Source organism: Pleurodeles waltl, chromosome 6 (assembly GCF_031143425.1).
Source record: "Pleurodeles waltl isolate 20211129_DDA chromosome 6, aPleWal1.hap1.20221129, whole genome shotgun sequence".
Classification (NCBI taxonomy): Eukaryota; Metazoa; Chordata; class Amphibia; order Caudata; family Salamandridae; genus Pleurodeles; species Pleurodeles waltl.
Genome location: NC_090445.1, coordinates 624,349,784 through 624,638,141, shown reverse-complemented (window position 1 = coordinate 624,638,141; position 288,358 = coordinate 624,349,784). Strand labels below are relative to the sequence as shown.

Here is a 288,358-nt window from a genome sequence, read left to right as displayed (position 1 = left end):
GGAACCCTGGACTGTAAGGGATTTTGTTTCTCATATTTGCTTCAAAAGTGGAGCTATGTGCGTACTCATGTGAAATTGCCCTTAATTTTGCACATTGTGGTTGGGCTAATGACTGTGTCTCATTTGATTCAAATTCCACTGCAACTGGGGAACACAATTATTTTGGATTCTATCTGTATTCTGTTAACATTCCTGCTTCCAATGGACAATTGTACCACAGAAATGACAAGCAGTGTGTGCATGAACTCGAGAATTGCCTTTTCCACAGTCTTACATCAGCAGCATCGCACTTCCCATTCTCACTCTTTGCACTGAATACATTCCATTCGTTCCAGAATTGTCAGGGGACACATAATCCAAATCAGAACTCATCATCTGGTTCTTGCCAGTTGTTTGAAACTGCTTCACCTTTGTAGCCATCAGCGTTTTAATCTTTTGCCACATTGTGTCACAACCAGTCACTACTTTATTTTCCATATTTCAGAATTTTATCAATACAGTCAGCCTGCCACACATCACACTCTGTTTTATATGAGAACTAAGCTCAGGACACATACCCATAACAAAAGCAAAAACAAAACTACTAGCACCATCATTCACAAGATCTTCAACTCTGCATGTGCTTCTTAAAATTTTGCATGAGCCTTTCATAAAATGCTTTCATTGACTCTTTGATTCTTGTGTAGGTCTCAAACTATTTGACCAGTTAATGTCCTTCTCTGCCATCTTCTTTTTCAAATACTCAATCGATGTACTGTACTTGTTAGACCCACCTGAGGCACAGCATTATTAAGCACAACTCTACTTGGTTCCTCAGTCGGCCGAGTAACAGCAAACTTATGTTTGGACTGCAAATCACTAAGGACAACAGTCTCAAACAGCACATCCAGATCAGTCCAAAGCATTTTCAAAATCATCGCCATTCTATGAACCTCCTTGTAGCATTTCTCAGGTTACTCTTGCAATTTTGAAAAACTTCTAAAAGCATAAAGGTCATCTCTCGTCCCAAGCACATGCAAATAATTCCTTTCATGTACTTCTACCATGGGAAATTCTGAAACTGCCTTTAACTTGGACTCACTAATGGGCATTTTTGCTTTCTTTCCTGCCTCTGGAGCATTCTTTTTAGCAGTAACCATCTTCTTCTACCTTTCTCTGTACTTCTTCAAATCCTCTGAATCCTTTATCTTTTTGACCAGATCCTTAACCCCTTCGCTGCCAGGCCTTTTCCCCTCCTGTGCCAGGCCTTTTTTTGCCTATTTGGAATAGTTCTCGCTTAGGCCCTCATACCTTTTTGTCCACATAAGCTACCCACGCCAAATGTGTGTCCTTTTTTCCCAACATCCTAGGGATTCTAGCGGTACCCAGACTTTGTGGGTTCCCCTGAAGGACGCCAAGAAATTAGCCAAAATATTGTGAAAATTTTGTTTAAAAAAAAAAAATGGGAAAAGAGGGCTGCAGAAGAAGGCTTGTGTTTTTTCCCCTGAAAATGGCATCAACAAAGGGTTTGCAGTGCTAAAATCACAAGCTTCCCAGCTTTCAGGAACAGGCAGACTTGAAGTAGAAGGCCCAATTTTTCAACACAATTTTGGCATTTTACTGGGACATACCTAATTTTTACGATTTTTTGTGCTTTCAGCCTCCTTCCAGTCAGTGACAGAAATGGGTGTGAAACATTTCAGAAACGTAGACAAAATTCTGAATTCAGCAATGGGTAATTTGTGTAGATCCTACAAGGGTTTCCTGGGGAAAATAACAACTGAAATAAAACAATATTGAAATTGAGGTGAAAAAAACAGCCATTTTTCTCTACGTTTTACTATGTAACTTCTTCCTGAAATGTCAGATTTTTTAAAGCAATATACTGTTATGTCCGCTGGACTCTTCTGGTTGCGGGATATATAGGGCTTGTAGGTTCATCAAGAACCCTAGGGACCCAGAGCCAATAAATGAGCTGCACCTTGCAGTGGGTTTTCATTCTATACCTGGTATACAGCAATTCATTTGCTGAAATATAAAGAGTCAAAAATAGGTATCAAGAAAACCTTTGTATTTCCAAAATGCGCACAAGATGAGGTGTTGAGGAGCTGTGGTTATTTGCACATCCCTGAATTCTGGGGTGCCCATACTAGCATGTGAATTACAGGGCATTTCTCAAATGGACGCCTTTTTTACACACTGTCTTATATTTGGAAGGAAAAAATGTAGAGTAAGACAAGGGGCAATAACACTTGTTTCGTTATTCTATGTTCCCCCAAGTCTCCCGATAAAAATGGTACCTCACTTGTGTGGGTAGGCATAGTGCCCGTGACAGGAAATGCCCCGAAACACAACGTGGACACATCACATTTTTCCACAGAAAATAGAGGTGTTTTTTACAAAGTGCCTACCTGTGGAATTTGGCCTCTTGCTCAGCCGGCACCTAGGGAAACCTACCAAACCTATGCATTTTTTTGAAAACTAGAGACCTAGGGGAATCCAGGACGGGGTGCCTTGTGGGGCTCTCACCAGGTTCTGTTACCCAGAATCCTTTGCAAACCTCAACATTTGGCTAAAAAAACAGTTTTTCCTCACATTTCAGTGACAGAGAGTTCTGGATTCTGAGAGGAGCCACAAATTTCCTTCCACCCATCGTTCCCTCAAGTCTCCCGATAAAAATGGTACCTCACTTGTGTGGGTAGGCATAGTGCCCGCGATAGGAAATGCTCCAAAACACAACGTGGACACATCACATTTTTCTACAGAACACAGAGGTGTTTTTTGCAAGGTGCCTACCTGTGGATTTTGGCCTCTAGCTCAGCCGGCACCTAGGGAAACCTACAAAACCTGCACATTTTTGAAAACTAGAGACCTAGGGGAATCCAAGAGGGCGTGACTTGTGGGCTTTTCACCAGGTTCTGTTACCCAGAATCCTTTGCAAACCTCAAAATGTGGCTAAAAAACCCTTTTTCCTCACATTTCGGTGACAGAAAGTTCTAGAATCGGAGAGAAGCCACAAATTTCCTTCCACCCAGCGTTCCACCATGTCTCCCGATAAAAATGGTACCTCACTTGTGTGGGTAGGCATAGTGCCCGCGACAGGAAATGCTCCAAAACACAACATGGACACATCACATTTTTCTACAGAACACAGAGGTGTTTTTTGCAAGGTGCCTACCTGTGGATTTTGGCCTCTAGCTCAGCCGGCACCTAGGGAAACATACCAAACCTGCACATTTTTGAAAACTAGAGACCTAGGGGAATCCAAGACGGGGTGACTTGTGGGGCTCTCAACAGGTTCTGTTACCCAGAATCCTTTGCAAACCTCAAAATGTGGCTAAAAAAACACTTTTTCCTCACATTTCGGTGACAGAAAGTTCTGGAATCTGAGAGGAGCCACAAATTTCCTTCCACCCAGCGTTCATCCAAATCTCCCGATAAAAATGGTACCTCACTTGTGTGGGTAGGCATAGTGCCTGCGACAGGAAATGCTCCAAAACACACCATGTACACATCACATTTTCTCAAAGAAAACAGAGGTGTTTTTCGCAAAGTGCCTACCTGTGAATTTTGGCCCCTAGCTCAGCCGCCACCTAGGGAAACCTACTAAACCTGTGCATTTTGGAAAACTAGAGACCTAGCGGAATCCAAGAAGGGGGTGACTTATCGGGCTCTCACCAGGTTCTGTTACCCAGAATCCTTTGCAAACCTGAAAATGTGGCTAAAAATACACTTTTTCCTCACATTTCGGTGACAGAAAGTTCTGGAATCTGAGAGGAGCCACAAATTTCCTTCCACCCAGGGTTCCCCCAAGTCTCCCGATAAAAATTGTACCTCACTTGTGTGGCTAGGCCTTGTGCTCGCAACAGGAAGTACCCCAAAACACTATCTGGACACATCGAAATTAGCAAATAGAAAACTACCTGTTTTTGCGGGGGGCACCTGCGTTTTTGGTCCGGGGCTCAGCAGCCATCTAGGGAAACCTACCAAACCCAGACATTTCTGAAAACTAGACACCCGAGGGAGTCAAGGGAGGTGTGACTTGCGTGGATCCCCCAATATTTCTTACCCAGAATCCTCAGCAAACCGCAAATCTAGCTAAAAAATCACATTTTTCCCACATTTCTGTGTGGGATCACTGAATTGGGACACATTTTCTACCACCCAATGATCCCCTCAGTCTCCCGGTAAAAATGATACCACACTTGTGTAGGTGGGCCAAGTGTTTGTGAAAGGGAAGAGCCAAAAACACGTCGAAATTGGGGGGGAGCCAAAGTGGGTCCAAAAGGGCAGTTTGAAAAAAAATAATTTTTAGGCCGTCAAGCGCAGCAGAAATTTTATCGGTATTGATGAGACAATGCTGGGTGGTAGGAATTTTGTGGATTACTACAGATTCCGAAAGGTTCCATCACAAAAATGTGGGGAAAATGTGTGCTTTCCAGCAAAGTTGCAGGTTTTCAGGGCATTGTGGGTAAGGAAATGGTGCAGGGTGCATGTGAAGCACACCACCCTGGAATCAAGTAGATGTTTAGTTTTCAGATGTGTCTAGGTCTTGTGGATTTTTGTACATGGCAGCGTCCCAAAGTAAAAAAAAGTGCAGCCCTCACCATTCCAAGTGGGGCGATTTTGAGAGTTACCAAGCTCTCATGGCCCAAATGTAAAACAAAAACGAAAATAATCAAATGTCCTCTTGCTTGCCATGGGATAAGATGTTTTAGTGTGCGGGGGAGAGCTGAAAGACTGTTAGCCCCTTCAGTTCGGGTGGGGGCATAACCAGGCCCATACTGGTGGGTAGCAACCACCCCACTATTTTCTTTTATTTTTTGTATTCCCTGGCATCTAGTAGACTTTCTGTCCCCCCAGGGTGTGGATCGGGGGTAATTGCCCAATCTGCCCACTGGTGGGCAGAACAACTTTGGCCCCATTTATTTGGGGTGGGGGTATGGCCATACCCCCAACCTCTTATTTTGAAAAGAAATTCTTCCCTGGTCTCTGGTGGTCTTTCTGCCCCCCTTGGGGACAGATGGGCCTTCTAAAATAGGCCAGTCTGCCCCCAAGGGGGGCAGTTGTGGCCAACAGTAATGTGCCCCCATGGGGAGAGACCCTTGCCAAAGGGGCTGCCCCCTCCAAACAAAACACACACATACACACACACACCAATCCATGGTGTCTAGAGGTTTCTGCCCCCTTTAGGGGCAGATGTGCTTAACAAAAATAGGCTGATCTGCCCCCAAGAGGGGCAGAAATGGCCTAAATACAAGTTGCCCCCCAAGGGAGCGACCCTTGCCTAAGGGGTCGCTCCCCATACATAAAAACATAAAGTAAATAAAAATATATATATCTCTGGTGTCTAGAGGTTTCTGCCCCGGGGGCAGATCCGCCTAATTATATTAGGCCGATCTGCCTCCAGGGGGGGCAGAAAAGGCCTACAAATATTTTGCCCCCCCCCGGGAGTGGCCCTTGCCAAAGGGGCCGCTCCCCCTATGCATTAGTATAAAAAAAAAAAAATCCCTGATGTCTTGTGGTTTCTACCCCCCTGGGGGCAGCTCGGCCTAATTATATTAGGGGGGCAGAAATGGCCTAATAATAATTTGCCCCCTCGGGAGCAACCCTTGCCTAAGGGGTCACTCCCCAAACATAAAAAAATAAAAGTAAACAAAAAAAAATTAACCTTGGTGCCTACTGGTTTTCTGCCCCCCCCCGGGGGCATCTGGGCCTAATAATATTATTTAGGCCCAGATGCCCCCGGTGGGGGGGAGGCAGAAATGGCCTAGAAATAATTTGCCCCCCGAGGAGCGGCCCTTGCCCAAGGGGCTGCTACCCTTACTTGAAATAGCCCACAAAAAAAAAAAATCCTGGTGTCTAGTGGATTCTGCCCCCCCGGGGGCAGAGCACAAGGCCGATCTGCCCCCAGAGGGTGCAGAAATGGCCTAATAATGATTCCCCCTCCCCCACACCCAGAGCAACCCTTGCCCACGGGGTCGCTCCCAAACAACAAAAAAATAAAAAATTAAAAATTACCCCTGGTGTCTAGTGGATTTCAAAATGGCCTAGAAATAATTTGCCCCCCCGAGGAGCAGCCCTGGCCCAAGGGGCTGCTCCCCTTACTTCAAATAGCCCACAAAAATATATATTCCCTGGTGTCTAGGGGTTTCTGCCCCCCCGGGGGCAGATCGCAAGGCCAATCTGCCACCAGGGGGGCAGAAATGGCCTAATAATAATTTGCCCCACCCGGAGCGACCCTTGCCCAAGGGGTCGCTCCCCAAACATAAAAAAAAAAAAACAGGGGGGGGCAGAAACAGCCAAAAAATAATTTGCCCCCCTGGGGAGCGGCCCTTGCCCAAGGGGCCGCTCCCCTTATGTGTACATATACAAAATTAAAAAATCCCTGGTGTCTAGTGGTTTCTGCCCCCATTGGGGCAGATTGGCCTAATAAAAATAGGCTGATCTGCCCCCAAGGGGGGGAGAAATGGCCTAGAAGAATGTTTGCCCCCAGGGGAGAAACCCTTGCCTAAGGGATCGCTCCCCACAAATAAAAATAAAAAATAAAAAAATAAAATCCCTGGTGTCTAGGGGGTTTTCTGCCCCCCCAGGGGGCAGATCGGCCTAATTGTATTAGGCTGATCTGCCCCGGGGGGGGCAGAAACAGCAGTAAAATTATTTGCCCCCCTGGGGAGCTGCCCTTGCCCAAGGGGCCGCTCCCCTTATGTGTACATATACAAAATTAAAAAATCCCTGGTGTCTAGTGGTTTCTGCCCCCCGTGGGGGCAGATTGGCCTAATAAAAATAGGCTGATCTGCCCACCCTTGCCTAAGGGGTCGCTCCCCACAAATAAAAAAAACAAAAAAACAAAAAAAACCTGGTGTCTAGTGGGGTTTCTGCCCGATCGGCCTAATTGTATTAGGCCGATCTCACCCCAGGGGGGGCAGAAACAGACAAAAAATAATTTGCCCCCCTGGAGAACGGCCCTTGCCCAAGGGGACACACTCCTTATCATGTAAACAAAAACAAAAAAAATCCCTGGTGGGGCAGCAGAAATGCTCAGAGAAGCCTGAAAGGAGAGGAAAGACCTTTCCTCTCCTTTCAGGCTTCTCTGAGCCCCTCCACGTGATCAGAGGAGAAATGCTTCTCATTTCTCGTCCGATCGGGTGCTGGAAGCAGGAACGCCACAGGGGGGTCACGGGGCGGGGGTGGAAGGGGAAGCGATTCCCCTTCCATCCCTGCCTAGGGGAGGGGTGTTCCTGGCTATCGGGGGAGCGCTAGAGCTCCCCCCGGGGGCCCCTAGAAGGACGAGGTGATCTCGTCCAAGGCACAGGGGAACCGGCGCCTTGGACGAGATCACCTCGTCCGGGGCACACAAGCGGTTAATATGGGCTTGTAATGTTATTAAATCTAATTTTTTTATTTCATCATTGGTCAAAACCGTTTTGTAACTTCTATGCACATTTCTTATTCTACTGATATCAACCTCAAACTCATCAGGCAATTCCTCAAACCTACTGTGAGCTTCGTACAAGCACATCTCTGTTTCTCGGATCAACTACCTCATTTCATCCACATTGGCTGACATCAATCTTTTTGTATTGATTGTCTCCTGTAAAAATTCTTCAAATACAATCTTCAGTAGCCGTAAATTAATGCCACTTTCTTTGGGAGACTCAAAAGGACTAATAATAACACGCATATAACTTGAAAATGAAGAGGCAACATTAGTATCTTTGCTAATACTTGGCAAAGCTGTCAATGTTTGTTTCTGGTGGGCACTCACTTATGCACCCACAATGAATCCCTTTGTCTGTACACTTGTACCATCTCCCACTGTAGCAATATCGGGTTCAGCAGACATTTTCCCTTGTCCCTGGATCCCATCAGTGCATGGAGGAGGCATAGAAATTAAAAGTTCATTTAAATGATAATCCTCCTCATCTGAACGTCATTTTTAGTTCTGCTTCTCTTGGTCTTCCTTATCAGCTTTCTATTTCTCTGTTGTCTCCTTGATGTAGGAGGCTGGCCTGGTTTGTGGTGGGTACCTAAGGTACTTACACCTTATACTAGGTCCAGTTATCCCTTATTAATGAACTGTAGGCAGTGTCTAAAAGCCAGGCTGTCTAGAGGTAGCTGTAGGCAGAGCAGCCAAGGCTGAACTAGGAAATATGCAAAGCTATCTCAATACTACTATAGTCACACAGTACTCACACACAAGAAAGACAATACTCAGTGTTACCCAAGATAAAGGTTCTTTATTTTAGTGACACAAGGCCAAAAATATCTTAGAGGCTATACTCCCTTAGGAGGTAAGTATTTTACACAAAATATACACTAGTAACCAAAATCAGGTAAGTAAACAGTCTTTAAATAGTGTAAACTGTGAAAATCACCATAGGCTACAATGGGCCTAGGGGAATCACAAACCATATAATGAAATAGTGGAATGCGAATGTTGGTTTCCCACCTAGGCAAGGGTAGTGTGTAGAAGGGTGCTGAGAGTGTTAGAAAACACCAAAGGTAAGTAAAGTACCCCACCCCAGAGCCCAGGAAAACAGGAGTAAAGTACAGCAAGTTTCCTCAGAACACACTAAAAGTCATGATAAAGAATTTTGCAAAAACCAAGCTAGACTGCAAGACACCAATGATGGATTCCAGGACCTGAAGACCTGTGGCGGGAAGAGACCTAGTCCAAGTACAGCTGAAGAGTCCAGGAGTAACAGGAGCTCCTGCTATACCGGATGACGGTGCAAGAGTGGATTCTTCGGTTAGAAGAAAAAGTCAGAAATGCACCAAAGAAGACAGCTGTGGGTTCCTGTTTAGTGCAAGAGATGTCCCATGTCGAGTAGATGGATGCAAGTTGGTTTTTGTTGTTGGATTCCACCAACAAGCCTTGGCTCACACAAAAGACGAGTTTGGCGAGGAAAAGGTGCTACCTGGACCCAGGAGGGACCTGGGGGCCTCAACTCAGACTAAGGAGACAGAGGGGGCTCTCAGCACTTCAGAGAGTCCTCAGAAGACCAGGTAGGACCCAAAGGAGTCCCAGGAAATGGGAACAGAGGAGTTGCAAATCACGGTTGTTGCAGCACTAAACAAAGTGAACACACACCACCAGAGAACAACTCAGGGAGCTGAGCATCGCAGGATAGAGTGCTGGGGACCTGGGCTACGCTGTGCATGAAGGATTCCTTGGAGAAGCGCACAGTTCTAAGAGCTGCAAAACACACAGCGCAAAAGGGTACTGTCTGGCTCAGGGAGGCAAGCTCTTACCCCCACCAATTTTGGACAGCTGGACCTTTGGACAGTCTGGGTCACTTTGGTCCACCACCTGTGTTCCAGGATCCATGCTCATCATCAGGAGAGGGGACCCAGAGTACCAGTCGTCGCTGCAGAGAGGTGCATGCTGAAACAGGGAAGTGACTCCATCACTCCACTGGAGATTCCTTTGGTCCTTCAGGTGTAGGATGGAGACAGGCAGTCCTCAGAGTGTGCATGATCTGGAAACTGTTGCAGTTGCTCTCAGGAGCTGAAGTTACAGAGTTGCAGTAGCCTTCTTGGATACCTTGTTGCAGTTGTAGAGTTCCTGGAGCACTTCTGCGATTGATTCGATGGTAGAAGATGAAGCAGAGGTTGCAGAGGATTCCTGCTGGAGTCTTGCAAAACCGAATCTGAGGAAACACCCAGAGGAGAGACCCCAAATAGCCCTGAGAGGAGGATTGGTCACCTAACCAGATAAGCACCTCTCAGGAGGGGTCTCTCACATCACCTGCTGGCACTGGCTACTCAGATGCTCCCAGAGTTCGCTGACTATCCTGAAAACAAGATGGCAGAACCCAGGGACACTCTGGAGGAGCTCTGGGCACCACCCCTGGGGTGGTGATGGACAGGGGAGTGGTCACTCCCCTGTCCTTTGTCCAGTTTTGCGCCAGAGCAGGTCCTGGGGGTACCTGCACCGGTGTAGACTGGATTATGCAAGGAGGGCACCATCTGTGCCCTTCAAAGCTTTTCCAGAGGCTATGAGAGGATACCCCTCCCATGCCTGTAGCCCCTATTTCCAAAGGGAGGTGGTGTAACACCCCTCTCCTAAAGGAAATGCATTTTTTCTGCCTTCCTGGGATTGACCTGCTCAAGGCTCAGGAGGGCAGAATGCTGTCTGTGAAGTGGCAGCAGCTGGGGACGCAGTGATAACCTCAGAATGCCGGTATGGCAGTACTGGGGGTTCATGGTTCAGCCCCCAGGGTGCATGGCATTGGCCCCACAATACCAGAATCAGATTGAGGGTACAATTTCTCAATCCTAGTCACCTCACATGGCCATATTCTGAGTTACCATTGTGAAGCTATATATATGTGTTGATCTATATGTAGTGCACACTTATAATGGTGTCCCCGCACTCATGAAGTCTGTGACAATGGGCCTGGACGATGTGGGGGCACCTCTGCTAGTGCAGGGGTGCTCGCACACACAGTAGCTTTGCACCTAGCCTTCAGGGTCTGAAGGTTACATATATAGGTGACTTATATGTTACCTGGTGCAGTGAAAATGGCTGTGAAATAGTGCTTACACTATATCTCTCCGACTGCAATAGCAGTCCTGAAGACATGTTTGTTTCCTTATGGGTGGCAAAAGAAATGCTGCAGCCCATAAGGGTCTCCTGGAACCCCAATGCCCTGGGTACCTAGGTACCATATACTAGGGACTTTAAGGGAGGTCCAGTATGCCAATTTGGAGTGGAATACTGGGTTACCAGTATGAAAGTACAAATTTGGAATCAGAGAGAGCATAAGCACTGGAGTTCTGGTTAGCAGGAATCCAGTGATACAGTCAAGCATACTGACAAAACAGTGAAACATACTGACATATAGGCCACACACTATGAGCACGGGGCCCTGACTAGCAGGATCCCAGTGAGACAGTAAAAACACACTGACTAACAGGACAAAAATGGGGGTAACCATGCTTGAAGAAAGCCACCTTCCTACACTTGAATATTGCAGGGAAAACTCTCACGCTCTCTATCATATAATGCATTGTCTAAATTAACCCTTCAACTGCCTCTTCATTTTCTATCTTTCCTTCTCTGTAGCCATCCATCCCATTTGTTCAATGTCTTAAACTGGTAGGTCTAGGTAACAGTCTTCTCTCATTCACACTCTGCCTCAAGAAATCTAACTTTCTAATGTAAAGGTACCCTCTAGAGGAAACTGCAAGTCCTTGTCAGAGGGAGTATATGCATGCCAGTTGCGAATCCATGTGTAAAAGCAATTTTCCTCATCATTTCATATGCAGGTGAATCCTCTGCTCGTATTTTCTGTCCCTCTGCAACAGGTTTTCAAGGGTTTTTCGCTTATTTAACTGGGGGCCAGATGTATCAAACTATTTTGCATTGCAAACGGTACGAATCGCAAAATTAAATCATTTGCGAATGCAATATAGTTTTTCACGATTTATGAAAGGCATTCGCCGTCCAATTTTAAGGAATCTCCAAAATAGCGATTCCCTAAAATTGTCACTCAATTTTGCGAATCGCAAATTGCGATTTCCTAACTAGGAAATCGCAGATAGGAAATACCTCTTTGCTATTACCTATGCACATGTATCATGCATTTTCTAAATGCGAACCGGGGCATTTAGGACTCCAAGTTGGTGGTAACTATGTGTAATTTTAAAAAGTGCATTGAAAATGCATTTTTTAAAGTGCCATGTAGCACACACATGCCCCTAGTCCAAACAGTGCCCAAAACAAGCTAGCGAACAACAGCAAATTACAGCATGGCTATGCCAAAGGTCAACCAATGACAGCCCGGCTTTGACAGCAACCAAACAATGACAGCACAACTCAGTGGTGACGTGTTACCAATCCTAGCACAACACATCAGCTGATTAACCAATCTCAGCATGGCTTCTTTGTGAATGAGAACCCCACTGCTCCGCATTTCTCTATGAACATACACTCAATTAAACCAAAATAAATCTTGACTGCTCAACCTAAATATGGGATAATCAGCAGGTTACAGTAAAACAAATCTCTCTAATAGCAGAAATAAGACTATCACCTTCACAGCACTTGTCAATCTCATTTTACGTCAAAGCAGACCCCAGTCCGGCAGAAATCCACCTCTGGCTAATTTATTTACTCCTGTGCATTGAGGAGCAAAAGACACCAACCTAGAGTAGGCATCGAACCTCCTAGAAGGAAAACGTGTTAATTCAGAAAATTCTCTATCTCTGTGTATGCAAGGCCTCTCAAAACACACTTCCTTATGCACACAGGTTCAACAATAATATCTTGATAGCCTGAATTTAGATTTATCAGATAAACAAATGAATCAATAATAAAAATATTTATAGCAGAAATCAAGAATGATAATACATTGAAAATAACAGTGGTCAAACCAACAATTGAACCCCAAAACAGCATTCCATAACCAAAAACCTCGCACACAGTGTTAGACCTGTCAGCCTTGGGGTGGTCTTCCCTCAAATGTTTTGCCTTCATCCCTCCTATTTTTGCTGATCTAGTGTTTGTCGCAGTGTATTTAGAAAGTTGGACATGTACTTTTATGTTTCTTATGTCCTGGTAAGTCCCTCAATTCATTTATCACTAGTGTAAGGCCTACCTCTCCTCTTAGATAACAAGGGTTACCTTATTACATTTAACAAGTGATAACTTTCCATTGGGAGCAGGTAGGCAGTCCGAGTTTTAGAAAGTTTGGTTGGTAATTTTGTCCCAACCATTCAGTGTCTTCTTTCTGTAACCTGGGTTACATACCAAGTGTAGGTGGCAGTTTGTCTTGGTGCATTACTCCTAGACAGTGAGACAAAGAGAAGCTAGGTGTTGGGAGGATGGACCACCCTAAGTTGACAAGGAGTACTAACTGCCAACTATCCCATTTGCAGATCACAAAGATTCTACCTGATCACTCTCAGAAAGGGGTCTGACACCAGTCTACTGGGACCCAAGACAATCTGGGGCCAAGACGGGGAGGCAGGAAATTCCAATACCTATTGGGGGGATCCATTAGAAACTTCTCCTACCACAAAGTGGGCACCAGGTATAAATAGTGGACCTCAGAAACCCAACTCTTCAGTTCATCCTGGACCTGTGGATGCTACAGAAGGGCTGCTGTGCAGCATTTCTGCCAGGAAAACAGCCACTCTGCAGCCCTGCTTGCTGAGAAGGAAGACTGGACCTGCAACATTTAACACTGGCTGAAGTGACTCCAAGGATCATTTAGCTGACCTGTTCTGAGCTACAGGACATAACAATCTCCAGAGGCTCACTGTAACTGTCCAACTGTCCTGCTGCCTGGACCTGCCTAAATTCTGCAGGCCTCTGCTGTCATGAGTTCCCAACCCCCCAAGTGGTGCCCTTCAGATACTGGACCCTGAGTGTGGCCTCAGTTGAGCTCCCTTGAAGTTTTTGGGCTCCTTTCATGCCAAGATCATTCTGCTAACCAACGCAAAGTTTAGGTGAACCTGACTCTTTACGCTACAGGGCCTGCTAATGACACCTGGCAGCACAAGAGCAGTACTTTGCGCTACAGCTTTGACAGCTTGCAGGGACAGCCAACGCAAAGCTCCTACCATGACCATCTGCGACGCCTGACATGATCTTCGTGCCACAGTGACATCCATTCTCTACACCCGACCTGCTATTCATGCTACTTCAATAGCCATCCACAATGCTCTCTCTGCTTCTCATGGCCCCTTTCACCACAAACTTAATTCTTTGCACTAGAGTGTGACAGTAACTCTTTCAGCTGAATTAACGAGCTCTATTGCGGTTGGCCTGAACTTGTGACTTTCACCCAGTCTTTCTAGATCATATAGCTGCGAGTAGCACTTTGTGATTTTTGTCGCTATTTTCTCTTAAACCTTTAATATTGCATATCTCCAGCTCAACCAATTGGATTTTTGTTATTTTGGTCTTAAATTATTTATTTAATTTTATTCTATTTTTCAAAATTGGTGTGGGCTTTTCTTTTGTTGTTTCACATTATTAGTGTCTGAAGTACTGCTAAATACTTTACACATTGCCTCTAACTTAAGCCTGGCTGCTTTTGTGCCTACCTACCAAAGGGTTAGGCACAGGTCAATTTAGGGTTAGCTTGTGACTTTATCCGGAGAAGAATTGTGGTTGCAGCTGGAGAAGGGTTCCACCCTCTCAACCAGTAACAATTTCCTACACACAGCATAACAATCCAACACATAGCATGTCTCCACACTTCAATAACACACTAAAACTCTGCAAACACAATAATCATTCTGCCCTATTTAAGCTTATAATCTGTTTCGCTCAGGAACAAGAGCAGCACTGCAAATCAGCATTCTGACAATATTCACCAGGAACATCCACATTGGAAAATTCACAAATACTTGTGGGCAAAAAAGGCAAATTTCTAAAGCAGAAAGGCAGTGCTTTTAACTTGCAACCATCCACTGCTACCACAAAGTTGTGGGTACCAGGTTCTCCTACAGTTTTGACACCCCAAATTTTACCTAAACAGAATGGCCCTAATTTGATCATCAGAAACAGTTATAACTTCAAATTCTTGAAGCAATGTGTCCCTCAGCTCAGGTGAGGCTCCTCCCCACACATCGAAAACATCAAGAATACAGTCAATTAAGTAATAGCCCACTCAATAACTGAGTTCTAGACCAGCAGAATAATTTAAAGCATGTATTACAAACATTCCAAAGAAATTCAGTACAGAGCCTATGCTATGAATGCCCTCAGCAATTGGGGCAGTACAGAGAAGTGCAAGATCAAAAGTAGACAGCAAAATCAGGAAAGAAACTGACTGCACCTCTAGAAGCACTGGAATGATCCCTGGCTCATCTTCAAAATTGAGTGATTTTATAGATTATTTTCACATATGAAATTAATGCAAGTGATAGATGTGTCGTGGTATATTAAAATATTTTACATTCCAAGCAAATCAAAGCAATGTGTCATTAAAATCACATTGTCTTAAAGCCTACACACTGTCTGACTACCTAAACATTTATTTTCCCCTCTCCATGCTAATGCTATCTGGAGATGAGGAACAATCTAGATTCATGAACAATAGCAAACTATTATGAATGAATTGGGTACAGTGAGCGAGCAGAGATACCTTGAAGTAATAGTGGCAGTTTTATGCCTGAGCTGAGAAGATACGTCGAGAGCAGCATGAACAATGGCAATGTTAATAAACAAATATGATTGTGCATGACTAAGTACTGCAGAAATAAACACTGAAATTTTCAGGGGAAAGACAAACGTGACATCCATTTTGACAAAGATGGCTATTAGGCCAAAATTAAGGCCTTGTTAACAAGGGATACAAAAACGCACTCGTACACAACATGGAAAATTCTTTTTAAAGACAACAGTACTATATCAGGGTTTACATGAGTAATCGAGTGTGAAACTAAATTGCCCATGTTATAAATAATTAATGCACAAACATCCTCAACAATATCAAAAAATGTGCTTAATCTATTAAGAAATATGATTTTTATTGGGGATTTTATTTAAAAAAGAGTCTTAAACGTAGACAAAGTAGAAACATAACTACCTGACTAAAATTATGTAATAATCAATACTACTAAATATCCTAAGGGCCAAAAAAGAATAACCAAGAAGCTAGCACAACTCAAAATCGGATGGCATAGTAAAAGTAATTGAAAACGTACACATTTTTTAAAAACACAGTATACCTCTTCTTTAAAACTAATGATGTGCATTGAGCTATTTCGTTCATTTATGTTAAGGCTGTATACATTACATTCATTAATATTTTTTTCAAGCCACCATATTGTTTTTCTCATCACAAAATGTGTTTGGTTACTGTCCTATTGACCTCTCTGGTCGCCTGGGTGATAGCAGTGTCATGGCCACGGATATCTGACATACCTGCCAACATTTTTAGAACAGGAAAGTGATAGATTTTTAGAACAAAATCCCTATAGACATCTAATAAAGCAGAGGCAAACTTGGGTGGGAGACACCTAAAATGTATTTAATTGTATGCTTCAAAATTCAACAGTCTCCCATCTGAATCAGGTCTACTGCCATGTATGATGTTACCAGCTTCAGAGTCAGCTTTCTCTGGCAGCCTAGATTAAGAAGGTTTCTTCATGTTGTTTGACAAAAAAAGGGCTTTTTTACATTGTCATGAAAGATTACAATGCGGAACCTTGTCATTTCTCGCGTATAGTCAGGTTTTGTGAACCAATTAAAAATAAAAACTTTTTGGGCCATTGTTTCTCCGTTCTCTGATTAAGAAGGATTATTAGTCAACACGCCAACCCGGGTCTGTTGGTACCTAAAGTCAGAAAGGTCATTATGGAGCATCTGTCTTTTATACTACACCCTTATCCTGAACAATCCACCTTTTCGGATGCCCCTTCAAAACTCGGCTTTGTAAAGGCACTAACTTGGTTTCTGGTTGTTGTAGTAATCAAATGTTGCAGGAAACGCTGCTGGGAAACAGTTTGTGCCACATAAGTTCTGTCGACATCAACCTGATCCTCTAACAGAGGGCTGGGAATCTGAATTAACATAAGGACCTCATTTCCCTTGCGTGCCCTTTAAAAGTTACATAATGCAAGAAGGGTTGAGTTTTTATCCGCTCTCTTCTTCATGACAAAACTACCAGAAACTCTTGTTGTATCCCAACTGTTGGAATTGGGTTCTGTCCCTTCAATACACCTGTGTTTTTTGCTTTTTTTGATCACCCGGTTTTGGGCTTTTTACTTTGGCTGAGTCTCACTACCAGTGTCCCACCAACAGGAATCACATGGCAAATTAACTGTACATGTATACCACCAGTATCTGCCCATTAAGATAAGGCTGCTGAGACACAGTTAGTATGAGGATACTTGGCTGGATACACATGAACATGTGTGCATTTGCATGTTCACATATTTGCAGGCTGCACGTGGCAGACTACTGTCGTGCATAGCCCAGTAACCGCACACAGGTAGCCTGGCGCAATGGGGACTCTGTAGGATTAGGTATTCACCTGGGACAGCCCTTTTAAGGATAGTGTACACTAACAGGGAAAGTTACTGTGATTTACTGTTGTCTATAGTGATACCCCATTATACACATGGAGAGAGAATTGCAGCTTCCCTCCCTTTTGGCCTACAGAAACCACTGATGTCTTGAATTGGAGTGTAACCTGTGGGGGTGGGGGGAATCAATTATGTAATTTCCAAAATGATATATGTACTCCCTATGGTTCATCAATAGTTTTCATATTTCTCTTAGCTCATCTCTGGATCTGAGCCCAGGCCCTTTGTCACCCTGCTGTGCCCCGTTAATTACATTCCTCTCCAGCAGAGAATGAGCAATTAACTGATGTGGCCAGTGGCTCCTGGATGACACCATTTTGAACTGTCCCAGCATGCTGTGCGGGAGGGTTAGGACAAGGGTGTAGAGGTGACGTGGCACCCTAGTATTGACCAGGGGTGCCTTACTTCTTGATCTTTCCTCTCCCTTTTAAAAAGCTCTTGCACAAGGGGAAGACTTTCTCTTGTCTGTGTGGTTTTCTACACTTTGCTGCTGGATCTTGGGACCGCAATGGAAAACTGGAAGGAGGAACGCCCAGACCTACACTCAGGACTAAGGACTCTGCCCAGTGGACCCCAGGACCAGTGGGTCTCCCTAAGGGCCAGTGTCCCTCTTACCCCCCCGATGAACAGTTGCGGGAAAACCCTGGACTTTTCTGCACTCAGAAACTAAGATCAGGAGGAGAGCTGTCCCAAGGAACCAGGATGACCAGGTCTTTTGAGGACTGCACTGCTTTGGAGGTGAGTTACAGGCTGCTGCAAATGCCCCTGGAGGCTAGAGCGCACCATCAGGAATAAAGTGAGTGCAGGATGGTTCAGATTGACACAACGGGGCCTGAGCTATGGCACTTTACAGGTTGGTGACCTTTTCTTTCACCTAGCGCATGGGGCTCCACAGCAGGTCTAATAAGCTCCCCCGGGGTGGGCCAAGGCCTAGGGGAAGGCGCAAAGAAAACATATCTAAAAAAATATATTGTTTGGAAGGGGGTGTACGTAGGACTCCTCCTCTGTTTTATTTCCTCACCTGTGGATTCCATCCTCCAGGTGTGACTCTGTTTTAAGGTTTTGGGACACCATCCCTGAATGCCCCGACCACCGAAAGAGATGGGGAGGTACTGTCACACTTCCCCCCATTCTGTGAATATGAGCAGGCAGCCGTCACACGGCACAAGCCCTGGAGCAGGGGCAGGGAGGAAAAGACTGCCGGCTATGGGTAGCCGGGGGTGAGTTCTCAAGGCTACACCCATGGTGATGAGGCCTTTGGGGTGCCCGTTGGGAACCAGGAACTCCTTCCATCTGTAACAGGCAAGAGAGAGATGTGGTGCAAAGCCGCTAATAAAATGAAAAAAAAATAAAAGCAATTGTGGCTCTCCTGGCTCAGCGGTAGAGACAATACTATGTTATTCACTGCAGGCACAAGGATCACCCCATAGTGCCTTGAGGGGCCTGACCATTTTTGACATGTTGTAAGCTGTATCTCCCCTTGTGGAGGTCCCAGGACGATGGGGTCACCACCAATGAACTTGGGAGGATGCCCCTTTCCCCCCAAAAGGCTTCCCAGAGTCCTCACCCTAAGTTACCGGGAATCCCAAATCATCATTAACCTTGGGTTATTCTTATGTTTTCAAGCACTTCCAAGGCTGGGACTTTTTCTCTACAGCTGGGAGTGCTGAGGCCTCTATGGCCCAAGTTTATGGTTACAATGGAATGTTATCTCAATGTGATACCCTCTACAGGCTGTTATAATCGCATTTTAGTATAAAATGAAATATACAATCACAGGGTTTATATATGACAAATGCTTTATTTGTTCACCATAATAATTTTAAATTCTGCTAAATGTGTTGTATCTCAGTACAAAATGGTGATATTCACTGGATATGTTTAGGGGGGGCCTTTTCGGGGTCACCAGTGGTTACACAATGTCATATATAGTGTTTTCCAACTGCCAATGTACATATTTGTAAATTATTGTGTAGTATTTAGTAGTGTGTATGTAATAAATGTGCTCCATTTTCTAAAGAAAAAAACTGACTGGCCAATCATGTATTGAGTGTTATTAATGCATGCCAGTGAATGGTGATTATTAGCTCACACCACCTCCCTTGAGTAGGCCTTGGACTGCTCCACTCTGCTACCCTGAGAGAGTCAAGCACTACAATGGGGTGTTTGATTCCCAGCAAGGACAATTGTAAACATCTTACTTGTGCCGGCCACCCAACTACTATTCAAATGTTCTACACCAACAAATTCCCATCACAGCAGGGCAACGTGTGCCCCTTTGATTACCTTCCACATCCAACGCCCTATTTAACTGCTCAACTAAATAAATAAATAAAAGCATCCTCTCTCCTCCTTTGACATAAAGGTATGAATGACAGTTTTAACATCACACATGATTCTGAGCAGCAGAATCATGTGCTCATTCTGAGCAGCAGCACTTGAGGGTGCCGTTAATACTGAAAAGCACCAACTTTGTTGGGTGCATGGTAGTCAATAACTGGTGCTGCTGATCCCATGATTAGTTAAAACATTGGGCAACAACGTGTGCTAATCAAGCGCAAACACCTGTGTTGCCTAAATTCATAACTAGGAGTATTCCCACCCTTGTCCCAAGAATTACCAGTGCCTCAGTATGACTAACACCGTGGAAGGGAAATAATGGGGGGAATTACCCTTAATTTGTAATCCAGCTTTTTTTTCTGACTTGCTAGAACCAAATATCGTAAGTTTGGAGGACCAAAGAAATCGATTAGAAAGTTGTAAGAGACACTTTCTTGCCTCCCTCTTGCCGCGATGGTTAGTCTTATACAATCCTTAGATTTTTAGGTCAAACATAGCAGCGCGCAAGCGCTGCTTTTCCAACGTATTGGTATCTATGTGGGCTTTTAACCACGGCCACCTCATGCCCATCACTTACACTTGTTCGTGGGTTTGCCTTTCAAAAATCCTTTAATGACATTGGTAAATGCTTTACCTTTGTCCGTCCGTGGGGCAGTTTTGTTACCGCCTTGGACACCTACCTGTTACATGGATAACTGCACGTTTGCAGATATGTTTGACTGCGAGCGAACTGCTTTTTCCTTTTGTGTCACTCCTTCAAGCTCATACTCATTGTGGCAGTAGCGCTTCGAATTGGGTTTACTTTTCATCTCCAATTTATGTGGCAAAAAAATCCAGTTAAGAATTTACAACGCTAATAGCTCTAACTCGAGCAAACGAGAGAACCATTGCTTTGTAAATGCTTGTTCTTATTTGCAGGCTCTTTTTCATATTTTCTTTCTACCTTTGTCTCCGTTTTTCTTTCTTTCTCTTCCGTCTTTCCTTTTTTTCTGTCTTTCGCTCTCTTGTTCTGGGTTAAAGGCTGATGAAAAATAAAGTCCCCACCTCCTAAAATTGATTGGCGTTGGGCCCCACCTGCAGCCACGGCTCAAATAAATACTGCTCTCGTGTAAGTACAAGAGAGTACAAGTTGGCACGCTGCACATTTCGTCATTATATCCGAGGGGTGCATTAATCAGACAGAGGCGTCCAAAGGCATAGCAGTGCCTGGATTATTCATTTCGAAAGAATGACTGGGTTTTTCCTCTGTGCTGCTCTTTCTGAAACGGAAACTTTTTAACAGTGTTTTGACTGCCACTTGGGTGTGGAAGCGAGGTCCCTAACCAAATCAGGAGAAAATCAAACCTACTTGGAAGCTGCCAACCCTCTTACGGTTGGATGTATCCACAATGTGTGATGAGAAAGGAATGCTCAACACAGGGCCAAGAGAAAGCGGCCGTAGCTGACTGCAGCCTGAACAAGAATGTCAAATAGCTGTGCTGATAGGGAACAGTTTCCAAAGGCAGTATCCCCACATTGTTTATCTCTTTATCTAAACAGAGGCTCTTCTCTGATCCGGGGATTAAGTAGTTTTTCCATGAGACTGCTCCAACCCACTGGGACGCTGTAGTATTATTTTAAAGGAAATATTGATCCTAGGCAGTTACAGCCTCATTATGAGGTCACTTTAAATTCCATTGGTGGCAACCCTACATCAATAACGAGAGTCAGATTCATCGCCGATTTGTTTACTTTCAATCAGAGATTTCAACTGCTTAACCCACTCCAGCTGGGTGCGCTTCCCTTGAGGGCCTTCTAAACGTTCCACATCCTATTCCACCTTTATCAACAAAGGGCATCAAAGACCTTCTTTGGTGTGTAAACTCCCGCAGTTTATTACAGTTCTTTCAAGTTCTTTCACCATTCTGGGTCATACATCATGGCGAAATCATCTGACGTTGATAGGGACCAAGCATGCAAATATGTGGAACATCAAACGATTATCATTGGCATGTCATTCAACAGTCATAAATCACCTTGCAGTCGTAATTCACTGCTTGGGGGAGTCTTAAATCACTTTGCCCATCTCCTTAACTCATCCTGGACAGGACTTCTTCTCTAAGGCCCACTTACTATCAAGCGCTGTGGCTCCTAAGCTTCCCTTGCTACCATTGTCTGGCGTTCGTGGCCATCTGGCAGTGCCTGGGCTGCAAGTTCCATGTCTGCCTTACACTGACCATCTTTTGGCCCTTTGTTGCTCTCCATTGTCCCTACCTTGAGGCATCACAAGAACCCCGTGAGGGCAGTTCCTCTTTCTGACCTCATGTGTTATTGGCATTTAGTGTTGCTGTCTCCGCCGCCCATGCCGACCCTTAAGTGGCTGGGATGCCCACGATTGTCCACTGCGGGTGGGTGGGACGACGATATCAGAAAGACTTGCTCACAGCTGTCGCCTTTTAGCCACGTGTTGGCCACTTCTCTCATTGCCCTAATTGGGCCCTTTGAAACACACTGGTCAATACCACACATGCATACTGTGGGCATTCTAGCTGCCCGACCTTTGATCCTATTGCCCATGGGGTGCACTAGCTGTGGTCCTCTCTAGGTACTGACTTCACCATTCTGGGCCTGCGCTTTAACCCACCTCAGCCGAGCGAGCTACCCTTCAGGGCCTTCTAGCCATTCCACATCCTATTCCTCCTTTGTCAACAAAGGACATTACAGACCTTCTTTGGTGTGTAAACGGCCGCAGTTTATTATAATTCCTTCACCATGCTGGGGCATAAATAATCAAGAAATCATTGGTCATTAATATGCACCAAGCATGCCAATATCTGGAATATCAAATAATTAGCACATCATAAACATGTAATTCATAAATCATAAATAATCTAAGAGTCGTAAATCACTCCTTGGGTGGGCATAAATCACTTTGTCCATCACCATAACTCATCCTGTACCAGTACTTCGTCTCTAAGGCCCTCATAGTATTGAGCGCCACAGCTTCTAGGCTTTCCTTGCTACCAATGTTTGGTGTTTGCAGCCCTCTGGCTGTGCCTGGGCTGCAAGTGCTGTGTCCGCCCTGTGCTAACCATCTTGTAGCCCTTTGCCCTTCAGTGTCTCTGCCATGAGGCAACCTAAGGATGCTGTATAGGCAGTTCCTCTTTCTGATCTTCTGCGTTATTACAATTTACTATTGCTGTCTCTGCCACATTGCTGGTAGTTCCACAACCACCGTCAGCCTCGGGTTTAGCACTATGTGACTTTCCCCCATGCATATATCTTCTAGCCGCAGATATGGATTCCCTGGCTTGCTCCTAGAGGATGGCACCAGTTTTCTGAATCTGTAAGCTCCAAAAATGCTAATAAAAAGGGGTCCTTGAATAGACCTGTCTCGCCGGGTGTAACGCGGACATTGAGTAGTGTTTGTAACAGTGTCCTCAGTCTAGTGAAGTCAATAAGCTTGCCTGGATACAAACACACCCCTACATTGCCCTGTGGCAATGGAAAGAGTTGGTTGGATCCTTTCCTGTGTAAAGTTTGGAAAAGAAAGTCACTTCACTTAAGTGGGTCTTGGCCCACACTTTGGATTTACCAGTCGTGAATGCCGAGTGCACGAATCTCTTGACGTCACTGCTGGTACTCTCCTCGTCTGTGACAATTCTGCCCATCACCCTCTGGAAGCACATCCACCACTTTCCATACATCACAGTGGACTTGGGAGCAAGAGCCTTATCAACCAGGATTGCTAGGTCTGTTCCACCATGTCCCATAACCCATCAGGTAATGGTGTCACCTCCTGCTCTGCTCGAGGTGCAAACTGCTGGAACCTTGCCCATTGTAAACGGGAGAGAGCATCCTCGATTGAGGTTATCGCATGCTGACACTTGTCTGGGTTTTATGGTTATGTTCATGCTGATTTGGCAGCACACTAAGTGTCATAACAAACCCAAAATCTCAGGCAATTTGCCATGCCTAGGTTCAGTACTTGCACCACTGTGTGGTTATTCAAAGAAAGCGTCACTTGCTTGTTAGCTAGCTTCTTCCTCCAAAGTGAGAATGCTACCACAATGGGGAAGAGTTCCCGCAGTGCTATATTTTTTGTCAAACCTATCTTTCACCCCTTGCCTACTACTCTGCAGCACACCAGGCAGGGCCCATAATAGCCCTGAAGCCCTTGCTTCTTGCAGCATCAGAAAAAAACGTCAGCTGGACTGCTGTAATCCACGGTTCACCCGATACCAGCATTCTGTTGAGGTTGTTGAGGAAGGTTTGCCACAGCTGAAGATCCTGCTTGACCCATAATGTCAGCCTGACCCTATGGTGCATATTGCTGAGCTCCTTTGTCAGCCACCCCAGTTGCTTAGCGAATGTTCTCCTTGCGGGGATGAACTTCTTGCAAAGTTGAGTTTGCCCAGTAGCTGCTGAATCTCTCCTTGGGTCACATTTGTTTTGTATATTAGTCCTTCAATAGTCTGTTTCAGTTCCACAATCTTTAGGGCTGGTAATCAACACATGCCTTCATTCGAGTCTAGCTCTATGCCCAGAAATGTTAACTGCATTGATGGACCTTCCGTTTTGTTGTGTGCTAATGGCACTCCAAGTTGTTCTGTAAGGTTGATGAATTGGCCCATAGGGTACTGCATTGTGGCAAACATAGGTTTCCCATGAAAAGGAAGTCTTGAGGTGGTGCAACTTCCTTTCTTCTCCTAGTGCTGACTCTAGAGAAGTGTTAAAAGCTTTGAAGTATGCGCATGATATTGTGTAGCCCATGGAGGCATCTATGATAGTTGAAGAGTATATCCACCTGAAAGTCTAACAAGTGATCACTGTTCGGGCGCACAAGAAGAAGGCAGATTCAATGTCCACCTTGGCCATTAAAGCTCCTGTTCCCACAGCCCTAAGCATATCCATGCTTCTTCCTGCATGGCATAGGATACTGAACACTGCTCTTGGTCGGGCCCATACATCATCCACTGACCCTCCCTGAGGGTAAGAGAGGTGGCTATTTAGCATAAACTGGCCTGGTTCTTTCTTGGGGACTACTCCTAGTGGGAAGGCCACAAAAAGTGGCTCCTGAAATGGGCCTGCTACACCGCCCATCTGAAGTTGCTTGGCCACTTTACGTCTTATTATCTTGATTTTTTCAGAGACTGACTTGAGATTCCTCCTGAGACCCCCTAGCTGGGGACTATTATAGGGAATGGAAAAATCCCCTTCAAAACCTTTTGCCAGCAGCCGTACATCATCCTCTTTATGATACTGACTGAGCAACCGTTTAAGCTACCTAAACAGTATGAGGTTGGGCGCTATTTCCTTTGCCACCTTAGCTGACCCATCTCCGGGGTGCACTGTATCGCTATTTCTTGAGGGCATGGCTCTTGTCATTGCCACCATTCCCATTTTTGTACTGGCTGGGTGTGAACCCAAAACAACTACTACATGTGTCCAAATGTGCATGCTTCCCCCACTGATAGTCACCTTTTTCAAATTTCCAGCAGGTTGTAGTTTGGGACTTCGCTGCCCTCCCCCCTGAGTAAGGCTTACTTTTACTGCCTTGGTGATACCACTCCTGTTTCTTACTGCTTCCATAGGACCAAAATACAGGTTCAGGTGTGCCCACCCAATCACAAGTAGAAACCATGTGATCATAAATCCTGTAACATCCTGGTAATCCTAATCTATGATGGGCCTTGTTCGTGTTTTTGCCCTGTAACCTTAATCATCCCCTAACCAGGCTTCACCTTAATATTTGTGTTGTGCTTCATAGAGAGAAAGCACTGGCATCGCCAATAGGTCTCATCTTTTGGACCTTATAAGTGTTTAGCTGTGCAGCACATTATCTTGGGTGCTGTGCAATCAGGGATTGAACAGAAAAAATACCAGTCAATACCTTAAAAGGTGGGCAGTCATTCCAAACCTCGCATATAACTGATGCCAAACAAAACAGTGATCAGTGTAGAATCTGGTCTAGACATAACAAAACACACCACATAAAAGAATCTTTAGCCAGCATCTACAGCAACACAGACACTTGCACGACAGGACTGCCTTGTACTAAAACACACTTCGCCCTCATTATGTCCCTGGCAGATGGCGGTATTTTGGAGAAAGTTACTGCCAACAGGCTGGCGGTACCTGTCCCCAAAATATGACAAACCGCCAATGTACTACTCCATCCACCAGGATGGTAACAGCTGCCGGGATGGAGACTTTAGTCTCCAGCCAGGCGGCCGTCACAGTCCCACCCGCGGGATAATGACCCCGTCTACAGCCATGGTTTTCATGCCAATCTTACATGGTTTTCATGGCGGTAGGCACTATCAGTGCCAGGGAATTCCTTCCCTGACACTGATAGGGGTCTCCCCTGTCCCCCCTCCCTCCCCCATCTTCCCCTTCCCCTCCCGACCCCCCTGACATACACGTACATTCACGCACCAACATACACACGCATACACACACTCATACCCACATTCATCCACGCTTGCATACATTCATTCACACACACATCAATACACACTGACATACATTCTACCACAGACGCATTCACACCACACAACATACATGCACACTCACACCCATTCATGCACACATGCATTCCACACGCCATACACCCACATGCACGCACACAATCATATACACACACACAAAACACCTCCCACTCCTTACCCCTGTCAGAGAACCCGATTTACCTGCTTGCAGGGGGTCCTCCGGCAGGGAACAGGACGCAGCTCTGCTGTCAGCAGCAGCGTCCGCCAGCAGAACACCGCCAGGCTGTATCATGGATCATGATGCAGTCTGCGGCGGTCTACTGGCGTGGTGCTGCTGCTGGCAGCAGCGCCACAGTACCGCCATAACCGTAGCCGGAATTCCGCAAGCCTTCTGGTGGAATTCCAGAATATGGCGGATGGTAGGTAGCCGCGGCAATGGTGTTTTGGCAGCTGTCGTTGTGGCGATAGGCGGTCATTACCGCCAATGTCTTAATGAGGGCCTATGCTGTTTTCACTCTACAGCTTGATGGGGTCATGACCAAAGTAGAGTAAAAGTACACTGCCAAAGCATATGCAGAGCATGGTATGACAACAAAAACATGGGAGGCCACTTATCATGCATTGTTTCCATCATACCCAAGCCACCTACAACACCAATGCGGGGGTGGTGGAGACAACATATGGTAAAAAAACTGTCTCCAACTAGACCGAAAAATAACCCAAAAAAGGCATATTTAACACGTATTGCGAGGACGCCACCATGTTGCAGGTGTTAACTAACCCTAAAACACCAGTTGTTGTGATTAAGGTAAGAGATCATTTTCTATTAAAATAATAATCTATCATGGAAAATGAGTGCAGCAAAAGAGCTTCCTGGGAAGACCCCCGGAGTCTGCTAGAGCTAGGTTTACAGCAGCACTGCTCTCCATCATAATTCAGAGGATGCTGAAAAATTCCAGCAATGTGTTGACTCCATTGGCCCATGGCCTGGTTTATTCTCAACTTTATTTTTAAGCCCTGCTCTGTTTCTGCATGGATATAACCATGAACACCCTTTAGTAAGTTGTAATGCTTGTTACTTAATGCAGAATAATGCTGCTTTAACAGTCCGGTTTCCTAAGTTACAGATCCCTCCCAAAATCAGCCAGGCCGGGGGCGTCCTTAATTCCAGAATGGATACCCACATGAAACCCTTTTCACCCTCCGAATCCCCTGAGGGAGGAGCTCCAAAAGAGGGCACAGCAGAGTACTGGGGAGGGCTATGTGGAAGGAGGAGGTGTTCTCTATTTGGTGACTGTAATGCATGCCAGCCTGAGCTGAGTCAAAGTGATGCCCTCTGTCTGCAAGTGCCACCTGCTGGAAGTGCACCAGTGTAAAGCTCTATAATAGTGAACCTCAGGGACTGGCACAGCAGGGCACTTTACCAGCAAATGAGGGACAGCTGAGACTGTGGCACTGGGGAGGTGCTTTTCAGATACTCAAAGGCAGATTCAGTGCCATTGACAAGGTAAGCAGGGTAGAAACAAGAGACAGGGCAGAACTATACGGACATACTGTATAGGGCAGACATATTTTCCACATTAACAGATTAGACATATGCAGAGTGGAATCACATTACACAGGGGCACGGTAGGGGAACAGGTCATAGTCACAACATGTGAATTTCACAAAGGCAGGGCTGAAGTACATTTCACATGGGGCATGGTACATTTTCACCAGGCAGGGCGAAGGGGCATTCAACCAACAGGGTAAATGTGCACACAGGTAGGGCTGAGGTGCACTTCACTGACAAACCAGAGGTGCATTTCACATAGGCAGCGCCGAAGTACATTTCACACACATATGATTGAGATACATTTCACACAGTCAGGGTTGAGGTACATTTATTTAATAAAAGGGTATAGATGCACTTCACACAGGTAGGGCTGAGTCACATTTCATCAAGGCAGGGCAGAGGGGGACTTCACATATGCAGGATAGACATAGATTTCACACAGACCGAGCAGAGGTGCATTTCACACAATCAGGGCATATGTGCACACCAAACAAGCAGGACAGGTGTATGATTCAGAAAGGCAAGTCAGAGACACATTTTATCAGGTTAGCATATGGACACACACTTGACAGTAGCAGGGCAGAAGCCCGTGTTACACATGCACAGCAGAGTGACATTTTAAGAAGGCATGTTATGTTTCATGCAGGCATAATATGACCACATTTTACACAGACAGGGCATAGGTACATTTCACCCTTGTGGGGCAGACAAATATGTGGAGGGTTGAGGCAGTGGCCACAGAGATGTGTTCCGGCAGGGAGCGCTGTGGCTGAACAAGGGGCTACGTGGAGGAAACTATAGTGAGAGAACAGAGGTAAAGAACGTGGATAGTGGTCGAGTTTAGGGACAGTAGCAGAGTTTAGGGATGGTGGTTGAGTGCAGGATGGTGGACGAGTGTGGGATGGTGGGAGAGTGTAGGAACAGTGGCAGGTATGCGAACAGTAGCACATTTCTGTATCAGTGGAGCTTTGTGGGAATAGAGTATGGAATAATGTTCTGAGCAAAGCGAAGTGTAGGACAGTGATAGCGTGTATGGTGTGTGAGGAAGTTTAAAAGATAGTGAAAGTAGTGCAGTACAGGACAGTAAAGTGTGTGTGTATGTAACAGGCACCGAGGACAGACAGAACACTGTCAAGAGACCAGACAAGGTGGTAGGATCAAAGCACACTGCCTAGCCCATCTGTACCTAGAAGCATGCCTATGCCAGAGTTGTGCCAGCCTGCAGGGACCACATTGCATGCAGGCCTGCTCCAGAGCAGTCAGTGAGCTCACAGTGGAGCTTGGAACTTATAGCAGCGCCACAACAGCCCATCGCTTCAGAGTGGCATGTTTTATGTACAGCACCACAACTTGATAAAAAAGAAGACTGGAAATGCAAGAATAGAGGGAGAATCAGAGGCATGTTTCAATGTCAGATTTCTATTACAGTTCATGCTGAGTACTAGCAGAATCCACCCAACTTAAAGCCCCAGTGATAGCAAAACGCTGTTGGCAGAAGAATGTTAATTTTTTCCTAGCACTGCTTCCAAAGCCACAACAAGCTGCATCACATTCTTTACTCACCACGTGCTCCTCAGACATTGAGACATATGCCCGAACAAGCCACTCCCTGTAGAAGCCACCTTTGAAAACAAGATTGAGAGAGCAAGGGCGAGCTGCCCTGGAAATGCCTCCCCTTCTTGCTGTTTGTTTCATTTTTGCACAGGGAGGGGTGTGGAAGGAAGACCTGCTGGAGAGACACTGACACAAGAAAGACTTCCTGTTGCTGAGGGAGAGTAGCTGTGCTGGAAAAACTACAGCATTTAGTGGGTTGACGTTAGCATGAAGTACTATGCAATGGGAAGCTTTATAGCCACTTAAGGTTGCGCAAGATTTACTGAATTGCAAAACTGTGTTTTTCCCCTTCTAAAGTTTGCTAGAGTGGAGTAAGGAAGGGGGTATGTCTTACACACTAAGATTTTAGCATGTGTAAGATACCTAGTAATATATCTTGTTACTACTAATCAACTGTTTTAAACATGTTTAAGTAACATGCTCACTGACGACCACTTCAGTGTACAATGAGACACCGTAATACTACAGAAATGCACAAATGGTGTGACAGAGATCCATGGATCAGGCTCTCCCAATGTCATGAGTTAAGTTCTTGCTTCTCCATGTGCTGCTGAGATTTGATTTTGCCCCCGTTTGGGGATACAGGAAATGCCAGGAGAGAGCACACCAGCCACAGCTGGTTCTACACTGGCTGCCGCTTGGCCCATATCATATATGTACAGATTCTATATGTGAAGATGGGCTCGAGGGGAATAACAGACACTCAGTTGCCATATTGCTCTGCCAGTTCCGAAGTGGACACACAAGCTGCCAGGAACCACGCACTGCTGCAGTTGTATCTTCACATGAACCCAATCATGAAGGAAGTCACAAATTAACCCATACCACAGACCTACGACATATGGCTACTAAACTAAAATGTGTTCTTCAGGTGGCACAAATCTTTAGTGTGGATTCTTTCCAAAACTTGTCAAATTAAAAATTATTTATGTGGCAAGTAATTTGATGACAGACGTTTATACTCACTCTGTACGGAGTCAAAAATAGCACTTCCAAGCTTCGTCATGCCCTTTTTCTGCAAGGGATTAACCAACCCAAGGACTGACGTGTGGCGAGTTAAAGACAAGTGCAGACACATTCAACCAGGAGCAGGAAACAAAGCAAAAAGCAGTCCCTGAAATTTACACATAAACACAAAAGCATAAACATACCAGTGCTCCATAGGGGAAGCAAAACAAAAAAAGGAGGGACAAAGATGAAGGATTAGTCAATAGCAAGCAAGCATTTTTGAAGGACAATCGAAAGGACGAAGAAAAAGGTAAAGGGCGTCTGTAAGCTCACAGACTGGAAACAGCACGTCTCGAAGAAACAACACATGCGCTGCGCAGGTTACCCTAAAAAGGGCCAGTGCACTTTGTGGAAACGTCTCAACAAACATGCAGGCTAGAATCCTGAATGCTTGCAACCAGTTGACTATGGATTTTTCAATTCTGGACCTGCACCTTTCCTTCCTCTCCTCATCTGTTTTGTCCTGAATGACTGAATCCAAACGCACCTGCCATGATTCTAACAGTGAAAATATGTCAATGAATTCCTTCTGTCGAATCCTATCCTTTACGGTTAGGGGGCAAGGCTTGCTAGTCCTGTTTTATGAACAATTATAAGCACCTGGCTATGACCTAATGTATTCGTTGGCTGGCTTGCCACTCTCTATGCTATGTGTGTAACCCCCTCCCCCATGTGGTTGTAGGGTCTGCTCATACTGTGTGGCTGGCATGGACTCTGCTGTATGGGTGTTTTTTACTGAGTTCCTGGTACTGTTTATCAACTGCAGTGTCCTAGCTGCCATTGGCATCTGTTCCCTGCCATGGCATGGCATGGCCAATAAACATGTTGTAGACAATATGAAACTTGAAAATATCACGCAATATCAAGCCAAACCAGAAACCACACAGCTGTTTGTAGTATAAAAACAGTTTAGGCCTAACTCCCACACTGACACAAGCAAGGTGAAAAGTTCACTTAAGAATGTAGTGGACTAGGAAACTTGAATGGGTTTTCAGTTAAAGGCCAGCTAATGTCTAACAGACTTAAAAACATTTATGACATCAGCACACAAGTCCCTCTGTGCCTTCAAACTGATTCTGGCCTGGTTAGACAATGGATTTATAATCACATTAGCCCAGAGCACACATGTGCTTGATTAAACAATGGGACCAGGGAAGAAACTTTGTTCTGAGCACACAAAGGTCTCAGGCACTCAATGCTACCAGCACACACTTTAGGTAAATTGCATCTACCATGAAACACTCACACATTCATAGGCCAAGGAATGCTAGGTCATTAAGCATTGCCAGAAGTATGATGAAGAATGTATAATGGTTTCATTCAGGAATTCAAGGTAATAAGGTCATATGTCTGAGTGTATTTCCATCTTAAATCTGTAACTTGCAGGTCTGTCTGCAAACAGGCATTTGAGACAAACCCCATAGGTAGTTTCAGCAGGGCTGAGGTGCAGTCCGTGGTGTTATCCTCCCTGTTGCAACAGTTAGTAAATACTGTCTTTGGATTGCCAAGAAGAGTTTGCATGTTTATTTGAGTATTGGGAGCGCTTGTTACCCTGCAACAGTTAGTGAGCCAGAAAGGAGGTTTCTTTGCCCCCCACCTGAAGGCTGGCACCGAAATACTGCCTACCCCTGCTGCAGAGAGACCAGTGTGCACATTTTGATTAGGTAAGAAGATGCTGTGTTTAAGGTGGAGTTCTTCCTGTACATGAGGGTTGGGAAGGGTCTGGGGACTGCTGTCCTTTTAAAGTGGGGACAAAGCAGATCACAATCCTTGTTTCTAAATTAGTGTGTTCTTCTTGGTAATGTTAAATGCAGAATATAAGATTTAACGTTGTAAGAGACAGAAGGGTAGAGCATGCAATTTTTTTATTGGTGGATTGTGTACATGTACTGCACAATCAACAAGGCGCTTTATAACTAGTTAACCTGTGATTCCCATCAACAGGTTGGAATTGGCCTATGTGGGTACTTTGAAACTGGAAAGGTGCAGATAGATGTTCCATTTGATACAGAGGAACAGCTGAAAAGCTGGTGTCACTAAACTTTACTTCCAGTTAAAATCTGAACACTGAAGTTCCCAACCATGAACCTAATGTCCTGCAGTCATTTCATGGTTTCTAAAATGCATGGTCTGAAAAGAATCTCCTCTGGGGCCTGGAGGAAGGTGACCAGGGGTTGCTAGTTGAATTTACCAAAAAGTAGAATAAATATGTGCTTATTACCCTAGAATAGAATTTTGTGTTGTATTATTTGTGTGGCTGCAGGTGAGCACATGCATATTTGAAAGAAATGTGGCTACAGTGTGATGGTTTTGTGTATTGTATAATGTGCAAACTTTTGTTTTAAATGTACAAAGCATGAAACAAAAAGTTTATAGTATAATGTGTCCCGTAGAAGAGTGAAAGCAAAATTAAAAGTTGAATGTAAATTGTGAAATGATAAGTAGGAAAATAGGCAAAATATTCCCACTACAAGGCTGGGAACCATCTGACACCACAGTGAGCGTTTGCGTCAGACGGCCCCCAGAGGTCCTAGCATGCACCCTTGGGGGAAGCGCTGGGGCTCCCCCTGTGGGACAACCCCCTAAACCCTCCCTGGCAGGAATGGCAGCAGAAATGTTTCCGCTGCCAACTCTCCACCCCCGTGACAACTAATGACATCAGTGTGCACCACGCACCAACATCTTTAAATGTCACACAACGTGCTTGAAGCCATTTGCTTCTAGCACGTGTAGGAGAAGAAGGTAAGTTTATCCTGGGATGGGTAAGGTTCTTCAAAAGAGGCATTGAGTGAAAGTAAAGGGTTTTCATTTCCTCAGATGCCTCTAAGCATTTCTACTACACGATTGCACTGTGATTGTGCATCCGGAGTGCCCACTAGACACCAGGGATTTTGTTTTCAGGTTTAGGCATAGTTGTGGATTGGCCCATTGGGGAATGGTCACTCCCCTTAGACGAGCAACTAATTTGGCCGTTTCTGCCCCCTTTGGGCAGATCAGCCTTTTTATTTTTAGGCCCTTCTGCCCCCAAGGGGGGCAGAAACCACTAGGTCATAAGGGATATTTATGGGGGGGCAGAAACCACTAGGTCATGAGGGATATTTATTATGTGCAATTGTAGTTTTGGGGAGTGGCCCCTTGAGCACGAGTTGCTCCCCTTTAGGGGGTGATTATTCTGGACGTTTCTGCCCCCACTGGGGGCAGATTAGCCTTTTTTATTTTAGGCCCATGTTTCCCCAAGGGAGGCAGAAACCACAAGGACCATCAGGGATATTTTATGTGTGTGTTGACAATGTTCAGGTTTGGACCTTTGAGCTAGGGTCGCTCCCCTTTAGTGGGTGATTATTTTGGCCATTTCTGACTCTTTTGGAGGCAGATCAGCATCCTTTTTTTTGGCCCAGGGCAGAAACCACTTGCCACCAGAGAAAGTTTCTGAATGTTTGGTGGCGGGTTGTTTGTGGACTGACACATTATTTGCATTTGTGATCATAATGTTTTATTTCACCTTTTTCTACTAGTTCAAAGCTTTTGATACATTTGCTGTGACTCCTGCTTGCAGACCAGCAGTTTTTGGTAGTTGCATGTGGTTGGTAAGAAAAACTTTTTTGTACTGTTTACTCAAAATGAGTATCATTGCCATGCATGAATGAGATTTTGGTAAATGGTGAAATATTAGCAGCATATTTAGCTTATGTTTTATTGTGTGTGAAGTGTTCCTTAGATTTGTGCAGGATGTGTATTGTGTTGTCTTATGTGTAATTTTATTTTGTTTTAATTTTTCCTTGGGATATCATTGGGGCTTGCTGTGTCTCTGCAGAGTAGGAACTGGTGAGTCTAGCTGTCTCTGGCAAGGGAGTGGTATCGTTTTTGAGTATATAGGTCTTTATGATGAAGCCACAGTATGGAATTAAGATGTATATGCTGTCTGAGAGTAGTACAGTATATGTCTATAATTCCCGGGTGGACTTTGGTAGGGATTCCATTATTGACCCCCTTGGTTGTCTGGCAACTTTCGGAGTTAGTGAGAAAATGGTATGGGAACTTGGTAGTGGACTTTTTAACAAAGGTCACCATTTGTACCTAGATAACTTCTACACTGGTGTGCAATTGCTGAGGGAATTGTTTAAAGTGGATACTGTTGCTTGTGGTACAGTCCACTCTAACCGTAAAGGTTATCCACAGGAGATTATGTGTAAAAAACTTGAGAAGGGACAGTGCAGTGCCTTGTGTAATGATGAACTGCTAGCTGTGAAGTTGCAGACAGGAGGGATGTCTATATGCAAACTACCATCCATGATGAAAGTACTTCATCTATGACTGTTTGGGGTCATGTTGCTGAAGTATGCAAACCTGTTTGCATTTTAGACTACAATAAGCACATGGGTGGTTTAGATAGATTAGATCAGAGGTTGAAAACTTATACTGCTGCTCCTAAGACTTAAACTTGGTTTAAAAAGTTGGCTATCCATGTCTTCCATTCCGCAACCTTCAATGATTTTGTTGTTTTGAAAGATTGCTCTCCAGAGTCAAAGATGACTTTTGTTCAGTTTCAGAAGTCTGTGATAGGCAGCCTTGTTGTAGTGGAACAAGCAAGTGTTCTTAGAGTTGGAGTGGTAGAAGATGTGGGTAGATTGAAAGATCGTCACTTTCCTAATCACATTCCTTCCATGCCCAAAAAAAACAGTCCCTGTAAGAGATGTAGAGTCTGTATGTGAAGAGACATTCAGAAGGAGAATCGTATGCACTGCCCTGATTGTCCTTCTAAACCCGGGTTGTGTGTGCATACTTGTTTTCAAATGTATAACACACAGAAACATTTTTGGGAGCACCTATGAGCGTTGCCTAGTCTCTATCATTTGATTTATTTTTGTTTTTTTTCACTGTTGGCATTTATTAGATTGGATGTATTTAGTTAGAGCTGGTGTGTTTGTAGTCTTGTATTTATTTACAACTGGTTTGTGTTTTCTTTTTTGTTAAATAAAATGTGATGGGGGTGTGCATGAACTGGCACTTGGCTGGCAGTGTGCATAGACTGGGGCTTTGCTGGTGGTGTATGTGAGCTGGCGCAAGGCTGCTGGTATGTATGGACTGGCGCTTAGCTGGCGGTGTGCTTGAGCTGGTGCTAGGCTGGCAGTGTGTGTGAGCCGGTGCTTGGCTGGCAGTGTGTGTGGACTGGCACTTGTCTGGCAGTGTGTGTGGACTGGCACCTGGCTGGCAGTGTGTGTGAGCCAGCGCTAGGCTGGTGGTGTATGTGAGCGGGCTCTAGGCTGGCAGTGTGTGTGAGCTGGTGCTTGCCTGGTGGTGAGTGTGGACTGACGCTTGGTTGATGGTATGTGAGTAGTGACTTGCTGCGGGTCACTGAACAGGCTACTAGCCAAACGCCTGTCCAAGCACTGTCAGCTGATGTGATTGTTTTGTCAGGCATGTAAGAAAATGATGAGTCCTTGAATGGTGCTGTCTGTTGATGTGAGGGTTGTAATGTGCTGGGCCCACGGCTGGTGGTGTGAATGGTCTTGTATATGTTACATATGAAAAGAGCATGAATGGCCTGTAAAGCAGTTGGGGCTACATGTATCAACCTTTGGCTTTGTGACTCGCAATTTGCGAGTTGCAAAACCGAATGGTGTATAGTGTCAATGACACTATTTGCGACTCGCAAGGGGGTCGCAAATGCCTACCTCATGACTATTCATGAGGTATGTCGCAATTTGTGACCCCCTTGAGAATGGCCACCCTCAGAGGGATGGTGGCCTGCTGGAGACAGCAGACCACCATGTCTGTGACTGCTTTTAAATAAAGCAGTTTTTTTTTTTTTTTATGCAGCCTGTTTTCCTTAAAGAAAAACGAGATACATTTCAAAAACAAAAAATGATACGTTTTTGATTATTTTTTCAGAGCAGGCAGTGGTCCTGAAAAAATGTTTTTACTGACATTCACAAAGGGGAAGGGGTCCCATGGGGACCCCTTCCCATTTGCGCATGGGTTAGCACCAGTGTGACACTGGTGCTAACTGCGATTGTTTTGCGACCACAGTCATTGTCACAAAACAATCATACATGGGATGGCGAGTCGCAATTAGGAAGGGAACACCCCTTCCTAATTGCGAGTCGCAATCCCTTTGTGCGATTCGGTAAATAGTTTACTGAATCGCAAAAATGGTTTGGTACATGGGGAAGTGCATTTTGCACATCGCAAACGGCCCAATTCGCCGTTTGCGATGTGAAAAATGCTACATACATGTGGCCCTTGGTGCCTTTTCGTTGCTTTACAGCTCATGAGTTATTAGTCATTGGTTAAGTTTTTTTATTTTTCAGTTATTAACAATGTATTTCATTTTTGTGAATGTACATTTTGAACCTTTCACTCACCCTTGTGCCAAATCCAACCAGTATGTGTGTTCTTATGAAAAAAAAATCACTCCACTGTAATCAGGCATCAAAGCATCCCCTGACATGCTAGATGTCTCAAGTGGGACCCCAATGATGAAGCATGCCACCAACTAGGTTGGTGGGTGAGGGGTCTTTTTAACAAAACCTTAGGGCATTTTCTTCACAATTTGAGTGTTTGTGACATGACAGGAGTAAGAGACTTGGTAGTGTGCTCGCTTCTTGTCTAGGGAAAATCTACCAACTCTATATATGTTTGAAAATTAGACACTGAGAGGAGTACAGGGTGGTGTTCTTCTTAAGAGTTTTCTTACCCACAAAGCCTTGCAAACCTAAAAATGTGACTAAAATTACACATTTTCCTTGCAATTCTGTGCCATATTCTTCCATAAACAGAAATCAATGGCAAATTCCCTGCCAGCCAGTGCACCCCTCAGTCTCCTGATAAAAATGATACCTCACTTGTGTGGGTGCCGAAAGCAGAGTCAGCCTAAAACGTATTAAAAAAACGTTTTGCTTATGAACACGCTTTGGTGCCCCCTCAACCTCTACATGTTTTTGTCCCTTCCCTGTCACAGGCACTTGGCCCGTCCAAACAAGTGAGGCATCATTTTTATTTGGAGACCAAAAGGAATGCTGAATGGTAGGAAATGTGTGCCTCCTCCTAGATTCCAGAACTTTCTATCACTCAAATGTGAGGAAAATGTGTTTTTAAGACACATTTTGAGGTTTGCAAGAGTTTCTGGGTAGGAAAATGTGCAGAGAGCCACACAAGTCACCTCTTCCTGGATTCCCTTAGGTGTCTAGTTTCAAAAATGTACAGATTTGCTAGGTTTCCCTAGGTACCGGCTAAGTTAGAGCCTAAAATCCACAGCTAGGGAATTTGCAAAAACCCTGTAAATTTTCAGTGGAAAAATGTGGTATCCACATTGCGTTTTGGGGTGCTAGGCCTACCCACACAAGTGACTTACCATTTTTATCGGGACACTTGAGGAAATGCTGGATGGCAAGAAGTTTATGGCTCCCCTCAGATTCCCGAACTTTGCATCATGGAAACTTGTTATTTTAGACAAAATTTGAGATTTGCAAAGGATTCTGGGTAGAAAAATGTAGGAGGAGCCACACAAGCCACCCCATTCTGAATTTCCCTATGTGTCTAGCTTTCAAAAATGTACAGGTTTGCTAGGTTTTCCTAGGTGCTGGTGATAGAGCGTTCCGATCTAATAAATTACCTGTATTTGGACGCTCTTGGGTCGATGAATCTTTTGACCAAGTGGGGCTCTCTTCACCCGAGATTAGTCAATTTAATCTAATCAATAATCAATAACGAACATAAGCAATGCCCTGATCAACATAACACTTCACAATTAATCCAGAAAACATTTCGGCAAACCATGACCTTTTGGCCATGAATAACCACACCAGTTTATTCAAAGTTAATGAATTTATTTCCCTATATTAACAAAGCTAGCACGATATAAATGTGTCTCAACACCAAATGATATACGTAAATGAACATTAATAGCTGTCCATAACGGCGAAAAAGATGCAATCTATGCAGCATTTGAATAACAATGCATTCGATGATAGCAACGCAAACCACTAAAACTATAATCTGTAATGGGCTAATTGCATACATTAGTCAGCATAACAAGGTCTCAAATTGCATCGTGCAACAAATGAATCCTCATCTAACCTCAAATTAGCATCTGCATGTGGGATTTCATGCAAAAACAATTTAGCAACATTGATTTGGAAAACTCCTAACTAGGGCTCTTATCAAAAATCAGCAGTTGGTTACCTAAAAAGAAACACAATGCAATTGTACATTTTCCTTTCATATTTACCAAATTCAATCAGCATTCAAGGAAGTCTTCGTCTCACAGGTACCGGTTTCGATCAGCATGGGACGGGGCAAAGGGGCAGGGTGGACGGGGCAATTGCCTCACAGCGGCAAGATAAAAGGACAAAACTACTACTTTATGCAAAGGGGCAAATCAAAGTTAAAGTCTCTAGGGCGAGAATTACTTAAAGTCTCTTTCTCTCGATTAGAGAAAGCATCAAAGTCTCATCGAACATCAATTGGCATCGTAGAAGATGGCAAAATGACGAGGTCGGCAAGATGGGCCATAATGGCTGCAATGTCCTGCAAATGTCTAATGTCCTCAATGGGTGCAATGGGTAATGGCTGCTTTCTTCTTGTGCACCAGGTTTAAATAAACAACAGTTCAAATCCAGTAGGGTCTTCCATTGGAGGGTTCATAGGTTGGCTTCAAATTGTCCAATCAAAAACAACAATTCACAAGCTTCTACCTAGGCATACATTATCCTTGGAGTCGGGAACGTAAGTTGCAACATATTTTACCAATTAACTCACTTTCAGAGCTTCCATTGTCTCCACCTGCAGATTGACCTTGGAGCAAAGAAGAAGATGCCAGGCTGGCACGAAACCTTAAAGATAAGCATGTGAACCGATCTCACTGGAAAAGTACAGCTTCAAGCAAGAATACACGTTTTATTAGCACATTAGAAAAACACGAGCATCTAAACCGTGAGACAAGGCAACTAGGCCGAAGCCTCCACTAAAGTTATGCTAAGTTAAAACATTTCAAACAAGCAAATCATGGCACACGTTTACGGTTATGTCAGATTAGTACAATTCTAATACATCACGTTATATAAAGCACGCTTATAAATGTTGGCGAACTACTCTGAGGGCACATTTGTCCCCGTACAATCTTTATTATTTCGGTTAAAGTCACACTTGATTATTGCGGCACTACGTTTATGCGCTAATAAATGTAAAACCTTCATTTCTGCGTCATCACTGGCTGAGCTAGAACCCAAAATGTACAACCAGGCACTATGCAAAAAACTTCATTTTTCAGTGGAAAAATGTGATGTGTCAACATTGTGTTTTGGGGTGTTTCCTGCCACGGGCAATAGGCCTACCCACACAAGGGAGGTAGCATTTTTAACAGTAGACTTGGGGAAATGCTAGGTGGAATGAAGTTTGAAGCTCCCCTCATATTCCAGAACTTTGCATCACCGAAATGTGATGAAAATGTGTTTTCTTAGACAAATTTTGAGGTTTGCAAAGGATTCTGGGTAACAGAACGTGGTGAAAGCCCCACAGGTCACCCCATCATGGATTCCCCTATGTGTCTAGTTTTAGAAAACATACAGGTTTCCTTAAGTGCTGGCTGAGCTACAGCCCAAAACCCACAGCTAGGCACTTTGCATAAAACATGTCAGTTTTCAGTGTAGAAATGTGATGTGTCAACGTTCTGTTTTGGGGTGTTTCCTGTTACGGGCACTCGGTCTACCAACACAAGTGAAGCACCATTTTTATTGGGAGATGGTGGAACGCAGAATAGCAGAACAAGTTTTATTACCAATTGTCTTTTTCTGCATTTGCGCCTTCCAAATGTAAGTGTGTGTAAGAAAGAAGTAATTTTGAGAAATGCCATGTAATTCACATGCTAGCATAGGTCCACCCAAATTCAGAGAGGTGCAAATATCCATGGCTTTTAAACTCCTTATCTTGTGCCCATTTCGGAAATACATAGGTTTCCTTGATGCCTATTTTTCAGTCTTTATATTTTACCAAATGAATTGCTGTATACCCTGTACACAATGAAAAACCATTGCAAGGTGCAGGTAATTTATTGGCTCTGGGTACCTTGCGTTCTTGGTGAACCTACAAGTACTATATATCCCTGCAACCTGAAGGGCCCAGTGGACCTAACGGTTTACTGCTTTTGAAAATCGGCCGCAGGTGGAAAAAGTTAGACGAAAATGTAGGCAGAAATGGCTTTTCTTTCCAACTTAATTTCAATATTTTTTTATTTCAACTGTTACTTTCTATATGAAAATCTTGAAGGATCTACACAATTGACCCCCTTGTTGAATTCAGAATTCTGCCTACTTTTCGAAAATGTGTAGCTCTCCAGGACCCACCATTGCTTTCACACCCATTACTGTCATTAACTGGAAGGAGGTTGAAAGCTCAAAAAAGAAAAGAAAAAATGGGGTATGTCCTAGTGAAATGCCAAAAGTGTGCTGAAAATGTTGGTTTTATGATTCTACTCTCCCAGTTCCTGAAAGCAGGGAAGATGGCTATTTTAGCACGGCAGACCCTTCATTGATGCCATTTGTAGGGAAAAAACAGATGTTTTCTTCTACAGCAATGTTTTCCAATGTTTCCCCAAAAAGACAAATTTCAGGGGTATTTTGGCTAATTTCTTGGTCCTTAGCAAGGGAATACAAAAACCCTGGGTATCTTTAGAATCCCCAGGACGCAAATTTGGCGTGAATAGCTGAAGTGGACAAAATGTTATGAGGGCCTAACCGCAAACTACCCCAAATAGCCAAAAAAGGGTTTAGCACAAGAGGGCTAAGCAGCAGGATAAATGGGAACAAGGAGGATAGTAAGTAAAAAAGGCTTAGCAGCAAACCGGTTAAAGGGGAACAAGGAGGAAGGTAAGTAAAAAGGTGAAAGGCACACAGAGTGCCATTACAGTTCTAATATTGCACATCATACTGAAGAGAGAATATGTAGTGAAAATAGAAATTATAAACAGTGGAAGAGAAGGGAAAATGCCAAGGAGAACCAAAAGGCAGAACAATAATTCTGAGTCTCACTGACCTCAATCAGCTGTTTCCATTAGTTTGACCAGACTTGAAATACCACCTTTCAACTGAGCCTGTCTGGTATTCAAATCAGCATAAAAACTGTCATTCTCTACATTGTTGCCCATGTTACTCAAACTTGAAGTGTTCCGCTCCATCTGTATCAGACCAACCCATGAAATATATTTTCACAAGGAATACTTCTGAGAGTCCTACACAGTTAACAAATTGCTGATTTGCACTTCTCCATTCTGCAGACATTCCACACAATGGCATTTTGTGCTACCACACTCTCATAATTAACTTTCACAATTGTTCTTAGCTTTCCATACATGGAACTATCTTTATTGTTAGAACTATCAGCCTTACAGTGGTCATCCCCTAAACATTTTGCTTTCACTCCTCCTGCTGTGCTGAACTAATTTTTTTGTCATTAGGATGCTGTACACTATACTACTGCTAACCAGTGCTAAGGTTCTCGTGCTTTCATCCAACTGGCACAATTAATTTACTTGGGAGTCCATAGTAAAGTGATACTACAGGTACCCAAGGCTTGTAAATTAAATGCTACTAGTGCGCTTGCAGCACTGGTTGTGCCTCCTATTTACGTAGCCCTTTAAACATATCTCCGACATTGCAAGTCTGAGTATGCTGTTTTAAACTGCCATCCCAACCTGGCAAAATAAACCTTTTGCCAGGCTTAAACCTTCTTTTTTAATACATATGTCACCTCTAGGGTAGATCCTAAACAGCCCAAATGGCAGGGTGCACTGTATTTAAATAGCTGGACATGTACTTTTAAGCTTATCCTGGTGGTGAAAATTTTCCAAATTCATTTTTTTCACTATTGCAAGGCATACCTTTCCCATAGGATAACAATGGGTTACCTTATTACATTTAATAAGTGGTAACTTTTGTTTGATTGAGAGCAGGTAGGAAAGTAATGTTTGGTCTCTGAGGAATTGTAATGTAAAGCCCTCTTTAATGGTAAAGTCAGATTAAAACATTGGAATGTTGGGATCTCCATTCAAAACAATGGAGTGCTCTGGGCTCCTAATGGCCAGCAGAAGCCCAGAGCTCCAACACTCCAAGGACTTTGTTCACAGTTGTTGTAGTGAACAAAGCCCTCACGGAGCCCGAGGGGATTTCAATCCCTTGGAGTTCCATGAGGCCTTTGTTTTATTTATTAGAACATTCTGCCTTCTAGTGGCAAAATGTTCTAATACCCTCCTAGCACTCCATAGTTGGGCTATACCGGCACTAAAGTCCTACTCCCTTGTTAAATGTCCTCGCCTTCCGCTCAGGCCTTTAACGCTAGAGCAGGCCTTGAATGGCCAGTATAGCCTGCTAGGAGGGCTATGAGGCTATATTACAAGCCACATTTTGGGGCCTGCAGCCTGTTTCCTGGGCCACATGACTAGGTGTAGTTGTCAGTTGGCCTTTCTATATTCCTCTCAGACAGCATCAAAATAGAGGGTATGTGTGTTGGCTGGATAGACCATATCTGGCAGAATGCTGTCACCTACCATATTTGCACTTCAAAGGCACTGGCCCAGCTCACACACAAAAAACTTCACACTAGCCAATTGTAACTCCAGACAATCTGGGACCAGGGCAGAGAGGCAGGGAATTCCAGACACTTCTATAAGGGGAAAAATTCTAGCAAGAAGCTTCCCCCAATCCAAACAGGCACCAGGTTTAAAAAAGAGGCCCCTCAGACCCACTCTTTGGTACACTCCCGGACCTGTGGATACTACAGATGAAAGATGCCCTGTTGCCGAAGGCCAGCCCTGCTTGCTAAGAAGGAAACATGGACCTGCTCCCTTCATCCCAGGCTGAAGTGCCTCCAAGGGTCAGCTAATTGACCTCCTGTTCTGAGCTGCAGGGACACAAAAAGCTCCAGAGACCCCCCTGGAACTGCCCAGATGTGATGCTGCAAGTAGACATGCCTGGACCTGTAACTGTACCTGCCTGAGCCCTGCTGGTCTCTGCTGAAGTGAGCTACTGATCCTCAGGAGGTGCCTCCTAGGTCCAGAACCCTTGATGTGGCACCATTAGAGCTCATCCTTTAATAAAAGCAGACCTCTTAAAGATAGGGGCTCTTTGTAATTGGAAACAGGCCTGTGCATGCCAAAATCTTGCCACTGTGCCGAATGTCAACACAAAACTCCAGTGAACTCGACTCTGCATGCTACATTTTCCACCAGCAACAACCAGCAACACGAGGATCTGTACTTCGCTTTACATCATCAACAGCCCGTGGTGACCACAATTTGATCCTCCTCCTCTGCCTAGTCTAAAAGGGAGCCTCCTATACCATGGAGTAGATGGAAAGAAGAATTTTAAAATGTATATGAAGGACAAAGATGCTGATAAGATGTCTATAGAACATTGCAACAATACTTTGTTGCATTGTTTTCATAGGGCTAGTTGTTCTAGACCTGTGCCTCAAATTGTTCCCCAGGAGAAGCAAGGGTCTAATAATGAGTCTTTGATGAGACTGAAGGGAAGATTCTGGTCAGTTCCTCTCCTCTCACTGTGTTTTGAGCCCGCCTGAACAGAGAGACAAAAGGGAGGGAGGCCTAGGTGTGGACTTCATCTGCCCGTGACAGGTTAGGCATCCTCTAAATCTCAGGAAGAGGCTGAGGACAGCCTGCAGGCAATACTGCCAAGGGAGGGGACCCCTCTTCACACCCAGAGCTCTTTGTTCACTGTCTTGGTGTAATACACATCTCGCCACAGACATGCTTTACAGAGCTACTGCAGTGGGTGGCATAATGGGTGCTGCAGCCCACTGATAGTATGTAAGTAAATTAAATGTGCCTATTAGATGTATCCTAATTTAACCATGTTTGAAAAGAAAAGCACAAGAGATTTACCCACTGGTTAGCATAGTTCAGTGCTCAGAGTCTTATGGCAGCAACAGAAAGCACAAATCTGGGGGAACACCATACAAAATGTGGTAATTTCCAACAGACAGTGATATGCTAAGACCTTGTGTGTGCATTGCAGCTCAGCAGGTAGGTGCAGAGCATGTAGTGGTCCCCTGACTAGTACCACTTAGTAGTGGCCAGGAAATAACCTTCAGGTTTCCTTACAATGGCAGAAACACAGAAACTGTAGAAAGCATAGGAGTGGGGAAAGCAGCTCTACCCAGTAATACTTCCTAGAACACAGTGTCAGATAATTTTGGAAGCTGTTTCCTAAACGATGCTGAAACAAAAGATAGCCTTTATTCATGGGCAATGTGCATGTGCAAAGATGTAATGACACCCCCAATATGCCCTCATACTAATTCCCTCACAGTCAAAAGCAGTAGATTTTATCTCCAACCAGACCCATTTAGCATGTGCAAAGGACATTGCACTGCTCAGAAAATACCCACAATGGGCTTTGCTTGTGGAAGGGTGCTCCTTCCCTGCTCCTTCAGCCTCCCAAGTAGCAGTCCACAATGTCCGTTTAGCAGCACAAAAGCTTTTCCGGGTGGAGGACTGGAGTTAATTGAAGGAGCAAGCACGAAGAGAGAATAGGAACAAAGGATTGGAGTACTCGAAGAATCCCCTGCAGTGGTGGCTGGAGACATTTTAAAGCGGTGGGGGATGGCGTAAAAGTTTTGGATGAGTGCCTTGTAGTGAGCGAGCATAGCAAGTGAGCCCAAGTGGCTATAGGAGAGGTCCAGAGGGCTTTCCATCTAGGAACATTTTGACAAAAGAGTGGGCACATGGTTCATTTTCCAGCAAATTTGAGAAAGCGAGAAGGTTAACAAAGCAATTGCGAAAGTGTAATTATGACATCAATAAAAAGATTTTGTATGATGGTGATGTAGGTGGCTGCCTATTCAGCATAACCAGAGAACTTCATAACAGACTTTGAGATAACAATGTACCTCACAGATGTATTCCAGAGATGCTTTACAAATGAAATCTACTGAGGAAATACAAGGTATTGTGATTTGTTGAAGTGGACACAGTGAGACAGCAATCTGTCACCAGGCAGGTCCAGTGTTTTTGATAGCTGATGTCCTGACAAATGGCTTGAATTTTACTGCCTGCATCAGCAAAATAGTGAATTTATAATGTATGCCAGCTCAGGAGTCAGATCGGCTGTAAGCTGTTGGCGAAGACAATTACATGACATGACAGGACAACCAGAGTCCATTGTGAAAAACTGTAAAACTGCTTGCAGGCTCCCTTTATGCTTGCATGTAAATTAAACTTTCACAATAATAGTCATCAGTGAAACAGCTATTTTATCAATCCTCCTTTGGAGAGAGAAGGCCGTGTGACAGGCCTGGATCTGCAAACGGTACCAGCGGTTAGGGGTGATTTATGTCACTTGAACAAGTTAACTGTCAGTGTTGCGCAGCACTCTTTGTGTGCTGCTGTGCAGCTTGCCAATAAAAAGGGTAAAACATGTCAGAAACCAAACTTTACATGTGACGCTTACAACTATATTGATTTCCTTCCATGACCAGCCGAACTCTGGCGATAGAGGGTGTCGGTGGAACACACAACAGGCAGTTACTGAGAACGAGCCGGCGTTCAACCTACTGTAAATCTAATTGAGGGAGACACGGCCTGCCACTCTCAACATGCCTCAGTTAGCTCTAATTATTGGTATTAAAGAAGGTACCAGTCGAGGAACAGTGAGGATTAAAGCTGAAGTTAAAGGAAGATTTCAAACAAAATCAAAGCCTTCAAAGTGAAGTGAATAATCATTTACATATCACTGGCTGGACCTCAAAAAAGGCGAGCCAAGCTGGCAACAAAACCTTTTTGTGTAATGAATTTTCACCAGTTTGTAACTACACTCAGTGCATTACTTTCCAGTCTCTAACTTAAATTGTCTATCAGGCTCAACTGTGACCGTGCCAGGATCTCATGTACGCCATCTCTCTGGTAGTTAGAGTGCAATGAATGTAAACGAGTGGATTCTTCAACCAATCAAGTAACCCTCAAACTCCAGCGTAGCTATAGGTTTCACAGCCAGTTTATGAAGGGGCACACAAGAAAATTTGCAATACCTTTCTGACTTGACATACACATCTGACCCTACCCAGGTTATCTGGAAGTTCAGCTTCACCCATGCCACTAACAATGTATAGTGGACCGGTCAGTCAGTCCATGTCGCTTCCCAAGCATTTGTAGAGACTCTCCCAAGCTTTCGAGGTGCTAGGTTGACTTACAACCCTCAGTTGGCCCTGCATAAACACGCCAAGCTTTCGAGCCGCTAGTCTGAGCCACTATCCCCCCACCACTAACTCATGTGCAGCCTGTCAAGAGCTTCCAGTGCTCATCTGGTTGTTTTCCATTCATTCTGGTACACTAGTCTTGTTTATTGCTTTATAAATTCAGTAGTACAAATACCAGAATGGGGCTTGAAAATCTTGAACTAGGTGAGAAACTCTCACACAGGACAGAGAGTCTACCTCAGTTGCAGTGAGAATGTGAGGTGGCAAGAGGTGGTTTGTCTCAGCTAGGATGTCGGACTGTCAAGAACAATATGAGACTGTGAGAGAGGAACTGCCCCTTGCGAGAAGGCTACAGGCCAGTGCTTAATTTGAGCTGGTGGTTGTCCTTTGGGGGGCACCAGCACTTATTTTTGGGGGCCGGCACTTATTTTTTTGCATCAGGCATTTACTGTGAGCAAAAGACACAAATGGGAAATAAGGAGGAGAAAGACTGAGGGGCATATTTATACTCCGTTTGCGCCGAATTTGCATCGTTTTTTTCGACGCAAATTCGACGCAAAACTAACTCCATATTTATACTTTGGCATTAGACGCGTCTAGCGCCAAAGTTCATGGAGTTAGCGTCATTTTTTTGCGTGAACACCTTCCTTGCATTAATGATATGCAAGGTAGGCGTTCCCGTCTTAAAAAATGACTCCGATGCTATTGCGTCGGATTTATACTCCCGGGCAAAAATGATGCCCGGGAGTGGGCGGGTCTAAAAAACCCGCATTTGCGCCAGATTTTAGCGCCTGGGTCAGGGCAGGCATTAAGGGACCTGTGGGCTCAGAATGAGCCCAGAGGTGCCCTCCCCTGCCCCCAGGGACACCCCCTGCCACCCTTGCCCACCCCAGGAGGACACCCAAGGCTGGAGGGACCCACCCCAGGGACATTAAGGTAAGTCCAGGTAGGTATTTTTTATTTTTTTTGTGGCATAGGGGGGCCTGATTTGTGCCCCCCTACATGCCACTATGCCCAATGACCATGCCCAGGGGACAGAAGTCCCCCTGGGCATGGCCATTGGGCAAGGGGGCATGACTCCTGTCTTTGCTAAGACAGGAGTCATTTCAATGGGGGATGGGCGTCGTAAAAAAATGGCGCAAATCGGGTTGAGGCGATTTTTTTGCCTCAGCCTGACTTGCACCATTTCTGGACGCCCATACGCCATTTTCCCCCTACGCCGGCGCTGCCTGGTGTACGTTGTTTTTTTTAACGCACACCAGACAGCGCCGGCGGCTAACGCCGGCTAACGTCATTCAATAAATACGGCGCCCGCATGGCGCTTCAGAATGGCGTTAGCCGGTGCTAATTTTTTTGACGCAAAACTGCGTTGGCGCAGTTTTGCGTCAAAAAGTATAAATATGGGCCTGAAAGCGTCACAAAGGGAGAAAGCAGAAAGCGGCAAGAGTGAGCTGAAGGGGCAGGGAGTGGCTGTAAATGGATTAAAGAGGCACAAGGGGTTTTTAGGATTACAATGCCTCAGTCGCACATTTAATTGCAGCAGTCGTGAGTTTCAGAGGAAAGCTCTGAGCACCAGCACATTTTTATTTACAAATTAACCACTGCTACAGGTTTCCAGAAGGTGCCTGTGTAAGTGCCAGCAAAGGTGTAAGACTATCAGGAATAACATGGGATGGCAAGAGAGAGCATGTTCCACTTGTAGAATGTGCATTACACTGACAGATAGTGCTAGTCTCTTTTTCGGTGAGGAAGAGATTCTGCTAGAGACGGCCTGTTTCATTCTTACAAATGCCTGCCCCACTGTTAAAAGAGACCCGTTCTGGTCCCCTGTTAGATAGGCCTGCCCAAACTGCACAGCATTTTCCCTCTCATGCACCTGCACATCAGCTAGAATCATACTGGTCAAAATAAAGGTAAACATGCAGTTTCAGCATTGCAAACAAAACATCCTTTAGTTACCTACCTGCCTTGGACGCTCTTTTCAAATCAAATTTGTGCCGTAGGCCTTTTAGTAAAATTAGAAACCAACAATGCCTGTGTAAAGATCCAGCCAAAAGTTGTATGCAAAAATAAAATATATTTCCTGGTAGCACAGTACACCTTTCTCTTCCAGCCTCCCAGTCTCCAAATGCCACCACCCGTTCCTTCCCTCTGCATTCCAAGCCCCCCATTCCTAGTTCTACCATCTTAACATTCCTAAAAGAACCAGAACAAAATACATGAACATGTAACATATTTCCCTTCTTTCAAACAAAAAAAAGAAAACTAAACATATAACTATACAATATATACAAAATCCTTCCCATGTCAAAGGTTAAACAGTTCTATATGATATCTACAAATCTGCTGGGCACACACCTTGTTCTAGCATTTGATTTCACATGTGACGTTACAGAATCATTCTTTGTAGTCATATCACAATCCTTATTGATAGTCTTTGTGGTTTCTTCCTCACTTCTTGTAGGAAAGTACCATCTTGCCTGGCATGTTACCCCCATTTTTCACTGTATATATGTTGTTTTAGTTGTATGTGTCACTGGGACCCTGGTAACCCAGGGCCCCAGTGCTCATAAGTGTGCCTGAATGTGTTACCTGTGTAGTGACTAACTGTCTCACTGAGGCTCTGCTAATCAGAACCTCAGTGGTTATGCTCTCTCATTTCTTTCCAAATTGTCACTAACAGGCTAGTGACCATTTTTACCAATTTACATTGGCTTACTGGAACACCCTTATAATTCCCTAGTATATGGTACTGAGGTACCCAGGGTATTGGGGTTCCAGGAGATCCCTATGGGCTGCAGCATTTCTTTTGCCACCCATAGGGAGTTCTGACAATTCTTACACAGGCCTGCTACTGCAGCCTGAGTGAAATAACGTCCACGTTATTTCACAGCCATTTTACACTGCACTTAAGTAACTTATAAGTCACCTATATGTCTAACCTTTACCTGGTAAAGGTTAGGTGCAAAGTTACTTAGTGTGAGGGCACCCTGGCACTAGCCAAGGTGGCCCCACATTGTTCAGAGCCAATTCCCTGAACTTTGTGAGTGCGGGGACACCATTATACGCGTGCACTACATATAGGTCACTACCTATATGTAGCTTCACAATGGTAACTCCGAATATGGCCATGTAACATGTCTATGATCATGGAATTGCCCCCTCTATACCATCCTGGCATAGTTGGCACAATCCCATGATCCCAGTGGTCTGTAGCACAGACCCTGGTACTGCCAAACTGCCCTTCCTGGGGTTTCACTGCAGCTGCTGCTGCTGCCAACCCCTCAGACAGGCATCTGCCCTCCTGGGGTCCAGCCAGGCCTGGCCCAGGATGGCAGAATAAAGAACTTCCTCTGAGAGAGGGTGTGACACCCTCTCCCTTTGGAAAATGGTGTGAAGGCAGGGGAGGAGTAGCCTCCCCCAGCCTCTGGAAATGCTTTCTTGGGCACAGATGTGCCCAATTCTGCATAAGCCAGTCTACACAGTTTCAGGGGACCCCTTAGCCCTGCTCTGGCGCGAAACTGGACAAAGGAAAGGGGAGTGACCACTCCCCTGACCTGCACCTCCCCTGGGAGGTGTCCAGAGCTCCTCCAGTGTGCTCCAGACCTCTGCCATCTTGGAAACAGAGGTGCTGCTGGCACACTGGACTGCTCTGAGTGGCCAGTGCCACCAGGTGACGTCAGAGACTCCTTCTGATAGGCTCCTTCAGGTGTTAGTAGCCTATCCTCTCTCCTAGGTAGCCAAACCCTCTTTTCTGGCTATTTAGGGTCTCTGTCTCTGGGGAAACTTTAGATAACGAATGCAAGAGCTCATCCGAGTTCCTCTGCATCTCTCTCTTCACCTTCTGCCAAGGAATCGACTGCTGACCGCGCTGGAAGCCTGCAAACCTGCAACATAGTAGCAAAGACGACTACTGCAACTCTGTAACGCTGATCCTGCCGCCTTCTCGACTGTTTTCCTGCTTGTGCATGCTGTGGGGGTAGTCTGCCTCCTCTCTGCACCAGAAGCTCCGAAGAAATCTCCCGTGGGTCGACGGAATCTTCCCCCTGCAACCGCAGGCACCAAAAAGCTGCATTACCGGTCCCTTGGGTCTCCTCTCAGCATGACGAGCGAGGTCCCTCGAATCCAGCGACTCTGTCCAAGTGACCCCCACAGTCCAGTGACTCTTCAGTCCAAGTTTGGTGGAGGTAAGTCCTTGCCTCACCTCGCTGGGCTGCATTGCTGGGAACCACAACTTTTGTAGCTACTCCGGCCCCTGTGCACTTCCGGCGGAAATCCTTTGTGCACAGCCAAGCCTGGGTCCACGGCACTCTAACCTGCATTGCACGACTTTCTAAGTTGGTCTCCGGCGACGTGGGACTCCTTTGTGCGACTTCGGGTGAGCACCGTTTCACGCATCCTCGTAGTGCCTGTTTCTGGCACTTCTCCGGGTGCTTCCTGCTGCTGAGAGGGCTCCTTGTCTTGCTTGACGTCCCCTCTCTCTCCTGGTCCAATTTGCGACCTCCTGGTCCCTCCAGGGCTACAGCAGCATCCAAAAACGCTAACCGCCTGATTTGCAGCTAGCAAGGCTTGTTGGCGTTCTTTTGGCGGGAAAACACTTCTTCACGACTCTCCACGGCGAGAGGGATCCGTCCACCAAAGGGGAAGTCTCTAGCCCTTTTCTTTCCTGCAGAAACCTCAGCTTCTTCTGTCCAGTAGAAGCTTCTTTGCACCCGCAGCTGGCATTTCCTGGGCATCTGCCCATCTCCGACTTGCTTGTGACTTTTGGACTTGGTCCCCTTGTTCCGCAGGTACCCTAGATTGGAAATCCACAGTTGTTGCATTGTTGGTTTGTGTCTTTCCTGCATTATTCCTCTAACACGACTTCTTTGTCCTTAGGGGAACTTTAGTGCACTTTGCACTCACTTTTCAGGGTGTTGGGGAGGGTTATTTTTCTAACTCTCACTATTTTCTAATAGTCCCAGCGACCCTCTACAAGGTCACATAGGTTTGGGGTCCATTCGTGGTTCGCATTCCACTTTTGGAGTATATGGTTTGTGTTGCCCCTATCCCTATGTTTCCCCATTGCATCCTATTGTAACTATACATTGTTTGCACTGTTTTCTAAGACTATACTGCATATTTTTGCTATTGTGTATATATATCTTGTGTATATTTCCTATCCTCTCACTGAGGGTACACTCTAAGATACTTTGGCATATTGTCATAAAAATAAAGTACCTTTATTTTTAGTATAACTGTGTATTGTGTTTTCTTATGATATTGTGCATATGACACTAAGTGGTACTGTAGTAGCTTCACACGTCTCCTAGTTCAGCCTAAGCTGCTCTGCTAAGCTACCATTATCTATCAGCCTAAGCTGCTAGACACCCTATACACTAATAAGGGATAACTGGGCCTGGTGCAAGGTGCAAGTACCCCTTGGTACTCACTACAAGCCAGTCCAGCCTCCTACACTTCTAAGTCCATTCTCCAACCTAAATTGTTCTTGACCCATGTTTTCTCCATTACACTCAACCTACGGCAATTCCCTTAAATCAACTCCCATACCTACTTTTACCACATAACTACCATCCCTTCCATTCCTAAAACACTCACCAACACCCCTGCACTTAGCCAATCTCCTCACATTCCACACTTTTCTATCCTGTGTAACAACACTCTTGTTGTATACCTTGATTACTCTCAAAGCTTTCCCAAACCTGGATGTGCCTTTCCTCACAAACCCTGACTTACATATTCTGACCCAATCTCCAACCTCAGTCACAGGTTCCTTCACCTTCCATCTGTTGTCATACGCTTCCTTGAACTTCTCCTGTTTCCTCCTTACTCTTTCTCTAACTTCCTCAACACACATGTTCTCCCAATCCTTTCCTTACTTCTTCTTAAACCACCATGGAGACAATTTAGACATAGGATATCTTCCTTTTAATAGTTTAAAGGGACTCACTTCTGTAGTACTCTGCGGAGTTATACGGTACTGCCATAATTTCTCCCTCAGTTTTTCCTTCCATTGTCCACCAAACCTATGTGCCCAACAAATACTTTCTTTAAGAACACGATCGAACCTATCAACTTGACCATTACTTTGAGGGTCATAAAGTGGAGTGGTGACATGTCTAATATTGCTATATCTAAGAAAACTGTGCTATTTCCCTTTCCACTAACTGAACACCATTGTCGGATATCAATACCTCAGGATACCCTTCTCTAGCAAATACCTCTTTGAAGAATTCAATTACAACACCTGACGTAACTTGAGGAACTAACTTCACCTCAGGCCACTTAGAATAATAATCAACCAAACCAATGCATAATGAGCATCAGCAGGCAGAGCGTAGTACGGACCAGAAATATCAAATCCTAATTTCTGCCATGGTGAATCCAGCCAGTGCACTGGCAGAAGAGGAGCCTGCACTCTCCTTAACATCTTCTCAGCCTTTATACCCACACCACACTCTCTCACCACTTTGTCTGCCATCTTATCTAACTCCGGGCACCAAAAACACGTATGTATCAACCTTTTCAAAGAAGACATTCCGGGATGGCCCTGATGGGCAAGTTTCAAAATAGTTTCCTGCATACTTTTAGGAGGAATACATTTCCCATTCTTAAACACAAGTTCATCTGTACCTCTAATTCATCCTTCACTTCTTGAGATGGTGCTATTTCCGCTGATATTTTCTTCCTATTGGGACACCCACATCTCAAATACTTTTTTACATCTTGTAAAACCAAGTCTTCCTCATCACATTTCATCCACTTTTCCTCTTCTATACCACTAAATACACTAGACATGTACTCTGATACGACTGATACTATATCCGCTCCCAGAACATTGCAATGTGCATCAACCTCCTTTGCTCCAACTTGTGGAAGAAGAGACAATCTGTTCTGAAAATCATTTGTCCTTCTGAACCTAAACATTATAGTAAAATATTTTTCTTCCTCTCTTGTGACTTTTCATCACCGTCAATAGCCTTCATGTAAGTCAAAAATTCTTCTTTCCACCTGGTCCAAGGTATAGGAAGGTCCCCTTTATTTTGTAAAACGTTTGCTGGAGGTTCGAATTGAATTTTCCCTCTTTTATTTAAAAAAAAATATGTATATTTCATTGCACCAAACATACAAAATTAAATATGCAAATCACAATCGAATAACACAAGTGCCAGAAAAAGGATGTAAATTAATCTGCACAAGAATTGCACACAAAAAACAAACGTGCAACTCACTGTTGAATAATATATAGATATCTCAAACCTCCTCTAATACACTGTTTTACAAGTGTGTCACAAAACCAAATCTTCACTTCACCTTTCTGTGTTTATATTAATTTATATATTCTTCTTTTTCAGAAGACCTTCGTCTCTCCCTATGTCATCTTGAACCAGGAAGTAATCCGTAAAAAAAATGGAAGGGAGATAACCGGAAATAATTGAAAACAACTCGGATCCGCACAATCGAGTTAAAATACGTTGCTGTCCTTCCTTGTTGCCAGGTAACATAGTTATTTATACAGGAACATTTGAGTCGGATGCCCGCGTTTTTGAGTCCGTCATTGAAACACTGAATTACGTCACGCAATGCGTCGGATGCGTGAGTTTTTAATCCTTTTGTTGAAATTGCAGGCAATAAGGTATGTTGCGCGATGCGTCAGATGCACGCGTCTGTAAATTCTTCAGTGGAGTGCTGGAAATAACATAGAATAAAGTACATTGCGTGACACGTCTTTCAAAAATCACGTCGCGCGACAGCCAAACAAGCTCCTAATGGCAACAGGCTATACGCATTAAGGCCCTCATTACAACCCTAGCGGTCGGTGTTAAAGCGGCAGTAATACCGCCAACAGGCCGGCAGATTTTTTTTTTAATCATGACCATGGCGGAAACCGCCAACATAGACAGCCACTTTAACACTCTGACCGCCACGGCGGTAGGAACAAACAGCGCAGCGGTAACCACCAACAGACAGGCGGAGGACAAAGTACCGTCCACCCTATCACAACAGGCCTATCCGCCACCTTTACCGGGGCAGAACCAATGCTATTAAAAGCACGGAGGAAATATTACACAGAAGGGAAACCACTCACCTCTCGACGCCCAACGAGGAACCAGGACACCATGGAGCCCGAACTACAGGTCCTGCCTATGCTGCTCTTCCTCCTGCTCTATCAGGAGCAGGACAGATGCCGTCGACGACCACAGTGAGTACTGCACCTACAACACAGGGGATGGGGGAGGGAAAAGAGCGGTGTGTGGTGATGGGCATGCTGGTGATGGAGGCAGTGGATGAAGATGTAGTGCATGCAGGTGTGAGTGGAGACAAGACAGGGAGGGAGGAGGAGGACGTGGAGGAGGGAGACACAGTGGAGGCAGTGGATGTTGCTGTGTCTGCATGGGGATGGTGCTTGTGTAAGTGCTTGTGGGATATGTGGTGCTTATGTTTGCCATGTCCACTCTTGTGTGTTGATGAGTGTGCATGCTGGTCTGATGGTGTGCTTGGGATAGGCTGAGGTACAGGGGATTGGGTCTGGGTAGTGGAAGTTGGGGGGGGTAGGCTGGACACAGGGACAATGGCTGCCATCAGTGCTGAGGCCAGAGCCTGAAATGCTCTCTGTTGGGCCGCCTGCCCAGAATGAATGCCCTCCAGGTATGCATTTGTTTGTTGCAAATGCCTCTGGATGGCATTCAAAATGGTAGATTGCCCACAGTGAGGGATCTCAGGAGGTCAATAGCCTCCTCACTGAGGGCAGCAGGGCTGACTGGGGCAGGGCCTGAGGTGCCTGGGGTGAAGGAGATGCCCACCCTCCTGGGTGAGCGGGCACGGGACACACGCTGAGGGGCTGCTGGGAGGGCGGTGCTCGAAGGGGGGGTGGCGGCTGTACCTGTCGATGCAGTGGGCACAGAGGTGCCTGCCACCGCAAGGGAGCTCCCATCAGAGGAGGTTTTGCTGTCACTGGTGTATGCTCCTGTCACCATCGTGGAGCTCCCCTTGCCCTCCGTCCCACTTGTGGCTTCAGACTCCGTTGCTTCACCCTCCAGGGTCAAGTGGGTTGAAGCTCCCTCCTGCGCCGGTGTCACTGCTCCTCCGCCTGATGATGCTATTGCACACAAGAACAGGGAGACAAGAAAAAGGGGGGGGGGGAGACAGAAAAAAAACTTGTTCAGTGCATGCAACACCACTACCGTTGGCAGACACAACACACAGAGAGCAGCCCTCAGCACTACGCCATGCACTAACAGTTCCTAGCAAATTCACATGCCCATGGGGTACAAGGCCTAAGCCCAATTGCTGCACACCTGGAAGTCACAGGAGCCTGACTAGGTGTAGATGGCTATTACCACTAGTGGGGTTGGGCTGCCACAGAGCCTGCCTCACAAGGGACCTTGCCTACCAAGTTCGCCCTGGCCTAGGGAAACCCACTGCCCAACTCCCCCACCCAGACACCTCGTAATGCGCCCAGAGTCAGCTGAATGAGAGTGTACTCACCTCCTTGTGGCTGCTGTGATGCCCTCAAGCATCCATCCAATTCCGGATAGGCTACCGCCAGGATCCGGTACATCAGGGAGGTCAAGGTGCGACAGGCCCCCCTTCCACGTTGGGAGGCCATCCCCAGCTGGGCCTCCGCCGTCTTCTTGCTCCAGCGGCGCAGGTCCTCCCATCTTTTACGGCAGAGGGGGCTCCGTCTGTGGTAACCCCCAGGGTCCGGAAGTCCTTTGCGATGGCATGCCAAATACCCTTCTTCTGGTTGGCGCTGACCTAGAGGAATGGTACTGGAGGAAAGGAAATTACTCAGCTGTCCGGACCGTCATACTCATTGCCCACCAGTTCCCACCCATGTCCTGACGCACATACACTCACCATCCGCACATGCAGGCCTCAGCCCCCCCTATGTAACTTCCATCCACACCACTCAAAACAGGCATTGCCCATGCAGCATGCTCACAGTGTACTCACCTGTTTGTCTGGAGGACCGTACAGTTGCGTGTACTGGGGGAGGACCCCATCCACTAGTTTTCTCCAACTCCATTGAAGTGAAGGCAGGGGCCCTTTCCCCAGACACTGAAGCCATCGTCGCTTCCAGACACAGGTCACAGCAGCACTTGCAGTGTAGGTCCTCTCCTGTTGAAGGTCAGGTATCAAGTGAGTGAACAGACAGAAAATGGCGGTCACGTCCACGGCAGTGCATACCGTCACCGCCGGCGTACATTGTCATTGGCTCCTGGGACCCATAGGGCCCAATGTTCACCAATGCAGAATTGCGCTGCGGTCTTCGACCGCCCACCGCGACGGTGTACAACGCCAGAGCAGTTACCTCATTTCCCCTTGTCCCACCTTACAGGTCAGGCAGCTGCCATTTCAGGGGGCCACATGGGATGGATAAAAACTGCGTCACACCTATCTAGGACGGGAATACAGACAGATACCGGCACATTGTGATTCACAAATGTTTCTGCAAATAACACATTGTGATACCTCAGTGTTGGATGACTCTCTGCTCACTGTTCTTCTCCATAGGGCACATCTGCTGGGGCAGGTGATGAGATGGTGGCATCCTCCGGTGTACAGACCCCTGGTGGACCTGTCGACAATGGAAGAGAGAAACATCATAATCACATACAGACTTGATCGTGCAACAATCCTGGAACTGTGTGCCCAGTTGGAGCCAGACCTGATTTCAGCTATCCGCCATCCCACAGGAATCCCCCCTCTAGTGCAGGTCCTGTCTGTACTCCATTTCCTGGCCAGAGGGTCTTTTCAAACAACAGTGGCCATGGCATCAGGGATGTCCCAGCCAATGTTCTCTAACGTGTTGTCCAGAGTGTTATCTGCCCTGCTGAAACACATGCGCAGCTACATCGTTTTCCCTCAGATGGAGGATTTGCCCACAGTGAAAGGTGACGTCTATGCCCTGGGACATATCCCCAACATCATTGGTGCCATTGATGGTACACATGTGGCATTTGTCGTCCCCCCCACCCCCCAGGAATGAACAGGTGTACAGAAACTGGAAAGGCTACCATTCGATGAATGTGCAGATGGTGTGTTTGGCAGACCAGTACATCTCCCATGTCAATGCCAAGTATCCTGGCTCTGTGCCTGCCGCTTACATTTTGAGGAATGGCAGCTTCCCTTATGTGATGGGGCAACTCCAGAGGCACTGTGTGTGGCTAATAGGTGAGGCCAAGGTCCCAACACAGTTGACATAGGTGTCTGGGTATGGGGTTGTCCCTAAGGGTTAGTGTGTGTCTAACAGTTGCCCCTAGACGTTTGCATGTGACTCTGGTTACCCCAAACTGTCATGGCTACTGACCCCAATGAGGAATCCCATGACAAGGGCAGAGGAACGCTACAATGAGGCACACCGACGAACTAGGAGGATTATAGAACGCACCTTCGGCCTCCTGAAGGCCAGGTTCCGGTGCCTCCATCTGACAGGTGGCTCCCTATACTACTCACCGATTAAGGTGTGCCAGATAATCGTGGCCTGCTGTATGCTGCACAATCTGGCTTTGCAACAGCAGGTGCCTTTTCTGCAGGAGGATGGGACAGATGGTGGTCTTGTGGCAGCTGTGGAGCCTGTGGACAGTGAAGAAGAGGAGGCAGAAGAAGAAGATATCGACAACCAAAACAACATCATCATGCAATACTTCCAGTGAGACACAGGTAACAAGATGTAACTGCTTCCCAAATCTCATACTATTGTTGGAGCTAACATAAGTCTGTCATTTTCCATCAGTGTATGGACCCTGACTTGTTACTTTGGCTTTCCATTTCACAGATCTGGGTCCCACTTTGTGCCCTCTGCTATGTCTACTGCTGACCTACAGCTGTGTTACATTGGTATGTGAACAAGTACATTGACATTGATATATTCCAGATATTGCAATTACACATTTGTGAAAGCACATACTGACTCCAGATTGTTTTGTGATTGAAGTGTGTTTATTTCTGTGCAAATAAGTGGAGGGGGTTGTAAAATGGTCTGTGGTGATGGTGGAGGAATGTCCATTGCAGAGTCCAGTCTATTTGTTTCACAGGTGCATTGTCCAAAGGGCCATAGGAAGTGGAGCAATGGCAGTTTAAGGTGGACAAAGTGACCAAGTGGGACAGAAGGGTGACATTCAGGGGGGTCTTATTTCCTGGCGGGGGTCTTGGCAATATTCTCTGTCTTATTCCTGGATCTCAGGGATCGTTTGCAGGGTGGTTCTCCATCTGCAGGGGGTGGGGTGCTGGTGGCCTGTTGTTCCTGTGGCGGTGCCTCCTGTCCACTAGCGCCGGCGGAGGTGGAGGGCTGTTCATCATCCAGGCTAGTGTCAGGGGCCCTTTGGTGTGCCACTGTGTCCCTCCTGGTGTTGAGAACGTCTGCCAGCACCCCTGCAATGGTGACCAGGGTGGTGTTGATGGACATCAAGTCCTCCCTGTTCCCCAGATAGTGTCCCTCCTGCAGCAGCTGGGTCTCCTGAAACTTGGCCAGTACCGTGCCCATGATCTCCTGGAAATGGTGGTAAGCTCCCATGATGTTGGAGAGTGCCTCGTGGAGTGTCGGTTCCCTGGGCCTGTCCTCCCCCTGTCGCACATCAGTTCTCCCAGCCTCCCTGTTATCCTATGCCTTTGTCCCCTGAACCGTGTGCCCACTGCCACTGCCCCCAGGTCCCTGATCGTCCTGTGTTAGTGGGGTTGCCTTGGTTCCCTGTAGTGGTGGACACACTGCTGATTGATGTGTCCTGGGGACAGAGGGATGGGCCCGCTGGGTGGGTGCTGTGGTGGTGTTTCCTGAGGGGGGAGGTTCAGTGGTGGTTTGTGACTGTGTCAGGGGAACCGATTGTCCCAATATCCCTGATGGGCCGAGCTGGTCATCTTGATCCAGGCGTGCAGAGCTGCTGTCGTCACTGTGGGCCTCTTCTGTGGGGGGACTGGGTATGTCTGGCACCTCCTGTCCAGTGACATTGGGTAGGGGTCCTGTTGGGGTATAAATGCATAGTTATTGTATCTGTGTGTGCCATCTGGTGCAATGGGTGAGTGACCCTCTACTCCTGTGCTTCCATTATTGCAGTGACCCTTGTGTGATTGGTGATTTTGGGGTATGAGTGAGACTCTCTACTGGACATGCTTTGGTAATGCGTGTCCATGCATTGGTGTTACATGCAGGGCTTGGTTTTGGGTTGTGTTAGTGGGGTATCTGTGGGTTGTTGGGGTGATGGGTGTGAGGGTAAGGGTGGGGGGATAAATAGTAAATATTTGACTTACCAGAGTCCAGTCCTCCTGCTACTCCTCTGAGGCCCTCAGGATGCATGATCGCCAAGACTTGCTCCTCCCATGTTGTTAGTTGTGGGGGAAGAGGTGGGGGTCCACCGCCAGTCTGGTGTCTGGATACCATGGAACATACCTTCCCCCGTAGGTCGTTCCACCTCTTCCTGATGTCATCCTGTGTTCTTGGATGCTGTCCCACTGCGTTAGCCCTGTCGACAATTCTGCATCATAGCTCCATCTTCCTTGCAATGGATGTCTGCTGCACCTGTGATCCGAATAGCTGTGGCTTTTCCTGGACGATTTCCTCCACCATGACCCCGAGCTCCTCCTCAGAGAACCTGGGGTGTGTTTGAGGTGCCATGATGTGGTGTGGGTGATATGTGAGGTGGTGTCTGTTGTGATGTGTGAGGGGATGTGTTGGTGTTTGTTGTTTGAGGTGCGTGGATGTTGTGTAAGTGATGGTGTTGTGTGTCTGTGGATGCTGGTGTTGTTTTAGGTAGTATCGCTCTCTCTGGCCTTCTTTCAAATTTGTGGTTGTAAGGGTTTGTGGGTGATGTGGGTGTGTGCTTTATATTGGTTTGAGTGTGTGGGTGTGGTGTGTGTATGTGTATCAGGTGTGTGTATTTCAAATTGTCCAACGTGGTTGTGTTTTGTTAGTGTGTGTGTATTTTGAGAGCGGCAGTGTGTACCGCCAATGTTTTTCCGCGGTTGAATGACCGCCGCGTTGATTCGTGGGTCGTGATAGTGTGGGTGTATTCTTGTTGGCGTGACTGTGTAGGTTTTGGTATCGCCAGTTTATCACTGACCTTTGGTGTGGCGAACTTGTGTGGGTGTCTGTATTGTGGCGGATTACGAGATGTGGGTCGTAATACCTGTAGTGGAATCCCGCAGCGGTATGTTGGCGGTCTTCTGTGCGCCGGAAAGTGGGATTTACCGCCAGGGTTGTAATGAGGGCCTAAGTCTGTTAATGTAAAACAAAGACCTGCTGCTCAGCGAAGATGAATGAAGTGTACAGATCCTACAAATACATCACCAGCGTTGATCGGTCACAATGTAGTCTGCCGTATTCATTCTTTGTATGGGTTTGAAGGAGATGACACCGCTCCTGTGCTGTGCTATTTTAATTTTCTCGCTCTTAAAACCCTCTCCACACCAGTGAAAGATAAGAGGAAATAAAAGTTTCTTGATGTTTTCAATGAATCTTCTTAGCTGTTCACCAATGTTTACTTGTATGCTCTCCTTCCCTCAGTCACTCGTTCTATATCAGACCAATTGTCTGCATGCCCCTCACATTAAATGTATGCGTGAGTAACAGAGGTAGGTTCAGATATATACACTTGCAGCAGCTGGGTAATAGAAGCCAGGTTGGTCAGGGCCATTCTCCTGCACTCTCAGAAACATAGGGGAGTAGCCTTATTGTGGCAATCTGCATTAAATGATCACATACGTTCAGGGTAAGTAGATACTCACCAGAACCATTCTGGGTTAAAACCATTGTTTTTTTTCTTGCCATGCCATTCTTGTTTAAACCCAGCCATATGCAAAACCATCTTGACCCTGCTCCCAATGAACCTACTCCCCATGCCACTGGATTAAAGCTAGCCTGGCTAGCCTGGCCTAGGAGGGGTTGATTTGTTCAACATTCTGTCCATCATCTTCTATTATTGCTTTTGTCGTCCTAAGTGGGAAGGGTATGCCCAGACGTGGGTCCCATGCTCCCTCTGCCACTGCATTCTAGCTAGCCTGGATGATGATGAGTGACAGCCTGCAACTGGTCACAGGAGGCTGGAGCTTTGCCCGCTAAGGATGCCTGCACTCTGGACCCTTGCCCACTGGAACTGCCTGCTGTGGACTTTCACATTCCTGTTGTGTGCCTGCTGAGGTCTTTTGCCTACTTGCTGGGGCTGCCTGGTCTGCTGGGGCTACCTACCTGCTTGAGCTGCTTCTTGTCCTGCCAGCTGGGGACCTCCTGCCAGTCTGCTGAGCTCCCCTGCCTGTCTGAGGGGGATCAACGCCAGTTCCTCTGGGCCTCCTGTTCTACTGTAGACTCTCTCCCTGCTAATGCTGTGGGTCTATCTGCTGCCCTCATACACTGGCCAGAGGATTACCTACCTGCTGCAACTCCCTGAGGGACCCCTTATCAAGGCACGCCACAACAAGAACGACAAGATGAGCAGACCGCTAAGCCCCCGGTTCCACAACACAGTGCAGCTGCAGAGGAAGGCTCCATAACACCTGAGCAGGAATATCTTCACTGAGCTGTTGGTAACTAAGATGGGGTTCACATCAGCAGAGATCTAGTGCATAATGTCGGATGCACCCAAAGGAACCTACCTGCTTACACTTACGTCAGAAAAATCTGCAGAAGAGATAAGCAGATGTGCTGGTCAAGGCAAGCCCTTCCGCCAAGGACTGCACAGTGCAAGTTTGCAAGAACTGCAAACAGGAAAGACACACGTCCAAGGAATGCAAAGCAGAAGCCCCCTGCAACCTCTGCAGAGCTTTGGGCCACCACTTCAAGGATTGCCAGCAAAGAGCCAGGTCCTATGCCCAGGCAGCCCAACCTCCCTGGAGAGTCACACAGGAGGAGGTTGTCGTGGCCAGCTCCCAGGAAGGCCAAGGAAACTGGAAGGAGAAAAGGCCCCAGGTAGGAGAAACCCTTCTCTAAGTTCCACCTGGAGAGCCAGCTTGTGATGGCGGACAAGGAAATGATCATGCTTGTCTATAACCTGCATGTCAATATCCAAGACCTGACCAATTTCCTGTATCACCACTGCACAATGATGAAAGAACCCTACCGCAACCTGGACAGTGACGCCATCTGGGATGGTAAATGGACAGTTATAGTAAAGTTCAAAGAGGACTCATCAGCCCTGTTTAGAATTCATCACCCCTCTTCCAGCTTCTCCTTAGGACAGGACTCAGGATACCTGTACTACCCAGAGAAGCCCAAATTGTGCAACAAGTGCAGGAAACCGAGCCATTCCCCAGGAGGAGGTTGTCTGGACAGCCCTTCAGTCCCTGCTCCCAGGAAGACCGAGGAAAGAGGAAGGAGAAAAGGCTCCAAACAGGAGAAAGCCAAACCTAACCAGGGCTCCACCCAAGCCCTGAAGCCAAAGACCCCTGAAGATGCAACGCCTGCCATCCCCGAACTCAGTAAGCCCTGTGAGACAATGGATGATGCCCCCAAATCTGCCCCTGAGAACCAGGGAGAAGGTCCCTGGATGAAATGGGAGTATAGGAAAAGAAGGCACGGTACTTAACAAAAATGAGAAAGAAACACATGAGGACCCGCAGCCCCTACTCCGATCTTGAGGAGTCAGAAGAGGAAGATCAATCATAGAAAGAGGGGCCAGACGACCAGTTTGAGCAAGTAACGGAAGTGCTGCAGGAGATGAGGGCACTGGCAAATGTTACGGAGGCGTCCCCACTTCCATTGCCAGCAAACGCTGATCACGAAGAGACCTCTACAGAGGACTGAGAAGAAGGCCTGCTCGTTAACCAGGAGAAGTGAGAATCCAAGGCCAGCCAAGACTGCGAGTCAGTCCCTGAGAACCAGCAAGCAACAGTGGCCAGTTCCCAGCAATGGAGACCCACCAGGAGCCTAACCAGTGCTGTAACTAGCCTTGTCACTGTGTATTTGTAACCAATTGCTCTGACTTGATAATTAGTATTTAAGCTTAAGTTAAACTCTTAAACACTAATTAAAGATGGCCATTTCATTATTTCCCATAAATGTCAGAAGTATCGGAGACAGGCGCAGATGTGCTAACACCTTGAACTTTCTTGCCAACCAGGAATGTGATGTATACATGAATCAGGAATGCTCCATCCCCTTTGTAAAATCATACACACACTTAAAACAGCAGTGGACACTTGGACCTTCTTTTGGTCTGGGAGGAACAGCAAAAGATCTGTAGGAGTTGCTATTTTGGTCAGTGGGAGGTGCTTCACAATGGACTCAGTCACTAAGCTGGAGGGCGGCAGGTCTTTTGTTGTCCAGGGCTTGAGGGCAGGTGAGCCAGTTAGACGTATAAATGTGTACTCCCCTTCTGACATAGGCTAGCGACAGTAGCTATTCCAGCACTTCAGACCTCTGCTGGTCACCTCAAAAACTATTTTGCTATATGGGGGATTTCAACTGTATTCTAGAAACAGGTGGTCAATGTGAGGCCAGGGTTGGGGAAGGATGGATGAATTATACCACAAAACTCTTGGCTGAGATGGTGGGTGAGGCCTCCCTGACAGATGTGTTTGGATCCACTGGGTCAAATGCCAGGAACATTACCTGAAGCCACCCTGATAGATCCTTGCACTCCAGGATAGACTTCATCTTCACTGCTCAATCAGTACGGATCAGGCAACACTCCACTGTAACTGTGCACTTCCCTGATCACAGAGCTATCCGGTTCCATGGGGAACTAACAGGAACGTTCCTGACAGGTCCAGACACTTGGAAACTGAATAGCTCTCTGCTAGAAAGGGAAGAGGTAAAGGGGGAACCGATAAAGGCAAGGCATGAAATACACCTTCCAGTCAACAGGGTAGTGGTGGGACAGGGTGAAAGGCAGGATTCAGGACTTCTTTAAGAACATAGGTGGTTATTACAACTTTGGAGGAGGTGTTAATCCGTCCCAAATGTGACGGATATACCACCAGCTGTATTATGAGTTCCATAGGATATAATGGACTCGTAATACTGCTGGTGGTATATCCGTCACTTTAACGTCACTTTTGGGACGGATTAACACCTCCTCCAAAGTTGTAATAACCCCCATAGACAGGAAAGCCTCAAGGGGGAGAAGGAAGGAGTTTTGTAGACTGCAACAAGTGCTGCAAGAACTGCACGACCTCCAACTCCGGGAATGGGACGTCATGAACCCTCTGGAGGAAGTCAAGAACAGCTGAGTGAGCACTTTAATGACAAGTCCAGGAGGATCATCTTCTATTCTAAAGTGGAGAACGAGGAGAAATCCAACTCCCTCTTCTTTAGGAAAACCCATTCTGCACACACCCTTCTGGTTCAACTGTGCAACAGGGAGGGAACACTGTGTGACACCAAGGAAAACATCAGGAAGGTTGTGAAAGATTTCTACGGGAACCTCTACTCAGAGGTCACAGTGGAATTCAGCAGAAAGGTTTGTGTCTGGTATCCCAAGAACTGTTTCCCCAACACCAAGAGAAGTCCTTAATGGCCCCTCACTTTGTGGGAGCTGCACCTTGCAGTTAAATCCTTCAAGTCAGGAAAGACACCAAGCAGTGACAGACTCCCAGTCAAATTATATGCTTCATGGTGGTACCTAATTGGACCAGACCTCCTCGAGCTGTATGATGAGGTGGAGAGGGAGGGAATCATGCCCCACACTTTAAAGGAGGGAATGATCATGCTCTTGTATAAACATAGGGGAGAGGGATATGATCTCAATCTCTTTTAAATGTGGACTACAAGATTCTTACCAAGACAATGATGAATAGACGCAAGGGCGCAATGGGAGAGATACTTCACCCAGACCAAACCTGTGGGTCCCAGGACACAGGGCTGCACACAGCCTGGCACTGATCAGAGACATGATCCAATACATCAAGTAACACAATATCTGGGTTGATGTGGTCTGTCTTGATCAAGAGAAGGCTTTTGGCCATGTCTCCCATGAATCCATAGAAAGGGTACTACAAGACTTTGGGATGGGGGAACGGTTCTGCAATTATTTTAAAATAATGTATACACACATCTTCAGTTCAGTCACTGTAAATGGTTGGAAAACAGACCCCTTTATTATCAATTCCAGTGTAAGACAAGGCATCCCGCTCTCACCCCCTCTATTTGTTTGGGGTATAGAGCTACTCGCTGAGTACATCAGGAAGAACCCAAACATCAGAGGGATCCAAACACCAATCCATGTGCAGAAGAGGTCAAGTGTGAGCTTTACATGGACAACGTCACACCCTTCTGTGCGTATGGAAAATTGTTCCAATCCCAGCTGGAGGCATGCAAGGATTTTGACAAAGCATCAGGGGCAAAGATCAATGTGGACAAACCACAGGATAAACTCTTTGACCGTTGGGACCTATGCAATGAGCCTCTCCCCTTCCCCATTACGGTAGGACTGATAAAGATCCTCAGTTTCTGGTTCGTGACTCAGGGGCAGCTGCAAAGAGCTGGAACGAATGCCTGGCCAAAGTCACGCAGAAACTGGGGCTCTGGAATCAGAAACCTGAGCATCGCAGGGAAGGCTCTGCTTCTCAGAGACAATGCACTTCCTGTGCTGCAGTATGTGAAATAGGCCTGGGCACTCCTGGCCAAAGCAGCACGGGCTATAAGAAGACTGGCCTTCCACGTTGTCTGGCACTCAAAGATGGACAGGGCAAAACATCAGCCATGCACAAAGAGCACTGCAAGGGAGGGAAGGCAGTCTGTGACATCCCGACAATCCTCAGGGCCTTCTTTGTGTGTGGCTACATCTGAATAACCCTCCTAAATGAGAACAAGAACCTCTGAACTTATAGGGTCTTCCATTTCCTCCTGGAAGACTGGGTTGGGATAAGTGGGAGAATGCAGCAATGGTCAACTGGTACCACCCTTGGTACTACAAGGAGGTGGTAAAGTTTTTGGAGGTATTTGGGCTGAACTGTGTCACACCAAGTCTCTAGAAGCCCAAGAAAATCAACAAATTATTCAGATACTCGGACACCACAGACCCAGTGAGCAATCTGCCATCCGCTACAGAAACACACGTGTGGGAGAATGTATTCTCCCAAACTCTGACAAACAGGTACAAATACATTGCATGGATGGCTGTGAAAGGAGGACTGCCAGTTTGGTGATTTGTGTACATCAGGGCCCTTCAAGGGAATGCCCTGCAGAGGAAACTACATAATATCTTTTTCTGGGCCTGCACTTTCGCCCAGAGACTATGGGCAGCCTTAAGACAAGAAATGGAAGCCCACAGCCCTTATATGAAGATTACTCACTAATCTGTGCTGTACAGGGACACTCAGTTGAGGCCATCCAAGGATGTTTGAGAATCCTCTGCTGCATAAAGGACATCCTCCTGCACGCCAGAACCCGAATGGTGACCAATGGGGAGGTGGTGAATAGGGAAGCTTACCGTAGAATGGTGCACAACCTGCTGAGAAACAATGCTGCCATGGACAACAAAGGAGGAAGAATTGTAAACCAACCACCCCTTTCCATTAAACTCCTTAGACTGCCCCAAGAAATCAACCTTTTAGCAAAACTATTTATTTAATACCTACCTGACTGAAATGTAAAATTATATTTGAAACAAAGTGAAAGTAGACTGCCCTTCCCAAGGGGAGAGGTAACACCCTTTAAAACCCATGTATTGCCAACATTTAAGCTCTTAATAAATGTTTATGAAACAAAAATAAAAACTCCCAGGATGCTTGTTTCCGGTCCAGGGAGGACCTGGCCTGGCAGTTTGGGCTGGGCTATTTGTATGGGGAGCAGGGTCACGACTGATGATTTGCATATGGCTGGATATGAACTGGGATTGTGTGGTGAGCACAAAAACAATGGAATAAACCCAAATCTGTGACAGGGGTGAACATTTGTTTTGTTCAGCATTCCATCCATCATCTGTTCTTTTTGCTTTTGTTGCCCTAAGTGGGAAGGATGTGGGTCCTGTGCTCACTGTGCCACTGGATTCAGGTTACCCCTTCTGATGAGGGTTGATACCCCGAAACTGAGGTGGCGTGGTGTGCAAAAAAAAACATTGGATTAAACCCAGATCTGTGACTGAGGGTGTTAGACCAGGCATTCCTTTGGGTGGTCTTACCCCGGACTTTTTGTCTTTCACTTGTTGTTTTTTGCTGTATTTTTTTTGTTGGCCTTAGGACTCTGAGCTCTTTAACATAGGTATCCGGTGCTAACTGCATGTGCTTCTCCCTGAAACATAGTAACATTGGTGTATTCACAATTGGCATATTTAATTTAATTGTAAGTCCCTTGTAAAGTGGTAAACCATATACACAGAACCTGTAAATTAAATACTGCTAGTGGGCCTGCAGCACTGACTGTGCCATCCACTTAAGTAGCTATAAAAACATGTCTCAGGCCTGTCATTGTAGAGCTTGTGTGTGCGGTTTCACTGCCACTTCGACTTGGCATTTAAAACCTCTTGCCAGTCCTCCCCCTCTTTTATTACATATAGATCACCCCTAAGCTAGGCCCTAGGTATCCCATAGGGCAGGGTGATATGTAAGTAAAAGGCAGGGTATATAATTTTAAGTTTTACATGTCCTGGTAATGAAAACCTCCTAAATTCATTTTCCTTTACTGAGAGGCCTGCTCCCCTCACAGGCCAGTATTGGGAATTCCTTAATATACTTTTAAGCTGTAATTCCTGATCAGAAAGGAGTAGCTATACCATTGTTCATATAATTGGAATGATAATGATAAATCCTCTTTACTGGTGAAGTTGGATTTATTATTACTATTTTAGAAATCTCACTTTTAGAAAGTGGGCATTTCTCTGCTCTCACCGCTGTATGTGCCTGGCAGCTTGTCTCCAATACATGTTTGGTCTGGGTTGGGTGACAGCTCCCCTTGTGCATTACCCCCAGACAGCCACAACACAGGACACTCAACAGCATCTGTATTCATCTGTGTACTAACAGGTCTTCCTGGGCAGGGAATATGGAAAGAGCTCAGACTTGCACTTCAAAGCATAGTGGCCTGAGCCCCTCACAAATGGCTGATTACCACCCACTGATAGTCTGGAGCCAGGGATGGACTTAAAGTGGGAACTGTGCACTTCAGAGAGGTCCTTTGAAGTCAGCCCCCACATCAAAGGCACTTTTTGGTAAAAGTACTGGCCCACTGAACCCTTGAAGGTAGTAGTCCACTGGACCTGAAAATAACTCTGCTGGAATCAAAACTGCTGTGCTGTAAGGACTGCCACTCTGCCAAGATTGACTGTTCCCAGGAATTGTTTCTTTGCTTTGTTTTTCTGCCCTGCTGCCTGCTGATGTCTGCCCTGCAAAGGACTAAACCCAGAGCACCCCTGTACCTGTGAGCACTAGTGGAGCAGGGCCGTGGGAGTCATCGATTGCCATGTGTGCCCCTTCCCTGTCTTCCTGGCCACCCGACACCTGGATGACTGTGCACTCACCTTCAGCAACACGGGTCCTGTGTGTGTGGCCCACCAACAGCCCCAGTGGATGCATTCACTCACCGAAGGTACTGAAATGAAGGAATGTGCTGAGTCCAGAGGCAAACTTGTTACATTGCATCACTTGTAAAGAATCACCATAAAAGTCCTAAGAGAAGCCATTGAAATTAAGCACTGTTTTGACCTTTACCTTTAAAGCATCATTACTTGTGATATACTGATTGGTATTTTTGTTGTTTTGGTCTTATTTTATCCACATAAATAATCCCTGTTTTTCTAAAACCTGTGTAAATTCTTTTTGTGGTGTATTCATTTTGTTGCTGTGTGCATACGCTGCACAAATACTTTACACATTATGATAGGCCTCCCTACTCTGCGCCAAGCTAACAAAGGGTGAGCACAGATTATCTTAGGTGTGTAACTATCTTACCCTGACTAGAGTGGTGGTTTCTGGCTGGCTTAGGTGCATTCTCCAGCAAACCAGACCCCCCCCCATTTCTAACAGGGGGTGAATGTTTGATTTGTTCAGCATTCCGGCCATCATCTGTTTTTTTTTTGCTTTTGTCATCCCAGGTGGGAAGGGTATGCCCAGATGTGGGTCCTATGCTCATTGTGCCACTGGATTCAAGCTAGTCTGGCTCTGAGGGGTGATACCCTGAAAGTGGTGCCAGGATGCTTGTTTCTAGTCCAGGGAGGATCTGGCCTGGCAGTTCGGGCTGGACTGTTTCCATAGGGAGCAGGGTCAAGACTGATTTGCATATGGCTTGGTCCAAACTAGGGTGGCGTGGTGAGCAACAAAACCATGGGCCATATGTACCAAAGCATTTTCCCATTGACACAGAATGGGTAAAACCCTTTGATACATCTGGCCCCATGTCTTTAACCCAGATCTGTGACTGAGGGTGGATGTTTGATTTGTTCAGTCTTCCAGCCATCATCTGTTCTTTTCACTTTTGTCACCCTAAATGGGAAGGGTATGCCCAGATGTGTGTCCTGTGCTCACTGTGCCACTGGATTCAAGCTAGCCTGGCTGATGAGGGGGTAATATTCTGAAACCAGTCCCAGGAGGCTTGTTTCTGGCACAAGGAAGACCTGGCCTGGCAGTTCGGGCTGGACTGTTCCCATTGGGAGCAGGGTCAAGACTGATTTGCGTATTGCTATTTCCAAACTGGGGTAGCTTAGTGAGCAAGAAAACGATGGACTAAACCCTCATCTGTGACTGGGGGTCAATATTTGATTTATTTTGCATTTTCTCCTTCATCTGTTCTTTTTTGCTTTTGAGGACCTAAAGAAAGGCATCCAGGAGGTACAGCCTTTAAACTATGAGACAAGTATAAGGTATCTTGTATTTCAGTGGCTACCTAAAGTGGCCCGATTATATACCAGATTTGCAGTTTGTGGATTCCTTGCATTTTGGGCCACTTACACTTAGATGAAAGAAAAAGACTGGCAAATATCTGCAGACAGACAAACAATAGTAAAAGGGTCAGCTGGAACATGGCTCATAAAGCTACTAAGAGTAAAGAAATCTGTCTAAATCAGGTGCGAAGTGATTTGCTCAGACCCACACATTAATTAAGTAGCAGAGCTCTATAACCAAAATCTTCTCATTCCACAGCCTGCCGTTTAAACACTAGCTTTTAATGCGTTTATGAAAGGGTTATTGTTGGGTTAAAGAGACTGGTAGAGCTAAGTTGTTGAGCGCTTTATTTCCTTTGAATCGTATAGTCATGTTAAAAACTGGAATGTATTATTTGCAGGTAGTGCAACAGGCTAAAACTACAACTACAAACAACACACAGAAAGTTCTTAGGGGTGATTTGTTCTGCTGAATAGTTCGTGTTCCAAGATGAATATACATTCTTTACACACAGAGTGGACAAAAATCCTTTCATCATTAATTTGGGACTTTGGAGATGGTATAGAATGTGCTCCCCTTATTAATGGGTAATATCCCTGACAATGCCCATTAAAATATTGTCAAACAACCAAATAATGATTGAAAGAGTAAGGTATTGCTCGTGTGACTGGAAAGAAAACACTTTAGACTGTATTCAATGCACTTTGTGAGGTCATAAGCAGCCCATGATGGTGGCACAAGTTATAGTTAATTGATTAATGTATAACAGCTGTATTATAGTAGTTTTCAGGGGTTTTCAGGTTTGTTCTTGTCTCATTTGAACAACTTACTAAAGAGTCACTTTAACCTTTGTTTTGTTCAGTGCATTTCTGCATTTTTGCATTATATTCTAAATTGGCCTAGTTCCTGACCCTCCGCCAATGCCCAACCATCCCTGTACAAAGCCCTATGCTGAGCACAGCAGAGGTTGGCCATAGTCCATTCAGACCCTGCACACAGTGCTGCTACCCAATCCATGTTGTGCCTGGCCACAGATCATACACACTGATGGTTGAGTGCTGAGCCTGACCTCGCCACTACGCAAAAAGATTGTCTACCAAAATGTTTACTATTTTAAAACTAGGGATCTGTTAAATGACTGAGAAGATGGGCATGGTGAGTAAACAGATGTGGATAGGGAATGCTGTACTCTTGCCGACATCACTCGCTACAATTGAGCGCCTTCAAAATACGCATTACTAAAACACTCCCTCTCCCTTCACATTTTTAACATGCTGGTTTCAGATCTGCCTTGAAAGCTCAAAGCTCATATACTTCAGCCTGCTCCTTACCAAAGGCCTTAATTCAATAGCTCCTATTCCAACTAAATAGGGTTCATGAGTGCCTCACTTTTGTCTTGAATACAAAATATTAGCACCTTAGTTATTATTTAGAACTCTGTTGTGAAGCTGCAGTTGATCACTAGGGACTGCTTCTGCTGCTGTACCTTTCCCTCTGCATGTCAGAATGATCTACTGAAAAAAATGAGTAAGATATTTGGGAAAATGTGCTGTGATTATAGATTTTTTCAGCACTAACTGTAAATTCTATGACAAAAATAAACCCCTCATTACTTCCTTTATTGAAGCATCATTTGAAAGAAATGCTTTCAGTTTTACAAATTTGATTCCATCCAGATGGCATTTAGTAGTGCCAAACTCTTCTCATAAATACCGAATGCTATCACTCTACTTGTTCATTAGAACACTGTGGTGAAGCTGCAGTAGATAACGGGGAAATCAACTGACAGGCTGATGCTTATGGAAGTACATGTTTTACTCAGAATATCAGATTGTTCTCACATGACTGAGGAAGATAGTTTCAACTTATAGGAAATGTATTCGCAGAAGCACCTTCTTTAACCTTGATGAGAAAATCATGGGAGCACACTGTTTTCTTTCAAACATGGTTCGTCAAATCACAGCAGAGGATCAGCATTTTCCCACAGGGTAAAATTCACCTTAGAACTCACCACATTCCTAAAATTATCATGGTACCAAAAACAAACAATATATATTGTGACAATAATCTATTATCACCCTTTGTACATATTCACTTTTTCAACCCTCAAAAACATGTTTCACTAGTATGCATTTCAATCCGGACCACATCTCCTCGTCCGATAATGACTTGTAGGTTCACCTGGGATTTTTTGACTTTGTATTGAACCCAATATTTCTTGTCTTTAAAACTTTGCTAACCAGTGGTTAGAATCAGGGGTGGTGCCTGCACTATGGGAGAGGAGCGTCGCCCCCGCCAGCTGCAGCAGCAACAGCAGCAGCAGCACAGCAGCTGCAAAACGTTTACAGTAAAAATTTAATAAACTATGTAATATTTTTTGTTCACGCTCTGTGACTTTCCCCCCCCTCTGCTGCATCGTCCCTTCTCCATTCCGAGGGCCACGACTGGGTTAACTGCTTGTGGTGTCACTGTTAAACATGGTAAAACTGGCATACACCTGATTGACACATTTAATTTAGTTAATGTAATTATTACACTGTAACTGGTGATCTTAGAGTGCTCCAATTCTTTTAGATCAAGTTTGTGCTATCTAAAAACTGCAAAAAAGTGGTCAAGTCAGATTTTATGTTACTATTTTGGAAATTACACTTTTAGTTAGTTGTCATTTTCCTGCCTAAAACCAAAAGATTTTAGTAGAAATGGGGTATCTAATTAGCAGAGGTATGCACTCAGTCCAAGAAGGGACCACTAACCTAGTCAGGGTAAGTCAGATACACATTCTAAATTAACCTGTGCTCACCCTCTGGTAGCTTGGCACAGAACAGCCAGGTTTTATCTAAAGAAGCAATGTGTTAAGTATCTGTGCAACACACACAATAACACTATAAAAATCCCACAAAAAGACTGCACACAGGTTTAGAAAAAAAAGGAAAATAATTTGATAAATAAATCAAGACCAAAACAACAAAAATCCAATAGGTAGTTATGAATTTTTAAAGAATAAAACATTTCTAGCACTTAGAAGCAAATAGTGATTTAGGGGTTACTTGAGGTTGTGCTGGATAGAGGCAAAGTTAACAGTTCAATCCAAGCCATGATGGAGCATGGGCCAGGTACAGGAGCCATGCAGGCCAAGGGAAGAGAGTGCCTTAATCCTGGTCGCAAACATGAGATGCGCCAATTTTCCTCACGCAGGATCCATCGGTTCCGAAGGCGAAGCCCCGGTGGTGCAATGCATGTGCTGGGTTTCTCCTTGCAGTGAAGGGATGCACTGATGCAGTGGTTCCAATGCGTTATTGATGTGTTGGTTCCGAAGCCAGTGCACGGGGTTTCGGACAGTGTAATGCGGGTCGGAGCTGTGCATGGGAGCCCATGCCATGTGCATGGGCAGTGCAGGGCCCCCCAGGGGCCTCCCGAGTGCCCCATTCCGCCAGCCTTTCCATGGTGGTGTAAAAGGCTGGAGGATTGGGAATCATAATCCCCAGGGCAGCGCTGCTTGCAGCTCTGCGTTGGCGGATTACAACCACCGGAACTGCCAGGCTGCAGGCTGGCAGCAGCCTGGCAGTGTCGGCAGTTGGACTATGGCACATCCGCCACAGTCAAAATGTGGAGGTCGGACCGCCAAAACCACGGCGGTACGCCCGCCACCGTGACCCTGGCGATCTGGTGACCGGCAGGGTCATAATCAGGACCTATATATTTACATCACATTAACTTTTGTCCTGTTGCCACTATTTTAACAACCTTCCACAACCTGAAAGAGACCATATTGTGCTCTATCTTGAGATTTGACTTAAAATTACAAATAGTGGACAATCTACAGGTGGTTGGGAGAAGTGTGGCACTGAATTTCTCAGCAAGCCTAAGAAGGTTGAACAGAAGTGCTTACAAATTGTGCGAAACCATGCAATGAAGACCAATTTTCTGCGTGACATGCTTGGTGGAGGCCAAACACTGCAAATGTGGCCAATGGTCATAGATTCACTGAATACATTTCTAAAAAAAGCTAGTCGAAAACTCAAATAACGGAATTGAGTTCCACAACTACAAGCTCAAATGGATGGTAAAATCATGCAGTGTTAAATTCCAAATCAATTCTTAGATCGTCTACAAGTCATATTAAAAGGGACAAGGACAGATCAAACAGGGAAGTCGTATATTACCTAAAACAAGTCAGGACCCTGCTTTGCAAACTCCTATATTCATGGAGGGTCAAGGGCTCTGAGTACATACATTATTGTGACAAAGGAACCACGCAAGGTTCTGGTCCTACATCAATACTATAAATAAACCACACTGCAATAGTGTCTCTGAAGCACAGTGGGTTAATCATGTGCAGTCGCTTTATGTAGATGACACATGTTTGGGAATTAATGAGCTTGAAGACTATGAATCCCTGCACCAAAGGAGAATGGGACCCGGGGAATACAACGGCATCAGTAAAAGAAGTCTCACAATCTGTTAGAGCTGATGGTGGCCTGGCCCTAATGGTCTACTCAGCTCGATCTTCAAATCAGATATGGAGCTTTGGTCATACTGATTGACCCCCTTATTACAGGCCTCATTTCAAAATACACTAGTTCCACAATCATGACGTGTCTTATTTACAAGAAAAGAGACAACTCGGATCTAGCACATTATCTTTTTAAAACATATCTGGATGTAGAGGCCAAAAGATATGCAAAAATCTTGTTAAAAGCCTTAGAGGAGCGGGTTGAGACTGAAAGGCGGATCCCTTTCTATAAGACAGGGTTCAGGTAGCATTCATTAGTAATAGATAATGTAGTTGTACTATCATATCTAGCACACTGCCCATCACATTTTTCCCTGTTTTCATGCTTTGGTGACTACAGCACCAATTTTGATAGCGTGGGCCAGCCTCTTTTGTGGAGGATGTTTCTAATGCCCTTCCGAGGCTGCTGTAGCTCTCTACTCTAATACCTGGATGTGTATCATACTGGGTAAAGGTGACAAAGCTACACAACAAATAGAAACGAATCAAGGTCTAAAACAGGGTTGTGTTATAGCACTTCTCTTATTCAACTTACACACAATAGACCTCGGAAGAGCACTGAACAAAGCACATTGCTTTGCATAGGTGGAGAGAAGGTTCAGTTTATACCATAGGCAGATGATCTGGTCATTTTAGACCAAACCAAAGTAGGAATGCACAGGCACTAGATTAATTGAATAAATACAGCGCTCTTAACAAGTTAACAATGAACACAAACAAAACTAAGATGATAGTGTTTAGAAAACAAAAACAAGCAGAAGCATTTCTGGAAGATAGACGAGTTAAGGATCACTTACACAGCTACATACAACTATCTTGGCATCTGGCTCTCGTCCAATAGCAGTTGTAGTGAATCCTAGTTCATTTTAATGGGACAACAGGAGTTAGCTTAGCCTCCGGCTTGCAGACTTGTGCCCCCGTCACCTAGTGACTTTTAACCTACTTAGCTTGCACTGTCTTAGCCCATTTAATTATTTAATTCTTCTAAGATGGCTGTCTTTGTTTATAGTTAGGCCACTTGTTATGAGTTACATTATCAGTGTCACTGCGCTAAGGCGTCAGGATCAAGCAACAAAGACAAACAGTAGGTCTTCACACTTAGGGATTTTCCCTCTCTATACTTTCGAGGGATTGTTTGTATTAGTTGCCGTCCCAAGCATGACTGTTATCTATTGTTTGGGAACACACCTACGTCAGCGGTCCTTGTAGATCTGTATAAATATATCACACTTTAGACAGATAATCAGAGGAAGTCCGGCCAGAGGGCATCGCCACCATCGCTGATATCGATGCTGCAGTCGTCTTGACGCTGACCCAGTCTTTGTGTCCCTGCGGAGTCTGACATAGAGACCTCATTCCAAGGTAGCGAGGGTTGGGGGCTCCTCTCATGGACATGGCATTGGCAGATTAGGTATAACAAACTCAGCTCTCCTTTAGGTAGGAGGTTAGGCCTTTCACATTAGGGTATTAGGGCATAGTACATCTCGTATGTCTTTTCTATGCATTGCAAGATGGTGGGGGTCTTTGTAATAATGACTCTTGTCTTCACAAGTCTGTTTCTTGCATTATTCATTATCCTAATCATTGCAGCCAATGCAACTTATCGCAAATTGCAGTTATGTTAAATAAAAACTATTGAAACTTTACTGCATCTTTGTCATTGCCTGTGTTTGTATGAGACATGATATATCTGTGAGAAAGGGGTAATCTCAGTTTAACCACGACACTCCCTGAGATGTCCTATTCTCGATTCCATGCGTAAAGGCTGCCACAAATCACCGTTTACTATTGTGTTTCTGGTGAGGTACTGCTAGTGAGCCGGTAAGGTTGGGACAACAGTTGCGTAGGAAAGGCGTAGTCGCCTGCAAGCAAAAGTACTCTAGCAGTCTTGCCCAGAGCAAGAGTCCAAACTACGACACAGTGCCACTGGGCAGATCAAGAACATCAGGAAAAAAGCCAACATGCTATCACATGCTTCGTACACATTAAACACACATCTACACAGCCCCTTGGCAGAGCTGATCATAAAAGATGTTCAAGCAAAGCTGATTCCAACTATTTCCTATGACCATCGCTGCTTTCCCTTCTAATATTTCACAAGAGCGATACAAGCTACAATGCATCCGTACAAAAAAATACTTCACCTCACACGTTTTACCCAACAAGCTGACTCCCTCCTGTTGTTACAGAACCTGCAGGACATGGTGAGTACTGGCCTGTTCTTCCATGATGCTTTATACTTTTCTATAGACAGTACCGTGAATATCGCACACAAGATGAGGGTATTGCATTGCTTCCCTTCTAATATTTCACAAGAGCTAGACAGTGCATCACGTACAGAAAAATATTTCGCCTTCCACATTTTACCCCAACAAGCTCAAATTCGCCTTAAGTTTGATCTTCACGAGCAGGGCCTAGAACGTACATCAGAGGGCATTAAGTATTATTATATGTTTAGAAAGGCAAAGCCAAATACACTCAAAAAATGGTGACCCAAGATATCTACAAAGATAGATACAGCTATTAAGTGTTTAAACCTCATAAAGGATGGCCTACTAGGCTGTCTGACTTACTCGACCTTAAAGCCATATTGAAAAAGCGACCGTGTTATCACGGGAAGCCGACTTAAGTAAACTGAAATCAGCTGGTCCTTTTGATCCAATATGCATCTCTTATGAAGACAACAGAGTACAGCCATATCTGAGAGTTGGGCGAAATAAGCAATGCAAACCCCTCATCTTGTGTACGAGATTCACGGTACTGCCTATAGAATAGTATAGAGCATCATGGAAGAAGAAGCCGGTACCCACCATGTCCTGCAGGTTTTGTAACAACAGGAGGGTCAGCTGTACATTTATGTAGTTGTCCTAGCTTTTTTGATCAAATCGCTCATTGCTCTTTACTTACACCTTTTTTCTTTAAAAAACGAGGTATCCTCCTGCGAGATAGCACTACACGGGCGCTTCAACACGAGAGATAGTACAGAACTAGCACGGTTCGGTAAGTATAAGGGCACCATTATTAACAAAATGAAATCGCTTTCATGAGCCGAGGCCAGACCTAAAGCAGAACTTGCACCCGTTCTGCGGACCACGCAGTATAAACTCTGTTACATGCCTATGACATGTACTTTTAGCAGCTTCCCAGTATCTTAATTTATTTTAAATATGGTAATATTGAATTTATCCTATTGCATTTATTGTAACAATTGTAATTGTATTTATATAGCGGATGCATCGAAGCGCTTTTCGGCGAGTAGCACGCTATCTATCAATTTAATCAATAAACATATACATACATAGTACCCTCACCGCATTACGGAGGCAGCCTCCATTATTTCGGATTACACTACAGCATCACAATTGCATCGATTACAGAAAAATAGAGATTTCACAAGACGGTATACAGCCTCTGAACCATATCAGAGTGAGTGTCATATGAGACGGGCCTGATAGGTGATGGTGTTTTTGCGGGCCCTGGCCTGCCAGCGGCACGTCATTGGAAATCTCCAGATATCTCTTCAGGCCAGTGCACTTGAATTCAATATTTTCTTGCTCAGAGCTCTGCTCCATTCAGTGAGTTACTACCCAGTGATTACACTTTTTTTATCTGCTGAATTTTTCTACCTTTGGCCGAGGGAACGCCGGGACGCGTTTGTTTTCGGACCTATCGGCCATTCTTAAAGTATTACAGGCATATCTCTCTACCCTCCTTGTTGTTGTTGGAGTACAAGGTTTTCATGTCCCGCCCACACTCGTCCTTCTCTCAGCTGTTCCACCAGTATGCATAAACCAGCACCCTGGCTGAACTCCAACTTTGCGAGCACTGCTGGAATGAAACATAGACGTGTCTCCACGCAGAATGTCCAAATAAAGGCATTTTTCTTGGTACAGTGAGTCTCGACGTCTGTTGCTTCTATCAATATCTATGCAGTATTTAGTGCATTAAAGTGACACATCCCTTTTCTAAACAGCCCTGTGGATCTTGACTCGTTGCCCACCTCCCCGGTCCCATGTTTTGGTCTCCTCTGCATGCCTGCTGCTCACAGCAGACCAGGAACTCTCAATTTACATCTGTCCTGAATTCTGTGCCAATTTCAAAGCTGCCAATTAATCCCATGTTCATTAAAATCGCTTGTTTGCTTCTTCTGCCACTTCAGTAAAAGGTACCGTGCCTGCTGTAACTTGTTGGGCCATCATTAGAGAAAACAGTTCAACTACAAGGCCCATAAGTTTTGTTTAAAACATAAAGACTTGATAAAATTGTTCAGTTCACCACCACAGAATGAGATGCAAACAAGCAGTAGGTCTCTTATTTTTGTTCAGCCATTGCACTGTTCATAAAAAAACTAAACGTAACAATATGCGGCTGAGCGTGCTTTTAGATTTTTTTCTTTTCACGAACATTTAGTAGTATGCCTGGGAAGCTGCACAGGGCCAGGTTCCCTGGTATAATAGTGGGAATGTCATGTGACTATTTCCAAGGGCACATGCTCAGTTTGTGCAAAAGTATCCATAGAGGATAACTCTGTGTTTCTCCATGGAGAAATCTTTTTTCTTGCGACAAAACAAATCTGGGGGTCATCCATTCTCTTTCCCATCCTGAAAGGGGAGTTACTCCAGCCCTTGGAGGGAGTAAACGTCTGACAATTTACATGGTGGACAGGTCAAAGAGGAATTTGGGAATGCCCAAAGGTCCCCATCTTCCCAGAACGGATCTGAAGCGGAAAAAAAGACATATACGGGCGACATGACATCTAATCATGCAGTTTTGCCGTTTCGCTCCTCCTTTGAAAATTGTGTTGAAATTTCTAGTTTCTTTTCACATAATTGTCTATCTTTCTTCTGGTGCTTGCTGGTGCTTGCTGTTTTCATTCTCCCGTTTTGCCTCTGTTTCATGTTATGTCCCCACCTGCCATCATTTTCTCTCCTTTCCTTCATGTTACTTTGCCATACATACAGGCATGGGTATACATGAGATATGTGGTGAAACAATTTCCACATGGCTGTTTGTTTTAAGATCTTTGTACAGTACAAAGTGCATTAGAGAAAGGGACAGGGGAGCGTCCAATGGCTTGGAAGCTTGGGGGTTGAATGGCAAGTCAAGAACATACGGACAAATTTGTGCCCTCCCACTCAGAGCCTCGGAGACCCTCTCCACTTTTTAATTATCTTATTACATCACAGTACATCACAGTTTGTCGGTGGGTGGGACTGCTGGCAATGAACTATTGATAAACCCCACTGCATCATTAGTAGTATCAGGCCTGGAGAGGCTGACTTGAAAGCAGCCTCCTACAAGAGACCTGGTGGCCCAGTATAGCAGGAAATTGAGTAGCAGGAATTTGAGTGCTCTCAAGTTTCCTGATTCCATGCAGGAGAAGTTTAGCCAGTCCTTATTTGTTCCATTCTGATACTTGAGGACCTGGGAGCCAGCAACATTTAAACAATACTGATCAGGTGAGTCTGGGACACGTGGTCACTTTCCTGATGTACCCACCTCACTCCTCCTCCGATCTACATATCAGTGCGCTCTCTTTGCTTTGGACACAATGCTCTGTGTTTTCCCCCATGACACTCTATTTAAATCTCTGATTGGATTTTGATGGTCCTTTTGAATTGTGGATCCTTGTCTGCACACATGATAAGACATTAATTCGGAGGCCTGAGTAAGCAACTATTTTGTGTTTCCCTTTGTGGCTGTTACACTGTCTGCACTTCGTGAATTCACTATGTTGTATCCAGCCTTGCTGATCACGAGTACTAATTCGATGACCTGTTTATTTTATTGGGAATCAGAGTGAGATCTGTATGCCTACTTTCACAAACCTTTCATAGGATTATCTCCTAACTGTGGGGCTTACACAGTCTTCCGTCATTAGACTAAGTTCATAAAGAGGTTCAGAGAGCTAGTCTCCAAAGAGTTCTAGATATCGTTGGTCCCCTCATTTGAGTCCTCTCTTATTGACTCTACACCTAGGTTTCCACAGTGGAGGCCACACCACTAGGCCTCCTTTGAACTGAGCAAGTTAAGTACATCTGGTCAATACATCATGTCCGACCCGAGATTCCAAGGATAAGGATTCTAAAGGGAAACTGAAATGTGCCATACAGAAACCCCCATTCTCGGAGTCCCCTATCAAGGGAAAGACCAAAGATTCCACCACAATGGAAGACATTCTGAAAAAGGTCTATGCAGTGCATGACATTGCACAAAGAACCAAGACAAACATATATCACCTGTAGGTGGAGGTGGCAGCAATTAGAAAAGACAAAAACATTAGACTCAATCAGGCCAAAATAAGAATAAGTAATGTAGAGGATTGTACCGTGGCACATGGGAAACGCTATGGAGATCTGATCAGGCCATTTCCTCTCTCAAATGTGATATAACCACCATTGAGGATCAAAATAGGCATGTTAATCTTAGAATCTTTGTGCTTTCTGAAGGCACTGAGGAGAATGCCCCCTTGTTTGCTGAGTTTTTAAAGTCTAGGATTCCAACCACCCTACAGATCCCCTTTCAAAGAGACTTTGAAATCAAAAGCGTACATCGGATCCCTCCCTTTCAACATACAAACTTTTGAAGTCTCTTCACCAACATCACGAAGATAACATTTTGGCTTGTGTGAGAAAATCCAAGGGGGTTAATTGGCAAGGAAACAAGATCTCCATTTCTCCAGACTTTGCTAGATACACGGTAATTAGGAGGAAGAGACGGCTTTTTGGATCTCCGAAGCAGACTCACTGAAACAGACATCTCACACTCATTTGCCGGTACCACAAGTTTCTAAATCACCCGAAAGAGATAGAACACATAACTCTGATAAACCTGCAGAGTTTGCCACCTTCTTGAATAATACGTTTGAGACTCATATGGACGAAGATGGTGCTACAGGCTCCTCAACATTTCCTGCTACTTGAGCCTGAGGAGATGGATCTGATGTGTTCTGTTCATATTCAGGTTGTATTATCTGGAGATACTCTGGTATTGTGACTCTACTTCCTGTGATTGGGACCAGATCTCTAATTAACAGTAACATATGTATTCTTTTCATTATGGTATTGTTTTGTTCTGATATTGGCTCTTTCTCCTTGACACTTTACCTTAATTTGTTTATGTATACAATGACTTAGTAAGGTTGAATATTCATTTCATTTCGTCTTTTTTCTTCATTTTTTTCATGTTCACAGAGTTGGGCTTTGGGTGGGGAATTATGTTTTTTTGCCTCTTTTCTTTCTTTTTGGGATTTATTTTTCTGGTTTTAGGGTCTCATTTTTGTATTGGTATGTTATTGTCTCCTACAGGCTGTATCTGCATATTTACTGCATACTTGTTCTCCAGAGGGTCTCCCCCTCTTTTTGGGTCCAGATGACAGACACTTGACTATTTACATTTTTTCTATATTTTATATTATCCTATAATTATTTTTTTCATATAGATTTTTAAGTTTTGTCTTGTATACATGGGTGGATTCCTAATGCAATTTATATGCCTAGTGTTTGCATTATTCAAGTAGGTTTGTTTTTTGTCAACATTCACAGGTTGTTTATATGAATGGTTGACAGCCTTTTATCTTTAGGGTTTGTTTTGTTTCTGTGTTGCCGACACTGTGAATTTCCCTGCTTTCCAACTGTATATGGATGTTTCAACAGCCTCTTAAGTTCAGAATTAATCGCCTAGGACTTCTCCTCTCTTTCAGTAGAGAGGTGTTTTAGGTTTGTTGTATCTTTAGTATTTTTGTCTTCTCTTTTTTGTCTCTTTTTCTCATCTTTTTGTCTCCTCTTCCACAGCATGGGGAACACCTCTATAAGCTCAGATACCGATACTCTATGGCCCTTTGTTTGGGCATTTGCATTGCAGTTTATGCTGTATTCTACAATCTCTTTTCAGATGCCTGATTTAAAAGTAATTTCTCTCAACGCTAAAGGCTTAAATCACCCAGTAAAACGTAAGAAATGTAGGAAAATGTTAGATTATTGCACTAGTCTTAAGGGTGACATCATTTTTCTCCAGGAGACTAAAAGTGGTGACAAACATGCCCCTTCAATTCACTCAGGTCTGATCGCTGATTTGGCCTCTTCCCCTGCACATTCTAAAAAGAATGGGGTGATTACACTCATTACAAAATGTTCTGATTTTTCCTTAATCACAGAACAAGATGACGAGGGCAGGTGTTCCATAGCTAAACTCACTCACAGTGATGGAGAACTACATGCTATTAATGTTTATACCCCTGTGACAGGAACAGTTGGAAATATGGCTTCAGAGGCTGGTTGCCTTTTTATTGATGGGTTTAGTATCAGATGGGTTACAGATGTCTTGAATGCCAAAACGTAACAAAAAATAAAGCAGTGTGGCAAAGCTCCACAATATAAGGGGAGAAGGACTTCATCTTCCTAGTCTTGACTGGTAAAGTGATAATCTTCTTTTCCTACCCAGGGTTTTTGAGGTGGGATGTCATTGCCAGCACCCTCAAATGGTAGAAACAATGCAGTTCTCCTGTTACTAGATCACCCATGCTTTCCTAAATTGGGCTCTTTCTTTGTCATTCTTTTGTTTTCTCAAGAGTAGCAGACTTACACCTACCCCCTGGACCTCAGGGAGTGCTGAGGACCATCAAAGAGGATATCAGGTAAGTCTATAGGAACTAAAAAGGGGCATAGGTTTTCTGAGCCTGTTCTACTCTCAGTTGTTACCACGGAGGAAAAAAAAAAAAACGCAGGGTTTTGTTTAGGGATTCCAAGCTATTACTGCTTGCCAACTTTACCAACAATAGAGATCCCAACACTTCCAATCCTCTCAGTGACAGTACTCCCACGGCTCACTGTTGCTCCTGCAATGGTGCTCCCCTGCTCACAATTGAATCCTCATAACAGTGCTCTCCTCATAATAGTGTTCCCCTTGTTACAGTGCTCCCCTACTCCGAGTACTCACTGCATTACCAAATCTCGGGAACCTCGTCTGACTTGCTGCTATCCCATTGATCCTTCTTCTCTTCGACACTGGACTGGGCATTCTCCTGCTCTTCGATCACGTCTTCCTGTGCATTATCCTTTCCACATTCTGTATCAGCGTCGTCTGCTACTCCCCTCCTCAAGGAAGTTTGTCCTTTTATTGTTACATCAACCACCTGTTCCTCAATTAGGGCCCAACCTCCATCCTCCTGTTGAGAACAGCCCTCTGTCAATTTCAGGCCAGGTAGTGTTCTTGCCCACCATCATTCCTCTAATTGTGTGTTTTGTTTTTCTGTCAGATTCCGACGCCCACAAGGAAGCGAGTGAGGGAAGGAAGTAATGCGGACCCATTTTACAGGTAAGGAGACGGGGAGGGAGGGGGATCCATCACAGCCCCCAATAGTGATGGATGATCCAGAGTTTTGGCATACTATTAACTCCCAGCTTAACTCTTTACTAGATTCAGCACACAGTGTTCGAGGGGAGGACTTTTACCTGCCCATTGACATAATTCTCGACAGGCAATCTGCATTTCAATATAGACTGCCCAAGGCATATAGAGCCATACTCAAATTATGTATGTCCCATACTTTAATGGATGTCTGGCGGTTGCAGAACCCTGCAGGTAGTGACTTTATTTTTTTCTCTTCCTTACAATTCCTTCTCTTGAATCAATTATATTCTGCTTAGTGCTGGTCTCTCTCAGGACCCCTTAGATTCATACAAACCCGTTTTAGTGTCCGACCATCCAGCCATTATAGTCTCCCTTAGATTTTCCCCTACATGCCCTGAGAGAGGCTCATGGCATATAAAAAAGAGCTGTTGGAATCTGAGGAAGATAAACTCTGTCTGGATAAGGAGATTTCACAATATCTAAAAAGAAATGCAGGATCAGTATTGTCTATGTTGGTCTTCTAGGACTCCTTAAGATGTGCCACTAGGGGTTTCTCTATCAGTCAGATAGCTACAAAGAATAAAGACATCTAAGCTTTTTTGTGTGATCTTGACAAGGCAATTAAAGAAAGGACATACCTAAAGAGAGTCCTCTTTCTGCATGTTCACCCCACATTTCTGAACTGATGATGCTGTTTTTTTTTTACTCTGAGAGCGCACTGAGAGCTGCTAACCAGACCTCATTGCTGGTGTTTAACCCCATATAAAGCACCTGTCAAACTGGATTTACCCAATTGTCAAGGCCTGACAGACCTAGTTTATGGTACCCAGGGCACCCAAGACTGAGGGGTCTATTATGACTTTGGCGGATGGAAAAGCCCGTCTGACAAAGTCCCAACGGGCAAGTTGCCACCAGTGTGGCTGCCTTCCCATGGGCCCCATTAAGTGTTTCCCGCTGGCCCAGTGGGAAACGCACAACAGCATTGTCTCCAGCTCATAATAGAGCTGGCGACAATGCTGTTGTGCATAAGGTGCACTAGCACCCGTCACTATGTTCTCGGTCTGCCAAATGCCCGGGCACCCTCTCTCTGCCAGCCTTTACATGGCGGGGCTACTGCCATGTAATCGGCGGCAGATAAGGGACTCAAAATCCCCAGGGCAGTGCTGCTTGCAGCGCTCTTCTGGCGTACTAAGACTGCCATCACCGTCGGCCCCTCCTGTGGAGGAAAACTGGTGATACTGACAGTTCAACTGTGGTGCAACCGTCACGTTTGTAATGTGGCTGTTGGACCGTCACGTTGGTGGCGGTCCGAGCGGCACCACGGTTCTGGTAGTCTAAAGTCCGCCAAGATCGTAATCATGCCCAGAGTGTCCACTTAGGTCTGCAGCAGCATTTGTGCCACCCTTGATGTGACACAGTATAAAATGGCTCCCAGCCTGCCACTGCAGACTGGAAGGACAGCGTTTTCACTGCCAGTGCAAATTTTTCATTCAAACCAATGGCAAAGACACCTTATCCCTTAACATTGTGGCCTTCATTATGACAGTGGTGGTAAAAACCGCCTACCGCTGCGGCAACAGCTGCCAAAAGACCGTCGCTGTGGCTACCAGCTGTCCACCGTATTATGACCGCAGCTGGATTTCTGCCAGAACGATGGCGGAAATCTGGCTGTGGCAATGTCGGTGGATGGCGTAAAGTGGCGCTTCTACCAGCAACAGCGCCATGCCAGTAGACCACCGCCGGCCGTATTATGACCAATATTATGGCCTGGCGGTGTTCTGCTGGTGGATGCTGATGCTGAAAGCAGGACCCTGTCCGGTCTCCTGCCGGAGAGCCCCCTAAACACAGGTAAGTGGGTGCTCCGACAGGGGAGGCGGGTATTGTGTGTGTGTGGGGGTGTGTGTGTATGTTTTTTGTGTGCGTGTATGCGGGTGTGTGTTGCGTGTTAAATGTGTGTGCATGTATGGAGGTGTGACTGCGTGTATGTTGTGTTCTGTGAAATCGTGTCTGCTTGTATGTATGAAAATGTGTGCGGATGTGTGTGTGAATGGATGTATGCATGCATGAATGAATGTGGGATTGGGTGTATGTGTGTGTGCGTGTTTGAAAGGGGCATGAATGTAGGGGGTTTGGAGAGGAAGTGGAGGTGGGGGCTACTCTGGGGTGGGGGTGAGGGTAGGGGTGGGTAAAACCTCTTTCACTGACAGAGAAGGGATTTCATTTCACTGATAGTGCCTATCGCCATGGTTTTTGTGGTGGTAAGGGAGCCACGAAAACCATGGCGGTAGGCTGGGTCATAATTCTGCAGGTGGTACAGTGCCGGCCACCAGGCTGGAGATTGATTTCTCCAGCCTGGTGGCCATTACTGCTGTGGTGGTCGGTGTGGTACATTGGCGGTTTGGCTTCAGCCAATCTGCCAATGTCATAATATGGTGGAAAGTACCACCAGGGTCGTAGTGAGGGCCTATCCATCTCTTACCTAAGAATGGCCTGTGGGGTCCTATGGAAGGGAGGTGTATTTTGTTAAGTAAGACATATGTTTTCTGATATGTCTTAACAGCAACACTTCCAAATTGTCATTTTGTTCTGGGTAAAGTTGGCACCCCCATTGGCTAACACAGGGTTACTGGGTTGGCATAGCAAACCAGCTAACTTTTGACTCGGACTACCAAACTAGGTTATGTAAGGTATCAAATAATTGTGACATTTAATACAACCTGATGGCTGTGTCGAAATTAATGCCACTGTTAGAGATAGGCAACTTTTAGAAAGTTGCCACTCTGTGCGTCCAGTAGCATCACAAAGACACATACACACAGACAGAGTTCTGACCACCTGGGGAGATGTCTGAACGACTTGCAGGCTTAGAAACAAAGGCAGTGCTGCAGCGATGAGATGAACCTCCTCTGCCAGGATGGCCACTCTGGGGTCTAGCCCAGAGGCAAGCTTCAAAGGGAAAGCCACCGTTGATGGGCCGCCCAGCCCAACACCCCTTAGCAGGATGTCTTTTGTTCCTGTAGACAGCATGGAGACAGGGCCAAAGATGGGAAACTCGCCCCAAACCGGTTTTATCATGGGCGTGTAGCCCGGTGGTATCCACACCTTTAGGGTGGGCTACCAAGCTCCTGCTGACCGAGGAAGCATCATGCCATCTTGAAGGGGGCAAGATTGTGGCATTCTGGATAGCCAGATGCCACACATCCCAGGAACGACATCACTAGGCAGAAGGGGATCCAGTTGCCTGTTGGTTAGTGACCACATGGTCCCTTCAGTGCACTTTCCTGGAATAAATATGACACCCCTGGCACCCTGATCCTCATATCACACTGGTATTGGAGAGAGGACCGAAGAAGGACTGCAAAGCTGCCCTTGGACTCACACAAAGAGAGGCTGCATGCTCAAAAGGCCTGCACCTGCTACACTTTGGACTTGCAAAGTTTGGACTGTACCTACGGCTTCTGACTCTGGGAAAAAGTTGATTTCTGACAACTAACAACAGCAGTGACTCCAAGGATCAGTCAGCTGATTTCCTGGAACTACCTCCAGTACCCCCAAGAGCTGAAGTTGCCAAGTCGCAAAGTTGGTAGCCATTGCAGACGTTTTGCTTCTACAAGCTGCAGGGCACCCAAGATGACAAATACGAGATAGCCGAAAATGCACTTATGTCTTCTGTCCCCGGGAGTGCTATCCAGGACCAGATTCATTGTACCCAAGGGACACTAGCCACTACCAATCAACCTCACTCAAACCGTGGTGTAGACTGACCAGTAGGCATGCACCGGCTGGCTGGCTACTGCCATGTAAAGGCCTTCAAGGGACCCTGAGCTCTGTGGCCAGGTTTGCCCCACTTCACCTGTGGACAGAGGAAACACCACAAAGGCACCCCGTTGGCCTCACCAGAATTGAAGCATCCTTTGAGTATCTTTTTGCCTGCATCCTTCAGCATCAGGACCACTAGACTTATGTCTATGGCGGTTGCCCTGTAAAGTTTGGATCTTAGTGTGAAACTCTCCGGTGGCCAGCTAACTATCCCAAGTATACTTTCTGGTCCCCTAGACCTCTGGCCTGCCAGACTTGGTTGCCCAACTCAGGCTGGAGTTGTCAAACTAACTTTTACAAACTTTCCAAAAGACTCCAAATTTTTTTTGACCAATGCTGGTTTGTGATTCACACAAAAGTTACTTATTACTTCTAAGATCTGTATCTCCAGAACCCTCTGGTGGATTCTGATGCTTAAGCTCTCATCAAATGTATATGTCTAATCTATTTTTATAAATTGGTGTTTTTTTCTTTCCTGTCATGTGACTTTTATATTCTGTTGTTTGGTGCTATTAAATGCTTTATACATAGTTCCTTTGCTAAGCCTTACTGCTCGCAGCCACAGCTACCCAGGGCTGAGCTTAAGGTTAAATAACGTACCTGACTGGACCCATGACAATATTTGTGAATGTACTGCACGGTAAGGCCTCCCACCAATACCATATAGTACATCCAAATCTTCACACCATCCTTATACAGGCAATCCAGAGACCCCTTGCTAAAGGCGGAGATTAAGAAACTCAAATATGAATATAATTCCATTGTTAGTAGGAGAGCACACTTGGCAGATCAGGACCAAAAAAGTAAGAAACTTTTCTACTTAAATAAAGCCAGTAAATACCTAGCTTCTTTCTTGAAATGTAAACACAATAGCTCTGCATCTTACTTGAAATGTATTAGCTCTATCATCACAGAAATTAAAGATCCTCAAGGTGGTTCTAAAATTAAAAACTCAAATAACTTAAACATCTTTAAAGATTTCTATGCCTCTCTCTACACCCCAAAGATTGCAGTTACCCATGATGCATGTCCATCCTTAAACCGTCTCTGATATAGAAAACACACCTCTCAACAGACCAAATGCATCTGGAAAAATTATTCAAGTAATTAAACTTATTCCCAGAGGGAAAGCTCCTGGTCTGGATGGTCTCCTAATCGCATTCTACAAATGCTTATCCAAGTCAGTTTTGTTGCCTCTAGAATCAGTTGTCCAACATTTTGCTCTATCTGGCAGTGTATCTGATTCAGCCAATGATGCTACCATAGTTCATCTTGATACCAAGAACTATAGACCTGTTTCCTTCCTGAATATGGAAGCTTGAAATATATGCAAAGATTTTAGTGAAATGTGTAGAATCGTTGATCCCTAAATTAATTCACCAATAACATTCTGGGTTTATTAAGGGTAGACTTGCATGTGACACTACGTGACTTTTCTGCCACATAATCGAAAAAGCTGTCTTGCCCGCATCCCAGGCTACAGTAGCCATCGCACTAGACGCTTAAAAGGCTTTTGATAAAGTGTACTGGCCTCTTCTTAAAGCAGCTCTCGAATGCTTTAACTTGGGTTCCTCATTCTCTTCGATGATCATATCTTTATATGTTGTTCTCAACGCAAGGATTAGAATCAATGGCACTCTTTCTTCCTTCTTTTCGTTACATCAAGATACTGGTCAGGGCTGTTCTTTATCCCTTTTTTCATTCCTTCTGGCTATAGATCCCTTTGTTGGTCTTAATTAATGACTCTCCTGATATTAAGGAGGTAACTTTTGGATAGCATACATTTAAAGTGGCCGCCTATGCAGATGACCTACTTATTTTCTTAGAGGACCCTGACACTGTGATCCTTAAGGTAATCTCTTTGATTCAATCGTTCGCTGAGTTGTCCGGCTCCATTTTAAATTGAGATAAGATGGATCCTATGCCCTTCAACGTTCAATGTAATTTCTCTTGGGTTGGACAGTCTGGCCTTCAAAGGCACCCAAAATGATAACATATCTTGATATCTGGTCCCAAATAGCCTCTCGGAGCCATTAGTGATCAATGATCAGAAGACGTCAGTCAAAATCAACAACCTTTTTCCCTAGTGGTTCCCAAAGTTTCTACTGTGGTGGCAAAGACTAGCTACCTTGAAGATGATGATTATGCCACTTGTACATTTTCTGGTCATGATATTCTCTGTATGCCTATTATCAATTTTTTTCTGTACAGTTGACAAACAAGCTTCAAGCTATTTGTGGTCTACCAAAAAGCTTAAAATGAGTCTTAAGAAACTCAGGTTGCCACATCTGAATGGGGGATGCAAACTGCCCTTTTGGACCCCTTTTGGTTCCCCCTCAATATCAACATGTTTTTGGCTCTTCCCTTTCACAAGCACTTGGCCCACCTACACAAATGAGGTATCATTTTTACCGGGAGACTGAGAGGATTCTGGGTAACAGAACTTGGTGGGAGCCGCACAAGTCACCCCATCTTGGATTCCCCTAGGTGTCTAGTTTTAAAAAATGTGCAGGTTTGGTAGGTTTCCATAGGTGCCGGCTGAGCTAGGGGCCACAATCCACAGCTAGGCACTTTGCAAAAAAACAGCTTTGTTTTCTTCGGAAAAATGAGATGTGTCCAGGTTGTGTTTTTGGGCGTTTCCTGTTGCGGGGGCTAGGCCTACCCATTCAAGTGAGGTACTGTTTTTATCTGGAGAATTGGGGGGACGCTGGGGGGAAGGATATTTGTGGCTCCTATCAGATTCCAGAACTTTCTGTCACAGAAATGTGAGGAAAAAGTGTTTTGTTAGCCACATTTTGAGGTTTGCAAAGGATTTTGGGTAACAGAACCTGGTGAGAGCCCCACAAGTTACCCCATTCTGGATTCCCCTACGTGTGCAGGTTTCCCTAGGTGCCGGCTGAGCTAGAGGCCAAAATCCACAGCTAGGCACTTTGCAAAAAACAGTTCTGTTTTCTTTGTGAAAATGTGATGTGTCCACGTTGTGTTTTGGGGGTATTTCCTGTCGCGGGCGCTAGGCCTACCCCCACAAGTGAGGCACCATATTTATTGGGAGACTTGGGGGAACGCTGGGTGGAAGGAAATTTGTGGCTTTTCTCTGATTCCAGAACTTTCTGTCACCGAAATGAGAGGAAAAAGTGTTTTTTGGCCAAACTTTAAGGTTTGCAAAGGATTCTGGGTAACAGAACCTGCTCAGAACCCCACAAGTCACCCCATCTTGATTCCCCTAGGTCTCTAGTTTTCAAAACTGCACAGGTTTGCTACGTTTCCCTAGGTGCCGGCTGAGCTAGAGGCCAAAATCCATAGCTAGGCACTTTGCAAAAAACAGCAATTTTTTCTTTGTGAAAATGTGATGTGTCCACGTTGTGTTTCGGGGCATTTCCTGTCACGGGCGCTTGGCCTACTCCCACAAGTGAGGTATCATTTTTAGCTGGAGACTTGAGGGAACGCTGGGTGGAAGGACATTTGTGGCTCCTCTCTGATTCCAGAACACGCTGTCACCAAAATGAGAGGAAGAAGTGGTTTTTTGGCCAAATTTTAAGGTTTGCAAAGGATTCTGGGTAACAGAACCAGGTCAGAGCCCCACAAGTCACCCCATTTTGGATTGTCCTTGGTCTCTAGTTTTCAAAGCTGCACAGGTTTGCAAAGTTTCCCCAAGTGCTGGCTTAGCTATAGGCCAAAATCCACAGCTTGGCACTTTGCAAAAAACAGCTCTGTTTTCTTGGTGAAAATGTGATGTGTCCACGTTGTGTTTTGGGGCATTTCCTGTCGCGGGAGCTAGGCCTACCCACACAAGTGAGGTACCATTTGTATCGGGAGACTTGGGGGGACACAGATTAGCAAAACAAGTGTCATGTCCCCTTGTCTTTCTCTACATGTTTTCCTTCCAAATGTAAGACAGTGTTTAAAAAAGACGTCTATTTGACAAATGCCCTGTAATTCACATGCTAGTATGGGCACTCCGGAATTCAGAGAAGTGCAAATAATCAACACCTTATCTTGTGGCCATTTTGAAAATATTAAGGTTTTCGTGATACTTATTTTTCACTTTTTATATTTCAGCAAATGAATTGCTGGAAACCCGGTATAGAATGAAAACCCATTGCAATGTGCAGCTCATTTATTGGCTCTGGGTACCTAGGGTTGTTGATGAACCTACAAGCCCTATATATCCCCGCAACCAAAAGAGTCAAGCACACGGAAGGATATATTGCTTCCAAAAATCTGACATTGCAGGAAAAAGTTACAGAGTAAAACGTGGAGAAAATGGCTGTTTTTTTCACCTCAATTTCAATATTATTTTATTTCAGCTGTTATTTTCTGTAGGAAACACTTGTAGAATCTACTCAAATGACCCCTTGCTGAATTCAGAATTCAGTCTACTTTTCAGAAATGTTTAGCTTTCTGGGATCCAACATTGGTTTCTCACCCATTTCGGTCATTAACTGGAAGGAGGCTGAAAGCACAAAAATAGTAAAAATGGGGAATGTCCCAGTAAAATTTCAAAATTGTGTTGAAAAATTGGGTTTTCTAATTCAAGTCTGCCTGTTCCCGAAAGCTGGGAAGATGGTGATTTTACCACTGCAAACCCTTTGTTGATGCCATTTTCAAAACCACGAGACGTCTTCTGCAGCCCTTTTTTCCCATTTTTTTAAAAAAACGATATTTTCGCTGTATTTTGGCTAATTTCTTGGCCTTCAGGGGAACCTACAAAGTCTGGGTACTTCTAGAAACCCTAGGATGTTGGAAAAAAAGGACACAAATTTGGCATGGGTAGCTTATGTGAACAAAAAGTTATGAGGGCCTAAGCGCAAACTGTACCAACAAGCCAAAAAAAGGCTTGGCACAGGAGGGGAAAAGGCCTGGCAGCGAATGGGTTAATAGGGAGGAAAAAATCCCAGCATAGAAAAGCTTTTGGCAAAAAAGTCTGAAAATATGCATATGACCTAAATTCCCTGTAGCCTCCTCACACGCTTTTTACACTTTTCCAGAGCACAAGAAAAATACTTCCCGAGCTTGTGTTTCTTCTGAAAAACACAGTAACGTGAAAGGAAGATTTCTCTTGATGTGTGGGTTAAAAGTAAGAAGGAAATTAGTGAGCAGCACTCCTGCTACACAAGTCTGATGGGACTGCTACAGGAGGATAATGGGACTTTAGGAGCAAGCAGCAATTTGTAGTGCCACTTGCTCCTCTCCTGTAGTGAAGTGTTTTGTTATGTTAATGCCGCTATCACCGCCCCAAGCTCTTTGACTCCTTTCAATATATACATGCAAACTGACTTTTAAACAATTCACTACAAGGTGCGTTCATGCCCTTAAATTTACAAGCAAAATGACTGATTTATTTATCAACCTTGATTTGCCTCGTCAGGGGTAAAAAGCGCCCTAAAAATGTATTAAAAAAAACTAAAGGCAATCCATGTCAGCAATGCAGCCTCTGTTTATGTTGCATCTTTCTTCATCGTGCATTGCCTAGATTACTTACTTTTTCGAGTGTTTTTTTTTTTCCACCCAACATTTCAGCCTTGTATAGCGCGTTCAGAGTAGCTGGGTAGGTTCTGGGTAGGGATGAACGTTCATGAGGGGCACGACTGAGACCTCTAGAGTGGAGAGTTACAGCAGTGTGAGTTTCTTGCAGTGTCTTTTACTGGGTCATACAATTATTCATTTTTCATGCCCATCTAATCCTTGGCTTCACTGCAGAGTGCACAAAGCACTGGTTCCAGGAGGCATACACAACTGTAAATTGCCAGTGGCAGAGGAAACGAAAATGTTATATTTACAAGTGAAGAGAGTGAATGGGAGGTGATACAGTAGTACATGCAGAAGAACGGTGTGGTGTTGGACTTATCCATTCCGCAGGGTCATCCTCCGAATTTTTGCATTCACCCTCTTGTTCTCTGACTCAGTTTTTGTTGGCCTTTAAGACTCTGCACTTTACCACTGCTAACCAGTGCTAAATTGCATGTGCTCACTTCTTACAACATAGTAATATTGGCTTATTCACAGTTGGCATATTTAATTTACTCATGAGTCCCTAGTAAAGTGGTACTACATGTACCCAGGGCATGTAAATGTAATGCTACTAGTTATCCTTTCGCACTGATTGTACCACCCACTTAACTAGCCCTTCAGACATGGTTTAAACAAACAACGGGACACCTGGGGCTTTACTATGTGACTATGCGATGTCCACATAGGTGGACATGTTTCAACCCTGAAAAGATCCCATCCAGTGTCAGGGGGGGCAACAGCTAGATGTTGTTCGTTGAAAACACATAATTCTAATGAGGTTGACACCTTAGGAGGTTTCTTCTAAAGCGTGGGGGTCATTGGAATTGTGTTCCTGTTTGCACTGCCAGTTATTTCCTGGCTGTCTCAAACAGAAAAGAAAATCATTGGATATGGCATTGACAGTTGACGAAAGCCTGCAAGAAAGAAAACACTTTGACTCCTTTTTAGCAAACTGTGGCCCACATTCAGTACCTGTAAAGAAATGGCTCCCTGTTGCAGTTAACCCCCCACTTTTTGTCTGATACTGATGCTGACTTGACTGAGAAGTGTGCTGGGACCCTGCTAACCAGGCCCCGGCACTAGTGTTCTTTCACTTAAAATGTACCATTGTCTCCACAATTGGTACAACCCTGGCACCCAGGTAAGTCCCTTGTAACTGGTACCCCTGGTACCAAGGGCCCTGATGCCAGGGAAGGTCTCCAAGGGCTGCAGCATGTCTTATGCTACCCTAGGGACCCCTCTCTCAGCACAGACACACTGCTTGCCAGCTTGTGTGTGCTGTTGGGGAGAAAATGACTACGTCGACATGGCACTCCCCTCAGGGTGCCATGCCAACCTCACACTGCCTGTGGCATAGGTAAGTCACCCCTCTAGCAAGCCTTACAGCCCGAAGGCAGGGTGCCCTATACCACAGGTGAGGGCATAGGTGCATGAGCACTATGCCCCTACAGTGTCTAAACAAAACCTTAGACATTGTAAGTGCAGGGTAGCCATAAGAATATATGGTCTGGGAGTCTGTCAAAAACGAACTCCACAGCTCCATAATGGCTACACTGAATACTGGGAAGTTTGGTATCAAACTTCTCAGAATAATAAAGCCACACTGATGCCAGTGTTAGATTTATTAAAAAATGCACACAGAGTGCATCTTAGAGATGCCCCCTGTATTTTACCCAATTGTTTAGTGCAGGACTGACTCGTCTGTGCCAGCCTGCTGCTGAGAGACGAGTTTCTGACCCCATGTGGTGAGAGCCTTTTTGCTCTCTGAGGACAGAAACAAAGCCTGCTCTGGGTGGAAGTGCTTCACACCTCCCCCCTGCAGGAACTGTAACACCTAGCAGTGAGCCTCAAAGGCTCAGGCTTCGTGTTACAATGCCCCAAGGCACTCCAGCTAGTGGAGATGCCCGCCCCCTGGACACAGCCCCCACTTTTGGGCGGCAAGCCCAGGAGAGCTAATGAGAAAAACAAAGAGGAGTCACTGGCCAGTCAGGACAGCCCCTAAGGTGTCCTGAGCTGGGGTGACTCTGACTTTTAGAAATCCTCCATCTTGCAGATGGAGGATTCTCCCAATAGGGAGGAGGCACAAAGAGGGTGTAGCCACCCTCAAGGACAATAGACAATAGCCCTCCCAGACCTAAACACACCCCTAAATTCAGTATTTAAGGGCTCCCCAGAACCTAGGAAACCAGATTCCTGCAACCTAAGAAGAAGAGGACTGCTAACCTGAAAAACCCTGCAGAGAAGACGGAGACACCAACTGCTTTGGCCCCAGCTCTACCGGCCTGTCTCCCCACTTCTAAAGACACTGCTCCAGCTACGCTTTCCCCAGGGACCAGCGACCTCTGAAGCCTCAGAGGACTGCCCTGCATCAAGAAGGACCAAGAACTCCCGAGGACAGCGGCTCTGTTCACCAAAGACTGCAACTTTGCAACAAAGAAGCAACTTTGAAACAACTCGCGTTTCCCGCCGGAAGCGTGAGACTTGACACTCTGCACCCGACGCCCCCGGCTCGACTTGTGGAGAACAATCACTTCAGGGAGGACTCCCCGGTGACTGCAAGACCCTGAGTAGCCAGAGTTGCCCCCACTGAGCCCCCACAGCGACGCCTGCAGAGGGAATCCCGAGGCTCCCCCTGACCGCGACTGCCTGCTCCTCAGATCCTGACGCCTGGTAAAGACTCTGCACCCGCAGCCCCCAGGACCTGAAAGATCCAAACTCCAGTGCAGGAGTGACCCCCAGGAGGCCCTCTCCCTTGCCCAGGTGGTGGCTCCCACGAGGAGCCCCCCCTTGCCTCCCTGCATCGCTGAAGAGACCCCTTGGTCTCCTATTGCTTTCTATTGAAAACCCTACTCTTGTTTGCACACTGCACCCAGCTGCCCCCGTGCCGCTGAGGGTGTACTTTCTGTGTGGACTTGTGTCCCCCCCGGTGCCCTACAAAACCCCCCTGGTCTGCCCTCCGAAGACGCGGGTACTTACCTGCTGGCAGACTGGAACCGGGGCACCCCCTTCTCCATTGAAGCCCATGCGTTTTGGGCACCACTTTGATCTCTGCACCTGACCGGCCCTGAGCTGCTGGTGTGGTAACTTTGGGGTTGCTCTGAACCCCCAACGGACCCAAACTTGATCCCCGTAGGTGGTTTACTTACCTGCAAAAACTAACTAACTCTTACTCCCCCCAGGAACTGTTGAAAATTGCACTGTCTCTAGTTTTAAAATAGCTATATGTGATTTATTTGAAAATCTGTGTATGCTATTTTGATTATTCAAAGTTCCTAAAGTACCTACCTGCAGTACCTTCCATTTAAAGTTTTACATGTAAATCTTGAACCTGTGGTTCTTAAAATAAACTAAGAAAATATATTTTTCTATACAAAAACCTATTGGCCTGGAATTGTCTTTGAGTGTGTGTTCCTCATTTATTGCTTGTGTATGTACAACAAATGCTTAACACTACTCCTTTGATAAGCCTACTGCTCGACCACACTACCACAAAATAGAGCATTAGTATGATCTCTTTTTGCCACTATCTTACCTCTAAGGGGAACCCTTGGACTCTGTGCATACTATTCCTTACTTTGAAATAGTGCATACAGAGCCAACTTCCTACATTGGTGGATCAGCGGTGGGGTACAAGACTTTGCATTTGCTGGACTACTCAGCCAATACCTGATCACACAACTGAATTCCAAAAATGTTCATTAGAAACGGATTTTTGCAATTTGAACTATTTTTCAAAATTTTTAAAAGTCCTGCTAGGGCCTTGTGTTAGTCCCTGTTAGCATTTCTTTTAGAGTTTAAAAGTTTTGTGAAAGTTTGAATTGAGTTCTAGAGATAGTTTTAGATTCTTAAAAAGTATTCCAACTTTTAGAAACATAGGGGGTCATTCTGACCGCGGGGGCCATTCTGACTTTCCCGCTGGGCCGGCGGGCGCCCGCCAAGGGAGCACCCGCCGGCCCAGCGGGAAAGGGCCTGCAACACAGAAGCCGGCTCCGAATGGAGCCGGCGGTGTTGCAGGTGTGCGACAGGTGCAGTAGAAGTAGAAGTAGAAGCTATGCAGACAGTGAAAATCATGCTGGGGCCCTGTTAGGGGGCCCCTGCAATGCCCATGCCAGTGGCATGGGCAGTGCAGGGGCCCCCAGGGGCCCCACGACACTCGTTCCCGCCATCAAGCAGCGCCGCCATGGAGATTCAGCCCAGCCAGGGGAAATCCGTCGGGAAACCGCCGGATCCCATTTTCTGACCGTGGCTTTACCGCTGTGGTCAGAATGGGCAATGAAGCACCGCCAGCCTGTTGGCGGTGCTTCCGTTGCCCGCGGCCCCGGCGGTCTTGGACCGCCAGGGTCGGAATGAGGGCCATAATGTCTAATGAAGAAGAGAGTGTGATGGAACTCGACATCACACCTTACCTCCATCTTAAGATGAGGGAGCTAAGATCTCTCTGCAAAATAAAGAAAATCAAAGTTGGCATAAGCCCTTCCAAAATACAGCTCCAGGAGCTGCTGGCAGAGTTTGAGAAAGCCAACCCCTCTGAGGATGACCTCCCAGAGGATGAAGCTAGTGACTTGGAGGAGAATTCCCCCCCTCCAGTCCTAGTTAGGGAGAACAGGGTCCCTCAAACCCTGACTCCAAATGTGATAGTCAGAGATGCTGCTTCTCTCACAGGAGGGTCTAGCACCTCTGAAATCACTGAGCATAGCCTCAGTGAAGATGACCTACTGTTAGCCAGGATGGTCAAAAGATTGGCTTTAGAGAGACAGCTCCTAGCCATAGAAAGGGAAAGACAAGAGATGGGTTTTGGTCCCATCAATGGTGGCAGCAACATAAATAGGGTCAGAGATTCTCCTGACATGCTAAAAATCCCTAAAGGGATTGTAACTAAATATGAAGATGGTGATGACATCACCAAATGGTTCACAGCTTTTGAGAGGGCTTGTGCAACCAGAAAAGTAAACAGATCTCACTGGGGTGCTCTGCTTTGGGAAATGTTCACTGGAAAGTGTAGGGATAGACTCCTCACACTCTCTGGAAAAGATGCAGAATCCTATGACCTCATGAAGGCTACCCTGGTTGAGGGCTTTGGATTCTCCACTGAGGAGTATAGGATTAGGTTCAGGGGGGCTCAAAAATCCTCGAGCCATACCTGGGTTGATTTTGTAGACTACTCAGTGAAAACACTAGATGGTTGGGTAACTGGAAATGAAGTGCATGACTATGTTGGGCTTTATAATTTATTTATGAAAGAACACATTTTAAGTAACTGCTTCAATGAAAAGTTGCATCAGTATCTGGTAGACCTAGGTCCAATTTCTCCCCAAGAATTGGGAAAGAAGGCAGACCACTGGGTCAAGACTAGGGTATCCAAAACTTCCACTGGGGGTGACCAAAAGAAAGGGGTTACAAAGCCTCCCCAGGAGAAAGTGGGTGACACTAGAAACAAAGAAAAAGAGTCCTCTGTAGGCCCCCAAAAACCAGACCAGGTGGGTGGGTCCCAAGACACAACCCAAAACAAAGGTGGGTACCAGGGTAAGAACTGGGATGCCACTAAGGCATGGTGCCAAAACTGTAGACATACAGGGCACCACACCAAGGACACTTCTTGTCCCAAAAACAAACCCCCTAGCAAAATCCCAGGGGTGACCAGTGTAGCCATTGGGGATGACTCCTCAGATGAGGTCTTCATAGCCTTCAACTGGAAAAAGGGCCCAACAGGTGAGTTGGAGATTCCAGAGGGAAGTAGACACTTCCACCACCTACTGGTGAATGGAATCCCAGCCACTGCCCTGAGAGACACTTGTGCCAGTCACACTATAGTGCATGCCAGGCTGGTGTTCTCAAACCAGTACATCCCAGGTGAGACTGCCAGAGTAAGAGTTAGCCCAGACAGGGTCACTGATAGGCCTGTGGCTTTTGTGCCCATAGAAGTGGGTGGGACTTTTAGCTGGAGAAGGGTGGTAGTCAGTACAGACCTCCCCCTTGATTGTCTCCTTGGAAATGACTACCCAGAGGTTAGTCAGAGCCCAAGAGAGGAACTGGTCCAGTGCCAGTCCCCTCCCAAAGATTCTGGAGGTGCTACCCCTGCAGTAAATGCAAGTAGGCCCCAGAAGAAAAAGAAAAGAAAACAGAGTAGGAAGGGTGGACAACCTTTAGCCAAGGTTCCAGCAAGCCAAGGAGATTCTGCTCCAGTAGGGGAGAACTCCAAAAATGGCACTGGTAAAGTCCAAACTGACCCACAAGAAGTCCTGGCTAGTCAGGCAACTGTTAAACCTGAGTGGGTGGCTCCTCAGTTAACAGAAGAAAGAGTGGAAGAAGGGTGTTTACTACAAGATGTAGTAATCCCCCACTCTTACACAGCAGACAGGCACCCTGAACCCAAAGAAGCCTGTAACGTAGCTCCTTCCCTTGCAGGTGAAGAGCTAAAGGTGTGGTTCTGGGCACTGACAGCTGTCAGTGGCCTCTGCTGGGTGTTAGCCTTTATGGCTGCACTATCCTTGGCATGGTGGTCTGACCCCATGCCAAATAGCAAGTTAGGCCCCCTGACCATATTGGTCATGGTGGGGTTACTCCAGCTCTGGGTAACGTCTTTGGGCAAGTTAGGAGTGACTCTGGCTAAGATAAGATTAGCAGAGGTGGATACCTCTAACCCCAAAATAGAGAGAATGGGTGAAGACATTAAAAGCACAGACAAGAAGCAATTCAGACTAGGTCCTATCACTGTGGAAGTGGGTCAGTTCCCCAGAGGGAATGACCTGAACAGGAGGATGTAAGGCAGAGTTGGCCCTGCAACAAACCAGCCTATTTCCTCTACTCTTCCTCGCCTGACAGACTAGGAAGACTCTCCCAGCTTTGGCTGAGTCTCCTGGCCTGTGGGCTGGGGGGGGGCTTGTGTAAAGAAATGTACCGTAATACTATCTCACCAATTGGAAGCTCTAGGTAGTCTTTGACTGTGTATTAGCCACTTACAATTTATGCACAGAATTTATCCATCTCAAAGTGTTTTGCAAGTCTGGGTAAATGCTGCATGGAGCTTCAAGGAATCTGCATGATGGTGGCTAGACCATGTCTTGTGCCTGGCAGTGGAGCCCTTCAGTCCATTTGGGCCTAAGATTGAATATCAGAATATCGAGGTATAAATTTTGTGCTACCAAAATATCTTAGTAAAATATATGTATATTCACTTAAAAACCAAAGTTTACAGGGATGTTATAGTTAGGCTCACACTTCAAATATACAAAACCATAGAAATTCAGCAGTTATACTGAGAGTTATCTCAAGGAACCATAACTGTGCTCTAAAGTAACTATAACTCACACCCTGCACAGTTATCGCATGAATAATTTCACTGCAAATGTTACATTGATATTATCAATGATGTTACAGAAGATATCATAAGTGATGTAATATCAGGGGTAATTAGCAGAAAAACCATGTTCATCAGATGGGACCACGGGGGAGCCTCAAGACCCTATGGTCCCAACCGACCCTCTGCCACCTGCGGGAGCCAGCATTGCTCCCACACACAAAGAGCTCCTCAATATGCAGCTCCCTGCGTGTGGGAGAAATAGTTCATCTATTTCCCCTGCCCGTATGTCAGCGGGCATGGAAACAGATGAAATCTCTGCTCCCAGCAAGTGGGAGCAGTTTTCATACTCTCACTTGCCGGGAGCGGAGTTAGTGTTTGCATTTGCTGGGTAAGAGCTGTCACAGCTCCTGCCAAGCAAAAGCAAACAGCTATCTCCCGAGGATGGGCACCCCATTATTGGCTCCAGGAGAGGGAGGCCGCGTGGCTCCCTCCTCTAATTGGCATAGGCCGGCCCCGGGAAGGTGGTGGTCCCCAGGGTGTATATGGCCTGGGATGGGGGTTGTGTGACCCTCCTCCCAGATTTTAATATATCTTTGGCCACGAGGAGGAGGTGGTCCCCAGGGGATCCACGCGGCCCCCCCTTGCATTTTTTCTCTTTTTGCCCCGGAGAGCTGGTGGTTCCCAGGGTGTGCAGAAGCCCCATGAAGGGTGGTCCGCCTGCCCCCCCAGCCACAATTTCAATAAAGCCACAGGGAGGTAGTGGTCGAAAGGAGGGGGTCCGCTTGGCTCCCCTCAATATTACTTTAAAGCCCCCAGGGAGGTGGTAGTCCCCGGGCTTAAATGAACCCTAGGAGGGGGGCCCATGTGTCCCCTCCTCCTTTATGCTATAATTAGCCTCATGCCCCCGGGACCTGCCATCTGGGGGCTACATTTTAAACAGGCACGGAAGACCATGCTTTTTAAAAAAAAACAATGGGGCATATTTATACTCCGTCTGCACCGAATGTGCGTCAAATATTTTGACGCACATTCAGTGCAAACGTTGCCCCGTATTTAAACTTTGACGCCCGAGCCCGCGGATGACAAAATTCCGCCGTGTGCGTCATTTTTTTGATGCGGCAACCCGCCTTGTGTTAATGATATGTAAGGTAGGTGTTCCCGTCCAAAAAATTACTGAAACGGCCGTGCGTCGTATTTATGCTTTTGGGCAAAAATGACACGCGGCCGGGAGGTGGAGCCAGAAAATGACGCACAGCCCAATTTGCGTCAAAAATTAACGCCTGTGTCAGGGCAGGCGTTAAAATGGGGCAAACACACCTGTATTTAATCAGAACATACAGAAGCAACAGCAGAGCAGCAGGGCAGCAAAAGGGAGACATGGGGGTGATTCTAATCCAGCGTGCATGCAGACGCAGAGCCCAGCAGCAACAACAGCAGCTACAACAACACCAGCAGGGACCCCAAAGGCAGCGCAGAAGGCAGGAGAAAATATTCCACCCCAGAACAACCCTTCATGGCCTCAGGGAACACAACATCATCCAGAGGTACAGGTTGAACTGGCAGGCCATTCAGCAGCTGCTGCGAAACATTGAACCGCAGTTGGCACCCACTTTACTGACCCCCCGGACCATCCCAACAGAAACCAAGCTGCTTGCCGTACTTCTGGATGCCATCATTGGACTTACACTCCGCCATATCTGCTTCCCTAACACACTGCAGAAGCAGCAGGAAACAAAACAGGGGTTCTACCTCATCAGTGGCTTCCCACATGTCCTTTGTGCAATCAACTGCACACATGTATGCCTTGTGCCACCTGCTGCAACGGAACACCTCTACCGCAACAGGAAGCACACACATTCCATCAATGTGCAGGCCATAGTCGATCACCAGGGATTGATCACCAACATGGTGGCTAAATATCCTGGGAGTGTCCATGATTCATTCATCTTCCGTCACTGCACCATCAATGAACACTTTCAGGATGGACGGAATGGCAATGGACTAATTGTTAGTAAGTACAAAAACCTACTTATATACACACTGCACTGCAACCCTCTAGGACACACAACACATACACCACAACAGCAACATGTGAACAGGAACACACTGAGGTCGTGACATCGCTAGCCATGTTTCCTAGGTCTGCAGTGAACCTGTCACACATCTGAAATGAGTGTACAGTCTAATGTTAAGAGGTCAATGATCACAACGTGTGGAGTGGGTTGCCTAAATGTCACCTTGCAAAATGTAAGTGTCCCAATGACGTTTACATTAATCCATTGCATAAGTCTAAAGGTATGGGATGTCCAGGGTACATTGATATGAACGTGTTAACAACACTGTCGATTTTAACCTGTGTATGGAACTATCATCTCACCCCCAGTGAAGACACCGGGGCACATGTATCACAAGTCACAATGCTAGGGAGGGCACATTGTACTGCAAATCCCAAAACATACTGCTGACAAACGGTCAGCAGACAAACACTTGTTCAGCTAAGGAAACAACACAATGCAGATGGTACATCCTACAAGCCCAGGATGTGACATTATAACACAAAAGAGTCACAGACAACACAAGACAACTACTGCCATGAAACGTCATTTCAATAGGGCCAGCTACATCAACATGATCCCATTAATTTTCTCTTGCAGCTGATCAGGGGTATGGCATCCAGCTATGGATAATGACACCTATTGGCAAACCGAGTACTGCAGCAGAGCGTGCCTACAACAACGCACATAGGAGGACACGCACCATAGTCGAGAGGACCTTCGGCATCCTCAAGTCAAGGTTCCGGTGCCTCGACATCACTGGTGGTAGCCTCCTATATTCCCCGGAGATGGTCTGTAAGATCATCCAAACATGTGCAATATTGTACAACATTTGCATCAAAAGGAACATTCCCCTCCTGGAACCAGAGCCACACATGCCTGAAGAGGAGGAAGAGGAGGATGCTGGCCTGCAACTTGAGGGGGAACTACAGAACACGGCCGCTGGTATACGCAGGCGGCAACATATTGTCAACAATTTCTTTTAAATATAATCACCATCTCCACTTTAATTAACTAATTTAAATAAACACCTATAATAATCACCATATCATGGTCTGGCTAATAATTTTTGCACACCTTCATCTCTACTTATCAGAATAAGAGTGTTGCCTCATGGAGCATTGCTGATATACTGATTAGGATACTGAAAATCCCAGAGCTAATGTGATGCCTAACGTACAAAGGTCACATACACACACACTGTAAATGACATATATCATGTACATGTCTCCTTTGAAGGCCAATAGCAGAGGACCACACCTATTTCACACATACATGTTGAAATCAAGGTCCAACAAAGCATATGGCACACAACTAAGACACCATCACTCAATAAGGGGAAAACAAGCCTCATACATGAGGCAGTCAATGTGCTTTTGCATCAGTAACAGGAATGTCTGACCAGACCCTTGACAGCAGTAAGTCCAACTGCATCCAATATTTGCAAGGACTATCTGTGACTAGAGTTCCATAGAAGCAGAACATAGACAGCACAAGTGCCACTCATATGAGAAGCATTGCACACATGACATTCCATGTACATGTCAGCCCATTTCCTAACTCCTGACACACCCATACACCTGATCACAACCCAACTGTCTGAAGAGGTCCCTGGAATACTAAGATGTGTACCCTGATATTACCTCCTCTACACACACAGACTCTCAGTAGCAATCCAGTGTGCTACACCCGTTCCTATGGTATGCCATTGTCATAGAACATCTGACTGCATGGACGTCAGGTCAATTTATACACCGTCTTCTAGTTTCTAAGCCCTGTTAGCACCTGTAGATTGCTTCCAGTGTGAAAAAGTATGTTGGCCCTTAGAATGCAAATCTCACCTACAGGACTTGTGAGAAACAGATGCAGCCCACACCTGTGATCACCTCCATGCACACCACCCATTTCAACAAGCACTGCCCCTGCGATGCCTGGAACAGCATAGGAGTTGCCATTATGTCAAATACACCGTTAAGCACTGATACTAAATAAGCTGTGTAACACAGCCCTTGGGTTCATTTGTCACCTTCAAAAACTCAGGACATACATAGTTTGACATGTCAACTGTCTAGTTCGTCCTCCAAACAGTCTGAGTCAGACAACTGATTATGTAACTTGTCAAATTGATGGATCCTGAATCACCCTGCATTCTGTCAGCCTGACTGGCATCTGTCTGTGCGTCACACTAAAGTATCCCTGTGTCTACATATGTACCACACTTGCGTTAGCAAACATCTCATTCATCAGGGGGTATGGGGCATGGGCTTCTTCAATGCATACACAAATACATTGTATAGCATCATCTGCCTTTTAACTGTACCATTTGAGTTAAATCCTCTGGGAAAAGCAAAATTCATGGCCCATCCCTTGTCTGGGTCTCATTTATGCATGAATGACAAAGTGTGACAGTGTCCCAGGGCCATATGCAGAGATTGGGTATGGGGCCTTCAGCAGAACCAGCAACTTCTGATAATGTCCATGAAAAATCCACACATGTCAGGACCCTGACAGTTCACACACAGAATCACAGTGCTCACAACATATTGATGGGCTGTGTGTGGTTAATAGCTGCGAGAATAATCAGCACAGAGGCTTGATGTTCCCAGATGCAGTGGGAATTGCAGAGTCTAACCTGTGTACAAATGTTGTAATGACACCTTCCCGGAACATGACACCTGAGACATTATCTCACTCAGCACACCAAGGTTGCCCTGTTGTCTGTCTCATTACATGTCTTTAGTGACAGGGTGGGACCATCACCATGTAGGTTCACATGTCCTCATCCACTTTACTCACATTGATCAACCAAGGATACTCAGTAGATACAGGAATAGCTGCCACTGACTCATGATGAGTCCTGGACCGAACTGTGACAAATTACACCCCAAACAATATACAGGATCATCATTGGACCACACACATGAACAAGACACCTATGTGCAATTGATCACTGGAAATATGTGGACACGTGCTGCCTCGTATGCTGGTCCACCACAGACACTTGAGAGTTGTGGCTCACTTCTAAGACCTCAACTGTGGTGTCATCATACATTTGAGATTCACCCTTGTCTGTCTGTGCAAACAACATGGTACCCACTTCCTCAATGCATGTGTATGACTCACTGTGGGATTCACCAACTAGTGCCTAGGAAGATGTTACCAAAACTCTAGGACATAGGATGTTGAAAATGTGGACCATTGACATGAACAAGCGTCTGCCATCTATCAGGGGCATGCTTTGTCACATGTGGTGTCTATGTTACCCTAAATCTTGGAAGTCCACATTACGGATGTTGCTACATGTATGACTAACACATGCCCTCTCTCAGTTCCACAATGACTTGCATCTAAGGATTGGACACATGGACGTCACATTCATACAAGCATATGTACAATAATGCTTCATGTGATACACACACACTTGGTCAACAAATACATTTGTTGCCAAAGCACACACTTTGAGCCAAAGACATTTAGGTATTGTACATATGTGCGTCACATCCTCTCCTTATGCCAAACATGCCCAATTTGTGCAACACAGACATGTAGGCCACACTTATGACCATCTATTGCGTCAGCCAACCGTAAAAATACTGTGAAGGGAGTAGTGGATCATGGTCCGGTGCAATATGATGTCACACATGTGAACATACACCATAAACACCATAGTGGGTGCAATCAGCCTATCTCTGATGTGTCCCAAATGTAACATAACATAAAAACAGTAAAAATGCCCAAACCCAGTTCACACACTGAAATTTTGACGTTCCTAGCGTTATGTGTCATTTTTGGCCTACCAATACTGTATTTGCGTGATTTTTTTACGCACAGGAGTGAACATTAGGCTACATCTAGATATTTGTACAGGCCATGTACTATTATTTGGATGCGGGCTAATTTTCACTCCTGTGCGTCAAAAAAACTGACGCAAATACAGTAATGGTGGACAAAAAATGACGCATAACGCGAAAAAGGGCGGACATTTCATACAGGAAGTGATGTAATAGGATATCCTGTTTACAGATCATGTACAGTGGGTGTACTTTCACTTTCACTTTGCAGTCTATGATTCTTTTAGACTGTGTGGCTGTGTAGAGAGTGGTGTCCTAAGATTTTGTGCTTTTTTGTCCTGTGTTCTGTCTGTATTGTCAATTTGTGAAATAAATATTGTTGGTGTATACTGACCTACTGTGTTTTGTGTACATTTGTCCATTTACCTAGTGTTTTTGTTGTTTGTGGGAGTCTGTTGTGGGTAGTGGTAGTTTGGGGATAGTTGGGCTCTTTTAGTGGTTAAGTTTACTTTTCATCTGTATTTGTACCCCTACTTTCCCCCTTTTCCCCTTTCTATTTCTTTACCCCTATTCCCTTTCACATTTCTAATATGTCTGGTAGGCCACGTCTTGGCAGGATGGGTGAAAAGGAGTTGGGGGGCTTCATCGGGCTTGTGTGCCATTTCTTGCCACTGATGATCGAGGCAGGGGGCAGAGTGATATAGGGGTATCACACAGAGGCACGCAGAATCTGGTGGGGAAAGGTGCTGAATCACCTGCAGCGTGTGTATGCCAGCCAGTGGAGTGACCACCAGCTGAAGCACGGGTGGGCTGACCTCATCACCAGGGAGCAGGATCTCTTGGACCACCTGGGAATCGTGATTGGTGGCCCTGCTGGTGAGTACTAATCATGTAAATGTGCACGATTAAATGCTCTGTAGTGACATAAGATGATTTGTATTATGTCTGCCAGCTAACTTGCTGACTGTGTGTAATGCTGGGGAAACATACAGGGATAATTGATGCACTATGGTAAGGATCACAATTGCTAGCTGTCAGGTAGCACGTCGTCAGCAAACGCACAGGATACTTTTCCATGAAGTAAATTGGTGCGGCCTTTGTGTCAGACAACCAAACAAAATAGGAGCCAATCATGTCTATATAGGGTACTTTTGCCAGAGAAGTAAAGATGTACCAACATATTGGCTAACTTTGTTGACGCTATAGCTAGACTGACTTTAGAATCTCTACATGATGCAGAAAATGAGTGCTGGCTTCACGTCAATTGATTATAGCAAAGTGGCTCAGACATATGTTTCATGTGAGTCTGGTGAGTGTGGAAGGAAAGCGTTCACGGAAGTACTATGAATGCTTGGGATTATTGTGGTCCTTTATCTTTTTGGATACATGTCAGATCTGGATTTGGATCTGGATTTGAAAACATCAGCTAACATCTTAGAATATTTGCTTGAGTTAGATGTGCCACATTCCAAATATGGATGGCAGTCCAAAGGTATGCACATGGGTTCACATCTCCATGGTTGGTGCAAATCACCATAGCTGGGCCACATCAATTGAATCAAATGTAACAACAGGAGGGCTTACAAAAGTCCCTGTCCCTCCCTCTGTACTTTGTACCTATGTGTGATAAATGTGTCATGGCCACAAGGCATGCTTGACTGGTAATGCAGTCCTCAAGTAACCAGGCTTTGGATGTCTCTCTTGGATGCACATGATGAGATGATTACACTCCATATTTTTTTCTGGTCACCACATGATAGTTAGGGCCAATGTATGTGTGCAGATATGTGTGTAACTGTCACAGGAGACCCATGCTATGTACAAGTTGGCCGTGATATATCATATGCAGTATCATCATGTCTGAATGGCTGCCATTTCCGTATTCAGCCTACACATTGTATATGTTTATGAAATTGTTGCTCTGTGCACAGATTTTGAGCACATGTCTTCCTTCCATGCCTTACAGGTGGACCAGCACCCTACACTGTGGGAGGGAGAGGTGGCGACATTTGAGGACCCCGACCACTCCAGTAAGTGTTGATATGTCTGTTATGTGTTGTGTTTGCTGTTTATGGACTCGTGTGTGTTGAACGCATAGCAAGGTGTGATGCGTTGGGCAATCATTTCTCTTCTTCCATGAGTGGGATTTCAGTTTCTCAAATGTTTTGAGTTGGCCAATACGTATCCAATTGTATTATCTAGGGATTGTAGGTCATTCCTGTAGGCCCCACTGTGAGTACTGAAGTTAGTCATGTGAATGACACTTGTATCAAAAAGAGTCGAACTGGAAGTCAGCTCCAATTTAGTCAGCCTGTCAGACCCACATTCTCCAAGATTGGTACAGCAAATTGCTTTCCAATAGACTTCTGCTTCCCTTTTTACCAAGGTACTTATGAAACGGTAGGTAGAACCTACTAGCAGCATGTACTTCCACATGTAGTGCTACAAGTATGTGGAACTTGAGTGCAATGGCCTACGTGTGCATGCTAATCATGATCATGGGTGTTCTTGCAACTCTGTGTCTGATGTAAGTCAGGCCTAACTGGAAGTATATGTTGTGTACCAAGTTCTGCATTTCCTGACATGTGTGGCCCTATGATTGGTCTAGGGTTTGCTGACTCCTCATTATTGATAGACCTTACCTGTGGTGTGTGTGTAGAGCCAAACACGTGTGGAGTTTTCTATACACTCCTCGGTGTACATGTTGTTGGAAATTGATAGTTGTTTATCCACCCCCCACCCTCAAACACAGGCATGGGTTTGTGAATGGGGTACCTAGTACTGATGCTACCAGTATGTTACACATACATGTGAATAAGTGACTGTTTGGTTGGAACCTAGGATACACCCTCAGGTATGGCACTTGGTACTATACTGGCAAGTCCAGTTACAACTTGCAGACCATGTGGCTTTAGTTTTGCATTCCGTACGCTGACATTTGTAGCCCAGGTCTTGGCGGAGGATATGCAGCATGATTCTTAGCTGATAACTGGCAGAACTCAGATGGCAAGTCAAAGACAGTTGTTACCCATCTTGTAGGTTATGGATGTGCTATGTGTGATGTGACCTTTGTAGGCTGGCCTGCCATGTACTTCCTCAGGGACATTCAATGATCTGTATTGTGATATGATCTGTTACAAGTACAGTAGATGTATTGTCTGATTAACTTCTTGTGCAATTTCACACTATGCAGTTACAAATGTAGAATATTTGCATTTGTCTTCACAGCTGCAAACATGACTCCAGACCAAGTCCGTGAATTCCAGCGCCGGGCCATGAGTTCAGGAGGATGGCCCGTCGATAACGCCATGAACGGGCCTCCAGGGCATGGAGAGCCTTCCCACAGGGTTGGCCTACTTTGCCCACCACAGCCACCACCAGCACAACCACCACATCAAGCCAGGTGGCCCCACCCACATTTGGGACTGTTGTGCCTACATCTGCTGGACTTCCAGGCCCCAGCATTGCTACAGGTGCAGGACAGCCCACTGGCCCTCGCTCCACACACACACAGACCTCCTCCACCGGTACCCAGACTGCCACAGCTCAATCTGTTGACCCTGCAGCCTTCCACAACATGGAACGGAAGATGGACCGTGTGCTGTGCAAGTTAAGCCACCTGAGCCGGGATGTGCGCCACATTAACCGGTGTGTTAAGTCAATCAAGAGGACCCTCTGCAGGACCAAGCTCTAGACTGTTTTTGAAATGGACATGATTCCCTCCCTCCTCTTTCCTTGTTCTTATAGTTAGTGGGCTTGGGGGGCTTAGTGTTAGGTTAGTATTGGCTGTTAGTTTAGTTAGTGTTAGTGTGTGGGGGGTCCTGATTCTTTCTATTTTTACTTATTAAGTGGGTGGGTGTGTGTTGGGCTATGGTGGGGTTCTTGTGTGTTTAAAAAAAATATATATGTATATATTTGTTTAGGATAGTATAGTATGTGTTTAGGTTAGTATGTGTTGTCCTCCATGTGTCCCGTCTCATAAGGGGGTGTAGGGGGAAGTTTAGAATGTTTCGTTACATGTGATACGTAAGTGTAGCTTAGGTTAGTTAGGGACAGTTGTGGGTAATGAGTAGTCAGGGTAGATTAGGGTAGGTAAGATTTTTCCCTCAGTTTCCTCTTCTGTGATTAGCATTTAATAAATATTTGGTTAACCCTTAACAGTATGTGTTAAATGGTACTTGATCCTGGGTTTGGAATCAGTGTACATGAATTTTGTACTATTACATTTGTTTCCTATGCTACAAACAAATCCCAACTGAGCTGTACGATTGGCAGCTACCCCAGAGCTACCTTGCAAAGTTTCCACCATTCGTTGCAACCACCAATCACAGTTAATAAGGATGACAAGGTGTTTCTGTTGATAAGTGTGTTTTCTACGTCACAAACTGTGCTTCCAGACTTGGTATTGGGTGAACAGTTTTAGGTCTGACTGCAGTGTGATGATCAAGGACACCCTTATGAGTTCTCATAGGCACTCTTGTATTCTTGTCTTCATGACTCTCATACGTCATTTGTGACACAGTTCAGCATGATTACCTATTTGTATGTAAACTCAGACACCTTCATTTATGCAGTTTTTGTAGTGTTTGCTTGGATTAGTTGCACTGGTATATGTGTTAGTACTGCATGGTGACAACATTTTGTGGCCACTATTTGATGACTTAGATATCCCTTGAGGATGCATTCTTCTGTCCAACACAGCATGATGGGGTATGGTTTCTCACTTCATCAGATATTACCCTCAGGAAGGGCAGAGAAAGATGCAATCATGGGCACTGTGCTGATTTATCTGACTACATAATATCAGGACAGTTGTATTGACAAGCTAAGTAATTTGACAGTAGGCACATTTCAGATATCTACTGCACAGTTGATATGTCACATTACCCAGAGACAGATTTGTTGTGTAAGTGCTATTTATTGAAAAGTGCTGTAGTGCTATCTGTACATTGTCCATGATTGTGAGTCCATTATAGTGATATCTTACATTGTGATCCTACACAAGGGGTTACGGAAATACTTTTGACATGCTGGGGTTGATGTTTCAGACAGTGCAGAGGAACAGGATTTTCCAATGAGTAGGAGAGAGACAATCACTGGGCTGGCTGACTAGATATACAGTGGTAAGCAGAACAGTCATTAAGTAGCGTTGTTGCAAGACTGGCAAGTTACAAAGCTCAGGACCTTGGTAATAGTTGGCCATGTGGCAGGGACTAGTGCTTCCGGGTACTTTTCCTTGTGAATGTGATCTGTTCCATGTCTTCTTCTTCTGATGTGTGTGTTGCCTCCTCTGTCCTTGTTGGTGGTGGTTGTGAAGGGGCAATACACACCTCAGTGTTAGAAGACGTGGAGTCAGACATCCCGGTCGCTGCTCCCTGTGAAGGTCTTAAGGGCAGTACTGCAGCAAGGAGAATCTGCTGGTTCTTGAGAATAGCAGCCACATCACGATGATAGGCAGCCAGGTCAGCCCTGAGGGGTTCAATGTTGCATTTGTGCAAGCGTTGACAGGATTGCTGTTGTAAGTGTTGGGTCAACTGTATTACAGCTGTGCTGATTTCCTTCTGGGTTTTTTGCAGTTCCTGCAAGATAGATGTTAGGGCTTGCATAGCTGCTGCCTGATCTGCAGATGACATCATGCACGAACCCACCCCCTCTAGGCTGGCTGCCATAGGTTGCATCCCCACCCGCACCTCCTTGGCCAGCTCCCGCTGTACTCCAATTACAGTTCTCTCGAAACTGGTGCCAGTGTCGTCTGAGTCCTCAGCTGTATTGGAGGTGGCAGGTCTTACAATTGGGGTGGTGGGTGGATCCTCTGCGATGGCTGCTTGTTCAGTGCACCTCCTTGTGACTGAAGGTGGGGTCTGGAGGGTTTCAAGGACCTTTTGGATAGTCTCCTAGGGAATGTTTATCAGCTCATCATCCATGTCATCAGGGTAATCTGGGACAGGCATATCCGCAGGAGATCCATCTTCCTATGCAATGAAACAGGGTACAATTAGTGTGTCTGTGTTGTGGCATGGGTGATGTGACATGCCTGCCTTGTGATGAATTCACATTGTGATCTTGTTTCGTGTTCATTGCTCCAGTCCTTCAAATGGGCATTCTCCCAGGACTATGGCCCACCTGCATGTGACATGTATGTTATTGAGTTATTAGACTTGTCGGCATCATCTCCTCTAGGTGTTGGTTTTGGCCAAATAGAGAATTGCCACCTTCTTGTCCTACTCAACCCTCCGTCTATATCCATTCTCATGGTGAGACCTTTCACTGGCTGTGGGTGTTCTGATGGCCCTGACAGCACACTTAACAATCTAGACCTGCCTAATCTCTGATCTTTCACATCCACTTAAATGTATTTGACATGTGGCATATCCTATGCATAGGAATGTTATGACACGATATGGATGTTAGCATTGGTAATGTGTATTTCTGATGCTGGGGAATGTGTGGTACATTGGATTGCCCTGATAATCGTGTCAGTGTCCTATTTCCTCCTCTGACTGTGCAGGTGTATTTCAGTGACCTGTTACATGTGTCCCCCCTCAATGCTGTTGTCTGAGCAGTATGACTTTTGAGATGTTACATTGTGACCCAGGAACAGGATGGACCCTGACATATGCAGCATGGGTGTGTCCTTAGTGCTGTGTAGCTCCTATTGTTGTTTACATTGGCTGATGTTTGCGACAACTCTGGGCATTGACATTTGACAGTACTGGGGCCTTTGTCTTGTTTCAGGGGATTGTTGAAGTTGTCATCCTCAACCCCCTAATTTAGGTGTGTATGATCCATGGGGAGGTTACTGCCATTGGCAACTTGAGCTGCACACAATGCGGAGGTGGTAGTGGCAACTGTTGTCGCAGTTAAATTCCAGTTGTCGGTATGGCTAGAGGTTGTTAAGAGGGCCCTAGTTAATGTAGTGGGTATGGTGGCTGACGTGTGCCAGGATGTCAGTTTGACGTTGTGGCCTTCCCTCCTGGCGTGGATTTCCCTTTGCTCCATCGTTGGCATGACAGCATGCCCCCATGGGACTGTTTTTGGTGTAGTGTAATGGTGTGCCCCAGCTTCTGTTTGTGCAGGCCATGTCCCCATGCCGTGCACCTTTACCCATGCCATTCCATGTATATGATGACTTTCATCCATTTTGTGGTCGGTATCCCCCCCGCTCACAGTTGACATTATTGCATTTTAATTCCCCATGCGACTTACCCTGCATGTGCGTTGTCTCCTGGTAGTCTGCGCTGTCCTGTCCTTGAATCCCTGTGACGATCTCCTCAGGGATGACAGCTACGACCATCTCCTCCATGTGGTCCAGGGCCTCCTGGTGTGCTGGACTCCCCCCTCCAGTCTGCAGTGCTGCCTTCCTGTTCCTGGCCATCTTTTCCTTTGTCCTGCGCTTGCAGTCATGCCAGCGTTTCTTGCACTAGATGACTGTTCTGCGTACTTCAGCCACACTGTTAATCTTGTCGACAATTTGTTGCTATATAGCCTCTCTCCTACTGATTGGCAACTTTGAGGTGACAAACAGTTGGTGCTGGTGTTCCGTCATCTCTTTAACCAGAATTTCCTGCTCCTCTACACTGAAGCGACACTTTCTTTTCTTCTTATAAGTGTCCTGGTTCTTGTGTGGGTCCTCCTGGCTGGTTCTGGGTCTGTTGTCATCTTCCTGGGGTCTGTAGTGGCATCTGGGATCCATTTTGGCTCTGCTGTGGTGAAATGGCAGTGTTCGCAGGTTTTTTTGATGCTTTTGCGTCCAAAAACGGCGCATATCCGGTTTGCGGGTCGTAAATCGACCCACGGTCATTTCCGCCGTGTTAACGTCGTTTTGCTTTATGACTTGACGCTGCGGTGTGCATCAAAAATAATGACTCCCACCTGTGGTTTGCGCCGCCGTAGTCAAAGTATAAATTTGACACCCGCACGGCGCACCAAAATGGCGTTAGCCGGCGGTAATATTTTTGGCGCAAAACTGAGCCGGCGCAGTTTTGCGTTCAAAAGTATAAATATGGCCCAATATTTCAGCAGATTTGCGGATCATCTGCAAATGTTGTCAAAAACTTTAAAAAAATGCTTTTTTGCCTGGGCAATGTTCCAGAGGGACACCAGCACCAAGACTAGGGAGTTAAGGTATCCCTATCCTGCTGCCTTTTCTTTTTTTACATTTTCTTTTGGGACTCTGCTGAAGCCAAATCCCAAAATGGCTACCAACACTTTTGGTTGACGTGTTGGCTGCTACTCAGATCTCAGCACGAGATCTCCAGGATCCACAAAGCCTCCATGTGCCTAGATATCTATATTTCTTTTTCCTTTAATATCTCTAAAGCAACTGAAAGGATTTACACCAAATCACGAAAAGCACACTTTCTGGACCAAAAGCTAGCTTTCTGCCAAATTTGGAGTAATTCTGTCCAGCGGTTCGGGCTGTAGTCATGTTCAAAATTCATATGAGAAAATGCATAGGGAAAACACATTTTGTGACCCCCCCCCCCCTTTTTTCTTCTTGGCTCCCGCTTGATGAAACACCTCAAAACAGACAGCAGCTGAAAATACTTCAGTATTAATTAAAAAAAATTGTAAAGATTTGTCAAATGATGCGAAAGTTGTTGGCAAAACAAAAAATGTTTTTCCTATGGAAACTAGGTCCTAACTATAAATATCTACTGCGGGCTAGTAATATACACACACACAAGAAAGGAAGTAGATTGGCAGCCAATGAGGGAAGGCAGCAGTCCCAGCCTCGTCACAGAGTGGGATGCGGTCAGTGAGACTGGTGACTCCACCCCACTCTGTGGCGAAGTGTCACTGTTTGACACTCGCCCTGGGCGCTTCAGGGCTTCAACCTGAAGAGCCTAGGTCGAAGTCAATGGGTGACGTTTTCCTCGTCACCCAGGGGAGGGCTTTGAGGCACCTTTGCTGAGCCGAGGAGGTCACGTCCATAGGAGCTGTGACTTCCTCAGCCCAGCAAAGTTCAGTTCAGGCAGTCAGGAGTCTGCGCAAATCGCACATGTCTGCTCCTGGCTGCCTGACCTGAACATAAAGAGTGTCTGTCAGGCTGACCTTTGTTCAGCCTGACAGACACTTCACGAGGGTCAAAAGGTGGGGGGGTGGCCCCTCCTTCCTATAGAACGGGCCGTGCATGACTGAAAGAAATGCATGCTGCTTTAATTACACACATTACTGTGAAACACAGTAATATGATACGAACTTGAATAGCTGGAAGCTCCAATGCAGGACCCCGGAAACTGCACTAACCAATCGTGGCACTGCTCTCATGCTGCTAAACATAATCAGAGAAGCATAAGGATTGAAGGGAGCAGCCTCCTTCAGTGATCCTAAGAGCACTGGAGGCCTAACCTTTCTCTAACCCAGCTGTCTTAAGACAGTTATGTTAGAGAAGTTTAAAGTGCATGTCAGGCTGCTCATTGCTAGACAGCCGGCCAAAGGGACATGCGCACTTTAAACCAAAGTGCAGAGCTCCCTGCTGCCACTCAGCAGCAATTCCCCTGCCCTGTCCTGACACTTGTCTCAGGATAGAATGCTGAAAAATAAAATGGTAATAAATAAACTCTATCACCATTTTATTTTTTAGTTCTGGGGGCATGTTTTTTAACAAGGCTCCTCCTCTGCTCTCGCAGAGGGGCCCTGGAAAAAAGCTTTTCCTGGTGCCATATGTGGGAACGATTGCCTTCAAGCACAAGGAGGAAGGAAACACAGAAAAGAAAAAAAACACAACAGTTATTTGCCCAGTAGATTGAATTAACAGGTATATAACTAAAAGAACATGGCCAGCGCTGGAGCGATCCAGATGCCCTCACAGTGAGCTCGGCCCAACACTCCTACTAGCGGCAGGAGCACAGCCTGGAGAGTCCTTGCTCTAGGCCCTGGGAAACTAAGGTACGGGCTGACTGGAGAGATCACAGCTGCTCTGCAAAGCAACCCACTGCATGAGAGAAGGCAACAACCATCCTGGGTCTGAGTGTGAAATGGAAAGAAACACAGTCAGCAGCATTTCATGAGTGTGCAAGCTGGGAACGATGACCAGTGGCTTGGCTGCTGTCTTGTTGTGGGCCTAATGCATTGCATGTTGAGTGGGGGGGGTAGAGGCATGACTGTGATGTTCGGTGCACTATGAATGAAATCCTCAGTGATGCCAGGAAGATGATGCATTAAATGAGGGGAGCCCGGGAGGACTGTTTTGAATGTGGTGCAGGGCAATGACTGTACTTTAAACATGGGCCAATAATAATTGATGCTTCTACATCTTATGGATGCAACTGTGTGAAGTTTTGCCTGGAAGGCTCTATACTTGTATGATAAGGAAATGCCTCCGGCAGGCACTGCAATGTAAAGGGGTGCCAATAGTGACATCCGAGATCTTTTGGGTGTTGTGATTGAAGGTATTGCCTGGGCCCCATCTGGAACTTCCCTAGCAGTCCATAATTGTTGCCTCATGTGGGAGACAGAATTGAATAAACCATAACAAGATCTCTGCTTCTGTTGAGTAGACAGGGGAACCACCAATAAAAACGCATGCAGTGAGACATTGGTAGAGAATCACACACACTTAGATAGCATAATAGCTGCAAATAAATGTGACCAGGTGCCTCTCACTAAAAAAACCTACAAATGTGCCTTGCAGAGCTACAGGGCAAACTGAGTAGATCCTTTGCAGATGAGCTAGATGTTGTAAAAGAGGAAATAAAAATCAAAATGTTTGATGTTTCAAAGGACATACGTGTGATAGGTGAGAGTGTGAACACAAATGAAGAAACAATATCTGTGATTGCCGCAACACTGGAAGAGACACAGGCTTCTTTCTCACTTGTAGCAGAAGACCTCCATGAAGATCTGGAGGATGGATCCAGAAGTACCAATATAAGTATTTGGGACATGAGGAAATCTCTTGAGTGAGATTAAGTGGAATTTTTCAATTCTTCAAGAGAAGGGAATGATAAAATAGGCATAGTAAGGTAAGAGCGCATAGAGTGGGAGCACCACAGTTGACATGGGGTTTGTGACTAAGAGACATTAAGGCTAAGCTGTCCTTATCAATGCTCAAAGACAAGATACTGAGGTAGGTTAGGAGGATGGGAACAATTGTTTGAAGACTGAAGCACTGAGTTTATACCAGATCTTTCACAAGCTACTGTGTGCTGGGGGACGGCACTAAAGGAGGTGACCAAAGAATTGTGAAAAAGACATTCCTAGAGTCCTCTAGCTGTCCTCCTAAATCATTAAATAGTCATAAATTTTTAGCTGGAAATCGAGGAGTTGAGGGACATATTGATACTAAAGCAATGACCAATGCCCATAAATAACACAGAGTTTTTGGTCAGTTTCTCCCAAACAAACTTCAGTCAGGTCCTTTTGTTTCTGCAACAGGAAATGCTCATGTATCACAGTGAAGACTCACACTAGTTGGTGATGTCCAACTAACAATGCATTCTTTTAATGATTGACTGAGGCTTACACACAAAATGCAGCATTTGAGGATAAGCTGAATATGGTCATGGGAGCAGTCCTTACTAAATAGAGTTAGAGAGCGTGAACCTACAGACTGGATACAGCACACATCATAAACTAAAAGACCCAAAGGTCTGGGAATATATCAACCTCTCAATGACTGACACCCACAACAGAAACCCTAACCATGAAGGGGCAGAATCATTCTACCCCTGAAAAAAGGTTATCAAATCTTGACCTAACTCTTTCAACCAACCTCTCACAGTATGCTACAATGAATTTCAAACACAGAATTCTAAAATAATCTCCCTGAAACATTCATCATCGACACTTATTTTGACATGAATAAAGGAACAATAAAATCTAGCCTTACCTTTTTTCACATGCCGCACATCCTGGTGGAGAATATCACTGAGTGCACTCCAGGTGGTCTTGAATATCATTAAAATACCTCATGGTCTCAAACTATCCATCTCACCATTGCCTGTTTTAATGCTAAGGCGGTGATATCAATCTACAAGAATGGCAATATACAAGTACAAGCCTCCAACCATAATCTGAAGACTATTGACTGTCTCTTCCTCAAGATAAAAGGCCTGTCACATATGAACAACACACAGCTACTTGCAGCGCATGGCCAGATCTGCCACTAACCTTCCACAGCTTTGCCACCCCGCACCAACACCACTGACCATCAATCAAACTAACCTCTATAGATCAACATCTTTAGATCATGCTTTGGGGATGAAGAAGTCATAACTCATTGAACACCCCAACACATGGTGCCAACGTGAGTCAGAGATAACCGTAACTGTGGGTGGTGGTGCATGGCCGTTCTTAGTTGGTGGAGCGATTTGTCGGGTTAATTCCGACAACGAACGAGACTCCTCCATGCTAACTAGTTACGCGACCCCCAGCAGGCGGTTGTAAATTTGTATGTATACTATTTTGTGATTTTGTTAGTTCTGTGTTATTTGTTTATTTTTGCGTATTTACTGGCATGTTATTTATGTTTTCATATATGTATGTTTCATTTAGGTTAGGGGGTTGTATTATATTTTTTTAGTTGATTCTATGTTGATTATATTATGTGCGAACTGAAAGTTTAATTAGCTATAATAAATATCTACATTGAAATATATTGTATGTTGTATATTTGAATTTAAGATTTCCATTCCTATGTTTGCTATGTTAATGGAGAGTAAACTACGTTATACTCATAGTATTGCTTCCCTGTGTGTTACTCTCTGTATCTAGCTCAGGGACCCTGTTTAGATACGAGGATTTGCTTACTGACAGGCCCCTCCTGGGGCCTGCAATCGCTGGGGGCCCCCCAGGCCTCCACCAGCCCTCAGGAGGGGGGCCAAGGTCAGCAATTAATGTTATGAAGGAGGGGGGTGCCACGCACCCCCTCTGCTTTAGGGATGGGCCCCTCCTGGGGCCCACAATCACTGGGGGTCCCCCAGGGCCTCCACTGGCCCTCACGAGAGGGGGCCAAAGTCAGGCAGGAGTTCAAGGAGGATGGGGTGCCACATCCCCCCCTCCGTTTCAATGACGTGCCCCTCCTGGGGTCCACGATCACTGAGGGCCCACCCGGTCCTTTACCGGCCCTTCGACAAGGGTGGGAGCAACATACCGGCCCCGGCCCACATGGGGCCACACAAAAAGGACCGCCGGTGCGGGGGGCCTCCGATGAGGCTTCCGCCCCTCCGCAGTCCTGCAGCACAACGGCCTTGGGCTCCGGCGGGGCAGGGAGAGACTTCTTTCTCCCCTGCCCTTCCTGTATCGAGGAACAGAGGCCCAGTGGGGCTGCGGAACCTCCGATGAGGCCTGCGTCCCCGCCCACCGTCAACAGCAACACTCGACGGCCCGTCCGGCCGTCCGAGAGGGCAGGCACCAAAGTAGGTGCCTGCCTGTGCCCCTGGGGCATGCTAGGAGTGCACTCGATCCAATCTCCTCACTTACAGTTTTCTTTGTGCCCCGGGGGCACAGAAAGCAGCCGGACTCTGGCGCTGTACCAATTCCCGCCTGGGTCCCAGCGGTGATTTCTCCCTGCAATAAAGCGCTTTTCAAGAGCTAAAAGATTGAAAGAGGCAGTGATTTCCCTCCACAAGCGCTAAGCCTATAAAATGAAAAGCGCTTTCCAAAGCTCTAAGTCTGGTCAAATATTGAAGTACTCCTCGTGCTTCACAGGGTTGCAGGGGTCAGGGGCCACAGAACCATGTCTCTGGGGAGCAGAAATTAAGGAGCAGGCTCACAGGTGAAGGAGCCCATCAACAGGCCAGCTCAAAGAGGAAGCAAGCAGGTGGCAAGTCCTTTTAGTGACCAATCAGGTCGTAGGTCAGCACACCAGCAGCAGTCCATGACGGTTCCTAATGAGTCCTTCCAGCCTTTTGTGTCCAGTTCCAAAATGATTCCAAGAGTCTCCAAATTGTGGGGAAAACTCCCCTGTACTTATATTCAGTCCTTACAGTGTTTTACAATGGTGTGGGAGAGGAGGTTCCAACCAGTTACAAATGGTCTGGGAGCGTCCCCTCTCTCCTCCAGCACAGGCTCCAAACATCAGTTGGGGGTAAACGACCCTATAGTGTGAGGCCAAGGCATAGCCTTTACAAATGTAGGTGTGCCCCACCTCTCCCTTCTCTCAGCCCAGGAAGACTATTCAGTATGCAGATGCACCCCTGTGACACCTCCACCCTCCCTGTGTACAGGCTGTCTGAAAAGTATGCACAAAACACCAACTGTCATTGTGCCCAGACGTGGATTGGAGTTAAGCTGCAAAACACCAGAGTCATAAGCACAGAGAAATGCGCACTTTCTAGAAGTGGCATTTCTGTAATAGTGATAAAAATTACACCCACACCATTAAGCAGCATTTCTTATCGCCATTAAAACCATACCAAACATGCCTACGCTACCACTCACAAATCAGACAATACCCCTTACACATAAGGCAGGGCATTTCTAATGCAATCCTATTACAAGGCAGCACTCACAGTAGTGAGGCACCAAGTTAGGCTGTTTGCCACTACCAGGACAGGCCACGCAACTTGACACATGCCCTGCCTTCTCCATACATGGCACCCTGCCCATAGGTTAGCTAGGGCGTACCTTAGGGGTGACTTACATGTAGTAAAATGGGGGTTCTGGGTCTGGCAAGTAAATTTAGATGTCAGGTCCCTGTGGCAGAAAACTGCGCACACAGGCCCTGCGCTAGCTGGCCTAAGACAGGTTTGAAAGGCTACTTCAGTGGCTGGCACAAGCAGCGCTGCAAGCCCACTAGCAGCATTTAATTTACAGGCCCTGGGTATAGAGATACCACTGTGCAAGGGACTTGTAGGTAAATTAAATATGCCAATTAGGTATAAGCCTATCATACCAACTTTAGATGGGAGAGCACCTGCACTTTAGCACTGGTCAACGGTGATAAAGTGCTCAGAGTCCTAGAGCCGACAGCGAGAGGTCAGAAAAAATAGGAGGAATTAGGCAAAAAGTCAGGGGGTGACCCTGCCAAAAGGGCCAGGTCCTACACCTCTCATATCGATCTACTTTGGAATGATGGAGGCGCAGAGACCCACACTTCACCCCACTTGAATAAATCGAGCCGCATACTGTCCCATCAGAATTGTACCCTCACCACATAAAATATCCATCTTAAGCACCAGGTTGTTGGGGGCGCACAGACTCAGAACACACAGAGCAGTACACCAGGCACAGATCAGAGAGACACCCACATGACAAAGTAGACTTAACTCTAGCACGAGTAGGTCCAAAGAGTATGCACACAGAACAATCTACCAGACAAAGCATCGGAATAATGCGGTTGTTGAGACAACCCGTGAGAATGTGCCTAAATGCACTAAACTTCATCATAACCAACTCAAATTAAACCTCACTTGCTACACCAGATATAGACACTCAAATGCAACAGGTGTTATCTCATACCTATGATACACTTTTCCACACACGTCCTTGCTCTAGCATGCAACCATGGCTATCCTTGCTACAGTCCAGTGACCACCATCATCCAAAGAGATCACTTAATGAGTTATCCAAGGATGACATTGGAGCTATGCTGCAACCCTACTGAGGAATCTCAAACATACATACACTAGTGATCTTTGACATACCATTCTTGGCATACATCAGCACTCATATAACAACCTTCAAAGCACAGAATGTCAACTTAAAGAAAATGGTTTCTATACCCTCACCAAATCTTATTCCACACCACAGCACATGCTCAGAAAGCCAGAGATCAAACCTTAACATTGGATTAGAGATACCTGGTCCATTATCAGGGCTGGCCTAACCGCACCTTGTCAGAGGAACGTCTCATCTCCAGGGGAAGGGCAGAATGAACTAGATCTAACTGAGCACTAGAAACAAAAAATGGCAGACATTATAGCAAGGGTAGCCCACTTTACCTCAAAAGACAAAAAATGTATTATCTAACCCTGGTGCAACCAAAACTTAAATGAAGAGAGGAGGAGAGTCAGATTAGCTGAGAGAAAATGGAGACACAAACTCACCATACTTCATATAAAACAATTAAGAAAGCTACTACACACCTTCAAAAACGTCATATGGAATGCCATAGCATCTTTTTTCAGATCCCAACTAGATAGAGCCAAAAACCTGTTAGGTAAATTCTTCAAAATTGTCAAACAGCAATCAGGAACCCGCAATCCCACCATGATCACAAACAACTCTATGGAGATCTGTGAAGCCTTTCTTACCTTCTTCAAGGATAAAATAATGAAAATTGAAAAATCAACAGCTAACGACAGTGAAATAATTTGCGATCTAAATATCAACCTATGCCACGGGCTACAGGAATCTATAACAAATGACAAAACCCAAACCTACATCCACCCCTATAAAACTAAATATGATGCTCCATGGAGTGCATTCAAAATCCTCAATAAAGATGAGATCCACAAGATCATAGCATCTATGGAACATGATCACACTACAATAACCGTACCCCTTCTACAATCATAAAAGATATCAATCATCTTGTAACACCCATCTGGACAAGAATCATACATGCATCGTTACTGTAAGGAACTATATCAGATTGCTTGAAGATGGGTTAAGTGTCACCTCTCCTTCAAAAACCAGGTGCCAATCCAACAGATATAAATAATATTTGCTTAGTGTTGTACATCCTTTTTCTTGTGAAACTGCTGGGAAAATGTCTTCATAACCCACTATACCAACACATTGAGCAGTTCCACCTTTTTGACAAGTTCCAATCTGGTGTCAGACCTGGAAACAGCATAGGATTGGCCCTCCTATACATCATGGACTACAAACTCAATACTGCAGACTGGAACTACTCCTGCATTCTCATCCTACACATATTGTCATCAGCATTTAAAACAGTCAACCACAACTGCCTTTTAAAATTACTCAAATGCAGAACAGGGTTTTCTGGTGATGTTAGCTTCTACAAAACCATCAACCTAGAGTCAAACTGGGAGACTCATTATCAAACATGCTGTTGATTAGCCTGGGAGTCTGGCAAGGATCTATCATCTCCCCAGCACTGTTCAACATATGCATGGAACCGCTGATGGAGATCCTCAAACAAGTGAACCTGGTGTACCACATGTATGCTGATGACACTCAGTTATACCTAAAGGTCTCCTCACTGGAAGATATCACCCGACTTGAAGATACACTTGTGAAAACCCAAACCTACTTTTAGATAACCACCTCAAACTAAATCCTTTGAAAACCGAATTCTTCCTCTTCACCCCACCACACAATTCCCTCCTGATACAAGATTGGATTGACACCCCCAATTGCAAACTTGTCACCATTGAATCAAAAAATCTCTTGGTATTACCCTGGATAACAAACTTAACATTCAAGGACAGATAAGCTCATATACACACACTGTGCTTCTCCACTCAACCTCCATAGGAAGGTGAAAGCTTTCATCCCGCCACCAAACTTCAAGATTGCAGTTCAAGCTTTACTCACATCCAGACAGGATTATGGGAGTGCAACCTCAACAGGACTAACCAAATCAAGCATGGCACCACTCACTGTGACCCTTAATGCTGCAGCAAGATGAATGATAGCAACAAAACATTTCAACCACATCAGACACTCTCTAAAGTCTTTCTGCTGGCATATTTTCAAAGCTAGGATCAAGCGGAAGATAGGCACATGACATACGAGTCCCTGCACCAAGATCAGTCTAGATGCATTACAGATAAGCTAAAGTTCTCATGGAGCAGCCTCTCCACTTGTTAGAACCCAAAGGTTCAGAAAAAAGAAGTCCTAAACCCATACTTTTCCATATATGCTCTAATAATATGAAAGTTGCTCCTGGGGTATTTGGTCCAACCCATCAATAAGTGCCTTCAAAATAGAGATCATACGGATTCTACGAATCATATTCCTGACTTATTGCCTCTAGGCTAGCTTGACTTTGAGATGCCCTAGACACTAGACGTTATCTAGCAAAGTTGCAGAAACCATGACACAGCAGCATTAGGGCTAGCTTGGTCAATTAGCATTTTGTCACTGGTGCTTTCTCTTGTATACTGTAGGATACTACGGCCCTCATTATGACATTGGCGGTAAATCCCACTTACCGACACCCTGACCCCACTGATGGCCTGCATACTGGCAGTGGTATATCCAGAGCTGTATGGGTGCTTGAGGACATCACAGCAGCTACAAGGGGTGAATATATGCCCATCATTACTACTAACGCCTGGTGGGGTGGTATCCGGATGATGGATATGTGTCAGTGGGTGTCCCTAGGCCAGGCCTGACATTGCAGCGTAGGTCCCCTGGCGGCTAGGGTTCTGAAGGGATAGTCCTGCTACCTAGTTCTTAGTCATCCACTACTGGTCAGGGCTGCATGGGTCCCAGGTGTGGTGCATTTGCCGGTGTTTGCCCCTCCTCATGCCTTGGTGACTAGCAATATCACTGGTAGTGCAATGCATAGTGCGTAGGGCTGTTCCCTGTGTGTGATGGTGCTGTGTACGCCAACGGTGGTATTGGTGCAGCCATTGACCAAGTGTATCCTTTGTCTCTTCCCTCCCCTTCTTGTTGGGTCACTCTGTCCTTATGTGTATTAGCATCATCTGGCAGAGGAGCAGAGGCACCGGCGATGGAGGGAGCTGCATTCCACACCTAGAAGGCAGAGTCCACCGACGGTGAGGGCACCAGTGGGACGGAGGGCGCGGGGAGCACCACAGTGGAGACTTGAGGGGACAGTCAGACACAGATACCATCTCCTGATGGGAGCTCCCTGGTGGTGGCGGACACCTCTGTGACCAACCCAGCAACAGGTACAGCCGACACACCCGGTACCAGCACCACCCTCCCAGCAGCCCCTCAGCGAGTTGCCCGTGCCCGCTCAACCAGGAGGGTGGGCATCTCCTTCGCTCCAGGCACCTCAGGCCCTGCCCCAGTGAGCCCTGCTGCCCTGAGTGAGGAGGATATTGACTTCCTGAGGTCCATCTCTGTAGGGCAGTCAACCATTATGAATGCCATCCAGGGGCTGGCAGCCCAGATGCAACAGAGTAATGCATTCCTGAGGGCATTCACACTGGCTTGGTGGCCCAACAGAGATCGATCCAGGCTCTGGCCTCCTCTCTGATGGCAATCATTGTCCCTGTTTCTACCCTCCAACTTCCTCCTCCCAGTCCCATTCTCCTCAACCTTTCCCAAGCACACAGTCAGACGAACATGCACACAGGACAGCACACAAGAGTGGCACAGGCAAACACAATCACCACGCTTCATCCCACAGGCACTCACACAAACACCATCCAGATGCAGACACACCAACATCCACAATTCCCACTGTCACCCCCTCCTCCACCTACCTCCCAGTTACGTCTACACTCACACCTGCATGCACTACACCATCATCCACTACCAGCATCACCACCACACCTAGCAGAACACCCACCTCATTGGCAGACACCTCCACAACAGCCATGCACACGTCCCCTGTGTCCTCTCCCACTGTGTCTGCCCCTCCTAAGGTAAAAAAACGCAAGCACTCAGACACCCAACAGCCATCCACCTCACAACAGCATCCAGCCCATGCACCTGCACCCAAAATCAGCAGACAGACACCTCCAACAACCACTCGCTCTTCCTCCACTCCCAAACCTTCTCCCTCTTCCTGCCTCAGTGTCCTAAAAAAACTGTTCCTATCCACCATTGACCTCTTCCCTACACCTCCCCCTGTCCTGCATGTATGGCCAGAATGGGAAGAACCGAGCCAAGCACCTCAGCCACCTAGTCCACGGGCTCAGTTGTCACCACAACCACTTGTGGTGGAAAAGGATCCAGGGTACATGTCCTGTGGGTGAGGGAGCCTGCACAAGCTGCTGCCAAGAAGGTAAAGGAGCCTGTCCAAGCTGCTGCCAAGAAGGGAAAGGAGCCTGCCCCAGCTGCTGCAAGGAAGACCAAGGAGACTGCCCCAGCTGCCAGGAAGATCAAGGAGCCGGCACAAGCAGGCAGGAAGGGCAAGGGGCTTGGGGCAGGAACTCTGACGGAGCCCACACCACCAAACATAGTGGTGCAGCCGTCCAAAGCTGTAGGGGATGGACAGGAGCCTCCCCTCAGCACCACAACCACCACCATTGAGCAGCCGTCCGAGGCTGCAGGGGATGGGCAGGAGCCACACCCCCCCCCAGCAGCAGCAGCACCACCATTGAGCAGCCAGCCAAGGCTGCAGGGGATGGGCAGGAGCCCCCCCGCACCACCACCATTGAGCAGCCGTCTGAGGCTGCAGGGGATGGGCAGGAGCCTCCCCCCCCAGCAGCAGCACCACCACAACCATTGAGCAGCCGTCCGAGGCAGTAGGGGTTGGGCAGAAGTTTCCCCTCTCCAGCAGCAGCAGCAGCACCACCACCACCCTCATTTAGTAGCTGTCACCGCAGGCAGACAGTATGTAATCCTGCCTCCATGGGCTGCTGTGTGGCCTGCCCCCTGCAAATCCAGTGGGTATGACACCCACCTGAGAGACTGTGATCTTGCACTCCCCAGGATGAGGAGCACAGGGCATGATGCCCCTTCAAGAACCAGTGGGTAAGACAACCACCTACCCCAGCCTCCCCAAGATCAAGAGCGCAAAGCACAATGCCCCCTCCAAAACCAGTGTGGGAGACACCCACTTGAGAGACTGTGTCCTTGCACTCAACAGACACAAGCACAGGGCATGTTGCCCCCTCCAGAGCATGTGGGCAAGTCACCCACTTCAGAGACTGTGGCCTTGCACTACCCAGGACCAAACACAGGGCATGTTGCCCCTTCCAGGGCATGTGGGCAAGTCACCCACTTGAGGGACTGTGGCCTTGCACTCCCCAGGACCAAGTACAGGGCATGTTGCCCCTTCCAGAGCACATGGGCAAGTAACCCCCTTGAGAGACTGTGGCCTTGCACTCCCCAGGACAAAGCACAGGGCATGTTGCCCCCATCCAGAGCCAGTGGTCCTGTTCCATCTGCCGGCTGAGGTGCACCCGTCTCCCGTCCCCCTGAGGTGCCTGCCTATTTCCAAACTAATGCCCCTGTAGTGTTCTCTCCATGTTGAGGCAGGTGCCATGTGTGGCCTTGGAATTTGGCCTGTGGCCATGTGGACAACGTACATTGTGGACTGCGCTGTGTACCTTTTTATGTACGTATGTATACATCTATTATCTTGCCTCACTTATTTATCTTGATGTGTTGCTCTCATTACATTCACTTTTTCAAAAATGTTTTGTCCTTGCATTATTCATCCGAAGTACGGGGTAAAAATGTTTTTGTAGTGCAGTTGATTGTGTTTAAGGTGTACGGATGGGGGGTGCATGTGTGTGTCACTCTCTTTTTCCTCCCCCCTCCCTTGTGTGATAGGCGGCTGTACTCACCGTAGTAGTCTTCGCCATTGTTGGTGTTCAGGAGCATGGGGAAGACATGCAGCTCGGGCTCCATGGAGGCATAGTTGTTCCCTGTGTCTCCAATGTTGAATCCTTTCACTTCTGTGCTCTGCTTCCGCCAGGCTTTTGATATTATTGGTACCGTCCCAGAAAAAGTGGCTGTTTCCTAGGTCATAATATGGTGGGCGGAACATTGCCTGGCTGGAGGCGGCTTCCGCTTTGATGGCTGTTGTTTCCGCCCTGGCGGTCGGTGAAGTACATTGGCTGCCTATTGGAGATAACACCGCCATGGTAAAAATTTGGCAGTAGTTACCGCTATTACTGCCACTTTATCACCAACCCCAAGGGTCGTAATGAGGGCCTATATGTTGGGCAACATTTATTTTCGTTCTGGTGCTTTCTTTTCCATGCTATGTAATACTACATGCAATGCAATACAATTTTATATGGTGCTCTGATACCTTTGGGGCATGTTTTTGCTTTATAAAACTCTTTAAATAAATAAATAACACAAATTAAATATAGATGAATGTTCCTCATCATCGAAGGGTTTTAGATTGAGGAGAAAATGCAGGTGATGGGGTATCCCAAAGAGCAATAGTTATTTAGGGACCACATAAAACAATATCATTGAGCTCCCAATCTGAAGAATAGAGACAGTAAACCAGATATGAAAGCAGATAAGAAAAGGCTTTAAGCACCAACTAATATGGAGATAAAAGCTCTCCCAGTAGAAAGATTTGATGAGGTGGAAGATATTCCTTGAAAAGGGCTGTATCGGATGGGTGTCAGCTTAGTTTCTCACACCTATGATTAATGAGCAAGTATTGGCTTCTTGAATGCTCATTAGAGGTTTATTGATACTGTCTAGGTTGGAGGTTTGTGAGTTAGGCTGGCAACTAAAGTTGGTTCCTCACCACACCTGATGTTTTTCTATTTCACACAAACAGCGTGTTTGTTTGCTGGTATGTCCATATTTTCAAAGTTCACATTATAGTGAAGGGGGAGGGAAGTAGCACAAAGAAAATGAATCGACCTGCTTGAAGTGGAAAGGCTCATATGGGGTAGGATGGAAACAGAGAGAAGTTCTTATGCTGATGATCATCACTACGAATATTGATGGTACACCTTTTAATATAAACAGGGTTTCAATTCCCTAGTACAAAAGGCCAAGATGTGGAGGCCTCTCTACAAAATTTGCCTACAGGAAACCTCATGCTAGTTAGTAGGTTAATAAATCCCTATATTACAAATTATTCCATTCATTAAAAAGCATCCAGAATATTTGTGGAGTAAATAATGCAATTCATAAGGATATAATCTTCCAGGTGTAGGGAGTGGTAAGTGATATCAAGGAGTGATACTGAACATTTGGAGGTTAGAGGGCAGATGTGGACGTTGATACCTTCTTATGTGCCCAATATGAATCATGTGCGTTACCTGAAAAAATTAATACAAAAGGTGAAAGACAATACGAGTTGTGAGCTCATCTGGTTGGGTGATATTAACGTGATTCATTCAGCCATATTTGATAGACCTCTAGTTAATCGATACACTAGCGAGGGTGTGTCATGTTCCCTACTAAGGAACTTTTTAGAATTTAGAATCTTTGATGTTTGAAGAAGTGTGCATCCATTAGAGAAAGAATCCACATTCTTCTCCGATAATCATAGAACGTATTCAAGAACAGATATTATGTGGAGTACAGATGGGTTACTGGCATTTACAGATACAATTGCAATTGGAGTGATTTCAGGGAACATGTAGGATTGTTGTGTGAGACACACCAGGATATTTCATCCCCAGCTTCTAAATCACAGAACCTATGTAAAGGAGCTTAAAGTTCAGCTTGCAGACTTTTCTCTGTTACACTGCAATGAGGAAGTTTAGATGAATGTAATATGGAATTCATTCAAGTTATCCATTAAAGGTTAATGCAAACAGTCTAGAACTGCCAATAAATGTTATTGTGGATTGGCAAGGCAACATCTATAAAAGAACGTTATGGAGACAGAGAGACCCTTCAAAGGTGCTGGGGCCCATTCACAAAGATAAATCTACATGTGTAGATTTACTACAAGTAAATTTACTCTTACACTTTTGAGTAACTTTACTACTTTTGGCTATTCATCATTAACAAGTGTAAAGTAACTCAAAAATGAAGACTTATATGCCATCATCCCCTCAAATAGAGGGTAGAGTTTGTAAACTTGTCAAATACAATCATATAGTTCTAGTAGCGACTTTATGAATTTGGTTGATGTTCCACCCAGCTGGAGGAGATCTCTGCAGTGGGGGCAACGGGGAAAAAGTTTATTAAACATTTAAAAAAAGGTAGGAATCAGATTTATATCTTGAATATTGATGTTTTTTTTTTTAGATATTTATTTTGAATGTAAGGTAATATATTAAGATGTTACAACATTAATAACTTGATCTTGCTTTAAAAAAGTTATTTGGATATATTAAATAATATTTATTTTTGAAGTGTAAATACAGAAGGAAAAATCCCACCTAAAGTAAAAATAATATATTTTGTATTTATGTCTTAAAAATTATTAAACATGATGTATAGATTTAAATATAATTAATGCTGTTAATTTGGAATCTAAATCAATGTGGCATTTTTAAAGTTAAAAAAGTTAATAAAATAAAAAATAATAAAATAAATGTTTTATTCATAGATAATGTTTCTAACATTAAATAAAATTAATCTATATGTTGAAATAGTTTAAATTATTTAATTTGATCATTTAAATAATGTAATTTATATCAAAACTACTTCCCAAAGGGTTTTATTTAAGTTCCTAACTCCATTATTTTCTACAGGAAGGTGCAGCCAAGGGGATATTCATGCCCCATGTGGCATCTCAATGCATGGTTCTTTCAGGATAAGGCTTTTACCCGCACCCTGGGTGAGGACCTACAGGCATGTTTTCAACATAACGCAGGATCTGTCAACTCGGCTGGAACCCTTTGGGCTGCTGGAAAGGTGTTGAGTCAAGGTCATGCTAAGGGGTGGATTTGGGTGCTGCAGCATGCTCGTCTCCTCTGTATTATGCAACTAGAGGCATGCACCGTTCGATTAGAGAGCGTACTTCCTACTGATCTCTTGGGAGAGGTTCCCCGATGGCTAGACCTCATCAGGGAGGAGATCCAACTCCAATCATTTGAGGCCACCAAACACCTTTGGCAAGCGTTGACAGCCGAAGTCTATGGTTGGGGAAACAAAAACGGAATGCTCCTGTACTAGTTGGTGTCCCGCCCACTGACCAACAGGATTATCCCTGATATTGTAGATGAGTTTGGAATCACCCATCACTCTCTTCCAGACATTGCTAACGCTTTTGTGTGCTACTACCACCACCTTTACATGCCAGCCCACCAACCGGACCATGATGTAACCCGTCAATTCCACACTGACATGCCTCTCCCAGAGTTAGCCTGGGCCAAAACCCAAATTCTTGACGAGCCTTTGAAGGCTGAAGAAGTAAGAGCTGCTATAGCAGCCATAGCCTGTGGGAAAACTCCAGGCCCAGATGGCATCCCTGTGGAATACTATGTAAAGATTGGGAAAACATTGACACCTCACCTTCTCGCCCTTTTTGAAGAGGCAGAACAGACTAGTGCCTTTCCCCCTTAGCTATAGGTGGCCACCATAGTGGTCATCCCAGAGCATCAACTACCCTCCACCTCTTGTGCAGACTACTACCCTATTTCCTTAATTAATGGGGAGGTCTAAATATTTGCCACCTTACTGGCCGCTCAACATAAAATGATCCTAAGCACACTCATCCATCCAGACCATTGTGGCTTTATGCCGACCTGTAGCACGCACCACTGCCTCTGCTGCCTTTGCATAGCTTTTGTGCATCGCCTCCATCTTCTTCCTTACCTGGCTCTGCTTTTCATTGATTTTGAAAAAGTCTTTGATTCAGTGGATTGGGTGTACTTGAGCCACATGTGAAAACACGTTGGACTCAGGTCTCACTTCGGAAGGTTAGTCCAGATCCTATATACACTGCATGGATCCAGATGAACAGGGTACTATCTGCAACCTTTCCCTTTGAGGAGATGGACACTACAGGGCTGCCGTCTGTCCCCTCTCCTCTTTGCACTTACCATTGAGCCCCTGGAATGTCTCCTCCGGTGCGACGCCGAGATCCGCAGCTGGAGGTGGAATATCAGTCGCGAGGACTTTGTCTCGCTGTACGCAGATGACATTCATCTGTACCTGTGAAACCCTGCAGTTAGTGGCCCTCAGTGTCTCCATATATTCCACCACTTTTGGAAAAATCTCCAGTCTCGGGGTTAACCCGGCCAAGTCAGTACTTGGTCCGTTGGACCTGACAAGACTGCTTTGACTTGCAGTAAACCATCCCCAGTGCTTTGCCATGAGTGGTGCTGGATTTACCCCATCTCAAAACTATTTTAGGTCCTTTTTGGCTGTAATAGCTTTAGAAAGGCACTTTTTGGAATAGTAATAGACTTAATCCTTTGTGGGTGGGTGAATGTCCATCTTTAACTTCCCCAAGCCCTTTCTTACTCCTTCATTTACTCCTCCACTTTAGGAGGATGTATTCCCTATTTCCCTGTCACTTCACTCTTCCCCTCCCACATTTACTACTAAAACGTCTACTTATGTGTGTTTAAAGTTCCATTGGCTTGGCAGAGATTCACACACATAAAAAATGAGAGAGGTGAAGGTATAGACTACCGTATGTAGGCATGTGAATAGCATTCTGTAGTACAATTAGAAGTACTATGATACTGTTAAACATTCTAGAAAATTAATTTCTGAATAGACCCTTCTGTGTGACTGAAACCATGAGGATGGTGATGAGTTTGAGGGGACTGATTGATAATTTGCAGACTGAACAGTTTAAAGGAGTATTGCTCAGACTGAAGCACATTTCTATGAGCCTGCAAATAAAGCAGACAAACTTATGGTTGCCTGATTAGGGAATGCTGGAGACAAGAATAGAATCCCCACTGTCAAAAGTGAGGACAGTAGCATTACAAATTCAGAAAATGGTAAACAAATGACTTTTAAGAACTTTTATAGCACTCTACACCATAGACTTCCTTCAGATCAATTGGACATAGCTATCTTCTTCAAAGGTTTAGAATCACCAAAACTGGATATACAAGTACGGAAAATTTAGAAATGGGCTTCTGCAGAGAAAGTGACTAGAAATGTAATGACTCCTAAAACACAAGACCTCATGGGAATAACTAGTAATTAACTAACTACCTTAAATGTCAGAAACATATATCATGCATTAATTAAGGAACATTTGTTGTTAAATTTAAAATCCAATTTTTCCTAAAGTTAAAGTTTTTATGCAGTACATGGATAACAAGTAGTTATCCATAATAATGTTGAATTTGTAAATGCCTGGGAAAAATAGTCTAATGCAATCCCCTTTAACGATGACAAAACTCACAAAATAACAGATTCACCTTTTCACACAAAAAAAAACAGTTTTAAAGATCAAAGACATTTGGACTGGGAGACTGATTGTAATTCCTACTGTGGTTTGTTGTATGTTCTTTTCATAAGAAGAACTCCCTATAGAACGGGATATACATCAGACTAGATGTGAAATGTAATGTAGTCTCCTGGTTCTACCCAAGGTTTAAACTACATGTGTATTCAAAGTGTTTATCTGTAATGTCTGCCCATGGATTGTCTGAGATAACTAGAAATCAAATATGGTAATTGTAGAGCCTAGTTGTTCTGACGCTTTTATTGAAATATAGCCACATGTTTGTTGCTTGTTTAGAAAGGAGTGATGCTGTTTGACTCACTAGTATCAATCAAATTATGAAAAAGGAAGACATGGTAAAGGCAGCATAGTAAAACAGTACACGTTGAAGCTCCAAGGAGGTTGGTACCTCTCCAAGTGACGGATTTCATGTAAACTTTATGTTTCCCTGCGTAACGTTTAAATGCTGCACAACAGTTCCAGATCTCAACTTGAGAGCCCATATGTTTAACAGTATGTGTTGCACGTATGCATTGTGTCTTATTGATGTACTGAGCATCTTAAAATATCTTTTGATGCAATTGTATCACCCATAACTCTGGAGAAGAAACTGCTCCCAAAAAACCACCAAGCATCCTCAAACAGGTCCCAGACCTTAATTTGCCATGTATTGCACTGTAAGGCATTTCAGTAAGGCATTAACATAGAGAAGACCAGTGAATTGGATTTATTGCAGCATTCATAACATTACTAGACGACTCCACCCCAGAATATAAGATGACCTATTCGAAAGTATTATGTAATGTAGTCCAGGACTTTGAGGGATGCACAGAATTGAGGGGAATACTTTCCCCAATCAATAGACCTGAAGATTTAGCATAGCTTTTGCAGAAAACTGTGGACTAGAGGATGTTTTGCTCATAGTGTGTGGTATTCAGAAACAACCTTTTTCATCTAGGTAAGGCAATCTTTTTGTTGTGATTGCCTTGAGGTGAAAGATGTCTGTCTTTATTAGGATGTGGCATTTTAGTCAATGCAGCATTATCAGAATAGAAATGATGGAATCTCAGCACTTTATTCCACTTGCCAGGATGGTTTTTGATGGGTTTATGAGTGGTAATAGTGTGGAAAGTGGGGGGCTACACAGCAAGTAGTGATTTTCTATAGTCTAGTCACGAAAATAGTAAGGCATGGTCCAAATGTTGAAGTTCCATGGGTACATTTTTTCTCTTTAAACTGAGTTTAGTACTGGACCCATACACTTAAACATTAAGCATGGATTTTATGAAAAAGGGTGGGCTGTGTGGTGAATTCTAGTGCACCACCTCTGCTGTCTGGCTGCACTTTTCTTTTACTATGAACAATTGGGGAACATTTATCTTCTGTTTCGGCATTAACAGTTACCCCTGACGAAGGGTTTGCACTCGAAATGCACTGGGTCATGTAAATCACTTTGAATACTTCCTCAAGTTGTGCATGTTTATAGTGTACAAGTGTGAAGCAACATTTGTTATGATTCAGCGAACCTTCAAGCAACTTATTAAACTGTCTTGCATAATATAGTTTTGTTTCAACTGATTATTTTTACGTTGTATCTATTGATTACTTGGAATATCCTTTTTTATATTGTTTACTATGCAGGCCTAGGGCACCAGCTGTGCATGTTGAGTTTAGTGCATTACGTAGCACTAGATTTTCCCAATTTTTTTAATGGGACTGGGTGTGGCTCGTTATAGCACTGCATGCTAAGTTCGTTTCTGACGTTAAAATAGTTTAAGTATGTGTTAATTCGAGTGTGTATTAGCCATAGTTTGCATTTGCACTTTTCTTTTACCATGCGGGTCATGGAAATTGACATCAAAGACAGAATAATAAAGAACACTGCAGCATTGGTGACTAATATACCTGGACCTCCTGGTCAAATGTGGGCTGGTGGAATCAGGGTAAGAAGATGCAAGAAATCCCACTGACCATCACCCTGTATAGCCCGCTGAGATCTGGGTTTGGATGTAGACACTGAGTTGAGGAAACACAGTCTTCCTATTAATGTTAAGGTTCATTCATACTCCTACAGTTGACACACCAAAATTGCTGGGGCAATCAAGCCCTTCTTCCCAGACCAGGGCTATCTACGGGGAGTTTTCTAACACCTCAGTTTAGAGCCATACATGTCTTTCACTGGAATTTGCAGTTGGTCTTTAAAACATTCTGAGGTTCAGCAATGTGTACAGATGAGCATTGGCTGTCACTCGAAGGCCACAACCACTCACAGATTTTGTTTTTCAGAGTGATCCCTTGTGCAGCACTGTGTGTGATGGCAAACATAGATTCACAGTTCACTTGCTGTAAAGCATATTTTAAGATCAATCACTGATATAGCATTGTGTAAAGTGGCACAAAGGTGCTAATGTGGAATCCATTTTGATGCAGGGTTCATTTTGTGGCACACACTAGAAGCCAGCCTGCAGAACGTGCACCTATGTTGCCTGCTAAGTGAACTTCAACTATTTGTAACACTGCTGTAACTGTAAGGTTTTGCGAAATGTTGTCACAAGTGTAAGTGACAAATTGTTGTTATGCTTCATCTGCTGGTTTCATAAATCAATGCCCACACATAGCCAAAGGTTTTTTCTGGTTAATAAATAGATAAATAATTAGAAAACCTCTACTGTTTTGACGAACACCTGGCTTTCATTGGCTGTGTATCATTTGTTTAATATGTATTGTTAAAATCAAACCCCATGTTAACTTCAGTCGGATCAAACTCATGCAGTGATGCAAATCCATGCAAACTCTTCCAAGGGTTGTCATGTTCCAGCGTAAAATATATTTTGCACTGGACATGTGCCCTTTTCTGAGCAAAAATAGTGCTTTGTGCTGCTTTGCACTACTTTGCATCAAAAAGGCGATACTTGGGTGTAACTTATGCAGTTTAGGGCAAGCACCCATTGCTTTTGACATAGAACATGATCTACTAAGATAGCCAGACTGGGATTTCTCCCAAAAAACATTGCCTTTCTATAGCAGAAGCTAACAAGGAGAAATATTTTAGTTTCTCCACACTTTCTACACATTGCGGGCCGTATTTATACTCTGGTTGCGCCGAATTTGCGTCGTTTTTTTCGACGCAAATTCGACGCTAAACTAACGCCAACTAACGCCATATTTATACTATGGCGTTAGACGCTTCGGGCGCCAAAGTGCCCGGAGTGTGCGTCATTTTTTTGCGTGAACCCCTTCCTTGCGTTAATGATATGCAAGGGAGGCGTTCCCGTCTTAAAAAATGACTCCCAGGCCTTTACGTGGTATTTATACTCCCGGGCAAAAGAGACGCCCGGGAGTGGGCGTGGCCAAAAACGGCGCATTTGCGCCGCTTTTTAACGCCTGGGTCAGGGATGGCGTTAAGGGACAAGTGGGCTCAAAATGAGCCCAGAGTGCCCTCCCCTGCCCCCAGGGACCCCCCCTGCCACCCTTGGCCACCCCAGGAGGACACCCAAGGACGGAGGGACCCATCCCATGGACATTAAGGTAAGTTCAGGTAAGTTTTTATTTTTTTATTTTTTGTGGCATAGGGGGGCCTGATTTGTGCCCCCCTACATGCCACTAAGCCCAATGACCATGCCCAGGGGACAGAAGTCCCCTGGGCATGGCCATTGGGCAAGGGGGCATGACTCCTATCTTTACAATGATAGGAGTCATGTTGATGGGGGATGGGCGTCGAAAATAAATGGCGCAAGTCGGGTTACGATGATTTTTTCGACGTAACCTGACTTGCCCCATTTTAAGACGCCCATGCGCCATTTTCCCCCTACGCCGGCGCTGCCTGGTGTACGTGGTTTTTCTCGCGCACACCAGGCAGCGCCGGTCTGCTTGCGCCGGCTAACGCCATTCAATAAATACGGCGCCCGCATGGCGCTTCAGAATGGCGTTAGCCGGCGCAAAACTTTTTGACGCTAAACTGCGTTAGCGCAGTTTAGCGTCAAAAAGTATAAATATGGGCCTGCATGTTGAATTTGCCTGTTTCTATGACTTTGTACTAGAAGGGTATCCTCCACTACAAATGTCATGATATTTCACATGCGCACACTTCTGCATCATTGTGCAAAAAATGTGTGTGGTTCTTGGCAGCCTGTTGCAAAGGCAGTCTGGGTGGGGGCTGCTACTGAGACTATCTAGTTGGAAAAGACCTACTGTCAATTGTGTTTCATTTGGTTGACTTTATTTTGAACTTTCATTTCCTAGCTTGTTATGTAATGGATTTCCTTGTTCATCTTGTGTTTGTCCCCTTCCCGGACCATAACCCTTTTACATTTCGGTAGGTTTGGATGACTTGTGTCCTTTCGCTTCTCACATTCAGGGAACTACTTTTTTTTCTTTTTGATCAAGCACTCCATGAGAGCGCATGTGATTTTGCAACTCTTTCCCTCTCTCTCTCGTGTGCTGTTCACACAGATTCAGCCCTTCAGGGCTGTGTTTCTCTATGATAAACCTTTCCCCCCCAAAGCTCCATAAAATTCTCTTCTGTATGTGCTCCTACCCCACTCTCCATCTCCTTCACTCCATCATGTGAATCTCCCTAACCCACTATTGCTCTCTTCCCTCAACCCCCTCGTTGTTCTCTATCTGAGGTACTACATTTCTCCTTCTTCTCCAACCTACTTCCCACATACATCCCTTCGTTTCCCACCTACTGTTGCATTCTTCTTTTTAAATGCTGAGCTTTTTGCGTCATAAATTCTATTTTTTTATTTACCGATCCAAGTGTTGTCCACCAATTGGAACCAGTAAATAAAAAAACAAAGCAAATGGTGGCAACATCATTCTGTTGGTGCACGCATGTGCTGAACTGCATGGCCGTGCATACTTCATCACACATGGATGCACCAGCAGAATGATGCGCCTGCCAGTGTTCATCACAACATAGGGCTTTAAAAAATATATTTTAATCTCTAAAATAAATGTTTACTGTTGCTTCACAGGATTAGAAAAAATGCATTTTGCTTTTTCTCCACAGTGCTTTACAGCAACGCCAAACGGTGATGGCAAAGCCAATAGGCTCCAGAGGCGAAATCTATTGGTTTTGCCAATGATTGTAATTGAACTGTGCCTCTTCTGCAGCACAAAAAAAAGCAGCTTTGGTTTCTATGCTGCTTTGTGCTAAAACATAATAAATCTGACCTACGGTGCTGAATTCAGTCAAGGTCTTTACTCGCAAACTCTCCCTCTTTTCTACTCCAGAGTGAAGTAATGCAATCTTGCTCCTCTGACTTTGAGTCTTTTTGCTAACCCAACCAAGTCTTCTGGTCTCAGTCCTTCTCTATACCATATAAATTATTTAAATAAAAGGTACACATTAGATAAGCCAAAGGAGTCAGCTTAAATTTGATATAGTGGAAGCTGGCTTCCAACCAACTGACCACTCAAATTCAACTTTGGGTCCTAACTTTTAGACAGATCCAGTCATAGTACATTTATTTCTTTTCATTTTCTTCACATCTCTACAGCAACCAGGCTACAGGAAACCTGTCACTCTGTTTATGTGAATGGGAACCCTAACAACTTTGAGCCAATTGGGTGGTGTTGCTGGCTTCTTGCCTCTTCAGTTGAATAGCACATATGATACAGGGAATTTACAAGTAGCTCATCTCTTTACATAAAGTACGCCATGCTTGGCCACGCCTTTGGCCACAGTGATTGTTGAAGCGTTGACCGTCTGAAGTCACAGGCTGATCTGCTAAGACTGACTTGATTCAGATCCTTTGAACATAAAATTCCATGCCTACTCCATTCAGGGAATGTGAATTCATGTACAGACACATGCACTTGGCTTTACACATGTTAGTACAGGAAGAGGGAAAACTAGGAGTGCAAGACTGGGGGACAGGCTTGGAAGAGACAGTAGTACCAACTCTCAATAAACCCTATGGAGCATTGTATAACCTTAAGGACTGCATACTCATAGGATGGTCACAGCCATAGGTTTGCCATCTCTAATGGACCTGAAACCTCTCATACATAAATACATGTAGCCGGGGGAATCAGGAAGGTTGATCATGGCATACTGTGAGGATTTACAAAGGGAGCACTGGATGGCAGTATCTACACTAGAGCACAAAAAAAGGCCTGTGCTCCACTATTAATAATCAGATTGGCCCATCCATTCAATTTACCGGTCTTGGGGATGATTGGAACCCATGAGAAAACCCACTATAAAAAGCAAAACTACTTTGTCTGTGCCCGTAGCACCCCACAGAGTTTATCTCTCTGTTAGGGAGCACCATATCAAATCATATGCAGTACATGCAAGGAGATCAGTCTCTTGTTCAAATTCATGGGCACTGCACCAGGAGAAGATCTGTTTTATTAACTGTTCTCTGCTTACCAGGAGGGAAGTTTGACAAAACATAGTTAGGTCAGGTAGAACAAGCAAGAAGGCAATGCTGATTGTAAGAATTTTGAACATATTCTCTACTACTTTGAGGGTGGCTCATTGTCTTGCTGCATGGCTAGAAACCTGATCGGTGCTGGTGTATGACGCTTTTATTTTGAATATTAGTTTACAGTTGGTTGGTTGTATAGTTTTCAATACCATCTGTAAAGTAAATTAGAGAGATTTTTTAAATGTTTATTACTTGAGTTTGCCAGTTAAAGTAATACTTTTTATTGAGGAGTGTGTCTAAAGCAGCCTGAAGATTTCTGGCACATAGTTTTGTATATACTGGATGGGAGACCTAGTATCCTTCGCATGTTTTCCCCCTAACGTTTTGCCTTCAGACATTCTGTTTTTGCTGACTTTGTTTTTGCTGACCTAAGGACACTGCACACTGGCCACTGCTAACCAGTGCTAAAATGCTTGTGGCCTTACCATTAAACATGGTAACACTTGCTGATACCCAATTGGCATATTTAATTTACTTGTAAGTCCCTAGTAAAGTGTCACTATAGGTGCCCAGGGTGTAAGATAAATGCTAATAGTGGGCCTGTAACAGTGGCTATGCCACCTATTTAGTAGCACTATACATATGTTTAGGTTTGCCATTGCAGAGCATGTGTGTGCAGTTTAAACTTCCATTTCGACCTGGCAAAATAAACTGACCAGTTTCAGGGTATCACCCTTCATCAGCTAGGCTAGCTTGAATCCAGTGGCACAGTGAGCAAGGGACCCAAATCTGGGCATACTCTTCCCACTTAGGGTAACTTTAACAACACAAATGGATTAAACCCAGATCTGTGACTGGTGGTGAATGTTTGATTTGCTCTGCATTCCATCCATCATCTATTGTTTTAGCATTTGTTGCCCCAGGTGGGAAGGGTATGCTCAGACGTGGGTCCCTTGCTTGCTATGGCACCAGATTCAAGCTGGCCTAGCTGATGAAGGGTGATACCCTGAAACCGGTCCTAGGATGTTGTTTCTGGTCCAGGGAGGGCCTGGCCTGGCAGTATGGGCTGGACTGTTCCTATGAGAACAGGGTCAAGGCTGATTTGCATATGGCTGGGTCCTCCCTGGAATGGCATGGCAAGCAAAAACACTGATGGATTGAACCCAGATCTGTGACTAGGGGTGAATGTTTGATTTGCTCTGCTTTCCGTCCATCATCTGTTGTTTTTGCTTTTTGTTTTAAATACAATCTTGGTCTTCCTGACTGATTGTGTCTGTGACCTCACCTGCAAAGATGGAGTTTGAGGTTGTCAACCTGCAGAGCTACACTGCGGCTCATCTCAAGGAGCTCTGAAAGCAGAGGGGGCTGCCTGCTAAAAAGAGCACCAAGAACGTGGAGCTCCAAAAGACTTTGAGAGCATGAGCAGAGGCCCACCAGTTGCCAGTCACAACAGATACAAAAAGGAAGAGGAAGAGGAGGATGAGAAAGCAGGACCTATAGGAGGGTCCTGGAATGCAGCCTGTTGAGCTGGGAGTAAGCTCCTCCCAGGATTGGAAATCCCCTCCTGCGCAGGGAACTGTGTGTCCTCTCGCAACCTGTCCCCAAATGAGCTCAAAGAAAGGAAGGAGGAGAAGAAGTACAGGTTGGAGGTAGACCTGCTCAGACAGGGGAAAAGAGACTGGCCATGGAGACAGAACAGAGGAAACTGGCCATGGAGGAAAAGAAACTGGCCATGAAGGAGAGAATTACTTTGGAGCACTGGGTCATGAGAGGAGCCTTAAGGTGGTGGACGGCAAAGCCAGACAGGCAGAGTCCAGCAGTGATGGCAGCATTTCTTCAGTGCCTCTGGAGACAAGAGGGTTCCATATTCCTAAAGGTCTGGTGCCTGACTTTGTTGTGGGAGATGATATTGACAAGTGGGTTGAGGCTTTAGAGATTGCCTCCCTAAGAGGGGTTAGGAGGCTAGTCTGTGAAGGCATAACCCTAGTGATTGAAGGGACACCCTACTGGCCCTAGAGAAGGGGGACAGGTATTCCCCCCATAAAGGAAGCCCTTATCATGGAATATGGCCCTACTCTAGAGAAGAACAAGTTGAAGTTAATTGACAGCGAGAAGCAGTCCCAGCAGTCCTAAGTGGTTTTTGTGGATTCCTTTTGCAAGGCACTGAATGGTCGGGTGAAAAGCAGTGAGGTAAATGATTACAAAAGGCAGTATGATCTGCAGCAAGACAGCACATGTTCAGTAATTGTTTTCCAGAGCTGGTCCAACACTTGATTGATAGTAAGCTCAGTGATCCCAGGCAGATTTCTAGGAAGGATGACTGCTAGCTCAGGACCAGGGTCCATAAGAAAGAATCTGCGGGGGATCACCTCACGAATTGGCAGGGTCCCCATCAGAAAAAAGGGGGGGACAAACATAAAAAAAGTTATCTTAAGGACCAAACTATTTCCACTGGTCATGACCTCCATCCTACATCTGAGAAAAAGAAGAGATGGTTCGCTGACAGTGAGTCTTCAGGTAAGGCACCCCCCAAGTGGTTTGAGTGCCAAGAGGAAGGGCATTTCAAGTGGGATGCCAAGTGTTTCACTGGTGGGCAGTAATTTGGGTTGGCTAGAGTAGCGGTTGGAAAGGAGATTGTCCCTGTTAGTGAGGGGAAATATGTTGAGGTTACCCTAGTGGCCATGGGTGATGGAGAGAAAGTGCAGATAACTCACATGCCTATTAACATCCAGAAATACAGGCAGTGGGTCATAATCAATGGGCAGATTGTGGAGGGTCTGAGAGACACTGGAGTCACCATGACAACTCTCATCTAGTGACCTCAGAGCAGGTAAACCTTAATTGATTCCACCAAGTTACTGCAGCTCACAACCATGAGAGTCACTATCTAGTTTGGTTTGAGTAGGTGGCTGGGTCTCATGTTCCTTGAGGGTAGCTATGAGTCTGCTGATGCCTTTGGATTTGGCTTCTTGGCAATGACCTTGAGATCACCATCTGGAAAAAGGTGGAGCTCAGGTCCCAATCAGAAATGTTAGAGTTGCCTGAGTGGGTGTGGCCGACCACACGGTCCATGGAAACCCAAAAGGGTGGTCAGGAGGACCTGGAGCCTGGAAGAAGGGCTAAGGAGCCTGCCAAAAAGAGGAAGTGCAAGGGACACGGGAAACCCATTTCTGAAACTCTCACAATCGGGGAGGAGGCAGAACCTGAAGGGGGTTCCCCAGAGCCTTCAGGGGAGGATGTTGCCGCACTGAACTGTCCAACTGGCAGGAGGAAGGGGATCCCGCCAGGAAGAAGCTCTGCAAGGCATAGAAGGAATTCCCTACTCTTGTGAGCTTATGGCAGCAGGCCGAGGCCCAGGCAGCTGGTGATATCTCTGGTGATCTCCTGATTTACTGGGAGAATGGTCTCCTGTATAGTGAGCCTAAAGTTCCTGAGCCTGGTGCATCCCATGTATTGGTGGTCCCCCAGGGCTGCAGGTCGTTCCTACTGGAGCTGGCTCATGATGTAGCTCTGGCAGGTCATTTGGGACAGAACACAACCTTTGACAGGCTTGTGACCAACTTTCATTGGCCTCAAATGAGGAAGGCCTCAGATGTTTTCTGCAGGTCCCTCTGCACCTGCCAGGCCAGTGGCAAGTCAGGAGGGAAGTGCAAGGCTCCCCACAACCTTTTCCTCTTGTTGTCACCCTCTTTGAAAGGGTGGGCATCTACATTGTTGGGTCTCTGGACCCCAAGACAACCATGGCCAACAGTTTCATCATGTTCTTGGTGGACCATGCCACCCAATACCCGGAGGTTATTCCTCTGACAACAGTGACTGCACTTTCAATGGCCACTGCACTGATGGGGATCTTTGACTGTGTGGGATTCCCCAAGGAGGTGGTGCCAGACTGTGGTAACGTCATGTTGGGGTTCATGACCATGTGGAAAAAGTGTGTTGTAACATACACGTTCTCCACTCTTTAACACCCCCAAACTAATGGGGTCATTGAGAGATTCGACTGAACTCTAAAAGACATGCTAATGGGTCTCTTGGATCCCATGAGATTGAAGTGGGTCATCCTCTTGCCATGCCTTTTATATGCCTACAGGGAGGTACCACAGAAAAGGGGGTTGGCTTCAACCCCTTTGAACTTCTGTACAGGCACCCTGTAAGAGAGTATGATGATGATGATGAGTGGGGTTCGTAGAGCGCACAGATGCTCTTAGGAGTGTCCCAACGGTAGCCTAGTAATGTAGTTACGGCTGAGTAAAAAGCCATGTTTTCAACTTATTTTTGAAGATGTGCTCCAAGCTCTCCAGCCAAAGGTCCACAGGAAGTGTATTCCACTCAGAGGGACCAAGAAAAGGAAAGAGTGCCCCACAGCCCTGGTACAGCGAATTCTTGGGGCCTTCGTTAGGGCCCTATTAGAGCACCAAAAGTTCCTAGCAGGGGAAAAGAAATGGGTTCTAGTGGACAGGCATCTCAGGACAATATGATGCAAAGCTTTGTAAATCAGCACCAGATTCTTCCAAAGCAGGGTGTGAGTGTGAATAGAAACGTGGGTTCTCAGAGTTAGATTCTGGACCACCATCAGTCTATGAATAGTCAGGCAGTCTAAGGTACAAAGGAGACCTCTCAGTCTTGTGAAGGAGGGCTGGAAGTAAGCTCCCACGAAGGCCCCCAGGATGTGGTCAGCTACATGCTGACACTCCGTAATCATATGAAGCACTTCTGGAAGCAAGCGTAAAAAAATATAGAAGCCAGCCAGGAATACATGAAAAGACAGTATGACCAGAACGCCACTCTGATTGAGTTTCAGCCTGGCCAAAAAGTGTGGTATATGGAGCCTGTAGAGTCCAGGTCCCTACAAGGCCACTGGTCTGGGTTGTATGAGGTGAAGGATCATAAGAGTGGTTACCTATCTGGAGGACTTCAAGACTTCCAGTGACTCTTTAAAGGTCCTGCATGTCAGTCGCCTCAAATCTCATTTCAAGAAGTCTGAGTTAATATGGTGCTGGTCGCAGATGAAGGGGTGGAGGAGGAGAGTGTATCTCTCCTCAACCTCCTTTCTTCCAAGGAGCAGGATGAGTCAGTGGAGGGTGTCCGCCTCTCCCCTGACACTAGGACAACAGATATACCGCCTACAGTTGTTGTGGCAGTTTGCCTCACTTTCTCTCTTACCCTAAGAGTCATTACATGGTGTACCTATGATATTGATACTGGGGACAGCATTCCTGTGAAGAGTAAAATCTACAAGATGTCTGAAAAGGGGAAAGCTAGCGTTAAGGAGGAGGTCTCCAAGATTCTGGAGGTAAGGGTTATTGAGCCCTGAAACAGCCCTTGGTCCAGCCCAGTGATGTTGGTCCCCCAAGGCTGTTCCTCCATGTGGCACTCCTGAACATAAGGTCTGTGTGGACTACTGTGGGCTCAATGCAGTCACCAATCTTCTCAAATATTTAAAATTAATAAAGTCTATACAAAACTAGAGGCAAATTTGAAAATTTGAAAGCATTTTCTATATTTGATTGTGAAGTATTCATATTTCAATCTTTGAGCATATGTAAATGGTATATACTTATTTTTGGGTATTGTTTTGAGATACAGATCTTAGAAGTTGCTTAGGCCGAAGACTCTGACTTGCAGTAATTACTCAGTGGGGGTCCCCCAGATTCCATAATAACCCAAAGGGTTTTTCTGATTAATTAGCAGCATCTGTCTAAGATGCTCTTCCTCAAATCAAACTACTCTCTTTCCTTCTTATGGATCAAGCCATCTCTACCCTTTTCACTGCTCTTTCTGACAGTCTCAATGCTTGGACCTCTCTTAAATCTTTCAAACCCACTGCTAAACTTCCTCAACCTAAGCTTTACAATAAGGTCTCTTCTCTCTGCCAACCTGTCTGCCATTTTGAACACGGGTGGCTCCTCTGCAATAGTGGAGGAGCGTCGCCCCACTGGTTATAAGCCAGCAGCAGAAAAATAAAACTATATTTCATTCTCGTTTTATTTTTCTGCTGCTGGCTCAGCCATCATGTGAAGGGAGTGGTAGGGATGAGCCATGGGAGTGGGGAGAAGGAGTGGAGTGCACTAAGTGCACCTGTGTGTTTGGTCTGCCATCTTAGGTGGGCCAAACACACATGCGCACTTAGGTTTCTCCAACCCAGCTGTGTTGTATAGCCTGACTGGAGAAACTGCACAGACTCCAGTGCACTGTCTGAGCTGCAGAACAAGCCACTCAGACCAATCCTGCTGCTGCTCTCATGCTAGGTATGGCATGAGAGCAGCACCAGGATTGCTAGAGAACCTGTGTTGGTGTCCCAGTGAATGCTGGGACACCAGAAGAGCAGAGGAGTGAGGCGGCAGGAGACGGCAGGGGTGGTGGGAAAGGTAAGTGTCTTTTCTTTTTTTTTTTTTTTTCCCTTCTAAACGGGTACCTCTGGCCTCTTTTGTTCTTCTTTCAAATCTACCACAGTTCTACCATGACTCAAAGAAGCTTCTCTTGATCCTAATGATCTTTCTTACTTCCAACCCATTTCTCTGCATCCTTTCATTTCTAAGATACTGAAACATATTGTCTCTTCCCAACTCTTTTCTTTCCTCCAGGCTAATAATCTGGTCTATCCTGTTCAATCTGCTTTTTGTCCTGGCCATTCTATTGAGTTGGCACCTCTTTCCATCTTTCACATTCTACTTCATGCTCAGCACATTAAAAATCTTCTATTATCATTTTCCTTGAGCCTTCTGCTGCTTTTAACACAAGAAATCACTCTATCATTATTCATTCTCTAACTCCACTTGCGATTTCTGGGAACTATGTCACAGACAGGAACACAGATGGAGGGCAAATTACTACAACTTAGAAAGAGACAAATACAAACAAATGATCAAAGACTACAAGCTTTTGATTCAAATGGAAAAATCCATGTACTTTATACAAAAGATTAAATATTTTAAAAACTCAGCTAACAAGCTTCTTCTAACAATTAAGAAACCAATATCATCGAAACAATAACACCAGCTGTAATCAAACTTTCTGCAATACACTAGCAAGTTTCTTTCAGGCCAAAATAGAAGTTGTCTATAATAATTTCTCCTCAAATAGCCACATGGTCTCACTGATTTACAACAATTTATATCCCAGTACAGGTGGAGAAACTCTCTGGTCCTTTACCCATCTTACGTCGGACCAGGTAAAATTAAGTCGGACTCTCCACTGGACCTGTGCCCTCCTAAAGCACTACAGCTGGGAAGAGCTCATCTCACTAATATTTTCAATGAAATGTTCTGTACAGGTTATTTCCCCAAACGAAGGAAAAGGGCATCTGTACTTCCATTGATAAAAAAATCTAATCTTAACCCACTGGAACCTAGTAGCTACCGACCCATCTTGCCTCTTCCATTACCAGCTAAAATAGTTGAAAAGGCTATTAATTATGAACTAGCCTCCTTCATTAACTTGAACCTTCTACTCGACTCCACACAATTTGGGTTCAGGAGCGAACAAATCACCAAGCCAGCTCTGATTGTGGCCTCGGAGGAACTAAGAGCTACTCTTGATAGAGGAGGCAGTGCAGCCCTCATATTACTAGATCTGTCAGCAGCATTCGACAGAGTCAATACTTACCTGTTGATTGACTATCTCCATATAATTGGTATCAGGGGAGTGGCACTCGCCCTATGAAATCCTTCCTCTCAGAATGGGAACAATTTGTTGCCATAGTGGATTTGCCTCTAATCCCTTTTCCTTACCTTCTTCCCTGAGCCTTACACGTTGTAATGCTTATGTCTCTCCTCTGGCAAGCCTTTTCAAAGTCTTTGGTTTATATTTGGTATCATATGCCGACGATACACAAATTGTAGTCTGTGTCCAGCAATTTTAATGACACACCAACTATATTCAACAACTGCATGCTGGAAATAGGCTACTGGATGAACAACAACTTCCTCAAGTTGAACTCAGGAATGACTGAGGTCCTCCTTTTTGGCAATGATATCTCTTTCTGGTCCCCTTCTCCTTTTTAGCACCAATATCTCTTTCTCATGCCTTGCCTCGTAGAGGCAAGCTCTGGGCACTCTTCCGACCCCTGTGAAGAAAGCTAGGAACTTGGAGGATCTGTTTGATGATAAGCTGTCTTTTGAAGACCAAAATAAGTCTATTACTTCAGCATCCTTTTATTCCCTCAAAAAACTCAAGAAACTTCACCCATATATCCCACTCAAACAATAGAAGACTGTCGTAATCACTTGTGTCTTATCAAAAATAGACTATTGCAATACTCTTTATTTGAACATGCAACATCGACTCCATAACAAACACCAGATATTGCAGAATGCAGCAGCCCATATACTGCTTGGGATTCCTAAGTATCAGTAGACCATACAGGCCTTGCACAAGTTTGCTGGTTCCCTATCAGAAAGCACATTGTGCTAAAGGCTCTCTGTATTGCCTTCAAAGCTCTTCATGACTCTGGTCCAGAGTACCAGAAGTGAAGTTTTATTTGGTACATCCCTTCCAGGATTCTTCGCTCCGCGACTAACAATGTCATCAGACAATCTTCCTTGGGTGCTAGAAGTTTTATAACGTTGCTGCTAAGCTCTGGAATAGCCTTCCCCTCAACCTGAAGTCACTGACCAGTCTTCTTCCATTTAGGAAAGCTCTAAAAGCCCATTTTTTGTTAACTAGTAAAGATCTTTTTCATTAGCTATAGCCTTTCAATGCAGTAGCAGCACCAAGATGTCTCTGGGCATTTGTGCGTTTTATAAATTTCCATTATATTTATAAATTTCCATTACAACTCTCTAAATTGATTTTGTTCTTATCTTACTAATCGCTCTTTGTTGGATGTTGTGTTTTTCCCTACCCTGTTCTCTGTGGTGTTCTAAGTTTAAGATTGTGGTCCACTAATGTTTACTTTGTATAGTATTCCTTTCCTTTAGCTTCCCTTATTTCTTATTTTATGTTTAATTCAGACTTCTGCTGCAGATCGATTTTTCATTTTGCGTTCTTACTTACTCTCTTTGTATTCAGATCCCTGCTTATATTTTCTGCCTTAGAATATTGACTATTGATACATCTGCTAAAAATCAAACCCAAAACTAAGATACTCTTCTCTGTCTCATGATTCTCCTCCTCTTATTTACTTTTCTTCTACTCATTCAGTTTGCTGCCTCAATTTGGAAACGTTTTGGTTCATTGTTCACTTTTTTCAAATATCTTTTCTCAGGTGCCAACAGCTGTCACTTACATCTCCATAACATTCCTAAATTAAAGATTTTCCAACCTCTTTCTCTCTCAAATTGCTGAATGGTAGTTGGTTCTTTTTCGCATTGACTACTGTTTTTCTCTATATATTGGCCATCCAAAATATCTGCTTACTCCGCTTTAATCTATCCAAATCGCCTTCTGTAGCCTGTTAGCTTTCATAATTGTATTTCTTACATTTGGGCTCAGCTTTGTTGTCTACTCCTTACACCTCAGCTCACATTCTGCTATCTTTAAATTGCTTTAAATACATATACTCGCTTGCTCCACCTTAGGGTTTGGGGCAGAAGCAGCACTCACTCTGCTCTGGAGACCCTCAGGGAAGTGAAAGACAGGCTAAAAGAAACACATATGATCCAGAACACTAGGGCCCATATTTATACTTCTTTTGCGCTGCATTTGCGCCGCTTTTTGACACAAAAGCGGCGCAAACTTTCAAAATACAATTGTATTTTGTAAGTTTGTGCCGCTTTTTACAATTTTATTTTGTAAGTTTGCCCCCTTTTGTGTCAAAAAGCGGCGCAAATGCAGCGCAAACAAAAGTATAAATATGGGCCTAGTCCTTTAACCGCAGACCCCTGTGCTACCAAATTCCAACAATCACTCTGCCTTAGAATGTCAAACTGCATTATACACAAGCAGGGGGCACCAGAGGGGCTTTTTGGGAAGTGGAAAGGGAGAAGAACACGGATTAATGAGGTTACAAAGTGAGAGAAAATAAAATAACCAACATTGTTTAAGACTTTCAAAACAGAGAGGGAGAAAGTGTGTGTGCGTTTTTGTCTGTGTGTATGGAAAAATGCTTTGTGAAATCCGACAGACACCTCACCATACCCAACTGAAAGCACCTGTCCTCAATTATTTACCAGAAAATACATTTATTAAGGGGGGGGGGGGAAAGGGATAACACCCGAACTCCCCAAAGCTAAGCCCCTGACTATTGGAGGAACAATGGTACCTTTGTAGATATTTCAGTTTTTCATATTGTATTGTACTGTTTGTTGTTTTTTGCTTTGTATAGCACCTCGGATAAAGGCACTATAATAAATCAATAGTGGTGTCAATGTGTGTGACTTAATATTACAACAGTGAGAAATTTCAGTTAGTTGTGGGTTTGTTGGGAAGGCGGAACTTTGCTGTTTGCTGTAAATTTAACACAAACGTTTAAATAAATGAGACACTACTTACATAAATGTCCTAAAAACGAAGGAAATCACAAACTACTGGTGGTTGAAAAATGTGATTATAAAATTTAATAGAAGTGAATTACAGCCAACCCATTATAAGTCAATAACTGAATTTTTCAGGCAAGAGAATGCACAGTTGAGCACCACTTTCACAAAAGAAGGCCTTCTGCATCTGTTGCAGAAACGGATTGTTACCACCTCAATCCATCCACCATCATTCTTGACCTTCTAGCAACCAAACTGTGCTCAAGAGCTTTATTCTGGTCAATGAAAAATGTACATTTTTCCCTGTGAGTCCATTAAGCATTGAAAACTGCTGAGGCTGTGATATATAAATGGTGTACTCCTATTGCATCCATAAAGCTTTGGGAAGTGTTCCATGTGCGATTAACCAAATCCCTTTACACAAACTGTGAACTTGCCCCTGCCAAGTAACCAGAAAATGCTATCAGTCTCAATTATTAATAGAGAAGTACACTACGACCAAGCTGGATTATAAGTGTAATTATTGACTTGTGGACTCTTCAAGGATGACAATGTCCTTTTTCCTTCTCTATTGTTATTTACACATTAGCACTGTATTCGCAGATTTGTTTGGTTCAACGCTAGCAGTAATCGATTAAGAGTGTTTGGGTTGGCAACTCTTGGTCGTACAGCAAAATAAGTTCTTCCTTGATACATCTTTCGAGTTCGAAGCATGTTTAAACCACGTGCCGTTGCCCTTGAGGCAGTTGTTCCCTCTTCAACATGGCGGCGTCTCTGCAAAATCAGTCTCCATGTTGTGTGGGTTATCCGTTTGCTCTGACATATTCCGTTTCCCATTGATTTGGCTGAAAATGGTGCTACTTTGCAAAGGTTCGTGGCGATGGTTGTGTGTATATGGTGCCAACTTAGGGCAGTGGACTAGGATGGTGCTGGTTAATGTGGCACTTCGGGTCTTGTTCCAGTGAGATCAAGATACAGCAACATGCAAAGAAACCGTAAGGATGAAACAAATGCACGTGTTAAGGAAATCATGCCCAGTAACAGCACGCCAAGGAGCCTCCAGATCTCTGTGCACGTTGCTGTTTCTAGTCTTCAGAGCAATGTACATTGCCATTGTAAAATGTTAGTGTTTTCCCCGATCCATTCCCAGAGGGCAGGTTTAAATTGCCTTGTTTCTCTATAACCACTATTTTTGGAAGTCCGTGGAGGATCTTCTTTAGTCAGCACTAACAATTACAAAACTAATAAAAGCACAGACTACAGTAGACCAGGATGGGCGGCTCATGGTGAGATGGATTGATTAACAAATTAAGACTGAGAGTGAAAATACCACATGCACGACCAACTTTCTGTCTATCTGATGAAGACACATCTGTGTAGACACCACTTCACGGTCAAACTAAAGGCACTGGATTCAGCAGGCAACGCTATCCTGATTGGGAGCCCTTTGTATCTTCTCCCAACAATGAGTAGTGTCCATTTTACATGTCATGATTCCCTTGGCACGAAACACGCGGCAAAATGACAGCATCTTGTTGAGGAGAAAGCTTCACTTCCTCCATCTTCTGGTCCTCTGTTTTCGTTAGCATATTGTATTAAAGCGGAATGCCATGCATTTTTTAAAATTATCTTTTCAATTATTCCCTGAAGTTAATGTTGCAAGTAAAAAATTATTCCCTGAAATGAGATCCTGGCCAACATGCTTTGCAAGATGCTTATCAAAAGGTGGAAAAATGCCAGCTATTCGTTTCCCATCTCTACCCATCCCCAAAAGTGCTATTTTCTGAAAAGCTCACTGACATCCAGAAATGTTCTCAAGAGCAAAAAAGAACGACTACATCCTATTTCTTAACATTTATCTTAGCCTTCCCTTCATATTTACTTGCTTATAATGTGGTACTGAAAGCAATTTGGATTTTAAGAAATGATCTGCAAAGAGGAAAATACTCGGAAATAAATAATGTGAATGCAGATTCCCCTCATTTAATAAAAAAACAACAACTCCAACTTGAGATGTCTGGAGATTTCATCCGTCCATTGGATTTGGTTTGAGAAAAAAGCATCAAAGTATGCAGCACATTGCAACCCATTGTTGTCGTAAGCCACCTATCCACATCTCGTCGTTCCACGTCCTGTAAACTGCAGGCCGAATTCATAGGTTCATTTTTTATTTTTCTATGGGAACACATTCTTCATGGTCCATTTTTGTCTTGCTTTATTGCAATAATTTAGGCACCTCTACCTGCAAAGAGAAATAAAGGCGTTTATTTTCTTAGCACTGTCAACGTTGTGGTCAGGAATTGCACACACATCAGTGCCTTTGTAGAGAAAAGACCATACCGAAAGTTCATTCAAACTATCAGTCTACAACATTTAAATTTACAATAAAGTGAATTTCAGAGTCAGTGTGGGAACAGTGGTAAAAGTGGTTAGCCTCCAAGAATGTTGGCCTCAGGTTTAATTGACAGAACAACAGAATGATTCCCCTTGGAGGGAGGAATACGCCTATCCTGTCTTGGCCAATAAGAACCATACACTCAGGAATCGTTACAGTAGATACAAAACTTTTTAATGATCAAGTCACATATCAAACATTCAAGGTAAACAATTCATAAAGTTGATGCGCCATAAAATAATGCAGTGGACAGTGACAATAATGATTATACGTGGCAAGTGCCTATTTACAATATATACCACCTAAGGGCTGATACTACAAATCAACTTCAACAACAGGACTCCAAATCCGAGTACATTGTGTAAAATTATATCTCATTAATATCACTCCAATAGTAGGAAGTCGACGTTTTAGCCCCACTAATAACTAGAACAGGGTCATCATGAGGACCATGATGGTAGCAACTTACTATAAAACATAAACAAATCATGTGAATTAGGTAATGTACACAAGACATTTTTGTAAGTACAAAACAAGCTGTATAAACATTTTTGAAATACCAAAACAGCTCACTGGCTGTACTTCATCAATTTGAAGAAAAGGCCAGAGAGGGATGTATTTCCAAACAGTCCCAATGTAAAAATATTGAAATACAAAAACGTAGCAATGTTGGCCACATTTTGGAATCCTTAGACCCAAATGAAGAAGATAAAGGGGAATAAACTCATCTGACAAAAACACAGCATCAGCAACACCGTGCTTAGATCAGTGAAGAAGGCCCAACTACGCCTGGCGAGAAGAAAAATAAATCTGAGTGTCAGGATCCCATCTGTGCCAATGCCTCCAGGTGAACCAATGGATGCTGCTGGCTTAACTCAGGTGCGCCCAGAAGGGCATAGTCTTTTGCTTGCCAAGTATTTCTGGGCATGCTCTTGGGTGTCATGACATTTATCTTCCTGAACATCTATTCTGGGGTGGCTCCTCCGCAGTGGAGGAAGGGTGTTGCCTCCCAGGCTGAGCCAGCAGATGAAAAATATAGCAATAGCTTGCTATTGTTTTATTTTTCATTTTTCGTCTGCTGGCTCAGCAAGCAGGTGCATGGAGGGGCAGGGCTGGTCCACGGGGAGGTGGGAGGAGGGAGGAGGGGAGAGTGCACCAATTGCACATGTGTGTTTGGCCTGTCGTCTGAGGCCTGCCAACCACACATGTGCACTTAGGTTTCTCCAACCCGGCCTTATACACAGCCTGGCTGGAGAAACAGCACAGACCCCAGGCTTGTGTCTGAGCGGAACTCTGGGCTGCTCAGACTAATCTGGACACTGCTTAGATGCTATGTTTAGCATGTAAGCAGCGCCAGGATTGCTGGGGAGCCTGTGCTGGTGTCCCACAGAATGCTGAGACACCACAAGAACAGTGAGGCGGCAGGAGACGGGTGGCGGAGGTGTTTTCTTTTTTCTAAATGTTTCCCCTTTATTTATTTTTCCTAAAAGTTACCCCTGTCCCAACCCCTGGCACCCATTTAGACATATGCAGCAGCCACTGCTGCATCTATTTCAAGTCATAGTTGTCTTTTTGATGTGCACTGTTGATGTTTTTAAGTGTGCATTTGTATGAATGCTGTTTAGTGTTAAGAAATAATAGAACATCATCTCCCCTGATTCCAGGCAGTTTTGAGGGCCCTCAAAAAGCGAGCATCACATTGGGGAAAGTCATTACTATAAAAGCAGCACCACTGACTACATGACCCTTGTATTACTTTGTCGGCCTCAGCAGGCGAGCTGCATCTTGAGGATTTAATTAGAATTACCAGTTATGACCTATTCTGAAAGATTATTGACTATTAGTCTCATTTGTCTTTGGCATGTCTCTCTTGTTCTAGATATCACTGCTGCTCATCCAAAAGCAAAGAGTCTCAGGAAAACGGTTTATTTTTGTTTCTTTGCAAGTAGATATAGTGCACAGGGAAAAGGGGCTTTACTGATTGTGTATTTGAGTGTTTTTAAAGCATATGTCACGATAACAGTGCATAGTAACCCAGTTTGTCTTTCTTTCAGGTCTCCCTCTCTGTTGTTGCCTTCCCACCCTTCCCTCTTCTCTTGTTTGAGCACTCCTATAATAGCAATCAGCAGTGGGAGATATCAAGAGGTGGACAGTTTGAACTTCACATTCAGTCATGACTCAAAGCATGCAAAAGGGACGGGGTGGCACGCAGAGGGTGGGTGAATAAGAATTAAGAGACAGCGGCCAAACATACAAGCGCAGTCACCCCCATGACCCGCCCCTTTAAAAGGAAAAAATAATAAACTGAGTTTATTATTGTTTCCTTGTAAAGGTTTTGCAGCTGCCGCAGTTGGCGGCAGGGTGGCACTCCTCTGCCATAATGGAGAAGCTGCCTTGTTCACATCGATTCCAAGGAATAGAGTAACCGTGAGCATATACAGCCAATAAGCAGTTGAGAAAGTTATACTCACTTCAAGCTGTGGTGAGGAAAATCTCAGTGGATTTAGTGTAGCGTGTTAAAATATCATGCATCTGTGCATGGAAAATGTGCACACCTCCTCAAGAAAGGGAAGTAATTCCCAAAGCTTACAATTGATTCAAAGGGGAAAAAGAGATTAGCAAAATAATAAAAAAAATATTGACATCTTAGAGGATGATTAAATCTTGTCCCTTACACAGTAGTAGTATGAGGAAAATGAAAATAAAAATAGAAGAAATACTATCGCCTAGCGTGTTAAACTTGTGGCCTAAAAAAACTGGATAAAAAGCCAAAAAATGTGTGTGCACTTAACTGTCATGTCGACCTGGCAAGTTAACCCACTAGCTACATCCAATCCTTCCTTTTTAATACACATATGGGCCCTAAACCTGGCCCTGCACAGCTCAATGGCAGGGGACAATGTGTTTGAAAAGTAGGGCATGTCCTGTTACCTTTTACATATCCTAGTAGTAAGAAAATATTAAATTCATTTTTCACCACTGCAAGGCCTTTTGCTCCCATGAGATAACATTTGGATTACCTTATTACATTTTATAAGTGTAATTTCTAAATGGGAAGAGATGGGACTCCCAAGTTTGGTGTCTCTGGAATCAAAACCTAAAATCACAACTCATGGTGAAGTTGAATTTTAAATTGTAGTTCTCAAAATGCCACTTTTAGAACATAACCATTTTCTTACTTAAATCATTTGGTGCCTTTTGCCTGATTTCTGAATACACAACTTGGCCGGGTGAAATCTGAGCTTTGTGCATTCCCTCTAGATAAAAATACACAACTGGAGCTTAGGTGTGACTGATGGGCCATCCTGGGCAGGAAGGAGGGAAGAGTAGTTGACACTTACATGTTAATAGTCCATGTCCTATCCCCACAGAAAGGGCTGCATACCCCACTATAGTCAGTCTGGAGCCAGGTCAGGAAGGACAGGGACTCTATGCATTTCTAAGGCCTCGTTTTGAAGTCTCCCCCACTTCAAAGGAACACCTGGGTATGAGTAGCGGACCTCAGACAACACCAACTCAGTAGGCTTCTGGACCTATGAATACTCTGCCAGGAAGAAGGACGGCTGACCTTCCTTACCAGGACTACCACTCTGCTGGACAGCTTCCCTTCTGGACTCCTGCTCTGCTGTGCTGACTTGCTGCCCTCCTTGCCTGGGAGTGAGAAGGACTGGACCTGCGTCTCTCTAACCCAAAACCAAAGTGACCCCAAGGGCTTGCTGGCTTGCTTCCTGTTTTCTGAAGTCTCAGGGACACAAAAGACTTCTAGGTCACCTACTACAGCCTCCAGACTCTGCCAACCATGAGTCTTGCCCTACCAAGTGATACCAATCCAGTCCTGGGCCTGGGAAAAAGGTATAAAGTGCTGCTCCAGTCAGACCCAACTCATCGCTGCCACTGTGTAGATCAGAACCGGCACTTCACCCATTTTGGATGGATTGAACCTGGCACATCTACCCCATTATGAGGATCGGAGTCAATGCATCGACTTCCCAGGGTGGATCGACCTTGACCCCATGTGAATTGCTCATTACATGTATAAGGGATATGTTGTGTCTTTGTTGAATTGTGACTTATCAGATGAATTTATTTTTATCACAAATTTGCCTGAGCCTTTCTTATTGAACATGTTTTCCCACTTACATTTCTTTGTGTAGTTTAATTGCTAATAAAATATATCTTGATTGAACTGTGCATATAGGAATGACTGTTCTCCTGTATGCGTATACATGTGTTTTTTTCAACTCCAAATTAGGGAACATTGTTTCTCTAATAATTATATGTGAACCCCTGGTACTTAGTTATCCATGGGTTTCCCTTGTTATTTATAACATAGCTGCCAGAGGGTGAGCACAGGTTACTCTAGGGTGTGTTTGTGACTTACACAACTCGAATTGTGGTTTCTGCCTGGGCAAGGTGCATACCTCTGATAACCAGAAACCCAATTTCTAACAAGATGCGCCCAGTCATTGGCTGAGTTGCAGAAGAAAGCTTGCTGTCACATCTTTTCTTTATGGCAAACAGAGTAATGCCTTCTTGCCATTTTACAGATTTTGCTGTTGACCTACACAATTTCTCTCGTTTACTACCATTAAGAATGTGCAAAGAGATTTGTAATGTCTTTAGAAAGAATATATTTAATCCTCTATTTTACCGGGCAGGTACCTAGACTTTAACTGTACTTTTACACCTATTTGTAAACATACATGTATTTCATGCTATTACAGGGCCCTCTGGACCATTTTTCCCTTCCACAAGACAAACTGTATTTTGCAAGCAATAGTCATGTAGCTGTTGAAGGTGATTTTAATGTTCTTCTTTCAAAGAATGATGTTCCTTACCACCCAAACATTGTTTTTCTCTCTCACCTTACTTGAGGTTCGACAATTGATTATTAGGCCATCTTTCTCACCTCACTTGAGGTTAGACAGTATATTAGTATGCTGACCAAAAGCAGGTGATACAGGTGTATGTACTGAAAGCAGAGGGCTGAACTAGACATGCTGGGCAAAGGGTACCACTCGCAATGCTAGAGGACTGTGAGCTGCTCTCAGGGCTGGATTGGCTCAGGGATCTTTCAGACACTGAAACACTAGATTGCGTCTTGAATTTTTCTCTAAACTTTGCCTTTAAATCACACTTTCGTCTTTTAGCCAATAAGCCAGTATATTTGTCCTGTAAACAAAATTATTTAGCAGATTATTTAATGTGGAGAGTTCCCATACTGTACTTCTAGTGGGTCAGGCTGGTGTGTGGCACGCACTCCATGAATGCAATATGGGGCTCATTATAAAACATTTTCCAAAATTACTTTTGATCGCCAGTATGGTCCTGTTATTTGGCAATTAGATTAGTTAGGACTTTGCTATCTACATTGAGGAGACTAAGGGGGTCATTCTGACCCTGGCGGTCATTGACCGCCAGGGCAAACGACCGCGGGAGCACCGCCAACAGGCTGGCGGTGCTCCCAAGGGCATTCTGACCGCGGCGGTACAGCCGCGGTCAGAAACGGAAAACCGACGGTGTACCGCCGGTTTTCCGCTGCCCTGGGGAATCCAAGCTGCGCCGCCATGGGATTCTGACCCCCATACCGCCATCCTGTTCCTGGGGGTTTTGGCCGCCAGGAACAGGATGGCGGTATGGGGTGTCGTGGGGCCCCTGGGGGCCCCTGCAGTGCCCATGCCAATGGCATGGGCACTGCAGGGGCCCCCGTAACAGGGCCCCACCAAGATTTTCAGTGTCTGCCATGCAGACACTGAAAATCGCGACGGGTGCAACTGCACCCGTCGCACCCCTTCCACTCCGCCGGCTCCATTCGGAGCCGGCATCCTTGTGGAAGGGTGTTTCCCGCTGGGCTGGCGGGCGGCCTTCTGGCGGTCGCCCGCCAGCCCAGCGGGAAACCCAGAATACCCGCGGTGGTCTTTTGACCGCGCAGCGGTATTCTGGCGGCTCCCGCCGGCCCTGCGGATACCGCGGCCGGCGGGAGTCAGAATGACCCCCTAAGTGATGCAAAGGAGGAGCATTTAATTGTAGGCTCAGTGGAATTCTTTATCAGTTTTAGCAAAGATGTCCATAATCTCCATGAAAGATAATGAAAACCTTTGGTCAGATCTGTAATCCATCTTTGATAATATTACTCACATTTTCTTTCTAATAAAAGCTAGGACATTTATAAAATGACCTCTATAGTGCACAATGCCCTTCAATTTGAATTTTATTGCTCATTTCCGTCTAATTAAAACCTATGTGATGCCTAACAATACTCTGTTGTATGTTAAATTTCACAATGCTCACAAAATATAGTTGAAATATGTCTTGCAATGGATCTCAAAAATCCTTAAAATGACACTGGGTTGTGAGACAGAGTCAGTGGTAAATGTAGGCACAAATGAAAAGTGGTCAAATGGAAAGAAAGTTCACTTTTTGGCAGAGGCAGGGGGCCTTGGAAAGTGGGGCCCTGAACAATTGACCAATTTGCCCACACCTTAAAACATTTCTGCCAAGCAAGATGGCCTCAGTCTCTCCATTTTTTAGATTGGATCAGAGCGTGTCAAATTTTGTGTGAGACCTCTATGGTGATTAGTAGATATGGATGTGCTGGTGGCATGCAGTTTACGGCAGTAATCTATTTATTTGGCTCTACCGTGCAGTGCTGAAGTCTGTTACCTTACTGCTGTTTACACTCCAGAAGGCTCAGTAGTGGATGTGGCTTTGTAGCTGGCACCTCCAGGGAATAACTACATGCAACATGGTGCCAAAACTGGTAAAAACAGCGCAGACCTGTGGAGTGGGGATGGAGGGAGCTGCACTTGTGGTCTCAGCTTCAGGCCCTTCCAGAGAGAGGCAACTGGAAAATGAGCACAGCAGCAGTTCAAGTAGTTATGGTCCGAGTCAGTGTCTGGGACAATGGTGACATTCTCCTCCCATTTATCTGGGAGCATCAATGTGAGTGGAACCAGCCACATAATATTGGATTTATTAAGCAAATCACATAAGGCCACTGGCAAGCCGAAGGATGTTAGCCATGTGAAATTAAGGTTATTAACAACTTCATCGATTTCATTACCTTAAGGGCCTGTACAGTTGCTAACAGGCTCTGTGAATCTAGCAGGAAGTACAGGGAACATAAGAGGCCACCACGTTGACATTGGCACAACAGGCCAAGATGAATCAGGAGCACGCATTGCCCCCATGTAGTGCAGGACTAAAGATCAGTGGGGCCAATGTAAGATGTCTTTGTCTGGCAAAAATTGTAAATATTGTAAACACTGTGATGGGGTCAGCTGTAGTGGGGCTCACATACCTGGGATGGGTCTAGGTATTTCCCAAAGGACGGGCTAGAAAGGGGGCAAAGGGGACTCTGTCCCTGCTACAGAGGAAACATATAGGATTTGAATATGGGGGTAAAGAAAACCTAATCTCACCACCTCAGTATACCCATGGGTATGCTTCAAAGTCGGACATATCAATCGCTGGTTATGTACTAAGTTGGACGGTTCAACCAGGCTCTCTGAAGGGACTCGCAATGGAAGGTAGGGGGTTGCCCAAGCGGTGATACAAGCAACCATAAAGGGAAAGAAGGTTAAATATTAAAAAATACAGCCCAGGAAAAGGAGAGAGTTGGCATAAGTTTATGCACTTCGAGGCTCAGACACTGAAGTGGTAAAACGTTTCTTTTCCCTATCAGACGTCTCAGCTGAGGATTCTGATGGGTCTGGTGTGGAAACGTCAAGTAGTTTAGCGACTGAAATTAGTAACTTCGTCTCTGACTTTGGCCATTGGGGTAGGAACTCTGGGTTTATGGTATGAAAGATGCCCTCAAAGTCCTCTCAGAAGCATTATTGAAGAACTAATATGAAGTGGGATTACTTAGGGTCTCAGCACCTCAATGCTCAGAGGTCTATGGAGGAGGCAAAATTCCCCACACTGGAGGCAATATATGGGAGTTTTATGGCTCATCAGGCAAAGACACACAAAGAAGGGGCTCCAGCGCCACAAGGAAGATGCAGGGGATCATACAGAAAATTTTCAAAACCTGTTCTAACATAGCTGAGAGAATTTCAGCCATCGAAGGTCAATCTACCGCATTAGAATCTGAACTTACCTCAGTGGGAGAAAAGACTTCGGCCCATGAATCCCAACTAATAGATATTCAGTGGAAGTTGGAGGATTTTGAAAATCACCAGCACCAGAACAACATGAGCGTTCTTGAAATGAAAGAGGACCCAGTCGGTGATGATGTAAGAGGGTGTTTTATTAAGTGGGTGCTTCCTCTGGTGCAAGGCCAAGGGTGATTATGGTCTTTTTGGGCAATTTCTTGCTTGGGCAAGCTGTCTTTGAAAAAGCTTCAGATCATCAAACCTCTCCAGGATAAAAGAGCTCAAGCATATCTGCTTAATCCTGCAAGATTAAAAATAATTTATCATGAGTAGACACTCATGTTCACCTCAGAGATCACGGCGAGGGAGTACCTGGAGAGTCAAACTTGACATTACCTGCATGGGATCATTAATTATGGAAAGAAAAGAGCACCCATGGGCTGTCAGAGGGGACTATTAGTTTAGGAGGACTCAATAAATGAGGGGGAACTTGTTATGTTTTTGTAATATCTTTTAGTTTTCACATTTTTTTCATGGTCTGCTTTCACACACCGGAGGTACATGATCTATCACACAGGCCAACTATGGAGGTTTGGATTTTTCACAAGGGGGAAGGTTTGTGAGCAGAGATGGAAGTGGGGGGTGAGGGTGATGGAAGACCAAGGGAGGAGGGCTTGGGGAGCGTAGAGGTCGGGGACGTAGGATGAAAGAAACATTGCTACATTTGGAGTGAAGAACGTTTTCAATATGATTGTCCTAGATGGGAACAATATTGCATCTTTTTTTACAGTATTGTTTTGGATCATGTAGTATGGATTAGAAGTAGAACCCTTATGGAATGTACTGCATTTTCTTTATTATTGTGGATGGTATTTTTAATTTATCCATCCACTAGATTTATAATGCTCTGCTGTACAGGATGGTCAAAGGAAATTGACAAAGTCAATAGCTCTCCGAAACGCAAGAGCTATTTGCTTTGCCAAAGCTTGTTATCAGCATATGAAGGCCTAATAGTCAACCTGCTACCTACACACAGCTTCAGGGTTTTGTAAAGTTGATCCAGAAACATGGTAATCTTTCAATGGGATACCTCTCCTCGAAGCTTGTGTTGCAGCATGTTGTGTGTATGCCGACCCATTGCCTTGCTACTTTTTGCAAACTCAGAATGCAGAGGTTATTTATTTTATTTATTTATGTATTTCATTATTATCAATTACAAAATAATGGTGATAGTCCACAAAGTGGACATGTTCCTAAACGCTGTAAGCCAGTGAAACTTATTTGTGTAAACAACTGGGCTCCCCTCTCATCATGCTTTTTTGACTTGGTTCTCTCTGCAGGGTTATCCTCAAACCTTTAGCGTTCACCCTTCCTGTTTCTGGACCCGTTTTCTTTTGATTTTTAGGAATCTGCATCTTACCACTGATAACCAGTGCTAAAGTGTTTGTGCTCATTTTTTAAACATGGTAAAATTGGCTTTCACCTGATTGGCACTTTTATTTTACTTGTACATCCCTAGTAAAGTGGTTCTACATATATCCATGATCTGTAAAATTAAATGCTACTAGTGGACCTGCATAGTATATACGACAGAAATAACCCCTACACCCACAGGGACCTGTATAAAATTCATATCACACAACAAGGAGTATCCCAAGGAGTATCAATAAAATAAAACAATTTTATCATTCATACAATACTTGAACTATTGTATTAACTTATAAATGAATTATAAAAAAAAGATGTGACAAACAAGAATCCAATAGTCGAAGATTTAATCTACTAATACCCCATTAGTAGCAGCATCTATTATAAAATGTAGAAAAAAGTGCCCAATGTGAAAGATAAACATGCATTGAGCACTTTTTCTGAGACTTGTGACTTTCACTCATACTTGTGTGACCAGATGACCATGAGTGGCGCTTTGTATTTTTAGGTGCCCTACTTAACTGAAGTCTTTGAAACTGCATATCTCCAGTTCTACTTTATGGTTTTTTGTTGTTTTGGTGTTGAATAATTTATTACAATTTTCTCTATTTTTTCGTATATTGGTGTTGGGTTTTTCTTGTGTTGTGTTGTCACTTTATTACCATTTAAGTGCTGCGTAAATAATTTTCACATTTCCTCTAAGGTAAACCTGATTGCTTTTGTACCAGATTCCCAGAGGGTTGATCATTGGTTATTTTGGTGGGCTTTCACATTCTCCAACAAACAAACCATTTTCTGACAATGTTGCAGCAGGTTGTCACAGATATATATTCCTGAGTCTGAACTAGGGCTATTATCGAAGCATACACATCCGCCATATCATTGCAAAATGTTATATGTTCTCACCAATCTGCTGCCTTCAGACATGGACCACGCCCTCAGCATATGGATACTCTTTTTGTGCCAGTGAAAGACAAAATATGTGAATTTGGGCACTGGATTTGGCAGATCACCTACACATCCCACTAATGCCACAAGTACTGAGGGCCTCAGTCACAGGATATTCCCAAGCCAGGATAGAAGATTTGCCTGAAGAGAGTTGTAGTGGGAGAAACACCTTCTACAGTCAGTCGGCACATCCAGTGCCATTTCAGTCAGGACCTTGGTGTGTAGTAATACCAGCGCATACATTTATAATGTAGCAGTCTATGTCTGCTATTGAGAGAGATTACTTTTAATCAAGAGCCAAAAAGCCCACTTTGTGCCCATAATCACATGTCCCTGGACCACATGCCATCTACTTGGGGCACACATACCCACACTGGACAATGCCTCCAACAGTGTTTCACATGAATGTGATACCAAATGTGCAGGCTCTAGACTATATAATAACAGATAAAGCACAGTCGATGAATTTGTTTCTTCTATGAATGATGGAGAATAGTACGCAGCGGATGATACAAATGAATATATAAGGCTGTGCACACGGCTCTGTCTTTGAAACTCTGCAGAGATATAAAAGGAGCCCCGGAGTAAACATTACCATGAATATTTTTGCTCCGGCCTATAAAACTGTCATGGAAGCTTAGGCTCTGCTGTAAGTGGCAAGGCGGTCTTTTTACAAGTAGTAAGAGAACACATTTTATCTCGTCCCGGCATCGAAGGTGGCCGAGTTCATACCCAGTTAGTCCATGTCACAATAATAATTTTATAAAATGCGGACCATGCCACTGAGATAACAGGAGTGGCCTGCGCTTCTGTCAAGTGGATAGTATGTGGAGGAGAATAGAACTCGAAAATTGAAAAATGAGCCGTGCAGCATGGAAATAGAGCTCTCAGTTGCGACTTCTCTTCTTCATATGGCTATGTTAGAGTGGCTGGTATGATTGTTTGTGATCTTCACCTACTGGAAACTTTTCGACGAAGAGCAATGCAAAATCCAGGAAAAGGCACCAAATCTTCGGCAGGATATCCACCTTCGTAAGGCCATTGCAGCCAGGCATCGAGAACGTGAGGATGAGCAGTTGGTGTACTTGACCTGATTTCTTATCATATACAACTCCATAAATCACTCTGGTGACTGTCAAAATCGACCTGGACCTCAGATAAGGTCGTTTATGTAACCAGAGAGGCATTAATCCTGGTATCGCCCAATTTATGAACGGGCCAGACAGGCCAGATATGCTCTTAAAAACAAAAAATACTTAAAGGAGGTAAACCAGATTTGCTGCAAGTGCGACAAAGCCAACATGATTCTAAAAATATGTAAAAAAAAAAATATATATCGAACTTTTGGGAAGGAATTCCGTTCTGCGTCGCCATCACAACCCCCTGTAAAGCGCATAGAAAATTACTCAAAGTACTCCATCAGTGGCATAGACATTTTCTATATTTTTTTGGGAGGTGGGGAGAAACGCCACAGAGACTAAAAACACAGATTTCCCCTCATTACACCATACATGCGTAGAAGATAGATAATTCATCCCATAATCAACAGTCAATAAATCCACCAATGCAAAATTTACCATTTAGAACACGTACAGAATAAATGATTGCACCCGACCTCAACAATGAGTGTATTCATCCGCACACCTCAGAAAGGACCCGTACTGTCCGGTCGCCTATAGATGTTAAAATCTGAAAACTTGTCTAACCATTTGGCTACCGGCGACCAGACTACAATTTTCCTCGCCCTTGCCCCACTGCCTTTACATTGATAGAGACTCTCCGCGAGACAGTACACTGACAACAATCTAGATTACCATTGATGAAAAGGAGGTGGTTCAGGGTTCAGCCACAAGGCTGAGAAACAGAATTGCGATTCCGCCTCAGCAACAAATGTAGAATGTAGATTACTTCGAGCATTACAGAGCTGAGTGACTACCCCAATAGCATCATCTGTGTAAAACATATGTACTTTATCGGCCTCGCTCTCCCCACATCGCGAAGAGTTTGAATCGGGTGATTTTCCCCACCTTCATATCTTCCGAGGGGTGTAATATAAATTGTACAGTGTCATATATAATGTTGACTTCTTAACCCAGCACACACCAATATCTCCCACCATAAATTCAAAGATAGTTAAAAAAATGTTATTTGTAGTAGCTTCGAGCCTTCTTCCACATTTCTCTGGTTGGGTATTTAAATCGTCTGCATTAAGATCAATAATCAATTTATAATGTTTTAATTTTAGCCCCACCAGAGAGGTTAAAAAAAGCACAACCGCTTTCTGCTCTAATTAAATTGTGCCCTTATTAAGTATGTGAAATGAATCTCTTTGGTGTTCAAAAAACATATCACATATTTTCCATGTACCAGCTTTCAGCCAAACCAGACAACATTTGTCATGAAATACTGAGGGAAACAAGGGAGCGCGCCAAAGAGGAGTATGAAAACTCTACCGGCCTATGCCAATTTTACCCCTCAAATTTGACCAAATTCTGTAAGCAGCCTACTTTGTCTTAAACCTAACTTTTATATAATAGTTAGGTTCTAAGATTCTTAGAAAACATCATCTTGCCTCTTTTCCCCAAAGTGAATTCTTAACATTAGGCATACTTTCTGATTCAAAGTACCTACTACAAGATGCGACAATCAACAGCTCGATATACTGCACCATTAATGCTCAGTAGTTAGTAATTTATGTACGAACCAACCCCCTCTGTCTAAATGCATAACTAAGTGCTTCTGGGCTCTACTTACACTTTCATATTTCTAGATAAAGTTTATTACACCTACCTTCCAGCTTCATAAACCTATCCTGCTATATCCTCAAAAAGATTGCTCTAAACAAATAAATAAACTTTGGAAGCACCAACATTTTAATAACATTGCCAAATGCTTGTTAGATTGAGATTGTTTATATGTGCAAAATCCTTCTTGATTTTATACTATATAGGATTATAATTCAATGAAATATTATTATCCACCTTCTGGGTTATGTTAACTCCCAGGTAGACCGCACTATCAATCTTTTGACAATCATAAGACCAAACATCAGTTCTAGCTTCTGCTGCAACCTCCCTTCCGTCAGGATCTGTAGAAACAATTTCCACATCATCCACATATGCCAGAATCTTAGTAGAGAAGCTATAAGTCAACATTGGCTTTCTTTTTCCTGAGTTTTTGCAAGAATGGATTGATGAAGAGTGAAAATGAGAGAGGGGAGCATGGGCACTCCTTCCTAGTCCCACTAGTACTATTACTTATATCGGACTCTGTGCCCATCAACTGTAGTTTCGTCATCTGGTTTGTGGTACATAGTTTGTGTGGCTAATTGAAAAAAACCCTCCCCCGCCTGCTCGAGAACCTCCCATAGATACGATCAGGTAACCCAAGGATGCCTTTTCTGCATCAAGCAACATCATGGCCAAAGGGGTCCTCTTAATCTCTACTACGTCAAATAACGTTATTGCTTGTCCAAAATGGTATGTTGTACTTCGACCAGTGATAAGACCATGCTGCCATAGAGAGACCAGTTTTGGCAATGAACGTGCTTAACTAGGTTGCTAACACCTTTGAATACATTTTGGCATCACTATTTGGTAGGATCAAGGGTTCAAGCATTTTTTTAAGAACAAAACAGTATAGATATTTCCTCATGACTCTGGAGTCGAAAGACCCCGCTAGGCCTCTGTGAGAGTGGCAAACATACTTGCTAGGATGGTAATAGCATCGAGAAAAAAGAATGATAACATTCTAGAGGGATGCTATCTGGCCCTGCTGCCTTCCGAAAAGCCAGACAACCCAAATCTTCCAGTAATTACTTTTGGATGAACGTAGAGTCGAGTTCTAAGCTGTCTTCCTCACCTAAGGTTGTCACACTACCTTGCTCAAGGTATTGCTTAACAGCATCCTGCGAAGGAGTTATAACTTTCTGATTTAATGTTCTATAAAAATCTGCAATTACCGATGTAATGTCCTCTAGACTGTTAACTATTTGGCCTTGGCTGTCTTGAATTGCATTGATGCCATTCTGGACCCCCTTATGTCTTGCTCTGAGGACCACAGGTCACCTTCTGTGTGGCCAATGCGCGGTATGCCTGTTCACAAGACACTCACCACCAATTAACCTCAATTCAAAAAAACTCTGTGAATTTAAAAAAAAAACGTGAATTGTAACTCCAAGAATGTAATTTACTTGATCAAAAGCCTATGCAAAGTAAGATCTGTAGGCATAACATCACGCAAGATCAAGATAAGGATACAAGAACTCCAAAGCAACATCCGATTTCAGCAGTCCACTGCAAAACTTACAAAGCATTAGTTGGAAAAAGGACCTGGTGTTACGGATCTCTGTTGGACAATTATCGAAATGATTACTTCCAGCTGCTCAAAACATTTCTGGTGCGTGAACAACGCTGGCTGAATAAACTTAAAACTAACAGATGGTGACTGAATGACGAAATCCCTTGTAATGATCTAAATTCACTTTCATGATTGTGAGCCTTCTGACAGTTGGGCATTTTCAGACTTTACATAACTTCCCAATCCTATGCCCTAAAGAAAGATTCACCTCACATAATATACTCCACCAATTATCACAGGTTTAAAAATTCCTCTTTTGGGGTTGAACTGAAAACTAATTACCATAGGTTTGGATCTAATATAGAAACCTTACACTAGTCTCCCTCTAATTTTCCAATAGCTTCATTTTTTATGGATAATATACCATTAAGGTTATTGCAATTTTTATCACATTAAAAAAAGGGAGGTGCCACTCTGGCAATACATAGCCCTCCTCTCTTATTCATTTGCTTCTTTTATCAGAGCTCACCATTGCACTCCTTCCATTAAATACTATGCACTACCACCTCGATATGTGAGAGGCCGGTAACACAACTACAATCCCCAGGCTCCTTTGCACTTCATAATTATTTTGTGACTACACCAATGTGTGGCGACAGCAGATCAGCTTTTTTAGAGGCGGCTCGTCCAAAACGAGCCATTAAGACAGTTCATCACAATGTACATATGGTTTGTTCTTTCCACAGGAATCAAAAGTGAATATTATCCTAGTACTTCGGTCTAGTAAGCCTGCTTTATATGCAGATGTCTTATACGTTTGTTTGCTCCTCATCTGAAAGTAACGTAGATAGGAGACAAGAATATGGGTGACGTTTTTTTGTCATGTTGAAAGCCCAGGACCTTGAGTGGCCATTTATTATGGGCCGAAACATGCCGACAAGAGAGTAGAGTGAGAGGGCCATTATTCCATTATTTTTACCCAACTTTTGATTTTTAACCATACATGAGCAGCCACTAATTAGGGGGATACCTCGGTTACTTGGGGCATTTTTATTCTTTAAGACCTCGGCTGCTACTGAATATCAAAAGTGCTCCCTGGAACATAGTGAAGTCTATCCTGGTTTTTCGGAACCCTGATGAGATCCAATAAGGAAGCATGCCACTACTAGAGTGGTTGAGGATCTAAGAAAAGAAACAATTGTGTTTCTATTGAAGACAGCGATAATCTGTGAATGCCTGATGCTGTCAGACAAATGCAGTGGGGAGGATACCCATTTGTATGTTTTATTGTTTGGCGAGGGAGAACATATCCTTCCCCCCTAGGAAATTAGCTCTTCCCTTTCATGAGAGGCTCACAGTTAACCTTCTTTTTAGGTTGAGCGCACAAGCGCTTTGACCTGTTGTAAGTATTGTGGGCTATTAACCACGCCCACCACTTTCACTTGTTCTTGAGCCTGCCTTTCAAAAATCCTTTGTTATCCCCGGTACATGCTTTACGTGTGTCCCTCCTTGGGGCTGTTTTGTTACCGCCTTGCAGACTGCCCCTGTTACATGGATAATTGCACAATTGCCAGTATGTTTGATTGTGAGCCAACATCTTTTACCTTTTGTGTCTCTCCTTCGCACTCATGCTTATGGCAGCCACGGCGAGCAAATGTGAGACTCATTGCATTGCAAATGCTTGTTGTAATTAGTATTAGTAACTGCTTCCCTGCACTATTGCTATATTCATAGCTTTCTCTGTTATGTAGCTGGTACTTCTTTGCAGTCCTTCTTGCAATACACTATTAATACCCACCTTGACAGCTGCAGTCTAAAGGATCTCATGATCTGTTTGCCCCTCCTTTTTTATCCTTGCATGAAGCGACTCCAAGCTGGCACGTTCTTCATAATGTTCCTTAATTTTATTAGTCCTGCCTCTCTGGTTATGGAAGGTAAAGCTAAGTATTTATCTTCTGATCCCTGCTTTAAAGGTATCTCATACCACTACTATTGAAGCGCGGCCTCTGTTTCCATAAAAAAAAACAGTCAGCCACTCCTTCATGCAGCTCACATAAGGAGGATTCAGGAGCAGTGCCCTGTTAAACAACCATGAAAGTCATGGACTGACCCCTACAGGATAACCTAATTTGAAAATCAGAGGGTTATGATCTGAGAAAAACACAGGACATTAAAACACACTGGCCTTTTCCAAGAGACAAGAAGAAACCAAGAAATAATCCAAGCAAACATGCTTTTTATGAGGGAAACAGAGGAATGTAAACCCGGCCCCCAGGCTCTGAGGCTGTGAAATTCCATGAGAAGTTGCATAGCGCAAACACCTTTGGCTTCTCTCCCTCATACCACTACATAGATGACCACTACACATCCAAATGACAGTTAAGGTCTAAGCAAAAAAACTATAGGTGGCAGCCATGATACCAATTCTACTGGATGATAATCCATAACTAGCCCTGCGTCAAAATTAGATCCATGAACACAACAGATAGTAAATTTAAAATTTGGCATTTGACACACCCTGCTAAAACCCATCTACCCAACTTGTCGGAGGCACACTTATTAATGACACAGAGGCCTGCCTTAGCTAATGTCACCACACCCCTAACAGTGACCCTCTGTGTGGTATACCAAATCTGAGAGTCCCCAACAAGCATTTCTTATTACCAGAAATGTGTGTTTCTTGAAGGTAAATGATGTCTGTCCTCAGTGTGCTCAGCCGTTCAAGCACCTTAGCCTGCTTAGACCTGTCTTCCAGCCCTTGATAATTAAATGTAGCAATGCCTGTTATTGTGTACTATATTGTGGTATGAGGGTGGTATGCAATGTTATTCAGTTGTACAATCTATGAACCCCTAACAACACATGCATTTAGGCAAGGGCTAACATCACCATTTGGTACAATTTAGAAACATGTATCTCATGATGGCTTTCCCAATGCTGCATTACATGGAAGCCAACCAAACCAAGGAGGAATCATAAACAATCACATCCTTAGTGAATGCTGCTACATGTGACTTTATTACATTTTAATAAATGTTGCTGTTATGCAGCTTGGAAAAAACTGTCTAGAGAAAAGTGGCTTATTGGATACGAAGTTTAAATTAAAATCTGGAAAGCACACAAGGCGCAAGGGGAGTAGCGGGTCCAACCAAAAAGAAAAAAAAATACAAAAGGGCATAAAAGCAGCTAAAAATGTGATTGAGTGGCATAGTACCGTTTACAATGAACATAGAAACAAACAATACACATTCACAAAAAAAGTACTACAATCTGAGTGCAAAAGCGCGGAAGAAGACTTATTAAAAATCAATAAGTACTTGATCTATGCTACAAGAAAGAAAAATAAAACCACAAAGAGGAAGTGAAACCGACATGCACAGGCACATGCTCACCAATTAAATGGAAGAAAATAAGACTGACAGTGAAGCTAACCAATGGTAAGTAATGGGCAGGCTAAGAGCTCATTTAGAGTTTTTTTTAAAATAATATTTCGTCGCAAGTGACAGTGCATGCACGCTTTCTCAAGGCGAGACTTAAAAAAGTGAAATGTTATGGTTTTTGTGTCTGGGACAGTGAATCGATCTATAAGTATGGCATTAAATGTTAAATAAATACCAAGGCGACTATAGTAGGTTATCACTATCATTCTGTAATTGCTAATAATGAAATACATAACTAAATTAAATAAATAACCACTGAAGAACTTGCAAGGCACCAGTTCAGCATTCAATCAACATTCTGTCACACAAGCATTGAGAGGAGGCATCCTGCTGAAATATGTGCGACAACTGTGGGTCCAGTGCACAGAACAGGTTTTATCCATGTGTGAGGGGAAAAGACTGTTTGACATGTGGACATAGAAATAATTTTATGCAGGTGTGCAATTTTATCCTTAGAGAATGGGGTGGGTGGGAGAACACTGCACTACAGAGAACAATTTGTGCTGTGAAGGACAGGAGCGAAAAAATGTCCAGAGTGGCTTCAGTGTACATTGGATCATGCAAAATTTAAGAGGAGGGAGAGTAAATCTTCCTCATATTGTTTAAAAAAGACTAATCACTAAGACATCAAAACCCAAGAGCCAGTAAGTCTGGATGTGCGTTGTCTGGATGTTGTCATCCGGACTGATATGAGAGCCTCAGTAAATGAGATGCACGTGGAGCATTTCTTGCAATTGAAGCCATGCCTAAAATTGGGTAAGACACTGTCCAAAGCCAAGACAAGAATCTATGCTTTCCAGGGCACGGAAGCTCTGCTCCTTGAGAGTGCATGCCAGAATATTGCATAGCTTGGTCACGAGAAAAATATGGTGTTGTTCATGACATGGGTGTGCTTATGAGGTGCCACACTTTTAAAGGATGCCAAATAATACACTTCACGCTTAATGTGAAACAGGTGACTTGTTGCAGAAGTAGGAAAACTTAATCCCAGATCTGGAGCACCTCAATATTAAACCAGTAAATCTGTACATCAACACCAGTGTAAAGCCAGGAGGATCCTTTCCCACATTTTCCTCAAGTGGAAGTTGAACTGAGAATATTAGTAAAATAAGGGGGGTTGAAAGAGCAATATGGACACACCCTATGTGTTTCTGCAATGGAGCAAACCACCAAAGAGCCGGAGGTGTCTGCAAATGTTTTGACATGAGCTTTCCAAACAAGGAGTTAAGAGACAGTAGCACCTGGTGCTGGTGATCAATTACATACTGACCATTTTAAGGGGTGTGGAATGGCCCTCAAAGTTTGATTTCAATGCTGGCTACCACCAGCTTGAATAGGCGAACAACATTACTCTATAAACACATTCTCAACAAACATAGGAATGGGGTGCAAAAAGGTAGCTTTCTAGCATAGCAGTGACAGCTGAGGTGTTTCAACACTAGAAGGGCTGCAAGATAGCATGAATTTTAAAGGCAGTATACTAATGTATGCTTCAATATTTACAGCAAATATCTGAATGTGCACTCATGTTACAAAGGAATAAGCCCAAATTCCACAATAAATAACTATTGCGTTTTTGGTATGTTTTCTGTAAATAGTTGGTGAAGGGTGGACCCATTAAACATGCAAGACATGAAAATTGCATGAGCCCTAGAAAATGTAATGTAACAATATGCAGCTTCCTGTTGATGCCCATCCATTGTGAGCAGTTCATCTCAAACATTGCAATGCTTATGATAAACAATAACACTCTGTAGGCATTCACTGACAAGGGTGCAAAAGCATTTCAATGGATGCTAATCTGCATGTCAGCACAATGCAGTACTTTGATCCAAGAAATGTCAGTGGACGTCTTCAGGAGACACACATAATGGCACCAATTACATCTACTAGCAAGGCCCTCACAGACACAGACTCCTGGTGCTCACCAACACAGTGAGAGCAATAGCGATCAGGTAGTGATGCCAATATTTTCATTTGTATTTCCATGGTCACTGTTTCCAAATAATCATATTTGTCCAGAAACATTCATCTCCAGCAGAATATTGACAATTCAATGCAAGTGAGGACAACTTCCACCTAGCAACGCAAAAGGTGTGGCACTAACAGAAATTGCAGAAGCGACAACTGATGACGAGTGCTTGCAGCTGCCATCCATGTCTGCAAGAGACAACACATGGAAGTCTTTCATTGGGGGCACCAAAACCGAAGTGATCATGATAAGACCATCCTGAGATCTCCATGATGGGTCTGGCATGACAGCAAGATATTGCATTGTGATCCATACAGTGTTAATCTGTTTCATAACACAACTGAATGACCACAAACACCAGGGTCTTGTGAAAATGAAAGTCACACTAAGATAGAAGGTCTGATTTCCTGATCTGTGTACTCACATAGAGGACATGATCTGCATAGCTCCCCCTGCAAGTGGCCAGCTATGCGGATGCCCCTGCCCTAATATTCATGGGGAAAGAATGCAGTAAACCTTAAAGCAAACTAAGCACAGACCTTTGCACCATCCCAGAGGAGAGGAACTTGATGATCGTTATCAACAGCTACATGTCATTTCCCAAAAGGGAGATCATAAATTTCAGTTCTGTTTGGACAATATGTCCCCAAATTGAACATATCTAGACAACACATTACCACTCAACAACAAGACTGATAATTGTCCAATGTTTCAAAAAGACGACATTTTTGAGTACCTGGAGAATCTTAAAATTCAGCACTGACGAAATCAATCCTATGTGGCCACCAGGAAGTTGAAATATGCATGTGTACCAGCAAAATGATAATGAACATTGGAGATGAACAATAGACTGATATTGAGTGAGTAGTCCATGCTTAATATTCTCTGCATGTATCCTAATACTATTGTGCTGCTATAACCAAGATTTGTGGGTTTTCTGTAAATTATGTCATCCCGTGACTGAAGAGACGCTGGCCACTATTTCTTCCCCATAAAACAGCTGCATAGGCACCAGAAGAGGTGTTTGAATGTCTACAGTAGTCATGGGAGAAAAACTTTACAGATATACTACTCAGGGCAATTTAGAATGCCAAATGAATGTACGCCACAGACATTAACTGCCAGAAAAGGCACAATTGTAACAAATGAATGTGACAAAGGGACAAATTTATAGTTTGACGGGCGGCCCGTTTTCCCGCCAGAACGATGGAGTAAATTACTCTGCTGCCCTTACGGAGGTACTGCCAACCAGATTTAGAATTGACCGCCAAGCAGGCTGTCATTTCTTAAAGCATTGCTTGGAACTGCTGTCACAGCACTTCCTTTCAATGCTTTTTGCAGTTTGGGACAGGGCTCCGGCGACAAGACGGAGGCCGGCACCAAAATGTTTTTTTTTTTCCTTTCAAAAAGAGAAAATCCCGAAAGTCAGATCATTTAGCAGTTTTCACAGTACCTTACCACCAAGGTTTTCCTGGTGGTGACGGTCAATGGAAACTCACCTCTAATTCTGCTCATCTAAATTAGGTGGGTGCAATTAGAGGTCTGCCTTCAATGGCACTTACTCCACAAGGCTGTCCTAAGGGTTTAATCACAGCAAAGATGGAGTACTCTCCTCCATGACTAAATCTATGGCCTGCCTGCAACTAAATTTGATGGGCGGACCATTATGTTGGTGGTAAGCATACACCATTACTCCTACCCCTTTTAAATTGTATTTGGCTCTGGGGTTGGCCTTACATATGGTAATAAAATATTACTTTAAGTAAAAAAAAAACGAGAAATTCACTGAAAAAACAAGATTAAAATAACATTATAGTTTGGTGTGATAAACAGATCTGTTTTTGTTTAGAAAAAACAAAGTTTAAAGTGACTTTATAGTTAGGGGAATATATCAGTGATAACATTAACAATTTGTACTCAAATAACCACAAAAATTCACCAGTTATAGTTAGCAGAGTTAACTATAACTTGCTCCACGACATGCACTGCTTATGACCTCACATAATACATCACTTATGACATATTCTATGACATCATTTATGACATCACTGATGTCATCTCAAATTACATCATCCAAGCATCTTTTGTACATATTACTCTATAAACAAGTATGGCATTAGAGGTCTCAAAGTAAGTACACAAATGTTCAGATTATAAAACATCATTAATGCCATCACACATACAACACCCTTTGGTGAACCAAACTTGTGATATGTACAACTTTGAGCCTACACAATACACGTCATGGGTAGTTGACATCATATTAACAATCAACTAAAGATAGATGGGTAACCCTTGCTGCACACAGTGTTCAATCTGTATACAGCTGTTCAGAGAAAACTAATTTCCTCCAGATACTCAATTTCTGTTACATAACTAATGCCTACTATGAATAGCCTTTGGCTGTATCAAACCCGTCACAGTCCCTGAACCAACAGTGAGAAATGAAGTGGATAGATATATGTATATATCTACATACTTTATTTATCATCAGTAGGTAGTTATAGTCAACTTTTCCCATGCACAAAGTATTTCATGTTTTGCTAATAACTTTGGCACCGTTTGACAAATCTTCACACAGTTTTCAAAACTAGTTTGCCACTCACTTCAGCTGCTGTTAAAAAAAGTTCCAGGGTGGTTTGTCAAGCTGGGGCAGAGAAAAAAGGGGACCCCAAAGCACATTTTCCCCATTGAATTTCTATGGTGATTTCCCAATTTTTAGACACTGCTACAGCCTGAACTGCTGAACTGAATTTTGCAGGATGCTAGATCCTGGTCTAGAAAGAGCCCTTTTTGTAATGTTTTGTAAATCTGTACAGTAGTTCCAGAGTTATTAAAGAACAAAATATAGATATCTAGGGACATGGATCCTTTGCGGATCTGCAGGTACTGAGCAAAAAGTAAGGCCCTGATTGGCTGGCCGCAACCTGAGAAGAACATTGGAGCTACCATTTTGTTTCTTGGTTGGGCCCCCGGGGAGAAAACATCAATAAAAACACACATAAAGGGTCAGGATCCTGACCCTGTAAGACACACGGAGGGGTCTCTAAGGGACACCACATGGGCACAAAATTAGCTAACAGCACATCCCCCTATGTAAATCTGCGTACAAATCTGTGGATCTGAAGCGCAAAGGCAAAAGAAACGTACACACCATACCTCTGCGGGGTTTGTATTACTTCATGTTAAAAAACAAAACAGAAATTTACTGAAAAACCAGAGAGTTACAGAGACATTATAGTTAGGTTCACATTTTACCCAAACAAAACCATAGAAATTCAGCAGTCATAGTTATACCTATAGTTATACTTATCTGAAGAAACTATAACTGATGTTGTTAAGTAACTTTAGGCCACACGTTATAGTTTTTTAACATGTGTAGGACAGTAAATATAGCTTTAACTGCTAAATTTCTATGGTTTTGTGTGGGTAAAATGTGAATCTAACTATAACGTTCCTGTAACCTTTGTTTTTTTTCAGTGAACATATATATATGTATATATATATATATATATATATATATATATATATATATATATAATATGTATGTATTACACACACACACACACACACACAGACACACTCACACACACATATTTTTAAGTTACATACAAGTGAATTTAATAAAATGAAATCAGAAAACCCATGTCTATTTGTGTATACAGACCATGAAAAAATAAAAGGAGCCAATAACTTGCATTCAATATTCCTGTCGGTCGATATTAGAAACTCAATATTTTGGTAGAAAACAGACGTTTCCTTAAAGGTAGCTGATTTCAACTATTGGCTGGAAGTGGCAGGGCAAGAGATGAGTTGAAGGATCTTTGTGTTTGTTCTTCTCTCCCAGGCTGACCTTGATGTATTGGTTAGATCATGAGCTGAGGTGTAGGAATAGTGATGTGCTCTGTCCAATCCAGTGGTCCGAGTGGTTTCATTGGATGGTGGGTGATGCAGAGAAGACAAGGTTGATAATGTTCCCTTTAAATTATGTTGGTTGGGTGACATTCTGCAAAAGTTGAATGTGTTGATGAGGTTGAAGAGGGTCTTTATTGTTTTCTTAGTTTCTGAGTTGTATGAGAGTTTGGAGTAGTTGAGGATTGTGTTGTGAGACTGCCAGATGAAGGGGGTGATGAGGAGATCCAAGAATTTGTCTTCAAAGACCTTTTACCTGGAGGCCTGTAGATGATGGGGAAGGTGGAGAACTAGGTAGCTAGCCATGGGAAGTAGCCTAGTGCGGACTATAATGAAGTTTAGTATTGCGTGCCCTTTTAATGTGTAGAACCTGGAGAGCTTATGGGTGACAGCAAGCCCCCTCCTTCTTCTGAACATGGTCTACAGACTGAAAGCTGTAGCCTGTTGAAACAAGGGCATCTGGCATGTACTAGAATGAGTCATATTTCTGTGATGAAGAGTGTGTCAAGTTTGCGACAGGAGATGAGATGTACGATATCTGGTGCATGCATTACTGCACAGCATGCTTTGATGATTATGAGTTTGAGAAATGTCTTTTGACTTAAGTAGATGTGTGCCTTTGGGTCTGTTTTTGTGAGGATACCGTGTGAGTGGTTGTGTGTTGTGAGATATGTTAAAAAGGATGGGTAGTGAGAATGGTGAACTAGGCACATAATGAAATTGTACCTTGACAGTAATTGCTGAGGTTGCAGCAGTTCATGGGGTCTTGTGGGTCCAAACAAGCTAAAGCAGGGATGCACCTGTCTATCTGCATTAGCTGGGGTACTGTGGGTGTTGGGAAGCCCTGAGCAGTTGACAGAACTAGGGAAGGAGGGAAGAGGTTTCAGCAGGGAAATGCAATGAAATCAGGTATTACTGAGATGGATGCTGGGAGATAGGGTGATGTCACTCCTGTTGCGGTGGATGCCAGCAAACTATTATTCTGGTTCTATATGTTTTGTCTATGCACCTAACCAAAAGACAGTGGAGAGCTGCAAAATAACTGCATCCACTTGTATGGGACTTCTCTTGGTGCAATTAACGATATACTCCACTCTGTGCAGTATATTTTTCTTGCACAATGCCAGAACTGCATTGGGAATGTAGCGTGGTGGTCACAGTTTAAGATATATGACTGTCAGCGTCCGAGATTTGGGAAGAAATAAAGCAAAAGCATCCATCCAAGGTCCAAGGTTGTCAGATCCATACCATTTTTTGGGATACATAAGCAATATTCACAATATAAGTGAAATCAATTGGCATATCTGGCTTTGTTCGGAGCCTTTTGGACCTCATTTGACAGCCCTGCTACATTCGCTAGTCAAGGTCACTTTTTCATGTATGCTTTAGGAATATAAAGGAGGCTCTTTGAGATAGTTTTCCACCCTCAGATTGCATGCTATGATAAAATATTAATCGGGCACACTCTTGGTCACACCCACATTTAAACCAGTGTGCAAGTACGGCGCTAGGGCATTGATATAAGAGGAGGGGGAGGCAATATTCTTTTATTCTAAGAGACCCTTTGCATCACTGTCTGGATTCTGGATGTTAAATGAAAATGCATTGAGTTTCCTGGTATATCAAAAGGCATGTTTTAATGGTTGGCAATTTAGCCATCTTTCCCTTCATCACTTGAACATTAAGTGTTTGTATAAGTTGCACATTTTTGTCAGGTTTCCACAACATTGAGCCCTTTGTTATTGGAGGAGAGAGAATGGAGGCACAGGGAAGCAGGGAGTTTCCTAAGATGAAACTGTATAATAGGTATCAAAAGCAGAAATGTTTCCAGAATCACCTGTTGTGATAACACTCAATTGACATCAGTAAGGATTACAACACCGCAATTGTGTGTTCCATTTTTCTTGCTTAGAACAACAAATGGATTGTCATAACATTATAAAAGTGTGCCAAAGCATGGCAATCTGGTTCATATATTCAGTGGTTATAAATTAAAAAGTGTTGTTTCTAACTATATAAAGCTCCTACAAGAAAACAAAAAATTCCAACTTTCCAGCTTCATTTCTACCATTTTCCTCACAACCAACATCCTACGTTGTACGTTTAGCACAGTAATTAGAACCAAGAACCAGTGCAGCAAAGATGTATCTTTTCAAAGTGACACTCACCTTCTTGAGTTTTTTTATGTTGCTGCATCTAATTGCATCCAAAAGCTGATCTCTAGAGTTTTTCTCTGACGGGCCCACTTTATCTACCAACTTCCTCTGAGATGCTGGAGACAGTGAATTCCGGATGTTCTCATTAATCAAAGGTGGAGCCAAAGGTGCAAGGGGAGGTGGCGGAGGTGGAGGGGCAGCTGGCACCCCACCTTTTTTAGGAGTACTCTTTGGAGAGGAATATGGGGAAGATTTGGGAGATGGTTGAGGAGAAGGCTTTGGAGATCCTCTGGGCAGGCCAACAATCTTGGGCACCTCAAGACAGGTTTTCTTCTCTGCTTCTTCCTGTGCCTGGGCTTGGGCCTGGGCTTGTTTCTGCTCTTGCAGGCGCTTCTGCCTCTGCTTGTCCATATTCCTACTCAATAGATTTGTTACGGTCATACGTGGACCTGCAAGCTCAAAATGGTACCCAAGCTTTAACAAAGTTGTGTTTTCTTTAAGCATCTTGGCAATCTCCATTTCAGTCTTTCCCCCACAGATATGCCTCTGGTTATGAAAACGTAATTCTGTTAGGGTATTGTTATGCTGTAGCGCCCTGAAGATGGCCAGAATACCCTTGCCTGTGATATGATTTGAGTCTAGATTGATGCTGAGAAGAGTCTTGTTTGACTTTAGCATTGCTGCAATGGCAAGTGCGATGTGGTCATCAGCACGAGTGTTGGCCAAAGCAAATACCTTGACCACAGTGTTAAACTCCAAGGCCTCTGTGAAGCTCATTAGTGTTTCAATTGTGATACAGTCTGAATTATTCACATTCAGTTCTGTTAGTTCTGGATCATTGTTTTTTACCTTTTCTAAGTCTTCATCAAAGATACTAGAAGCTTCATCTTCTTTGTTTTCATCAGTGAGATTGTCTACAACTATTTCTACAGGACTTGCTTCACCACTTTCGATGGGCTTTGTTTTGAGAATTTCAGATGCAGATGCTTTGTTTTTGTCTGCGGTGTCTTTTGTAGACTCTGCAGAAGATTTATTCTTGCCAGTGCCCTTTTCATCTACTTTTAGTGGTTGAGGCTTTTCCTCTATAGTTTTGCCATTTATGACCTTTTTGACATTTTCTTTGTCATTGACAGTTTTAAGACTATCTTTGTCAGTAACCTTTGTCCTACTGCCCAATGTATCCCTTTTCTCTGCAAGTTTCTCCGTCTTGTTGCTCATCTTCTGGGACATGTCCTCTGCACCTTTTCTATTACTTTGCTTCGCATTTTCAGTCGATGCTGTGTGTTTGTCTTCAGTGGGTGTTTTATCCCAAGTTTTTTTAAGCCTTCCCCTTTCAGTGACTTCACCAAGCTTCTCTTTTGGTTTATCCTGTATTGTGCTAAATCGTTCTTGTTTTTCCTTTAAGCTTGTTTTTATGCCTAAATCTGCCCTTTTCTGCTCAATTCCCACATCTGCTTTTTGTTTTCTGTCAATGTCTCTGGGCCGGGTTTCCTTGTTTCTTTCCTCAATGTGCTTTTCATCTTTCTTTGCTTCTGTTTTTTTGACATCCTAAATATAAGACATAACATATTGCCAATTAGACAGTGTTATAAGTAATGCAATCTTTACAATGTTTGCATCAATATTTTGAGTGGGAAAAGTAAATTAAGGATTTTTACTGTGTAGTTGAGAGATAGTTCGCAAATATTATTACATGATCACAAACTACCTGGCCATTTATCATAGTGTATATATTGTGTATAAAAAAAACAATTATATATCATATATACCATCTGTGATTAAAGCTCCTGCGAGAGACAAAATACATTAGGGCAGACTTGTCATGGCGATACATTGTGTCTTGAATTAAATGAGCATTGTTTCTTTGAGAGCACTTATTTTTATTCCAAAGGTAGAGATACTTTAAATAAACATACGGAGTCGAGTTATGGCTCAGTACAGCTTTAATTTAAAATGGTGCTTTTGGATTTGCTTGTTACCTTTGACCCCATGGAGAGGTCTGCACCACAGTCACTTGGCTTAGTCAGTTGAAGTCCAGTGTGTCAATTTTCATGTAGATTCATGGCTTGAAAGATGAACTTTACTCAGGAAGCATGCTTCTGTTAATTTGGTGAAAATCAGCTCAGTAGTTTTTGAGAAGTAAGTATTTAAAAAGGGTGCTAAGTGGGATTAAAAAGCTAACACTGTTGTATACCTTAGCCATTTAAAGTTGAAGTTCATTGATTTTTTACTCAGATTTGAAATTTTGACTAAAGTGACTGGCTGGTAAAATTCTACGTAGCATTTTATTCTCCATTTTGAAAATTGCAAACCGATCGAATTTGAATATCTATTTTTGCACTGTGAGAAAAATCCACTTGAAAGGGGGTGCACTAGAACAAATGTCGACCACAGAGCAATGGTAGTGGAACCCTATAGTATGGAAAATTTGAGAAACACACCAGGAAAAACGTGATTTGCGAGAGCCTTCGTATTAAGGAGTGGATTCGCTTTCTATTTTTAAAAACATCGCAAATTGGATTCAATACTTGACATTCAAAAACTGGTTAAAAATACAAAGACAGAAAGCTTGTGATACAGAAAAATATGATAGAGCGGGGGTAGAGGGAAATGCCATGTGCAGCAGTAGATGTGTATACTAAGGGCTGGCTGCCCAAAGTGGATTGGGAGCAGGGTCTGGCGGCAGTAGGGGTTTGGAAAAAAGTCTATTATAAAAAAAGACTTTTAAATAACCCCTTTCCCCCTTAAAGAACTTATGTTATGGTTCTTGCTCAAAAGTACAACACCAATGAAATTCACCAGTTATAGAACATTTTACACCTGACACCTTTTATCACCCTTATTCCTAAAATAGGGGTTTCTTTCCTTTATGGAACACGCTTAATGCATTTATTATGATTTATAGATTGTTTTTTTTAATCACTGATAAAAATTAATTACTCATATTGATGATCTTATTTGATGATTACAACAAAGATGAAATACTATAAGATATGATCAATAAAACCCTTAATACTCACATCAACTTTCCTTATTGACTGAAAATGCAATTGAGATTGTGATTATTAAATTTGATTTAGAGCTCCTGGTTAATCTCAACTAACAAGAAAGATCCATTTGCCCATAGTAAAGATTGTTTTTTTTTCCTCTGGCTGAATGGCAATATCTTTCGTGTAAGCTGGGATTCCAACTCCAGCACCATGCACAAACTTGCCATGCACAAAGCACCAATTTGACAATCGCACAAGGAGAAAAAATAGTCAAGGAACAATCAAACATCACATGAATTACGGCGGGTGTTGTGTGCATTGCATACCATAATTGGTTTTGTGTATTGGAGCCAGAAACTTAATTCATTTTTAATGTCACCCACCATGTTTAACTCTTCTTTGACTGCCATTTTATGTGGTTTTAGCTGTTTCTTGATTGAAAATAATATATCTGTATATGTATATATATATATATAGTGTGTGTGTGTGTGTATGTGTGTGTGTGTGTGTGTGTGTGTCTATATGCATCTAAACTAAGGATTGGTTTTGAGAGAGGTCTTTTGATTTTGGTGAAACAATCTATGTAGTACAATTGAAACACGGTTCATTTCATAAGAATTCACACAGTGATAATAATGATTTGTTACAAATCACAGCCGGTTATTGAGTGTGGATGATAGCTAGTAATGGTGCATACATTTTTTGTAAGAAATATTTATTGACCCTAGGAGACATGTTGCATCAATCCTACTTGGAAGAATTCTGCAGAACTTATGAGTCTCATTTGTTGAGATGTGCCTGTTCTGTCTTTTGTTGTGTATTGCACAATATAAACATGTTTTAATTATTTTTTTACTTCTTAGTTTGGTCATGTTCTTTTTTTCCAGTTAGAGTGCATTTTTTACAATGTGATAGATGACAAGGGTTGATCTTGATAGTTACAATGAAGATCAATATGAGGAGAATGGAGTTATTGATCACCAAAATAATTTGTCTACGTCAAAAGTGAAGTTGCAACAGCTGACACTCAGGAAACAAAGAATAAGGATAAATATACATGGATTGCAAGAAATAGAATAATCATTTGTATTTGAAGATAATGATATTGAGGCCAATCCTGGAAAGCAATTCAAGATTGTGTTAGTTGAAATTACACAAAGGGTGAGTCCCGAGTGTGCGGTTCTTGTACAACTCGTGAAGGTTCATCACTTATAGGGTTTTCCTAAGAGAGCTGTCTCTAGGTCAAATATTTGTCAAGTATGTATCATGGTGTTCCAAAATTATAATGGCTGTTGAGCCCAAGAAGGCTAATACAAAGGCTTGGTGGGGAAAGACATCTGTAGATTAGTATGCATGCATATATGTCAGTGTTTAAGGCAAGCATATACATAGATGAGATTATTCCATAGTTTAGAACTAACTGAGATGTGTGGCGGAGATGGAGCGCAGAGCTTACAGGAAATGGCACACATTGGAAAGAAGATGGTGCTCTTACCTTTCAGTCAGACAGCATGCCTTTGAACTATCTGAGCAGCACATGGCTGTTCATCCTCATGGCCTAGACTGCACTCGCATTTCCATGGTTGTGGGCACCTGGAGGAGTATTCTGTGATCTTTGTTAAGTATCACTGAGTTAGGGTGGTAGTTAGGGCGCATAGACTTGTGTCAGAAATTTGTCAAACTAGTAGTAGTTCTTTCAGTGTACTATTAAGTGTCGGATGGCACCATGGCTACAGGGATGAGACACCCCCTCTTAAGGCTATCAAGAAGGAAACGTGACAGACTTACACATCATACAGTCTTTGACTAGTAGTATGATTTTTATGTTAAACTTCAAGAATATTCAGATGACCTCATGAAGAGTTTTGTTAAAGATAATATCTTGGTTTGAGTCAGTGTCAAGGTATAAGGTGCAACATTGATTCTTGCTGGTTGAGCATTCAGGGTACAATGTGGAAGGAGAAGGGGTAGGGAGGATGAGATTTCGTGAAAGGATGAAGCAGAAGGTGACCCAGATAATGGTTCAGCTGGAGAAAAGCAGTTGAAGGAGGGCAGGGTCCAAAGTGAGTGAGGTGCTTTCCATCTTTGCCTCAAAAAAAGAAAAGAACCAGGTTGCTGTTAAATGTAGATGGAATGGTCACAGATACATGGATGAAGGAGAAGAGTGAAGTGGAAAAGCACAGGGCAGGCTGAGATAATTTGGAAGAAGTTGAGGGTAGGGACAGGGAAGAAGCAGTATAGAAAGCTGAATATAAGCTCCGACAAATTGGTCAGAACTGTGGGGCATATGGGAGCCGATTCCCAGGGACAAGAATCTGGTTTATATTGAGTACTTTATTAGGGTATGAGAAAGAGGGGAAGAAAGGAAGAGTAGGATAGTAACAAGATTATTCTGAGGTTATGAGGTCTAACCTGATTGATGTGTCTGTAACCAAAGAGTCACAAAACGTTTTGCCAACATTATTACTCTGATGAGGCAATCCACAATTAACAAGTGTGCAGCCAAGGAATGAGCAGCTAACCAGTTAACAAACAATTTTGCACAAATATTTTAAGGCCTACCAAGGAGGAGTGTTAATACAACCAAAGGAAGGTGCGGCTCCCCAGATGATGACAATAATATCCTGATACATAGGCAATTTTATCTAAGCAGGAGGACAGTTATTGGTGGGGGAGGACCCTACTTTACCCCAGTCAATATCTACCTGGGAGTAATATTGCTAGTGTAAATCAGACCCTTAACATTTTGGGTGAAATTTAGGTGGAAGGATACAGGAAGCATATCTTTTGCATAGGTTTTGTTAATAAAGGGTACAACTGTATTCCTATTTTAATGCCCTTCACAGAAGACCTGTTTTTAAAGGTCACCAAAAGGAGCACCCAGAAAGGGTGATAACATATTTTAGACTCAATAGATATAATTTATTGGTGGTGCTATACTGATTTTAGGAATTGTGGTGAGCTCTAAGGTGAAGACATCCTGTGAAAAATGCTGATCCTCTGTGGGGATTTGATGAACTACCAGGTATAAAAATATTTTCTCTCATGATGTGGTCATTGATGAAGACAGATTTTGAATAAATTAAAAAAAATCTCCCTCATTTATGTGAAAAAATAGATTTGTTGAGTAAACTACCTCCAAAAGCTGCACCAGTGTCTCATTTGATTTCTCAGTGTTCTCCTGCAGCTGTACCATAGAGTTCGTAATATGCCGTATTAATGAAAAAGCAGAGCACACCTTAACACCATGTTGTCAAAACTAAAGCCACAGAACTGAAAGTGTTTCCTATGGAAGGGATTGGAGTAAATGACATAATGAGGGCCTTCATTTTTTCATGGAAAGTATTGATAGTGCTGCAGAAAACAAACATTACAGCAGTCTTTTTCATCTATGTGAGGACATTTCTTGTCAATTGATTCTCCAGAGTTTCACCAATGGCTTCTATTTAACAACTAGAGCTCTAACATTCCTGGAAAAAGTTAGAGACTGTCTTTCTGGAGGTGCTGTTGAATTTAGATTCTTTCATACGAAATGACAAAATGTGCATTGAGGGCTAATGCAGAAATGAGACCAATGTGAAGAGAAGTATGGGTTGTTAGTCATTTATGGCATAACATATTTTAAAGGGCTAATTTAGTTAATGGGATAGCTCTCTATTTATGTCACCTAGGAGAAGCAGTCATGTTTTGGAGCTCACTCAGTCAACATGGCTCAACTTTCCTTCAAGCAGCATTGTCTGCTGTCCATGAAGATCTTGCAGTACTACTCTGGCCTTTTTACATTCTAGAAGCGTCCCACTCTGGCTCGCTCACATCAACAGATCTCCTGTAGCTCATCCGAACTACACTAGCAATTTTTGATAACTTTGGGCATCCATACAATCCTTGCACAGGTTTAGCTGAATTGAGCCTATTGGTGCCTTCAGCAGTGTTTGATTAGTGCCTTTCCTCTATTTTTCTCAGGTTCATGTTTTCTTAGGGTCTTGAGGGTGATCCTTCTATCTGTCTATAGGACCGAAACATCATTGACTAGTTCTACTGACCCAATTTGACTGTACATAAGAATAAAGTGGGCTCTGCTGATCTTACTTAATACACACTCTTGATCATGTATTGTCACACATGTCACATGTCATGTCACTGGCAGTTCTGGTTGGATTGTTCCCATGGGGAACAGGGTCAAGACTGATTTCCATCTGACTGGGTCCAACTGGAATGCCATGGCAAGCAACAAAAACTGCTGGATTAATCCCAGATCTGTGACAGGGGATGAATGTTTGATTTGTTCTGCATTCCGTCCATCGTCTGTTGTTTTTGCACTTTTTGGTGTTTCCAATAGATTGTCTTTTGAAGAGTTGGATTTGCTGGAGAGATATGACTTTGGAAAAGAGCAATGACAAAAATATAAGATGAAGGTGTGCAGCTTTGGAGTAAATTACTCATTTAGTAAGAAGTGCCCCCTACCTGCCAATACTGGTAGAAAAATGTATACATCTGTATATTGTGTTTTAAAATAAAATGTTTCACTGAGGATAATGGCACATTAACAAATATTGGCATCATTTCAACATTTTGGAGAAGGATCTCTGTTAACATTATGCATGCATCTTTAATTAACATTACATCAAAACACTATTAAGTTACTGTTAGACTTTTCATCCTTGGCGTGGTCTCCCTTAACCTTTTGCCTCTGTTCCCCAGGTTGTTGATGTGTGCTGGACTCTGATTTTACTGTTGTTGTTACTCTGGGCACTTTACCACTGCTAACCAGTGCTAAAGTGCAAGTGCTCCTGTTTAAAATGTGTACGTAATTGGTTCTCCATGATTTGCAAATTTGTTTTACTGTTAAGTCCCTAGTAAAGTGCACTAGAGGTGCCCACGGCCTGTAAATCAAATGTTACTAGTGGGCCTGCAGCACTGGTTGTGCCACCCACACAAGTAACCCTGTAATCATGTCTCAGACCTGCCACTGCAGTGTCTGTAAGTGTATTTTTACACTGTAAATGCGACTTGGCAAGTGTACCCACTTGCCAGGCCTAAACCTTCCCTTTTCTTACATGTAAGGCACCCCTAAGGTAGGCCCTAGGTAGCCCCAAGGGCAGGGTGCAGTGTATGGATAAGGTAGGACATATAGTAATGTGGTTTATATGTCCTGACAGTGAAATACTGCCAAGGCCTGTCTCTCTCATAGGATAATATGGGGGCTACCTTTAAATATGATTAAAGTGTAGATTCCCCTAGAGAGTAGATGTGGAGTTTGGGGTCCCTGAACTCACAATTTAAAAATACATCTTTTAGTAAAGTTGATTTTAAGATTGTGCGTTTGAAAATGCCACTTTTAGAAAGTGAGCATTTTCTTGCTTAAACCATTCTGTGACTCTGCCTTGTTTGTGGATTCCCTGTCTGGGTCAGTTTGACAGTTGGGTTGTTTTTCACCTCGCACTAGACAGTGACACAAAGGGGTCTGGGGGGTAACCTGCATTTCCTGATTAGCCATCTCTGCTAGGAGGGAGGGGTGGAGTGGTCACTCTCATCTGAAAGGACTGTGCCTGCCTCTGACAATGCCGGCTCCAACCCCCTGGTGTGTGTCTGAGGCCTTGCCTGGGCAAGGCAGGATTTCACAAGTAGGTGTGAGTCCCCTTTGAAGAAAGGTCTGAGATGGGTCAAAGACTAAAATGGGTATAAGAAGGGCACCCAAATCTACAGACTAGAGAAACACTTCTGGAACCAAGAGAAACCTCTGCCTGGAGAAGAGCTGATAGCGGAGGAAGAAGTGCTGCCCTGCCTGTGACTGTGCTTTGTGGAGCTTTCCTGCAGTGCTGCTTCTGCCAGAGTAAGAGGGCAAAGACTGGACTTTGTGTGCCTTCCATCTTGTGAAGAAATCTCCAAGGGCTTGAGTTAGAGCTTGCCTCCTGTTGCTTGAAGTCTCAGGGACAGCAAAGACTTCTCTCTGCCAGCACCTGGAGTTTCTGGAGAGACTCCTACCCCGACAAGTGGTGTCCTATCCAGTCCCTGGGCCCTTGAAAGGAAAGCTGGTGGAAATCCAAAGAAATCGACTTCGGACGACTCCGGACCGCCGCCGCTGCTGAATCCGGTAACGCCGCCTGCACCTGACGCCGTGACCATCGCTGGAACGCGACGCTCTTCGCAGGCCCGACGCCGCAGCAGCCCCGCTGAAGTCCGCGACTCCATGGAAGTCGCCGCACCACGTCGTGACCGACGCCACTCGAAGTGCATGGATTCAATGTTTCGCACAGATGCCGCGACTCCCGACTTCGCGCATCGGCTTGGTTTCACTCTTCACCAAAGGTACTGTACTTGGGGGTCTACACGACTCCGTGTCCGGCGCCGCTGGTATCGGCTTGTTGGGAACGACTCCGTCACGACGCTGTGTTAACATCTCATCGAAGCATTTTTGCTTCTAACTGCTATTTTTTTAGTTTCATCTTTAAAAATTCATAACTTGACTTGTGTATGTCGGATTTTAGTCATTTTGGTCTTGTTGTGTTTAGATAAATATTTCCTATTTTTCTAAACCGGTGTTGTGTCATTTTGTAGTGTTTTCATTAAGTTACTGTGTTTGTTGGTACAAATACTTTACACCTAGCGCTCTGAGGTTAAGCCTACTGCTCTGCCAAGCTACCAAGGGGGTAAGCAGGGGTTAGCTGAGGGTGATTCTCTTTTACCCTGACTAGAGTGAGGGTCCTTGCTTGAACAGGGGGTAACCTGATTGTCAACCAAAGACCCCATTTCTAACATTGGTGATCAGCGGTTGGGATTTGGACTTGTATTTGTACTTGACATACAGTAATTAGGTGTACACTACTGTTTGAGTTCAGACCACTACGTGACCACATACTGCTTGTCTTGAGATTTTAGCTTTTTCTCTTTTTGTGGATTTTTCCCTACGTCCACTTTGGTTTTTTTCGCTGATCCTTGATTGACTTTGAACTTCATTTGGGAACTTGTTTCTGCATTTGGAACTTTGCACTCTTTTTACCTTTCATCACGTCTCTACTTGGAGATGCATCAGTTGGAGCTGACTTTGACCTTGAGAAATTGGAGAGTTATACCAAAGCTCAGTTGAAGCAGTTCTGTAAACGTTCTGACTGTCCCATTAAGAGCTCATCTAGGAAGGAGGAGCTGCAAAAGATGCTGAGGGCCTGGGTGACAGCCAAGAGCACTGAAGGGCACACAGAGGATGAGGGAGATGAGGAGGATGAGGAAGAGTGTTCAGTACACAAGGGTATTGTGGGTGGGCCTGTTATGTCCAGGGAGAAGGTCTCCAGGGCAGGTAGCAGTGTCTCACCCAAGGGTCTGACACCTGAGGAGTTGCAGGCAAGACAGGCAGAGAGGGCATACCAATTGGAGCTGCAGAAGCTCAATCTGGAGAAAAAAAGAGATGAGAGAAGAGCAGTCCTTGAGGAAAGGAAGATGCAGCTGGCTCATGAGCCTAACTTAAAGGAGTTAGATCAGAGGAGCCAGTCCAGTAGGGATGGTGGCAACAATCCTACAGTGCAGCCGGAGAGAAGGGTACACATCCCAAAAGACCTTGTGAGGGATTATAAGAGGGAGGATGATATCTACTTGTGGTTCAAGGGTTATGAGTCAGCTCTCCACATGAACCTGGTCCCTGAAGCTCATTGGGGGGCAGCCCTGTGGAAGCATTTTGAGGCAGAGGGGAGGGACACACTGACGGCCTTAGGGGATGCTCAGAGTCTCACCTACCCTGTCATGAAGGAAGCCTTACTCACCAGGTATGGTCTCACCCCTGAGCAGTACAAGGAGAAGTTTAGATCCTACAAGAGAAAGGAATCCCAAACATGGTTGGAATGTGTTGATTCTTTTTGCAGGTCACTGGATGGTTGGGTGAAGGGCAGCAAGGTAAACACGTATGAGGGGCTTTACAATTTAATTGCTTGGGAGCACTTGTACAGTTTATGTTTTCCAGAGCTGCGTCAGCACCTCATTGACAGCAAGCTGACTGACCCCAGGAAGCTTGCGCAGGAAGCAGACCACTGGGAGAGCACCAGGGTCCAAAAGAGGTATGGGGGAGACCACGCCAAGGGTGGGCAGGGTCCCTCTCAGAAGAAGGGGGGGGTAAGGGCAAACAGGGGGAGTTCTCTAAAGGGCCCCAAACTGATTCCCAGGGTAAGGATTCCCAACGCCCCAGTGAAAAGAAGCCATGGTTGTCCAAAGGGAAGCCAGTGGCAGGTGGTCCCCCACGTAAGTGCTATGCATGTGACCAGGTGGGTCATGTGAGGGGGGACCCCAAATGCCCCAAAAGTACACCGGCACCCACTGGTGCACCGTCCCAGGGTTTGGCAAGTGTAGCGCTTGGGGAGGAGTTGGTTTCAGGTGGGTGGGAACCAGCAGAAATGACCCTTGTCTCACTAGGGGACAGTGAGATGGTCCAGAGGAACCTAGTGCCTGGTAACACTAAGAAATACAGGCAATGGGTGACCATCAATGGACAGAGGGTGGAGGCTCTGAGAGACACAGGAGCCAGTGTGACTACAGTGAGGAGTCACCTGGTGTCTGAAGAGCAGATTGATCCCCGGGTACTTCACCAAGTAGTTGCGGTAGACAACTCTGAGCGCCTCTGCAGAGTGGCGCAGGTTCCCTTTGAATGGGGGGGGGTCTCAGGTTCCTGGAAAGTAGCTGTGAGTCCAACCATGCCTGTTGATTGTTTGCTAGGTAACGACCTGGAGGATTCCCCTTGGAAGGAGGTGGAACACAGGTCTCACTTGTAGATGTTGGGTCTGCCTGGGTGAGTATCCGTATCCACCCGGTCTATGGCAGCCAATCGGGGTAGTCAAGAGCCCCTGGAGCCTGAAACAGTGGCCCAGGGGACCGCCAAGAAAAGGAAGGGCAGGGGGGGCGGGAAACCGGCCCCAGAAGTTCCCACGGTCCGGGAGGAGGCAGAGCCTGAGGGTGATGCCCCGGAGCCTACAGGGGAACAGGTGGCTGAACTGGGGGAGGTCCCTGAGCTGTCACAGTGGCAGCAGGAAGGAGGACCCACCAGGGAAGCATTCTGCGCAGCACAGAAGGAGTGCCCTACTCTTGAGGGGCTACGGCAGCAGGCTGCAGCCCAGGCGGCTGGCGAGGCGCCAGTATCACCTGATTTATTGGGAGGATGGCCTCCTGTATAGTGAGCCTAAGGTTCCTGAGCCTGGGTCAGCTTGTATGCTGGTGGTACCCCAGTGCTTCAGGGCATTCCTACTGGGTTTGGCTCATGATGTGCCGTTGGCAGGACATCTAGGGCAGGACAAGACCTATAAGAGGCTTGTCTCCCACTTTTACTGGCCCTTGATGCACAAGCAGTCAGCTGCTTATTGTAGGTCTTGTCAGACTTGTCAAGCAAGTGGCAGCAGTGGGGGGAAATGCAAAGCTCCCCTCCAACCTTTACCTGTAGTCAGTACTCCCTTTGAAAGGGTAGGAATGGACATTGTGGGGCCTCTGGGTCCCAAGACAGCCATGGGCAACAGGTTCATCCTGGTCTTGGTGGACCATGCCACACAGTACCCAGAAGCCATTCCTCTAAGGACGGTCACTGCCCCCGTGGTGGGACGTGCCTTGATGGGAGTTTTTACCCGCATGGGGTTCCCCAAGGAGGTGGTATCTGATAGAGGTACAAACTTCATATCCAATTATATGACGTCTCTGTGGAAGGTGGTGGGGTAACCTACAAGTTCACCACCCCTCAACACCCCCAAAGTAATGGTCTGGTTGAGAGATTCAACCGCACCTTCAAAGGCATGATTCAGGGCCTGTCAGAGCCCTTGAGGCGTAAGTGGGACGTCCTCTTGCCATGCCTTCTGTTCGCTTACAGGGAGGTGCCTCAAAAGGGACTTGGCTTTAGCCCCTTTGAGCTCATCTATGGCCACCCTGTGAGGGGACCGCTCAGTCTGGTGAAGGAGGCTTTGGAGAAAGCTCCTAGTAAACCACCCCAGGATGTATTTAGCTACATGCTGGCACTAAGAAACCAGACTGCCCGCTTCAGGAGTCTCGCTCAGGAGAACCTGGAAGCAAGCCAGGAGGATATGAAACGGTGGTACGACCAGAATGCCACTCTGGTTGAGTTTCAGCCTGGACAGAAAGTGTGGGTCATGGCACCAGTGGAGCCTAGGGCTCTCCAAGATAAGTGGAATGGGCCTTTTGAGGTGGTGGAAAGAAAGAGCGAGGTCACCTATCTGGTAGATCTGCAATCCCCCAGGAACCCTTTGAGGGTCCTACATGTCAACCGCCTCAAACCACACTTTGAGCGAACTGAGCTATCCATGCTCCTAGCGACAGATGACGGGGTGGAGGAAGAGAGTGAGCCTCTTCCTGACCTCCTGTCTGCAGGAGAGAAAGATGGGTCTGTGGAGGGAGTGATCCTCTCCCCCTCCTTGACTGAGGAACAGCAGAGGGACTGTCGCCACGTGCTGGGACAGTTTGCCTCGCTGTTTTCCCTGATACCAGGAGTCACACACCTGTGCACACATGATGTGGACACTGGGGACAGTACACCTGTTAAACATATGGTTTACAGGGTGACTGACAGGGTCAGGGCTTGCATTAAGGAGGAAGTCTCCAAAATGTTAACCCTAGGGGTTATTGAGCACTCCAGCAGTCCTTGGGCCAGCCCAGTGGTCTTGGTCCCAAAGGCTGCTGCTCCTGGTGCCACTCCAGAACTTAGGTTCTGTGTGGACTACCGGGGTCTCAATGCGGTCAGCAAGACTGACGCACACCCCATCCCCCGAGCTGATGAGATCATTGATCGGTTAGGAGCTGCCAAGTACCTCAGTACGTTTGATTTAACATCTGGGTACTGGCAGATTGCCTTAACTGAGGGGGCAAAGGAGAGGTCAACATTCTCTACCCCAGATGGGCACTTCCACTTCAATGTGATGCCCTTTGGGATGAAGAATGCCCCTGCCACCTTTCAGAGGTTGGTCAACCAGGTGTTGGCAGGACTGGATGAGTTCAGTGCCGCCTACCTGGATGACATTGCTGTGTTTAGTTCCACATGGGAGGAACACCTGCAACACCTCTGGAGAGTGTTAGAGGCCCTGCAGAAGGCAGGCCTCACTATTAAGGTGAGCAAGTGCCAAATAGGGCAGGGTTCTGTGGTGTACTTAGGACACCAGGTGGGGAGTGGCCATGTGGCACCCCTACAGCCTAAGATTGACACGATTCTGGCTTGAGAGCCACCCAAGACCCAGACTGAAGTTAGAGCCTTTTTAGGTCTCACAGGATATTACCGGAGGTTTGTTAAGGGATATGGTACCATTGTTACCCCCTTAACTGAGTTGACTTCTAAGAAGCAACCCAAGAAAGTGATCTGGACAGAGGCTTGCCAGAACGCTTTTGATGCCCTGAAGGCTGCCATGTGCACAGCACCTGTGCTGCAGGCACCTGACTACTCCAAGGAGTTTGTTGTGCAAACAGACGCCTCAGAGCATGGTATTGGAGCAGTACTCTCATAGCTTAATGAAGAGGGCCTAGATCAACCCGTAGCCTTCATTAGCAGGAGGTTACTACCCAGGGAACGTAGGTGGAGTGCCATAGAACGCGAAGCGTTTGCTGTGGTCTGGGCACTGAAGAAGCTAAGACACTACTTGTTTGGGACTCACTTCCGAGTTCACACCGACCACAGGCCCCTCAGATGGTTAATGCAGATGAGGGTTTGAGAATCCAAAACTGTTGAGGTGGTCCATTTCCCTACAGGGGATGGACTTTACGGTAGAACATTGTCCTGGTACAGAGCACGCCAATGCTGATGGTCTGTCCAGGTTCTTCCGCCTTAGTGATGAGAACTCTCATGAGGTTGGGTAGTTGCTCCCCACTTTTAGCTGGGGGGGACACATGTTAGATTTTTTATCCTCAGCGTGGTCTCCCTTAACTTTTTGCCTCTGTTCCGCAGGTTGTTGATGTGTGCTGGACTCTAATTGTACTGTTCTTGTTACTCTGGGCACTTTACCACTGCTAACCAGAGCTAAAGTGCAAGTGCTCCTGTTTAAAATGTGTACGTAATTGGTTCTCCATGATTGGCATATTTGTTTTACTGTTAAGTCCCTAGTAAAGTGCACTAGAGGTGCCCAGGGCCTGTAAATCAAATGTTACTAGTGGGCCTGCAGCACTGGTTATGCCACCCACACAAGTAACCCTGTAATCATGTCTCAGACCTGCCACTGCAGTGTCTGTAAGTGTATTTTTACACTGTAAATTCGACTTGGCAAGTGTACCCACTTGCCAGGCCTAAACCTTCCCTTTTCTTACATGTAAGGCACCCCTAAGGTAGGCCCTAGGTAGCCCCAAGGGCAGGGTGCAGTGTATGGATAAGGTAGGACATATAGTAATGTGGTTTATATGTCCTGACAGTGAAATACTGCCAATCTCGTTGTTCACTGTTGCAAGGCCTGTCTCTCTCATAGGATAATATGGGGGCTACCTTTAAATATGATTAAAGTGTAGATTCCCCTAGAGAGTAGATGGACATGTGGAGTTTGGGGTCCCTGAAGTCACAATTTAAAAATGCATCTTTTAGTAAAGTTGATTTTAAGATTGTGCGTTTGAAAATGCCAATTTTAGAAAGTGAGCATTTTCTTGCTTAAACCATTCTGTGACTCTGCCTTGTTTGTGGATTCCCTGTCTGGGTCAGTTTGACAGTTGGGTTGTTTTTTACCTCGCACTAGACAGTGACACAAAGGGGGCTGGGGTGTAACCTGCATTTCCTGATTAGCCATCTCTGCTAGGAGGGAGGGGTGGAGTAGTCACTCTCATCTGAAAGGACTGTGCCTGCCTCTGACAATGCCGGCTCCAACCCCCCGATGTGTGTCTGAGGCCTTGCCTGGGCAAGGCAGGATTTCACAAGTAGGTGTGAGTCCCCTTTGAAGAAAGGTGACTTCAAAGACTAAAATGGGTATAAGAAGGGCACCCAAATCTACAGAGTAGAGAAACACTTCTGGAACCAAGAGGAACCTCTGCCTGGAGAAGAGCTGATAGCTGAGGAAGAAGTGCTGCCCTGCCTGTGACTCTGCTTTGTGGAGCTTTCCTGCAGTGCTGCTTCTGCCAGAGTAAGAGGGCAAAGACTGGACTTTGTGTGCCTTCCATCTTGTGAAGAAATCTCCAAGGGCATGAGTTAGAGCTTGCATCCTGTTGTTTGAAGTCTCAGGGACAGCAAAGACTTCTCTCTGCCAGCACCTGGAGTCTCTGGAGAGACTCCTACCCTGAAAAGTGGTGCCCTATCCAGTCCCTGGGCCCTTGAAAGGAAAGCTGGTGGAAATCCAAAGAAATCGACTTTGTACGACTCCGGACCGATGCCGCTGCTGAAACCGGTAACGCCGCCTGCACCTGACGCCGTGACCTTCGCTGGAACGCGACGCTCTTCGCAGGCCCGACGCCGCAGCAGCCCCGCTGAAGTCCGCGACTCCGTGGAAGTCGCCGCACCACATCGTGACCGACGCCGCTCGAAGTGCACGGATTCAAGGTTTCGCACTGACGCCGCGACTCCCGACTTCGCACATCGGCTTGGTTTCACTCTTCACCAAAGGTACTGTACTTGGGGGTCTACACGAGTCCGTGTCCGGCGCCGCTGGTGTCGGCTTGTTGGGAACGACTCCGTCACGACGCCGTGTTAACATCTCATCGAAGCATTTTTGTTTCTAAGCGCTATTTTTTTAGTTTAACCTTTAAAAATTCATAACTTGACTTGTGTATGTCGGATTTGAGTCGTTTTGGTCTTGTTTTGTTTAGATAAATATTTCCTATTTTTCTAAACCGGTGTTGTTGTATTTTGTAGTGTTTTCATTAAGTTACTGTGTGTGTTGGTACAAATACTTTACACCTAGCGCTCTGAGGTTAAGCCTACTGCTCTGCCAAGCTACCAAGGGGGTAAGCAGGGGTTAGCTGAGGGTGATTCTCTTTTACCCTGACTAGAGTGAGGGTCCTTGCTTGAACAGGGGGTAACCTGACTGTCAACCAAAGACCCCATTTCTAACAGTTACATTATTATTACAAAAAGGACTGTACAGAGTTACACCAAACCATGGTAAATTTCAAGTAGCATGAAGCTCTAACTTTCTGGTAAGTTTGATTTAAAAGTGCTCTTTAGGTTTTGCAGCTGACCTGTGCAAAAACTCCTCTCCGTCTTTAAATTTGAATCACACATTTTGTAACTCCTATAGCTGTAGCCTTTCTCCGCCAATTTCCACTGAATTTGGCAAACTAGTTCTGAACTCCATGAATGTGAACTTTAGAAAACGTTCCTGCAGATCTGTCCAGCTAGTCTTAAAGAGTTTAACAACAATGAAACACTTATCCTACGAACTAAGCAACTCCAGCATAAGTGCATGAAACTATTGAACCTCCGTAATACTCGTGTAAATATGGATAAGTATTTTTCAACATTTACAACTTGAATCAACGAGATTGGAAAGAAACATTAGGAAACATTTCATAATTGCTCATTTATACACACTGAAAGAAATAACATAATATCCACAACTGTAAAAGTGACAGGCTTGAAGATAGGGAAAGTTGGCAAGTGTTGCTTGAGCCATTTTGTTCTCACAAACATTACAGAAAAGCACAGAGTTCTATATGAACTGCTCTATGGACATTGATCAATTTGTGGTCAATATACATGGCCCTGTCTGGAAAACCGAGGTGAGATACTATAACCATTATACTTAGAGTCCTGTCAGCGAATACCTCTTTGCCTTTTGCAGGCCTGTTGTACTGCCACAGTTGAATCACTTTTTTGATGTATATAACATGATTTAGATGCATACCAACTTTTAAAATCAACTAGATAAAGTGCAAATCAGTTTATAAGTCTGGTTAAAGATAGTTATTGGGTGTGGCATGCTCGGCCACTCTCAGACTAATGGCAGGCTGTGCACTATACAAATGTCTAATAGCAAATAACCAGTGGTTCTGCCTCATTGGCGTAGAAGTCGCAACTCTGCTACTTGCAACGCAGGTCCTATTGTGCTCCCGTGCATCTCTCCTCCTTCTACATTGCCCTGACCCCCTTACTTTTACCCTTATATTTGAGGAACATTTTTTCTTCCAATTTTTCATACAACTACACATTAACCATATGATGGATGCAGCAGGCATGTAAGAAGAGTTTGGCGAAGAAGTGCGGCATCCATTCACACCGGTCTTACCTCAGAATTGTACTTACTCCCTCTCACTGTTAATATATTTCACTGGAAGATAATTGGACTCCTTACGCCTGTAATCAGTGTATGACGGAAACTTTCACTATTACTGTCATTGCTGTGCCTGTTGTGCTGGTGACGGATGCAAGCTGTGCTCGTGCTGCTTTGTAAGAGTGAGGGAAGCGCGTGCTGTTGCTGTCATGAGAACATCTTTTAACTATATAAAAACTATTCACTTTATCAATGTTTGTCTCAATTGGTGACCTCAGTCCATTTCATAAAAATTACATTGGCAAATCTGCACTCTCGTTTCTAATTGTGGCAGACAGGATTAAACCTGTGTTTTTTTTTTAAGCTTTGAGTTTTGATTGATACAAACAAAGAAAAGATCACAGTGACCTTCGGAGTTCATTTTCAAAAAATTCCGGAACTACTGGACTCTACATTTGATAATAGAATTAAACCTGTGTGTGGTCTGAACTACCCGCTGACTCTGACTGCAGGCCATTAAGAGAAGGTTTGAGAAAAACATCTATTTCCACTGTTTTCAATCAATACTTTCCACAAATACTGTGTCGCAATGACTTTAAAAATGAAAACCAGGAAAAGTTTCTCGCAATAAAAAATGCAGATGCATATGTAAAGGTATTTTCATCATTTTTGACGGATCCACTCTCACACCATCTTAAGAAGTCTTGTTGTTCACTTGTCGCAGTTTAACTTGTCTTCAGAATTTACATTGGTGCAAAACATCGAAACTAAATATTTACTTCTCGAAAGCCTGATTCCTCCAGCATCTCTGTCTATAGAGGCCTCTGTGACAGGCAGGCCTGATAAACACTGGGTGAAGAGCATGTGCTATGTTTTTGTAAATCTATCTATCTCTCTATCTATCTATCTATCTGTGTACCCACTATCTACCTTTGCAAGCCTATCTATATGTAATAAAGATTTACCAAACACAATTTGCAAAGGCAAGAGGCTTGCATGCAACGCCTGGTTGATTGGCTTTTTAGATCAGTTATTAGCTAACACTTTTTGACTTTACTGAGATTTTGGATATAACATAGTTACTGATAGGGTATCTATATTAGTCTGCTGTTTTGTCATTGATATTTTTCATCCACCCAACTCAGAATGCATCATGGGGCAACGGATTAACCCACTTCAGCCATTGACTTCACTATGAGTCATGACATGCTGCCCTTTCACAAGGAGAACATCCACACACAAAGCATTCCCTTCTGTGCCAAGGACTACTAGAATTGCCAAAGGGCTGGTGGCTAACACTGGACATACTGGCTTTTGCCAATGCATTTTGATTCTGTTTTAAGGAAAGCCGCCCCTCTACTGAATCGACTTCCAACAGTATCAGCATAAGACATCATCGAACACCTAGAAGGAAAAACGACCTGCATACCTTGAAACAGGTTTGCTGTAGCCTGGGCAACCTTTGTTGCTGTCTGCCCACACATTCCTGGTCACGGGGATAGGTGGAAAGTGCGAAGGGCTATTTGAAGTAAAATCAGCACAGAATTGCAGGAGGGAGAAGCAGCAGATAGGAAAATAAATGGCAATCATGTTCCCTTCATAACTCTCGCCTCACCTTTGTTGTCACCCAGATCGTGCCAGGTCAGGGTCGCCTTACAAGATGTGGACATGGTTGTATGAGGCAGAGCCAGTACAAGGCAGTGAACCTGTGTGATCGCAGGCAAAGGCGAGAGTGGACCATTTCTTCTGACATCTCTTCTTTTTATCTTTATACAAAATAATACTAAGATTATAGAAGAAAGAATGGGGATGGATAAAGGAAGAGTGCCGCCTCTCACCAAATGATACAGAGAAGAGTTGGCACGCATTCGCAAAATCAATAGCTTTGCGCTATTTTAAGTGAAAGTGACCTTTATTGTAATGGCTCTACATTATGCGATATGTGTCGAAGTCTAACTAACATGCAGATACAGTTATATACGATAAATGAAGTAAGTTCGTTCTGAGTGTCTGAGCCATTAGAAAGCCTACTAAAAGGGGATGTTGCAAGTGAGGTAAGTCAGATCTGACTGACACACAAAGCAACAAACATTGGCTCCAGAAGCCAGAGCTCTTGCATGGGATGACTTGATTATAAATTCAGTTCGCACGTGGCAAAGCAATCTTTGAGTTTACACATTTAGCAGGTTTCGTTTCCCACAGACAGAGTTTCAAACCTTGCAATTAAAGTACCCAAACAGCAAAAAGAACCATTAAGCAACAAGAATCTTCAAACCCGATTCAGAATCAGTAGTGCTGTAAGTAAGCATCTTGGACGATGAGTCATAGTGTGTGCAGAGGGGCGATGAGGCATATGTTTTGAAAATGAGGGGTATTGCAAAAGACTGATTATATGCAAATTGTGTGAGTAATTGGTTTTGATATGGGTGGGTGCTAATGTGAGTGTGTGTAGGGTGACCATGCTTCCCAGATTCACCGGGTCAGTCTCGGTTTTTCACCTACTGCCCTAGCAGATTTTAGGAAACTGAACTCATGTCCCAGTTTTTAAAGAGGGTCGAGTGAAAACAGTGGGAGGAGCCTTTTTGATTTTCAGAGCAGGGTTAGTTAGCAGCTCTTATAAGAAAGCAATTTAATTAACAGCCATGATACTGGCTTTAGAAAGTGCATTTTATTTATGTTCTTAGTTCCTCTGCCTTAATTTTATGCTGATGAGCGCTGTCGTTCTGCATGCTCAGTTGAAGTAGAAGTGTAGTCCTTTTTCTATCTTTATGAAATGTCACAATTTTTTAGTTTAAAACTCTGGTCACTCAAAGTGTGTGGGAAGCAGTATTGGTAACAGGGCCTTTCGGCCTCTCCGTGAGACCAGACCTGTCACGCTCTCCCTGGAGCGTCTTCGAGGGTCTCTGTGGCAACGCTTTGTCAGGCCCTCAGCCACATGTCAAGCCAACCGATGTTGAAGACCTACTGTGTAACAATATCAAGTCTTTGAGTTGGAACTGAGTTAGTCCATTGATTAACAGCTGTTGGTATTCTTATCAAATTATTTGCTTGCTTCTTATACCATTACTTTCCTTCTTCCTCATGTGGTAATACCCCCAAGCATAGCTTCTTTGCTATCCTTTTAACAGAGTGATTTTATTCCTTTCAAAGTTCACTCGAGAGAACTACTGTTTAATGCTTTTCGGCTTTTTAGGGAAGTATTTATGTTTGCTTGCTCCCTACCTCTACCCTACACCTATGTGCTAATTCCTCCTTCAAAGTTCTGATTCTCTGCTATATATGTGGCTGCCCATACATCCCCATTTGTCTGTCACAGCAATAGATATATCTTTACTAGGGTTTGACTTAGGAGCAGAATTTTTTCACTTGGCTTTCTTTTATCCCTTATGTTCTACATGTTGCATGAAAGGCCAGGTCTTAGCACACAATGCAGCATTTTTGGTGCTGGTGAAGGTATAGGCTTCTGCACTTAGCTGGTATTTGAGGCACATATTGTTCTTAGAATGTCTAAAAAAGGAGATCTTGGTTCTCATGAAAGCCCTACAACATTCTCTATGTGCTGCTGCAAAGCACCAAATGCCCGGAGCAGTAGTTTCACTTCACAGTCTTGTGAAAATTAAATTAAGTCTTTGGATGCGTTTTCCTTCAAATTCTGGTGCACCTTTATCCTTTTCAAATTCTGTCAAGAGTCACCTGTTTTAGAGGTATTTGCAAATGATGCCATTTATAAAGATTTAAAATATTGAATTCAATGTACAGTTTGAAAATAACATAAGATGTGTTTGCTATTCCTCCAGTAATTGAAATGTTTTTTTTTTTTTTTTTACTTTTTTTAAATATTGCATCACAAACCAGCATTAGCAAAATCAACAGCTTGGCATACACAACCGGAAAGCACTACCTACTGGGATTGCCAATGTTTGGTTTTATAGAAATAGCTATAAAACTAAATACTTCTTTAGTTTTGTGATTCTGCATACCTCTACCATAATTCGCTGACACCTGACACCCCATTAGCTGGACTGCTGAGGTGGCAAAGACACAAAACAACGAAGTAAACAACGACAAGCACAACTCAGCAAGCAGAGGGGTGCGGGGGACTCCTGGGAACAATCAACACCCCAACTGCCTCGCAGATTTGATTTTCAATCAGAAGCCATCAAATGCACTTGACTGTACCCTAACTAATACAATGTGGCCGAAAGTCCTATCCAAAATGAAATCACAATTTAAAATTGCCATAAACTTCTCAAAATAAACATTATTATATCTAACCATTAAAGCATTATTGAGTCTACGTTACAAATTGTGTCATATTTTTAGTCCGTCTGTTTTCATAACATTATTGTGAGAAAACTGAAGGTTGTTTTGACTTTGTATTGCATACATACAGCAATTGATACCTACAGCAAACACTGGAAATTGCACAATCCAAAATGGACATTTTGGATATTTTGGTTGCGTGTTATAACAGTGTGGTGATTTGTCTATGTGAAGGTCATTGGAGCATTGTTCTGCACTGCTGCAGTAAGACCATGTGCAGGAGTGCCCATCCCTTGTGGTAGATGAAGTGCTTGGTGCCAACTGTATCATGGACCCCAAAAAAGGCTTACACGTCCTACTTCGAACAGAGAAAGGGAGCCATTTCTAACGCATGCCTATTGCTTTGTCAAGAAAGACATGGCTTTCAGAGAATAATTTGTTTTAAAAAAAATAACACCGAAAACAAATAGACTCCACCCTGTTACTTGTTGCAGTTTACCAGTAAAAGCAACTAAGTGCATTAAATAGCAACTGACATTAAGGGAACTATGGAGGTAAATTCATGGATTTAAAATACATTTTATGATTTTCTCTGAAGTGAATCACATTTTTCTACTAGTCAAACAATTTCCCAGAACAGAAGGCAGAACATACAATGAACACTGGCTATTCACTCAGTTCTGGGGAATATGCCATTTGTCGCAAGATGAAGGTGGTGCACATCGTTTTGTCTTAAATTCACCATTAATCAAGGGGTCTTAAGGAGATATGTATTTAATGTATTCACTACAGCAAACCTCTGTGTACCGGTGCTAACTGCTACCTGTAGCCTTGCCATTTGTACCAGACACAACAGCTTCTTAGACCGCCTTTGCTTCCAGACCCCTTTGCTTCTCTACGAAGTGCTTCCTGATGAACACACAAAACCAATGTGACTATAAGCCATGACTCATGATGACTGACACTTTAATTACCAAATGGCTGTTCTCTGGACTGATACAAAATGTGAGTGGCACTTCTAACAACCTAATGGCTCTGTTGCACCTACTGACGGGAATGCTGAGGACAACAATGCTGTTCCTGCAAGGGCAGGCATTGAAGCTACCGCAATTGCTTCTTGAAATGGCTGGATAAAAGCTGAGCACTCAGTGAATTATGTTACTACCCCCAGAGGTGAAGACCCTGGAACAGCAATGGGCACCTGAGTGGTCATTCTTTGTGGTGACTGGATCTGTCCTCTTTGTGGTCCTTTGTTCATCGTCTGACGTCACCAAGCTTTCAGTTGCTCGAAATGTGTTGCCGTAACAGTTGTGGCAGTCCTACCATTATCTCCAGGAGCTTCAAGCCTTCTTTGTGGAAAGGAGTTTTTTTTAAAGAACACATCAGGAATTACCTTTGGATCCTTCTCTGCTTTTTGTAGGAAGTCACATCCTGGGTGTAGTCATCATTATATATGATCCCAATGCAAGATGAAGTTTTCCCTTGTCAGGAATTCCCAACTCAAGATTTCGACTCCTTTATTTTACTGATGTCAGTTCCAGGCATGATCATGCATAAGAAAGCCTGATTTTGAGAAGGGTACAGCGCAAAGTGTTCAGGAAGCATTTTTTTCATTGTATTCGTCACCCCATTGTTATTCATTTTTTTCCCTATTTTTTCTTCCGATTTCATATGGTGCGCAGAGTATTAAAAATTCTGACAACCTGTTGTGGACTTCCCTTACTCAAATACTTCTATTGGTTGAACTACTTAGTGCGATTCTCCAGTCTTCTTTTATAATTCTGGATAATTCTACCATCCAGGAGGAGTTTATGCAGCAAGGCTTTTTTCCCTATTTGGTGACCCTTTTTAGAGGTACACCGGTAGCCTTTGATCTGTTTTTTGTTGACGAGGCAGCACCATGGAGTCGCCCATACATTTGGCAGTCTAAGAAAGACCAGATCGTGTGTGTCAACTGCATATGATTCTTGACAGGCTGAAGGCAACTGACCTATTACCCCACTCTATGTATGTATGTCATCCTGTGAATTGATCCAAAATGTGAATGACACTTTCAGCAGGTAGTCTAAAGGGGCTTAATCAAAGTGCCTTTATGCACTATTATTTTACATGATTTATCATTTTAAAAAGCTATGCAATGTGACTAAAGCTTTTACTATTTCAGGTGTAGCCTTCTCTAGACCGAACCTAAAAATAAGGTTTGGAAGAGTTGAAAGTGAAAACAGCAAGCTATTCATCCCCCCGATTGTAGAGGAAAACCAAGCAAAGAAGGAGGAGAGTGAAGGTGTTGAGATATTGAAGCACTGGATGGTTTAATGCAGTGGCAAGTTCAAGGTAAAAAGTAATGGTCATTTCAAAGTTCTTGTTCATGCTGCTCAATGGTGCTTGGTGCTCTTAAATGTCTTTTACACCTGCGAGTGCCCCCACATTCCTTCTGAAATTGCAGCTGCTGACATTCCACCAATATTAATTTTTTACTTTTACCTACAACTGTTTCCACACACCTGGTAATGTTACAGTAAGGTGATCTGCACTCATTAATGTGTCTTCCTTCCTAATAAATTTGATTTGTACCCTTAAATGTGTATTCACACTTCTGCTGAAGGTGTACAAAGTGTTGTTTTGAATCTTAATGTGATTCTGCTCCTACGTATGGTGCTACAACACTGGTTACTTTGTACAGAAAGATATTTTGCACCTGAGCACCATTTTGCAAATGCAAACTATTTTAGAAATATTCATGATTTGCATTATTGAAAGTTGTCCAAACTTTGACTTTTGTTGGACCAAATATGATTTTTCATCTCAGTGTACCGTCAAGCAAATCTGAGGCCACATTGTTGCACAACACTTGCATCTAATATGACATCTAACTACTGCATTTTCCCTCTGTATTGAATGATCTCACATAACAACATATTGTGGCTGTCCCACACTGAACCTGCTTCTAAATATCAATAGCTTACTAATTTCTCGTGTGGTATTATTAAGGCCAACAAACCTAAAACAGAGAGCTTTAGATCAGAAAAAGCTCCACGATTCATGTAACAACATCCCATATATCTTATCATATCCAGAACTAGTCCCTAATACCACAAACACTGAGCCTTGACAGACAACCCAAAAACCGTAATATGATAGACTCAAATCTGGCTCCGTTAAAACTCACTTTTATGTTTTTTTACAATAGTTATAACCCTTTTGTCCTCCCGAGTTTTGTTGGAGTAGGCAAATACCAAAGTGAATGGATTAGTGAGTATACTACATAGATCCAACAAGAGCACTTCAGCATCAGGAGAAGTGAAAAAAGTATTTATATATCAGCATAAATTAATGTGTTTGACATAATCATTAAATAATGGAGTTGGTACCACTAACACAGTAGGGTTCTTATCGGGATGCTAACAGAGAAAGGGTCTGAACACTCAGAGTGCTGGTGATTCTTTCCAATTTCCTGCATCATTCCAGAGCTTACATTGCCAATTTGGGTTTGATTACTGATGAGAAAGTGAGGACTCACCATGAGATAATCAATACAGATAATGCCCCATGATGGGAACAGCTCCATACGACAAGAGGAATTGTGACCTCATCTCCCCATATTAAAACACATTCAAATACTCCTTCTTCCACCACTGCCCAAGTACAGATCAAATCCTACTGCCTGATCTACAAGACTAACTAGCAGGTAAACCCCAGGTCTTTGGTGACTGTCAAATGAATCGCAGCCCCTCCCTCACAATGCCCGAGACCCTGAAGTCCCAAAAGACACTCTGGAGAAAACCGGCCTACTCCACCAATGGCAAAAGGCTTAAACGAGGTTTAGGGATTCCATATTTACAAACCAAAAGCAGGTAAATCGCTCCTTAGCCTAAATTCTCATTGTGGCCCTGTGGTAGACTTGCATAGTTTACATTATTTTGCTGATCATATTCTGAAAAAAGGAACAGTTAATTAAAACCATTACAATTGATAAAATCAACAGTGAAGGCAATTATATGAATGTGAGAAAACAGGGATGATTGCAGAGGCCCCTTAACTTTTTGCCCCCATTTTCCACTTTTTGCTGGTGTTTTCCTGACTCTGATGGTGCCCTGGGTACTGCTAACCAGTCCCAGGGCCTGTGCTCTGTGTAAAATGGATATGCAAATTAGGCTAATTATAATTGGCTAAGTTAACCTACCTATAAGTCCCTAGTATATGGTAGGGCATGTAGGTTTAGGGACCACAGCATAGGTGGTGCACACCTAGGTGCACTGCTGAGGTGCCCAGTGTCATTTTAAAGGCAGGCCTGCCTTGCTGGCTGCTTTTAAATTAAAGTTATATGCAAATTCGACTTTGGAATTAAAAGTAGTTCCAAAGTCTTAAACTACCTTATTTTTACATATAAGTCACCCCTAAGGTGTGCCCTATGTGCCCCTAGGGCTGGGTGCCATGTAACTATAAGCAGGGACTTTATAAAAATAGATTTATAAACCCTGGTGAGGTAAAAACAGCCAAATTCGTTTTTCCCTCATAGACGTAAATGGCCTTCACAGGCTAGAATGGGGAGACTTTATTTTAAATTTTAAAGTCTCCTTAAATGTTGCATACCAAGAATTTGGTATCAAATTAATTGTTGTAATAAATCCCACAACTTCCAAGAATTTGGTATCAAATTAATTGTTGTAATAAATCCCACAACTTCCAGTTGTTGGATTTAATATAACTTGTTCAGGTAAAGAGTTTTAGACTTTACCTAAAAAATTGCCAATTTCAGCCCTGCATTGTTTTTGCTGCTGTGCTCTGATTGGCCAGCCTGCAGCAGCTTAGTCAAGCTTCCTTGATGAGGTGTGAAGTGGCCTGGCTTCACACAAAGGAATGTGGTTGTGGGAGAGAATCTCCCCTCAGCAGATGGTGAGGCAGGAAGGGGGAGGGCTGCCAAACTGGTCTTCAAAGGCAGAGAAGGACATTTGGAGCAACCAGCAACACCCCCACATCCTGCAACCCCAGACAACTAGGTGCCCCCTTGATTAGATTAGGAGAGGGCAGGAGAGGGGTGTGTTTATGATTTTTAGCCACACCAGTGGGTGGGCTCAGCCAGATGTAACCTCCAAAAATCAGATTCAGCCATGTTGGATTTTTAGAGAATGTTGCCTTTTGGGATGGATTTTTGCCACACTTCCCAGGAAGTAGTCATCACAGGGGGACGACCCTGTACCTGATTGGAGAACCAGGACCCCCCTGCTTTTCACCCAGGAGCAAGGATAAAACTGGCAGACCTGCCCCCACACCTCAGATCCCCGCCAGAATTCAAGAAGAAAAGAACTAAAGGAGAAGAAGGACTGCCCTGCTGGACCCCTGGCCTGCACCTGGAACCTGCACTCAGAAGGACTGCACCAGCTGCACACTTGGGCTTCACCACAAGGAGGACTTTGCCTGGCTTCAACTGGTTCAAGGAGGGACTCCCTGTTTGCTACAGGTGAAAAATTGCTATCCAGAGTCCCCCTGCACCAACTCCTGAAAAGTGACCAGCTGACCACTGTCCAGTGGCCAAAAAGGAGTTTGCGCCAGGTGCATTCTGGGAGTTGAAGTCCGCACCCCCCCAAGGACCATCTCAGAACTTCTGGACCCTTGGGGTGAGCTGTGGACCCCAAAAGAACCTTAAAAGAACATCTGGGTGAAGCCCCAGAAATTTGGAGAAGATTTGAGAATTTTTGTAAAAAAGCTCCAGAGAGGGACCGACCCGCCGCGGAAATTCTAGCCGGCTTGCCTCAACCGCGACCCGGCCTGACTTGGTGGTTCGTCCCGGTGAAGAAAAATCTCCGAAAAAGAGACTAAGTCAGAAGGTAAAAAGTTGACCGGGACCTCCCAGCCATCGTATCTGAGAAGGGCTCCACGGACGTCGGATCAAGATCCAGGTTTACCCCGGTCGAAGGATTTTCACCTCGAAAAAACTACTAAGTCCGAAGGTAAAAATCTCCACTGAGGAATCCAGCATCGCGTATCCGGACAAGGGCTCCAGGAGGTCGGATTCAACTGGCAGGTTCGTCCCGCTGAAGAAAATCTTCAAAATAAAGACTAAGTCAGAAGGTAACTTTTTAACCGAGGCCTCCCGCGACTTGTAGCCGAGCAGGGCTCCATCGCGGTCGGCCTGAAACTTTGACTTTGCACCGGTCGTGGTGCAACCAGATGACCCGATTGGCGCTTTTTGTTTCTAAGCGCTAGAAAAATAATAATTCTTTAAAAATTCATATCTCCGGTTCCCTTTATCCGATATTATTCGTTTTTGTGTCATTTTAAAGATAAAAATATATACTATTTTTATAAACTGGTTTTGGATTTTTAAACTGTTTCCTGTGTTTTATTTAATTACTGTTTTGTGATATTTGAATGCTTTACACACTGTCTCCTAAGTTAAGCCTTGACGCTCGTTGCCAAGCTACCAAGGGTTGAGCTGGGGTTAATTTACTGAGACCTAACTGGACCTAAGTGGAGGTTAGTGGCTTGTTGCTAGGTGTAGGTACCTACCTGCCCTTACCAATAACCCATTTTCCAACATTTTTGGTGGCAGCGGTGGGATCCTGTACTTGTGTTCAGTATCACGTTACAGTTTTAAGTAAAACAAATTAAAAATCCTTTAAATTGTCCTACTGCAAAAAAAAAATTGTTTAATTTTTTTAAAAAAATAATAATTTTAATTTGGATTAATTTCTATTATTGAATTTTTGTAATTTTTCTAAATTCTTGTTTCCAATTTTTGCAAAAAAGTTTTTGTTGACACAAAACTAGGGAACCATGGAGCTTGATCTGGCTAGCCTACCCACACTGACAGTAGTCCAGCTTAGGGGGTTGTGTACTGAAAGAGGGTTGCCTGCAACCACTGACCTCGGGAAGCAAGTCCTGATCAAATCCCTGACAGCATGGGCTGAGGCCCAAGAGGTAGGCTCAGAGGAAGCTCCAGAGGAGGGAGAAACAGGGGAGGATGCTAGCTCTAACCACTCAGGGGAGGGAGGGCATCTGAGCCTAAGTGAGGATGAGGAAGAACGGTCCTCAGTAAATACAGTCACTAGGGGCAGACCCAAAGCTAGTGGTGGGAAGGGGGTCCTTTCAGGAGGAGAGAACCCATCCATCAGGGAAAGAGAGCTGGAGGCCCAGCTAGCATACATAGCTTTGGAGGCAGACAAGCTGGCCCTAGAAAAGAAAAAGTGGGCAAAGAAAGAGAAAAGAGATGGTGGCAGCGACAGAGAAGTTGAGGTGTCCATGGGTGGGGGAGTTTGCCCCAGATTACCCAAGGGGGTGGTTCCTGCTTATGTAGAGGGGGATGATATAGACAAATGGTTGGAGGCCTTTGAGAGGGCACTCCAAATGAGAAGGGTTAGGCCTCAATACTGGGGTTCCCTTTTTTTGGGAGTTGGTCCCCAACTCAGGGAGGGATAGGCTTCTGACCTTAAGGGGGGAGGAGGCAGATTCATACCCTAGTATGAAGAGGTGCTTATCCAAGAAGTTTGGTCTGACCCCAGAGCAGTATAGAATGAAGTTCAGGGACACCCAGAAGGTCAGTACCCAGTCTTGGGTTGACTTTGTAGACACCTCACTTAAGGCACTAGAGGGCTGGATTATTGGTAACAAAGTAAATACTTATGAGGGGTTATACAATCTGATCATGAGAGAGCACATCTTGACCAATTGTACCCAAGAAAGGTTACGCCAGCATCTAGTGGACTCTAAGCAGACCAACCCTAGAGAGCTAGGGGAGGCAGCTGATGAGTGGTTAAGAACCAGGGTGGTTGTCAAGTCCCAGGGGGGAGACTCCAAGAAGGGGGGGTCAGGTCCACAAAAACCTAAGGAGGGAGGTGGTAAGCCCACCACAGAGACTCCCTCTGTACCCCAGAACCCTAAGAAGGAGGAGAGTAAATCCCACTCCCACTCTGACAAGCAGAGACAGGGAGACCCAGGGTTAAAAAAGCTCTTGGACAGTAGGGCTTGCTTTGACTGTCAGCAGACAGGTCACTTCAGAGGAGATGCAGCCTGTCCAAAGAAGGTGGTTAGCACTGGGCTGTCCAGTGTAGCCTTGGAGGAGGACTCCTCAGATGATGAAGTCCTCCTAGCATTGAGCTGGGAGACAGGACCAGATGGTGAGCTGGTGATCCCTGAGGGTGGAAGTAGGCACTTCCACCCCATTCAGGTGAATGGGATCCCTACCACTGGCCTGAGAGACACCTGTGCCAGTCACACTATAGTGAGTGACCGGTTAGTGACCCCAGACATGTATGTCCCAGGAGAGACAAGGAAAGTCAGGATAGCCACAGGGGAGGTCACCACCAAACCTGTAGCCATAGTGCCCCTAGAGAGGGAGGGTATCCTTGACTGGTTTAGGGTGGTAGTCAGTGCTGACCTCCCCCTAGATTGTATCCTGGGCAATGACCTCCCAGAGGTGGGTCTGGTCCCAGATGGGGCGGTCGCCCAGGGCGCCCCCCCAACCCAAAGTCCTGGGGAGTCAGTCCCTACAGTTAGGAGACAGGGGTCCCCAAGAAAAGGAAAGAAGAAAAGGAAGGGTAGTCCACTCTTAAAGAGAGTTCCAGGGAGCCAAAGGCCTTCTGCCCCAGTAGGGGGGGAGCCCAGAGTTGGCACTGGTGAGGCTTCCCCTGACCCCAAGGAAGTCCTGAGTAGTCAGGCAGCTGTCCAGATGCAGGGTGTTGCCCCTGCACTGACAGAAGGGAGAGTGGAAGGAGGGTGTATGCCACAGGAGGTGGTAGCCCCCCACTCTAGACAGCAAGAGGGGTGCCAGGACCCCAAAGTTGCCCCTAAAGCAGCTCAGCCACCTGTCAGTGGAGAGCTTAGGGTGTGGTTCTGGGTACTGACAGCTGTCAGTAGCCTCTGCTGGGTGCTAGCCTTCCTGGCAGCACTGTACTTGGCCTGGGAGGCAGACCCCAGGGCCAATAGCAAAGTAGGCCCCCTGACCCTGTTGGTCATGGTGGGGTTCCTCAAGTGTTGGGTGACCTCTTTGGGTAAGCTAGGTGTTGCCCTAGCAAAGTTAGGAGTAGGGGAGGTGGGCACCTCACTACCCAAGTTGGCAGAGAGAGAGGAGGAAGACCCCCCTAGAGGGAAGTTTCAGTTTGAGATGGGTCCTTTCACTGTTGGGATGGCTTCACTACCCAGAGGGAGTGACCATGACAGGAGGATGTAAGGCAGAGTAGGCCCTGCAAAGGGACAGCCAGTTTTCTTCACTGTCTTCCTAGCCTAACAAGCCAGGAAGACTCTCCCAGGGTTGGGCTGAGTCTCCTGGGCGTGTGGGCTGGGGGGGCTTGTGTGAGAAAACAGGGCTGATTGCAGAGGCCCCTTAACTTTTTGCCCCCATTTTCCACTTTTTGCTGGTGTTTTCCTGACTCTGATGGTGCCCTGGGTACTGCTAACCAGTCCCAGGGCCTGTGCTCTGTGTAAAATGGATATGCAAATTAGGCTAATTATAATTGGCTAAGTTAACCTACCTATAAGTCCCTAGTATATGGTAGGGCATGTAGGTTTAGGGACCATAGCATAGGTGGTGCACACCTAGGTGCACTGCTGAGGTGCTCAGTGTCATTTTAAAGGCAGGCCTGCCTTGCTGGCTGCTTTTAAATTAAAGTTATATGCAAATTCGACTTTGGAATTAAAAGTAGTTCCAAAGTCTTAAACTACCTTATTTTTACATATAAGTCACCCCTAAGGTGTGCCCTATGTGCCCCTAGGGCTGGGTGCCATGTAACTATAAGCAGGGACTTTATAAAAATAGATTTATAAACCCTGGTGAGGTAAAAACAGCCAAATTCGTTTTTCCCTCATAGAAGTAAATGGCCTTCATAGGCTAGAATGGGGAGACTTTATTTTAAATTTTAAAGTCTCCTTAAATGTTGCATACCAAGAATTTGGTATCAAATTAATTGTTGTAATAAATCCCACAACTTCCAGTTGTGGGATTTAATATAACTTGTTCAGGTAAAGAGTTTTAGACTTTACCTAAAAAATTGCCAATTTCAGCCCTGCATTGTTTTTGCTGCTGTGCTCTGATTGGCCAGCCTGCAGCAGCTTAGTCAAGCTTCCTTGATGAGGTGTGAAGTGGCCTGGCTTCACACAAAGGAATGTGGTTGTGGGAGAGAATCTCCCCTCAGCAGATGGTGAGGCAGGAAGGGGGAGGGCTGCCAAACTGGTCTTCAAAGGCAGAGAAGGACATTTGGAGCAACCAGCAACACCCCCACATCCTGCAACCCCAGACAACTAGGTGCCCCCTTGATTAGATTAGGAGAGGGCAGGAGAGGGGTGTGTTTATGATTTTTAGCCACACCAGTGGGTGGGCTCAGCCAGATGTAACCTCCAAAAATCTGATTCAGCCATGTTGGATTTTTAGAGAATGTTGCCTTTTGGGATGGATTTTTGCCACACTTCCCAGGAAGTAGTCATCACAGGGGGACGGCCCTGTACCTGATTGGAGAACCAGGACCCCCCTGCTTTTCACCCAGGAGCAAGGATAAAACTGGCAGACCTGCCCCCACACCTCAGATCCCCGCCAGAATTCAAGAAGAAAAGAACTAAAGGAGAAGAAGGACTGCCCTGCTGGACCCCTGGCCTGCACCTGGAACCTGCACTCAGAAGGACTGCACCAGCTGCACACTTGGGCTTCACCACAAGGAGGACTTTGCCTGGCTTCAACTGGTTCAAGGAGGGACTCCCTGTTTGCTACAGGTGAAAAATTGCTATCCAGAGTCCCCCTGCACCAACTCCTGAAAAGTGACCAGCTGACCACTGTCCAGTGGCCAAAAAGGAGTTTGCGCCAGGTGCATTCTGGGAGTTGAAGTCCGCACCCCCGCAAGGACCATCTCAGAACTTCTGGACCCTTGGGGTGAGCTGTGGACCCCAAAAGAACCTTAAAAGAACATCTGGGTGAAGCCCCAGAAATTTGGAGAAGATTTGAGAATTTTTGTAAAAAAGCTCCAGAGAGGGACCGACCCGCCGCGGAAATTCTAGCCGGCTTGCCTCAACCGCGACCCGGCCTGACTTGGTGGTTCGTCCCGGTGAAGAAAAATCTCCGAAAAAGAGACTAAGTTAGAAGGTAAAAAGTTGACCGGGACCTCCCAGCCATCGTATCTGAGAAGGGCTCCACGGACGTCGGATCAAGATCCAGGTTTACCCCGGTCGAAGGATTTTCACCTCGAAAAAACGACTAAGTCCGAAGGTAAAAATCTCCACTGAGGAATCCAGCATCGCGTATCCGGACAAGGGCTCCAGGAGGTCGGATTCAACTGGCAGGTTCGTCCCGCTGAAGAAAATCTTCAAAATAAAGACTAAGTCAGAAGGTAACTTTTTAACCGAGGCCTCCCGCGACTTGTAGCCGAGCAGGGCTCCATTGCGGTCGGCCTGAAACTTTGACTTTGCACCGGTCGTGGTGCAACCAGATGACCCGATTGGCGCTTTTTGTTTCTAAGCGCTAGAAAAATAATCATTCTTTAAAAATTCATATCTCCGGTTCCCTTTATCCGATATTATTCGTTTTTGTGTCATTTTAAAGATAAAAATATAAACTATTTTTATAAATTGGTTTTGGATTTTTAAACTGTTTCCTGTGTTTTATTTAATTACTGTTTTGTGATATTTGAATGCTTTACACACTGTCTCCTAAGTTAAGCCTTGACGCTCGTTGCCAAGCTACCAAGGGTTGAGCTGGGGTTAATTTACTGAGACCTAACTGGACCTAAGTGGAGGTTAGTGGCTTGTTGCTAGGTGTAGGTACCTACCTGCCCTTACCAATAACCCATTTTCCAACAATGAAGCTACAACGTCTGTATAAAAACATGCGCAATTAAGAAATAGTGTTAGCAGTTAATCAATACTGCTATCATCTGAGAGGGTCTTAGTAAGTTGCCGGGCAGATTTGTGTTCTGCATTGGTGGTCAGATCTTAAACCCTCGTTTCACTCTGTGGAGCCTATAAAACAGGATCAAATTATATCCAGTTTTGGCAGAATGAAAGAAAAAATAGACCTTTCAGAGTCATTCATGAAGTCAATGACAGGACGAGGAGAGTTACACTGTGGCACACTAGTGAGTGATGCAGTAGAGTAGGACACATGTAAGAGAGAATGAGAACTGGTACACCACTTAGGCCCTGGTTATGGGTGGACCCTTAATTTAAATGGGTTCGGTATGGTATTTACTGGCCTCATAGGATTTATGTAATCTACAGGAATACCACGCATCTCTTTGTTTTATAAAAGATTTTGGCAGCAGAAAAAAGACAAAGGTTCCAGGTGATGCTCTAGGGCAAAATATGTAATTAACTGAGAATCAGACCCAAAATTGCAAATTCCCCTAGAAACTGATAATTTCACCGGAGAACCTGTAGGTTGTACCTTAACGTCCAGTAGCTCTGCATCCCAGAGTTACTGGTAGCTCTGGTATTGGTACCTCTAGGGAGGCAGACTTAACTGAGCCAAATAGGTACCACGTACAAGGAGGGAGGGCGGGAGGTTATTAGGTTAATTAGAATGGCAGGCAGACTGGATGACAACAGTGAAATGGTCACCAGATAGGGTGAGAAAAGAGGTGAACACCAAAATACCAGCTTCCTAAGAACAACATGGAGGCTAAACTATGTTCTTAGTGTTCGAACTCTGCCGTTTATTACATTTTATTTGGAGGACAAAGACTCCCATTCAGTACAGTGGTGCCAGTTTTAACATTCTATTTACTGCATATCATTGCCCACAGGCTGTCTCACATATGAAAGAACACCTTGAAATTAAAGCAGCACACTAAAATACAAACAATTAAATTATCAAGACAATGGCTACAATGTATAAAGGTTTGCACAGAAAGACCCAATCACGCCAGCTTTCAGGCATCAGTCATTATAAAACCACCACTCCTCACGCTAATATTTGAGTTATTTATGAATAAGTTCAAAAGTGTTGGCCCCACTTCCAGGCTCACATTAGCCAGAAGTCATGCCATGATCACTCTCAGCCAATTCCTTCTTCCAACCAACTGCCGATATATTAGCATAAATTACCACGATTTTCATATAATGTGTCTTAAAACCATTTTTGCAACTATATGTCCTGCAATATTTCCTAGAATTACACTTTGTTTCTCTTTAAAAAAAACTCACCATGGTGATTCCTCAAGGCTATTTTGATTGAGTAAGCTTTGTCCATCCATCTGAACAACAATATATGTATTACTAACAGACTCGAGAATCCTTGCTTAAACCTATTTCATACATACGTTTGTGTAAATGACAAGTTCAGACAAGAATCTTGCTAAAACTGTACTTCCTTCATTAAAAAAGGTGGACGGACTCCTGCCTTAACTTAAATGTTCTGATTACTTTCTTTGAAGAAGTGAATTTAGAATTTAGTGTGTCGATCCTTAAAATACTCCACACACAGATGAAAAAGTATTACAACTGCTACTTTTTTCCTAACTACCGTTGCATGTTCCAGTCATTTCAGTCCAATCTTTAACCGTGCTATCTTTTTCTCATTATTGCGCTAACTTGGTTAAAACCATTTTACTAGGTGTTAGATTTATGATATTGTCGCAGTGTTGCAGTGCATTAGGTATGTGATGACAGAGAAGAGGGGTGTCGTGCCACTGGATCCAACTGATTTCCCTCTGGTCTGATTATAGAAGATATCCTGAGGTTCAAAATAGTCACAATTCTGAGGGGATGGGCATTGTCTTTCCCAAGATTATTTGCCAGTAGATATAACACCCCTTCATTCCAAGTTCACTTGCAGGCCATCACAGCCTGAATTGTTAAGGATTTAAAGCCCCTGCCTGAAAATGTGTGAGAAGTATTTGCTGAGGATTTTTATGGTACTCTGGGCTCTGAGAGATCTTCCTTGTAAAAGCAGAGGAATACTCAATGTTCCCAGTAATGTCAGTAGGCAGTGTCAGTGATTCTGCCCAAGTACGACAAAATATGTTCTGCCTATGTTATGCTTACTGTAATTAAACAGACTATGGCCCTCCATTCAATGGGGGGAATTCAGATCGGTCACAGTAGAAAATGTCTGTTTTGGCAGTAGGTCCTCATAATTAGTTCTCTACTTGCAAGCCTCTTCACTCTGGCCCTTCGGTCATCTGATACGCTACACATCTTCATATATTGTATCTACTTACTAAGTCCCCTTCTTCTTCTTCTTCTCTCAAATTAAATATGAATTTATGATCAAGCACTATGTTTGCATTTCCCTCTTCAAAAGCCTCCGAAATTCAGTTCTTCTCGCACTGTCTGGCAGTCAAATTGTTCATGAGACACTACGATTGAACCTTACCTCCTACACTCTGTCAGTTACACTGGTTTCCTATAATAATATATGAATACCTTTGCATCATACTCTGGAAAACCAATATACCAAGCAAAGAAACTCCCCCCTCACCCAGACGAGACTGTTCCCAAAGAAACTACTCATGATGGAGGCTGTTCAGTTCAGAGTCAGAGCCCCAGTTTCTGGATCCCTACGCCGCCACCACATCCGCTTGCACCTACTGGCCCATTGTCTTTAAAAATACACTGAATAGCAACCTCTAGCTCACGCCATCAGCAATGGGAAACAATAAGACAGTCACCGTCCAAGCAAAAGTGGTGGAAACGTTTTTCAGAAATAAATTGTCTTTCTTCCAACTCTCCAGTCGCAACAAAGTCCTTGAGCGTTGCACTTGAACAGCAGCCCACAACAAGACACTATTCTTACAAAAAACAACGCTCCATTGTCCTACACTCACGTGATAGCAACTGAATATATATATTTGGCTGTAACCCATCATTGTGAAGAATAGAAACTCCACTGACATGGTAAATATGGTTGTATATAAGCAAATCATCCCTAGGTTACTAAATGAATAATAATATGTCCAACATTTTTAACTACTGAAAAGTGTCTCATGCAAATTTTGCCACACAGTGATCATGATTAAAGGGCATAGGAGACTATAGTGCTTGCATACTATTTCTTTCTATTTAGAAGTCATTCATTTTGAGAATGCTTCAGAAAAGAGTAAGTCCTCGTAGTTGGAAACAGTGTTAAGATGACGTGTAGTACGCTGAGTATATTTTTAGTCACTGGAGGAGTAGCAATCGTTGTTTGTGTAAAGAATTTCGTCCATAGTATAATGGGAGGTGTTCTACTGTGGATGTCTGAATTATTTAGAGGGGCATGGCCATTTAGGACAAGGTATATCCACTGTTGCAGGTCCTACTGCATTAGGTGTAGGGCACCACTAGATGTATCACTTCAGATTTCCTCATCAATGAGTCTTCTTGTGGGTGAGGTGCATATAAGGCACCACTTGATTTGTCACTTCAAATTTCTACACCAATGAGTCTTCGTGTGGGTCAGGTGTATATCTGCCTCCTGTTCCAAAGACTTGTCAGGTTAGACAATTGATGCTGAAGGATAGGTGAGCAAACAGTGACTTGTGTTAGGCAACATGACTTAATGGCTTTGGCGTTCAAAGACCAAGGGCCTCATTTGTTATTGGGTGTTAATGGACGTCAAACAAAAATTGGCACTGTCCCGCCCACCCAATCCTCAGTTCCTGTACTCTGTTTACAGGTTGCGGGAATGCTGTATTTCAACAGCTGAGTCTGCCATCACTCTATTAGGTGCACTGGTAAGGGTAGCCCCTTTGACTTAATTATTGCTGGCTTATTGCAGTGCGGGTCCACTACGCACTGTATGGTCATGAAACAATAAATATCACCACGAGCTAGAACAATTGCTAGTGTATCAGATGTACTGTTTGTTTTTTAAGAAACAAACTCTCCCTTTGCTGGGAAACAGAACAAATGCTGCAGTAGCTTGGCAGAAAGTCAACATTATTTCTTTCCACTAATGTGGCTGCCAAGATGTTACATACAACAAAGACACATAAAATCAACAGGCACAGTAGAAAATATATCATAATATGGGTGACAAGATCTCAACCCAACGAATGTCAAACTTGTAAAGGGGTCCTCATCAGGATGGACAAAGGGTCTGGTTCCAGATCACCATCCTATGGAAGGTAAGAGTAAAAAAATAGATGTTCAATAACCTTGTTTGAAATTAGATTACTGGATGAGGTGTATGAAGCCCTACTTAAGCAGCAACTACAATCCCTGTCAGTGTGAAGTCACAAGCAACTCCATATTAACTTGTGCTTAACCCTCTGGTTGCTTCATACAAAAACAGTCATGCTTAAAATGGAGGCAATGTGTAAAGTATTTATGCTGCACTTCAATCAATCATAAAGTGGAAACACAACACAAGAAAAATCCTACACCACTTTTAGAAGAATAGTGTAAACTTTAGTCAATTATTTGAAATGAAAACAACAGAAATCCAATTAGTAGAACCAGAGATCTTCAATTTTGAAGTTTTAAGTGAAAATAGTACCCAAAAACACAAAGAGCCAACTGTGGTTATCAGATTGTGCCGTACCAGGACAAAGCCACAAGATGAAGTGTGGGACAGATACTGGGACTAAGTTACGCCTGTTGAACAAAGTATCTTAAATCCTGGTTGAGGAGTGTTGTATGATCCAGCATCGAGTGTGCATCCAGGAGTAGCAGTTCCAATGAAGTCGTGGGACTGCAATGAAAGGTCATTCATCATTGTTGAGGATACTGTCAACAGCCAAAGCTTGTGGTGCAAAATCCTGCGCTGAGAATGTGCCGCACAGCACAGCAGCTGACAAAGCTGCAGGGCTGTGATGTAGGGTCCTGCATCATCATCCAAGATTCCGTTGATGAGGAGACTGCGATGCAAATTCTGGCATCGAGGATAATGCTGTCTGGGATGGTAATGGATTCTGTGCATACTCCTGAATGTAAAATGCTTGTAAAGTAGCCAGCTGCTGTACGTTGGGCATCTCCATACATAGGCACTGTGTGTGTATGTGTGTGTGTCACCAGTGGGGCTGATGAGGCTGACTGGTGCGCGAGCCTGGCACACCTGTGTGTAGAGCACCTGCTAATGAGAATAGGTACCCCTACTTTTTGTCAGTGTGTGCATGGCTTCCCAATGAAAGACAGTGCTGGAGAGGGGGAGTCCTCACCCAGAGAGTTGGGCTTCTCTGCCTCCGTGTGATCCCTCTCATCTCTTGCCTCAAATGCATAAAGCACCTCCATATTTCCCAGCTTTCGATGCAAAACAAAATCCTGTTTTGTTTACCAAAGTGCATTTGAAATGCAGAGTGGGTCTCTTATCACCTCATTATCTGAAACTAGTTAGCCCTCTCTACTGATTTCTAAGGTTGATTGCACTCTCATTTCTTGTTTGGTGTACATGAGGAATGCAAACTTTGCATGCGTCCACTAGGGCTTCTCTTAATATACGTTTGCCAGTGAGAGAGTATGGCACACCAAGTCAACAAACCTAGAGTCACGTAATCATTTACTAAATGCGTAGTTACATTGTTACCTTATGAACAAATACATATTGTATGTAACATGCAATATATGTACACACACATATATATAAATATCCACGCCATCTGGTCTGAAAGCAACGCGCCTTTCGGCTGGTGCAGCGTAAGGGTAAAGACCAGAAACCCTCATACATCAAACACAAACTGATGTCGCACTCCCGGAGTCTCTGAATGTATTTCATTTATTTCTCAGGAAAGCATCAGACCTCACAACGCGTTTCGACATTACATCTTCTTCAAAGTGATTTAGTCTGTGTTACTGATCCCCGTCCAAATTTATAGACGTCATTCACGAAAAAGAAATGCAAAGTTTCATCAGCTGGTAATAGGGCCTATCCCCTTGCACAGGCACGTGATTTACACCTAGTCACTGCTCTCAATAGCGGTGCCACACCAGTGATCAGCGTTACATAATGCTTTTGGTATTTCAAATCAAGCACATTTCAGCGCAAACAAAGTGTTACTGCTGTTAGTTAGCACCTTAGTAACGAACCATGCCAAACAGTATCTTCAAAGTCACTGCATATACATGCCGAAAACACATGAAAGAGGTTTGATCCACATCACTTTCATCATAATCCATGTAAAGTATTATGGGATTGGAAGTCCATTACAGTTACATCTCACCTCTCAAATATGTTAATTCCAGCTCCAATGTAATAATAATGTGCTTGCCCCGACTAGTTCACTCATATTTCTAATGGGCTGCGCTGAATCATGTCCGCATTCCACTTAATCCAAGAGAAACTCTGGCTTCTGGCACATTCATTTCATGCCGAGTTAAAGAACCGTGCCAAAGGTTATTCGAGTTATGGTTGATTTACGTATCCTAACCCCTTGTTCTGGTACGTGATTTAAACTTAGTCACTGCTCTCAATTAGCGGTGCCACACCAGTGTTCAGCGTTACATAATGAGTTTGGTAGTTCAAATAAAGCATATTTCAGCACAAAGTCTTACTGCTGTTAATTGGCACTTTAGTAACGAACCATGCCGGATAATATCCTCAAAGTCACTGCATATAAATGCCAAAAACATATAAAAGAGGTTTGATCCATATCACCTTCATTGTAATCCATGTAAAGCTTTATGGGATTGGAAGTCCATTACAGTTACATCTCGCCTCTCATATATGTTAATTCCAGCTCCAATGTAATAATAATGTGCTTGCCCCGACTAGTTCACTCATATTTCTAATGAGCTGCGCTGAATCATTTCCGCATTAAACTTGATCCAAAAGAATCTCTGGCTTCAGGCACATTCATTTCATGCTGAGTTAAAGAACCGTGCCAAAACTTGTTCGAGTTACGGTAAATTTCCGTGTGATATAGAGACTCCGTTAATTTCTCACTCAGAAGCTTTCCACTGAGAAAATTCAAATTAAAACAGACTGAGTGCGACGTCAGTTTGTGTTTGATATATATATATATATATATATATATATCATTTATTTTTTGGCACTGACAAAAACAAAGGTTAAACTAACATTAGAGGAAGGTGTGATTAAATTATCGTTTTTTTTAAACCCTTAGAAATTCACTGAACAAAAACAATGGTTAAAGTAATGTTATAGTTAGGTGCAAATTGTCAGTGATAACATTAACATTTTAAACTAAAACAACCACAGAAATTCACCAGTTTATATTGAACAGAGTTACTACAATATGCACCCCTACCATGCACTGTTTATGTCCTCACAAATGACATCACTCATGACATGTTCTATGTAAACATTTTGCCTTGTATGCCAATATTTTGCCTTCAACCTCCCTTTTCTGAACCCATTTTTGTTTGGCTTTTGGGACTCTGCACCTTACTACTTCTAATCAGTGCTAAAATGTTTGTGCTATCTCCCTAAAACTTGGTAACATTGGTTTATATCTAACTCGTGTATTTAATCTACCTGCTAAGTCCCTAGTGAAGTGGTACTACATGTACCTAAGGTCTGTTAATTAAATGCTACTAGTGGGTTTACAGCCCATGTTTAAATCCCACTTAAGTAGCCTTTTTAAATTTGTCACAGGCCTGTTATTGCAGTCTGTATGTGCAGTTTCAAACTGCCATTTCGACCTGGCAAAATAAACCTTTTGCCAGGCTTTAACTGTACTTTTCTTAATACATATAAGTCACACCTAGACTAGGATAGGCCCTTAACAGCCGAGGGGATAGAGAGCTGTATATAAAAAAAATGGACATGTACTCATAAGAAATATAATTCAGAACCCTTTTAATGGTAAAGTCGGTTTTGAAGTCACAATTCTGAAAATGCAACTTTTAGAAAGTTTGCATTTTGTTGTCCCAATCATTTGGTGTCTGTAGGTCTATCTGGCAGCTGGTTTATTTGTATTGCACCTAACCATTGAGACAAAGGGGAAATAGCTGTTGGCCGGAGCGGGCCATCTTTAACTAGATAAAGGAGCGGAGCTGTCACCTACCACTCATGCAAACCACAAAGGCTCTACCTGAGCACACTCACAAAGCATTTGACAATAGGCTTTTGTGTCTCCAGACAAGCTGGGAGGCGGGAAATTCCAGGCACCTCTGGGGTTGGAAACTTCCGGAAACTTCTACTACTTGAAAGCTGGCACCAGGTATAAATATTGGACTCTCAGACCTAACATTTTGGTGACATATTTGGACCTGTGGAAGATTCAGAAGTACTGCTGTGCTACTCTCTGCAAGAAGGACTACTACTCTGCTGCCCTGATGCCTGCTGCCCTGATGCCTGCTGCCCTGGTGCCTGAGCAAGAAGGGCTGGAGCTGCATCTTGAACCCAGGACCAACAGTGTGACTTCAAGGGCTAGTTGGCTGGCCTCCTGATCAGAGCCTCTGGGACAGAAAAGGCCTCAACCACTTTGGAGACCAACAACTCGACTCTGACTGCTGCAAGAGGGCCTGAACATGCAGTGCCGATCCAGTTGTGGTCCTGGGGACAGAACAAATGCATTTCCAAACAGCTCTACAATGGAACTGCTGCAGCACAATGCATCTCTGGTGCTTCGCCTCTCAGCCCCTCTGAACCAATTACATCATTTAGGGGACGAAAAGGTTTGGTTACACCTCACTCTCACCTTTAAAATTTCATTCGGTAACCGAGGGTCATGCCCTGGCCAAGAGTATTTAATAAGAGGCTGATGGAAGATTTCTCACACAAATAAGCCAGGTCCAGCTTTTTCCACAGATTCTCTCCCAGCTAGTTTACTGGGGAAGGGGGACCAAGTTTCAATTGTACCCCAAAGAGAATGCATTTTTTAAAATCAGTTATCCTGCTTCTTGCTTCCTTTGCCCACCTTCTTTGATACCAAGGATTTCTTCCCAACATAATCTAGACACCATTAGGATTTTGCTATCAAACAACAATTTATTAAAAAATCTCAGAACAGATGATTTTGCCAAAAAGTTCCAGAAAACCAGATTCATCTCTCTCTTTAAACCCTGAACCATGGTTCCAGGTGGCAGTGATAACAGCCTAATGGGGGCAGCCCCCTCCATCAGATCCAAATCACAAGAGTGGTCAAGAGCAAGCACCTCTGCTCTGTGTAACCCAAAAGGGGGTATTTCCCCATCATAAGCCTTTGTTAGAGGTGTAAGGGCCAAGTCTCCATGCTTCTGTTTACATTTGACCAGACAACCAGCTTGCAACATGGACCTCTGCTTGATGCTCCCCATATGGGTATCTCATTTTAGGCTCCGACTGAAGGACAGTCCTAGATATTTGTAGAAATTCACCACTTCCACCTCTTGAGTGTACAAGTACCATTTAAAGTTATTTACTTTTTTCCTAAAGACCAGCACCTTGTTTTTTCCTTTGCAGACCGATAGCAGTGTAATCCAGCTGAACAAAGGCATCCACACATCGCAGACAAAGGATATTGGCCCTCATTACAACCTCAGCTGTCCTTCCTAAAGACCGACGAGGCCGCGGGTGCCAGAATACCGCCATTGCTGGAGGTATGTCTGGCTCCCTATTACGACTTTTCCGCTGGGCCAGCGGACAGTAACAGCGTTACCATCCGCTGGCCCAGTGGAAAAGTCACATCAACATTGCTGCAGGCTCGTAATAGAGCCTGCGGCAATGCTGATGTGCAGTGGGTGCAGTAGCACCCGTCGCGCATTTCACTGCCCGAAATTCAGGCAGTGAAATGCACGATGGGGCTATGCCTGGGGGTCCCTGCACTGCCCATGCCAAGTGCATAGGCAATGCAGTGGCCCCCAGGGGCACCCGAGTCCCTTTACCACCAGCCTGTCCATGGCGGTGTCTACCACCATGGACAGGCTGGCGGTAAGGGGAGTTGAAATACCCAGGGCAGCGCTGCTTGCATGGCGGTATACCGCCGGTCCCGCCGGTGTTACCGCAGCGGCAACGCCACAGTCAAAATAAGGTGACTAGTACCGCCAGCCTGTTGGCGGTACTATCGCCACTATAGCCCTGGCAGTCACCGACCGCCAGGGTTATAATGAGGGCCATAATGTTTCCCGACTTTGGGGGAAAAGGAATTTGTTAGATTTATAGCTGCTGCAAGGTCTGCCAGGAATAAGCTAAACAGCAAAGGAGCTAAAACAGAAGCCTTTCTGGATTGGGAACGTTTGTGATAATCTATCAGATTTATTGAGCTCAACCTGAGCCAAATTACCATATGCAGTGCTTGGAATGCACTATGAAGGCCAGGTGGGAGTTTCCAGGAGTAGTTTTCCCCATAGGAGTCCCATGTCTATGTGTCAAAGGCTGTTCGGAAATCAATAAAACAACAGCCTTTGGTTCACCTTCAGGGCTTTCTGAATGATGGCCCAGACAGCATGATCCATGATCAAGTGACTCTCCCGAAATCCTCCTTGCTCCATTGGTATGATCTTATGCTCATATGCCCATTCATCCAAATGTGACAGTAAAAGTTTTGAGAATATCTCCTCCAAGATGTCCAGAAGGCTGATCAGTCTATAATGTGAGGGGTTTGAACCGTCCCCCTTTTTAGGGTCGAGCCCGCGAGTGCATGGACTAGCACATGAGTCTCACTAGCGAGACTCTGTTGTGTTCAGTAAAGGGCTCGGAGCCCGCCTGTCGCTCACCATTTGTTGGTCTGCATGGTACTCTTCTTTGCAGCCTAGTAATTCATGTTAATTCCTATCGAGATTTTAGACATGATTACACCCCGAACCGCTGGATGGAATTACACCAAATTTGGCAGAAAGGTAGATCTTGTAAATCTGTTCTGTAGTTGTTGAGATATTAAAGGAAAAACAAATGTGTAATCTATGTGCGCAAATACTTTGCGACTAGTTTCGCAATAAATTGGGAATGCGCACACCAACAGGAATGCCATGACTGGCTGGTCGCAACCTGAGCAGAAAGTTGTGGTCGCCATTTTAACTAGCGGGACACGGTAGCCGGGGCTGAAACTGAACATCAATTGTGGTATTAAGGATAAGGATGGAGATACTCTGACCCCATGGGTGGCATATAAGGGTGTTTGTGGGATACCTTATGTGTACAACATGTCGATAAAGTTTTTTTGCACGTGCAATATTCGCTAATGCATTGCATTGCTCTGCAGTCCCCGTGTAACATCACAACCCATTCGTGAATATTGGCTAGAAAAAATAAACAAATCACACACTGACTCAGACACCATACACTCACTCACAGATGCACTCACACTCTCTTACACCCACTCACAGACCCACTCAGAGGCTCATGCAGTCACATACGGAACCACTCAGAAACTCATGCACCCACTCACAGACCCACTCATGCACCCACTCACAGACCTCCTCTGACACTCACGCACACACCCAAAGGTAACTCAGAAGTTATAGTGACCGTACCTAACTATAGCTTATTCTTCCACAATGCACTGCTTATGGATCACGTATTACATGGTCAGATACATCACCGAATGACTGGGTGCATCCACTGACACATCATCCACTAAGTGAAAAGTATTTTGAAAATGTTTCTGAGAATTAAAGATGGATACTAAGCTACTTCTTAAGTTAGTATTCTTTCTGTACTACTGATGAGCGATACTGTTTCTAACAAATGCAATCTAAGTGGCTGTGTAAGTGTCTGTATCAGTGAGTGAGTGACTGTATAGGTGGGTGAGTGGCTATGTGAGTAGCCAAAGACCCATCCTTCCGGGTATGTTCTCGGCATAGGGGATGCCATCTCCCAGGGCCCAATGCATTTATCAAGGGGAGGGGAGGACGTGCCCCCTACCCCCCAAGTCAATATTTGGCCCCCAGGGCCCAAAGCATTATTAACGGGGGGCATTCGGCCCCTTTCTCTGAGCTGCTTTTGGCCCTGGGAACCACACCCCAGGGGGCTGAATGTATTTATTGAGAGGATGGGGGCTTTGGAGCCGTCCCCCTCAATCTTTAAAAAGGCTCAGGTCACCCTAACCCCCAGAGCTATCCTTTTAATTGAAAAGGAGGGGGACCATTCAGCCCCACTTCCTGATCCTTTTAAAGGACCCCATCTCACAGGACCAGGCCACTTAATGATTTCTAGGGAGCCCACCCCAAGTTGTTTGCTTTTACCACCCCTAGTACACAGCAGTTTCCCTGCCCACACTACTAGGGGGTATTTTCAAAATTTCAGAATGGGAGCAAACAGCAAGCCCGCTCTTAGTGGGTAGGACATTTCAAAATGCTTCCAAAGAGCAGACTTGTGTTCGGTTTTCCTGCCAGCAGTTCTGCAGGCAGGGAAACAGAACACATATTGCTTCGACAAAAAAGAGCAACTTAAATGCAGCTGCTCCCTCTGGGTGGGAGCAATGCTGGCTCCTGCACAAAGCCCTGGGGCTCCCCACAGACCCACCAACGTGTTGTCAGCAGGTGTCTGTGGCAGGCACTGGGGCACCCACCAACTGCTGCAGGCCTCAGGGATGAGGGGACCATGGCCAAAATAGGCTCAGAGAGGGGGGAATGTAGCCCCTTCCTCTTTTATAAAAGGTACAGCCACAGGGGATGGGGTCATTGTGGCCTATAAAGGCTCAGGGAGGGGGCAACATGCACCCTCCCATTTTTCATTGAATTTATCCCCAGTGGATGGGGTCCTCGGGCCACAGACAGCTTGGGGAGGATGACCATACACCCCCCTCTCCTCTTAAACAAAAAAGGCCCTAGGAAATGGGGATCCCCATTTTGCACAGAGCTAGATCTTAGTCTAGAAAGAGCTCTATTTGTAAATTTGTGTTTAGTAGTTTGAGAGTTATTAAAGAAAGAAGAATATAGATTTTTATGGACGCGGACCCCGGGCAAAAGCAAGGCCCTGAGTGGTTGGCAGTAACCTGAAAGGAAAATTGCGGCCACCATTTTGTTTCTCGGTCAGCCTGGGTATGAGAAAAGTGAAAAATAACATAAGATGTCAGGATAGAGAGATCCTGACCACATAGGATACATGGAGGGGTCTCTGCGGAACCCCTCATGGACAGAAAATAGCCCAATTTTACTTTTTTTTAGGCTGAACTGCAGATCTGCGGATTCACTGCAGCACTCAACACAGCTACAATGTGTAAATCTGCAACAGAACTACAGATCAGACACCAAAGGAAAAAAAATTAGACCCAATCGTGTTGGGTGCACGTGGCCAACCCCCACTGTGCATGGCAGAAGGCTGGGTGCGGCAGTGGCTGTATTAAGGTATGGTAATTATATACTACTTTAGATTTAAAAAAATAGAAATTGAATTAAAAAAATCAATGGTTACAGGGACGATACAGTTAGGTTGAATTTTACTCATACAATACCATACAAATTCAGTATTTATAGTGATGCTTGTTCTTATATGAAGAAACTATAACTTGTGCCATTAAGTAACTTTAGGCCATTAGTAATAGTTTCTTAACGAAAGTATAACTATAAGTATAACTATAACTGCTGGATTTCTGTGGTTTGTATGGATAAAACGTCAACCCAACTATGATGTCCCTGTAACCTTTATTTTTTTGTTTTTATATATATATATATATATCTAAATATATATATATGTGTATATATATATATATGTGTATATATATATATATGTGTATATATATATATATGTATATATATATATTCATATATATATATACATATATATATATATGTCTCTCTCTATATACATATATAAATATACATATATGTATCTGTAAGTACATATATTATATATACGACCTAGTGGCAGTCGCCACTATTTAGTTATAGTTAGTTCAGCTTTTCCATAGAAAGAGTGTTTTTTAGCCCCCTTTGACAAATCTTAACAAAACTTTCCAAGAAAGATGTTCATCCAACCTCAGCTCGTTTCTTGAAAGTTTTGAGTTATCTGTTGAGTGGTGGGGGCAAAGAAAAAAGGATGGTCCCAGATTGAAAGTCCCCATGCAGGTATAGACTTCTATAAGATAGGTTACAGCAAAAACTGCTGAACAGAATTATACTAAATACATCAGGAAGCTCGATCTTGGTCCACAGATTGTGTTATTTGTGATTTGTGATTTGGCGTAAATCTGTTCAGTAGTTTTCAAGGAATTAAAGGTGAAAAATAACTGTATATTTTGGCAGTTGGGAGTGTTCTGATTAGCCAACAATCTTTATTTTCCTTGGGCCATTTAGCTCTCATGGGAATCAGACTCCTGCAAGAGGGAGCGCTTTGATTGGCTGATAGGAACATGAGAAAAATGTTGCTGACAGTTATTACAGGACCAACGACTTACTCTCCTGCCCTGATGTTATTTAAAAAAAAAAAAGATATATGGGGGAAGGGTAGGGATGACCCCTCCCCTGTGGACAAAAAGGAAGCAAAAAATGCAGTAATCCCGCAAAACTCTTGTGGGAGCTAAACCAACAAAAAAATAATTCATAGGCACCCTGTCAACCTTTATTTAGTATAAGCCTCGGGGAGCATATCCCCAGGACTGTGTCTATAAAAATGGGAGGGGGATGCACAGCAGGGGAAATTAGTCAATGGAGGAGACTTCGTGCTTGTGGAGGGGTGCCATGTGAGCCCCTTCTTAAAACCATCACGTCGAGCCCAGGGGGATGGGGATAAAAGAGTGGCCCTGGGTGATGGCATCCCCAGGGTCTAACAAGGCTTCAGGGAGGGGCCACATAGACCCCTTCCCTTTATTTAAATGTGTCACCAGAGGCCGATAATGGCTCAGGGAGGGGAGCTGCATGCCCCCCCTCTGAGTTAATTAAAAGAAAACAGCCCTGGAGGAATGGGTTCCTCAGGGGTAGGCCCTATGGATAATACCCCACTGCTCACAGCCGAAGGCCACGTGCAGCGTGGGCTTGGTTGTATGGGGGGATTGGCTGCAGGGCTTGTTTGAAGACCAGACCCCGACCCTGCACGGCCATAGGCTGTGCACGGCAGGGGGATGCATTTCCATATGGTAATTAAGTATTACTTTACGTTAAAAAAGACCCTAGAAATTCACAACCAAAAAAAAAAAAGTTCAAGTAATGTCACACTTAGGTATGAAAAAATGTTTTTTTTATTTAAAAAACTTAGAAATTCACTGAAAAACACAAGGTTTAAAGTAATTATATAGTTAGGTGAATTTGTTAGTGACAACATTAATGTTTTGAACTAAAAAAAACACAGACATTTACCCATTATAGTTAGCAGTGCTAGCTATAACTTGTCCCCCCGCAAGGCACTGCTTGTGACCTCACATGACATCACTCATGACATGTTCTATTACATCATTTATGACATCACTGATAACATCTCAAATGACATAATTGTTGACATCACAGATGACACCATCCAAGCTTCATTTTCCCACACATTGTTGTATAAATTAATATGGCATTAGAGGTCTAACAGTAAGTATAAAAAAGCTCAGAAGAAGACCAGGCATCATTACTACTAACACAAAAAACACTCTCTCAGATGCTGAAAACAAGCATTATGTGCAACATTGACCCTGTAACATACACTTTACATGTAGCATAGTTCATATTAACAATTAACCACAAATATAAGGGAACCCCTCACTGAGTACAGTGTTTAATCTGAATGCTACAGTTCAGAGAAAACCAAAATAGTGAATGCCAATTCCAAAAACAAATGCCCTACTTTGAACAGCATTTATCTGTATCAAATCCCTGACACAAACCGAACCTACATTAACAAATGAAGTTGATATCAGTAGAGAACTGAGCATTGTAAACACTTTACTCTATGGAGTGAGTTCATTCTACCATGTTTGCAAACAGTGAAACTCTCATAAGAAATACAAAATACAAAACAGACAATTCAAAAGAATCTATTTGAAACAGTGTACCTTCTATGCAACAGTTGTCAAAGAAAACAGTATTTGCTGTAAATAATCAAGAGCTGAAGGTGCTAAGATCATACTACCTGGACCCTTCATATTGTGGAGAAAACTTTAGAGATAGCCCATCTTCTGAAGCAAAAGAAGCACACACAAATAGGTTAATACCTGGTGCACACATTCTTCTACGTTAAGTATAAATTGCCATGCTGACACAATTCTTTCTAATAGCTCAAGGCTGCTTACAAAAGTTAGTATCTAACACGTAGAATCTTACTCCTGTTGAAAACTTTTTCTGCAGAACCAAAAGACTTGTGTGAAACCTAATGGACACAAGTAAACCGCGACCTGCATGCACAGTTACTCTTGAATATAAAGGTTTATAACATGTTCAATACTTATACACAGGTATGCTGCATTAGGAGCACATATGTTTCTTAAACACTTCCACTCATTATCCGGACCCAGGCTGTACAAAATTAGGTTGAAAATAATATGGTAGTCACCCGCCACTATGTAAACTGTGAACCAAACTCGCACACTCATTGGATGATGTCATCAGTGATGTTATCAATGATGTTGTTTGAGATGTCTTCAGTGATGTCATAAATGATGTCTTAGAACATGTCATGAGAGATGTCATATGTGAGGTCATAAGCAGTGCATGATGGGGGCACAAATTATAGTTAGCACTGCTAACAATAACTGGTGAATATCTGTGTTTTTTTTTAGTTCAAAATATTAATGTTGTCGCTGACTAAATCACTTACCCTATACGTAGTTAATATTTGGTTGTTGTAAAGGTAGGCCTGGTAAAGGTATAAGCGTGCTAAAGCCATTGCGTTGCAATGCCCGCATTGTAAAGGCTATCTTCCCTCCCATTCATGGCCATATATTGCAACAAAGAACTGTCACAATGAAACACTCCAGTGCAGGTCACTCAGTTTTGGGACAGCTCCATTTATCGAATCCCATGAAGCCCCTAAGGTAAAAGACTTTGCACTTTCAGCAACTACAGCTGCAATCTAACAACTTTTTGACACCATTGTGTTTATTATCATTTTATTTTTAAAGGGTCGGGGTCATGTGGGATGATAAGCAGGGAGTGGTGTGCACTCCCGTCAGTGTGCATGTGAGTTTGGCCGGCTGTCTCAGTACGGCCAAACACACATGCGCATCGAGCTCCCTCTAACCCAGCACTGTGTTGCTGGGTTGGAGACAGTAGGCCCAGCCTCCTAGTCTGCCTGGAAACACAAAGCTAGGACGCTCAGGGCAATCCTGACGCTGCTGTCATGCTGCCAGCATTAGGATTGGCCACAGGGCAGGCTAGGAGCCTGAAATCCATCCGAGACATGAAGAGCAGCGGTGTCAGGGTCAGATTTGTTTTTTAAATTTATTTTGTTTTGTTCTCCCTTCCCCCACCCGCTTCTTTGCCTCGCTGCTAGGCACGACTGGAGTTAAGGGTGGCTGCAATGGAGTGTGGGTGGGATACAAAAATCAGGTCTGACCTGGACTGAAGTTTTACCTTCAGACTTTCTGAAATGGAGATCAAAAGTCCTCAGTGAGACAAAGCATCAGGCTGTGGATGAGAAGGGCTCCACATTGTCCGATAGCAGCAGGACAAGGTCTTGGTGAAGTCATTGACTTTTGGCAAGAAACCTCAGAGCAGAAGAAATTTGAAGGTCATGCCTCACCGGATAGATAATTTTGCCATCTTGGCTTGGTTTGTTGAGATTTAGAGGCTGATTGAGATCTTGGCAGATGAGTTACTCTGTCACAACAGTGATGGATATCACGTTTGCTGAAATATAAATCTCATTATATCCTATGGGATTTATATCTTTCGGCAGACGGGATATCCATCACCGTTGTGATGGAATAACTTGTCCTTCAAGATTTCAGTTTGGCCCTAAGTCACTTCTTTGGAGCTTGGATACTTCCAGCAGGACAAGGCTGCAGACTGTAGCTGAATAGGGCTCCACAAGGTTGAATACCTTCTCACGAGATCCTGCTGAATCAGATTTGCTGCTGTAGAAAAGTTCTGGGTGGGAGCAACCTGTATCTTCAGCTTAGCTGCAATGCACCTTGATCACATCAGCCTGGCACGTTGGTACTGGTCCTTCAAAGGTCTTTGGAGCCAAAACGTTTCTATGTCCTGGGTTTCAGGACATTTTAGGAGGAGTACAATTTGACACAGTCCAGGGTTCCAGAACCTCAAGTAGCACTTGGGGGTGTCAAGACTTACTCCAGCTCAACCACCAGGACAGTCCAGGGCAGGTCCATTTGGTGCTGGTCAGTTGGGAAGTTGCAGTAAAATCCTCTTGTAGTTTGTTGTGTCCTTGTAGCTTGAACAGGAGGTCAACCTTATGAACCTTGGAGTTCACTTCAACATCCTTGGAACAAGTGGAGGAGCAGATCCACTCTTGGAGGTTCTTCTCAGGTCTCAGAGGGCAAGTTTAGTCCTCTTCTGATCTTCCACAGCACTAGCAGCGTTCTGAGGAAGGTACTGTAGGAGTCACATTGATGCTTGGCCTCAGAGGTGTGGCCGGGGTAATGAACAACACCTCAATTGTTGATCAGTCTACCCAGTTCTGGGTAACTCCTCTCTCTCTGGCCTTGGTGCCCCCCCACCCAGGTGTCAGCTAACATTTGCCTTTGGCAGGGAAGTGACCTATTTCAAATTAATCAAGTACCTGGGCACAGCCCAGATGGCCATCCCCCCCCCCACACTCAAGGCCTTTGTCATCCACTGGGACCAATTTTAACACCTCATCAGGGGGCTGTCAAGCTGCCAGATGAGAACTGGAGCTCATACAAGTAAGCCTCCAGAGGCCTTGTTCAGGGAAAAGACACCTTTCTTAAATTACCTTTTCCTTAATACTTATTAAAAATTCAAATTTACCATCAAATAAGTTTTTGGATAACTATTAAAAAAGTATTTTACTTGTATTTCTAGCTGTTTTCTAACCGAAATTGGCATTATTAAATGTAATAGTGTAACCCGGTGTTTCCCCATGAAACAGCCATGTTTGCTAGATTAAAAATATCTTTTGAGACTTTTTCACTGTAAGGACGTGTTTAACAGTTAATATTTACATGCCCGACTTTCAAATACCATGCCCCTGCCTTTGGGTCAATGGCTGAGGACAAACTATAGGGTATACCCTGTAATGACTACTAAGGTCCGTGTTAACCCATGGAGCAATAACATAAAGAAAGTACCCCTTGGCCTATTAATCAAATATACATGCACCTTAATGTGTTATTAGAAGTTATATCAAGCAATCCCAACAATATATGAATATAAATTGTCAGGGATTAGAAGAAAAGGAAAAAGGGCAAGATCAAAATACTAAATCCAAAATGTTTTCTACTTATTGACTAAAAAAAAATATATTTCCGACTGCAATATATTAACCCTATCAGAACCCCACTTGGATATCGACCCTTATATACAAGGAACTGAACACAAAATAGAAACTGACAACTACATTATAAAGCACAACAAGGAGGATATCTCATTGAGTGGGCTATAACAGATGTTCCTTGAGATCCTGACACAAAGACACCCAAAAGAGGTAGCCACACCACTAAATCAACCCCTTTAATGAGCTACTCTGTTGACATTTCACTCCTGTTTGAGTAATATGTCAGGACTATATACTCAGGACTAGGTGTATTTACATGATTTCAAAGAAGGGTAGCAGAGGAAGAAGAAATCTTCCCTGCAGACCATTTAAAAGTACAAATACTAAATCTTCTATTTGATGAATAGTTCAGTTATATCTTCACAGGCAATAATATGTATTCTCTTGTCATCTTCTGTACGTCAAATCTCAGTCTGAAATATGCAAATCCATATTGTGCCATGTGGGGATCCAAACATGAAATTTTCAATGCATTCTTGCTAACTCTTATATCCAAGGATGCCTCTCCACATGTTGTTACACTAAGATGACTGATAATTCAACAAGGCTATGGAGCGGGGAACTGTTGCAATAACTGCAGTTACTTCCTTCACTTTTCACTTACAGGCAGCACTCCTGTCCTACCGTCCATAGGATGGCAGGATGCGACTGCTGCCTCAGAGGGGAAAACTGAGGAATTAACTGTAATTACTGTAACATGTGGGCAGGTAATATAGGTTGCTATTATAATTTTTTCTATCTGATTCAGAACCACTGGATGTCAATCACTGATCTAAGGTGGCTGGATTTGATCAAACCAGTCCTGAAGAACTGCGCTAGATATTGGTTCAAGTAAAACAACTTTTATCTTTTTGAATCAACAGACGGGGCAGCACTGAGTAGGGTACTGATTTGAAACACCCACAGTTGAACCATAATTGTGATGCATGGTCGGGCTCTGTGTTTCCCACCATAGGGAGATTTCCCATCACAGTTGCATTATTTGACATGACAATTTCAATATGCAGGTTCAATATTTTAAATCAGATGCAGACTAAGGGGGTCATTCCAACCCTGGCGGTCGGTGATAAAGCGGCGGCCAACCCGCCAACAGGCAGGTGGTCCAAAAAATGGAATTCTGACTCTGGCGGGAACCGCCAACACAGCCCGCCACTTTAACACTCCGACCGCCACGGCGGGACAGACAAACAGCGCGGCGGTCACCGCCAACAGGCAGGCGGCAGACAATGTACCGCCCACCCTATCACAACTCACCAATCCGCCACCTTTTCCGGGGCGGGAGCCCCGCCGATAAAAACACGGCGGAAACAGACTACGAACGGGAAAACGCTCACCTCTACACACTCCACGAGGACGCAGGACAGCATGGAACCCGAATTAAACATCCTACCAGCTATTGTCTACCTGCTCATCTACCACGAGTACGAACGCCGGCGCAGACGACAACGGTGAGTACTGCACCTACGACACAGGGGAGGGGGGAGGAGGAAAGCTTACGGGCACACACATACGCCATACACCCACCCCCCCACCCCAAATACCTACACACCAATGCAGAGCAACAAGTCAGAGTGACACCCCCCAAACCCACCGGGATAATGCAAAGACACAAATAAAATGATCTTTAAAATATCTGTATAATATAGCTCCATTGAAGTCATGGGAAATATGCAATATGAAATATACAAAATAAGGAATGAACATAGTAAAAAATATATACATAGGCAATAAGTCCTGCCCATTCTGTCAAAGTTCCATAGTCCGTGGGCCAATGTGCACAAACACAGGGGCAAAGCCCACACACGAGACCAGATACCATTGGAGAGAACACTGCTGGGGCATCAGATGATAAAACTACAGGCACCTCAGGGGGAAGGGAAGGGGGGGGCACCTCAGCCACATGAGTCCACGACGCCAGATCCACGAGGGGCCTCCATGCCCACTGTGCCATCCTGGGGAGTGCAAAGCCACAGTCTCACAAGTCTCTACAGTGGGTGTGTTGCCCACTGTGCCATCCTGGGGAGTGCAAAGCCACAGTCTCACAAGTCTCTACAGTGGGTGGCTTGCCCACTGTGCCATCCTGGGGAGTGCAAAGCCACAGTCTCACAAGTCTCTACAGTGGGTGTTTTGCCCACTGTGCCATCCAGGGGAGTGCAAAGCCACAGTCTCACAAGTCTCTACAGTGGGTGGCTTGCCCACTGTGCCATCCTGGGGAGTGCAAAGCCACAGTCTCACAAGTCTCTACAGTGGGTGTTTTGCCCACTGTGCCATCCAGGGAAGTGCAAAGCCACAGTCTCACAAGTCTCTACAGTGGGTGGCTTGCCCACTGTGCCATCCTGGGGAGTGCAAAGCCACAGTCTCACAAGTCTCTACAGTGGGTGTTTTGCCCACTGTGCCATCCAGGGGAGTGCAAAGCCACAGTCTCACAAGTCTCTACAGTGGGTGGCTTGCCCACTGTGCCATCCTGGGGAGTGCAAAGCCACAGTCTCACAAGTCTCTACAGTGGGTGGCTTGCCCACTGTGCCATCCTGGGGAGTGCAAAGCCACAGTCTCACAAGTCTCTACAGTGGGTGGCTTGCGCACTGTGCCATCCTGGGGAGTGCAAAGCCACAGTCTCACAAGTCTCTACAGTGGGTGGCTTGCCCACTGTGTCATCCTGGGGAGTGCAAAGCCACAGTCCATCAGATGGATTACCGACTCCACTGTTAATGGAGGAGACATGGTGCCCAGAGTGCTTCGTGAAGCCCTGCTCGACACAGAACCGGCACTGTCAATGGGCCAGCGGTGCTTGAGACGGCGGTGCCCAGCGGAGCGGTGGTTGACAGGAAGGGCCCAGCGGAGCGGTGCTTGAGATGAAGGGCCCAGCGGAGCGGTGCTTGACAGGAAGGGCCCAGCGGAGCGGTGCTTGAGATGAGGGGCCCAGCGGAGCGGGGCTTGACAGGAAGGGCCCAGCAGAGCGGTGCTTGAGATGAAGGGCCCAGCGGAGCGGTGCTTGAGATGAAGGGCCCAGCGGAGTGGTGCTTGACAGGAAGGGCCCAGCGGAGCGGTGCTTGAGATGAAGGGCCCAGCGGAGCGGTGCTTGACAGGAAGGGCCCAGCGGAGCGGTGCTTGACAGGAAGGGCCCAGCGGAGCGATGCTTGAGATGAAGGGCCCAGCGGAGCGGTGCTTGAGATGAAGGGCCCAGCGGAGCGGTGCTTGACAGGAAGGGCCCAGCGGAGCGGTGCTTGAGATGAAGGGCCCAGCGGAGCGGTGCTTGAGATGAAGGGCCCAGCGGAGCGGTGCTTGACAGGAAGGGCCCAGCGGAGTGGTGCTTGAGATGAAGGGCCCAGAGGAGCGGTGCTTGACAGGAAGGGCCCAGCGGAGCGGTGCTTGACAGGAAGGGCCCAGCGGAGCGGTGGTTGAGATGAAGGGCCCAGCGGAGCGGTGCTTGAGATGAAGGGCCCAGCGGAGCGGTGCTTGAGATGAAGGGCCCAGCGGAGCGGTGCTTGAGATGAAGGGCCCAGCGGAGCGGTGCTTGACAGGAAGGGCCCAGCGGAGCGGTGCTTGACAGGAAGAGCCCAGCAGAGTGGTGCTTGAGATGAAGGGCCCAGCGGAGCGATGCTTGAGATGAAGGGCCCAGCGGAGCGGTGCTTGAGATGAAGGGCCCAGCGGAGCGGTGCTTGACAGGAAGGGCCCAGCGGAGCGGTGCTTCTCACGGCGGGCCCCTGTTCAGCGGTTCTTCTCACGGCGGGCCCCTGTTCAGCGGTTCTTCTCACGGCGGGCCCCTGTTCAGCGGTGCTTCTCACGGCGGGCCCCTGTTCAGCGGTGCTTCTCACGGCGGGCCCCTGTTCAGCGGTTCTTCTCATGGTGGGCCTTCACGGCGGGCCCCTGTTCAGCGGTTCTTCTCACGGCGGGCCCCTGTTCAGCGGTGCTTCTCACAGCGGGCCCCTGTTCAGCCGTTCTTCTCACGGCGGGCCCCTGTTCAGCGGTGCTTCTCACGGCGGGCCCCTGTTCAGCGGTTCCACTCACGGCGGGCCCCTGTTCAGCGGTTCTTCTCACGGAGGGCCCCTGTTCAGCGGTGCTTCTCACGGCGGGCCCCTGTTCAGCGGTGCTTCTCACAGCGGGCCCCTGTTCAGCGGTTCTTCTCACAGCGGGCCCCTGTTCAGCGGTGCTTCTCACGGCGGGCCCCTGTTCAACGGTGCTTGTCCTGTGTTTCTAGGGAGCCAGACCTGGCCAAGACTTCCCGCTCACTCGCCATCCGACGTTGTGGTCGCGGGGCCCTCCTGTGATGGAGTCCTGGGCCCGTGGGTGTCGTCCGTCACAACCGGAATGGGGCTGGTGGGGCCCTCCTGGGCAGCTCGCCTGCTGCCTGACTTCTCCGCCCTGCTGCCCTTGCCCTCCTTCGCTGAAGCTCTGTGGCCCTTGCCTCCCTTTGATGATGTGGCAGGTGACGGGGCAAGGCTACTGTCCTTGGTGGCAGCCGTCTCAGGCTTGTCGCGCCGGACCTTAGTTTTTCTTGTCCTCTTCCCAGGGGGTGGGCTGGCTGTCCCCTTGCTGCTGGCCGATGTACCTGCCCTAGGAGCTGGTGGACTCCAATAGCCCTGCACTATGGTCATAGTAGATGCAGGGCTGGTGGTGGCTGAGGTGCTTTTTTTACTCTTACCAGATGGAGGGGGTGGGTCAGTGGTTGGAACGAGGTCAAAGTTGGAAAGGAAAAGCACTTTGGAAGGACAGGGATGGGTAGGTGTAGTGGGTATGGGAGTGGAGGAAGAGGATGTGGTTGTAGGAGAGTCAAGTGTGCTGTCTTTGGGAGCAGGTGCTTGTGACGGAGGCTGTGGTGAGGTGGATGGCTGTTGGGTGGGTGGCTGCCTGCGTTTGTGTGGTTTGGAAGAGGGGGTGACAGACACACTGGGAGAGGACACAGGGGACGTGTAAATGGCAGTGGGGGTGGTGACTGCACGTGTGCGGACTGTAATGGAGGGTGTGCTGGTGATGGAAGTACTGGCTGATGGTGGTGTGCATGCAGGTGTGAGTGGAGACGTCACAGGGAGGGAGGAGGGAGATGAGGAGGTGGGGGACACAGAGGTGGTAGTGACTGTTGGCATGTCTGCATCTGGATGTTGCTTGGGTGAATGCTTGTGGGATCTGTGGTGCTTATGTCTGGATGAGCTGCCCTTGGGTGTAGAGGTGTGTGCAGGCTGGTCTGATGGTGTGGATGGGATAGGCAGAGGAACAGGAGACTGGGACTGGGTGGAGGGAGTCAGAAGAGGGAGGCTGGAGACAGGGACAATGGCTGCCGTCAGTGCTGAGGCCAGAGCGTTGAACGATCGCTGATGGGCAGCCTGACCCGAATGAATGCCCTCCAGGTATGCATTGCTCCGATGCACCTCCCTTTCTACACCCTGTATGGCATTCAGAAGGGTAGACTGCCCAACAATGAGCATCCGGAGGAGGTCAATGACCTCCTCACTGAGGGCAACAGGGGTAACTGGGGCAGGGCCTGAGGTGCCTGGGGCGAAGGAGATGCCAGCCTTCCTAGGCGAGCGGGCACGGAGCGAAGGCTGAGGGGCTGCTAGGAGGGCGGCGCTGGTGCGCTGGGTGGCGGCTGTACCTGTTGTGGCGGTGGGCACGGATGTTGCCGCCACCGCAAGGGAGCTCCCTTCCGAGGACGTGTCGGTGTCGCTGATGTCTCCACGGGTCCCCTTTGTGAAGCTCCACTCGCCCTCCGTCTCACTGGTGTACTCGGAGTCTGTTGCATGGCCCTCTGGGGCCATATGAGATGCAGCTCCCTCGTGCGCCGATGCCACTTCTCCTCCGCCTGATGATGCTAATGCACACATGAACAGGCAGACAAAGAAAATGGGGGGGGGGAGAAATGAAGACAGGTTGAGTGCATGCATTGGCAACACCGTTGTCGGAGAGGACAGACACAGAAGCCCCCTGCACTAGGCCGCGCAATCGGGATACACTACTCAGTTATTGTGACTAGGCCTACAGGTCTATAGACGACAAATGCACACATGGGTGAGGCCGGACCGTGGATAGCTGTACTTGGCACCCTACAGAGGTGGGGGGCGGGGGCACAGGGCCATGCCTAATGGAGGGGCCTAGCCTACAGAATGCGCCCTGGCCTAGAGATAGCCACAGCCCTCCTCCCCCACCCAGACACCTTCACTGCGCGCAAAGATAGCAGAATGTGCTGATACTCACCCCCTTGTGTCTGCTGTGATGTCCTCACGCGCCCATCCAAATCGGGGTAGGCCACCGCCAGGATCCGGGACATCAGGGGTGTCAATTGGCGGCTGGCACCCCTCCTACGATGGGAGGCCATCCCCAGCAGAGACTCGGCGGTCTTTCTGGTCCCGCGGCGGATGTCCTCCCACCTCTTTCGGCAGTGGGTGCCCCGTCTGTTGTGGACCCCCAGGGCCCGGACGTCCCTGGCGATGGCACGTCAAATGTCGATCTTCTGATGGGCGCTGACCTATGTGACATGTACAGGGTGGTAAAGGAAATCTCATTACTTTTCTGCCTGGTCAATGTGAGTGGCCCCCCCCCTCCCCAACCTTGCCATGTGGCACATGCTCTCATCTTTCGTGCGTTGCACTCCTCATTCGCTCCCCTCCCCACCATCTTACAAACACCTCACTCAACACAGGCATAGCCCATTCAACGTGCACCCTGTGTACTAACCTGTTGGTCTGGAGGACCGTAGAGTAGCGCATACTGGGGGAGGACCCCATCAACAAGTTTCTCCAATTCTTCTGAAGTGAAGGCAGGGGCCCTTTCCCCAGTCGCAGCAGCCATTGTATCTCCCAGACCGAGGTCACAGCAGCACTTGCAGTATAGGTCCTCTCCTGTGGATGATCAGGTCTCGAGTGATTAATCAGATAGAAAATGGCGGTCACGCCCGCGGCGGTGCGTACCGCCGCGGTGCGTACCGCGACCGCCGGCGCACATCGTCATTGGCTACTGAAACCCATAGGGTTCAATGTTAACCAATGCGGCTTAGCGACGCGGTCTTCAACCGCCTACCGCCACGGTGTGCCACGCCAGCGCATTGACCTCACATCCCACTGTCACACTTCACAGGTCAGGCAGCCGCCATTTCAAGGGCCCACATGGCATAATTCTTACTGCGTCACACAGGCCTAGGCCTTGCCTTCCCACTCATACAAGCCTTTCCATGCATAGCGATTCGTGTACTGTGCAAGCTGTGTGAACGAACCTGTGGGTTGCTTGACTCTGTGCTCCATGTTGTCCTTCCTAGGCACCGTCCGCTGGGACTTGCGAGGAGAAGGATGAATCCTCCCGTGTACCGACCGCTGGTGGACCTGTCGACAATGGAAGAACGACATATCATACTTACATACCAGCTTGACAGAGCCACTATACATGAACTATGTGCCCGGCTGGAGCCAGACCTGATGTCCCCCATCCGCCAACCCACAGGGATTCCCCCTCTGGTGCAGGTTCTGTCAGTACTCCATTTTTTGGCAAGTGGGTCTTTTCAGACAACAGTGGCCATGTCATCTGGGATGTCTCAGCCTATGTTTTCAAAGGTTTTGTCCAGAGTGTTGTCTGCCCTGATGAAATACATGCGGCGCTACATTATTTTCCCTGAGGTGGGCGAATTGGCTACAGTGAAGGGTGATTTCTATGCCCTTGGACATATCCCCAACATCATTGGTGCCATTGATGGGACCCATGTGGCCTTGGTTCCCCCCAAAGAAAGTGAGCAGGTGTACAGAAACAGAAAAAGTTATCATTCGATGAATGTCCAGGTGGTCTGTTTGGCTGACCAGTACATCTCCCATGTAAATGCCAAGTTCCCTGGGTCAGTGCATGACGCGTATGTCATGCGAAATAGCAGCATCCCTTATGTGATGGAACAGCTACAGAGACACCGTGTGTGGCTAATTGGTGACTCTGGTTACCCCAACCTGTCGTGGCTACTGACCCCAGTGAGGAATCCCCGGACCAGGGCAGAGGAACGGTACAATGAGGCCCATGGGCGAACTAGGAGGATCATAGAAAGGACCTTCGGGGTCCTGAAGGCCAGGTTTAGGTGCCTGCATATGACAGGGGGATCCCTAATGTACTCACCAAAGAAGGTGTGCCATATCATCGTGGCCTGCTGTATGCTTCACAATCTTGCTTTGCGACGCCAGGTGCCTTTTCTGCAGGAGGATGGTCCAGATGGTGGTGTTGTAGCAGCTGTGGAGCCTGTGGAGAGTGAAGAGAAGGAAGACGACGGGGACGACACGGACAACAGGGATACAGTCATACAACAATATTTTCAGTAGCACACAGGTAAGAATCACCCACACCATATTACATTTACTTAAGGCCTCATGCGTCTCTACTGTCTGTGTTTCCCCCCAGTTCCTGTTAACTGATTTGTGACTTTCCCTTCCCTTTTCAGAGCTGTATGACCCACTGCGTGACTTCTGCTTTGTTTGCCCATGGACTAAAGCTTATTGATATTGGTATGTTGTCATCACAAAGTAACTGGACATTATTGCACCGTTATGTGTAATACATTTGTTAAGAATACAAGCAGACTCCTGTTATTTTAAGTGCAATGAGTGATTTATTTTAAGTGCTACATATAGGTACATGATTGTAAAACGGTGATGGGTGGGGGTGGAGTAATGTCCATGGCAGAGTCCAGTTCTCAGACGCACAGGTGCATTGTCCATATGCCTGTGGAAGGATGGAGCAGGGGCAGTTCAAGGTTGGACAGGGTGACAATGTGGGACAGTGGGATGACATCAGGGGGTATCTTATGCTGGCGGGGGTCTTGCAATCCTACTCTGTCTTCTTGTGAGATCTCAGGTTCTGCTTGCGGGGTGGTTCTTCTTCTGCAGGAGGTGGGGTTCTGGTGGCCTGTTGTTGTGTGGGGGCCTCCTGTCCACTAGCGCCGGCGGAGGTGGTAGGCTGTTCCTGGCCTGGGCCAGTGACAGGGGCCCTTTGGGGTGCCACATGGTCCCGCAATGTGGTGACTATCTGGTTAAGGGCCACGACGATGGTCCCCATTGCGGAACCGATGTTCCTCAGTTCCTCTCTGAACCCCATGTACCGTTCCTCCTGCAGTGCCTGGATCTCCTGGAACCTGGCCAGTACCGTCGCCATCGTCTCCTGGGAGTGGTGGTAAGCTCCCATGATGGAGGAGAGGGCCTCTTGGAGAGTGGGTTCCCTTGGCCTGTCCCCCCCCCTGTCGCACAGCAGCCCTCCCAGTTCCCCTGTGTTCCTGGGCCTCTGTCCCCTGGACGGTGTGCCCACTACCACTGCCCCCAGGTCCCTGTTGTTGTTGGGGTGGTGGGTCAACCTGGGTGCCCTGTAGTGGTGGACACACTGCTGATTGACGTGTCCTGGAGACAGAGGCATGGGCCCGCTGGGTGGGAGCTGTGCTGGTGTTCCCAGAGGGGGTTGGGTCTGGTGTAGCCTGTGGCTGTCTGTGGGGAACCGACTGTCCAGAGGTCCCCGATGGGCCGGGCTGGTCATCTGGGTCCAGGGAGACAGAGCTGCTGTCATCGCTGAGGGCCTCTTCTGGGGGTGGGATGGACATCTCTGTACCCTCCGTGGCGGTGTGGTGGCGTTCGGGTCCTGCAGGGGTATGAAGGTATAGTTATTGCTTCTGTGTGTGGCATTTCGTGTGATGGGTGGGTGTCCGTGTACCCAAGTGCAGGCATTCCCTTGTGGGGGCTTTTGTGAGGGTGGCTTGTGGGGGTGATGTGTGTGTGCAGTGGGCATGCTTTGGTGATGGGTGTCCATGGTTTGTGGTCGCATGCAGGGCTAGGTGTTGGGATGGGTGGGTTGTGATGGTGAGCCATTTGCAAGGAGTTGGTGTGATGGGGGTCGGGGTGAGGGTGGGGGTATGATTTGGCATGCAGGTGGGGTGGGGGGAATGAAGTAGTGAAGATTTGACTTACCAGAGTCCATTCCTCCGCCTACTCCTGCGAGGCCCTCAGGATGCAGGATGTGCAAGACTTCCTCCTCCCATGCTGTGAATTCTGGGGGAGTAGGTGGGGGTCCGCCGCCAGTCTTCTGCACCGCAATGTTGTGCCTTGATACCATGGAACGCACCTTCCCCCGTAGGTCGTTCCAGCACTTCCTATGTCTTCCCGATTGCGTGGATGCTGTCCCACCGCGTTGACCCTGTCCACGATCCTTTGCCATAGCTCCATCTTCCTGGCAATTGTGGTATGCTACACCTGTGCCCCGAAGAGCTGGGGCTCTACACGGACTATTTCCTCCACCATGACCCTGAGTTCTGCGTCACTGAACCTGGGGTGTCTTTGGGGTGCCATGGGGTGGAGTGGATGAGGTGTGGGGTGGCGTTTGTGGTGATGAGTGTGGTGCGCGTAGTGGTGTGTGGTGTTTGGTGCGTGGATTCTGTGTGGGTGATGGTGTTGTGTGCCTCTGTGTTGTGGGATTGTCTATTCTGTGCTCTCTCTCTAGCCTTCGTCAATAATTTCTGGTCGTAGGGGTTTGTGGGTGATGTGGGTGTGTGTTTTATATTGTGTTGGGTGTGTGGGAGTGGTGTTAGTATGTGTATCAGGTGTGTGTGTTTCAAAATGACCAATGTGGTTGAGTTTTCTATGTGTGTGTGTATTTTGACCGCGGCGGTGTGTACCGCCAATGGAATACCGCGTTTGAAAGACCGCCGCGTGGATTCGTGTGTCATGATAGTGTGGGCGTATTTCTGTTGGCGTGACGGGGGAGGTTTGGTCATCGCCATCTTTTCGCTGACCTTTGGTGTGGCGGACTTTTGTGGATGTCGGGTTTTTGGAGGTTTGCAAGTTGCGGGTCAGAATGACCGTGGCGGTTTACCGCGGCGGTGTTATGGCGGTTTTCTGACCGGCGGTAAGCACCTTTTACTGCCGAGGTCAGAATGACCGCCTAAGTTTTGGGTGGACCCACACCTAGCTGTGTTATGGCCTCACTGAGTTTTATAACCTGCATCTGCTTTCACTTTTTCATTAGGTGCTTGAACTTATGAGCTAGAGGTTCAATAACTTGAAGCTTGAGCCACAAACTCATCTAAGTCTGAATCACCACAACTATGAGCTACCATAATCTGGATTCAATATTCCTCAGTTGGCATCAGGCGTTGGCTCGGCCTGCTTCACCAGGATTTAAGCTGAAAAGCATTTCAAGACTGAAGTTACAACTTCTCCATTAACGACTGACACCTAAGGTCTGCACTATTTATGGAACTTTTCTGACTTGTCCTAGCCATTTTTCTAAAGACATATTTAAATACTTCCCTTACCGTTTTTGAACACCTTGGATGATATGCGTTACCCATTAGGGTAGTTGTCTTATATATATTTTGTTTTACTTCTGCTTTTGATGGTGCTATTACATATAACACCTTAATGCAATGTCTCTTTGCTGCTCCAGGTTTGTTACGAAAATAGTGCTGATAGCCCTTGAATAAACACGATTATCTCAGTGGTATGAGCTGCTTATTATCTTCAGTCAGCCCAATTTCTCACAACACCGTACATAAATTCATAAACGCAGTAGACCAACTAAAAATTGGCTAAGCAGAGAACTAAAACATAAGGTTTTACTGGTACTCCTTCAATGCAAAACAATCACATCCATATTCAAAAGGGCACAAAAAGAAAAAACATCAGTCACATGATAGAACCTTGTGAAGGTCTATAAGCCATCATCTCCATAAACGAAGAGCTGAACACAATCACAATATAAAAAAGCCAGAAAATTAATCAAAGCAACTCATCTTGTTTCTTTGAGGTAGAAGAGGATTGCTTAATATACCCGAATATGAGCTAGGTTTATAAAAAAACAATATCAATGTTGTGATACTCTTTCTCATGTGGTTTTCTGATCCCAAGACACAGCCATTAAATTTGATGTGAGACCACAACCAGGCAGTAGAAAAGGAGTGATAAGCCAGGTTTAACAAGCAGCTTTTAGATGCCCAGTTAAAAATACTGTGGATTCGGATTCAAACGTTTAGCAATAGGACGGAATTCAACAACCACATAGTATGGGTTGTCATTGAATGACTTTCCTCACAGACCTTACAGAACTGAGGATTGTATATAACAGAAGAGCTGCCCATATGCCTGACTTCAGGATTCCTGGAGGGTCACGATGCAGCGTGGTTGTGCAATGGAAATTAATGTTGGTGAAGACAAAAAAATACAATGAGATCTACTGAGAAAATCTTTCCAATTGCAAGTATGGCTAGGAAGAAAGAGTTATGTACTGTTGCTGATGTTGCTCTCATGAACACCATGTTTGTTTTGCAGATTTCTTTCTGCCCAAACTGGTGTCTCTTAGGAGGGAAGGGGTTGAGGAAAGTTTGCTGGAGAAACTTTCACGATATTGTGGTACTCGATATTCAAGCCATGATATTTTTGTAGCACAATAGTTTTGCACTCGATAGACTGACATACAACCTGGCATCAAAAGAGGAACATTAAAACTAATAAATGTATATTGCCAGAAATAAATGTACATTTGTACATTATTTGAATGTCATTCCATTTATAGACCTCAGCTAAACATGCACAAAGTGAATGAATCAAGTCATATTCATTCCAGAAAAGCACAATATTTGGTGACACAGCACACCACCAATAAATATGGAAAGAATACATCTTCAGGATGGAGAAGAATTACACCTGACAGCTTTAGGGTGGTCATCCCCCAACTTTTTGCCTGCCTCCTTCCATTTTTCTGACCCTGTTTTTGCTGGTTTTAGGACACTGCGCACTTTATCACTGCTGACTAGTTTCTAAAGTGCATATGCTCTCTCCTCTAAACATGGTAACATTGTCTCATACCCAATTGGCATATTTAATTTACCTATAAGTCGCTAGTAAAGTGCACTTGAGGTGCCCAGGGCCTATAGATTAAAGTTAATAATGGGCCTGCAGCACCGATTGTGCCACCCACAAAAGTAGCCCTTTAACCATGTCTCAGGCCTGCCATTGCAAGGCATGTGTGTACAGTTTCACTGTCACTTCGACTTGGCATTTCAAACTACTTGTCAAGCCTTAAACACCCCTTTTTCTACACAAACGTCACCCCTAAGGTGGGCCCTAGGTAACCCATAGGACTGGGTGCTGGGCAGTGCCAGAAGTCTGACCACGGGGCGTTTGCCAAGGTCATAATGTGGAGGCCGGACTGCCGCATTGCCGGTGGTCCGACCGCCACCGCAAGTCTGACGGTCCTAGGACCGCCAGACTTGTAATGACGGCCTTAGTAACATCCGCATTAATCTGCATACTAAATGGGTCTCCCTGGGCAGGAACGGTAGAGGGGCTCTTATTACACTTCAAATGCCAGTGGCCTGCCCTCACACCAAGGACTGATAACTCCCTATAGGGAACCTGGCAGACAGGGCTGGATTGAAAGGGGAACTTGTGCACTTCAAAACCACTCTTTAAAGTTTCCCCCACTTCAAAGGCATTTTGGGTATGTATACTGGATCTCTGACCCCACCAAATCAGACAATTCTGGACCTGTAACTGCACTCTGTCAGTGGGACTGTCTGGCTGCTTAAAGGACTAGTCTAAACTGCTTTACTGAGAAGGACTGCTGCCCTGCTCGTGCCTTGCTGCCTGCTGGCCCCTGACTCAGCTGGAAAGTCTCTGCCTTCCCTGCAAGTGCTTTCAAAGGGCTTGGATTGAGCTTGCCTCCTGTTCTGAACTCTCAAGGCCACAAAGACTTCACCAAAGAGAAGAAAATCTGTGTGCATCAAAAAATTGAAGGAATGGCTGCAGAAATCAATGCAGCATCTGCTTTGCGGCTGAAAAATCGCCTACCGGATCGGGCCACCACTTGTTCCTTTTACCCCCATCAAGGATTTGTACCCTGTACATCAAAATATCCCTGCATCACAGTGAGAAACCAAGGCTGTGCTCCTGGAAATTGTTGCATCACCTTGGAAAGAAACGACACATCGTCTGTGCTGTGCTGTGCTGGAAAATCTGACGCAGCACCTTATTTTTTTACGCATCTCCTCCTCTGTGCATCATTATCTTTGGCGCATCCCAGGTACTGTGTGTTAAAAGGATACAATCGCTGATTCTTAAGGATTGAAACTCTTTTAAACCTTTAAAAAGTGATATCTTGACTTGTGCATTTTGGTCTTCTTTCATTCAGATAAATATTATCTGTTTTCTTAAGCTGGTGTGGAGTAGTTTTTGTGGTGTTTTCACTGTGTTACTAGATGAGTTATTGCACAAATACTTTACACATTGCCTTCTCAGTTAAGTTGCCTGCTCTGTGCCAAGCTACCAGGATAATTTGGATTGTGTTGTGATTTACCCTGACTAGGATTGTGGTCCCTGCTTGGACAAGGGTGTATACCTCTGCCAACTAGAAACCTGGTTTCTAACAAGAAGCAACTAATATATGTATCATAATTCACTTATTCAATCATCACCACTCATTTGAAGAAAGTTTGTTTACAGAAGTAAAGATTATTCTGGATGCACAGTTCAACACACAACAATGATTTTAAAAACCTGTTACTCATCCTGAATTAACACCAGTACTAAACACATGACAACAATCCATATTTTTTTCAGGAAGGGCTGCCTTATTTGTAAAGAACAGTGCTATATATTTAAAACCATTTTCAGTGACCTCCTTCGGTAACGTTGAGACATTTTCTTTTTATGTGTTACATTAACCCCTTAGCTGCTGGGCCGTCCCCCCCCCGTGCTGAGCCCTTTTTGGCTAGTTGGGGTAGTTCACGCTTAGGCCCTCATAACTTTTTGTCCACATAAGCTATCCACGCCAAATTTGCGTCCTTTTTTTCCAACATCCTAGGGATTCTAATGGTACCCAGAGTTTGTGGTTTCCCTTGGAGGAGACCAAGAAATTAGCCAAAATACAGTGAAAATGTCATTTTTTCCAAACAAATGGGAAAAAGGGCTGCCGAAGAAGGCTTGTGGTTTTTCCCCTGAAAAAGGCATCTACAAAGGGTTTCTGGTGCTAAAATCACCATCTTCCCACCTTTCAGGAACGGGCAGACTTGAATCAGAAAACCACATTTTTCAACACAAATGTGGCACTTTACTGGGACATACCCCATTTTTACTATTTTTGGTGCTTTCAGCCTCCTTCCAGTTAGTGACAGGAATGGGTATGAAACCAATGCTGGATCCCGGAAAGCTAAACATTTCTGAAAACTAGACAAAATTCTGAATTCAGCAAGGGGTCACTTGTGTAGATCCTACAAGGTTTTCCTACAGACAATAACAGCTGAAATAAAAAAATATTGAAATTGAGCTGAAAACAACAGCCATTTTTCTTTATGTTTTACTCTGTAACTTGTTCCTGCAATGTCAGATTTTTGAAAGCAATATACCATTATGTCTGCTGGACTCTTATGGTTGCGGGATATAAAGGGCTTGTAGGTTCATCAAGAACCCTAGGTACCCAGACCCAATAAATGAGCTGCACCCTGCAGTTGGATTTCATTCTATACTGGGTATACAGCAGTTCATTTGCTGAAATATGAAGAGTGTAAAATAGGTATCAAGAAAACCTTTGCATTTCCAAAATGGGCCCAAGATAAGGTTTTGAGAAGCAGTGGTTATTTGCACATCTCTGAATTCCGGGGTGCCCATACTAGCATGTGAATTGCAGGGCATTTCTCAAATAGACGTCTTTTTTACACACTCTTTTAAAATTGGAAGGAAAAAATGTAGAGAAAGATAAGGGGCGATAACACTTGTTTTGCTATTCTATGTTCCCCCAAGTCTCCCGATAAAAATGATACCTCACTTGTGTGGGTAGGCCTAGCGCCCGCGACAGGAAATGCCCCAAAACACAACGTGGACACGTCCCATTTTTTGACAGAAAACAGAGCTTTTTTTTTGCAAAGTCCCTATCTGTAGATTTTGTCCTCTAGCTCAGCCGGCACCTAGGGAAACATACCAAACCTGTGCATTTTTTAAAACTAGAGACCTAGGGGAATCCAAGAAGGGGTGACTTGTGGGGCTCTGACCAGGTTCTGTTACCCAGAATCCTTTGCAAACCTCAAAATGTGGCTAAAAAACATGTTTTCCTCACATTTCGGTGACAGAAAGTTCTGGAATCTGAGAGGAGCCACAAATTTCCTTCCACCCAGAATTCCCCCAAGTCTCCCGATAAATATGGTACCTCACTTGTGTGGGTAGGCCTGGTGCCCGCGACAGGAATAGATCACACAACGGTCAATGTTGGTCCTTACATGAGGCAGCTGTTGACCCTGGGGTGATCCATTCCTGACGCAGGCACTAGGTGTAGGCACTCAAGTGGGGTAGTGTTTTTATCAGGACAGGTGAGGAATCACTGGGTGGTAGGAATTTTGTGGATCCCAGCATATTCCTGTAGTTTGTGTGACAGGAATGCGAGAAAAAGAGAGTTTTTATTCAACATTTCAGCTTTGCAGGGTATTCTGGGTAAGAAAACTTTGGTGAATCCACACAAGTCACACCTCTGTGGACTCCCCCGAATGTCTAGTTTCCAGAAATGTTTGGGTTTAGTGTGTTTCTCTATGTGGCCGCCGAACCCAGGACCGAAAACACAGGTGCCTGCCTTACAAAACCAGTTTGTTTTGCGATAGATAATTTTGATGTCTCCACAATACGATTTGGGCGGTGGAATTTGGGGCTGAACTAAATTGGGGAGCTCCCAAGAGAGCACTCTCTCTCTGCTTGCCGCCACATTCGCCTGCTCTCTGGGTTGGGCTAAACCACTATTACCCAGTGGCACAGACTGCTTGCGAAGGGACAGCAGGACTGTCCTCATCACCTCTCTCATAATGTACTGGAAGAGGAGTTATCGAATAGGACTCCTCCGACTGAAAAATCACTCCCAGAGTCTGCGCCATTGTCCTATCCCTCAGATGCTGTCTCAGTATCTGATGTCTCAGTCTCTGATCCTATATATATCTACATATATATTTTTAGTTGTTGTATGGTTTCCTTGGGGGGCCAAAATGGCCCCCAGGGAAACCCTACAACAACAACAACAAAAATATTGCCCCCACAGGGGGTCGCCCTACCCACGGGTTACCCCCTGTTCATTTATTTTTATTTTATTTTAATTTTTTTAAATAAATAAATTCAGATTGTGCTTCGATCGGGGGCCAGGAAACACTTTCAGGAAGGCCTTTCTTACGAGACCTTCCCGAACGTGGGGAAGGCCGTTTTCCCCATTGATGCAGGAAGCGGCCGCAAGGCTGCTTCCTGCTCCGATGGGGAAATCAACACTGTAATGTCAGCACGCCTCGCAGCGCGCTGATGTCACAAAGGGGCAGGTGGGGGGCGGGGGGAGACACGGAAGAGCTTCCGTGTCTCCCAGGGACAAAAAAATAAAATAAATCCTCGGGTGCAACGCACCCGAGGATTTATTAATCCCCTCCCTGGTGTCAGCCACTGGTCGTGACCCGCACCAGGGAGGTAGTGTGGGTATCGGCCAGAACACAGGTTTAAAAGATTCACGGGCTCATTTTAAGTATGGCAGGCGTCCAACAGGCCCACCAGGTAGCATACAGTCCGTCAGGTCAAAGGTTAAGGCTGTTAGATGCTCTGATTAGAGGGGAGAAACTGAGTTTGTAGGGATGATAGCATCGCAAATTTACAGCTGTCTTCCCTCTCCACCGAGCTCTAAATGAACCTATCAGTTATTTTGTAGCTCTGAACAGCAAAGCTTTACATTACTCATCTCAACTAAACTAATGTTATCAGTTTCAGAAAGAAAGAATGCGGGACGCCTAGATGGAATTTAAAGCTGTATCATGCACCTTACATGCAGATAGATCCCCGCAGATGTTACAGTTCATAGTATTCAGCCGCCTTTGTACACATACATGCATATCATGTGCATTTACTGGAACTCATTTACGTTGTATATTTTATATCTTTTGTTTAGGTTTGGGTTCATATTCTTCTCATAGAGCACTGCATGTTATTAATTACCTCAGAGCCCAAAAGAAATTAAACGAGTCACTACTACGACTTCTGCTCTCATATCATACAAGTTTGCTTACATTTACTTGGGAAGATAACATGTTGTCAGTTTGAGTTAGGTGGAGGCCTGCAGTCTCTATCTGCTTTGCGTGTTACTTCTGCAGGTTATTTCACTGTCGTATGGTTGGAAGAGGGAAGCGGTAAAACCGACTACGAGCCCTCCTGACTTTCTCGTATCACCAAAGCGCTAAGTACCCCGGGTATTGTTATTTTTCATGCAAGTGAACCGATTATGTAGAGAGCGATCACGGGCCTCGAGAAGCACTGAAAAAATACACTTGTGTACATCTACGGAGGGCCTTGGAAGGGTACTACTCCTAGCCACAATGGCATACATTCTAGTGTTCTAGTGCCACCCGTGCGTATGTACAAAGATAAACCAAGAAACGTATTCAAAGTCTATGACAGGCCTATTGAAATCGGTGTGCTCCTGGATAGCTGAGGCACTGAAGAAAAATAATTCGGCGGAAGAAGGTAGGAGCCCAACACATCAAGTGTCCATGCTGTAAATCAAACAAAAGGTACTAGATTGGCATTGGCAATAAGTAAGTGAAAGGCCCAAAACTTCCAGATGTCGCAAAAGAAACAGCTGTTACGCCCCACTCTACTTTTTTTCAAAGCTAGTGTGTAAGCCTTGTCCTCGAATCGCCCGGGAGGTAGAATCTAACTTGCTCATTCAGTTGATATCGAAATTCTGAATCTATGCCCTTCTTTCTCATTAACAAAAATTGTGATTCTGAGTAAATGAGTGCACCCGAGTTCAAGAAATTCACAAGGATATTTTAGGTCTGCTTACGAGCATAGGGTAATAGTTGAACCAGAAACATCAAATAGGAATCCAAAGGCAGAATGGGTAAGTGAAGGTCAACTAAAGGAAAATAAGAAAAGATGTCCTGCCTATTGGGACTAAGGCTATGCTCTTAATTTTGAAAGACTGTACTACTATGTCTCCTTTTCTCCATTGTCCGTGTTTTTCTACAGTGTACTCGACAATCAGCGAGTCCACAGGAATTGCAACATGTTTTTGTTTTACAGTTCACAAGAAGAGCTAGGCTTTGCTGACTGGGGCACACCTATAGAATACCCCCATTATACATTCATGTAGCTACTGCTCACTCATCCTAGGCTATGAGATAACTGGCAATGGTTGTGGCATGCTTCTAGTCTAAATGTATGGGCCACCTGATATGAACTCTGCGGGGAGATTACTTACAGGCTCTCCACTGTAAAGATCTATCAAGCCTCCATCAGGGGAGCCTTACCTACTCAACCCAAAATGTGTGGGACTTATGTTGGTTGCAAGTGTGTGCTGTGGATGTTGTGTGTGTATATATGTTTCACAGAAACATGGGTAATTACTGGTGGCCATTGTTACATTTAATGCTCAGCTGCACAAGATGGTAGTTCTCCTATAGGCTGCCATTTTCCAGGGAGAACCTGGCTGCCTACACTTCACAGCCGTCTACTTGAAACTGGCCTACTTGTTGAGTGGGGGAGTTTGACACCCTCTTCACTTTTTTACACCTCATTTTCCTGTGTGGTTCGTTGTCACCTATCAACAGTGGCCTTCTGTTAAATACTGGACCACTGGTTCAAGTAAGTTGTAGATTATCAAATACCCTACACACCAGTCCAGGACAAGAATATTACCAAAAACTGTACTTTTCCTGGATGAGAATGGCCTCAGGCCAGATAGATTCTTGGAACACTTTGTTACTGTGGCCTGTAGGAGCTAATGGGCTGTTGCTTTGACTGCTGGAAGATCACCTCAAAGATCCGAACGACCCAAACCATTGAAAGCACCTAGGTACCAAACAATCAATGCAGCACATTTGATTTGGAAAAAGAAGTACCATAAACATAAACCCCCTAAGTTTTGGAGCAGCTAAGGCACTTTCCTCTTTTATTACTTGGATGGTCACCTACATGCTTCGTGCCATCCCAGTATCAGCCTGTTGCAGTGGCAGAATGTGCTGGAGTTTCTTAACCTCTTGGCATCAGGTCACTTAGGCTGGAGCTGGTCACTAAGACTGTGGAACTATTGGGACCACTTTTCTAGCCTTTACCATTCCAATAATGTCATATTTTTTAGTTGCAGTTATCCTCAAAACAGCTGAGTATTATAGTGAAGGCTTGGGTCCAGTTGACAGCTCGTCACTGAAACATTTGAATGACTGCTTGTTTTCGAGCTAATGGGCTCTAAATATACGTACTCACATGGGACTTCATTGATCTGCATCCTGCGTGTAAAACAGTAACTGGACCCCCACTGACCATTGAGTTTGAAATCAAGGCTCCAAGCCCTGATCTGCCTCAGTGACTAAATTGGGTGGAAGCATTGGGATTTGGATGGTGAATATCTGGGAAAATGTTTTTTTTTGTTGTTTACTTTTGTCAGAGTAAATTCAGCAGCTGGGTATTGAGCCCATTGAGTTTCCTAGTTTTCCACCCAGAGCAAGAGCCATTAAATGGAAGGAAAGACATATTATGCATTGTTTAATTTTTGTTTGAGGCTTCTGATCAGTTGACCAGAATTTCAAAGTGCTTTTTCAAAACATTTTGTACGACATCAGATGAATCCCAAAGTTGACACACATACAGCCCCATTGAGAACATAGGCATATGGCCAATCTTATAGAAAATCAGCAATTAATGTGTAAATGTTGGAAAATAAATTTGTGACAATATCTCAAGTCCAGCAAAGGTAGTACCCTTTTGATTACTTTGTGTTGAGTTTATTGAGTTATCTACTATGCCATGCTGTGTCAGGGTTTCTAGGCTTTAGAACATCCAAGAGTAAGTATTAACTGACTGGCTTCATTTTCCCTGGAGAGTCTGCACTAGATTTACAATTTGCATGAGCATGGGTGATAGAATACTGCATGTCTACAACATACTTGTTTTACCTCATTTGAGATCACCACAGAGTTCCAACTAGGAGATCTGGTCCTTGAGGTGTTCTTGTCTGTTCTCTATAGGAATCACCAGTCCTTTGTAAGAGGGAGATTTTTTCAGGGTCGTGTAGCTGTAATAGTTATCGGTGTTCTGAAACAGAAATTATGCCAGGGCACACAAATCCACATAATTCATCCACAATCATGGGCACAGGAAGCGCAGGAGATGTATCACCCCAGAGATTTTGGAGTGTGGGGGACAAAGTGGACACGGGTTGAGGGGACAAGGGGTCAAAATAATTTCCCCTCCAGTTCTATGATTTGCAGGTCCATCAGAACACAAAAGTGCTACTTATCATGGCCCTGCACTTGAACTGCTGTTCTGCCTCCAGTTATCAGTGACTGATCTGACGGTGAGCCAGGAGGCCACCTATGCCCTCTGCCCTTTTGTTTGTGTTGTTTTCAGATGCCCTCATTAACCACCTGTGAGAACAAAGGGAGAGGGGAGGAGACCAAAGTGTTTGCTCATTGTTGCCATCCTCTGCCCTACCCCCACCTGCTGCCTTTCAGAGGAGTCCTGCAGGACAATGAAGAAGACATAAAGAGGGAGCAGAGGCCCACTCAGACTGATGCCTGCAGGACAGAAAAGATACTCTGAAATACAGTATTTATATTTATCTAGGTTCAGAGCCCAGATGTTTTCTTTTCACACCGCACAATTAAGCTACTAGGAGTGTATCTCTTTCTAAAATGTATGCCTATTGTTTTTTCTCTGTGTAATAAAGGGATAGATTACAGCTTGGGCAACAGGGAGAAGTCACATTCCATTTTGGGCACATGTGCCTATTTATGTTGTTTTCATTATGTACTCCAACATATTGAAGTATATTATCTTTTCTGTTTTTAACATTCTTGTTTGAATATATTTTTTTATTCATTTTCAAGTTTCATGAGTATAGACACGAACAATTGGCAAATAAAGAATAACAGTTACATGTGGATACATTGGTAATAGGTTCACTCAAATTATGCAGCAGGAGAGGGCCAAATTATGTGGAAGGGTTGACTAAATTATGCGGCAAGCAGAAGCAAATTATGTAGCATGTGATAGTATTTTATTATTTTTATATTTTTACACTTGTTAATACTCTCTGGGCATAGGTTGCACCTCATTAGTACCAGCTTAACACCTAAATGTAGCAACGAGCAAAAGAAAGGTTACCAGTCAACTTTTGCAAAGGGGCCTTTCACTGTGCAGCAACTTGTGTCACTGCATTTTGAGTAACTTTTGAACCATTTGAATTAGAACTGTTTTTTGGTTAAATCTGCAGATTATGCAGCAGATGATGAATTCTGTGGCAAATGTGGCAAAGCCATAATCATGAGAAAAACACTGCAGCGGACAAATGCATAATTCCAGTGGCCCTGTTGATAGCCGACCAAGGCATCAGTGATACAGTGTTGTTATGAATACATTAGCATGAATCTGCACACATTTCACAGTGTTACATGAAAATACAGTGAGTGCAGTCCATGCCCATAAGAGCGCCTGCAAAAGGCCCTAAATAGCAAGATACAGTTTGACTGTCGCAGTGGTTAGATGGCATATTGTATTCTAGTCTGTCAGGTATCCGAGTAATGGCAGCATTTCATAGGCATAGAATCCTTACTCTGATATGTGGGTTAGGCTAGAGGAGGTCGATGGTTCAACATCGTCGTCTTAGCTCCGATATCTTTGGCTCTCAAAGAAGGGAGTGGTAGTTCTGCAAATATTTTAGTCTGTGTTAAAGAGGGCAAGGTCTTTCAGCCAATTTTCTGATGTGTATCATAGTTGATTCATAATGAATATTCCATTTCACACAGTACCCCTCCAAGTGATGTAGGGGTTGCCGAGCGTGCATAGGTCCGGAGATGGGGGTATGGAGGTTCAGTGTGCAAGTTCACACAGCTTTGCATGAGGTTGAACTTTCAGTACACAGTTCTTGATATAAGGGACAAAGTACCCTCTGACATACATTATAAGGAATTCCATAACCATGCGAAGTAATGAGGCCAAAGGCTGAGTTCATTAAGTCGAAGCCTACCAAACCGCAAAGCTGCCTGGTTTACTAAAGACATTTGGGGGACATTTGGAAAGCTTCCCTGGGAATGCATTTCACCCTTTGCTTGCTTTCTATTTGCGAGCTGTATTTGTTTTAGGCTATCCAGCTTGAGTTTGCCCCTCCTGTAGAGCAATCCTTGTTTACTGTACCCTTCCAGCAATGTTTGATTTCTGTAAACAGGCTCTTAAATCTTGTTCTTGTCATGTCACATTTGCTGTGCATTCAAAGACCATGGTCTTCCTATGGAGCTTAGTGTTTATCTCACTTTCTCTGACTTCAAAGTGAAAGGATTTATATGACAATCGTGCTGGCTGCTGGGGGTGTGCTAGAGGAAGGCTGGAGGATGCTATTTTTTACTTCCATACAACAACATTTTAATGAAATATGCAGATATTTGAGAATATATGTGGTGGAAACAAATAATTGAATATGATCAAAACAAATCAATACACTAGGTAATAGCATTTCCACACATTAATGTTTGTGTGCTATATACTTTTAGCAATAAAACTGTATATCTGTGCAAATGTAATGGTCATTTCAATTAAAGATATGTTTTCTGTAATGCAGTGCATTACCACACCATGCATACTCCACTCTATGCCATTCCCCTCTATGCCACTCCACTCTGCCCTGCACCACTCCATTCTAAGCGACTTCACTCTACTGTGAAACAAGCTACTCTGTGCCACTTGACGCTATGCCACTCTTCTCCACTCTGTGCTATTCTACGCCACTGCACCGTACACCAGTGCAATCTATGCTGTACCACTCCATTCTATGCCACTTTACTCTGCCCCACTCTACACTACGCCACTGCAATCTGCGCTATTCTACTGTAACTAATACAAACTACACCACTGCACTCTATGCCAATGCACTCTTAAATATTTTACTCAAAACCACTGGACTCTGTGCCACTGCAATCTGTGCAGTGCCACTCCACTCTGTGCCCCTCTACTCTTCACCACTTCACTTTTCACCACTCCACACTACTGCACTCTACTCTAAACCAGTGCACTCCACACCAATGCACTCTACACCACTTTACTCAAAACCAATGCACTCTACACCACTGCACACTATGCCTACTATTCTTCACAACTGTATCCAATGCCACTTCAGTCTAGATCACTCTACTGCACTCTACGACACTTCACTCTACGACATTATATTCCATGATACTCCACTCTAACACTCTACTCCATTCTGTGCCACTGTGCAACACTTAACTCAACTCTGTGACTCTCTAAGCAACTCCCTCTCGGCCACTCCATGCCACTTTACTCCACCCTATTCTATGACACACTACTCCATTCTATGCCACTTCAATCTACGATACTCTACTCCACTCTACAATACTCCACTCTATGACACACTGGGCCTGATTACGACCTTGGCGGAGGGGATTACTCCGTCCCAAAGGTGACGGATAACCTGCACTCTGTTTTACACGTTCCATAGAATGTAATAGAACTTGTAATACAGTGGACGGGATATCTGTCATGTTTGGAACAGAGTAACCCCCTCCGCCAAGGTCGTAATCAAGCCCTTAATGCCATTCCACTATACAACAATGTACTATGCTCAACAACACTCTATTCAACTCTCTCTAAGCAACTCCAAGTTACTTTACTCCCCTCTATGCCACCCATACTTCTTTATGCCTCTCCACTTTATGACACTCTGCTACCCCACTCTATGACACAACTCCACTCTATGACACTCTACTCACTTTGTGACACTCTGCACCACACAATTCGATGACACTTGATGGCACGTCATTCTCATTTACAGTATTAACCTTTAGCCATGCTGAACAGTAGCCACGCTAGTGTACACATGGCTAAACCACATTGGCAAAGCCAATACCTCTTGCATAGGTGAGACCTATTGGCTTTGCCTGTTTGTAAGGTATGCAACTTCGAGGTGACTTGCAAAATCCTTATCATTTACACCAGGGGGTGCTTTATCTCATATAATGCATGGTCACGCCATCACCTTTCTCACAAACCATTTAAAACCTTATTGCATAGCTTCTATCATTGTAAACTACTAAAATAGAGCAGGAGAGAAAAGCAGCATTCCGTTTGTTGGTTTAAAGAACTGCATTATTTATGCTCCATGACCTGACTTGCCTTTCACCTTGGATGCTGGCTCTGGAAGAAGGTCTTGGGACATTAGAACTTGACTGCAATAACCTTAGAATAGTCGAATGTTGACATATTTTCTTTAAATTAGGTGACTTGGTGCATCACAGGTAGCCAATTATAAAGAAATTAGTGACTGCCATTTATACAGAGATTACAGAATCCCATGTATTATATACACTGTAACACCAAGAGCGTCTTCAGTATAAATGCGTCCAGTTTTGACTGATGTGGAGCTGAGCTGCCCAAGATCATACAGAGGAGTAAAAGGGTTATTAGAACTACCATTTCAGAGCACAGTTTACAATTGCTGTACCTGATCACTTTTGATATCTCCAGTGTGGTTTCAATTTTCATGAGGGAAAGGGCAAGATCGGCGCAGGCACAAAAGTTTTGTTCTTCCATTTTTTCCTTACTACCTTTTTTCCTTGGTGCATTCAGATGCAAGGTTAATCAACATATTTATTTTCACATATGGTGTAATTACTTTGTGGATGTAAATAAAAAATAAAACATATTTTCAAACTGTGACAACATGCCTTTCTGTCGCTCTATTTCATTTCCAAACTATATGATTGTGCACAATTATCAGAGCCTGCAGTTCGCAAACAACAGGCAATTTGTATAGGATCAATAGAAAAGTCCCCAAAGCTGTCCCTCTCCTCGTCCCTCCCACCCCCCTGCAGAAAGGTATTGTCTCCTACGCCCCTGTGACTACAGTTTGAGGCACAAACTACCAAAACTCCTTTACAATTGGCTTAGCAAGCTGCTAATATTTGATAAATATGTAATTTTGCTGACATCTTTCTAGATCTAATGTGAGACACTTCTGATAGTAAGGAGGCTTTCAGAGGGACTATATTACTGTTACCTCGCAAGGAAAATATCTGAACACCACTCAAGCCCAAGTAGCCCTATGGCTCAAGAGCTCTGAAACCCAGTGGGATAATTATGGAAAACTGCGTAGCTTGGAGCAGTTTCTGCAATACAGTGTGAGACACTTCTGATAGTAAGGAGGCTTTCAGAGGGACTATATTACCGTTACCTCGCAAGGAAAATATCTGAACACCACTCAAGCCCAAGTAGCCCTATGGCTCAAGAGCTCTGAAACCCAGTGGGATAATTATGGAAAACTGCGTAGCTTGGAGCAGTTTCTGCAATACAGTGATGGACATTTTGTGAAGGTCAGGTCTGCAATGAAAGGCGGGGACTTCTCAACAGATTGGTGCCTTTGATAGGCTAGTAGGGTTGGAGAGAGTCAGTCACGTGTCAAAGATGGTGCCATGAATAGACAGGAGTGTCCCGTAAGACATGTTTCCAAACTTCTCAGAGCAGTGTTGTGCAAGGTCACTATGGGCTCTAATACAAGTAAGGAAAATGCCGACATCCTACGATAGGGAGATAAAAAAACGCATTGAAAATTAGGGCCCAGTGGCAACTCAAAAGCCTGAGCCCCGATGCTACTGCACCTGCTACACTAACTCGAGCTCCGCCCCTTGCGCTGCCTCTGCGGCCGAGTTATTGGTCTCCCACTGCCTTTAAATCAGTGACTGATTGACAAGAGCCACTTACCTCCACAGACTGCTCCTTTTTGAAGCGGCTCTTGGTGTCCTTCTCGCCCTGCTTGGGCGCTGCTCCCTGGCTGGAGGCCGCCGCAGCCGCCTTGTCCGCTTCGTTTCTCTGCCGGAGCCCCATGGCCAGCCTTGAGTCTGGCTCGCCGTTGTCCAGCTCCTTCTCCAGCTCCTCCATCTCCTCCGGAGACAGGGTGGACAGCAGGCTGTCGATGTCAGGATCTTCGCTCACCTGCCTGCGGTACTTTGCCACCCGGGACATCTTTACAGCGTGCAAGTAGACGGCAAGAAAGGATGCTTACTAAAGAGCAACGCCGTAACTTTGAACAAGGCTCAGAATCTCCCGCTGGGGATGCAGAACAAGCACAGCCACCAGCCCAGTATCACACACAATTCCACCAGCCTCAGGAGCAAAGAAAACAATGCCACCAGCCTCCTCTCCAGAGAATGTAATGCCAATCCGATGTGCAAGAAAACAAAAGTACCAGTTAGAGACGCAGAGGAAACAAAAGCGCTGGCCTGATGTGGTGGTCACAGAGAAGTAAGTGCTACCCTGATATCAACCCCTCGGCGTCTGTCGCGGCCGCTCTGACCCGCGCATCAGGTGCTGAAGTGTTAAATGCAGGGGAGTTAGTCTTGTGTACATTAGTTCTAAACAGAAGACATCGGTTGCCAATGAAGTTTGCAGGCTGCACATCTTCGGGCGCAGCAGCCAATCAGAGTCGCCTGAAACACGAAGACATTCCAGGGAATCTTGCACAGCTGCATGACCAAATTTAGTGCCGCACATTTAGCCTTTTAAAGGCAATGGGAAGACGTAGTGAAGCGAAACACAAAAAACGCAGCCGCTTGAAGAGGAGGGCATGTAAAAACAGCAAACTAATGGGAACAAACACAGGGCCCGCATCTCATGTTGTGCTCCAAAAGATGCTAGTAAATCTGGAGACACGCGTTTATCATGGACACGTGTATCCCTGAGACCCAGTACCCCAGAAAGGTGCGATCTTAATAGATATCGGCGACCCGATTAATGTGCCTATATTAGGTGAAATACAATTAAGAAGATGAGTTTATTTGACTGAAAGTTGCATCCAGGACAGTGTGCAGTAGTTTCAATGGCGTGTAGGCGGGGTTTCTAGTTTTCAACAGCTTTGTCTCGTCACCTCTTTCTCTTCCTATCTTCTATTGTATGGACACTACTATTAAAGGAGACTTTTCTAGGTATGTTTATTTTCTCGGCATCCCAAACAGGAATGTTCTGCCGAGACCTTATATCATATAACATCACGGGAGTTTATCAGAAAATGGTTAACAAACAAATGCATTAACGAGAGGATATGGATGAGTGTAGGGTTGGGACTCTTTGGCGCAGCACCCCTAGACTTATTGGCTCTTGATTTCACCCATTTGGCAATTCAGGTACGTTTTCTTGCTTAAGGAGACAAGTATCATATGTACCCGAGAGATGTGCCTCCCTGCCAGATCCTAGCTACAGAGAGGAAAGGAGAGACCTTTTGTTCCACTAGACGTTTGCAGCAAGACACCTCCTACATCTTCGCCCATGGAGACGCATAACACCTGTGTCCTTGTGTAACGTAACTGGTGCTCCTGTAAAGCGCTCCATTCAGGTCGAGTTCGTGCTACATAAAACAGCAATAAAAGAGAGCTTCAAATGTGTCACTGGCACCTTATAGCCAAATACACTGCATTCATAGTACTTTGCATCACGCACTGAGTCATCTATGGAAAAAAGGCCTTTTGAGTCATCTATGGAAAAAGGTCCTTTGCTCATCACATTTAAATTACAAATATACCTATAGAACAGATTTGTCTGTTCTTAGCCTAGCACATCAGCTGTCCATCCCATAGTATAGAGGCCGGGCAGGCCTTTTATTTCACTGGGCATTTCCAGGTGGGTTGCAGCTCATGGAGGCCAGTTTTGAATGCCCAGGGCCGCTCCTGGTGCCGCTGTCACCTTTCCCAGCTCCCCGTAGTTAATTAAAGCAGGCATGGGAGGCTTCAAGGGAGGGAAAAAGAGAGGGAGGGAGTGAAGGGGTAGATAGAGAAAAAGTTATCAGAAAGATATGAGGGCGAGAGGGGCGAGAAGGAGAGAAAGAGTGGATGGCATGAAAACGAGGGGATGAGCAAAGAGACGAATGGAGAGGGGCTGGTTTGAGCGTTTTTGACAAGGATGCTTTTAGTGCCTCAGTAAGGCCATGCATTACAAACAGCTTTGGTTGTTTGATGGACAGACCTATTGTTTCCAACAAACATACATGTTAGTTCTGTGCAGAAGCATATCCGCCTCACATTGTTCTGATTGGATGAGTTGTATCCTTCCACTCTTTTATTTTACTTTAAGCACCACATGGGCGTCTGTGTATCTTCTTGCTCTCCCCCTCTTGTGCTGACCCCCCTCACATTCCTGCACCCCACCCAACCTCGTATGTTTCTTCACCAGCACTTTCCCATCCCATTTATTTCAAGTTCAAATTCAATTCATCTTTATTCAGTTTTGCATAAAACCACAAAAGGCAATGCAATGCATCATTACCAATATAAAACATGATTAAAACAATCACATTCATCCTGACTAGGCAAACAGGTATAAGCACGGGATAGACTTCTAAATCAACCCTCCATAGATCTCCTACTTCTCGCTGCCATTTTCAGAAATGAACACACACTAAAACATACATCTGGACTTTCTAAAAGCTGAAGATAAAATAACACATCTTTGCCTTTCCTAAAAACGAAACTCTTTAAAATTGGCTTTAGATAAAGTACAGATAGACCACCATAATATTTACAAAAGAACATAAAGTGCAACAAAATTTGTTCTGATGAACTGTCACAAGGGCAGGCCAAATTGCACGTTCCAAGATTGAAATTGCCTTCCCAAAAACTAAGAAATGCCATAGAGTACGAGCCCTAAAATGGAATAGGAGCGATCTCTCCCATGAGAAAGGGCGAGAGCTTTATAGAGCACCGCTACTTCTGGAAATCTAAGCAGTCTACTTCCTGACTGCTTTCGTTAGAGTCAGAGCATAATCTGTTAGAGGGGCAAAAATTGTGAAATCTGGACTTAAGCACTTTCTTGTCAAATTTTGATGAAGTGCTTGGTGGGTGAAACATGTCAGGCAAACCTAACTCACAGAATAGTTTGCAGACATATTATAGCTAGGACGTAGTCTGGTCCCTATCTAATTTGAGACAGTCTAAAATAATGTTCCTTCACAGGCTGACATTGGCGTTAGTTCAAATTCGTATCCAAAGTAAAAGTGAGGCCAATTTGATTTGACCTGTGATGAAAGGTTGGCTTAGCTACCAGTGAATAATAAAATAGGAACTGGTTGAGAACAAATAGAGCAATTGTTTACAGATACAGATCTACTCTAACTGTGTGTAGGAAGGACTAAACTAGCCCTATATATAATATCATACCCACCACGGGAGGCAGCACACAAAAAAGCATTCTTCACTTTGGAGGAAACACATAGAGCTGTTTGTATGCAGAAGGCGGGCAATGCTCTAGACCTGGATTCAAATCTCTGGGGACCTCTATAAAACGGAGTCAGAGGTCTGGGCACCCTACCTAATTCCTAACTCCGTCATGGCTGGTGCACAAATCACCACAACCTGGAGAGGAGCCAAGATCATCCATATTTTCAAGCAGGGACTAAGATCTGACCTAGCTAAATATCACCCAATTAGTCTCATAGATATTGCCCACAAAATATGTTGTAAGTAAATTTTGGAGAAACTTTTGGCCTGGGTGGATGACAACAAGAATTATTCAGGCAGGGTTTAATTGCAAAACAAGCACAATAGATCAAGACTTCAGATTCCAGCTATTAAGATGAAAAGTGGGGGACTAAACAAGGGCACCCTCTATGTAGCATTTCTCGACTTAAAGGCTGCCTTTGATATGGTCCCAAAAGCTAGACTCTAGAGTATCCTAAGAGACTTAGCTACCACCACCCTTGCTGGACATCATAGTCTGCCTTCAGACAGATAACTACGCTCAAATTAGATGGGGCAATAATGTGGAAACAACCGATCGATTATTGGTCGACAAACTCGCCAGGAAAGGCTGTGTCCTAGCCCTCATCTAGTTTCTACTATCATAAATGGATGTGCAGATTTTCTCTTGGGCTGTGAATCTGATTCCCCAGTATTGGGTGGCGTAAAAACTCCAGCCTTATTGTCTGTTGATGATACCTTAAGGAAATCAAGACTCTTCTTGATAGGTTTAATCTCTTTTGTACCAACCACGACTTGGTCATGAATGCAAGTAAAACTAAATTCATGATAATAAATCCCTACAGACAACTCAGAGGGTATTTGAGACTGGAGTAAAATTGGAGAGGTTATTGGATTTTGATTACCTAGGTGTCCGTTTCTCAAGCAGTAACACCAGGGGAAGTCAAATAAGAAAGAGCATACTTTTGCTTAACCACCGATCAGCAAGTTTTGCAGAGAACACTTCCTCTCATCCAATACCTCCCTTAATGGAAATTTTGAGAGCTTAAGCTGTGGCTGCTGATGCATATGGCTCTGAACTGTGGGAGCATAGAAACATAGAGTCACTGGGAGTCACAGAGAACAAATTATTGAAAACTGCAATAAAACTCCTACATAGTACCCCATCAATTTTCTTTAAAATGGACCTGGCGATGCAACCAATAACTGCTAAAATCAGGCTTCAACCTATCCTATAATGGTTGCGGATATGGCTAGTTGCTGAGTGTTGGACCTGGCCCTCCTTAGGTGGATTTCCCTTAAACATTTTGCTGTTTCCTCCCAGTATTTTTGCGGACTGTGCATGGCCTTAGGACTCTGGGCACTTTCCCATTGTGCTGCAGGGGCAAAATGTGCACTCCCTTCCTACTCATGCCAGGAAGAGGCACTTATGTGATTGGTTGAGGTGCCATACCTAGGAGTGCCCTGTACAAAAGGTGTACCACATACCCAGGGCGGCTACAGCCCTGGCCACTACTGGGACATTGCACTGTGTGCCACCCACCTGAGTAGTCTGACCAACATGTATTAGGCCTGGTATTGCAGGCCTGAAGAGACGCAGGTACGCCTATGCTCAGGGTGGCATCTTCCCTACAGCCCTGAGCAAGCCTTCCACTCCCCCTAGAGCATCCTCAGAGGGCAAAGCAGGTGGTAGGCACAAGGCAGGGCAGGGACGCATGGGTGTCCCATGCCCTTGTACAGAGAACCCCCACATGGGTTCCCTACTGAGGGAATTGGCTATTCCTTGGGGTTCTGCTGATCCTCTCTGAGTGGCCTTAGGGCCTTGAATACGTTCCCACTCTAAGTACAGTGTAAAAGTGCATTTGCACCCTCTCTACATAATCCAGTAAGGGGTGCCTACCAGAATGTGCACACTTGCACATTGGGGTTTTCGTGAACATACTGAGCCTGGCATGGCTGGCCTATATAAGCACACTTGCACATTGGTGTTTTCATGTATGTAATGAGCCCTGCATGTCCTACCAGAATGCATATGCACGAAAACACCAAAATGCACACTTGCACATTGGTGTTTTCATATATATACTGAGTCTGGCATGGTTTGCCTATATATGCACCCTTGCACATTAGCGTTTTCGTGTATATAGAGCCTGGCACTACTTACCAGGATGTGCACACTTGCACATCAGAGTTTTTATATATGTACTGAGCCTGACACAGCAGGCCTGTATAGATGCACTTACACCCTTGGGTTGTCCTCAGTCTTGTGTCCAGCCTGCCCCTGCAGGCTTGTACATGCGCCAGGGCACATATGCCCATGGAATGAAGAATGCCCATGTGTGTTTTCACTGCCATTGCGAACTGCTCACATAGGGGAAAGCTTATACTAATCCTGTCTGCAATAGTGGATTGCAGTGCAGCAGCCTCATCATGTTTACTATCATTGGATTCCCAATGATAATCCCTTTCCAAACATAAAGGTAGTTTTGTCAGTAATACCTTAGAAATGCCACTTCTAGAAAGTGGCATTTCCATGTTCTAAAATCCCTTTTGTGTGCCTTTTCAATTTAAGCTTCATTTCACTGGAGGCTAGGGGAAAACACATCTGTGGATTCCCCAGCGACAGCTATAAAACTTGGACAACCGAAACGACAGACCTCTGCCATCTTAGGGCATGGCTGGATAGATTGGAGAGAGAGGTTTTGACACTTGGTCTCTCTGAGCCAGATCAATAAATATAAGGATCTGCATTCCTGGGCCCCATGGCAGTCAGGACATAAATTTAGGGGAGGCATCTGTGGTTCAAAGGGGCCCCCTTTGAACCACCCCAACTTCTAAGGCCCACTTCAGTATAACTAGGAGTACCACATTTCAGCAATTTAGGGATATACTTGCAGGAGTGCAGGACGGAGTTCCCATACTGTGTGGTGCAAACTTCCAGAGTAATCTGTTGTGCATAGAAATATTTACTGTCCAGAGAAGGGATCGCACACCATTTCTGCATCCTGGCTGGCCTGGGCACACTGCTTGCTGCAGTATGATACTCTGAAGTGTGCTCTCCAAGGGATTGTTGGTTTGCTCCCTGTTCTGCATGGAGGTCTCAGGGACATCAAAGACCTCTTACGAGGGACGTACACCATCTACCGTGTCATCTGGACACTGGTGCCCTCCTACGCATCTGTGTCATATGCTGGTTTACATCTGGCAGCAGCAGTGTGAGCAGTGAATTAAATTATGGGCCTGGAGACCAGATTTGCCTAGTGTGGGACCTGCAATGTACAGCATGCATTCAAAGAGTGTGGTCCTTCATCGGAGGGCCAAGTCACACATAAGCGTTTGGTTGGAAGTGAACGTATTACTGGTTGCAGGACCCCGCATGCCACGCTGTTGGCGAGTGTGCCACATTTCTCTTGTCTGACAACTGGCTGCAGGCTCAGTGTCTGTGTCACTGGTTGTGACCCTCAGAGTGTGGGTGTGAGCCAGGAGCAATGCTACATTCTACCTTGCGTGGTACAGCTGACTGGCATCTCTGTGTGTGAGAACCAGATTTGTCTGGTGCCACGTAAGTCATTGTGCACCAGATGTTGTGCCTCATTCACGGGAGGAGGGGAATGGGAACTGATTGGGTGTCAAGAAGTGCCTGCTGTGACTCAGGTCATTGCACACCCAGTGTAGTGTCTCTTTCCAGGAAGGTGGTGCATTGGTAACTTTTCATGTGCAGTGGGATTCTCTGGTGCTACTCAAGTCATTGTGCACTAGACGTTGTGCCTCATTCCAGGGAGGCACAGCAGTGGTAAGTTTTCATTTGCAGTGGGATTGTCTGGTGCAACTCAAGTCATTGTGCACCAGATGTCTTGCCTCATTTCCAGGAGGCACTGCATTCGTGGCTTGTTGTGTGTAAGCAGAATTGTCTTGGGCGACTCAAGTCATTGCGCACCAGTCACTGGGCCTCATCTGAGGAAGGCCCTGCATTGAGCACTTTGTGTCTGGTGTGACTCAGGTCATCGTGCACCAGACCGTGTGCCCATACCAGGAGGGCACGGAATTTGGTAAACTCCTTGTGTGCAACTGGGACACCTGGGGCAGTCCAAGTCATTGCACCCCAGAAGTGGTGCCTCCTGTCATGGGAGGTGCCGAATTGGTCACTATCTGTGAAATGGAGTGTCTGGCTTGGCTGGGCAGTACTGTGAACAATGTGTCCCAAGTCTGCCCTCCCCCTGTTCATTGCAGACTGGGGCCATCACTTCAAGGCCATTGTGGAGACCCCTGAGTGAATTTCCAGAGTGGGGACAAAACTTTCATTTGCTGACCGTTGTCTGATCGGCCAATTTCTCCTTCTTCCCCTGTATCTTTGCCCCAGGATCTTGACGAAGTGTAACCACTGGCTGCGAGTGGCCTAACATCTGAGGGAAGCTTGCTTCATTTCTAACTCTGAGGAGTGCGGAATTAGTTGGAAGGAGGAGGGAGGTTTAGGTCCAAGAGGGATCTGTAAACTCATTTACACCTCACCTGCCAGATGTCAGAGCATCGGATTAGGGTTTGCAGGGAAGTAATAGCACGTAAGCCCAGGACATGAAATAGGAGTAGTAGACCAAGGCCCATATTTACACTTTTTTAGCGCCTCATTTGCGCCGCTTTTTGACGCAGAAACAGCGCAAACGTACAAAATACAATTGACGCCAATGCGGTGCTAAAAAAGTATAAATATGGGCCTAAGTGTCTTGGAGTACTACAAAATCATACTTGGCTACAAAGTCAAGCCAAGTGGGGTTTGTTAACTTTTCTATAATATATGTGTACAATTGTGAAAGGTAGGAATGGCAGAAAAAATGCACCTCCTTGTTATGTACAAAATTGGTCTATGAGTAAGTCTACTCAGAATGGTGCTCAGTGGTCAATTGCCCTACTACCTTAAGGCAAGGAATTTTTATGAATAGAAATATTCACAATGTACAGAAAAACAGCTAGGACCACAGCATTCACAACATAAATATTTATAAACACGAATGTAAAATCTGATGTAGGAGATCCGAAGTGTATAGTACAGTAGTCTTCTTGGTATTCCAGAAAATAATTTATTTGGATCAGCAAATACTTGGAATATACAGCCAACACGTGTTTCGTCACACAGTGACATTTTCAAAGCTGTAAAAGACATGGCATACATAAGTAATATCTTAATATAATACCTAATTGTACATGGTAATAAACATCAGATAAAGAGCATATATAGACCTAGATGAATCTGCTATGGTAGAAGGGGACTCAGGCATGACATAGGTGACTAGACATGTATAATGGAAAGGTGCCCATGAAAGATTTTGTGAAACTAAAAAATATATTAAAAAAAAAATAGAAGACAATAGACAACCTCCAGAGTGTCTACATATTATATCAAAGGTCACCAAAAGACATGAGAAAGCACAACAAGAGTTGAATTGGATAGTAAGAGGTGTATAGTCCATGATGTGTCAAATAAACCATAATCTGTGGAAACAGAAAAAAACACAGACATTGAGAACCTACCTAGACTGTAGATGAAATAACAACATGTTCATCTAGATAATTGTGTGAAAACACTGTACCAGGATCAGAGAGAAAGAAAACCAACTAAGGTGGGAATGTTGGTAAATACTACTTAGTGGTAAGTTTAAAAAAGTAGACAACTGCTAGTATAAATACCTGTTTCCCACTTATGGGAGCGAAGGAGTAGGGTGTACAGATAATTCTGGGTAATGGTAACTGTGAATATGTAACTTCTGTACATGAAATAGAAAGTCATCAAATGATCAGACAAGGGACCATGGTAAGTCCTAAATTTAAAAAGAGGGAGAAAACATCAGTCAATACTGGAAGAAAGTGAGGTAACGAGAATAGAGACGTGTAATTTCAAAGTATTTAATTACATCTGAATAACTGATTATGTATTAACTCTGGTTAGATCTTATGTGTACTTATTATAAAGAAATGATAGATCTAAGTTAATAACAAGAGTGACCATAAGACAAGACCATTAGGCATAGCTGATGTATGTGAATAAAAAGTTGAAAGTAAATAAACTTAGCAACCTATTGGAGGTCAGAAATGGATAGAACTCAGAGCATATCAGCGAAAGTGATAGAAAAAGGCAACTAGAGAGAGGACCGTTCCGTACAGTATACGTTGTCAAATTAAGTAGTGCAATTAAAGCCGAAAAAAACATGAAAAGTCAGAATCTGATATAGAAGAGCACCGGCGCAGCAAACGGAGACAGGTTAACAGCTATGAGGCCATTTGGAATAAGACCCGAAGCGAAAAGTCCACAAGCAGTGAAGTGTTCTCTTACTTGCACATTTGAAGTAAATGCACACAACGTTAAGCGGAATGTCAATTGTAGTATCGGAAACACGAAGACTATGTGGTACATATAAAGCACCCGTAGTAGACATAGAGAACGGGCTAGGCACGATTCGACTTCCGTCGTGCCAGTGACGTACGGTATTGAGAACCTAAGCGTGGAAATAGAGATAGGACTACTGGGAGTATGAAAGTATATCGAAACAAAACAGGGGGCGGCCATGTCTAAAAGGAATGGAGCAACTCAATTAATATGAAGGAACACAGTAGTGTAAATTATTGTACATAATCATGGTGTTTAAAACAGATTTAAACATGTACACAGTAAGCCACGTAATTAAGTAATGTGAAGAAAAGAATAAGGAGGTATAGAGATCTAAACCCAATATATTGTCTTATAATGTCGAGTGGAAATCGCAAAGCATAAGAAACCATTTGAAGCTGGCGGCGTCATAGTAGTAAAAGTAAAGGAATTTCTTAATCATGATCGAGTACTGGGTGGCGACGCGAAAATGATGAAGCAGCCAAAACAAGAAATAACAGCCAAGGGTAGTAAAGACCACAAGTATGTGCGACTAGTGCCCGGACGAATAGGAAGATGAGCACAGAGTCAACTCAGAATAGGTAGATCATACCAGGAGACAGTAGTGTCTGACAAAGGTGGTGTATTAGAGAGAAATTTGTACATAAATAATAAATTTGAGAACATGAGATAACAGAAGGTTTAATGTACAGAGGTCAAACAGTCAAGTACCAGACAGCATTGTTTGCAAAACACCAAAATAACATGGTAGGATTGATACAGCAAAGATGTTGGTAATGTTGTGGGATGTGATATTCATGATGTCTCATGAAACATTTGTATGTTTGAAAAAAGAAACTGTAATGTTAAAAAAAAAGTAATTCGAAAGGCCACCACATAAAGTCATCTCAGAAAAGACAATGGTTGCAATTCACACCGGCTAAAAATATATGGGTGTCCATTACACACAGTAATGCCTAAAAACTTAGCAAATAGGGACATTTCTAGGTCAGAAACACATGTAGTTCCCTATCGATATTCAAGCCTTTTTCCACAGCCCATAGCTTAAGTATCCACCTAGCTTCACATTTTCTCAGTTCTTTGGTCCTGTCACCCAGTCTCGGGTGGCAGATAACTTGTGTTATGCCATGGTATCTGATATTTAGAATGTGTGATTCGTCATTTGCGAATTAAAATGTATAGCTAGAGGATAATTAGAGTTGTAGTTCCTAATAGATCTGATATGTTCCTGGATACGTTCCTTCAGTAGACGAATGGTACTACCCACATATATCAGTCCATAGACACATACCATACAGTAAACAGTATATTTTGTGTTGCAGTTGATGAATTGTCTGATGTGGTAGGTTTCACATGTATTGTATGAAAAGGTCTGGGTTTTCTTAAGTGTGAATTGACATGTAATACAGAATCCGCATTTGTAAAAACCTTTAGGTTTGGTGGGTAACCACATCTGGGAATCAGTTTGTGTAAGAGTTGCAATGTAACTAGGACATAGAATGTTTCTCAACGTACATCCTCTATTGTGAGTAATAGATGCTGTTTTGTCTAAAATTGAGCCAAGAACAGTATCTAAGAGCAACAAATGCCAGTGTTTCTTGAGTATTCAATAGACTAGTGTGCTGGCAGGACTGAATCTGGTAATGAATGAGATATTCCTCCTTTTGCTGATTTTAGATTTTTTGTTCCCCCTAATGAGTAGGGTACTACGTTGCTTGGATGTTACACGTTTCTTGCCACAGAAATAATTTGGTCTGAGTATCCTCTGTTTTGGAAACGGGGTGCCAATAACTCCATTTCTTGTGAAAAGATCTCATCCTCGCCACAGTTATGTCTAGTTCTTATCATTTCGCCAAATGAGATGGCCTTAATCTGAGTGCCAGGATGTGCGCTGCGCATGTGTAGAATGGAATTGCATGCAGTAGGTTTCCTATAAATTCTTGAAGAAATCTTGTTGTTAACTGCGTATAGTAAAACATCTAGGAACTCAATTTGGTCACCGTCCACCTTGTGTGTAAAAACCAAGTTGTATTCATTTGCGTTCAGGTGGTCAAAAAAGATAAGCAAGTCCTGTCTAGTACCAGTCCAGATGGCAAGTATATCGTCAATAGTCCTCCCACAATAAAGGATGTGTTGTGTGATGGCGGCGGGACAGTCTGCCTAAAGATGTTGTTTCTCAAAATGTCCCATGTAAAGATTTGCATAGGGTGGTGAGAATTTCGCTCCCATTGCAACTCCCTGAGCTTGTTTGAACCAGTTACCATCACGTAGGAATACATTGTTTTCTAGGACCAATCGTGTGAGATCTAATAACATGTTGGTGTGTTCATATAATGTTGCATCCCTACTAAAGAGTGTGGAGGATAATGCCTCCATACCTCGTTCTAGTGGGATGGACGCGTAGAGTGAGTTCACATCTAGGGTCACAAAACAGCAGTTGCCAGTCCAGTCAATGTCCTCTAGTTGGCATAATAAATCTCTCGTCTCCTGGATAAACAAAGGTAAGTTATGTACTAAGGGTTGTAAGAAAGAGTCAATACATTCAGAAATGTGCTCTGTGGGTGACCCGATGCCAGAAATAATAGGTCTACCTGGAAGGAAAAATACCTGGTTTGTGGATCTTGGGTAGTATGTATATACATGGTGCTCGAGGTGCAGCAATGTACATGTATTTGAACTCATAGTCTGAGATGAGACATAGATTTTTCCAATAGGAAAGTCTAGTTTCAACTTGACTTGTGACCCAAGTCAGTGGGTTATCAGAAAGGCATATGTAAACATGTACATCTACAAGTTGTCTATCAATTTCCAACATATAATCCTTTTCAAAACTTTTCTATAATGCCTGTGATATTCCAACCTAACAAAAGAAATGAACAAACCAAGCCTCTAGCCACTGAGCAGGAACCTTCAGATGGAACATCAGACCTCCCTAGATGGTCATTAACAGGGAGTTTTCCCACCTCATAGGTATAGCCTAACACCAAAGTATCATTCCCCATACCATTAACGATAATGGAAACTACACACTACATAGAACATCAAAACAGTTATTTACACGTACATTAAATACATCCGCTTCACAGAAAAGAATAGGATGGACATGGCCTGACACTTGCAGGACTCAGGCCTCAGTTAATGTTCTAGCACCAGAAGTATTACCTACCGCATGGAACTTGTGTGACTGACAATTAGTGGCCAGCACAGGGCCGGGATCAGGTTCATAAAAATAACTTGAGGGAGCTAAGGTTATTTTACTCCAAGAAACAGGGGTATTCATGTGCCTATAGAGCAAGCTCTGCACCTGATAGAGGGAGCTCAAATATATAATAACACAGTCTCCTTGTCTGTCCTTTGGTGCGGGCCTAATCCATTCAACCCTGTGCATTAATAGAATGTCATTTACACAAGGAGGAAAAAACGCCTGTTCCACATGAGCCAGTCAAAAGTTTTATTAAAAAGAATATCATAGGTCTCCCAGTGATACCTACACAGAGGAGGCACTCCAGTTAAAATCACAGCATAGGGGCAGGCTGCTGAGGGTAGCTTGTTAATTGTCTGGTTGAGATTAAGATTAGGCCCGCTGACGTTTTTTCCTGCTAAATGCAAATTCTCTAAGGCAGCAGTTCTTAACCTTCTGACTTCTGTGGACCGCCACTTTATCATTACTGGCACCCGGGGACCCTCAGTGAATCATTATGGGAACCTGGGGACTCCTCCACTAAGTCATTACTGGAAGCCGAGGACCCCAGCCTAAACATTGTCGAAGATTTGAATCACAAAAAGCTACAAAAAAATACAGAAAAACATTCCATCAAGCACCTACACAAATTAAAACACATTTTTTTCATTGAAAACTTATAAAATAAAATAAAAAAATTATTAGTTTTAATATAAAGGTTGGAGCTTCTCTAAATTCAATTGAAGCCACACATCATCCATATTATATTCTGTATGATGCACCTGCACTGCTCCTATAAATCAATCTGAGGACACTAATTCAATTTTTAGCCTTCAGTTTCAAATTCCTTGACATTTACAGTATGTTATAAAATGTGGAATTGTATATTTAGCTACTTTATTGATATACATTTTGTTAATGTATTATTATTATTACATTTTCAAAGTAGTCACAGACCCCCTGAGGAGGCTTTGTGGACCCCTAAGGGTCCCCAGACTAGAGGTTGGGAGTCACTGGTCTAAGGGATTAGAGCATCATGAGAAAAGCGGGAGACTGGGCAACAAAGATATCACAGTCCCATAATGACCACGGAGATGCCTCCACACCCGCGTTACTGATAAGGTTGCTTGGGCCCACATCCTGCTTAAAGGGCGATAGTTTGTGCTCGATTGCATTCAAACAATCAACAGTGGGAGAAAGTTCGACTCTAAGAAGGGCCTTGAATTTAGTAAAGCATTCTTCCCATAGCTGCACTGCACAAGGAGGGCTTAGCTCCGTAACATCCTCCACCCCCTTGGTAGCTGCTAAACATGTATAAACCTGTCCCTAAATAAAAAAAAACATCTTTGACTGGCAGCCTCTATATGATTGTTATGAGCTAGCTGTCTGGTCCACTTAACACTGGCAGCTGGCCGAGGTCTGTCATTGCCAATTGACACTTCATTAGTAGGGGCTCTGTGGACAAAAGTGCCACAGGGCCTGAGGGCAGTAGGGCATAGTTGACTGCTAAGGTGGAATCAGATTGGAGAGTGAGTCTCCGCACATTTAGAACAATTTCCTTACTAATATCCTCCATGGCCCTCTCCAACATCCTGTCAATGGAGGTGACTTTAACAGAGGGAGTAGGAGCAGGGGATGGCATTGGTGATTTTCCTTTTGCCCATTATAACATTCAAACAAACCCTAAATGCTCAGTTCCAAATATCCAAACATAAGCAAAGGAGTACCTTCAAACGAAGCCAAGAGGTATGGCCTGGCCCAGCCCATCCTACTCCGGGCTCAGATGTGAGCAGACAGGCCCGCACTTGGCCCGAGCTTCGCCTGGGTGTGTCCGTTGCACTGGGAGGCCCGATGTGCTTTTCAGCTCCTCAATAGTGTGCCTCACCTCCTCTTCTGTGAGCTCGTGCAGTGAACGTTTCTGGGACCCATAGCCTCGCAAAGAAGCAGCAGAGACAAACAAACACTACAGCGCAGGGGGAAGCCCAGCACACTTTTTTTAGAGCCTCAGTGGTGTGCCATGCCTCCTCCTCTGTGGGCTGGTGTTTGTGCCGTGAAGGTTTCTGGTACCCATAGTCCCTCACAGTAGCAAAGTCCAACAACCAATCCCCATTTACTTATGTTAAACAAACTACCCCAACTTTGCTCTCATAATTTAATGTCATTCTGTTTCTCCCCTACCCGCTATAGTGTTGATTCCCTTTTTAAATTGAATGATTATTTATTTATTGTATTTTTTGAGGACCTGACAGCTGCAATTAGTTGCTGGGTCACCCCATTCTTAAAATGCTATTGTTTTATTATGTTTCCTTTTTTTTTTTTTTTACTAAGATTGGGGTCTGCCATCGTGGAATGGTAAAAAACAAAAAACCCTAAATGGCAAATGAATCATTTTATATATATATATCTATATATGCATATATACTTATATAGCTCAACACCACGTTTCGGCTCCATGGCCTTGCTCGCTCTCACTGGTCAAAGTGCATTACCTTAATATGCGTTCAAAAACACAACATGGAAAGAAGACTTATGCAGAATGGGCACCATCTTGGAGTGGTTATGAATCATATAATATAATAAAGTTAGAAGGTTAGATTGCAAGCATTGCACAACCATAATGGGGCAATGTAATACTTCATGCACAACTGCAATCTATACAATATTGAAACATACAAGCCCCAATCAAAACCAAAATATAGAAAAAACAATGTCATGCAAGTATATCTAACCTTACATTCATTTTCATCATCAGTAAACATTAATGGTGCTTAATGCTCTAAAGAGTTATACGGGAACACATAATGCAATTAATACAAAAATGTCCGCCAAACACTGAAATTAATTCCAACCCAGCATCGGTGTGTATGGTGCCATAATGGGACAACCACCCTTAGGATATCAATAAACTGTATGCAACATGGTAAGGTACACTTAATGCTCCTGATTAATAAGGCATTGAAGTCTCAAATGATATCCAGCATAGTTGTCAGCCAGCTGAGTTCACCTCACAGGATGAAACAGGACAGAGCACAATCAAGCGCAGGTCAGCAAAATTTGGCTAACTAAAGCATCAAGCCCAAGTAGGCAAAACATGGCTAACTGAAGTGTCCCACTGCACACATAACTAACAAATTTACATGCCCCCTCCCCTAAACACAGAGAAAATACCTTATCTACCTAGTTTCAAAACATTCACTCACCAAAATGTCCATCAGAGTATCTCAAAATAGAAGAGTAGGGTGGGGGGCCCCAGCTAGGGCCACCTCTCATCCACCACAGCAGTGTCAGGACTAGAGAGTCCTTTTCTCTTCTCCCTGTAAGTAAAAAAGAAGGAACAGAAAATAGCTGTAGTACAAAAAGAAGCTCCTCTGTTAAAATCTAATTACACTTAAGCCTCAAGGGCAACATGCAGGCTAACAGCAATACATTAGACTGGCTAATAATATTTAACCCAATCCAGGTGACCTGACAATTCCTCATCTGAGTTCAAGCCAAAAGAGGATTTCATATTAAGATCAATTATGGGGCAGGGGTCTTGCCTCCTGAGTTTCAAGAACACGTTCCCCCTCCACAAGGTTCCATATCCATTTTTTCTATGCCGCAGTACTCTAAAAGGATAAGATTACTGTAGGGAAACTCCTCAAGATGCCAGGATCTACTGGGTAGTGTTTGTCATGATTATCAATTGCTCTCATGTGTTCTAATTTTCTTTTACATATTGGGTAAATTGTACTGCCAACATATCTTAGGCTGCAGGGACAGCGAAGCACTTAGATACCATAGTTTGTACAGCATCTTATGAATTGTGAGATTTCCTTAGGTTTCTTACTATTTAGGACTTTATAACTCTTAGTATTTGTAGACCTTTTACAGGCCTTACATTTGCTACGTATATGAAAAGCTTTCAAATCTTGCACTAGAGCAAAACAAAACAGAGGAAGATGCTCAGGTTGGTCAATACCTACAATAGATCATGTTGTGTATCTAATATTTCACAAAAAAATCAGAATCTGTCAATTTGTGACAGCATCCTTGTAAAAGTGGTAAATGAGAAACCAACTATAATATATAGGGCCTCATTACGAGGCTGGCGGTCTTAAGACTGCCAGCCTCTCGGTGGTGGTCCGGACCGCCACATAAAGACCCTAGCGATCAGACTGCCAGGTTTCCGCCATCTCCTCCGGGATCAGTGATCCTGATGGGTTGACGGCAGGTGGAGGTCATCATCGGCCAAGGCTGGCGGAAAACAGGTGTAGGCCATAGGGGGGCACTTGGCATGGGCAGTGCAGGGATCCCCCTGCCTAGCACCCTCTCAATGTTCACTGTCTGCAGCAGACAGTAAACATTGCATGGGTGCTGATGCACCCTGCAGGCAACAGCATTGTTGCGGCTCAATTTTGAGCCTGAGACAATACTGCTGCCTGTTTCCTGCCTAGTCGGCAGGCGGAAACCTCTGTTTCTGCCCGTCAGCCTAGCGGAAAACCCCTAATAAGTCCGGCGAAGTGGTCGCCACTACGGCGGCGACCACCCTGTCAGGAGTTTAGCAGATGGCCAATCCCGTCTACCAAACTCAAAATGAGGCCCATAGTCTGCTGGACCCGGGAGAGTAGTCAGAGTGCAGTTTGGAGGGAACCACACTTTTGCTGTAATCGGTGTCCAGTATACCTGTAGCAAGTGGTTTTGTACTAGACCTCATCAGGACTCCTTGGTACATCGACCCTTGAGGCCAACGTCATTCCCCCTTGCTTGAGGACTTTAGGGTACCGGTTCAGTGCCCTCAGCATCCTTCAGCATCCTTCAGCATCTTTGGTATTGTGTATCCCTTGCATTCATGACAATCCTCCTGTGATCTCTTTGACAGTTCATCCATGAACTGGACTGGAACTGGACTGGAAAACCTTTCCTTTCAAGCTAACTTCCGTGAGCGGCACAATGCTCTCTCTTTCAGTGGTTTAGCAACCAGCCCTAGCACTTCACTGTGCAGATGTGGCATAGTGAGATTTGAGAAATAGTTCCCGCTTGGAACCCTCTATTTCTGCCTAAGAGTCACCACATATTCAAGAAACTCCTCTCCTTCCAAAGAAAATGGAGGAGATCAAGTGTCAACATTTTAGCCAGTTTTCTATTGCACTCTTGGACAAGTTATGGTTGTGGGGGTATGGTGCTTACTTGCTGAAAAGAGCTGAGAGTGTGCATTCTACTTATTTTGACAGTGATAACCCCCTTTTCCCAAAAAAGGGAGAAGATAAGCAAGCTTTTCACTACAGCAGGGTGCTCAGAAGGGTATTATTCCTGACGCTCTTGCTTATTCCTGACGACCTTTATAGATTATAAAGTCATTCTACCCTGTTTATTGATGATGAGGCAGCCCCCAATGGTAATACCAAAATATGTACTCAGATTCCTGAGCTGTCTTTTTTTCCTTTTTAACTTAGAACTAGATGCTTATATTATGTAGGACCTGGCGTACAGTTTTTGATGCGGGTCCACAAAAACATCAGACATGCCTGCAGTGAGAAACTTATTGAACAATCAGATTGGGTTTGCTTAGGGTAGTCTGGGACTGTGGTGGATTTAGTTTTTGCGGCTTTTCTTTGGATTTTGAAAAGATGGAGACAGATGGTGATACAGGTACAACCTGAGTACAGATAAGTAATCAGTAATCAAGGTATCGTTATTCAATCTTTAGATGAAGATCATAAAAAGCAAAATACGGTTCATCACAGATGCACAAAAAGGCTCATCATAATGGCGTAAATATTACTACAGGTATGTTTAAAAACTAAACTTCACTACAAAACTCAGCATAACGATATAAATAGTAATGGCCTGCAACAGTAAAATATGTAAAGTTAGCGATATGCTACCTCCTCTGCCTATGCTCCTCCAACAGTTTCCTGCTTCATAAAGGGTTATTTGGGGGATACAAATCCCAGTACACAAGAGTAGACCATAAGGATCGGGACTTTAAACATCAATACAAAATCATTTAAAACATAAATTCAGTGCAAATGTGAGCTACGCATAAAGTACATTTACTAAGCAGCGAACTGCTTCCACTGACGTTATCCCTCCATCGATTTCCTACTTTGTTAGGACATTTTAAAGAAACTGCATACGCTAACACAAACATCAGGACTGCTTAACATCTGAAAATACATTAGGGCCTCCCCACCTTCCTTAAAAGCAAACGTTTTCATAATATTCTTAGAGCAGAGACTGAAGAAACAACAGTACAAAAAAAAAAAATGCAACATCGCCTGCTCAGCCAGCCCAACACAAGGACATACTGGTAAATCACTGTCCCGCACAGATTCCCCAACAGAAAACCACAGAAGACGCAAAACAGTGCCTGCCCTGAATCTAAAAAGAAGGGACCTCTCCCACCATGAGAGCTACAGAGTTAGGTAACATGCCAAATCTCCAGTGGCTAATGTATGTAAAAAAATAATTACAAACTGAGTGCTTACTAGAAACCACCTCCGTCCTTTAGGAGAAACTGAACTCTGCATGGCAAGAATTTACAACCCTCCTATCATGTTTCCTTAATGTATCAGGGGCAGTATACATTTCGGGGATACCAATATCGGTGAAAGATTTCCTATTGAACTTCAGCCAAGAAACGGAAAGCCACCTATCTAGACTGAGACAATCTAGAATAACGTCTCTATTGAAACTTGCTTCATTATTAGTCCCCACACTCACCCAAAGCAAGAGTGAGGCCAATTTGATTCTCTCCAAAACATAATCTAAATTAAGTTCAGAGTGTAGAATAAAATGGGGGCTTGATGATGGAAAGTTCAGTAATCGTCTGCAAATCCTGTTTTCCTCCATCTCTAAGGAGATAACATCATGGCCCGCCTATACCACACTCCATACATAGGACACACTGCAAATAAAAAATGTTGATCAAGGGGGAAATGGTGCCTCTATGTTCCCTCCGAACAAGGTTAAAAAGGGACCCTGCTGGCCTCCCTAGTTTGATGTGTGCTGTATTCACTTGGGGTTGTCAAGAATTTGAGAAATCAACGGTATTGCCCAAGTAGCAAAAATTCTGTATGGAGCACAGGGAATAGTCTTGCAGCTTTAGGGATCACAGATTTCTCCTGCCTGGTCCATAGGCCACTGTGTGCAATTTCCTATAGTTTGTTAACATGTGTAAGTTACCTATAAAATAGACAAAAGATTCCAGCAGAGTACACAAGGCACAAGCCGTCCTAGCCATAAAAACTGTATCATCGGCATACAATAATGCTGGGATGAATGAATTAACAATTTTTAGTATATCCTTGGTGGAAATAGACATGTGTGCTTAATTCATTGATATTGATGATAAAATGCAGGGGGGTGAATACACACCCCTGACTCACCCAACTAGGTGCAGGGAAAACAATGGATTTTTCTCCATCCATGTCATATCACACTTAGCCCATAGATTTTCATGAAGGGAGTGCAAGAAATTTACGAGGGGAACTTCTACCCAGATTGCCAAGAATCGACCAAATCTTGGCCCTGTTCATCCAGTCAAATACAGAAACTAGATCCATAAAGGCCAGGTACACCAGACAGCGTCTGGCAATGTTATTTTCACTCACCATTAAGTGCATGTTCAAGCATGGCTAAACTGTACCTGGCCCATGGCGAAAGCCATACTGCCATAGAAACAGAATGTTATTAGAATGTTAGACCAAGACTGCAGCAGATTAAAGATAATCCTCCCAATGATTTTCACCAATCTATCAAAAAGGAATATCAGTATTTAATATTTGGCATACCCTCTATCTCCTTTTTTGATAATTGGGACCATTGTAGGGAGGGCCCAGGCGTTCAAGACCCTACTTACACAAAGTATTATTGATTAAATTGGCAAGCCGCAGCCCCAGAGATCTAAATGACATTTAAGTAAGCCCAGGGTAATCTCATCAGAGCCCGGGGTGTTACTACTTGAGCTCTGAATAATGGCTTCCTCCAATTCCTTGTAAGGAATCTTGAAATTGGAGGAGCACTAAACAGATGCATGAGCAACCTATTGCTGCATGCCTTGTCTGTGGACAGCTGACAAATGGAAGTAAAATACTTAATCCACTTCTGTCCAGAAACATTGCAGACAAGAAGTTGGTTAAGAGGGACATCCCTCTGACAGAACCAGTTGACTACATCCCAGAATGCTTTACTGCTATTTTGGGCAGCTGGTAGCTCCAACATTTGCCAATCCTTCCTAATCAAAAAATTCTTCCTGTCCATAAGAAAACACCTAAAGTCCTGCCTAGCATCCCGAACCACCCCAGCATCTCTTGGGAGCCCCGTCAAGGCAGTCCTCAGGCAATGGTTAGCTGCTGAACAGCTGCCATCAAAACAGTGTGGTTTTTCTGCAGCAAATGGAGTGGTTTCAGCAGATGATTCTTAATGGAGGAGCAAATATGTTGATAGCAAGTAAATAGGGCTTTCCCAGAATCCTCTGCTAAGCACCCCATAAACACTGTTAAGTGTTTTTAAGAAGAAGTCCAAGTGTGGCACAATGATATTTGTGTTGCCAGACTAATCTAAATCCGTCACTTGATTGTCTGTTAATTTCAACATCTGCTGCCGATGGTATGACCCCAAATTTAGGCCATTGGTACCACTCAGGGGCATGAGTTCTAACATGATTTTTTTTCAAGGTATAGATTCCTAGAGGTGAGAAATATGTGATAGTAAGTCACCACTCTGCCTTTTTTCTGATATTACTAGATTAACAACCATAGCTGAACAAAAATGAAGGTTTTCAGGTTTTTGATAAATAGCATATAAATTAATCACAATATATGGAAACATAAATATAATTTCACCAGATTGGTAAAACACAATTCAATTGAAACATAGTTATGATTATTAATTGCAATAATAACAATACAGTCCTTAAAATAACAATATCATTTTATTGTATTCCTCAAATATTGATATTGATCGAATGCATACATTTTACTTACAATTTCCAATAGTAATAATTGTCACATTTTACAAAGGCGATGTCTGTCATGAGTAAACATAAACACAGTTGTCTCATTCACATTCGTCATCATCATCTTCTTTTTCTGAATAGGTGTCATCATTCTTGCCTCTGATTTTCAAAGGCGGGACGTCTGCATGTCAGTGCTCTTGAGGTCATTTAGACAGCAAACACATGTTGGAAGTTTGCAGTTCCTAATGCAGTTGCGAGGTAGTAAATCTAACACAGCCTGAGATGCTGGCTGTCCCGCCATCTAGTCCACTACGAGTTGCTCTGCTCCCTCGTGCTTTTCCAACTTCCACCCTCTCCCAATTAGACTAGGTGTCTGTGGATCATTCAAAACACATCGCTTGCTTATATCGGCTTTGACTCCTATTTCCTTCCGGAAAAGCCATGGACAAGACAGATATAGCCACTTCACCAAAGTTTGATTCCTCTACTTTAACTCTCTGAACAAGAACCATAACATCATTCAGTGTGGCTGAATTTCCAGGCATTTCCTCAGCAGGGGTAAAAAATTTCTGCTGGTATGTTGCTAACACAGCTTTGTTTGTCTTTCACAACAATCCTTCTGGAGTTGCTAAAGCTCCTGGTAAAGGTCCTATGAGAAGAGAGAGTACATCTGCCATTTGAAGGTTCCGATTCTGTGCTGTCACAATGACTCAACCAAATAGTGCTTTGTACGCTTTCATGATGATTGTCGTGCCACCTCTGTTCCTCCCTTCTTCTTGGACATGTTAGTGAAGGGTTTTAGTTTGTTCGTTTTCATTGGGTCATGAAACTTCTTAATAGGTGGATTGTTCTCAAGTTGCTCAAGTTTGGAGTCTGTATAGCACTGTTCACTTATTTCATGAACCTTCATTATGTTGGATACTATGGGGGTCATTACGAGATCGGCAGATGGTTTTTACCATCCACCGAACGTCCGAAAGGGGAGGTTGCCGCCACACAGGCTACCTTCCCGCCAGCCCCATTAAGAGTTTCACGCAGACCGTGAACATTGCAATGGTGCTGGCTGCCCCTCGGAGACCCCTGCACCCGTTCTCCCCCAGCATTTTCATTGCAATGGTACCACCAGGAAACTGCTGGCGGAGAAGAGGGTCATAATCTCCAGGGCAGCACTGCTGCCCTGGCGGCTTAGTACCGCCACCTCCTCCAGACTGCTGAAATCTCCGATCCTGGTGGAATTGGTGGTTCTCTGGCTGCTCAACTGCCAGGTTTGTAATGTGGCGCTTGGACTGCCGCATTGGTGGCAGTCCGACGGGCATCCGCGGGTCTGACGGTGAAGTGACCGCCAGACTCGTAATGACCCCCTATGTCTTGAGATGCATTTTTTCCCATGGAGAGACCAATGAGATCATGGGGCCCAACAAATGCATTTATCCAGCGTTGAAGCAGACTAACAGCTCTTGTAACAGGATCTTCTTTTTTAATTTGTTACCTATGTAAGTCTGCCTGAGTAAGGTCTGATCTGTTGTTATGAACCATTTCCCTTATCTGACCCAAAAAGGCGATTCTGTGTTAGGCCATCATATAAAATCTTTTCACAACACTCACTTTGAGGTTGAACCTTGCCATACCACCCGGAGTCTGTGTGTCTTTGTTGACTGTTACCTCTATCACTTGATCAACTGGAATTTGTCCAAATGGATTAACATTAGGCCTGGGCATAGAACTCCACTCGAGGAGTTTGTGGAATTTGGATACTTCGTGCTATGTGAAGTGACACAGAGTTCCCGAATTCTGCACTGGGGTGTGGAGCGAAGTCTGTTTAGTTCACGAGATTGGTTATCGGTGTTCTCTCGTGAGCTCTACGATACTCCAAGGCCACTAGCGAGCGCAAGACTTTGCTTTCTGTCATGTTGCTTCCAGCCATGCCGGCAGCCAAAATCGGCCGCTTGCTAGCGCAAACTCACTTCAGAAGTAGATTTTCTACTCCAGAGCCACTAAATCTAGTCAAAAATATAATATTTGGCTAGATTTTCTTCTCCAATGGACCCTGCAATTGTTTTTTCAGACTGAGAAGACTTTTTTTTCCAAACAGGAAAGAAGTGTGTCAAAGACTCCAACTTCCTGTTCCTGTGTTCCTGCCCAGAAGGCTCCTCCCAGAGCTTTGTCCCCCCCTTGTCACTTTCCACTTGGATTTTTAGATGGAAGGATCACTCTCCTTGTCTCCTGGAATACCTTTAAATTTAAGGACTTCGTTTTTGTGAAATTACACAGTTCTGAATCTCTTGAAGAAGGGTGTTGTTGTTTGTTTGCTTGGGCATGCAGCATTATTTCTTTGTACTTCAATTTGATTTTAAAAATGAATAGTGGTGGGTGGCCAGGAGTTTAAGTATGGGCCTAGTTATCATTTATTTTGCATTTCATCTATTTTAAAGGACAATTGTTGCACAGTTCAGTGCATTTACTACATGTTAGTAACATTTGCAATAGTATTTTATTATGCAGCCTATGTTTCCAAAGGTCCATTTAGCCCAGGCCAGTACTAAGGGTCATTAGTGCATAAAATAAATGGTTCAGTGGTATATGTTTTTAAAACTTCATTTAGGGAAGGAATGGCATTGGATTACATTTAAAATATTGGCTATTCTTTGCATTTCATTTTTTTTCTTCACAAAGTGTATATATTGTGGGGTAATAATATTTGATGGCATAGGAGGATGTTGTTTGACCATGTGGCTGGCAGCATTGTTGTGTGTGCAGCCAGTGTCCCTTTGCCATAGGCTTGCATGCATTCATCTTTGTTCTCCATGCTCCTTGTTGTTTGACCATGTGGCTGGCAGCCATTTTGTGCCTGCAGCCAGAGACCTTTGTCATAGGCTTGCATGTGTTCTTTGTTTGCCATGCCTCCTTGTTATTGTTGTTTGACCATGTGGCTGGCTGGCAGCCACTTTGTCCATCGAGCTAGTGTCCCTTGCCATAGGCCTTCATGTGTTCTTTGTTTTGCCATGCCTCCTAGCTGCTTGTTGTTGTTTGACCATATGGCTGGCTGTCAGCCATTTCTGTCCATCCAGCCAGTGTCTCTTGCCATAGGCTTGCATGTGTTCTTTGTTCTCCATGCTTCCTTCTTGCTCCTTGTTGTTTGACCATGTGGCTGGCTAGTAGCCATTTTGTGCATGCACTATGCAGCCAGTGACATAGGCTTACATACAAACATCGTTAATTGTTGATCATTTGTTTTTTAAGTTTCTATTTTTTTTCTATTTACATTTTTTAATTTTTAACTAACTTTTTTTAAAAATTTGGATTGTTAATTTCAAGTTTTTAACTTCTTTTTATTTAAATTTGTATATTTTATTTTTTAAAATGTCTTTATAATTTTTGTTTACTTTTTTATTTTACAGGATTCAGTTCCATAATTTCATTCTCTCAAGGACATCCTGGCTGCGGAGCACGGCAGAGAAATCAACAGTAAAATACATTTTGTTAATGATTATTCCATTTCCCCTGGACCACCTTGCAGCCATAGGTTATTTAGAGGATTATTTTGTTTACCCATGAACTTCTCTCTGACTACCCCAGGTGTCTCCTTTAAAACAGATGGAGATAAAGCAAAGAGCTAGATGTGCCTGTTGTGCTGTCGGATTTGAAAAGTAATTTTTGGGTGGTGTGGTTTGCCTTTAGGATGTTTGATTAAATATGTATATCACATAAGCAACCAACGACACTAAGATTGCATTTCTCTATACTATTTTCAACATGAAACAATGCCATGTTTACTAACTACATGTTTTTCTGGCTTGGTTGTTTTCAGGTGCACAAGAGAAGAGATCCCATATCACCTGCATTACTGCCAAAGAGAAGGCCTTACAGTTACTTTGGGCCAAGGGCATCAAACTATTTCGCTTGTGTATCTTAGTGCCACTGCCAACCTATAGCTTAAGATGGCCCCCAAAGAAAGGTGCTCCCAAGAAGTGGCAGGTGAGAAGAAGCAGATTTCTGTCACTGGTGTGCCCCCCAACCTTTTTCGGGAGGTGTGTGCCTGCCACATCAGCTTCAGGGGAGTAACCTAGGAGCAGCAGTCCCACATCAAACCCAACCCACGACCATGTCTGTCAATGAAGCAGCAACTGCAATCTTGGTGATGCCAATGAGCAGTAATGTGGTATGGATTTGTCCCTTTCACAAAGTAGTACCCAATTGTTTCAGGAAAAAGAGCAAAGTGGACAGACTCCGCAGCAAGACCTTCCAGAAGCTGGAGCAGAACAGGAGGTTGAGCTTTCTGTTGAGAAAGAACCTCCTCTTTTAAAATCAAGGGCTCCCAGATCTCCAGCAAGAAAAAGGAAGGGTACTACTCCGCCGTCTTCTCCAAGCACCATTTCTGATGCCGATGATAGGGACATGGAGTGGATCCCGGCAGAGTCCAAGAGACACCAGGAGAGGCAAAGGAAAAGAAAAGTTCCAGAAAGCTGTAAAATCATTGAAGGGGATGATGAGGATGGTGACAATGACAAGACAGTCCTTGTGGAAGCTGGCATAGAGAAGTCCAACATTACTATCCAACCTGCTCTGAGGGATGTGGCTCAGGCAGCACCGCCAGCTCCCATATCTGAAAGGCCCCAGAAGAGACTTTACCAACCTGTACCTCAGCAGAAGTATGCACTGCAGAGAGGCAATTGACACACCCACCTATTTCCAGTTCTTCTTCAGGCATTGGCAGTGGCACAATAAGAAAGTACTTCTCCCCAGTTTGGGACTTTTTTATGATTAGCAAACAGGAGGGGAACATTGTCATATTCTCCATTTGCCACGCAAGTGTTCGTCGAGGAAAGCAAAGTTCACATTATGGTACTTGAGGCCCGACAACCAATATGAAAAAACATCACTCAATCCGGCGGGAGGAGCACCTTAAAGAAAGTCTCAATGTGGTTGCTGTGCTGAAGTTGAGGAGAGCCAGGAAACATCAACTGGTTAAATCACTGTGAAAGGTGAGGAGGAAGAGGGTGACATCATCCTCCTGCAAAGCAGCCCTGTCCCAAGCAGCGTGCAGAATCAACCTCCTCAGCTACCTCACAATGGCACACGAACACTCAGAATCAGACGGAGACACCACAGCATATGGTGACTGCACCACAACACACATTTAGTCTTCCACCACCTACAGCTGAATAATCGCCTGCATCAGTGGCCCCGAAAAAAAAAGAAGAAAATCCAGGCTACAATTATGGGCATGTTTAGGCAGGAGGGGCCCTACAACCGCAAGCACCCAATAGCACATCTGTACAATTGAAAGCTGGCAAACATATTAGTGTTGTACATCCTTCCTTTTTCTTTTGTGGAAGGAGTGGGATTCTTAGAGTTTGTGGCAGCCCTCAGCCTGAAATGGAAGGTTCCAACCCAGACCTATCTTGCAAGAGTTGCTGTTTCAGCACTACATCATGATGTGCTGCAATTGGTTGGACAAGCTTTGCAGCAAAGTGTTGTCCACACTACCCAACTGATGACAGACATGTGGACAGTTGTCAGGCGACTGATTACATGTGCATCGCTGCACACTGGATCTCTTTTCTCGGGGTAAAGCAAAAGCTATCAACAGGCCTTGGCCCTGAAGAAATGTTTAAGGGCATACAGAGGCATGCAACAATAGCCATGCTCCCCAATCAGAAATCACACACAGCTGCAAACATATTGGAGGGATTTAATAGCAAGGTGTCTGAATGGCTGTGACCCAGAGGTCTTTGAGTGGAATTTGTTGCCATGAACAATGGTAGTAACATAGTCAAGGCCATGGCAGACAGTGGCTCTTTCAGAGTCCTGTGTTTAGTGCAGTGTATCAACCTGGTTGTGCAAGACTTTCTTAAAAAAGGAAGACATAGTCAGCAACATACGACCACCTGCAGACGCAGTTGCACTCATTTCAGCCATTCTTTTCAAGCCTGGAAATAGTTGTGGATTATTCAGCGTGCTAACAGAGTACCGGTTGAAGCGATTTTACAGGAGGTGCCAACACATTGGAACTCAACCTACTGTCTGTTGCAACATTTGTTTGAGCAGTACAAACAGATCAGTGACTATGTCATTCAAAGAGGAGCTGATGCAATTGGGAAAGCTTTGACCATGGATGCGGACAAATGGGGCTAGTCAAATGGCTCACACAGATGCTGTTTCTTTTTTGAGGTTTACATGCATGAAATTAGCAAGGAGGACAATACAATGGGCCAAACTATCCTATTATTGCAACTGCTACAGGAGCAGCTAAAGAAGGTGTCTGAAAGGTTTGCATTCATGGGTGTGAACAAAAACACAGAAGTGCATGCCTTGGTTAATAGCCTAAGCTATCGCTTGACTTGTATTGCAAGGCTGCAAAATGAAATAATCTCATCCAAAGAGTACATCTGTGCTAGCCTACTTGATCCACGATACAAAAGATTCTTTCCACTATCATTCCTTTTTCTGAAGGGGATGTTTTATAATACAAGAGATGGATTGTTGAACAAGCAGGAGAACTGGAAGAAGAAAGTCTGGACTTAGAATCCCACTCTGCAGTTCTGGGGTGCTGTCTTCAACTATCAGAGAGGGCAGTCTTGTCAACCCCACCAACAAGAAAACTGGTGACAACTGAAACAGCAACATAACAGCAACAGAAGAATCTGACCCAACCTCTGCATTGGCTTGGTTTCAAGTGGCAGGTCTTAGGTCCACTGCAGAAGCAAAGGAAAAAGCGGTCGAGCAGGTGGCAGCACCAATGACCATTCAGAGGATGTTTTAGTGTTCCAGGACTATCTGGATGACCTGAAAGAGATGTATGTGGATCAAAATCCATTGGTGTATTGGTATAGGAAAATGCGCCAATGGCCAGAGCTCAGCAGGCAGGCAATAAAGTTTCTGGGTTGTCCTGTGGCCAGGTGTCTGCTGAACATGCGTTCAGTGCAGCTGGTGCAGTTGTTACAGTAAGAAGGGCCAGTCTCTCTCATCAAAACGTGGAGATATTGACCATGATCAAAATGAATCAGCATTTTATACCACCTGATTACACCATTTCAGAAACACCATAGGAGGAGGAACAGGATGATTGGTCAGAATCAAGCGTGTTAGCTGACTAGCCTCTGGGTGACCCACCAGAGTTTGAGGATGATCTCTACTTCCCGTATTGAGTATGCCAGTGCCACCACAGAACTTATTCATTATTTCTTGTTTAACTTCTTTTTGTCTTTCTTTCTTTGCAAAAAAAATATAAAAATTGAATATGATGTTTGTGTCTGTTTTATGCTGCCCCACCATTTTATTGTCACATCTAAGCATCCCGGATTAGAGTTGGACATGTGTGCAGTGAAGAAGCCCCTACATACCCTTCAGGACATTGGAGATGATGCCTGGCTCCCTCACATGCTATTGCCTATCCTATTTGTTTACATCACCTAGCAAGGCTGCCATAGAAGACCATTGTTTAAAACAAAAGACCGTCAGTGCTAATGTTAAATTCCAATGGGTTAAGTTAATACAATCAAAGACAAGATATTTTATTCAACCATCCTGCTTGGATTGGAAGAGGTAACTACAACTAGTACAGAA

The 288,358-nt window shown here is 44.6% G+C and overlaps 1 protein-coding gene across 1 annotated transcript; it reads right to left on the bottom strand.

Moving 5' to 3' along the window:
• Positions 1-150,006: 150,006 nt before the first annotated feature.
• LMOD1 (leiomodin 1) lies at positions 150,007-259,465 on the bottom strand. The gene is made up of 3 exons (XM_069238953.1): positions 258,810-259,465; positions 178,610-180,145; positions 150,007-152,193 (listed from the first exon to the last, which is right to left on the bottom strand). The coding sequence occupies exons 1-3, from the start codon at positions 259,068-259,070 to the stop codon at positions 152,167-152,169; spliced, it is 1,824 nt and encodes a 607-aa protein (XP_069095054.1). The 5' UTR covers positions 259,071-259,465; the 3' UTR covers positions 150,007-152,166.
• Positions 259,466-288,358: the final 28,893 nt, after the last annotated feature.

What these genes read in the sequence shown, in the direction of transcription:
- LMOD1 (XM_069238953.1), bottom strand. Translation starts at nt 259,070, where the DNA reads ATGTCCCGGGTGGCAAAGTACCGCAGGCAGGTGAGCGAAGATCCTGAC. An exon ending in AAAAGGAGCAGTCTGTGGAG is followed by an intron (nt 180,146 to 258,809) that starts GTAAGTGGCTCT and finishes TCTTATATTTAG; the next exon opens with GATGTCAAAAAAACAGAAGC. An exon ending in ACATAAAAAAACTCAAGAAG is followed by an intron (nt 152,194 to 178,609) that starts GTGAGTGTCACT and finishes TTCTCTTTGCAG; the next exon opens with GTAGAGGTGCCTAAATTATT.